Source organism: Lampetra planeri, chromosome 15 (genome assembly GCF_965212315.1).
Source record: "Lampetra planeri chromosome 15, kcLamPlan1.2.h2, whole genome shotgun sequence".
NCBI classification, from domain to species: Eukaryota; Metazoa; Chordata; class Hyperoartia; order Petromyzontiformes; family Petromyzontidae; genus Lampetra; species Lampetra planeri.
In genome coordinates, this window is record NC_136121.1 from 10987265 (window position 1) to 11275622 (window position 288358).

At 44.9% G+C, this 288358-nt stretch overlaps 3 protein-coding genes and 1 non-coding gene across 4 annotated transcripts; 1 reads left to right on the forward strand and 3 right to left on the reverse strand.

Annotated features, from left to right (window-relative positions):
- Window positions 1-83310: 83310 nt before the first annotated feature.
- On the forward strand, window positions 83311-213935 carry LOC144722728 (protocadherin Fat 4-like). The gene is given in 23 exon segments (XM_078601079.1): window positions 83311-84411; window positions 85981-86344; window positions 87082-87433; window positions 93189-96209; window positions 96470-97389; window positions 157326-157457; window positions 158821-159082; window positions 162324-162686; window positions 168649-169274; window positions 170028-170354; window positions 170871-171045; window positions 187246-187426; window positions 188227-188477; window positions 189678-191641; window positions 191643-194043; window positions 194257-194361; window positions 194669-194991; window positions 199832-199917; window positions 200693-200875; window positions 203661-203785; window positions 205941-206239; window positions 206581-206857; window positions 207767-213935. Coding segments are annotated over 23 exon segments (15456 nt in total). The 5' UTR covers window positions 83311-83728; the 3' UTR covers window positions 209803-213935.
- Window positions 213936-253667: 39732 nt separating this feature from the next.
- On the reverse strand, window positions 253668-260679 carry LOC144722727 (UPF0462 protein C4orf33 homolog). Its single transcript, XM_078601078.1, has 6 exons — window positions 260584-260679; window positions 257219-257409; window positions 256410-256470; window positions 256010-256061; window positions 255566-255783; window positions 253668-255449 (listed from the first exon to the last, which is right to left on the reverse strand). The coding sequence occupies exons 2-6, from the start codon at window positions 257403-257405 to the stop codon at window positions 255341-255343; spliced, it is 627 nt and encodes a 208-aa protein (XP_078457204.1). The 5' UTR covers window positions 257406-257409; window positions 260584-260679; the 3' UTR covers window positions 253668-255340.
- On the reverse strand, window positions 259842-259958 carry TRNAL-CAA (transfer RNA leucine (anticodon CAA)). The gene is made up of 2 exons: window positions 259921-259958; window positions 259842-259887 (listed from the first exon to the last, which is right to left on the reverse strand). It is a non-coding gene; the product is annotated as a tRNA-Leu (tRNA).
- Window positions 260680-266707: 6028 nt separating the features above from the next.
- SLC7A11 (solute carrier family 7 member 11) lies at window positions 266708-279489 on the reverse strand. The gene is made up of 12 exons (XM_078601080.1): window positions 278915-279489; window positions 278617-278743; window positions 278398-278513; window positions 277652-277777; window positions 274556-274655; window positions 273954-273998; window positions 273155-273278; window positions 271721-271824; window positions 271162-271258; window positions 270847-270996; window positions 269614-269791; window positions 266708-268732 (listed from the first exon to the last, which is right to left on the reverse strand). The coding sequence occupies exons 1-12, from the start codon at window positions 279207-279209 to the stop codon at window positions 268668-268670; spliced, it is 1527 nt and encodes a 508-aa protein (XP_078457206.1). The 5' UTR covers window positions 279210-279489; the 3' UTR covers window positions 266708-268667.
- Between the last annotated feature and the right edge of the window lie 8869 nt (window positions 279490-288358).

A 288358-nucleotide genomic window follows, 5' to 3' on the forward strand; every position in this document is an offset into this window, starting at 1 on the left:
AAAAAAACCTTTATGGGTAAAAAAAATATATTGTTATTTTCCATACTTTGATATTGGCAAAAAGGTTCCATGAAAAAGCTGCTCACGTCGAGATATAAATACTCTGATACGTGCATTGTCTTTGTTCTGTTCGCCTTTTGGCCTTCTCTGGCCTGGTGAGGCTAGGCCATGAAGAAGACCGCCTCTGGTGTAGGCCAATCAGTTTCAAAGACAATGCATATGTTATCAGAGCACGTTTGTTTGCATGTTCACCACAAGTTCGTGTGGTTAATGCAGACTTAATTGCTTAAAAAAAGGTATCTATGTGGTTTTTGAACATCTTAACACCTGTTTTGTTGTCAGAAATGGTAAAGAAACCCTATTGTTGTTTTTCATAATAGGTCGATCCATGATGGATTGGAGCTACTGCACACAGCTCAGGCAGTGTCAGTGGGGGTGAACTTTCACAAAATGTGCAATCAGTAATTCTCTTCTATCCCCTTTGCCAGGGTAGCAGTATCTAGTCGTGTGTTTTCAGACGACACTTGAAGTATTGTCCCGATTGCGATGCACTTTCCCCACTCTGTGTTATAAAGAAGAAGTTGGTTAGGATGCGTATTTATAATCTGGTAGGTGTTTGTCTTAGTTTCTGGAACATCCTGTAGTCCAGTTGGAGCAATGCAATTTTTTTTGTCATTTTAAGAATTTTACTTTGTACCAATCGATGTGTTGTGAGCAGCAGTGCAACAGGGAGGGAGTTGACTTGTCCACTGAATTACATCTACCCATTGTGCAGCGTTTGTGGTTTAAAGACAAATGAAACACGGTCACGTTTATAATCTGTGAAAGTGTGCATCTCGCCGGGCGAAGGCGCAATAGCATTTCTTGACTCGCGGTAACAATCTTCTTGGTTCTTTCGGTAAAGAACAGGTCTGTCTTCACCTGAGGACGGCTGCTCGTGTTGTGGCCGAAACGTCGTGCGAATTATTTTATTATGTTTTATTTTTGTTATTTTATTATTTCCCTTCTACGTGACTTTACCGAAAGAACCAAGAAGATGAAACCCTGCAGTCACGAAAGAAGCTTTAAATCGAAATTTCACGGTAACAAGTAACAATGATACGTTTGAAACTCTCGCTGCTCCTGGCAGATATTCGAAATATTCATCCCCTCGTCTCTGTAGACTTGTTTTTGTGTTGCACGTGCACACGGGCTATGTACAAAGTTATTTTATTCCGTTGCATTTCAAGCCCAAACTTCGCTGACCGATTTCACGATGAAAGCGGTGGGGGGGGGGGGCTACAGAGGGCTTTCAACGAAATTGTTTTCAACCTCGCGAAAAAAAAATAAAGGAAAAACAAAGAAGCTAAATTTGGCGAAGTACCAATACAAATGTATTTCAAATTCTGCCAGTTATTAATGGCACTCATTTTATATACATTTGTATGACTGATCCTGAGAAGAAAAAATAAATTGGGCTTGAGTTATGGTGCCTCCTCGAACTCATGAACAGGCAATTACAGTTTTTGAATTCATTGAAATTTTTTATGTGACACGTAATGGTTTACCCCCCCCCTGTCCACTCACAATTGAATTACTGTACATGACTGTACCTTTCGATTTAAAGCTTTCGTGACTGCAGGGATTCATCTTCTTGGTTCTTTCGGTAAAGTCACGTAGAAGGGAAATAATACAATAATAAAAATAAAACATCATAAAATAATTCTCACGACGTTTCGGCCACAACGCAAGCAGCCGTCCTCAGGTGAAGAACAGGTCTGTCGGAAAGACAGCGTCTGAATGGGCACCACCAGGCTTGGCAGCGTATATTTAAGCTGGGTTGGAGAATTATTTTATTATGGTTTATTTTAATTATTTTATTATTTCCCTTCTACGTGACTTTACCGAAAGAACCAAGAACATGACTGTACCTATACTTTATTTTATTTGTGATCCATTTAGCACCCCTATTGGCTGCAGAGAGCCATGTAAACTTCGGTACTGTACAATACGTTCAACATTTCATCTTCAGCATCATCATCAGCCGTGATTAAACGATGTTTTGTTGTGGTTGATGAGACCATCACTGCCGTGGTTCTTGCTGTGTTTTTATATTGTGTGCTGATTGCACGTGATATGTATGGTATATATATATCAATATACAGCTGAACAAAGGCCTCTCCAAGCCATAACCATCTCTTACGGTCCTGCAATTTCAATAATCCACATAGCGTCAGCAAACAACCCCCTTCATGACTGACGCACCGAAACAATATGGAGCATTTACAAATCGTTCGCTCGTTTCTCAATCCGTTTGTTCTGGTGAGGGTCGCGGCGGCAGCGTGTTGAGTAGTGGTGGTCCACACCTCCCTTTCCCTGGCGACAGACTCCAGCACTACTACACTATTATACACTACTTTATACACTACACACTACTATACACTACACTATACACTACACTATACACTACAGCAGCGTGTTGAGTAGTGGTGGTCCACACCTCCCTTTCCCTGGCGACAGACTCCAGCACTACTACACTATTATACACTACTTTATACACTACACACTACTATACACTACACTATACACTACACTATACACTACAGCAGCGTGTTGAGTAGTGGTGGTCCACACCTCCCTTTCCCTGGCGACAGACTCCAGCACTACTACACTATTATACACTACATTATACACTACACACTACTATACACTACACTATACACTACACTATACACTACAGCAGCGTGTTGAGTAGTGGTGGTCCACACCTCCCTTACCCTGGCGACAGACTCCAGCACGACATTACTATACACTACATCATACACTACATTACTATACACTACACTATACACTACACTACTATACACTACATAATACACTACATTACTATCCACGACACGATACACTACACTATACACTACATCATACACTACATTACTATACACTACTATACACTACACTATACACTACATCATATACTACATTACTATACACTGCTATACACTACATAATACACTACATTACTATACACTACTATACACTACACTATACACTACATCATACACTACATTACTATATACTACCATATACTACACTATACACTACATTACTATACACTACTATATACTACACTATACACTACTACACTACATCATCCACTACATTACTATACACTACTATATACTACACTATACACTACTACACTACATCATACACTACATTACTATACAGTATACACTACATCATACACTACATTACTATACACTACTATATACTACACTATACACTACATCATACACTACATTACTATACACTACTATACGTGCTGCTCGGTAGAGTTCCAAGGGGAGTCTACCGGGGGGCGCATCCCACCGAAAGACCGTGGTTGGTGGGCTTTGTGTGTTCCAATGACTCTGAGAGCGATGTCGCCTGGAGTCTTGTGCTCATGACAGGGTCTGTCTTGGCCTGGGCAGAGGTTCCAGACAAATAACGGTCCAAACAAAATCCCCTTTTGAATGGTTTTGAAGTAAAAAAAATTAACCCGTAAAAACAAAGTTTTTCACTATAAATCCTTTATATGCGTGGCGGCTAGAGTCCTCTCGTCCTCTGGCTTGAGATGGCTGCCACCTATGGGTCAGATGATTGCATGCCACCATTAAGCAATTGGTAATTAAATATATTTTTGTCCTAAAAAGTGTAAAAATTTTGAACATTTTTTTCACGAAAATTAATTGTCACGCACAACGAGTCTGTGTGGAAAATGTCAGCTCGATTGGATCACGGGAAGTGGGTTAAAAAACGACCGAAAGATTTGCACGGTCGTAAGCAAGCAAGCAAGCGAACTTAATATAAAGGATTTAAAAACAATCAGAGAACCTCGCCCGGACAACGTATATCGAGTCACCCCTCCCCCTCCAACAACCCGGAGACAGGTCTGGGGGTGGTGTTCGCCGGCAAGCCCCTGGTGGCCGGGTGACTTTACGTAGCCCGGTCGGGCCCAGCCCGAAATGGCTCCATGGTGTCGTCGTTGTGGGGCCCCACCATCCGCAGGTGATTTGGTTATTCGGGAGGGTCATGCATTGGGATTGTTTGACCAACTCCACGAATGAGTGTTAAGTATGCCTGAGAACCCCACTCTTTTGAGGGAATAACGCTCAAAGCTCCGGACAGATAGATTAAATCCCCAGACTCCATCGAGTCACTGTACCAAATCTATCTGTGGACTGCTCCCATGATTTTACTGCCAACTACTGGCATCTCGGAGCCCTTTGAGTCTCACACCTACAATAGCTTGTGTATGTTCTGGCAATGACCAGCTTCCGAGATCTGCCGCATTCTCGGTGATTTGCCCGTCGACTGAACTTAACAACATAATCAATAACACTTCAGGTGCGATGCCAGTTTGGCAGGGAGAGGGTTGGTCTCGGACGGACTGGGCCTTGGCAATGTACAATTTACAAATCGGTCTTGATTTGAAGCTTTCGTGACTGCAGGAATCCATACTCTCTCGTTCTGTCGGTAAAGTCACGTAGATAGAACTCCTGCAGCCACGACTCGACACAACTCCACCCCCCCTTCCCTCCCTTCCGTGCCTATATAAAGCCACAACTTCAGATCATTTTCTCACCTGATGACGGACGCTTGCGTTGCGACCGAAACGTCGTGTTTCTTTTTTATTATTTTTTCTATCTACGTGACTTTACCGAAAGAACCAGAGAGTATGTTTACAAATCGAAAGAAAGTAATTGATTCTCACGTGCACATTCGAGTGCATGTGTCATGAGTGTAACAAAAATATATTTGATTACACCCGTATATATACTTTAATACTTTAAGTAGCCACGCAAAGTTTGTTAGAGGATCCATATGCAAGGGGACTTTTGATTGACTTTTCACTGCCGGTGCTCCTGAAACAAAACGTACAGTATCTCAACACTGGCTGCCAGGGAACTAAATTCCGAACGGAAATTCCATCCTCAAGCTTATTAGAAAAAAAGGGGAGTCTGAAACCAGTGTAGGGAATATACTAGTTAGATTTTTTTTCTATCGAATTTTTTTTTACGTTCACATTTGTATCAGGAGTAGGAATGATGGAAGGAAAGCAAACAGCAGTCAAAAGTTTGAGGGGGAAAAAAAATCGATTCTTATCTGGTCGGCTTCAGATTTGTTTCTTTTAAAACAAAAAAAAAGAGTTTCGTCACGTTTCCCTGGAGTTTGGCTCGAGTTATTTTGCATTAAAACGTGCTAGTGTATTTGTTGATGCATTTTATTGAAAATCTGGCTGTTATTCTTTAAGCCAAATGGATTTGGGTGAAACCAACGATCCTATCCAAGTAAGGGATGGCTCATAAACGTAATTATTTGTACAAGCTTACAGAACACTTGTTTGTTCTTCCCAGTAAAAATATTTGACCAAGTTAAAATATCATTTTTCTATAAACAACAGCTTGCTTTGGGCATTAGCCACAAAAGTTTCCCAGTCCACCCCTGTGTACAATTGTAAAAATTTGCACAAATGTCTTCTCTCATCTATTTTACTTCTTCGTTAGGTGTTACCGTATTGTGTTTAAAGACTGTGTTAAAAACAACAACAACAACAATAATCATCATCATGAACATCATCATCATAATAATGCCAATAATATACTCATTAAAGTCTCAATGAGTATCAGGACTGGTTATTCGGGATGGTCATGCATTGGGATTGTTAGTATTAAGTATGCATGATAACCCCACTCTTTTGAGGGAATAACTCTCAAAGCTCCGGACAGATAGATTAAATCCCCACACTCAATCGAGTCACTGTACCAAATCTATCTGTGGACTGCTCCCATGACTTTACTGCCAACTACTGGCATCTCAGAGCCCTTTGAGTCCCACACCTACAATAGCTTGTGTATGTACTGGCAGTGACCAGCTTCCCAGATCTGCCGCATTATCGGTGATTTGCCCGTCGACTGAACTTAACAACATAATCAATAACACTTGAGGGCAGCATTATTGACGAATGCATTCGGTCTGTTGCTATGTGTGCTTGTGCATCACCGCCAATGCAATATCACATTTTTTGTTCGGTTATAGAACCGTATAATTAGTATTGCAGACGCGACAGTTTAACATACATTTAAAAGAAAACATTAAAGCATGCACTGAGTGGCTGCTGATCCACTCGACACATTTAGCATCGCTTGGCACTATTTGTTGGCCATGAAAGGCTGAAGATGGGGCTTCCCCGCTGAGACGAGTCCTTAAGAATGTCTCGAAGTGATTTGCGATGGAGCACATCTGCACATCTGACAACGCTGGCCGATTGGCTACGGACGCGCACTGTTTGAATGCCACTGCTCGGTGTCACGGCGCCAAAGATCTCCCCAAGACCGCAGCACGGCGCCGTTCCTGTGCACCTGAACGCGAGCCACAGGTCACCCAGACTGCCACCTCAATGAATCGTTATCGCGCAAAAGGGGTTCGGCAAACGATTTGCGCTGCACTCTTCAACTTCAAAGGCCGCTCGCTCTGAGCCGCCCATGAGGTTGCAGTGGCGTGCCATTAAAAAATATGAACTCGATTTATAACTTGTCCCTTTTATATTCGGAGCACGAATTGGATTCTTTTTTTTTATCTCGACGTGCGTCTGTAAAACAGCTTGCGCAAAAAACTAAAGGGAAATATAGTTCGTGGAATGCACGCTTATAAAAAGCTGCTCATTCATCAGCCATTGGGAGATGAGAACATCCGCATTAAAATTTATCACCAGCAAAGCTCACAGCGTGCATTCTCTGCCAAATCGTCACGATTGAATCAAGCGAAATGTGCCTTTTGCGTTTGATTGCTTTTCCCTTATGCCGTGATTCAGCTCTACGTTACTTGGGATATCAACAGCTCGGTGACCTCAACGTTGTTTGGTATATGGGGGGGAGCCTGGAATCTACTGTGAACGTGAAGGTGCCATTTTCCCTTTGTTTATCTTGAAGTCAATGTGTTTGTGCAATGTTTCATCTCGGAGGAGTGGTAATGTGTGCAATACAAGTTCCGTCCATCACCGCAATGCTGTGACAACAGACTTCGCCGCTCAGTGCAAATAATGTGCATGCAGTTGCACGAACCTGTCAATGTCAGTGTTCAGAATGTGGCACGGCCAGTAAAGTTATTTCGTGGATTTTTTTTTGCACACGGTTTTTCTAGGAATGTTGGAGATAAATAAAATTGCTTTTTTCTCATGGATAATAAACCTCAAACATAACCAGAGGATAGATAACACTTCACAGCACAAAAAACCTCAGTATTGACATTCATTTGAGGTTACAATATAACGAAAGGGGATTGCATTTATTGATTTTGGTAACAGTCATAATCTCTATTTGACCACATGTGGCAGGGTGGAATTTCGATGTCACAATATAGGAATGGATATGTGAAGGTTGCAATAGAACACAACACAACCTGTAACATTGTTACGTCTGTCATGGAAAGCCATTATTCTTCAAAGGATCAATTTTATGGATAAAAAAACACTTTTTTTGTTGTGGTTTTAGCAGAGGTCCTTTGCCTGGTAATAGCATCCCAGCATGTCACGGTAACCATTCACATTCACTGAGAATAAGCTTGGAGATAATTTATAGCTGTGCAACGCATGTTATGCTAAAACCGTTGACACAGGAGCTTTAAATATGTGATGTGGAAACCAAGCAGTCAGCCCTCTGTGGCACTTGGGAGTCAGACAATCGCATTCCTGGAAGCGGCACTAAGTCTTATGAAAGCTACTTTATTTTTTTTTACTTCAGCCGCAGCCATAGGATGGGAAGGCCTCCAACCAATACGTGGATTATTTCCAAATTAACACGAGCAAATATCTAATTTTATTTGCGCCCATTCCTGGAAACATTGCACCTAGTGCCTCTTTCTCTAAGCTGTTGATGTATTAATCAGCTGTTGCGAGCATCACCGAGTTAAGTCTGTCCGGCGTTTGAGATGCCATTCCCAGGGAAAAAATAGAACTTACATTTGCCTCCCAGCAAATGCAGGGCATTGAGTGCAGTGAAAGGAATGGGCCAAGGCTGCAATAGATCTGTCACATGAGATGCGCGTCGACAGCTCATCCACTGGGAGAGTTTGGTGGTCCGGCTTCCCATCTCTCCGGCCCGCGTCAAATCGCAATGGCAGGTCTGTACTTTAATCCCCGCAAGCCCTCACCCCCACCCACCTCCCACACACACACACACCGAAGGCTCTCTCTCTCTCGCAGCCTCACCTGCACCGATGTACGGGCGCCACTGGGAGTCAACGAACGGCGGCTGTACCCGCGCGCGCGCCTTTCACGAAGCACTCGAGGCGCGCGCGCGGGTACCGCCGTTGCGTTTCTTCACTCGAAGTCTACTGGTGTCCAAGCTGCTTTTGCGTGGCCGGATCGGACGCGTGAAACATAGAGCTCCGCGGGGAGCAAGATACATGCTCGGCAAAGAGATGCACGAGAGGCAGGAAATTGAAATCGGGAGAGATGCAAAGAGAGAAATGCATGCAGAAGAGAAGGACGTTATGCAGGCGAGCAACACGAGGGCAGGAGATGGATTGAGGAGACACTTGAGAGAGGAGAAATGATGTCAGCAGAAGATTCACGAGAAGCAGAAGAAGAGACGGAGATGGTAGATCTACTCTTTGGGTCTTTCGGTAATCGTCTTCAGGTGAAGACGACTGCCCGTGTTGCGATCGAAACGTCGTGATCTATTATTTTTCCATCTACGCGACTTGAACGAAAGACCCAAAGAGTATGAATTCCTTGCGGTCAAGAAAGCCTTAAATCATGGTTGATGTAATTCACCGCTTCCAGCACTCGTACCCACCGCCCTGGGGTCCTCGCCCCCGAGGTTGCATCCCAGTTGACCTCCAAGCCCCCACCCACCCTGCCCCCCATCCCATCTCACATCACTGCTGCAATGCCAACATACTGACCAAGATTATTGATTTAATCATTTCTCACATTTGTTCGACACGATTAAGTCTTTTAATGTATTTATTTCCAAAGTCACGGTGGGTTTAGACTCCTCTCGTGTTGTTTTCGCGGCCATACCGCGTGTTGTGCGGCACGGTGTCCGACGTTTCGCTCCGCACCCCTGAGAGCTTCTTCAGGATGTGACGTCGCGCCGAATAACGCGCCAAAGAACCTGGAAAACCCGCCGGAAAGTTGCGTAGCACAGCCGTGAAAATCTGCACGGTCGGTTTGAGTGACGCAGGATTAAATGAGCTGGCAGGCCGCATTTGTCCCGTGAACCTCGATTTGGACACCCCTGCTTTAAAATTAACTCACTAGAATATTCTCTTCATTTATTGTATTTTTTTTTGCTGGAACCATTGTTGGGCATGATGATTTCAGCACCAGTCGGTTTATAGCAGCCCTTTGGGGACGACACCTATAACCTCCGAGTGCTTGTTTGCATGCCAGTAATTTCCAAATCCTTTTAAGGTGACCTGTGCGCGCTTTTGTAACCAGGTGATCCAATGTGATTTAACCTGTACCCAATGCAAATATTGCGCCTTTGCATTCCTTGACACCTCACCAGCGCACTCAACCACCGGCAAAAATGCAAACGAAATATGAGCTTCATTTCTGCATTGAGTTTTGAAGCCATGCAAATGTACGTTTTTTTTGTTCATATCTCACTGTTGTGTGAAGACTGGCGAAAGGTCAAGGGAGCGTTGGGTAATACTGAATTTATTTTAATTGTTACAAACTCATGTGTTTGGTGACAGTCATACAGTTAGTGTATTTCGGTATTAATTTGTAAAGCCCTTTGTCAATCCACTGCTGAATGAGGGCCCCATGACATGGCATTCATCAGGGTTCATGACCAAACTTGGTGACCGTGGTCAGAGCGGTTTGGCGAATAGGGAGTGCCCAGATTTAATCCAGACATTACTCGCCACTGGTGTTAGCCGTGACCGGGAATCAAAGTCAGGCCGCCACAGTGCGGTGTGTCAACCGCTACGCCAACGGCTCCTGCAAAAATATCACGAGACTGTACGTAGCGCATAACACTCTGCAAATATTTTCTTACATTCTTAGAACTCTTCTGCGGAGACATCCATAACTCTCGAGCTTTCTATTGAGCTTCAAATAAACTTGTGGAGCTGCTTAATCACTTTTCCTCCACGCGTTTCTCAACGTAAACCCATGACATTTGTTTCGAAGTTTCGAGAACCATTCCCACCCTCCCTTTCTCCTTGTCAAATTATTTAATGGACTTCGCCAACTACCGTAAACTTTTGACTCCCAACATTGTTGGAACCTTGTTTTCTTTTCTCTAACTGCATTCCACGAGACTGACCTTGCTTGATGGAGAGCGCATTTCTGGCACTGCGCTCTGATCAAACGAACTCTCTCCTGAGCCCGGCTACCTGCTGGGTGGAGATGGGTACGAATGGGATACCTTTGTACTCCTCTTCTGTCCATTAATGACACTGAATATAATCCCAGATGATTGCCCGTTGCCTAACGGCCCCGTATGCGCTGAGCGTTAACGGCGCATATTCATTTAAAGTAAATGTTCACGCCAACGCATAATTGCAACTTCGAAAGGCGGTACACTGCCAAGGCATATTTAGGTACGGGTGTAATTGATGCTTTGCTATTCCTTAATTGCCATTTTCTTTTGGTCTATCAGAGCTTGGTTACGTTAATTTAATTTAATAACATACTGTACTTGGAAGAGGATTATGTGGCTTCTCAGCTACTTGTGAGAGCCACACACTTGTTCGTTTGAATTATTTTTTTATATATCTATAAACATTACCATGGCGAGCACACTGCACTTGCAACCCCGAGGACACCGGTCCACCACCCGCAGTATGAACGTGTACACCACCGTTACTCAATCGGCAGGTCGCGTGTGGTGGCGTAAGCTGCGGGCATTTCCATCTCTTCCAAGACGTTTGGGCAGTCCTGGAAGAATAGGCCAAGGTACTCTCTCGTGGGGTTTCTCGAGAATTCCTGCGGGTGGAGTCCCTTCCACCAGCATTGGCATGACCAAGACCTTTCAGGGCTGCGCCTTGAAATTTGACCATAAAACGTGGTGCATATAAATCTGACCATATGTGTATTTTGACATTCGTGGCAATGCTCGTACTCAGGATTTTATGCTGAATTTCTCGAAAAGGTTAAAAAAATTGCCTATGTTCAAGTCAACGCGCATATATATAATGCTCCCAAGATATTTCGCTGAAACGTGTGAGTGTCTGCTACAGACAGGTTTTATTGGCACCTTCCTGCCACGCAGTCTACCGACTACGGGGAGGCATTCTGGTTTGTTCCCGCATGTGCAGACCGCGTGCCCGGCCCCGAATTGGATTCAAACAGCTTTTAATAATATCTCTGGGGCAACTCCTAATTCAATTCGCCACCAAAAAAAAGAATATTTCAGGGTTATCCTAGACACAGCCTCAACTTTTCTGCCGAGTGGTAAAGAGGGTTTGAGAATGTTTTCTTGCAACGTTTGCATTACATTTGCTTTTAATTCATTACCTTCATCGCTTTAAATGCATTTCTAAAAAACGTGATTTTTTTTTAATCTTGTGAATGAGTTTTATTTATTTTTAAACAAATCAATCGTAAGTATGCTCAATTGACAAATTACGGGATGTAACAAAACAAATAATGTCTCCTTCCTATATTTTCCTCTCCGTTTAAAAACAATTTTTTAAAAAGTATTCCCCACAACCTATTGTCTGCATGTCCTTCTGGGAGTGCTTCTTATCAGCAGAATTGGTTCAGTTAAACAAAATGTTGCGGTTTCGACAGTCATTGTCTCATCAGCAATCAGGTTTATTTGAACCAATGTTGGTGACCTGCTCAATGTTTTATAGGTAAGGACCCTTTTGTGTAAACCAAGGGTTCTATCTCTATATAAAAAAAAATTCTAGATTTTTATTATATTTTTCAATTTCTAAAAGACAGTAAAAAAACAACAATTGATGTATGTTACGATTCGCGCCGTTGTGTTGTTACGAGACGTTTTACCTCAACTCTCAGGCTGCTCTCATTGATGATTTAAATATTGTTGGTTCAGATTAACCTCACGGTGGGTGTCGTGAATCAGAGTTAACGAATGTTGAAAACCCGGAAACATGGAAAAGTGTCTTGCATAGGCCACGTATAGCAGCAAGTGTAGATGGTTAAAACAATTGCAGATGTATTATTACTACCGTTGAGTTGTGAGTTATGAATCTTGATGGACCTATTACTCACAATAGCTTTACAGAAAGATGTGAAATAAAATGGACGTGGTGAGGTGGAAGTTCCCAAGGCGTGTTGGGTGGGGGGGAGTTTAGTTGGCAGGAAGGAGGAGAGACAGCAGCACTGATGTAAATAATGAAATAATATAGAAAAGCCTTTGCTAAGCCTCGTGTCTCATTTTCAGGAGATTCCTTCATCTTTGAGCAAACCACAGTACACGGAGCAATCCCATGATTGCAAGGGGCTATCCTTTAAAAGCGCCACACAGATAGATTTACAAATCCATTGTTGTACTGCGCAGCAAAGGCACGGGTGCCACTGACGGACAAACACATTCTGTGCTTGTGTCTGACATCAGTGTCACAGCCTATGCCCTCCTCCCCTGCCCTCGCTCAGTTGGGAAATGTCAGGAATTTCCAGCGACGTGGATCAGCTGCGCGAAAATTCACTCGAATGAACGTCGATAATAACGCTGTGGGTTGTCGAGCCATGAACCATGAGAGAGAGAGAGAGAGATGGTGAGAGGTAACGGGTGCAGCCCTGCAATTCCCAGCATGGTTCACTGCCAGCGGACGGGTCTACACTCGAGGAAACTTTAGAAAGCCTCTTTATTTTTTAGGAGATTTGGCCTACTCTTCCGCGTTTCAAGTTTCAAGTTTCATTTATTAGGTATAGCCCTGTGAGCCATTCGGCTCTTGAATCGGGTGCAACCGCAACAAACAAAAAAAACAAAAACATGAACAAGAAAACATCTTAAAGTGACTAAGTGCAAACAGAAAATCCAAGAAAAGACGGCAAAATATTGCAGAAAAAGCACCGTACACCAACACTGTGTGCAAAAATCCCAGTGGGATGCAAGTCAAACAACAACAACCCCAAGACAACTTAGATTAAGGCCATCAGTCTAACTCTGTACTACAACAAACAAACATGGCCAAACCGAAAAACTTTTCAAAAATCACCAAAATAAAGCCATAAAATAAATGAAACAGTGATCATAGGAACTGTGACCGAATTTTCACAATAAACGACGTAAACAACATATATTACCAAACTCTGCAGCCACAGCTGGCTGCATGAGTCACTCCACAACAACAGGAGCATCAGTCGGAGTGTCAACATTTTTCAATGCACCTTTAAGATCAGCACACTAAATCAAAACACAGATCATACTTTGCGGCGATCATCCGGAACGTAGGGCTAGATATTGAAGAGGTGGCAAGTAACTTCCACTTAACCCCCCCCCCCCCAACACGTGTGACTAATTGCCGATCGATGAACTGCGACATACCGTTCGTACCGCGGGATGGAGGTGGACAGAGGCAGGGGATTTTAAGAAATGTGCACCCATTGTTGCAGCTGGGAGAATGAACCCGGTGACCTCGGAAATTTAAGAGAGAGAGAGAGGAGGAGGAGGAGGAGGAGGAAATTCGTCGAACAAAAAAAGTAAAATATCAGAAAACTAAGCAAGCAATCCGTGGCCTTAAGCTGATGGGGGAAACACGTTGAGATCTTTACACTGCAAGTTTTTTTTTTTGCGGGGTGGAGTCTTTACCCGCAGTGGAGCGGACCTCGGCCTTCCCTCGCTTTTCCGAAATTGAGCCAAGCAGAGGGGATTTATTCCCTCTTCCAACCCTCGCCGCCCCCCCACCTTAACCTGTCACGTCGTGCACGGTACAATAATTAAGTTGTTAAACAGTGTGTTTAATAAGCTGGCCCAAAAATAATTTGTCAGAAGTGTCATTCCGTGTGCTATGCTTGAAAGTGTGATAAAGTGCTCAAACGCATTGGGCCTTCGCCAGACACGTGAGACTGTGAGGCACTCATGTTACCACTGCCACTTTACTTCCCCCGTTGCATAATGCACGCCTTAATGATATGCACACATTAGTGACGTTTTAACTGCCGGCCGCGCTGCAAATCGTGCTTATCAGCAAGTATAAATCAGAATGCACTTGGCCACCAATGCTGTTGATCGCCGTTGAGACTTTTCACCCCTCCTTCTCACATCAACCCGGTTCGATGAGAGATCAGAGGAGCGTGTGGGCCTCGTTGGTGACTGATGGCGAGGAGCAGCAAGTGGCCAACTACATGTTGTACGTTGAAGGCAAGCACAAGGAAGCTAGAAAACAACACTGCTGTAGGCTTGAAAAGAAAACCCCGGGCATTTCTAGGTTCTGTTGTAAGTAAATGCACTTTCAAGGGGTTTTGGCAACTTTCAATGATCTGCTTGCTCTGCCACGAAATGGCCTGTGGGCATTAGTCCTCATCAAGTTGCGCAGAAATCTTGACTTAAAGCTTTCGTGACTGCAGGAATTCATATTCTTTGGGGGTCTTTTGGTAAAGTCACGTAGATGGGTTCGAAAGAAAATAACAAAAAAACTACGACGTTTCGATCACAACACAAGCGGTCGTTATCAGGAGGAACAAGTAAACCCGTAAAAACAAAGTTTTTCACTATAAATCCTTTATATGCGTGGCATCGGGGCGGCTAGAGTCCTCTCGTCCTCTGGCTTGAGATGGCTGCCACCTATGGGTCAGATAATTGTCTGGCAGCATTAAACAATTGGTAATGAAATATTTAAAAAATGTTCCCTAAACAGTGTAAAATGCATTGTCACGCACAACGAGTCTGTGTGCAAAATGTCAGCTCGATTGGATCACGGGAAGTGGGTTAAAAAACGACCGAAAGATTTGCACGGTCCTAAGTAAGCAAGCGAACTTAATATAAAGGATTTAAAAAAAGAGAAAGACGATGGTACTTTGCAAACCCACTGGCTATCAACAAAGATTCGTTCATGAAGCCATCCACATATACAGACACAGACACAACTTCCATCGAGAAGATGGGTACAAACTGAGCAATCATTGGAAGGACGTCATCAACCAGTTTAAGTCATAACTGGCTGTGATGTTCCCATCCTACCACCTTTCGCCGAGCTCGACGTTGCTGCTCTCCGATCTGCCATTAACATGCTAATCTCTAACATTAACATAGCCACCTCCTCGCACTAGTTGTGGAGGCCGCTCTCCGATCCTACATTAACATGCTAATTTATGACATTAACATGCTAATTTATGACATTGACATGCTAATTTATGACATTAACATGCTAATTCATGACATTAACATGCTAATTTATGACATTAACATGCTAATTTATGACATTGACATGCTAATTTATGACATTAACATGCTAATTCATGACATTAACATGCTAATTTATCACCATTAACATAACTAGACCCGCCCACTTCGTTTATGACCCTTGGGCTACACCAATTTTAAACCTTTTAAACAGTCTTCCTCAGCGGCTTTCCCCCTCTTTGTTTCCTCCTGATGACGATCGCTTGCGTTGCGATCGAAACGTCGTAGTTTTTTTCAAATTTTCTCTGAACCTATCTCACGTGACTTTACCGAAAGACCCAGAGAATATGTTGCACAGATGTCAGCAAATGTGCTGTGCTCTAATCCTCTGCTTGTGTGCGGGAGCCTTCAGTCATCATCGAAGCTTCGCCCGCTGTAGCTCGGAGCGGGTGCCAGGTCCATTGAACACACCACTCTCACACAAGGGCAGACATTCTGGACTTGTTGTACCCCATGGTATGGACATCGCCACTCGAAAAAGTCTCCCCCCTCTCTCCCTCACCCCCCAACCACCCCACCAACAAGGAAGCAGCTGCTTCCCAAATTATTTGGTTCTTTCGGTAAAGTCACGTAAAAAATAATAATGATTAAGTGAATAAAAATAATTCAAAATGAAATAAAAAATAAAAACAGAAAAACCGCTAATGTAGACTGTAGGTAGCCTGGTTCTTAAGCTTGGTGAGCGTATTGGCAGTCTATAATGTAGACTGTAGCAATGGTTATACTGGTAGGAACCACCTGGTTCCACCAGCCCACAGGGGATTATTGTGTCCGTCCGCCCGTCGTGCATCCAAAAATGGGAGGGGTGGGGCTGGGTGGAGAGGGGAGGGTGGGGAGGGGCTGGGTGGGGAGGGTGGGGCTGGGTGGGGAGGGGCTGGTCACCCCGTGGTGCCCTTATAAAACTCAACGTTTAACCTACTTACGCCGGCTTGTGCCCGCCCTCACAGTCGGCCATATTTGCGGAATACCCCACGCCGCCGTTGACCCTGGCCATTGACCGAGCAACCCAACGTTCCTACCAGCTCCCTCCGCAGGAATGTGTTTAAACTGAGTGAGTGTACTGGCAGTCTATAATGTAGACTGTAGCATGGTTCTTAACCTGAGTGAGCGTACTGGCAGTAAAATAAATAAATAAAACCCACGACGTTTCGATCACAACACGAGTGATCGTCTTCAGGAGGAAAGAGCTGCTTCCCAACTCATGCTCGACTGCGATGCATTTTACCCGATGCCTCCGCCGACTCTCGTGTCATTGGCCCAATTGGCGTCGTGTTATTCCCATCTGGCTCATCTCGTGGTGTTCGCGTAATTACGAGGATTGTCGTGCGATGCGGGGAGAGAATCGGGGGGGGGAGGCTCTCATGGGCACCCGGGCACACTGCGGGTCCGTCAGTCCGATCTTGAGTCGTTTCCCTCCACCCCACCCTCCCCCCTGTTTTGTTTGTTGACTCGGAAAGTCTTCTCGCAAACAATTGTTTCTCTGGGCAATTAGCTGAGCCGGCCAAGTTTGCATGCGTTCTCAAGCCCGTTTAAAGTGTGCACGCCGATCTCAATTTGCCGGTGGAAGTGGGGAGGGGGGCGGTGTGTGCAGAGGCCAATCGCCACATGTGCCCGAGTTGATTTGAGAAAACCAATACAAATTATGACTAAATGTAACGTTTTCTCATTCGGAGACGGAAAACGATTTCTCCGCGCAATAACGACGCATTGGCTGTATAACTGATACTAATAATAATAGAAAGTGACAATTCACGCTCCTTCTTGGTTCTTTCGGTAAAGTCACGTAGAATGGAAATAATAAAATAATAAAAATAAAACATAATAAAATAATTTTCACGACGTTTCGGCCACAACGCAAGTAGCTGTCCTCAGGTGGAGAACAGGTCTGTCGAGGAGACAGAGTCATTCAGAGTCATTCAGACGCTGTCTCCTCGACAGACCTGTTCTCCACATGAGGACGGCTACTTGCGTTGTGGCCGAAACGTCGTGAGAATTATTTTATTGTTTTATTTTTATTATTTTATTATTTCCATTCTACGTGACTTTACCGAAACAACCAAGAAGATGAATCCCTGCAGTCACGAAAGCTTTAAATCGAAATTTACGCTCCCTCTCAAATGACGCGCGAGGAGGAACCACAGACACGCAGGAAGGCGACGGGCCACGCGGCGAGCTTGCGCCAACAATTTCCCAAGCTCTGCGGTCCTTTGTATATGAAGGCGTTATCGGCCAATTCGTGAGTGTTTATGTGTGTGCGAGGAAACCCGGGAGCGCCCGGAGAAAACCAAAATGTGTGAGGGATGGGTGGAAACACACTCCATCCCACACAGATGGAACAGGTGGAGTCCATCTATTTGCTGTACTGCCTTCTCCTGGCAGAGCCAGGGTACGGCTCCTCCTCGAAGCCCACGGGACAACATTCGTGCGGTAATCCACCAACCTTAGCCTCGACAGTGCTGGATTAGCCAGGCCCACGTGCACAGCCAACAACCGCCTGGCAAACTGTTGTGATTTTAAGAATAGTCTCGCACATGCACACATACGCAGACAATGTCCTGCACTTAATTTTAAATTGTTCTAATTAAAATGTCATGTTAACAAAACGAAACATTCTGCGTTGATTACAAATATTGCTTTGCATAGCCGACTGTATGATTCAATCAAACAGGAGTTATTGAATGGCATTGCTGTACGAGGAGACATAAGAACTGGAATTACGTGTAGCTATTAAGTTATAATAAATGGTTTCTTTAGTAGATTTTATTCAAAAAGTTCTTTTTTTTACTCATGGTATAACCGTATCAACACAAAGTCACAGACTAAACACATTCCTGCGGAGGGAGCTGGTAGGAACGTTGGGTTGCTCGGTCAATGGCCAGGGTCAATGGCGGCGTGGTGTATTCCGCAAATATGCCCGACTATTAGGGCGGCCACAAGCCGGCGTGAGTAGGTTAAACGTTGAGTTTTATAAGGGCACCACGGGGTGACCAGCCCCTCCCCACCCAGCCTCTCCCCACCCAGCCCCTCCCCACCCTCCCCTCCCCACCCAGCCCCTCCCTTCCCACCCAGCCCCTCCCTGCACGACGGACGGACGCAATAATCCCCTGTGGGCTGGTGTAACCAGGAGGTTCCTACCAGTAAAAAAAAATATCTTATTTTGCGTGTGGGCTTAAAGCTCAGCTCTGAAAGGGTTTCTATAAATCATGGCTGGAGTGCAAACTGTGAACACCCCGAGACCGACACCGCGCTACCGAGCATTGCTGGTGCGGTAATTGTGTGGATTAAATCAAATGCACGGCCACTTCTCTTGCCCACCAGTCACTGACCGACCACTACGCTGGGACGGGGATGGGGGAGGAGGTCCATCCAGTAAAGCGGTGGCCTGGCGCGCGCCAGTGCAGTAGCTGCCAGGGGCATCCATTTCACTTTGATAAGCCAGCAGGCTTTGGATTGTTTTTATGCCCAATTAAAATTTGTTTGGACCCGGACTTTGAGACATCTTACACCTCGTAATCGGTGCAGACGACTCGCTTTAATCTTGTCTATTGCACTAATTACGAGCTTAGTGGCGTGGAAAGAACGATTCCACAAAGGAGGAAGTGCATAGCCGGTGTTTTCCACGTACATAATGACACCCACGATGCTGCGTTGCCTTTTTTTGTTGGCAAACGGTGTTTTGGTGCAACGTACGTATGATGCAAGAGGAACGTTGCCGTGAAACGTAATATGTAGGGGCACACGTACGGGCCAGCTTACTAAGCCACTGCTGAGCAAGTGCCCCTCCTCCACAGTTTCAACCACAAAGCCAAAATTGGGTCTGACGTCGTACGTTTAACAAACCATTTTTTCTTTATTTTTACCAGGTAAGGCCCACTGAGCTATACAGCTCTTTATCAGGAGCGACTTGGCCCACAGCTGATTACTGGATTCCCACACTGCAGGCCTCGCTGGATATTTGACCGTACTTGACCATGCTGGTTAGTGTGGGTTTGGTGGAAGTGGGGGGAGTAGGGAACAATGTCGGATTTAGCTTGCACTGGCATCCATACCGCGTACAACGCGTTGGGCACAGTGGCTTACTCCTCCACGTTCTAGCCGGGCTATATTCCGCTTTGCTTCTGACATCTGGTGATATCGGGCAAATATTCCGGCCGATTTGGTCGAAGGCCATGACGCATAATGGTCCCCTAATTAATAATAGCACCGAAATCGTTCAGAAAAACATTGACGTACTGCTGGAATTGTGTAAAAAACAGATGGTCGGCGCATTCCCCCCCCCTCTCCCCCTGATTTTCAGGGAGGTTGGAGAGACACATGGACAAATTGGCAAACAAATAAACAGACAGGCCAATAGAGCGTGCACTGCTACACAAACAACAAACCCCTCCAAAAAACATTGTTGGCTGGGTGGTTAGGGGGAAAGACAAAGACGGCCAAGTCTAACTTTGCGCCGAAAATTATGTTTCAGACGTTCTAGTGAAGCACGCAAGGGCCTCTCCGAGGTCACCCGTTATAAAGGGGTCACAAGCATCCTGTTGCCACTTCAACAGCTCAGGGCGTGCGTTCTTGAGGACATGTGGCATGGGGTGAAAATGTCAAAATTTAGTTTATGGGAAGGTCAAAGAGAGCAATTTTTTTTTTCTTCACGCAACTTCGTGCAGGGTATCTAAAAACAGTCGCCACAGTATGTCGGCAACGTAAAGGTCCCACGATATTGCTGCTCAACCCGAGCTATAAATGTTCTGATACGTGCATCGTCTTTGTGCTGTTTGCCTTTTTGGCGTTCTGACACTGATGAGGCAAGGCCGGATTGAGGGCTGTCCTCTGGTGTAGGTCAATCAGTTTTAAAGACAATGCTTATATTGTCAGAGCATGTTTGTTTGCATGCTTTGCTACCAAGTACGTGCGGTTAATGCAGACTGATTCCTTGCGAAAACGTATCTATTTGGGTGATTGAAAATCTCAACACTTCCTGTTCTGTTGCCAGACAGGGTGGAAAAAAAACCTTATTCCTATATTTGACACAACGTAGCAAGGTTCACAAATTGTACCTGCCTATTTGGAGAGAGTTCTGAGTTGTCGCGTTCGTAGTTTTCCATGTGGCACGTGCATGGGGTTGAAGCAAATAGGAAAAAGGGCATATTGTGCACACGTGGGTGATTGTTCCATTTAGCTGAGCTCTTACATGACACAAGGCCTGCTCAGCACTGTCAAATACGCCTCGACTGTGGCAGGATGTTAAACAAGCGCGGCATATTTGCCACATGTTTGGATACGTTCAAATGCGCCATTGTTGGCCGATGCAAACGAAAATTGTTGATTCCTTGTGCGTGAGAACTTATGTCAGACAACATCTGTGGCTCAAGCTCTCACGGACTCTGTTTCAAGATGTCAAATGTGTCTGAGCAGGGAAAGAATGCTCAAGCAATTTAGCTGACTACGTTGGTTAATAACAGACTGCATTTGGATTTATGCTCACAAACATAATTGTTTGCATTCCAAGCGGAAACCCTTGGCGTGTGACTATAATACATGCCCGAGCCAGTTTCATTTATTTTACTCCCAAGTAAAGATATCGCGCCCTAATGGCTTAACCATCAGTTACAGGCTGTTCACGAGGACCGGACTTGCAATCCAGAGGTTGCTCGTCCGATCTCCTGGCACGGCAGTTCAAACGATGGTCAAATTTATTAACACCCCCCCCTCGCCCCCACCGCTCTGTCTAACCAGCTGTATACATGGTAAACACCACGAGGACCCTGAGGTGAGCAAGGAAGATTGTGGCCGATTCCTCTCACCCTGGACACTCTCTGTTCCAGCTACTCCCCTCCGGCAGAAGGCTGCGGTCCATCAGGACCAAAACCTCACGTCATAAAAACAGTTTCTTCCCATTCGCTGTTGGCCTCTTCAACAAGGCCAAGGGCTTAAAATTACTTTTACACTTAAAATGACTTTTACACTTACTATAACATTTTATTTACAAAATTACACCTTGCCATATTTACAACATGTTACCCTATTTGTATTTTTGCATTTTAAGATTGTATATTACGGCTAATTCACATTTTATATTTTATATTTATTCAAAATTTTACATACTTTAGCCCCTTAGTATTAGTTAGACTTTGTAACTTTAGTATAGTTAGACTGTATACCACTTATTTAAGTTTTAAGATTCCTACATGTTGAATGTATGCACCTTCCTGCCATAGTAAATTCCTTGTCTGTGCGAACTTTCATGGCGAATAAAACCCTTTCTAATTTCTGATTTCTGATTCTGATTGGCAGCATGTGTGTGATGGGCGTAAAGTGTGGGTTCTCCCATCACGTTCATGATCTCTGGTCAGTGTGGAAGAGTAGGCCAAAACGCCCTCGAGTGGTGGTACTCGAGAGCTGTAGAGGAGGCCCTTCTGCTGCCAGCAGTGGCATGAGAAAGTAACTTCATGGCTGCATCTTTACCTTACATCAGTTCAAATAGATACAGTCATATAGTATTGGACTGATTTTGCCCAAGCAAACTTTTCACTCCCCACCCCCCCCCCCCCCTGCACTTAATCTGAACGTATGACTTAAATTAACAGATTCCATTTGTGCAAAATTCATTTCAGAATGGCTTTATCAACCAGCTCCTCTTATTTCACTGCTTAACCAGTGTATAGAAAATTGCAAGCTTCCCCCCCCCCGCTCTTTCCGCTTGTACCATTTCTGGGAAATTTCTTAAAGCAGCCAGGTCTGTTTTGAGTTTACTTGTCGACCCATTACACAATTTAATGTGTGCTTTGCACACCCCCAAATCGCCACAGAGAAGAATTGCCTTAGCCTTTCGAACGTGTGACCCCCTCTGACTAATTAATCCCTGTTTACAGCACATGGGTCAAATTACCTGGCCCTAAATTATTCCCGAATCGTGGCAGAGTTGGAGTTTCATATAGTACGGAAAGTGCGCGGCATGCACTTGCATGTTAGCAGTAAAATGGGACTACTTCGTTGTGCAGTAATACAATTTATGATGCCGTTTATTGAAACCCAAGTTGTAAAAAAAAAAGTTAAATACAAAGACCAGACCCGTGTATACATCTCGATGTTAGATTTACCCGAGGAAAAAAATTGTCACAAAGTGTTACGTCATATTATTGTGTGGCCAATCTAAACGCATTAACGTTTCACGTCAACTTCTAAATAATACTTTAAACGATTAACATAGAATGGCGTGTGTTTGTAATATGTTTTAATGTATTAATGGCTCCAAAAAGCACGTAAAAATATATGACTTGCATATGTCCAGTATTCTCTGATTATTCGCAAGGGATACGTTCCAGTGATGCTCGTTAATAGCAAATTTCGTGGGAAATGATATTGGCCTACGGAAAACTATCTTTAAATTTCGATTTAAAGCTTTCGTGACTGCAGAGATTCATCTTCTTGGTTCTTTCGGTAAAGTCACGTAGAAGACGCTGTCTTTTTGACAGACCTGTTCTTCACCTGAGGACGGCTGCTTGCGTTGTGGCCGAAACGTCGTGAGAATTATATTATAATGTTTTATTATTATTATTTTATTATTTACATTCTACGTGACTTTACCGAAAGAACCAAGAAGAAAAAAACATCTTTGTCATGAATTACCTTAAATAAATACGTAAATAATAAATCTCATCACTTTCTCTCTCATTAATTTATCTCTTTCTCTCGGTGCAGTCGTGTAGAGTTCCAGACCCGTTTTGCAAATAGCCAAAATCGCGGACAGTAAGTTCGTGAATAATGAGGGAATACTATACACGTTACCGCTCTTTTGTAAATGCACTGCTGGATGAGGGCCTCCCTACACCGCTGTTGGTCGTGGGATTGTTTGTGACCATACTTCACCCCCTGCTGTTCACCTAACCCGATCACTATTCAGACTCAACCCTGACTAGCTTCCGAGTTCTGACAATATTGACCGGATTCCTTGCGATTTGTTTAGTACAGTAACGACTATATACTTGTAAAATTACAATACATGTAGGTCAATAATTAAATACTCAAGGTCATAGCGATCCCAACCAGACACTTAAATTGCTGATTAGAATAAGGCCTATTTTGTGAGTTGTCCCATTAAGAGTGGTTATTAGAAAACACTAGTTCTTTTTGGCTTCATTTGAGCACCACTTAAAAGGGTTTTTTTTTCTCTTGGGGGCAGTGGCAGCGGGGGGAGGGGCTCTCAATACGTGGTTGGAAAAAAACACGATAGTGGCCCACTTTCTGATAATTGGGAGCGATAATATCACAAATGTGAGTTTTGCATGTAGAGTATATATAGGACACTTTCTACGCTCCCTGCAATGTTCTCGCCGACTTTATTATAAAACTGGCTCAGAGCCCATCGCATCGCCTCGAAAGATCTCCACCGCATCAATTATTGTGTCGCGATAACCGTGCCTATAAACAAGCTTCCCTTAAACCCAAGGTTGAAAACCATTGTTTCAACTCTTTTTTTTGTGTGTGTGGCCGTACAAATTATCAAAATAAAATAAAACCGTTCGTGTTGTAACAATCGTAATTAACGGCCACTTTGTCGTCAATCCACTGCTCAGAGGAAAGCTTCCCAAAACTGGATTGGTCATGGGGTTGTTTGACCATACATCACCACGCTGGTCAGTGTGGGTTGGTAAAAGGGGTCCCTGGGCCAATTGAGATATGACTTGCCACTGAAATTAGCTGTGGCCGGGAAATTCACTCGGGTTGCCAGGATCTGAGCAAAGTGTACAGACTGCTGCACGGCCATTTCCCGAGTTTCAAGTGCATGTCGCCTCTAAGTTAATGAAAGTTAGGATCCCTTTCCCCACAGCACTGCAATAAATGGCAATATGCACATGAACAACTTAAAAACCTTGATCTTTTTTCTGCGATGCACATTGCAATTAATGAATTGATTCTCTGGATAAACTGGATTTTTTTTAATATCCGTAATGCTCTGCAAGCCTAGAACATGCAATGCACACTTTTAATTGATCGTAATTAAGCATGTAACAGCATCCAAAACAATGAGGCAGTAAAACAAAACACTTAGCCTTAGTTGTGCATTCCGAGGCCACAATTAGCCAGGGAACGCCGAGGAAAGTGGTAAACACCCACTGTCATCAAAGGCCTAATGCTGTGTGTGTTCTGCACTTGTGCCTGATTAATAGGTTTGGATTTGTGTGGATTAAACTTGAAAGGGTTGCAGTATTTGCAGCAAGAGACTGGAAGAATATAAGCGTTCCCAGCTGCTGCGAGCCTCCAGACAAGAAATATGTGTGCAGTTTGAGAAACCAAACAAAGACTAATGGCATTAAAAAGAGATATCGCAAAGGGGTTGTTTTCTGTATTTCATCGGCTCTGAAGTTTGGCAAACTTTCACACAGATTTACTCTGTTGCTAAGTTGTCGCGTTTGTGAAACCAAAGACATTAGTTGATTAACTGTAATGACTGTTTGTTGTGTAAAGAAATGAAAAAAAAGGTCAATACAAGCCACTGAGAGGCATGTAATGAGTGTAGTCAGTGGCTGTGTGATTAGTCGAAGCAGATGAAAGATTTCTCCGCAAGTTCTCACTAACGCCAATGGGGAAGGACCCTCCTCCGTTCGAAGGAGCTTTGGACAGTCCCTCTAAAATAGTATTTGGCCTACTTTTCTCACGTTGGTCATACATCTGTGAAGAGGTGGGAAGCACCCACACAATTTATCCCAGCACACGTCACCTGCTGCCAATCGACGTGTACCCATGTGTAATGGTGGCTGGACAGAGGTGGGAGCTTTCACGCAGGAAGATCGGATCGAACCGGTGACCCCCTCTCAATCTACTGCAAGTTCAGTGTGGTAACCGGGTAAACCATACCCTCCCACCCATGCCAGCGAATACATTCCCAACAAAATGTAGTCGAAAATGTTTCTTCCTCGTTTTTTTACGATTATTTTATTCTTGGCAAATTGTGCCAAACGGTTTCAGGTTCTCCTTTGATATTTACTTCTCCTGAGAATTCCACTCAAATCTCTACGGGATAAACTTCCGCGTAAAAGCAGGTCAAGCTGTGATAAAGGCATTACAGGATTTACAATATCTACCCGATGAGCTCTTTAGCTTAACACAGCCCCCCAAAGGGTGCTCATTTCTAGTCGAATAACCGTTACTCCAGTCTGTATCTGTTTTTAGTTTTTATATATGTACTGCTGATGCAAGTTCAACATTTTTAAGACGCTATTTGTGTCGTGGAATATTTTGTGACTTGGCTGAGACTACGAAACTGACTCATGACAAATGAGAACCAAGAAGGCCCAAGTTTTGTTTCATGTTTAATGTATCCACCAAATTCCGCAATTCTTAAACTCAAGCTGTAATAAGCTTTAGCTCAATCGTGACAGTCAATTTATATATTAAAAGACAACAACACAAAGATGTACAATATATTCACAATAACCTTAAGGCCAAGAGCGCAATTTATTTTTCCACTCTTTGTACCTGCGCCCGTAATGGTAGCCAAAACGCTGGTCTGGTGGGCCCTCCAAGCTAAACAAAAACTGAGAATGGGACTTACAAAAAATTAATAATATCCTCTACTTTTTGGCCTCCAACATTCATGGTGCACATCCATCACTTGCGATCATTACTGCCCGCCTATAACGGTACAACCATACAGTCAACGTGTGGTAAACTAATGGCTCGACCTAGACCATGGATATGAGCTTGGCTTTTCTGCCATACAAATGCATGTGAGACGTTCTGTACCATACCCCAGGTCTCCTCAGCTGCCCTCGGTTAACCGGCACCACACTTGTTTCATCTTTTCACCCCTCCTCGGATCCCACCTTCGGACCTCTGGATGGAAGACCACCCTCAGATTTTATATGTGCGTGCACCACTGCTCACTTTCATTCGGAACTGCTGCTTTATTCCGCAGAAACAAAATAAACTCCTGCACATGAACGGGGAATTCAGACAGAAACACATGCCCATGTTAGGTTCTATTTTGTACAATTATATACAGAAACACATAGGAAGCTTAAGTACATGATTATAAGAATGCAGCCCTTTTTCCTCCCAAATTCACCTCTCCTGTTCCCAGCATGTGTGCCAGCAGCAAGGAGGAGGCATTGCTTGCTAAGCACCTCTAGTTTGGCGGAATGTCTCATTACAGATCTGCCCGTGGCGACATTTAGTGCGTTCTAGATCTGGAGTGATTCTGCCAAAGTTCTGAAAAAAAGACGTATGGTTTTTCCCCACCTCACTGAGCCGCTAGATATTTGTTGATCTTTCCAGACCTATTTTGTGTGTTTTTTTTCGATTTGTCCAATTTAGAATGAGTCGAAATCCAATGTACCATAGCAATGCAATGTTTACTTCATGCAGAAGCGGCTTTGAGGTTTAATTGTATGCACTGTACTGCATTAATTTACAGTCGACTGAAATGCTACATGCGGTTTATCTGTAATTTTCCAAATATGCTTTAATAGTGGGGCATTTTTTTTTTACTAAAATGCACTTCTTTTAAAAGTGGATGAAATTATAGCTTCATCTAGTTTTGCTCGCTTTTGACATTGAAAAAAGAAATCGTTTTTAAATCACTTTGTTATCCTGCTAGCCTTGCATAACTTGGCAAGGTGGACCTCCGAGCGTAAGGATTTATGTTTTAAGGTTTTGTATTTTTTCTCTCAATAAGTTCAAAAAGAGTATATGAGCAGGGATTGCCAGACTTTTCAGGAATATTAAGTGCACATACCTAACCAAAGTTCGGAGAGGGAAATCAAACACGAGAGACCAAGGAAAAGCGTGCAAGTAACAATAATAAAATATCAGGACATTCTGCCGCAAAGTGCAAAATGTTGAGGAAGGCTAGTTTTATTAAAATGCTTTTGTACTGCAAATGCATATTTAGTTTAGCTTACAGGCAATAAAACATACGGTCACTACGTGTAATGTGATTTGATATCGATGAAATTTGTGTTTTAGTCATTGAAAAATAGATACTGTAATAAAGTTGGGGGATCATTATTACAATAATCAATAATCAATCACTCTGTGGGATCTGACCAGCAGCTTCGCGTGGCTTAACTGGCCTCGGTGGATATGAAAATAGTATTCGAACCGAAACGCATTTGGCAGATGGATTGTGTTCCTCGGTCGCATGCCAAAATATTATGGCAGTCCATAGTATAGAATGGCTTTGCCTCTTGTGCACACTTTCACAAGGGCCATAATCTTCCAATCTTTTGGGTCTCCTGGCATGAGGAGAAGCCAGAACATACAGCGGGTCTCATGGGGGGGAAAAAACCCTGCGACAGTGCGTTTATTTTCACGTTGGATTTTTGTTTGTGTAAAATTCCTTCCTTTTCTTTTTGCGTTGAGAAATAGTACATGCTGTTGTCAGGCCCGAAGCCTGTTATGAGCCCGAGCGTGTGAGAATGGCCAGCATTAAAGAAAGTTGTTAATTTAGGCCCGAGCTGTACAATTAACGTGACAATTGTAGTAACAATTTAGAGAGCATAAGAGATAAAATAACAATGAATATTTAATGGATATTTTATAGCGGGCTGCAAGACAAAGTTTCCTTCTCTCAAGCACTCTCTTGCAAGGCGTCTTTCTTGCAAGATGCTCACTCGGTAGTTAAATGTCCCTACGCGCGCACGATTTTACGTGGGTGTAATCCACAATGATCTGTTTCTCCTAAATTAAAGAAAAGTAACTTTTTTTTTTTTATTCACGAGTTGCCTTTATAAATGGAGCTAAACCAGAGGCACATTTTGAGCAGTCAATCTCGCAGGAGATCCTGGTAAACGCTGGCGCCACGGCTGCTCTCACGCACAGGAGCTTTCCTAAACAAATATACAGGCTTGCTGGCCTGCACTCAAAAAGAACGCAGAGGTGACGAAGAAGTACAAATACAAAAGCAAAGCAATTTCACGCTTTCGTCTTATACTCGTGCGTTTCTCTACATTTGGAGGTGCGGAGTCAACTCCTGCCCATCTACCGAAGATTTCTCCGTTGTTTTTGCAAATTCACTGCGTTTGGCACTTGGGATCTGTACTGGCTTGGATATGTGGCGATATGGGATATATATTATGTATGCATATGTAATGTAGTAACTCCACGGGAGACGACTTCACGGGTAACACACTCTTTATTTTATCAAACTTGGTTACAGGTGACTAACACCTACGTTGTATCTCGGGTGACAAACACCCACTTAGCTACTTGGCGACTAACGCCCACTGAGCTACTCGGATGACCAACATCCACTTAGTACTCGGGTGACAAACACCCACTTAGCTACTTGGCGACTAACGCCCACTGAGTTACTCGGATGACCAACATCCACTTAGTACTCGGGTGACAAACACCCACTTAGCTACTTGGCGACTAACGCCCACTGAGCTACTCGGATGACCAACATCCTCTTAGCTACTTGGCGACTAACGCCACTGAGCTACTCGGATGACCAACATCCACTTAGTACTCGGGTGACAACCACCCACTTAGCTACTTGGCGACTAACGCCCACTGAGCTACTCGGATGACCAACATCCACTTAGCTACTCGGCGACTAACGCCACTGAGCTACTCGGATGACCAACATCCACTTAGCTACTCGGCGACTAACGCCACTGAGCTACTCGGCTTCACTAGGTCTTCAGCTCCGTCTTCGGGTCTTCAACTGGGTCACTCTCCCCGAGTGCTCTCGCGCGTCCCCCTTTATACCCCACCTGCGGACGTCGCTGCGAGCACCCACTTATTCGACCAATCGCCGGGCGCTGGCTACGATCCTCTTTTCCCACATCTCATCGTGCCTCACCACTCCCTCCGCGCCGCCTCGTCATCTGTCACTCCCGGCGCGCGCGTCCACACCACGCCCACAACGCGTGCCCAACCCCGCACCCCGCGCCGCCCCGTGATCCATCACTGTCACAGTCGGCGCACGTCAATACCACCACTACACATACACATGGAATTGATGTATTCCTGCACATGTACAGGTTCATCTGTACATGTGCAGCTATGTTGTTAATCCAGTGCTGCATTAGAGCATACTGCTCGTGCCGTGCAGGTCGCGGGGGTTCTTTGACAAAACTTCACCACAATGGTCAGTCCTGGTAAAATTGGGCACAAGCTCAGAAGAAACTGCTGAAACAGCCCCTTTCCAATCAAATTTTAATAAAGCACCCTTCACAATATCAATGCTATTAAAATTTTCACTTAACTTTCGTGTCTGCAGGAATTCATATTCTTTGGTTCTTTCGGTAAAGTCACGTAGATAGAGAAAATTATACAAATAAAAGATTAAAAAAGAAAAAAAAACCACGGGGTTTTGATCGCAACACAAGCGGTCGTCATCAGCAAAAGGGGGTTAGCCTCTCAAGGCAAGCTGTTTATAACGGTTTAAAATGGGCTTAGGCTAAGTGTTAAAAAACTGACTCAGCAGTATGTAGGGCGGTGCTGGTGGTGGGTTTCCACCAATTTAAGAGCTGCCAGGTAATTATTGCACCTCGCTTTCAGCAGCATGGGCGGGTAGCCCTTTATTGGTGGAAGCCCACCACCAGCACCACCAGCACCATCACTACCCACTACGACCATCACCTCTAGAAGCAACCTCCACTGCTACCAATGTAAGTAATTACCTGGCAGCACCGAAAGAGCCAAAGAAAATGCTATTTAAGTTACACAAAAAATACAAATTACAAACCTTAGTTCAAAATATATCAAAGCGATTATAAAATACATCTTTAGCCTGATTAAAATAAATAATGACAACACCTTCCTTATCAGATGGTGTTCAATGTGCACTCTACATCAACAAAGGTCGACCATAAATTAACACCCTACACGCAGAGACACGTGCCCCACAATACGAGACCGAGGATCATCAAACTTTTTCAGTTACCCGCAAACCTCAGCTATGAACCCACAAATCTGAACTCGCAACCCAACAAACCCGCACCACGAGACCACAAACGCAGAACTACAGATCCACGAACCCGGACTATGAACTCGCGAACCCACATTATCTCCGAGCATGAAATAGAGTCCCGCAAACCCACCATCGGTGACGACAATGCAGTTGCTCAGACGGTTATGCTCCTGCAGGATGATAATAACAACAATAACAATGTGATGATGTATGCACGAAAGCCTTATTGAATGAGGTTCAAGACTTTTTTTGGGAGGTCTTTTATTGGGATGTTTGGTCCATTTCATTTTCAGGAGTGCTTTTTTTACGTGCCTCGGAGAAAACCCACCACGCATACGAGGAGACAGTGCACAAAGGTCAGCGCAGACAATTTCACAAACCCACTTGCTCTACTGCGATCTCCTGGTCACTTTTCAGCCCGGTGCGAATTTAACAAATATGAGCGAACCACCCAGCCCTGCTGGATCACAGGTGTGCAAGTTGAACACACACTTTTGTTCATGAAATGGGCCCAGGGTCTGTGCATTTCTCATGCGAGGAGTGCCCAGTAGAGGTAATGGCTGCCTGGTGCCATTTGCGTTTCCTGCCCATTTACTCAGCCATAACCAATTATGTGGTTTAGCTCTCCGATGGGTTTTTTGGATTGTAAAGCAGTGCTGTTCGGTATGATGGTCAGTGTTTTGCGACACGTGCTGGGAGCTGCTGCTGAAACGAAACTATTAAACATTTTTTTTTATTTCATCTGGTAAGGACCACTGAGCTATCTAGCTCTTTTTTTCAGAAGCGACCTGGCCACAAATGATAGCTCAATGAAGTGGTTTATCAAGTGGAAATTGATAGCAGCAGCCAAATACTGTGAACATGAGTTGGCAAACTGCGGTTCAGGAGCTGCGTGCAGCTCTTGAAGGACCGCTTTGTGACGTTATTTATCAAGAATCACCGTCTCGTATTCACGTGCATTATGGCTTTTTGAATATTGCGTTTTTTTTTACCGAATTCTACAAAAATAGCTCTTCTTGTTGCGTTGGTTGCTGACCCCATGTTTATAAATGTGGAAGGCAAAACCGGAGGACCTGGAGAAAAATCCACGCGACCATGGGGAGAGAGACATGCAAACTCCAAAAATACAGCAGCAGGCGTCACGGTCGGGGTCGACCCTGACGTTCCTGAAGAAGCTCCCAGAACGTGGAGCAAAACGTTGGACATCGTGCAGAGCAACACGCGGTGCAACCCTGGAAGGACATCAGAGGAGAGCTGTAAAGCACAACTGCAAAAACCTACACGGCAATAATGTGCTTTGACATTTTTGGAAAAGTGGACCAGACCAATGTGGCAGTCTTCCTTTTTCAGTTGTCTGCTGATGAGAGCTTGGAACACAGTTTTGCAAGGTCAACAAAGACACCTATATGTCCAAAAAATGCACGCAATTGAATGTGCTCTGGTTACTACATAGCACAACGGTCAATTTTGATTAATTTGCTTAAAATGCATGAATTGCGTTTATATAACAGTTTATACTGTGCAATGTAGGCAAGGTTTATGCAAATTGTCCCTTTTTGTTACATTAGGGCTCGTCCAGCAAAACCCACATAGTTTGAACGAAACTGAAAAGTGAGACAATAGAGAGATGACAAGAAAAATAATTCTAATTTTTTTACAAATTAAAGTTTTATTCTGGAATCCCAAGGTTGAATCGTGGCAATTCATCAACTCACTTGGGGGATGAATCGTTACAATTATTTACTTACTACTATAACTGGTTATAGGTTAATTCTGTACAAAACCATGAGAGCAAATCATCCACATTGTGTAGGACATCGTGTTACAAGTACGAGAGATTTGCAATTATACATCGTATGGTATTATGATCACCCTGCGAGACATTGTAGTCTCATGCAATTATCAACAAAAGCACCAGTTTTAATTATTAACCCTGCAAAACATTGCATCTCATTGGTAACTCCTTACCGTCAAATTCCCAGATGCAAACTCATTAGTACATGCACAATGTTAAACCTAGCTATCTTGCTATTTGGAGAAATTCAATCAATGAGTTTGGAAAAACACTTTTTTACAATTTTTTTTTCTTTTACCAGGTAAGGCTATATAGCTCTTTTTCAGAAGCGACCTGGTCAAAATGATAGCTTAATGAAGTGGCTTATCACGTGGAAATTTATTGTAGTCAAATACTCTAAACGCATGTTGATTTTAAATGTGGAGCTAAAAACCGGAGGACCCGGAGAACAATCTACACGACCACGGGGAGAACATGGAAACTCCAAATATACATGCATCAAGGTTGGACTCAAACCCACGACCTCCTGCATACCCGGTGAGGGAGATAATATCTCTCCACCGCGCCAGAATATTTAGTTTCAAAACTGAACCCTTTGTTACGTGAATCTTGACTTTAAGCTTTCGTGACTGCAGGAATTAATATTATTTGGGTCTTTCGGTAAAGCCACGTAGATAGGTAAAAAAAAATAACAACAAAAAACTACGACGTTTCGATCGCAACACCAGCGGTCATCATCAGGAAGAGGGGGTTAGCCTCTAAAGGCAAACTGTGTATAAAGGTTTGAAATGGGCGTAGCCCAAATGTCAGCAGCATAGGCGGGGCAGCTAATGTTAATGTGAGTGGTTGGCAGTGACCGTGACGGTGGTGGGTTTTCCACCAATCAAAGGGCTGCCAGGTAAAACAATTTGCATGTTGATGATGTAAGATCGGAGATCGGCCTCCACGGCGAGCGCGCTGAGGTGGCTATGTTAATGTGAGAGATTAGCATGTTAACGGGAGATCGCAGAACAATTAAGCCGACAGGCAGTAGTGAAGTTGGAGATAGTACAGTACAACTGTATTATCAGTTACCCAACTGCTCAAAGGTGCTTATGTAGATGTATATATGTACTGTACATGTATAGCAATGTCGGCATGTACAGTCCTTTTGTAATCCTCTTCTGCAAGTCGTGGGGGTTATTTGACCATACTTCACCACGCTGGTCGGTGTGAGTGGGTGAAGCAGGAAGCATGTATAATGGAGCAAAGAAGTACAGTACAACAATAATAGAGCTGTAACATACTTTCCCTCCTTTGCCCACACCATAGCAGCCTAAAACAATATGTTTTATGCATGGTGGCCACCCATCCAAGGCTCTATCCAGGCTTGTGCCTTTAGCATTTTTTTTTATCATACCTCTCGGTCTGCATTCCAGGTGCACCTTATTTAAATTGAGAAAAATCCATGAAAGCGGAGAATTGAACAATGGTGGACCATGTCCAGTTTAAACCACTTTCCTGCAAGCTGCAATATCTGATGCAACACGAGACTGCGTTCAGATTGTTGGACCAATTTGAATAAACTTTCAGTTCGGAGGCCTGTCTTGAATTACAATGCAGCTTGCAGTCAGACTCTGCGTTGGCTGTGCACAAGCCCATTTTAAGTGGCTCTTTGAGCTGTACACGTTTCAAGAGCTGCAATTCAATACAAATTTAAGCCACATCTCTTTCTCTCTCTTCGTTCTTTGCCTCTGTTGTTATGGATTACAGCTTTTAGGATCGAGTGCATGCACCAACCGCAGATATTTGAAGGTTCATTTTTGCCTTGCCTGCAATCGCGTACCCGTTACAAGTAACACCGGTTTTCATCGTGACGTAATGCACAGCGGGATCGAACCTTGTGAGAAGAAAAGCCCAGCTTTAGGGCACATTTCTCAGCACTTGTAATAGACGTGGCAGTGAATGTTTGCAGGGGGTGATATGCCGATGTGCGATATAGAGAATGTAACTTCACTCTCAGTTAAATTATGCTCGAGGACATAGTGGACTAAAGGCTAATAATATAGTGGGCGGCTAAAGGCCAACAGTAGATGACTCAAGACTAAGAGTTGAGCTTGTTATTCTACAGCGCGACTTACTTTGGGCATTATGAACAGTTTGACTTTTCAAAACACTGCGGTAGTAATCTGTGCCACTCCACACATCTGCTGCACGAAACTGCAACCAGCACCCCCCTCCCCTCTCCCCCCCCCCTCTCGCCAGAACAAAACAAACGAAACTTTCTCAAGGGAGAGTGCAGACATTCTTGTAACACATGCATGCCCAGGCAGTGCACTTTATTGTTTAGTATGCGGTCCTAATTTTGATATTGCCATCGGGGACTTATGTTGAGTGGGCAGTGGTTGGGTTTGATGTTTGCAGGGCACGGCCAAGGACTCAAAAAGTGCAGCTGCAATCATTGAGGGCGGCGTGTGTGAAACAGCACAAGTAGGTTTTGTGAAGGAATGTGCAAAGATCAGTATGATTGAACCCAGTGTGCACACTGCCGTTGATTATACGGCATGCATGTATACATGGCAGGCATGCACATTATTTCGCGTCTCTGGCATCGATTTCGAAATAATATCATTGATGACATTTTTTGTACAAATAATTGACATCAATTTTTTTTCAATCCACTGCTCGCCGAAGGACGCTCCTTGCCATTAGCATGGTTGGCTACGTACGGCGCAAAAGAAGTTCAACATACATATACACGTGTTGGCCGAGGGAGAAGTTTGGCCAAAAGTCACCACGATGGTCCATCTCGGATTGGTGGAACAGAGGGCCCAAGACCCACTCGGATGTCGCCACGGTGGCGAGATGTTATATTTCTCGCCTGGTATGCAGGTGGTCGGGGGTTCGATCCCGACCCTGACGCCTGCTGTACATAAGGAGTTTGAATGTTCTCCCTGTGGCCGGGTGGATTTTTGTTCTAAGGATCCTCCGGGTTTTCCCTCCACATTCAGAAACATGCATTGAGATTATTTTGATACATTTTTCTGCTATACATGTCCAAATGATGTGACACTTTGGTGAGCTATCATTTGTGGCCAGATTGCTTCTGAAAAATAGCTGAATACCTCAGTGGGCTTTGTATGTATGTGTTTGGGTGATTTGTTTACCCCTTTCTTGAACTATGCAATACTCTCGTGTTTTTGTACTGTTTGTTGTTGTAACGTTCTTACCCGCCCCTCACTGGATATCTGTGATAAAAAGCTTCATAGCTCATCGGATTCATCCAGTATAAATATGCTGATTCTGTCAATCACGTGGCTGTGGCCAGGAATTGAACTGAGGTCACCCATTTCAGAGCACAGTGCGTTAACCATTACGCTACTGCTTGGCCCCTCTTCTTGGTTTTTTCGGTAAAGTCACGTAGAAGGGAAGTAATAAAATAATAAAAATAAAACATAATAAAATGAAACAATTCTCACGACGTTTCGGCCACAACGCAAGCAGCCGTCCTCAGGTGAAGAATGAGACAATCCAAGCTAGGAGCTTACATATAAGCTGGGTTGGGGGTGGGAGAAGAGCGCCTTAACAAAAAGAATGTGCATATCAAGAGGAATTTAGCATATACATGGGAAATGCGCAGGGGGCGGGGGGGCTTCAAAGTCATACCATGCCCACGCACTATGCAGGATCAAGAGCACCAAGGGGGGGGTGCAGGGATTAGCATTAACAAAGGAAAGGAATGCCAATGATATGTAGCTGCAGTTACTAAACAACACCGTAGAAAACTAAAGTATAAACTACATACAAAAAACTAAAATATATAAACTGCATAGCACCATCAGTATACTTACTATACTCTACAATAAGCTGAGTTACTAACAGCAAGTAATACATTACAATTCTACGTCGTAAAAGTTATATAATATGCTTCCATCTAAACTTTATTCTCTTACATCAACCGAGCATATACCGTACTATATACTGCCATAGATAAACCCAACATTAAATTATATACTGTTTTGCAATAAACCACATTTCAACATAACACTATGTATTATTTTACCTACCCTAATGTGTATCAAAATGGTGTATTACGTCCTTCCAATGATTGCTAAGCCAGAATCCATCTTCTCGATTAAAATTGTCTCTGTGTTTGTATATGTGGATCGCCTCATGAACGAATCTCTCATGATAGCCAGGTGGCTTGCAGAGAACCTCTGTCTTGGAGAAGTCAATGTCATGTGAGCCCACTGAGTTGTAACAGTGATCTGCCACGGCTGAGGTGTTTGTCCTACCGTGTTTCAGGTCAGCTTTATGTTCACGGATGCGGTCCGAGACGTGTCGTTTGGTTTGTCCAATGTAACTGCTACCACAGAGGCAACTTAGTTTGTAGACACCAGGGTGCTGTATGTCTGGAACCACATCTTTTACAGATGATACCAGATCACGGATTTTATGTACTGTGTTGAATCGGACCTGGATCTTGTGTTTAATCAGGATTTTGGAGATCTTTTTTGTGACCCCAGCAATGTAAGGTTATGTGATGGTCTTGAAAGGCTCCTCAACAGGATCCTTCTTGATGGTTGGAGAGATGGCTTTGCGGATTGTGTAGTCGGAGTAACCATTAGCCTTAAGAGCTTGGCGTACGTGTTTGAGTTCACTGGAAATGTGTTCATGGTCGGATATGCATTGGGCTCTATGATATAGAGTCTTGATGAGGGAATTCTTCTGGGATGGATGGTGGTGGGAATCCGGTTTTAGATAAGCGTCCGTATGGGTGGATTTCCTGTAGACAGAGTGGCTCATTGAACCATCAGGTCTCCTTTTGATTAGGACATCCAAAAAGGGTAGCTTGCCATCTTTTTTTTTTTTGGCCCCTTTTCTAAGCGATACCGTATCTGCAGAAAATCACGTTTCTATTCCCAAGTCCATAGCATCAGCAGCAAAAAGCAGGCGTTGTCTGCATGGACGTACAACAACACGTGAGATATAGTAATAGGTTTTTACCCTTTCAACTGGTACAAAAACTGACGCCTTTATACAAGGGATCATGTTTGCAATAACCACAACACAAGCAGACAAAATGTTTTTGAGTTGTACGCCTTTTGGCGTCATCTGGTCCAACACCAATGGAGACTAGGCTCTAAGAAAAGCTGTCTCGGGTGTGGACCAATCAACTTCAAGGACAGTGCATATCATCATTATCAGAGTTGTTTCTTTTTGTTTGCATTTTGACTGCTTGTGTTGTGGTTATTGCAAACATGATCCCTTGTATAAAGGTGTCAGTTTTTGTACCAGTTGAAAGGGTAAAAACCTATTATTATATTTTGCCACTGGTAAAGGAGATGTCTCATAGTGTAAACATGTGAGATGTTTGCACAGCTCACAAAACACCAACGCTAGGTGCCTTGTGCAATGCATTTCACTGCAATGCAGCAGTAGCAAATGAAGCCGGGTAGCTGCCCATTTCCACTTTTCCTTCACTTATTTGGCCCAGTGCATTGTAGGTTGTTGTCTTTGTTATCGCCAAGCAACGCCATCACCTTACAGCCAAAACATCCCCGAAAGGGGGCGCAATGAATGGCATAGTGAGTCGGGCCAGCGACCACAAGCTCGGGTTGAGAGATGCAATTTGCATGAATGGCGCTGGATAATATAACACATTACATTACACTTTACAATGGAGATTAAGCTGCCTCTACCTTATACTTAAGGAGCCTCCTGAAACCATATATGTGAAAATTGTCTCTAAACTGCTAATTTAATTCTTTACGGGTAGGGTACGGGTACGGCCGGGTACGGGTACCCGATTGCGACCCTGGTGCGGCCGGGTACGGGTAAGGAATCTTTTGTCAAGGCGCTCTTCCCCCCTCCATCCCAGCTTAAATAGACGCTCCAAGCCTGGGGTGTGTCATTCAGACTATGTCTTCTCGACAGACCTGTTCTCCACCTGAGGACGGCTGCTTGCGTTGTGGCCGAAACGTCGTGAGAATTGTATTTTATTATGTTGTATTTTTATTATTTTATTATTTCCATTCTACGTGACTTTACCGAAAGAACCAAGAAGATGAATCAAAACCCGTTTGCGACCTCTGATCTGGTGCCAGCACTGCCCTTGTCTCCGGGCAACTTGAGTGCGTGTCGACACCGCGCGCACCTTCCATTCCTGACGTTGTTGCGGATCCTACGGGCTCCCCTGGCACTCGTGGTGGTCCGAGAAGCCGTTTCCCGGATGCCCTCTTCTTCTTACCTCCCGCCGCCACAGACCTGACCGCCGCGGATACCCATTCTCAGCCTGGGATGTCTGCGTTGAACTTGCTTCGTAAGGGGCATTGCCTGCAAAAGCTGAAACAGACAAGATTACTCTACAAGGCACCCTACAACCCTCAATTTTTTCCACCCCCCCTCCCCCCTCTCCATGTGGAATAAAGACATTCATTTTTCATATGTTTCTCCCTTCCCGTGCATGGTAGTAGAACCCCGCCAGCCGTGGATGCATGTGCGTAGCTGTTGGTCTGCCGAAGCGTTCCAACGACGGCGCGCTCTTGCAAACGTGCCTTCGCCCCACGTAAGCTGAGGTTTTTTGTTCTTTGCGTGTGTTAAGGAGCCTCATAATGAAACACATCCCTGGACTTGAATGGGAGTTGTCATAATTTTAATGACAATTAATGTAGCATATTTCTTGGCACCGGACTCGAGTTCCTTGCAGCTGCAGGACAGAGCCGTGGCCTCGTCTGTGCTGCGCGTGAGATCGCGTGTCCACCGCACGTCCCAGAAGGACCCCCCCCCCCCCCCGAAAGGCTGCCCCAAGGGTCCACAAACAGCTGCCTGCTCCATACCATAATTTTTGTTCCACTCATTGGTGTAAGCTGCTATTTAAAAGAAGAAAATCTCCCCCCCCCCGCACACACCGCCCCCCGCTGTGAATTATAGGAAAGAGGAAAAAAAGTATTCGTAGACAAATCATGTGAGAAAGTACAATATAATTGACCTGTTTTGCGATCCACACATGTACACGTTTTCAGTTTTTTTGCGTTGCTGTCATGGTAGTTCCCCATCGCCCTCCCCCCTCCCCCAAATAGCAGCAACAGTAGCTCATTAGGCCAAATGAAGGCACTGATTTCATGCATCTTCACGGTCTGTCTGAAGTTAATGGATGCATTACAACTTGCTAAATTAATGTGGCTTTTTTTGTCTTCTTCCTGGCAATCAAGACACATTAATACATTTTCATTTTAGTGATCATGTAGACCATTTTTGCAGCTTTATTATGTTTTTTTTTACACGAGAGTAATTGTTATGCGTGTGTGTACTTCCAAGCAAAGCGCAATTATAATCACGAGTTCAACTTTGGATGCCAACACATTTGTATAATTTCAGCGAGAAAGCCACGTAGGGAGGAGTCGTTCAACCAGACATTAGTCACGGTTCTTGATGTTTAATATAAGAAAACAGAAAATTCCCTGTTGTTTCATGCTAAATCAAGTTTGCACATTGTCAAGACAACCAAATACAAAGTCAGCGTGTCCCCTACTCGTGTAAAGTGTCTTTAGATACCGTTGCATTTAGATGCTTTGTAAATTAAAATTATAATGATTAATTTGCATTTAAATTAGTTTTCAGAATGTCCCTGAATTTATTAATAAAAGTGTCCTCGTTTACAACTCGGGTGATATTAATGTTCGGTGTTGTTCGCCGATTGTTGATTGTGTTCTTGCTCGGTGAGCATTAAGGGGATGCTCCTCTCGTGTTTTCAGCTCTGAGCCACTGATGGAAATTCCACATTTATCGTGTGGGGGTGAGTTTTTCCATCGGATAACCATTGTTGGCATCCGCACAAAAGAACGACGGTGCGCTGAGCGAACACCAACCAGGATTTTAAATCCCAATCTCCTGACTGCGAGCCACGGTGGCAAGATGTTAACTACCTCGCCTGGTATGCAAGGAGGTCGTGAGTTCGATCCCGATCCCGACCCTGACACTAGCTGCATATTTGGAGTTTGCATCTTCTCTCAGTGGTCGATAGATTTTTCTTCTAGTCCTCTGATTTTCCTCTCCACATTTAGAATTAGCATGCGTTCGCAGTATTTGACTGCTGTAAATTTCCACATGATAAGCCACTCCGTTGAGCTATAGCCAGGCATTAGCTGGTAAAAAAAAAGATAGCAGTGTCGATTTAAAGCTTTCGTGACTGCAGGGATTCATCTTCTTGGTTCTTTCGGCAAAGTCAAGTAGAAGGGAAATAATAAAATAATACAAATAAAACATAATAAAATAATTATCACGACGTTTCGGCCACAACGCAAGCAGCCGTCCTCAGGTGAAGAACAGGTTTGTCGGAAAGACAGCGTCTGAATGACGACAGACCTGTTCTTCACCTGAGGACGGCTGCTTGTCTTTCTGACAGACCTGTTCTTCACCTGAGGACGGCTGCTTGCGTTGTGGCCGAAACGTCGTGATAATAATTTTATTATGTTTTATTTTTATTATTTTATTATTTCCCTTCTACGTGACTTTACCGAAAGAACCAAGAAGAAGAAGATAGCAGTGGTAGTTGGAGAGCCGCTCATTGTGTCACTGAACCACCTGTGGGGGGGGGGGGGTGTACAATTGTAGCGCTTGCGCGATCACGTGCGCGCAATTCATCGCCGAGTTCACGCGACACGAGCGGCGTGCGGTGCGGGAAAAAGCGCAAGAGGATTTACTTTCCTGTCTCGTTCTTGAGACCACCTGAACACACAGCAAAGCATGGTCACTTGTCCATGTGGACCTCAGATATCCGCAGTGGGAAGTCAATTGCAGGAAAAGCCGGCGAAAATGACACACCCCGGTCGCTCTCATGTTCCAAAGTTTCGACAATGAGCTCACTCCGGACAAGTGGAACGGCTGTGAACCCCAGCAGCTAAGCCGCCCTCGCTGATACCATTAGGAAGTAATTAGAACACGCGAGCACTGCGGCTTAACTACACCAGCAGGTTGTTGGCACGAAAAAAAGGGCTGTGCATGGAAAAATAATTTGACAGCAATTTTTTTCCCACCCCGAAATGGCCCAAATTAATTCCATACGTGTGAGTATATATTTTTTTTTATAAGAAAGCTGAGCCAATAAGAATTAATGGTCCTGAGCATTGCATTCTGTCTTTGTCTGTTTTGCTAGCCCTTAAAGAAACTAAAAAGGTTTAAGTTTGAAATATGAAAAATATAATCTCGTCTAACATTGCTTCTCCCTCATGCTTAAGAGATATTCCATCAATGTTTTAACGTAAAATTATATTTATTGCACGGTTATCATGGATATAATTACTTGAGAACTATACCATCTTGCAGAGCTAAAATCTATTCTTCGTGGAAATAAAACTTACACATTTAAAATAATTTACGCTACATTATTTCTGATTGATAATGTATTGTTAACAGTCGATTGATGGTCGCCGTTTAATATCCATATTGATGATCACGTAAATAATATTCTTGGTTCTTTCGGTAAAGTCACGTAGAAGGGAAGTAATACAATAATAAAAATAAAACATATTTTATTACTTCACTTCTACGTGACTTTACCGAAAGAACCATGAAGATGAATCCCTGCAGTCACGAAAGCTTCAAATCGACATGTAAATAATATTTGTGTTTTCCCATTTGCTTTCAATATTTACTGCAGTGATTTTCAGCGCAGTGCTCCTTCAAATGTGTCGTTAAACCCGCCACCACCCGACACAGCCAATTAGGAAGGGTTGTCACCTAAACAGAACGTGTCAATTCGTCACAAGTACAGCACATCGGTGTGTTGGAGAGCCAAGCCACAACATTTACAATCCGAGTACGACTGTAATTACAACTAGCTTCATCAGGCGACAGCCAGATTTATGGAGAAATCCTTCCGTTTCATTCCTTGGTCGCAAAAGCCTCCGTGTTAAACTCCATCTTTGCATCCGATCATATATAACCATCCATGTAACACTCAACATGTACCAAGAGTCTCGTTATCTTTGAATAACCTTCGTGGTGAGTGATATCCCAACTGCTTCTGGGAATACCCCTTCACCAACCCACACTGACCCAACATGGTAATTGAGATGGAAGCCTTCATCCAGCACTTGGATGACAACAAGTTTAAATTCAATATATATTTGTAAATAATATATAATGCAATTAAATAGTGCTTGTAAATCCATCCATTAGTCCGTCCCCTGTACCTCCTTTGAATGCATTATATATAGATGTTTTTGTTAAACCATGAGTGACATTTAGAACAAGAATTATATAAATCTGAATGGACCCTTTTTTTTTTATCCGAATCATATGTAGAGTTTCTCATGCATGTGTTATGTCAACAACACCTGCTCGATCTCCCAGGACAAACTCTGTCTGTGTTTCGTCATGCCTGGGTTCCTGTCATGTGATGCGTGAGTTTCATGCCGTGTAATTCCTGCAGAGACTCATGTTTGCATCACATCGATTAAAGACAGGAATTACATAGAGGTCTTAGAAACATGCAGCGAACTGACCCCACGCAGCAATGGGACTTTTTGATTCGGAACGGTGCTAATTTAGCAAGGCACTTTTAACTTTAGTGGTAGTCTTGAATCTAGTCAAAGGAAAATTTGAGAAAATTTCGTCAAGCGTCAGTCTATGGTTTTTGTCGTTCTCTCAGTCTGATCGACTAAGCCAGTCTATCACGAATTTCACTCTTGGTTATGAAATGTTGGTGTGAGTCGTGTGCAATTCTGCACTCCCAATAAATAGTGTTAACCAACGATGTAATCGGTTTATTCTAAGTACACTGCTGTACCATAAAAAAAACTCACTACTTAAATGACCTTAGTCCAAGTCTTCATTCCGACTCATTAGTTCTGTCTCCTTTGTCATCCGTAATTGTTTGGTTTTTTTGTCGGCAGCTGTCGAAGTCATCGTTTCGAATAAACGTATAATTTCGGCACTAATTTTGTTCACTTCATGAACACAGACACTGCTTAGAAGAAGAAGAACAGGAACATGTGGGGACATGCGGGGGCGTTGGGGAGGTGAATTCTGCTCTGCCTTCAGTCGCAAAAACTCGATGATAATTCGGCACATTTGGTATTCGCACCGTTCTCATCACGCGAGGCTGTCACGAAGTCGCTGTGTTTCGCAGACAGTAGGGGGTGATGATTCCTACGTGTTGTCTAAATTGAGTACATTTACTTGTATTTTTTTGGCAAGTTTTAACCGTGACGCCAGCACACAGTCAACCACTCCGTTGAAATGACATCATTGTGTTTTTTTTTTACACGTCCGCTTTGAAAGCAGATAGCACATCGTTTTTACCGTTAATAAATCTGCAGTAATAACCAAGCCGGCCTGCCTGATTCGAACCACGAAGCTCTGTGAATGCACTCTGACTGGGCCACCTCACTGCCCCCAAATGCACAGCGAGGCGGTGGCGAGCCCCTATTTTACGCAGTAATGGCCACCGGTTGTCGTACGTTCAGAGGCCGCATCGTCTATTTCATTCACGCTCCGTTTTACGTCGCCATGGTTGTTGTTTTTGCTCCTTGACTAATGCACTTACGACAGCCTCCAAATAGCCTTCCTAATAATTTCTCAAGTTCTCCCCTTCAGTGCTCGGGTAGCTGTGTAATTGCCGATCCGGAGCTCTCCGCCGTGGCTCAGGGCAACGGAGGCCTGTCCCACTTCGCTTGCGAGCAAAGTTTGATGGAGAGTTGGACCGATTTAGCATACATTTTTTTTTACTCTCTCCCCTTTTGCTTTTAATAAGGCATAACAACGGTTGCCAGAAGGAAATATCACGTCGAGTCACGTTAGTGCGATTCTTGTGCATTAAATCTGGACCGTGGTTGGGGAGGAAGGGAAGGTTAAAAGGGAGGGAGAGAGAGCCAGGCTGTTGTTGTGTTAAGGCTAAAAGGTGGTGGAAGTTTTAACCCCCTTTCCCGTTCCGCGACGTCTGCAAGTTGCAGGGTGGGCGTCCCGTTCACCGCTGAATCTCGGAACGCTCGTACGTTTGGCGCTAGTTTTATTTGGAGAGGCGTAGCGTCGTTGTTTTTAAAGACACTGTACAAACCGCAGAGAACTGTAGCGACACGACCGCATTGTACAATAGCTGGCGACAATTATTGCCACCGGAAGAAAAACCGATGATGTACACATACGTACACGTACTTCATCGGAATTGGAAAGGGTTAAGAGGGAGAGAACATGGAATTGGCTGACATTGGGTGGACAGGATGACGGCTGGCAAGTTCTGCGACTCCAATTCTCTTCCTCCACACTGTGCTCTCTCCCTCTGCCTTTCTTCATTCTCCCACGCCCGCCCCCCTCCACACACTTCTCCCTGCCTGCCTCATTTCCTCTAAGTATCTCCTCGTCTAATTCGCCCTTAAAGGTAAACGGGCTACGGTAACGGCAGCGTAGGGCAGAGTGTGTCACGACGGACCGCTTCGCAAGCACCGCGTAATTATTATCAGGCGCGGCTTCGTCTGCAGCGCAACGCTGTCAAATGAGAAGTCACCGCTGGGTCCCATTTAATGGGTGGCGGTAAATTACGGCACGCCAATCAAACCACCTCTCACATCTTTACGGCGCGGCGCGGGGAGGTGGCGGTTCGCTCGCTTGCGTGTGGGCACACGGAGCGAAGTCGTGCTGCGCTGGTCTCGGAGAACACAGCTGCTGACACGAGGTTCACGCTGACAATTTTGACGTGGCCATGGCCCTGGAGGTGAAGGGGTCGTCAATATCGTGGAGTAGGCATCAAACTTTGGCAGGAGCGTTAATAACGGGAGTGATAATTATCACGCGCGCTGCCTGGTGCTCCGTATGCTGCCTCTCAGAAACATATTTGAGGTGTCGCTGTGTCCTGTTAGATCGATCGCGCACGGGCGTGATGAACTCCTCTATCAGACACGGCTCGCATTATATCCCCGATGACTCTCGTCTTCCTACCCACAGGGCACCGCTAAGGCTGTGCCTCTTGTTGAAGAATGAATTCAGCTCTGAGTTTTTTCGTGGTGGTGCGCCGTGGGTTTGCTGCAATATGTCCTACTGGACATCTGTGAAAAAGAGCTTTATTGCTCATCGGCTTATTCCATCATGAAAAAAATATATTCTGACATCAATTGTCATGATTGTCGTGATTGCATTTCCCCATAACTTTATATTTGTGTTTTTAATGTTTATTGCTGTGTTTTTATTCTTTGCTGTTTCTCCAGCACGAATAAAGTTAAATAAAAATGCCTTCATTTAAGGTCCACTCAACAGGCCTTACAATCATTGCAACTTTACAATCTATACTCCACGTAGCAAACATACAATGCATAATTAAGTTAACTATGAAACGTATGACATCAAATAATGACTGTTCCATCAATGATATAATATATATTTTTAAACAAATCACTCATTTAATAGGCAATAGTTGTTTACATCTTTCAACGTTGCGTTTGTGTATTTTGTCTGAAAGTGAAATAAATAAATAAATAAATGCAATCAGCAACGACAATAATGATATGACGATATACGATTATTTTGGATCTTACATCATGCAATGCATCGTACAAATTGCGATATGTCCGACGAGCGTCAATGTGGCCTGCACCTCTCCATCGGCTCGTGATCAGGTCCTGCGTATTGACTGCAGTTCACGTGCTGATGTGCCACGCGGTTAGCGGTGACATTCCTGTAGCGTCCAATTAGTTTCAATATTTCCGCGTAGCTGACAGCCAAAGCGTGTCGCGGCTTCTGACTGCACGACTTCTCGCGCTTTGTTAATGCTGACAAAGGCACTCGCCTCCATGGTGGCACCTGGCCATGAAAATTGTAACATTTATTTAAAAACATTTTTTTTGTAGTGTTTGGGGACTTCATCTGTGAGTTGTACACACTATTGCAGGCCTTTGGGAAAGTTTAAAATAGAGGTAGTGTCCCCTTTAATTTTATTTACATACTTGCAGAGCACATGTCCCAGTTGGCATCCATACACAGTAAATCCACATCTTGATTTTTCCCTGTAGCTTGTTAGTTCCTCCCCATAGGATGCACGTGTAATTATATATATTTAAAATTGTGTGTGTGTATATTTGTACATCTTGTGTCATTGTTGAATTGAAAATGTTTAACTCCTGCAGCAGCATTATAGCAGTAGACACCTTCTGTTTGTGCCTAGAAGGTACTGGGGGGTGGGGTGGGGGGCTTATTGATGAGCGGTTCCAAGGTGGCAATATGTCAACTACCTCGCCTGGTTGTGGGTTCGATCCCGACCCTGATGATGCCTGTATATTTGGAGTTTGCACGTTCCTCCCGTGGTCGCATGGATTTATCTCCGGGTCCTCCGGCTTTTTCCCTTCACATTTAGAATCTACGTCACGCATTGAGAGTATTTGGCTGCTATACATTTCCACGCGATAAGCCACTTCGTGGAGCTATCATTTGTGGCAAGGTCGTTTCTAAAAAATAGTGTAATAGCTCAGTGAGCCTTACCTAGTAAAATTAAAAAATATTAGTTTTAGAGTTCAGTTTTAGTCTACCAAGTTTATGACCAAACAGGTTTTGCAAGGCAGATGACTGCAATACAAACTTTCGAGAGCTTATGAGCAAAAATGTTCTCTTAATACTCGATATTAAGATTACCCATGCAAGCTTGGGTAATCTTCCAGGACATCCCATTAATGGTGAATATTCTTAAAATGTGCATTCATTAAATTTATCCACGTAAACTGTGCATATAACTGAGAAAAAATATATCTGAAATCCAAAACCCAACAACCATTTAGTTTTGATCGTAAACACAGGATGCAAGGTTAATGGTTAATGCTCATAGAGCCTATTTGCGTTGATTTTCTAGTTTTCAAATTACAGTAAACAAAATTATGTTTTTTTTCTGACCAGTGCAATTGTAACATTAATACAATTGTGTGTGTTTGTTGGCTGCTAAGAAAGATAAAAAAACCGGTTGTGTGGGGTCTGGGGGTTGGGTAAAATTCAAACAGTATACGATTTCTTAGATAAAAAAACGAGATGTTCTCTCTACCGATTGGCCTGGCAAACAACCGCTTGCCCCCAAGTTGCAGTGCTTCCAGATCATGCTGCGTTTTCTTTCAAGCCCTCTCAATGTTCCAAATGTGTTTTTTCCCCAGCAAAATGTCTGCAACAGACATTTGCAAAACCTGTTAGGTCATCTGAGTAAAAGTGCATGCAGTGCAAATGACTCACTCTCAGCATGGAGTTGGTAAGATTTATCTTTCTCTTTGTTCTGAGAGAGAGAGAGAGAGAAAAAAAGTCTAGACTTTTAAGTTGTAATTTTTTTGGAATTTCCAAATTTTGTGATATTTATGATTTATTGAATGGTTGCCGTGAGTCCAGCGACTAAGAGGAAGATCGCAGCCCAGATGGGGAGTACCGTTAGGGCAGATCTTGGAAAGCTGCGTTACTGTGCAGCAGCTGTGGTGAGACGGAGCAGGCATTTTAAACTCGATCTTCTTTTGATTGAGTAGCCTTTCTCTGTTAAAATATTAGACATCTGGAGTTTGAACAAAGACCTCGCCTTTGTCGAAAACCCATAATGTTGCTATCCTAAAAATGTATAATAATTTTTTCTGTCATTTTTTCTGTAATGTTTGCAAAAGACACTTGTTCTCTCTGGGGTTTTATCTGGTGAACTAAAGCCCATCATCAATCAATCCCTCACTCATCAAAAAATCATCACTCAAGTACTACATCTCGATAAAATAAAATATTGCTACTATGGCCAAGTGGTTTCGTGGTAGAGAGAGCTGCTTGCGATCGGAAGGGTTTGCGCCTTCAAATGCTGGTTGACGATTGACTCATCCGACCATCCCTCCAGCGGTCAATAAAACAAGTATCACTTTGTGGAGAAGTCATAAGTGACCATCCTTTGAATGGACTCGCCCCTGTCATAGGAACATGGAATTTCCACCACTGGCTCTGGGCTGTTTGAAGGGAAGATGAGCACCACCGCCTGAGTTAGAAACGCTTTGGGTATTTTTTTGGACAGACTTAGCCACATTTTCTTCGGGGTAGTGGAAGCTCCGAAGGGCAAAGGTTTGGGGTGCTGAGATGGGGGCAAAAGAGGACGCCATTGCTGCCGCCAATGCCGATGTTGAACTGCCGTTGCATTGGCAGCTCATTGATCGTGCTCCCTGGGTTGCGCCGCTCGTTGTACTGCACGATGTCCGACGTTTCGCTTCGCTCCCTGGGAGCTTCTTCAGGACCTAAGCGTTGCGCATCGTGCCGAACAACGTGCGGTACAAGCTGATGGAAAACACAAGCTCGCAGTGGCATACAGCGCAACCGCGAACCCCAACACAGTGGTGCCGCTGCCTTGGCAGACCACATCTGGAACATGGCAGGGAATGCTGGCTAGGGCATCTGTGAGGATAGCTCCCTGCATCAACAATGCCCCCAGTAAGTGTGGCTAACTGCATGCCAACTGCTCTTATTTCTGGCACCACTGGGAGCATCCAGTACTCCCGAGGCCTCGAGGTCTTGACTCGCATAAATAAATATGTTTATCTAGCAAGCAGCTATCCATCAAACGGCATTTTGTTTTTCAAGTCAACGTGTTTAGTCTTCTTTTTGTGAGTTTTTAAATAGTTTGTCATTGATTTGTGCTGTGTTTTACAAACTCCAGATACGTTTACAGTAGCGTAATTCTTCCCCCTCTTTTAATGACATCAGCACAAGTGGCTTGGCATTACGCTTACGAGAATTAAATAAACGCAGCATTGATGGTTTTCGTTCAGACAGCACGTTTGCTGGCGAGGACAATTGTTTACACTGCGGAGTGGCTTCGCTAAACAACATCTTCAAGCCGGACCCGCTCTTGCGAACGCTCGGAGTCTTGTATACAGGTCAGTGGGTAACTGGAGATGTATCGTGATATGGTCTGTGTCAGTGGCATCGGACCACACATGCGAGCACACCACTGTGACCCCACACGTGCTTCACGCGTCTGGCCATTGTACAAACAAACTTATCTGACCAACTCCTTCTCTCACTGCTATGGGCTTTCTACATTAGGCGGGAGGTTTGTGGAGTTCAGAGGGTAGCGTGGGTGGGTGGGTGGGGGAAGGTGGTTGATGAGTGTGGCGGGGGGTGGGGGGGACGGGACGGCGGGTGTGTTGAACATGGAAGAGAGGAGAGAGGGGCGCTGGGGAAAGATGTGTGCAATGGGGTGGCGATGGAAGAATGGATCGGGATGTGGGGGCATGGGCCGGAGGGGCTGAGATGAGAGGGGGGGAAAAAAGGCTGGAGATTGGGTGCTGAGGGGTTCTGGGGAGTAAGGTCCACTTTGGAATTCGTTGCGTAAATCTGCCGGGCAGTTTGCAACAGTTGTCGGGTCACAAACCCTGGATGTAACGTGCCAGCTCTGCGGGACGCTTCGAGCGCTAAGAGACCGACCCCCACGTACAAAGCTGCAATTCTGTGCCGCAGAGTTGTTTAGCGTGAGGATTTCTTTGCAGACACCGAAGAGGTCCCCAGTCCGCCCGCCACTGGCTTTCAGCTCGGGCGTCGCGGGGCGATTAAAACAATGAAGGTGCCTCCGACTGTCTCTCGGCTCAAAAACAGTTCGAGTCAAGATACATGCCTGAATTTGACTGTCGATATGCTCAGGGGGTAAAATTTTATTACATGGCCTGAAAACAGATGTTTTTCATCCTGATTTTCATGAAAAATTCACCCTGGTCATCTCCCTAGCTTTACATTTTACCCATGTGTTTACCAAGTGTCTTTTTTTATCACGTGAACGATTAACACTATTTAGCCTGTAGATGACCTTCTTCCCCTACAAGTTGGCATTCAAGAAAGACCCTCACTCACACAGGCCGCGTGTGTGCATTTTAGAATGTAGCGAGCTGTAGTGCAGGGGTGAGCGCACTGTGCTACGAACCCGGCGACCCGGCCAACACCAGTGACGGTTATCTGGATCTCCTCGAGGTCGACGCAGCCTCAAATGACTACCTGGTTCGGTGTGTAAACATCGCCACTAGGGGAGACAAAGGCGGCCGGGCGCGGTGCCTGCCACCCATCTCCTCGTGTGCCGTACCGGCCTTCATAGGTGCTCACTGTGCCCCCAAAAATGTATTTCGGCTCTACGGGACAGGGTGGGGTGGAGGAGATCTTTGCCTCTGTTTCATAATATTCTGCGACACGTAAGCTCATAATCCATTACGGTGCGGACACACGTAAGTGAATTCGAAGAGGTGCTGCTTCGCGCTCCATCGATTTCCGCAGACAGAGATGCGAGCGATGAAGCGTCGGCGACGATTTGCCTTCGAGGAGAAAAAATAAAAATAAAACACCCGGGGAGAGAAGAGAAAAAATGTGGCCACCGCAAATTTGAACTTTGCACACGTGTGGCACAACGAATGGATGGACGCAAAACTCGCGAGGGGCTCTACCGGCGCTGGTCAAGTGTTGCGAGCGAGGTTGCAGATCGACGTTCAAACTCGCGCGCGCGGCCCTGCGCGCGGGGTTGCGTGGACCGCGGCTCAAGGCGTGAGTTTGGCGGCTCCTGCACTGTGTCAGGAGGGATTGGGCAACAAGAGAGAGGAGAACAGAGCTGCCGTTCATGCAGTGGGGGGGGGGGGGGTTGAAGTTGGTGAGAATTGCCGACTCAGCTGTTGCTTTGTTTAGCAAGGTGCCGTCTCAACCGGTATCCACCCCCCCCAACCTCCTTTATTTTTTGGCACCTCTGCGTGGCATCATGGGAGTGCAGGTTCATACGCCCGTGCGACCACTGGTCATGGATACCTGTTGAGCAAATGATATGCACAAAAAGGGGCTTCAGGGACAGACCAGCACATCTCTTACGCCAGTGCCCGTGGATGGGGTGTCCACTCGAATGACTTCCAAGAAGAGATTTTGGCAAATTTATTTATCTAGTTTAACACGTAGGCTTTCACGACCAATATAATCCACTAAAAAAAACCCCCTGTTTTATGGATTATTTATCCACGTTGGCCAGACGTCTTGGAAGAGATGGGAGTGCGTGCACTTTTACCCCATTAAATGAGGATATATTCGAAAGCCATAACGATTAATTTAAGTGCGTCGTTTGGTAAAGTGCTCTGATGTCACCGAGGGAGATTTTTTTTTGGGCCGCAGTTTGCTGAGTGTGAGGCCCGAAGTCTGAGAACTTAAAGCAAGCAGCAACAGAGAGCACGAGTGATTGTGCAGCATCATTGCTCTTACCAGTTTACTGAAGTAAACGGAACACGAATGATAGTGCATCATGATTTAGTTTTTAAACCAGTTTAATGAAGTGAACGGAGCATGAGTTGTAGTGCAGCATAATTGTGTTTACCCGTTTATTGAAGTGATCGTAACATGAATAATAGTGCAGCATATTTTTTTTTAAACACCAGTTTACTGAAGTGAACGAGTCTATAGGAACTTGGGAAAAATAACGACAGGAGGGAGTATTCCAAAGTCGAGCAGCGTGAGGAAGAGCAAAAGGAAGAGATAACGTTGCGTCCACAGCAAGGATGAGAGCTAAATGATGAGTCGAATCGATTGAGTCCTTGACATAGGCGCCCATATCAAGACCCGGCGTTCGTGGGAATAATAACTGTGATAGTAAAGGGATAAAAGATGGATAAGGATGGCCGGACGACTGAGAGCAGAGTGTATCAGCGAGCACGGGGGCATCAATCAAAGTGAACTGCACTACCATGGAATTTAGTGTAAATCAACGATTATGGATCACCACCTGTTTAAAAATACATCTGCGGGGCCAAATATCCTTGAAATCCACTTTTGAAACACAACAAAATGTAGGAAGTATATTTTGAGGTCACCAGTTATTAGATATGTTGCTGTGTGCACAATACCCCACGGGATAACAGCACGTTAGTGCAGCTGCACATGCTTGCAGCGTTCGGTGGGGTTACAGAGCAAATTTTCTTTTTGTCCCAGAATGTTGAGTCCCATTGCGGCGTTCTTGATAGTTTAGGATAAATTCTTGAAAATGATTATTGCCAGAAAAGATCTCGCGCAAGGCAGCTGCTCGAGAGGGAACTCTTGTTATTCGTTGCGGTACTCAAGGCGTTTTCTAATCATTTCAATTTATACACGCAGATTCACATTTGTTTCCATTTGATTTTGGTAGAAACCACATTAGCCACTTGGCATAATTACTTGCCGCGCAAACGTGAATCAAATAAAAAAAACTCGCCACATTCGTCACTAATGGAGCCTTGCAAGAGAAGCGTGAGATGAAAAGTATGAAAAAAAGTGATATGCAGGTACGGTGTAAATAATGTTGAGAACACTGAACTTGTCATCTACGGGTCGCCAGTGTGGTCTCCTGGCGCGGCAGTTGAGACAATGGGGCGCGTTTTTTTAACCCCCCCCCTCGCCCTGCCCCCCCGCCCCCACTCTACCTCTGTTCACACATCGGGACATTAGTGAAGCGATTGGCAGTGTGCAATTCGGTGGAGATAAGTGCTGGTCGTAATACCTGTCTCAAGGTTTCATACTCTTAGTTCTTTCGGTAAAGTCACTACGTAGGTAAAAAATGAAATTAAAATTAATAAAAAATAAAATAAAAATCACGACGAGGCAACACAAGTCTCCGTCATCAGGTGGGACCGTCACAGCCAGATTTACCTACGTGACTTTACCGAAAGAACTGAGAGTATGAATCCTTGCAGTCACGAAAGCTTCAAATCTAGAACTCTCTCAAGGTGTCTTCTTGGTTCTTTCGGTAAAGTCACGTAGAAGGGAAGTAATAAAATAATAAAAATAAAACATAATAAAATAATTCTCACGACGTTTCGGCCACAACGCAAGCAGCCGTCCTCAGGTGAAGAACATGTCTGTCGATAAGACAGTCTGAATGACAGACATGTTCTTCACCTGAGGACGGTTGCTTGCGTTGTGGCCAAAACGTCGTGAGAATTATTTTATTATGTTTTATTTTTATTATTTTATTACTTCCCTTCTACGTGACTTTACCGAAAGAACCAAGAAGATGAATCCCTGCAGTCACGAAAGCTTTAAATCTAGAACTCTCTCAAGGTGTGTTGGCCAGTGGAGAAGAGTCGTCCAAAGCACACCCACTCGAGCAGTGGATCTCAAAGTGTGGTCCCACGTGGGCGACGGGGCAGTGATGTAAACGCAGGTTGATCCGGACAATAATCACACGGAATTTTGACTTAAAGCTTTCGTGACTGCAGGAATTCATATTCTTTGGGGCTTTCGGTGAAGTCACGTAGATAGGTTCAAAGGAAATAACAAAATAACCAAAAAAACTACGACGTTTCGATCGCAGCACAAGCGAAAGACCCAAAGAATATGAATAATAATCACACTTTAAATTTCGATTTAAAGCTTTCGTGACTGCAGGGATTCATCTTCTTGGTACTTTCGGTAAAGTCACGTAGAATGTAAATAAGCATTATTTAATTATATTATAGATTATATTTTTATTATTTTATTATTTCCATTCTACGTGACTTTACCGAAAGAACCAAGAAGAATAATCACACTCTTTATAGCTTTTGTTCCGGACATGAATTCATATTTTACTGATGTTGTTTCATAATGAAAAATAAATGAAGTTAGGTAAACTAACCTGATTAAACTCCACTAACCCTAAATCTAAATGCACTTTTATATATAAAAAAAAAACTTATAGCTGTGTTAAAAAAATACATTCCGGTAATATGAATCATTCTGTATTATTTCCATTTACAGAGACACGTGAATGCATTTTGTCACCAGGGGTGGGTGGCTGGGTGGTCTGTGGAAACGTTTGCATCGGCTGAGTGGTTCGCAGGCCCCCAAAAAAGTTTGAGAAACGTTGGGCTGGCGGGACTTACCGGAGAAGAGGCTCTTTAAAGCTCCGTAGAGTGGAGGTCATTCCGCCAGCCTTAGTGTGAGCGAGCAATTACGGGGGCTGCACATTTAGTTCTAGATTTGAAGCTTTCGTGACTGCAAGGATTCATATTCTTAGGTTTTTTCGGTAAAGTCACGTAGGTAAAAAATTCAAAATTAATAAAAGTACATTTTATTAAAACGTAGGTAAAAATAAAAAAATAATAAAAGTATCTTTCATTAATTTAATTTTTTTACCTACGTGACTTTACCGAAAAAACCTAAGAATATGCTGCATATTTAGCTTTACTTATTTCTAAGAGAAATTTATATGTAGTCGGCAAGCTGTTTTGGGTAATGGTCCTTCAGAGAAGTGAGAGGGAGGGAGTAGAGATAGATTGACTGACTTCATCTTTATTTTACACTGTGGGGCCCAGGGAAATATGAACGAAATTGACAAATCAACAGAATCGATTTGGCATGTGAGCAGTTTTTAATTAATAGACTTTGAGTAACAAATACACCCGTTGACATTCTAAAATTCTCGCATTGACTCGTTTTTTATTCAAATGTTAACATGTCAATGTAGAACTGCATCATGGGAATATCAACGGTGTCAACTTTCTTTCAAAATGTCACAGAAAAGGCATCTGACGTAAAAAAAAACAACAACGCCAAATAGGTGATGACTCGCAGAGGACAAATGTCGAGTATGGGATTGCATAACATCCGGATCGCAATTGAGAATTCCACACTGTGATTTGTTCGCCGAACAGAGTTTCTCACACTCTCACAAAACGACCCGACGCCGTTACCCAAATTGTGGTGTGTTTCCCATCTGTCATCACACGCAATTTCGGGGGCCCTAATTACCCGCGGCGGCGAGCCGGCCTGTAAATAGGAGCCTTTGTCGGAACCAGAAGGGGCCAGCCGAGCGTCGTTGCCTGCCGGGTGCTGCGAGCCCCCTTAGAGCTCTGACTCCCCGGAGGCGGACCCACCTCGGCCAGGGTGCCTCATCTTGGGGGGCACGCCGTTAGGCTCGGGGTCGGCGTCGCCAAGGCAGACGGTGTCTCTCGGGCAACTTTAGCCGACTGCCTATTGGAAGCCGCTGCCTCCGCAGGGGGTCTCCTCGTGTCCTTTTGATGTCTGCTTGGGTTATGATATTGCCTTTGAACGAATAGTGTACAATTACTGCCGGCCGGCGTGCTGCCGGGGCTGTAACGGTAGCACGCTGGAGTTGCGATCCAGAGGTCGCCGGTAAGATTCGGTCTCCTGGCGTGGCAAGTGAAATAACGAGCACGTTGCCTTCAATCTGCCCGCCTCTGTTCACCCAGCTGTATAAACGGATACACCGCAGTCGATTTGCGGGTTGCATGCGGTGGGGTAAACTGTGGGTACCCTCACCTTCTCCAAGACGTCTGGCCAGCATGTAACAGTAGACTAAATTACCATCTGTAAATATAACTGTGTGGCTTGCTTCGGTAGAGGCTTTTCCGCCAGCAGCTGCCTGAGCAAGCTATTGTAGGGATCTTCCACGAGTTATTTTTTCTTTGATTGATTTTCAAGAAATTGTGGACATTGTATATCCGTCCTTGAAGGTTTGTGTCTCTTGTAGTCTCTGCCAGTTGTAATACATTGTTTCAGAAATAGCCCAGCATGTTATGTAGTTATAAATGAACACGACAACATACGGTTATATTTATGGCAAACAAAAATATCTTCAAACAAAGTATCGTGTAAATATTTTTGCGATATATTTCATGGAAGTTTTCTTTTTCCACCTCGTACACCTTGGAAAGGAGTTGACTTGTGAGCGCACTGTGGGAACGGAATCCCAGCAGCTTCGTTTACCCTCCCTTTAGAAGTTAGGAAGAGAGAGAGAGAGGGCGAGGGGCAGACATAGGCAGGGGTGCAAACGTTTTTAATCAGTTTCAGATGCTCTCACGCGCCGCAACTCTCGTGAGAAACAGTCGCACATTCTCCCGTCACCTCCAATCCGCGATCGGCTGGCAAGACGAAGCGTGGTACCCCTCGGTGCGACGTCGCGCTCATGCGCAGGTGGTCACGCTGCTGTTGCTGTTGTTTTTGGTTTGTTCACCCAGTAACCTCACATCGCAAGGCAAAGGCCTCCACATAATTTTGTTTTTCTTCCTCCTCCCATTTCTGCCTTTCGCCCGTTGCCTCCTGTCCAGCAGTGGCCTCCAAAACTCTGTGATGCTGTCTCACTGCCGTCTCCTGCCCCCGCTGTCTTCCGCCGCTTGCCTTCTTCTCGGTCTCCACTCGACAGTTCAACTTCATCTCTCGTCACTTGTTCTCGGGACGCATCCTGCCCCGTTCCCATTTGCCTTCTTTTTTTTCTTTCTCTAATATATACTTTGACAGCAGCGTCGGTGACCCCCCGATTCTATTTGCTTATTTCTTCAAAACTTAACCCGACGTCGTCAACTAACTCCATACACGTGCCCACGGGCAAATGTCGGGATGGCACGGTTACGCACGTGCGCGCACGCTAACACTCACAACAGCCGGGACCGCGTAACGGAAAGGTTTGACCCCGCTGGAGCGGACATGCACTAATTAGGGGCTTGGGTCTGGAGAGAAATCCTGCCAAAATGTGAACGTCACACCTTTTGGCTGTGCACCATCCATTCTTTCTTTTTTTTAACTGCAATCTACGCAGGAAAAAAAAAATCCTCTTGCCAAACCCGAGATAGCTTAACCCTTTCCCTGTGTGAAAAAACCTAAAAAAAGAGACAAGGCACTGTGAAGTATGTTTTTGCAGACCAGCCTGGCCTGGTGGTGAGTGCCGTGACAGTATATTTGTTTTATGCTTCTGTTTAAAACACAATATGAATTGAGAACTCGTTGTTTATATGTCACATTGCCAAGTATGTATTGATGTCATACTGCCGCTACTACCACTGAGCGTGATTTCGCGGTTGTGCTGTTGAGCTCGCTGCTCCACTTTGCCCTGGTTTACCGTTCCATGCGCTCGGAGCTTCTTCAGGCCCTGAAATTCTCAAGCTTCCAGCATGCGGAGCAAAACGTCGGACGTCACGCCGAACAAAACTCGGCGCTACTCTCGAACGCACGGGAGAAGCTACGCATTGCTGTTATTACGTGCAACACACAAAAAACATCGCAGTTTCTGCACACAGTTTTGCGATATCACGTGACACGCAATGCATGACGGATAGGAGCCATGCCATGGTCAACTTCGCACCTTTTCTACTCCACGGAACAGCCTTTGTGCGTGCACACTTTCCATTATTAACCTTATTTATTGACAGCCTGCACGCACTTGTTCCCACGTGGGTTGTTTTTCCATCGTACGGAAAGTGCTAGAATTGGTTTGCAAAAGATCTTATGCCCCGGAAGAAAAAAAAAAGACGTCAAACAGATATTCAAACTAATCAACCAACTGCTACCAAGTGGGAACTATTAATCGCTGGAGCACTTAGCCCATGCTTGTTAAAGGCTCCGGTATTCGATGACCAATTATCAGCAGAAATTCAGGAGCAATTTTATTAAATCGTAGGGCCGATGGCAGTGAAGGCTGTCGTGTAGCGTTTGCTCCGTGTTCGTCGGGCAGAGGTTGACTTCGTTAAGGCTGCTCGGGAGCTGTGTTCACATGCCCCTCCTCATTACCCACGCAGGTCATTGTTTCAAGCTTTGCATTAGAGTTGCCCTGAAGTGTAAAAACACGGCAACCTTGTGTACAGCCTTTCAGCCCCCTTTTGGAAACGTTAACAGAGTTGGGGGTTTGGGGAGGTTGGGGGATCGAGGGGGTTAAATTGTGGCCGTAATGTGGTACACCTGGTCTCACTGACAAACTCATGCCAGGTGCGCTCAATTTAGATTGGGTGTCTCCAAAATTACAGGCGATTTTACGACGGTCCCACACTTAAAATGTAACCCCCAGATTGTCAGGGGCTATTATTGATAACTTGATCTGAGCAGCAGGTGACCGTCCTCCGGCCGAACAGCAACTAACTCGACCCTTCTGGCTCGCTAGGAACTGGAGAGGCATGAACGTAAATTGTCTTTTAAGATGATTGCTCCACTTTATTTTGGTCCATTTATAAAAGAGGCCGCTCTGATATATATATATTTTTCGACTTCAATTCGCTGAGACCCGTTTGCACAAAGTAACCGTCTTGATCACCGCGCACGTTTCCAAAACAAGTGCATTGTTCTCGGCCGTGTGATGTCATGGTGACATTTCTTAGCACACTGGAATTGCAAACCGGGGGTTGCTGGTTCGATTTGATCTCCTGGTACGGCAGTATAAACAATGTGCAAGCTTATTAAAATGACCCACCTCTGGGCACCCATCGGTATAAACGGCTCCACGATCAGTTGATTGGCTGGTCATGTGCGGTGGAATAAAGTGGAGGGGTATTCCAACCTTGTCCAATGTGTCTAGAGCTCATTCGAGTGGAGTTCTCTTCCCCCGGCAGAGGTGTGAGCAAGCAACTGCAGGGCTGCATCTTTACCGAATGTTTTTATGGGCTATTCAACGCGACTGTTTATTTCCTCGAGTAATTTGTGTGGGCAATATGAGCGATACAAATATTCTCACGGTTGTTTAACAATTGAAAATACACTTCTTAATTATCACGAAAGGCACAATTACTAGACCGGTGGGGCGGGGAGGGGGGGATTACAACACCACTCTGGGCTTGTTTAAGAGGCACGTTTTTTGCCGTTGAGAGTGCAGAGTGACTCATTTCCAGAAAGATGTTCTCTCGCCCACCCTAATCGTAGCACACTTCACGTAACACTTTGCACACTGGATGGCATTGGGTGCTGTTCTCGCAACGTTTAATAACCAATGTGTTTTTTATTGCATTTCTCGGTTTCAAAATCTAGATTGTGCTACATCCCCAGGGGCTGCGTATCCAGTTGTAGGTTAGTGTCATACATTTTCAAGTAAAAATCTGTGCGACGTACAATTTGCGAATATTCTTGTATTGCCAAAATCACTGGCTCGAGGAACAGAGGTTTCGGTTCGAAAGGGAAGCCAATCCGGCACCTGGAGCTCGTTCCTCGGCGTAGACGTTGAATTCAAGTGCCGTGGGTTTTACCGGCTTCCAACTTTCTGCAGCTGTTGCACCACCACCACCACCACAGTAGCCATCGACGGCTGGTGATGCGGCCACTGCATTGAGGGTTGAGGCGTTAACCGCCGAGCCCGGCGGCTAGCAAGCCGCAGAAAAATGTTCGTACGGTCCTGGCACATGGAGGGATATTATTCGGACGAATGAAAATGTGTTTGAAAGCAGGACTTTGGATAATGGAGGGGACATTCAAGGTTGACTCGCAAAGCCTTCCGCGAAGCGCCAAGCAAGAGGATAGTGGACACCCAATTATTTTAAGCTGCCTGGGCTAAACACCAGCTGTGTGTTGATCCCAATGGCATTCCAGCAGGTCACCTAATTGCATGGCCTTGTTAACGGCACATATTTCGTCTGGACCAAATTATATGCATACTTGGCACAATGCTGAATGTGCACTGTCTGAAAAACATATGCTTTCTTTGAATTTAAAATTTTATTTCCCACTGTTTACAAAACAACACGTCTGTTTTCCGCGGAGGGACACGCATTTTTTGCCAGAGAAGTATCCTGTGTTTTGTAATCGGAGAGAAGACCTCCTTTAAAGTCGATAACGGTTTTCGAATGCGTCCATTTAATTTCAAGCGACTATTGCGTCTGTCTGCTCCGACGCGAGACCAAAACCAGACACGCTCTCGATTCCATTCGACAAACCTCATCGTCGCGCGAAAGCAGCAAGAGGTCTCCACAGCTTTCGTTACAAATTTCCAAAAGGTTCCTTTAAATCGCTACGTGTACGCACCGGCTCCTCCGATCAATCCGCTCTCGTGCAGTGCATCATGGCTCCTGGGGTATGGATTAACAACACGGAGGGAAGCCAGGCAGCAAATGGAAGATAAGGTTTCTTCCTTTTAGAATTTGCGAGCTTTGGTGGAACTGCCTTCGAGTTGCGCGTTAGACGCCAGGCTGGCTAATGAGACTGAATGACAAGCATGTGGCACACGAAACAACACCGTGTCAGTGTTTGAATGATTTTCATACCCCCCGAGGCAGGATAACGAAAGTTTCTTTCGCGCCCATGCTATTTCTGAAAAGACTGTGAACCATATGTTGTCTGCTCCCCGGCCATTTTAGGATAGAAAACCCTGTAAGCCTGGCCCTGTGCAATCAATATGTCACCAGACTTCCTCCGGAATGAAAATGAAGCCCCCATTGAATATTGCTCATCTCGCTCATTTGTTCGCTCCAACAATGTCGTGTACCCGGTAAGCAGAACCTAAAGTGATGATTGGGGCCGACAATGCGTGATGACAACAACGTTGGTGATTATGGGAAAGCCTCTCCGAGTCTCAGGACACTCTTCTCCGTAGGGGTCCTCCTACTTTGGAATGTTTGGCCAAATTCCCATTCAAGGAGTGTTTGCCATGTGGAAGAGAACCAAAGGTACGAGCAGAAAAAAAGCACAAACGTATTAAGGGTTAACACTCATGGTTCTTTACAGATTGATTCAATAATCCATTGATTTAATAACATTAGCTGACCATTTCGCAGCCCATATGTGCTCCACTGTAGCAATCCAAGTGGAAACTTGGCCCAAGCCTGCTTAGCTTCGGACATTTGGTGATATCGAGCACATTCAGGGTGATATGATTGTAATCTCAGTATGATTACAATTATAAGGTGATGGGAGGACACATGCTGCATAACATTTTCATTGCTATTATTCATTTGAGATGTCGAAAAAACGTTTCCAGAAAATTATGGTAAACTAACTAACCTTCCACATACGAATCAGCTGTATAACATGTTAGCTTCCATCTGGAGATCCTATTCATCAGTACGTTTTACTGATGGAAAAATTTATCCTGTGCTTCCGGTTAAATCAAAGGTAAAACCAAGAGTCTTGCTATTTGCTTTCACAAGTACGGCTAACACTATTCAACTAACACAATCAATGCCCTGTCGCTCAGAATAAACACACTTGCCATAGCACTTCCCAGTGTATATGCCAGGCTGCATAGAAGTGTCAACTTAATCTGGAACGGAGTGACATTTTACGTCCTCCCCCCCTGCCCTCTCTACCCCATCTTATTCTTCTTCGTTCGGTGAAGCCCTGAAATGGCTTGCTCACACCACCGCTTAGAACCTGCGTTTAGATTATTTGGCTGGTATAAAGTTCCACATGATAAGCCACTTCGTTGAGCTGTCATTTGTGGCCAGGGGCTTCTGGAAAAAAAGCGAATAGCTCAGTGGGCTTCACCTGGTAAAATATAAATTGTTTAGTTTTAGTGATTTGCTTACCTTCCCGATACTTTGCAATCTTATCGTGTTTTTGTATTGTTTGTTGTTGCAAACGTTCTGACCCGCCCCTAACTGGACATCTGTGAACAAAAAGCTCAATAGCTCATCGGATTCCTCCAGTGTAAGTAAATATTCCGGTTCTGAAGAGGCGACCCACTCGAAGGGAGCTCTAGTGAGCCCCTCTAAAGGGTATTTTGCCTACTTTTCCACAGTAGCCAAATGTCTTGGAAGAGCTTGCAGGTAATCGCACTTTGCCCCGTCACACGTGACCTGCTTGCTGATCGACAGCGCTATACCCGATTCCACTTCCGAGTGGATCGCGGTGGGGGTGGATTTAGGAGAGTGGTTTCCAGTACCGCACTGGGAGATCAATCCGGCGACCTCTGGTTTGCAAGTCGAGTGTGCAAACCATTATGGCAACATCGCGTCCGAGCTACTGAAGTTTATTTTTTTGGTAAATACACATATTCGAAGAGATAAGAAGGCGCTTGACAGCCATTTGTAATGAAAAAAAGTATTTGCTTTTGACGGTTGTTTCCGCGATCTGACCTTATCTTCAATCCAACCATATTCTATGGTTCTTTCGGTAAAGTCACGTAGATAGAAAAAATAATAGCAATACAATAATAAAAATTAAAACATCAAAGTTGTTTCTACACGAGGATTCGGAAAGGTTATGCAAAGCGTTATATCCTGTTTTAAAAGTCCGCAAATGCAGTTGTGGAGAATATCCTCCAGGGATGAGTGACTGTAGGATGGTCACGCAATATACGCTCGATTAAACACGAAGTGTGTGGAGTGGTGGCGCAGTGATGAAGCTGACTGCACTCTGAACCCGTCAACATGAGTTTGATTCCTGGCCATGGCGAGCAAAATTGGCGAGTGTCGCCTGAACCATGCTGCTATCCATCATCTCAAACCGACCCGGTTGATGAAGTATGGTCAAACAACCCTCATGGCTGACACGAAAAAGAAACATGCCTTCATCCATCAGTGGTTTGACAATGTTCGGTAGGTAATGATCGCTTAGACCGAGGTGAGGACGTCGATACAGCACACGAAGGTTCCTGTGTCATGGCAGTGATCATCGTCATCATGATGGTGATCATCATTATCATTATCATCATCATCGTCACCATGACGATCATCAGCAGAGTAAGATCCAGCATGATACAAGTGTGGTCTTTGTGCAGGGAATACCAGCGTGCACAAAGGCACATGGCACACTGCTGCCAGTAGCATGAGAACACGTGGTCGGGTTCCACCGTGGCCTTTGTACCGTGACGTGCGGAGTGACGAATATCGCACGGTGGTGTCTATGCAGATGAATCTTCCTGTCGTCAATGTCCCCTCCGTCCTGCTCTTTGCGTGTCGCGTTCTCATCCCCGTTACTGCCGGCAGTCGTCGGCAGCGCCCATTGTGTCACTCCCTTTTGAGGCCGTGTGGGTATCATGAGACCTCATCCACCTGCTCTCTCGTTGGCCATTTTTTTTTTAAACTCTCTCTCATTGTCAATCCTTGGGTCCTCCGTTCACTTAGCAGGATTCCACCGCGCACTTACCAATGGGGGCAACTGCAGGGAGCGACTCCGGAAAGCTTTCTGCGATGAATCAAAAGGCGGAATCATTAGAAGTGAAACAGTATAGCTTGAAAGAAACGTCCCCTTCAAAAGGAGAAATTGCGTGATGCATTGCTCTGTCTGTCATCTTTGTGCATTTGTGCGCGGTCTGTCAAGGACGCAGCGCGACCGACATTGGCCTTGCCTTCTGGCCAGTGTTTCAGCACGTCCGTTTTAGCGCGTTGATTAATCAAGCAACAGATGAGTTATGGCTGGCGTGTCGCGGGGTGGGGGGGGGTTAGGGTTTTAGAGTTCTGGTTTAGATTTAGCTCAGACAAATCTTCTTTACCGGCTCCCCGCATGAAGTTTGATTACACCGCGGGTGGCATATGTGGGGGGGGGACGGACTAAGAAGTGTAACGTTTGTAGCTTAAAACAAGAATCGAAAAACAACATTCGCGGAGAGGAGACACATCTCACGAGCTTACTTAGAGCTGAGAGTCGTGAATTTTCGGTCATACCAGGAGGTAGAAGAGAACGTTTGTAATATTTCAACGACGTTATCGAAGCTGTCCCCTATTAATGTGAGGTCACCTGACCGAAGGGAGTGGCGCTATTGATTCGTACAGGTTTTAATTTGGTCAGAGCCGTGTGTGCGTGTGTGTGAATGATATACATTACCGTGTAGATTAATAATGCATCGATGTTTGTGCGAGACGTGATCTTCTTGTACGAAAATATTTGAGGTCACGAACATGGAACGGGAACATAAAATAGGTTTTGTTGAATTTAAATTAAGGTTATAGACGGCAAAGGTAAACATTTATTCTCCTGGAAGGCCGGATGGTATGCATGGCTCTGTGCCATACTGCTACAGTACCATAATCAGGCCAGTGCAGGGGGCTTGTTAATAGCTTTTTATTGATATTGCACGGTACACCTGAAGTGCTGCCCTTTTGAAATGGTTGCAGATTTAGACCACTGAGAGTTAATTTAACGGCTGTAGGATTACGTGGAACATTTTTTTTTTGCCATTTGAACCATACCCGAAACAACATTAAGAAATTTCGATTTAAAGCTTTCGTGACTGCAGGGATTCATCTTCTTGGTTCTTTCGGTAAAGTCACGTAGAATGGAAATAATAAAATAATAAAAATAAAACATAATAAAATAATACTCACGACGTTTTGGCCACAACGCAAGCAACCGTCCTCAGGTGAAGAACATGTCTGTCGAGAAGACAGAGTCTGAATGTGGCCGAAACGTCGTGAGAATTATTTTATAATGTTTTATTTTTATTATTTTATTATTTCCATTCTACGTGACTTTACCGAAAGAACCAAGAAGATGAACATTAAGAAAAGCACCCGTGATTTAATTGCAGTTTTATCGTTTATTTGGTGTGTAGTGGGAATGTGTCTGTCAGTGGGCCGCACCATGAACTCCAGGGTCCGAGTTTGATTGCCGGACACGTCTAACACCAGTCCGAGGTTCACCTTCCCCTCTTCACGAACACGCCTGTCGTGAAGTTTGTGTAAAACTATTCATGACCATCGATGCTGCCTGTCTACGTTCACCAACCTGCACTGGCCGTGTGGTGAGCAGTACGGTCGAGTAACATGTACAACCCGAACGGTGTGTGGAGGAAGCCCTCGTCCAGCAGTCCATTTACAACAAGTGTTGTACATGTACGTACGTGTACAATTATACAATTGTAGACGTACGTACATTGTACAATTGTACACGTGGGGGGTTGGCTTTGGAGGCTGACAGATGAAAGAGTTTGAGATTAGAGGAAGGGTGGCAGGTGTAGGGAAAGAGCGACTACAAAGTGGTTGATTTGTGGGAGTTAAAAGTGGAAAGTTTGAAGCCTTGTTGTGTGGATGATAAAACGCCACTGGTTCAGAAAAGCACAACACACACACAGGCTCGTGCAACTAAAAAAAAGCACACCGCCGCTTGCGTGATACATTTTCATGAAAAAAAATATATAAATATGAAAACCGCGTAGAAAATAAAACATAAAAAAAATCTGGCACAGAGTCAAGCGGCGAGCTTTCCGGCCCGGTGTGTGTCGCTGGTGCCTCTTTTGGCATTCTCGCTGCTTGGCGTGCCAGGAGCCCGTGTCTGGAATGTCACTGAACCCATAAGCCGCAGCGCATGGAGAGGTCTCCATCCAGCAGTGGACTGACGAATGGCTACACGTGTGCGTTCATATGTTTTACACGTGCAACGTCTACAGGTACAGCCTTTCTCCTCCCCCCCCTTTCCTTCAGACCACGATGTACAATGGTATGGACCAACCGCGCGAATGTGATGCATTTATTTTCACGAAATAATTGCGTAGGAATATAAAAACAACTCTTGACAAAAAACTGGCTCGGAGTCAAGTGGTGCATTTGCCGGCCCCGCGTCTGCCTGCCTGTCCGAGTTCGATTCTCGCTCACGGCCAACACCAATGATGATTATTTGAGCCGGTCCCGGACTCTCCTGAGGTCGACTCAGCCTAAACATCGCCACTGGGGAGACAAAGGCAGCCGGGCGTGGCGCTGCCTCTACCCACCACCTCTCTCGTGCACCACGGTGCTAGCCCCAACAGTCTGTTTCAGGCCACACTTGGTTCGAGGGCGGAGTGGGGAGATGGGAGGGGGGTGGCATTTTTTTGTCTTTGGCGCCGCTTGGGATTCTTAGTGCTCGGTTTTTTGGTGAGCCCTGGGGGTGAACCCTGGGGGAGCCCTGGGGGAGTCATGGGGGAGCCCTGGGGAGCCCTGGGGGAGCCCCGGGTGCCTGGCTCGTCGCTGAGCACCGCCGCCGCTCCTCTCTCCCCTCCGCCGCAGCTGCTGCTGCTGCGTCGGAGCCCGCTGGAGGTCACGGCGAGGCGAGGTTCAGCGGCGTGCGTGTCGTCCGTTATTTAACCACGGCTGCAACTGTTATTGCAGCTTGGATTGTGGGGGGACTGTTACGTGACCTTTCAGGAAAAACCAGCTTAATTAAGATTAAGTGCTTTAATTAGATGCCCAAGATGGTTAGTGGTAGCAACAATAATAATACAACTTGCAAAACGGTTGTTTCTGGCTCTTCTCCGTTGCATGTGAGCACACCAGATACTTCATGATTGCAATGAAAATGAAAAGTTTTGAATGCGATTTTGCCCGTAAAATCTTCGAGTATTAAACTGTACAATGTTACATTTAACGTCCAAGGATAAAGACATGTATGCGGTTCAAACAGTTGTCTCTTTGTCTCACTGCTGCCTCATCGTTGGTTGAGCCGCATTTAATGAATTTATAAAATGGTCACACAAGACAAGATGTCAACAATGCAGTTCGTCAGGAAGTGGTGGTTTTGCATACACGCTTGAGGCTGATAGATGTTTGTATACACGGGAGACGTTTTTGTGTACACGGTAGTTGGCAGGGGACGGTGCAGGCCTCCAATTGCTTGGTCACGCTACTCCTGCAGAGAGGCCACCGCTCGACTGAGCTCTGGGAGAGAGCGCCCCTAGAGGGCATTTGGCCTACTCTTCCACTCTGGCCAGGCATTTTTCGAGGAAAAGGTGGGGGCGGGGGTGTATCCACACGTCATCGCACCAGATCAAGTAACGACGTAAAACGTACATGCCACCAGAATCATTAGATACGCACGGATCTTCATCTGCTGTTTGATTTATGCAACTTACTAATGTTTGAGAGAGCAGCTTGGGAAAAAAAACCGAAATGTAAAGCCTCACAGGGTAGGATCTATATATATTGTCGACGTCTAAAGCATTTGTTGGTCAAATATTTGGCTGAAATTCATTCTACGTTTGGGCCAATGTTCTGACAAGTTTAACAGATTCATGCTGGAGGGATGTTAGGATATACTTCCTGTGCTTCTGAAATCATCCCCTGGTTATACATGTGTGCATTGCCTTACCCAAATATAATCGTTTTACACCATATATATATCATCATACATAAGCAGAAAATATGTACATATGTACATAATCAACATCAAACACTCTTTGCTACACGAGGGATAATCTAATTTTTTTTCGGGAGAAAATTAAAATTAATATTTAGCGGTCTCGCAATGATAATGTCGTTCTGAAATCTGATTGCCCGAACCCATTGCGAACCGTGATGAGTGGTTGCGTAATGCTCTTTGGTTCTTTCGATAAAGTCACGTAGGTGAAAATAATAATAAAATAAAAAATTGAAAAAGTGAAAGCAACTAAATTAAATCACGACGTTTCAGGCGCAACACAAGCGTCCTTCATCAGGTGAGGACCACCACAGCGAAAACAGTTGCTGAGGTTTGCCGAAGAGATGGCTTTGACAAGGGTGGTGTAATGGTTATATCACTGCACGATGAACCCAGCAATACGAGTACGATTCTCAAAGCCATGGTTAGTGAACATGGTTGATAGCGAGTGATATATGGACCGGTTCTGACACCCCCCCCCCCACCTTCGCCAACGCACACTGAGCACTATGGTGAAGTATGGTCAAACAACCCCCCGTGGCAGACTCAACGCGTGGGGCAAACCTTTGTCCAGCTTTGAATTGACAACGGTGCTGCAAACTGTTAGTTTCCATTTTGTTACGTAATTATTGGAAAAGGTGCTCGTTTGTAAATGTAAGCGAGTGTCTTGTTTCTCACGAAGGGATTTGTTACCATGAATGGCGAAGCAGGTGTATAGTGGATGCGTGCAGCGACGCCACAGTGAAAATGGAGAAAAACGGCAAAGGAACAATTGACTTTGGTTTTTTTCTTGTTGTTGAAACAAACGGTTGGGAAAAGCTGTGCAAAAAAAAAACGTCAGAATTCCGTGCAAAATGTCACAATGCTGATGAAATGCCTGAAGGTAAATTGATTTATGGTTGAGCAATTTCACCCCCCCCCCTCCCGTGCATGACCGTCGTTAATCTTGTTGTGTTTTGTCATGAGTTGTAAATTATGGGAAGTTTTTGGTGGAGTTGCCCTTCATGAAGCTCCACCACAATTTTTATAAACTTGCCATTCTCGTGACAGCACTTTGAAATTAAAATATGTTATATCCAGCCGAACAGTGATGGAAACCAGGATTTGGCATCGTCTGCTGAAAAAAATGCCTAATAATAATAAACGTATATTTCCTACATTTTACATAGGCCATTACTTTTTTCCAGGCGAGTCACCAATAATTTTCCACAATTTTTGTTACAATGCTTTCAGCGCATTCTTTTGCTAGATAGTGGCTTTTGTGTGTTGGCAGTTTCCATTTCGACTATTTGAAGACATAAAATAGGACGTTTTCTTGTATAACTGATGCATACATTTATGAGAAATGCATCGCAGGGACCTGACACTGCATTGTGATTGCTCCCAAAAGAGCCAACGATGACAGAAAGCAGTGGCTGGTTAAATTGGAAAGTACATATACTGCATAGACTAAAATATCGTACGCACACATCTATCCTCGGCAACTCTATGTTGCACGTTGTTACGCGCGCTGTCTGCCTGCTGTGTGCAGACACCATCCCGTGTCCAATAAGAAGGAACCCTTTGGGTTGTCCTTGGCTAGTAGGAGGTTACTGCGATAATTTTCAAAGGCTGCGATAATTTTGTTTTGGTCGGGCAGAAAGGACCGCTAAAATGATGTGCTCGGCGTTTCTCGCAATGTGACTGTGTAGCCGGTCACGTGATGATGTTGGCTTACTTTATTCAAAATGATTGAAGCCGGCGTACGGAGGGCCCAAGAGCCCATGAGCTCACTGCAAAACAATATGCACCGCCATACATTAGTGGCATTAGCATGGAAACAATAACACAAGCAATTTCTTTGGCCCGCAAAATGCAGTTCCGGTACACGTTCAGCTTTCAGCGTATGCCCGAAAAAAATGAAAACACTGGCCCTTTTCTTGTCAGCAGTGTGCCACGCTCTGGACTTGAAGATTAAAAATGAAATTGAATCGAGGTGGTCGGTGTGTTTCAGAGGTCAAAGCGCTGAGCCAAGCATCTGCTTTGAGGTCCTGGGTTCGAATCCGAGTATCAGCAACCTGTGATTAAATTCAGTGATGAAGTGTCGTTGGTCATGAATCAGTAAAAACAAATCCATCACGTTAAATTTGTTTTTTTTAGTACTTAATTTTGATACATTTCTTATGCGAGCATTAAAAAGACTGGCTTCACTCTCTTTCTCTCTAGCAGGGCGGGAAGGAGCCACACCCTGGTGTTGATTAGAGATCACTTCGAAAATATTTCAGGAGCAGATCGATTCTATCTTCGTCCACCCACCGTCTCGTCACAGCGGGTGAATGAGGCAGCGTTCTGTGAGAGCTCTGAATGGATTCTTTATCTCATGACCTGACACCAAGAGCACTTCTTCTTCTTCTTCTGCCACGTGATAGTCCCACTCGTGTGGGGTCCGTTGTCATTGCCGACCTTTTCCATTCTATTCTATTTCAGATTCATATCGCGCCCTTTCCACGCTGCCCTGTCCTGCTCCATCAGCTCCTCGGGCCACCATGTCCAATCGCACCACGTCTCCCCCCCCCACCTATTCTTCTTCTGCTGCCTTCCTCTTGATCTCTTTCCTTCCGCTTGCATCACTTGCACCTTCTGACCCACACAATGTTCCTGTTGTCTTTCAACGTGACAACATTTGCCAGAAGTAACTTTCTGTTCGTGAGCACAAGTCATGAATGGTAGCAGCTTTGGGTCCCATGAGGGATGGTGACTACATGTGGCTGATGATGTTGATCATTATAACTTTTCGGCATATAACCTTGTCATTCTATTCCCATCACATTACATTCGATTACACTCCAAACATAGGCTCCACACCAAGTGTTTCTCCAAATTATTAATTTTGGCTGTCCAAATGTCACTGAATTTAGTTCTAAACACACGCTATAGCAGTGACACGTGATATCTTGTCTGCAATATATTGGGGGGATTTTTTTAAGGACTTGGCGATGTATATGCGTAAAAATAGTTTTACATAGTAACGAAAGACACAATGCAAAATTTATGAACATAGTAGGCATTTTGTTTCATGGTATTGCACGCTAGTATGTATGTATGTACAATAAAAAAAAAGTGGTAAAACAATCTGGACATTTTTTTTCTCTTCGCTTTGTTACTCAGACCATGATCGATGCGTACTGGTAAATTCTTTGTTTGTTTTTGTTGATTAATTTCCTCTAAGCCAATCTGTTTTGAGTTAGCTGCTAAGTTGACTATATGCACCCTCCCCTGTTTTTAAAAGCTTTGCTAACTTCCTCTATCCATCTTTCGCTGGCTTTCCCTCTTGGCCAATTTCCTAACATCTATGACCCTTGTAACCTGCCCCTGTAAGCCTTCGTTCTTGCATTTTATACTATTGTCTATAAACACATCTTCATATTCACTCGGTCTATCCTGAGCTCGATTTTTCTGAGAAGCCTAATTGCATCGTAATGTCTTCGTCATTCATCATTACGCTTCTGCTTCTCCTGGTTTAACACCGATCACAAAGGTTCTAATAACACTGTTTTTTTTACAGCAACCGAACAAAAACACTGCAGCAGTAGCACTTGGGTGCCTCCAGGTTAGAGTCGGTAACAAAATGATGATGATGCTGCTGCTGCTGCTGCCCCAGTGCTGGGCTCCCAACAGACCGGTTCTGCTGGGAAACTACGGGAGCTGTGAGCACTGATATTGCAGCCAGTTTCAGTGCAATTTTTTTTGTTTATCTGTGTGTCTATGTGCGTCTATGGGTCTCTATGTGAGTCAACTTGTCTTTGCGTGAGTCTCTCGGATCTTCATATGAGTCACTGTGAGTCATATAAAAAAAAAACTATAAGTTATTTTTATTTTACCAGGTAAGGCCCACTGAACTATTTAGCTCGTTTACAAAAGTGACCTGGCCACAAATGATAGCTCAACGAAGTGGCTTATCATTTGGACATGTATAGCAGCCAAATACTCTCAATGCATGTTTCTAAATAATGTTGAGTGAAAAACAGGAGGACCTGGAGAAAAATCCACGCGACCACGGGGAGAACATGCAAACTCCAAATATACAGGCGTCAGGGTCGAGATTAAACCCATGACCTCCTGTATACCAGTCAAGGGAGTTTACATCTCTACGTTAGAAATCGCTGATGAGGAAGCAACTGCCAGTACATTCAAGTGTCTCAGTAGGCCTGCATGTGAGTTTATGGGTCTCCATATGAGTCTGTGGCTCCTCAACCTGGAGCCATGAAAGGACAATTAGTTCCAAAGAGCATCTCACTGTTGGCAAGTAACACGAGGGCCCGAGTACATCTGCACACACCATGTTTGCCAATTTCCATGTGCACCGGTAAAGGCTTCTTGCATGTGTCCACCCTCTTCTTCGGATCTGCTCACCTCTGGATCCTCTCATTGTTTAACATAAACCAAACCAGACACTTTGATAAAAACACGCTCACCCGCGCACACTTAAATACAATCTGTTGCAACTTAAATTTCCAAAAGAGGCATGAATTGGAAACTAACGCTTGGGATATCAGAGGTGGTTGTGTGTATATATTTGCCACACTGAGTAAGCCCATTCCACGAAATATAAATAATAGAATCAGTGGGATTTGAGGGGGTTGGTGTGATGAGGGTGTCGGTTTGGGAGAGAATTGTAGATGGGAAGGGGGGGGGGGTGCTTGTGGGAACATGCCAGCTGCAAGTTGAAATCTGCTGGAAATGTTTCTGACATTTGGGTTCTGATAAATACAACCTCAGGCGCTGCCAAGGACTTGGCTAAGCACTCTCCTGTCACTCCACGATTCGTTCTCACCTCCTATCTTTCCTGCGCAATTATTGGGAGGCGCTGCACCAGTCGAATTACGATTTTGCTCTTTTTTAAAATCTTTTGTTCGACCCGTAAAAATGTGCTGTTTACAACGTGGCTCGGGTTAAAACTAGTCTAAGGTTTAAAAGTGTGAATGCGCAAAAGCAAGTTTCCAAGCATGTAGTAGTAGTAAATAAAAACAGGGCATCTATAGAATATTTGTCATCATTGCTTTCCTAATGTTCTTTTCTAAAAATAAATTAAATAAAAGGCATCACAAGTGATTTCACAATCTTTAGGAATAATTTGTTTTCCCCCCAAGGGGTGCGCAGTGGTGGTGAGCCAGCGGAAAAAAAATTGAGAGCACAACGTGTGATGAGATTTCAGGTTTGGTGCCCTGTGGCGATATGCATGTTTTCCATGTTTTATTTCTGCAATGCATCAACGGCACTAAAATTTGGCATTGAGTGTCAAACCAGATGTTTAGACTGCTGACTTGGTGATGTCACTGTTTTCTCATGTATTCAGATAGTTTAATCCCTCCCCCCACCCTCTACCCCTTTCCCCAAACCCCATCACGGTTCCCCTACCCAGCTCACTTCTCCGTAGGTTCAAACGGTAAAGATGATTGTGCATTGCCTACTTGTGTATCGGTGTGTCCATGGAGACCACTGTTGTGGGGAAACAACGACCAACCCTCATCCCTGTACTGGGGGAGGGCTGCGCTTTGAGGTGTCCGGGTCACGACCCCGACGTTTATTTGTCACTGTGCAGCGCGCGCGTGTGTGTGTTTGTCTTTGCCTGCGTGTGCAAGCATCTGCATGGGTGTGCGCATCCATGTGTGTGTTTGACCTTGGCAGTGTCGTGAAATGTTGTGGTGATATTGCCTCCTCCTTAAGGGTAATTGCAGCTGTTGATATTTCTGCTGCTGCTGCTGCTACTTTTGTTGGTGCTGAATTTGTATCCGCTTTTTTCGGATGCATTCAGTTTGTGCTGGAATAAAAAACAGCACACCAACGATTCTGTTACTCTTAACATATGTATATCACCATTGGAACCTAATTTCCCAGTAGTAAAATATGATAATTTGTTTTTTACCCTTTTATCTGGCAACAAAACTGACACTTTTTTTACAAGGAGTCATGTTTGCATAGACCACAATAGACCACATAGACCACAATACCTGCAGTTGTAATGCAAACAAAAACATAACAATGTTTTTTGCAAACAAAAAACATAACAAATTTTTTTGTTTGCATTACGACTGCAGGTATTGTGGTCTATGCAAACATGACTCCTTGTAAAAAAAGGTGTCAGTTTTGTTGCCAGATAAAAGGGTAAAAAAACTATTATCATGTTTATCAACTATATTAAATTCAATAAAGTGTAGATTTTCAGATCTAGTTTCTTTAATGTGTAGAACATCAGTGGTGTGGAACGGATGTTAAGGTGTAGCTCTGTAATTGCTTCTTCATGCCACGACTGCCAGAAGGACCTCCACTTGAAAGAGCTCCAGAGGATGTTTCTTGCCTTCTCTTCTATGCTGTGTTACTATATGTAAGACGTAAACATTATTTAAACACAGAAACGCAATAATCACAGATGCTTCGTTGCGTGTGTAAAACGATTCACGCTTTAATTGGACCATTGAGGTGGCATTTGACATTCTTATTGAAGCAACTGATCGGGTCCATAATATGAATGCCGGTAACCAGAGCCTGACCATCAATCACGTGATCCAACATTGCCCATGCCACCAATTCGCGGTGCAATATCACCTGCATCCACCATAGTCTCCACAGAAGCCATTGCATGAATTAATAACCTCAATATATATATACACAGACACACGTGTACTGTTGCAAAATCACCTTGCCATTCAAAAGAAAAGAGATTGAATCAACTAAATGTGTTACTTAAGTGGAAAAGTGGCCGGTGAATTCACGCTGTAAAAAAGTAAAGCGCACAGGATTTGGGCATGGCCACTTTGCGGACGAAAGCTACCATCTGCACATTTATTTAAAATAAAATGCGTAAACTTGCGGCCGTTTGCCAATCCACTGCTGGGTGAAGGCCCCGCACGATGTCGTGGCCCTCACGGAGGTTTTAAATTTTACCGTATTTCATCACGGCACTGCCGCGCACGGCGAAATTCAAAGTACACATTTTCAGGTCATTAATAAGCCGAGATGATTTTTTTTTTAGGTAAGACGTTCGGTCTGAGAAAACATTTTGAGAAACTTTTGTCTTCCAAAAATATTGGCTCGACCGACGTAACGCATCCATCCTCGTCACAGGCCCAGGCGGTGTTTGAGGAGTCAATTGGGAAGGTAAATTTACTATTTAGTGCTCCCCCCACCCCCTCTCCGGTGTCTGTTTAAGTGACCCCGAATTTCACCTCTGACCCCGTGTGTTGGTTTTCACCGAACAGCATCGGCATTCCCACCATAAATTTGACGGGTTTTTTCTGTCTCGTACGGGGGGCTACTGAAAATAAATACACTGTATAAGCAAGTGCCATTTAATTGTTGACTCTGATTGAATCATTACAAAAAATGTGCCAAAAGTTTCCCGAGGTCAAGCAATTTGTCACTTATAGAGCTTGATATTTAATACCCCAGCAATGAGTAAATCATTTGCCTCAATTGCTGTAATTGTCAGAGCGCTCGCAATTACATTAACTTACATTTGAAAGAATTCTACAAAGGGCACACTACCTTGAGTATAATTTGATTGCACGTGTAAATGAAACAACTGCTAAATAAACGGTCACGCGGCAATTATGACGCACGTGTAGTTAGTCTCTGCGATGTGTTTTCGGGTTGTACTGCGAGTCCTGTTCGTCATTATGGCGTCTGACGTTTCGCTCGTCGCTCCATATGTTGGAAGCTTAATTCTAGATTTGAAGTTAACGTAACTAAATTAGTTATTTCTATTTATTTCTATTTTATTCTTTATTTTTATTCTTATTTTTTATTTTTTTATTTTCACCTACGTGACTTTACCGAAACTAAATTAGTTATTTCTATTCTTTTTTTTATTAAAAAGAAACAATAAGAATAAAAATAAAGAATAAAATAGAAATAAATAGAAATAACTAAATTAGTCATTTCTATTTTATTTTTTATTGTATCTTTAATTTTCATTAAAAAGAAACAATAAGAATAAAAATAAAGAATAAAATAGAAATAAATAGAAATAACTAAATTAGTTATTTCTATTTTATTCTTTTTTTTATTAAAAAGAAACAATAAGAATAAAAATAAAGAATAAAATAGAAATAACTAAATTAGTCATTTCTATTTTATTTTTTTATTTTTATCTTAAATTTTCATTAAAAAGAAACAATAAGAATAAAAATAAAGAATAAAATAGAAATAAATAGAAATAACTAAATTAGTCATTTCTATTTTATTTTTTATTTTTATCTTTAATTTCATTAAAAAGAAACAATAAGAATAAAAATAAGGAATAAAATAGAAATAAATAGAAATAACTAAATTAGTTATTTCTATTTTATTCTTTATTTTTATTCTTATTTTTTATTTTTATTTTCATTTTTTATTTTCACCTATGTGACTTTACCGAAAGAACCAAAGAGTGTTGGAAGCTTGTTTACAATGTAGTGTGCGCGTATATGCATGCGATTGTTGCAGAGTTGATCAATCAAAATATATCAATAAATAAACACCCAGCACACTGTAGTATCATGATAGTTATATATAGAAAAAATTGTATACACCGTAACCAAGGTGTGTGACTTGGCTGTCAGGTCACTCGCACCTCTTCCAAGACGCATGGCCAGCATGGACGAGGGTCTGTCTTGGAACCTCCGTATTGAAAGGCTCCTTCTGCAAGCAGTGGCATTAGCGAGCAATTTCAGGGCTGTGTCTCTTACCATAAAAAAAATCTAATGCAGCCGCACTATTTTGCAATAGTTTTCGTGACGTTTTTACAGTCACGCGCGGTAGAAAAGACACACTTGAGAAGAATAGTCATTCAGAGACTAGGACCCTTTGTTTGCACGCTCAAGTGCGCGCATTTGTTCCCATTGTGCCGCAATATATAACAAGGTTCGCTGAAAAGCTTCGTTAAGTGAACCCTGGGTTCTTAATGCCGAAAGGATGTCAAGAGTTTCAGCAGCTGGGTGAGTTAGCCGCAGTTAATGGGGTACTTGTGCACAGTAAACGCCGTGCCAGCTTCCTGTGAGGTTTTATTTTAACTCCGCTCTGACGAGACAAACCCCCCTTTCCTGTGCGTCGGGCATGGTAGCGGAGAAGCAAGGAAAGAAAATAGCGACGTGAAAAAGATCTTCAGCAAGCAGCCTCACGGTGGGGGTCCGCTTTCTTTTCGGCATCTCGCGAGCTTGCCCGGCCTCTGGCCATTGGCCGCCGAAAGCTTGTGTTAAATGCTAGATGTAAAGTTGACCATAAATACACCACGTTTCCACCATCGCAACCTACGTCTGGGACAACTGTCCGAAACAGGCCTTGAACGTGGCTATTCTGGTTGGGGGGAAAAAAAAACCGAAATTCGATTGTTTTACCATAGATGCAATAAATTCAAAGTCCATATGTTCCCTGTGTTACAATGCACATTACGTGGCACTCATCTCTGTTCGTGGTCGTGAGCCAGGAGTGAAAATTCCGCATTTCTATGCCAAGGACCAATCTCTCTCCGGAGGACAACCGCTGTCGATTTCCCTCAAGTTCTTACAGACTCGCTAAGTGGAACTCATTTGATTTCATTTCAGAGGAACGATGATGATGATGATGACGATAATGGTGAGTTGGACGACTTCTATCAGGCCGCACTGTGAGCGCTACATCTTAAAGAGCGCCGGGCAAACGACTGAAGAGCGAGAGATGGCAAAACTTGCGCGTCTTTAATTGTCTCTCGCGAGACTCCGGTGCCCGCACGAGGCTTTTGTCGCTGGCTGTGTATGTACGCATGTATGTTGAACTTCATCTGTGCGTCCGTACGTCGACAACCGTGCTAATCGGAGGCGCTCGACCGCTCCACGCCGCAGGACCAGCGACACGGGGAGCAACCCGTCGTCCTCAACTTGGCGCTTGGGCGGACGTTTCGGCTCGGTCAGTCTGCCGACCTCAACCGATCTGATGAGGCCCGTCGCAGCGTGGCTCGCGTCCCCTTCGTGCCAGCTGCATCAAATTCCAAGCTCGGCGATAATCGCCGGTGCCGTCCCCATTCGGTGCCCCGAGAGAACCACGTGCGCGCCGCGTGCACCGTGGTTCTTCTCGGCACAGCAATGCCAGGCAGGTGCTGTTAGCGAGCACCTATGAAGGCCGGCACAGCGTGCGAGGGGGTGGGTGGCCAGCACCACGCCCGTCCGCCTTCGTCTCCCCGGTGGCGATGGTTACACATCGCACCAGGTACTCATTTGAGGCTGAGCCGCCCCGAGGGGACCGATTCGGATAGTCGCCACCGGTGTTGGTCGTGGGCGGGAATCCAACTCGGTCGCCGGCTTCGTGAAACAACGAAGGTTGTTCACAAGTGACGCCGCAAATCTCCGATGGTCAACTCATGTTAGCGACTTTGATCTGCCCCAGATGGAAAACAGGCGGAGGTTGACAATCTCGCTGATCTGAGACGTCAGCGACAGGCCTTCCGGCGATGTGGACGCTGAGCAATCTGGCACAGGTCGATGGCGCGGGTGCCTGTACCAGAGATGGAAATGGAGCCTCGGTTCAATGAGATGGTTGTCTTCGGCTCGTGGGTTGCAACAAAGTATTTCCGTCTTTGTCGGATTCAGCCTCAGTCGATGTGATGACATCCACTTTGACATCTTGTCAATGTAATGTAACGACCCGAGGTGCATAGCTTCAGTGGCTTCCTAATATCGAATGGTGGATGAGCATCGCAGACGGAAGCGTATGTATGTATATATACATCATACATGTATCTATGTTCAACTTCTTTCGCACCGTACGTAGCCAACCGTGCAAATTGGAGGTGCAGGGGAAGGACAACAAACTAAACACGCAAAGCAGTTCTAAAGAAATTAGTTTTCAATCTAAATTTAAAAGTGCATAGCTTCAATGGCTTCCTAATATCGGACGAAAGAGCGTTCCAGACGGCCGCAGAAGGGCACCTGAAAGCGCACGATGCAGTGACGGCTGCGAGGATGACCAGAGTTCGTGCCACGATTTATTCTGCTTGACGACATCAGCCAAGTATTGACGGATTGAGCTGACTCTGAATGTGATGTGATTTCACTGCACTGAACATTTGTAGCCCTGCTGTTTTATAAACTAAGCTGTATCATGGCCCATAGGTCATAACCATTTTCACGAACATCTAGCCCTTAGAGTACTGTGATTGTTAACCTCTTGTTGTTCGGTTATGGTGTCGAGATTATAAGGAATTTAGAATCAGTGGTGATCTTACTAAAATATGTATAATGTATGATATTCTCATTTTATCTTTTTCAGAAACTGATTCAGAGTGAAGATATGTGATTTATGGTAGAGCCATTTCTCCCTGAACCTGGCGTGTGCGTGTGCTTCGCTGACATCTCAATTTTCACGTATAACAAGTTCACTACACAATTGACGATATCCGTTGGAGGGTAACAACCGGGAAAACCAATCAGAGCTCGTATGCTTAGCGCACTTATTGAAGGTGGATCGGTGGTTTACTTGATGAAATAAAAAGGTAGGATAACAGCACATTGGGAGTGATTTAAAATTGTTTTACATGATAATTAAACGTAACGTGCCAATGTGACTAACTTAGAACGTTTTTAATTCAATGAACGTTGGCTGCTCTGACACGTGGATCAGAAACATGGACACTGGCAAAGAAAATAGAACAAAACATTGAAATAGCAAAAACAAAACGGGTGCACGCTTCAATTGAAACTGTGATGCAGCGGACGAACTCATGGATCAGTGAACAAACAAACATGACAGACATCACGTCGACTGTTGAGAAAATCAAGTGGGCCTGAGCACGCGATTTCCAGTCATCCTCGCAGCAGTGCCTTTTGGCTCGCCATCGCTTTCAGACGCACTCCTGTGGCCGTCTGGAACGTTCTTCCCTCCGATATTCGGAAGCCACTGGAGCGACGCGCTTTTTCATGATTCTCGATTAAAAACTCTTTTCTTTAGAACTGCTTTTTTGTGTTTAGTTTGTTTTTCCGCCTCCGCACCTCCGATTGGCACGGTTGGCTGCGTGTCGGTGCGAACTAAGTTCAACATCATACGGACGTGTGTACGTACATCGCTAGAAGGGTTGATGGTCGATGGATGAGGCTGACAATGGAATGGCAGCTAAAGGAGTGAGTGCACCTCCGAGGATATCCACCACAGAAATACAGCAACGAGATCAGCTCATGGACAATAGATAGAAGTCTGGTCCAGCAGTGGATAGAGTATTTTAACACGTAGGCTTTCGCGACCACCATTCTGGTGAATTGCCCGAGGATGCTGGATGTAATTACCAGCGAAACGTCGTACTCAAAAATTGTAAATGTTGTGGTTTCACTCTTCAACACACCGGTGGGCTAAAGCAGTGAACTATTTGTCTTTTGTCAACGTGACACTTTTTTGCTGATTGGCCGTGTCGGGTGGTGGAGGGTTACGACACATTTTTAAATAACGCGATCTAACCCAAAAACGTTTATTATGAATTATGAAGTGGATAGATTATGGCTGGTGATGATGATTATTGGAATAGGACTGAATAACGTGTAAAACATCACGCAGGAAAGGAATCCATACCCTTTGGTTCTTTTGGTAAGTCACGTAGATAGAAAATTTATAGATCACGACGTTTCGATCGCAACAGAAGCAACCGTCATCAGGTGAGACAAACACAGCAGGAGAACTGCATCAGCACAACACATCACAAGTGATTTGATGTGATGTGATCTAAACGTCGTTGTTTTGTTATTTTATTTTAACCTATCTACGTGACTTTACCTAAAGACTCCAAGGATATGAATTCCTGCAGTCACGAAAGCTTTAAGTCAAGATTTACTTTTGCAACAGGTTTACAGGTTTGTTTAACACGTAGGCTTTCGCGACCAGTATTATTCATAATAAAGGTTTTTGGGTGATATCACATAAGTATAAATGTGTCGCAACCCTCCACCACCCGACACAGCTAATCAGTAAAAAATGTGTCACGTTAACAAAACGCCAATTAGTTACTTTTTCAGCCCACCCGTGTGTTTGAAGAGTTAATCTCCAACATTTAGAATTTGAGTAGTACGACGTTTCGCTGGTAATTACATCCAGCATCTTCGGGCGATTTGCCAGAATAGTGAAGCCATCCACCTGCTTCCAGTCTTAAATAGTGCAGGACGACGTCATCATTGAACCCCATCAGGTTTCGAGATCAGAGGCGGAGGTGGGGGGGTATTGTACTTATATAATAGATTAGTAATCAGTTAATTAGTATGTGCAAAACTAATTATTACTGGCCAATACTAATTAGAGAATCTATCGAAATTGAGAAGAATACAAATAATTGTAACCGCTCTGATAGCTACAAACTTAGCGCAGCCTGGAAGCGTATTATTAAGCAATACACAATATATATTACAATTCCTTATAGAGGAATCACATACTAATTAACTGATTACTAATATGTAATATAATTACAATCACAATATTTCAAAATGTTGAGGGGGAAAAGCCGAAGGACCCGGAGAAAAATCCACGTGACCACGGGGAGAACACGGAAACTCCAAATATACAGCAGGCGTCAAGGATGGGATCGAACAACAGGCGAGGTCGTTAATATCTCGCTACCGTGGTGCCCCAATCCATCGTGGCGCCTGGATGGGTGACTGCAATCCGTACACCGGTTGTAAGAAGGTCCATGTGGATACGTGGTCGGCAGTAGAAGTCAGTGCGGCAAAATCCATTGCTGCACTCCACTTGTACCCTTACACCAGAGGTCGCAAACGGGTTTTGATTCCTTACCCGTACCCGGCCGCACCAGGGTCGCAAATGGGTACCCGTACCCAGTACCCGTACCCGGCCGTACCCTACCCGAAATGAGTGACAAATGGTTACTCACCGGTGACTCACGGCCTACCCGTACCCGTACCCGGCCGCACCAGGGTCGCAAACGGGTACCCGTACCCGGCCGGGTACGGGTAGCCGGGTATCGGGTAGGGTACGGGTATCGGGTACACGGTTGCGACCTCTGCCTTAAACCTTTACACATCTCGTCTCTCCATCTTCGCTAAGCTAGATTGACAAGCGCGGGGAAGTATGGTCAAGGAACCCCCACAATCCTGCACGGCGTGGGGAGGCCCTCATCCAGCTGGCGAACGTGATTGACAAAACAGCTCTAGGGTTACAATGTACATTTCCGTATCGTACAATTAACGTGCGGGTAAATTTGCGATGTACAGTACCAGCTAACGATCTATGAAAGGTACGGGCCACTTTAAGGAATGTCCACTTTTTCAAATGAATTGCAAAAGGGTCTTGACTCTACGTCTCCAAATCTTGGTCAAGACATTTTTTTTGTTGAAATAGGAACTGCCCTAGCCGCATAGCAGTCAGCAGGAAAACCTGGCTGAACTCCCATGGGAGGTTTGGATTTCAAAAGTGTGTTGTCCATACAATACATTTGTGACCCGGTCTACGCTGAAGGGCACCCCACTGTATTTCATGCTCTTATTGCAGACTCCTTTAACCACGCTCATTCATAACTCATTCAATTTGCCCCCCTGTTGCAAGCTTACTAAGATTCATTATTACCGGTATCTTAACCATTCACATCGATCATCATCAGTCGACATCTCTTTTTGGGCAGAAAATACCCAACTGTGCGTATAATGCACCGCGTGTGTTAAATTAATTGAAACTCAATTAGTGTGCGACGAGAAAATTAAAATACAGAAACGCGATTAAATTCATTCTCTAATAAGTGAATGTGGACCAAAGTAAACGTCAGCCCATATGGTGCACCATATGGTCACTAGAGGGCTTACGTCAAAAGGGATTGGGCAGGCACATTCTACACATGTGAAGGATAAACCACAGCTTAGACCATTGCAGTAAAAAACAAGGTTAATGTTGCATGATCAGCATTATTAACAGCAACCAAACAAGGACATGCTGACAAATTGCTCTACACTACTTAATACACTCAAATCTTAATTACAATTGCAATAAGTAAACGTTCATATTATATCTAACAAAAGTATGCAACGAATTAACCCCGACGTTTATTGGGGGTGCGGAGTAGTGGTGCGGTGGTTGTCATACTTGGCTATGAACTGTGAGACCCGAGTTCGATTCCCAGCCATGGGTAACACGAGTGGCGAGTACTATCTGAACGGGTTCTGGCCCTCCTGTGACCAATCTCTCACTCATTAGTTTGGTGAAGTATTGTTCAAACAACCACCACAGCTGCCGCAGTATAGGGGAAAGACTTTGTCTAGCAAGTGTATTTAAACGCGCCTGTTGAAGTGTTATCTTTTTATTTATTCGTGTAACGTGGGTTTATGTTGTATACTTGCTTCGTTCTGTTTAAAAAATATATATTTTATCGTGAGAGAACAGAGTCAGCCGTCAGTAGACGGGGACAAAGGGGGAATACGTTTTTTTCTTCTTCCATGAGCCACATTTGCATCTTCAGCCATGGCTGAGTGAGTTCATTCATTCATTTTATGGCAAACAGTTCTTGAGTTGCAGCCAATGAGCTCTCAGGATGCGAGACACAGTAGTGTTTGGACCCAGACGTAAACAGTTTCACAACAGGTACAATCAGCTGTACTTGAAGGTACACGATCTGTATTTACGCGATTGCGTGTATGCACACGCTATGGTCAACGACCACATCATTGGATTAAATGCAAAAAAACAGATGAAAAAAACAGATATCCACTGCAAAGTTTGCTGTGTTTGACATACATTGATTAAGATTAATTAAGCTCACGCATATTTTAAGGTAAAACAAAAACATGTTGAACTAATAGAAAAATGTGAAAGTACAAAAAGGGGCACTAACAATGCATAAAAATAACATTTCTCAACAGCCCATAATGAAATCGTCAAATGTGCAAAATTTTGGTGGTTCAGATGTTTGTACATTTTTTTTTACTGAAGTTTTTGCATTCAAACCTCCGGTAACTTTTATTCTACAGCAACGATACATATCCAGGGAGACACGTGGGAGACACAAGCACACGCCACACACACACGCCACACACACACACGCGCGCAAACCGCTCTTATCGTCGTGAACTTTGCCACGATTAGGATGATACACACCTGCCCAGCCAGGTTAAAAAGTTATCAGCTCCTATTGTGGGAGGAGTCTGCACCACTTGTGGGTGGAGCTACATTTCTGATGGAAGGGAGTTAAAAAAAAACCCTCGTGGGTGGAGTCACAACCATCTCGTATGGGCGTGGCAATGGAGGGGGGGTATCAGTGGGCAGGGTCAAAAAACCCACCCATGTGGTGGGAACCCTCTTCTCACTGGGATAGGTGGGGGGGGGTCAACAGCGGTGGTGAGTTGGAGAGAGGGGAGATCATAATTGTGGTGGGCGGGGTCGGAATCGTTGTAGGCGTGGTCAAGGTGGCGGCGGGCGGGGTTAGATGCGTTGTGGGCGTGGGCCCGGTGGAGGTGGACGGGGTTTGATGCGTTGTGGGCGTGGTTAGAGTAGCCGTGGGCGTGGTCACGGTGGCGGTGGGCGGGGTTAGATGCGTTGTGGGCGTGGTCACGGTGGCGGTGGGCGGGGCGTTGCTCACTCGGCCGTGCCGGCTCCGCTGACTTGCGCGTTGTTCAGTGGGGCTCTGTATATGCGGACTTTCCTTCGTCTCATCACAGCCCCGGGAGCTGTATACTTCCAATGACTTTCAACACATAACAACAATCTCGACGAAAATAACCCAACAAAAAAAAGACACTGCAGTGGGCTGAGCGCATCTTCTACGTGCTTGGACAACTTTCCAGCAAAGTTTGGGAAACTTTACTTAGTTTGTCACTTTCATTTAACTTGCTGCTTGCAAGACGTCTTGACTTATGAGTGCAAGGCAACAATAGCGGCAGGGGCTATTTTTTTTTCTCCTTCTTTCTGGATTTGATCTGCGCACCAGCCGGGGAGTCGCTCTCGAAAGCTAGCGGAGGCTGCGATGACGGGCTGCGGTGATGCCAAGCCTGGCACGGCAGTGCCCTCTTAATGTCCTTCACGGGAGTCTCCGGAGGGATACGCAGCTCTGCCTCCATCCTCCGTCGTCATTCCGCTCCGACCTCGGCGATGCCGTCCACGCCACTCCTCGGTGGGAGGGAACTTCTGCGCTCCCCGGGACCTTCGCCCGCTGCTGGGACGATGTCCAAAATTCGCCCGGTTCGGCGTGGTGGCCAGGCTTGCTCCACATTCCTGACCCCCTTCGCCTTGGCGCTGCTGAGCGCGACACTCGGGGTCGGCGGCGCCGGCCAGGGTCGTCAGGTGTTCCGAGTCCTGGAGGAGCACCCACCGGGCACGTACGTGGGCACCGTCGCGACGAGGGCCCGCTTCACCTACCGCTTCAGCGAGCCGCAGGCGCTCTTCTCCATCAACGCCAGCACGGGCGTCATCAGCACGGCGGCGACGATCGACAGGGAGGCGCTGCCCAGCGACGTCTTCGACCTGGTGGTGCTCTCCAGCCAGCCCACCTACCCGACTGAGGTGCGCGTCGTGGTGGGCGACGTGAACGACAACGCGCCCTCCTTCCCCGAGCCCGGCGTGATGGAGGTGGCCTTCAAAGAGGACGCCGCGGTCGGGCGCCAGGTGCTCCTTGACACGGCCATGGACCGCGACGTGGGTGCCAACGGAGTCAACCACCATGCCTACAAGATCGTGTCTGGCAACGAGGAGGGCAGGTCAGTGCCACCACGGCCAGTGAAAAACACACCTCCGGTTAGCACGGTTGGCTACGTGCGGTGCGAAAGAAGTTCAACATAGAGAGGGGAATTAAGCTCTAAAATGTGCTTCTGTTGCTTTGTTATGTTGAACAGTTGCCCCCATCGTTCAAATGGAGTGCTCTTGCCAATAACGTCTGCTAGCCCAGCAGCATTTGTTCAACAAGCCAAACTTTGCTGATGAGACCCAGAACCTGGTCCAGAGTTTGCTCACTTAATTGTATGTCTGCTGGATAAAAATTGTCTTGAAAGCTATTTGGCCGATGCATTAAAGACATTTTGGGACGTATTTGTAGAGGCACGGGACGGAGCTATGATTATATTTGCTTTTGCTCCAAAATATGGTCAGTCACGTGCCCAGTACCTTTATGACTGCAGTTTATCAGTGCGAGCAGGTTTTGGGGACAAAAAAAATCGGAGGGACTTGTAACCCACCCTGTACGTTATGAGAAAATAAATCCCTTTATATTTTTCCAAATTTTGCCTTATCGCTGTGAGCAGACACCCCCCCCAAAAAAAAACTAAAATGAACCGCTCGCCCAAAACACTGCCCAGCAACACATTCTTCTTTATCACTTACAGTGGACGGTTTTTCCATGTCGATGAAAATTTGTGCTTTTCCCCGCGAGGCGTTCAAAACTCTCGGTCGGTTTGGTGCATGTAGCGTGCCGTCTGGAGAAGTTCCGTGTGTGCTGGGAATGTTGCGCTGTTGAGAAATAAACCTAAATGCACGAACAGTACACCGGGCCTGGTGGAACAATGTGCCAAGCGGTGATTCATTTCCCAGAGGCGCTCTGGTTTTTCTGCAGGGAAATAACTCAACACGTGTCAGTCAAGTGAACGTTGCGGACAATGCGAGATTGTGCTTTTTTTGCGACAGGAGACTGTTGTGTTAATTTGCAAAATGCGACCAAATATAACTGGCACTGAATAGCACATTTTATAATATGTCCTCCGTAATTATGGTCCTATAGGTGTCTACTGAAAAAAACACAAGAACGCAGTCACCTCTCATTTTGTAAAAAAAATATATGATTGAAAATGAAAAAAACGGAAACATTTCACCAAATGAAACAACAAAGATACCAACACATATTTAAATTAGAATAAACATTATGTTTTAAGTTACTTTTTAACTTTAAACATAAATCATAAGCTTACATGACTTTAATTCTGATTAAATATTTTTTTTTCTCTATAATTAAAAAAAAATTCTCAGCACCTCAGACAGCCATAATCAACTGCAGGCTCGTGCGCACCCAGCCAGCATAGCAAACAAGCCAGAGTTTGCAACCATTTTTCCAGCTGTTTAGAAAAGCCTCCAAAATGCCTTCTGGTATTAAAAATAAAACGACAACACCCACAACTGAATGTAAACAAAAGAGCGCAACAAAAACTCCGAGCCTCCGATTAGCACGGTTGGCTGCATACGGTGCGAAAGAAGTTCAACACACACACACACACGTTTCTCTGAGATCGAAAATGCCGCTGTACATCCTCCGAACGCGGCGTTGGCGTGTGCGAGCGCAGGTTCCGCCTGGTGGTAACCGTGAATCCGAGCGGCGAGCGGGCCTTCCTGCACCTGGCCACGACGGGCCCCCTGGACCGGGAGGCAAATCCCTCGTACGCACTGGCCGTGCAGGCCGAGGACGGTGGCAGCCCGAGGCGCTACGGCCGCCTCCAGGTCAACGTGACGGTGCAGGACGCCAACGACAACCCGCCGGCCTTCGAGAAGCCGGCGTACCGCGCCAGCGTCGCTGAGGACTCGCCCGTCGGCGCCGCGCTGCTCGCCGTCTCGGCCGCAGACCGCGACGCGGGAGCCAACGGCGAGGTGACCTACTCCATCGAGGACGAGGACCGCTCGCCGTTTCGCGTGCACCCCAAGACGGGCATGGTGAGTGTCGTGAGGTAGTCGTGGTGCGGGTGGGGGGGGGTTGGGTGCGTCGGGGGGGTGACCGGAGGTGGGGGGTCTTGGGATGTGATGGCCGTTGTCACCTGTTTATGCACTCAGGGAGGGGGGGGTGAGAGTTAGAACAGAATGCATGATTGACAAAGGCAGATTGTATCATGATTAATTCTGCTCACCTTTGAATATTTGTTATTTTTTTACATTGACTTCATGCCCCCATGAGGTTGTGTATGACCCCCCCCCCCCTTAAGCAGGGTCACACGACAGGGTAGGCAAGTGGTCCGATGACTGACAAAGCCATATACGAATTCACCCACTGGCAAAAGTGCCACACTTCAATTAATTGACGCCACGATGGTCAAGAGTGGCCAGTGAAACAGTCGTCCATAAGGAAGACTTGAATAACATAAGTGTTCTCCTGCATCACCATTCAGTGAAAGCATGCGATTGGGATTAGGGGTTGATGTTTAGGAATGTGGTTAGTGTTAGCAAGGCTTCATGGGATCTTCAAATTCAAGTGCTGCCCTTGTGCCAAAGGCACTTGAAGGACCTAATTCGTGTGTTGGCTGAGAGGAAATATCTGGCAGAAAAAAAAAACCAGACAAATTGCTGCAATCTGCTAAAATTTGGCTGTTTTCTGCCCCAAAAAGTTGGCACAAATTTCCACGCGTGAGTCACGCCCTCCGTGCGTGACGTGTGTCGCCACATCCTCCCTCTCGCAGGTGAGCACCCGCCAGCCGCTGGACTTCGAGGCGCGCCGGCAGTACACGCTGAGCCTGCGCGCTGCCGACGGGGGTAACCCACCGCTGAGCGGGCGCGCCACGGCCGTCATCCAACTTCTGGACGTCAACGACAACGACCCGGCGATCCGCTTCGTGTACCTTCCGCCCGCGGCCCGCTCGGCCTCGGTGGACGAGAGCGCGGCGCCGGGCACCGTGGCCGCCCTGGTGACGGTGACGGACGCCGACTCGCCCACGGCAAACGGGGAGCTCAGCGTGTCCATCGTCGGGGGCAACGAGCGCGGGCATTTCGTGCTGCACGCACCCGGCGTGCCGGGACTCCGGGTGCTCAAAGGTGCGATCTCTTCCGTTTTAACTGCTCGTTCAGAGGATGCGTTCGCACTTGAGATCCAGCGGTCGTCGGTTTCATTCAGTATTCCAGAGCGGTGGTTGCAGCAATCGGAGTCAGAATCTTTATTTATACTCGAGGAATCCGATGAGCTACGAAGCTCTTTTTTTACGGATGTCCAGTAGGGGTGCGGGTCAGAAAGTTACAACAACAAACAAATATCTTCTTGGTTCTTTCGGTAAAGTCACTCTGTCGCCTCGACGGACCTGGTTTTCACCTGAGGACGGCTGCTTGCGTTGTGGCCGAAACGTCGTGAGAATTATTTTATTGAGTTTTATTTTTATTCTTTTATTACTTTCCTTCTACGTGACTTTACCGAAAGAACCAAGAAGATGAATCCCTGCAGTCACGAAAGCTTTAAATCGAAAAACAAACAAACACGAAAATATGATGTGAGTGCAAAGTATAGCAAAGGTAAGCAAATCACTGGGAAAGAGAGATCTATGTTCATTTTTCCAGGTAAAGCCCCACTGAGCGATCAGTTTCTTTCTCAGAATGATAGCTCAACGAAGCGGCTTATCACGTGGAAATGTATCATGTGCAAACAATGTTGTGAGTTAGCTAAATAACCCCCGCCCCTGTCCACCCAGCAGTTATAAATGGGCACAGCCACATCAGGTCGGCAGGTCCCGTATGGTTGGCTAAATTGCGGGTCCCCCCCCACCTCTTCCACAGTGTCTGGCCAGTATCGAAGAGTAGGCCAAGTACCCTCCAGAGGGGGCTTTCTAAGAGCTCCCTCGAGTGGAGACCCTTCTGCCAGCGGTGGCGTGAGAGAGAGAAATTGTAGGGCTTGCATCCAATCACCATCGTGACGGCAGTCATGCTCGCGACTCGTACTTTTGACGTGTTGAAAAATATCGTGTGTTTGTTGCCATTTGCACTCTGTATTAAAACGGCATGGGGGATACGGTAGGTTGTGTGTCGGGCACCCAAGGGCTGAAGTTTGAGAAACCCATTGATGTGAAGGTAAAGAGGTCAAATGTTGCATTAAGTAAGTAAATAAATATAGAATATGTGGCATATTGCTCGGAACTGATAGGGGTGCGCTCACAGTCCGAATACGATCATTCATTATCTGTCCAACGTGACGGATTATGCAGGGGCTTGAAATCTGCTTAGAGGGTGGGGAGGTCAGTCGAGCACGACCACATAGGCGCGATTAGAGAGAGATGGATCATGCCAGGACGTCAATTGGCTACTCCATCAGCCTCGGAGAGCAGCGAGTTCGCTCTACTCTGCGAGCGCTCTTTGTTGTGTGTGCACATGGATTTTCTGCCAGCGCTCATGCGGTCCTTTAACAACACACATTCTGTTCTTTACATTTCAATGAATCCGTTTGCTAGCTTGATCTGCGCTTGCGCACGATTGTCAGCTTAGCTCGGCGCAGAATAGCGTCTCAAAATTAAACCATCCCAAAGTTGAAAAGTTGGTATTCGTTCACCGGTAAGTTTCACAACAATGACAAAACGCCGTATATGGTGCTGGAGCCTCAGAGCATATGTTTTACATTCACAATTGCATTTGAAACCTTTTCAAATCCGTAATTGACCCGAGGTGTTTTGCAATATAAACGCACGGTGTATGGTTACGGGACGAACAGTATAGGGCCCTCCTCCCATCCAAAACAATCGAAGACCGTTAAGGGTCAGTGGTCTTTGCCACTCCCCGTTTCTTTTCTGCTTCCCTAAATTGATTTCACGTGGCAGGTAGCCAGAGCCAGCTAAGAATACTCCCAACGATTTGAGTGATGGATGTTACTGTATGCCGTTATTAATAATAATAATCATTAAAAGCCACATGTTCCACCACCCATGTGTGTGTTATGGGACAACCGCTAACTTTTGTTCCTAAATCATTGCATCGGAGCAGTTCACGGGAGTTGAATATTTAAATAACACGAACCGTTATTTTATACAAAAGAGCATCTTTGTTTTTTTTGGATAAAAAACCAACATGGCAATGCTAAATTCCAAGAACATATCCCGTCTATGCAGTAAGTGAACTCATATGTTACAGACTTTTAAGGCATTACCAGTAAGAGCGTCTGATTCTTACGATTCACAAAGGTCAGTGGAAAAGTCTTAAGCCTAAAAAAATAATGAAACAAAGACATTCCTACAAAACAAACGACTGCAAAGAACCACGTTAGCACGGCTAGCATAAAATACCACAAAAAAGCAAGCATTTGAAGCTAACGGTTTTTTTTGCTCGCTTAAAGCATTCTTTAAGTCCTTATAGAATACACGCATCTGATATTGAACCCTTGACTCTGTGATGTTAATGGAGAGCTTTTGACATCTGTAAGCAAACATTGAGTTGACATGTCGGTTGACACTAACGCGAGTTTACGAATGCTCGTCTGGACGCAAGTCTTGGTGGTGTGATTGCACAAGCGTGTGCGTCTCGCTTGTAGAGTTGTGATTAAGTACGTGTGTGGAGCGAACATAGTCTTGTACACGGCTGCCAGTATCATTACACTTACATTGTTAAATTCACTTGTCTGAAGCTGTGTATTACTTTAGAGAAGACACGTAACAATGCAACGGTTCATCAAGTGTAATGTTTTTGTTTTTAAGACGCTCAGGATGCATTCATCAATTTGATTTTTAACAATCAAATAGGTTCGGTAAAGGAGCAGCCCTGCAAATTCCTCGTTCATGCCATGATTGGCAAAAATGAACTATAGACAGCCCCCTGTGGGGGGCATTTAACCTACTCTGCCATCCTGGACACGTGTCTTGGGAGAGGTGGTAGTACCCACACTTCACCCCACCACGTGCTGCAACATGCCCATCAACCAACTGTGGTGAACCCATTTATAATGCTGGGCGCACAGATGTTAGGAGAATTTAAGAAACGTCACCATTGTTTCAACTGCCACGCCAAGGGGTTGAATTAAACCGGCGGACTTCTGGATTGCAAGTCCAGTGTGCCAACCATTACAACCATGGAATCAAAGATGTTTTAGCTATGCGATGTGTATGGTAGTGATGTGCTCATGTTGCATTACTTTCGAGCTCATAGAGCCAAAAAAACTAGACAAATGAGACGGAAAAAAAATACTAAAAATAATCATTGCATGATCCAAATCATGATCGTGAATCGTAAACGTTCTTTAGTTTTTTGGAAAGGTGAATTGTTACATCACTAGCTGCTGCTGCTGCTGCTAGGAGACATGCACAGTGTAGCAGCTTTCTCCAGGTGATCAACGCTCGCTGCTGAAGTTCTGCTGCTGTCTTGGAAATCAAGGACCGGCATGAAGGGCCCAAACAGGAGATAAGATTTATAGATGTCCAGAAAATGGTTGCACGAAATAAAACCAGGTAGAGTTGGCACTTACTTTTTTTGGCCGAAAGAAAAAAAAATTCTTAAAACCGCTGCAGAATGTTGCAGCCATGTGCAGCAGATAAGTGTTTGGCACTCGCATGAGAAAGGGGGAAGGAGGAGTTGGTGCCCACGTGTGCATCCCTCATCTGGGTGCTTGTACATCGCGGCTCCTATGCTTAGCGCTTATGCAGGTGATGGTGTTATAACCCATGCTCTCTTGTTTACGGGACGCTGCCGTGGTGTAGCGGTTGGCACACTGACATCGCGAGGTCGCCGGTTTTGACGTTCCAGCGTGACGTTGTCTTAAATCCCCCCCCCCACCCCGCTTCTGGCCACCGAGGCAGTATAAACGAGTACACCGCAGTTCGTCATTCGGCAGGTCACGTGCGATGTGGTAATGTGTGGCTACTCTCACTGCTTCCAAGAGGTCCGGCCGGTGTTGAAGAGGAGGCCAAAATACCCACAAGAGGGGCCTCTACCGCTCCCCCTCGCGGAAGCCCTTTGCCATCCTTTACCTTTTTTTTCTCATTCACACGGTGAATTCGCTGCCGTACATTCCATTGGCCATAAAATAATTAAAATGGTTATAAAAAAAAAATGCTTCTCCAGGGATAGCCGAGTGTTAGATTCAGCATTCAGGCGCATTCGATGAACTCGCGCGCACGACGAGAATTACTGCACTTTCACGGCGGTTAACATGAATAATTTTGACATTTAAAACGTATGCAAAGTGTAACTTTTTCTTTTTCACCTCTAGAAAGCTCTGATTTTATGAGAGGCCGCGTGTGTCTTATACGTAGGGGTCGGCACGGTTTGAACCGACTCAAACTGGTTTCAAATTGAGCAATCCAAACCAAACCAGCGACGACTGAACCAAACCAAACCAAAACCAAACCAAACTAAGCTAAACCAAACCTCTTAAGTTGGCTTGAACCAAACTAGTTTGAGCCGGTTCCACCCTGTCCGAGCCAAACCGAGTCGGTTTTCGTAGCCCCAAACCAAACCGAACCAGTTCAAACAGAGCCAAACCAAACCGATTTGGTTCGGTTCAAACCGCGGTTTGGTGGTTTGAGCCAAACCGTGCCGACCCCTACTTATACGTCACATTCTTCACGTGAAAAAAAAGAGACCACACCAACACACACAACACACACGCACGCGCGTATCTCTCTGTCTCCCACATCACCAGTTAAAATCAGTAAGGCTTCTAAATAGCGACGGTAACCTTACGTGGGGGGGGGGGAGTGTGGGCCCACCCATGGTCTGGGGGATTTTGTGGGTGGGAACGGCAGGAGAAGTGCGCTCTGCAGTCAGGCACGTGCATTAGCTCGGTATCAACTGTCCCATCTGCTTGGAATTGGGAGCAATACGCTAGTGGGGCAATGCCTTTTTCAGCGGGTGTTATCCGCGCTCACCGCTTGGCCGCAGGAACAGGCTTGAGATCGCTGGATGGATTACGCTTTTATGATGTCCAGACAACCATGTGGTGCCGTGGGGATTGCATTGAGTTTTTTTTTAATACGCATTCTTGGTTAACAATGTCCCAGTGCAAGGAGCACAAGTTTAAAGAAAAAAACGAGACAGAAAGAAAAATAGCTAGAGACTTGTGCCCAAATCACAGTACGTGGTAACTTTTTATACGCGTGTGTTTTTTTGTAATTTAAAACGTAAATGATATTAAACCACGTTTTGTCATGGAACTCAAAATTACAGGAGGTCCCTAATGGAAAGGCTAATTTTAGAAATAAATGCATTCTAAATGCTTACCAGCTGCACTTCTTAGTGAATGTCATGTCACCTCCCATAGTCTTGACATTGTATTAATTTATAGTGTAATGTTGACTGTAAAGATGCTGCATTGCTTGTAGTTTATTGCGACTGGATGACTGCATGACGTCATAAAAAAAGACCTGATGAGTTGGAATTGACAGCACTTGCAATTAATAAAATAATTGGTCATCATTTTACAAATCAATTCATTATTACGTATTTATTTTATGCGAACCCTCATTGAGAGGCGTGGTGAAATGCTTGGCATGCGGAGAGCTTTATCCTGCAGTTGATTGATGAAGGCACGACAATTATATTATTTAGATAATCAACAATAATTTGGATGATAGATCGCCCGGTGGCACAGTTAAACACAATGGGGCAAGCGTCTCTCTACAGCAGCATGAATGGGTGCACCGCGGCTAGGTGATCGATAGGTCATGTGTGGTGGGGTAAACTGTGGGTACCCCTACTTGCCCCAAGACCAGCGAGGAAGAGTAGGCCTTCCGCCAGCAGAGGCACGAGCAGCAATTACGGGGGAGGGGGGGGCTGCTCCGTTGCCGACCTTAACCAAGAATGCGCCGTTTGGTTGTGTGTGCCGCAGTCGCAAGCCAACTGGACAGGGAGCGCATCCCAATGTACAACCTCACCATCCTGGCATCGGACAATGGGAAGCCCGTGGCCCGTAGTGCCACGGCAAGCCTCGTCGTCTACGTCAACGACGTCAACGACCACGCGCCGCGCTTCGCCCTGAGCGCGTACGCGGCCGCGCTGAGTGAGGGAGCGCCCGCCGGGAGCTACGTCAAGGACGTGACGGCAACGGACGCCGACTCCGGCCTCAACGCCAAGCTCCGCTACTCGATCGTCTCGGGCAACGACCTGGGATGGTTTTCGGTGGACGAGAGCACGGGCCTGGTCACCACGGATGGCAAGGTGGACCGAGAGGTGGCGTCTGCCGTCGTGCTCAACATCAGCGCTCAAGACCAAGGAGCGCAGCCCAAGACCGCGTACACCTCCCTAACTGTCACCCTGCTGGATGTCAATGACGAACCGCCATTGTTTACGCAGACAAAATACGCGGCCACGGCGGTTGAGAATTCGTTGCCGGGACTGTTTGTCGTCTCCGTGTCGGCGGCCGACGGTGACTTGGGAGAGAACGGCACCGTGCGGTATAACTTCGACCCGGACATGCCAGCCCAGTACCGGGAGATGTTCCGCCTGGATAGCGTCACGGGCAAGGTGACGACACTCAAGTCGCTCGACCGGGAGGAGCTGGAGGAGTACCCCCTGGTCGTCCAGGCGCAGGACCGCGGCTCGCCACCGCTCGTCTCCACCACGAAGGTCACCGTGGTGGTCGGCGACCTCAACGACAACCACCCGGTGTTCTACCCGGTGCAGTACTTCGCCAGCATTCTTGAAAACGAGCCTGGCGGCACGGCCGTGACGACGGTGACGGCGACGGACCCTGACCGCGGCGCCAACGGCACGGTGCGCTACCAGCTCACCGCCGGCGACGCGGCGCGCTTCCAGGTGAACGCCGTCACCGGGGCAGTGAGCACCCGGGTAAGCCTGGACCGGGAGGAGCGCGCCGTCTACCAGCTGCAGGTGACGGCGCTCGACGGGGGTCACCTGCGGGCACGGAGCCCGGCCATCGTCACGATAACCGTGGCGGACGCGCAGGACACGCCGCCAACGTTCGCGCGGGACGACTACAGCTTCGTTGTGTTCGAGAACGTGGCGCCGGGCACCCTGGTGGGAAGCGTGTCGGCATCGACGCTCGACCTGAACGCCAACGTCACGTACCTGATCGTGTCGGGGGACCAGCGAGGCTCGTTTTCCATCGAGCGGTCCGGCGGGCGCATCTTCACGGCCAACGCCATAGACCGGGAGGAGCAGGCCTCCTATCAGCTGCGCGTCGTCGCCAACAGCGGAGGGGTGGCCGGAGAGGCCTCCGTCTCCGTCCTGGTGAAGGACCTCAACGACAACCCACCGCGCTTCCAGCAGGCGGTCGAGTACATCAATGTGGTGGAGAACTGGGAGGTGGGCCACTCCGTGTACCGGGCATCGGCGTCGGACCCGGACGAGGGCGTCAACGGTCAGGTCTCCTACTCCCTGAAGAGGAATCCCCACGACGTTTTCCACATTGACGGCGAGAGCGGGCATGTCACGCTGAGCGCCGCGGTCGATGCCTCGGCCGACTCCTATCAGGTGGAAATTCTGGCCCAAGACATGGGGATGCCACGGCAACACTCGAGCGTCGTCCTCACGGTGCAGGTACACGACGTCAACAACCACGCGCCCGTGTTCGACCGGGCCTCCTACGAGGTCTCCATCGCCGAGGACGAGCCCGTCAATTCGAGGTTCTTTTCGGTGCGCGCGACGGACAAGGACTCTGGGAAAAACGGCGAGGTGAAATACGAAATCGGCGAGGGGAACGGCGGGGAGAAATTCGGGATATTTCCCGACGGGCAGCTCTACGTCAGATACGAGCTCGACCGCGAGACGAGAGAAGAGTATTCCCTCACAGTCTTAGCCATGGACGCGGGGGTGGAGCCACTGAGCTCCTCGGTCACCGTGAACGTCACGGTGCTTGACGTGAATGACAACAAGCCCCTTTTTAACAGCAGCAGCTATGTTTTCCATTTCAGCGAAGAGCAGGAGGTTGGCTCCTTGGTAGGAGCTGTGCAAGCCACGGATGCAGATGCTGGCAGCAACGGCGGCGTAACGTACTCCTTCGAGAAGCCGCAGGTGAACTTCGAGCTGGACAGCGAGACTGGCAGAATAGCAAGCCTCCGAGTGTTTGACCGAGAGGCGCTCATAAGGCAAGGCGGTGCTGCCTCCTTCAGCTTCAGCATGGTGGCCACAGACGGTGGCCGCCCAAAGCCGCTGCAAGACCGCGCCACCGTTCAGGTGTTCGTCCAGGACGTCAACGACAACCCGCCGCAGTTCGCCAAAAGCGTCTATCAGGCCTCGGTGTCAGAGTCGGCGTCCAATCTCACGCAGCTGCTCCGAGTGACGGCTTCTGACGTTGACGAAGGTGTCAACGGGGCTCTGCGCTACGCCATCAACGAGGGCAACGAGGGCGGGAAATTCACGGTTGACGCCTCGACGGGTCAGATCACCCTCCTGGGGTCACTGGACCGGGAAGAGACTGCCTCCTACACCCTGGTGGTGAGCGCCACCGATTCTGGGACATCTCCCCTCGCCGCCAGCTGCACCGTCGCCGTTCAAGTTCTGGACGAGAACGACAACCCCCCACGTTTCACGGAATCGCTCCTGTCGGTGGACGCGTTGGAGAGCACGCGGGTGGGCGAGCTTCTCATCACCTTGACGGCCAGTGACGAGGACACGGGGCCCAGCGGCGACGTGCGGTACGCCATCGTGGCCGGCAACACGCACGCCACGTTCGCCATCGACCGCAGCACGGGCAGCGTGTTTCTGGCGCGCCGGCTGGACTTTGAAACGCAGAGGCTCTATCGGCTGAACGTGAGCGCCGAGGACGGCGGGAGACCACCGCGCTCCTCCGCCACGATCCTGGTCGTGCACGTCCGGGACTTCAACGACAACCCTCCCGCCTTCCTGCCGGGGGATGTCTTCGCTTCCATCATGGAAAACATCCCGATTGGTAAGTGGGTTTTCGCCTGTGTTTTCATTAAATTAATGTATAAATGGCGCAAAAACTGCATTTTCTCTCTGAAATTAGAAAGGCGTATTTTTTTCTTCTTCCGCAAATAGGCTGTTGATAGAAACAAACTTTTTTTACGTTGAACTTCGAAATTATTTTGCACCGTACGTAGCCATCCGTGCTAATCGGAGGCGAGCTGTTAAGAATTGTTGGGCTGCCTCTTCTCTCAAATAATCTCATTTCCATGTTGCTGCCCACAGGTACACGGGTCATCACCGTAACGGCCAGGGACCCGGACGCAGACGTGAACGGCGAGCTCCACTACTCTATCGCACGTCAGTTCCCTCCGGGCGCTCATTTCACCATCGACCCGGAAAGTGGCGAAATCTGCACGGCGGCCGAGATCGACCGAGAGGTGACGGGAGGCCTCTTTGAAGTCACGGTCAAGGCCACGGACAAGGCCATCCCCGTCCACACCCGGCGATCCGCGCTCAAGAACGTCACCGTGCTCGTGACGGACGAGAACGACAACGCCCCGCGCTTCGTCACGCCAACAGCCATATTGGTGGACGGCTTGAGGGCGGCTGCAGGGTCCGTGGTGGGAACGCTGCAGGCCTCCGACCCGGACGAGGCTGAAAATGCCGCCGTGCGCTACGCGGTGACGGGTGGCGACGCCGCCATGTTCGCGGTGGACCCGATCAAGGGCGAGCTGAGGCTGACGGCCTCCCTCACCCCGTCGCGCCTCGTGTACTCGCTCGACGTGGCGGCCTCCGATCGCGGCGCCGTTAGCAAGTCGACGGCCGGCAAATTTGTCATCATCGTGGGAGGCGGCGACGGCAGCGACGGCGGCGGCGCGAGGAACTCCAACGACGCGCCGGGCTTCTCGCAGCCCAAGTACCGGGCGGTCGTGCGCGAGGGCGAGCCGGCAGGCACGGAGGTCGTCAAGGTGGAGGTGAAGACGCCCACCGTCAGGGGAGACAAGCAGAGCGTGGAGTACTTCGTGGTGTCGGCGCGAGCGGACGACGGTAGCCCCGCGGCGAGCTTGTTCCGGCTGGACCGTCGCACGGGCATCATAGAGACGTCAACGGAGCTGGATCGGGAGAGCGGGCACGGCGCCTTCACGCTGGAGGTGGTTGCCGTCGAGGCCAAGGCTGCGTCTCCTAGAACGCAGCGAGCAGAGGTGGGTTCGGTGGGATCGTTGTGTCGTCTGAAAGGTATCTCGCGGTGGCTTTCTTAAAGTTTTGTCGGAGAAAAAAATATATATATTAAAAGCAGGGTTTCCACCCTTGAGGTACAATAACCAGAATACATAATGGGAAAAATAATATCTCACAATAGCGGAGGAGGGGAGAACTCCACGGAAATGCATTGTGTTGAGTTGTGCGTTGTTACGCATGTGACAAAAACGGGGACTTTTAATTCTCCGGATTTCCCAGGATAGCCATCTCAAAATGAGGATATCCTGGGAAAAGCAGGACACGTTGGTCATCCTGGGGCTGGAAAGGTGGTACAGTGTTTAGTGCTCTCTGCTATGAACCCAGTGAGTTAGATTTACAGCTATGGCTAACATCATTGGCAGGTGATATTTGAACCAGACCTGACCTCCTCCACCCCCTTCACCAACCTACACTAACCAGCATGGTAAAGTACGGTGTGAACAAGACAGAACACCATCACCGGCATCATGTGGGGATGCCTTTATCCCACAGTGGATGGAGAACGGTTGGAGTTGTACATTAAATGAGTTTATGCACGGGAATGTCAAAATTGTGCGGGACTAATTTGACCCTCAGTACCTGCATTCTTACTTGTAAATATTATTATAAATAATACATTCTCACCAGAACACCATCATGTAATGAGCTTGAAGTATGAATACATTTTTATACTGCAGTGTTAATGTGAATGTATTTATTAATTTTATTCTGCCATTTAATACACTATCATTTCATTTATCACCAACTGAGAGAAATATATTTTTATAATACTCTTTCTTGTTTTAATTTCTCATTATGTGTAACTTATTTAAATAATTTATATTTTCCTTATTGACCAATTATTTTCATAGTATGTGGTCATCACTTATTTGTTCAGACTTAGTGCTCCTTCCAAGCCATCGGATTTTTTTTCGTTTGACTTCTTTACAATTGAATTATTCTTCATAGTAATTTATCACATCTTTGCAAATCCATTGCTGGATGAAGGCCTTCCCACCCCACCGTGTCAGTCATGGCAGTTTATTTGAGCATACTTCACCATGCTGGTCGGTGAGAGTCGGTGAAGGCTGGGTCAGACGTCATCTGCCGCTGACGATAGTCACAGCCAGGAATCAAACTCAGGCGGCGGGATTCAGTGCTCAAAGTGCTCCAACCACCACACCCATCGGTCTACCCCGAGTTATTTTTTTTTTACAAATATGTATTTGACATTCATTTTGATAAATTCATCTCTAAATGAAAGGGAACTTTGTATATATATTTTTTATGGATTAGGAAACCCGCCCTGGCATGCTTGCGAGGCATGAATTTTTCATTCTTTCGCGCATCAAACTTAAAAAAAAAGCAACTTAAAAAATTGCCGCTACCGTGAGCTCTATTTATTGTTGCAGTAACGTAATGGCTTTAGTTTGCTTTACAAATTTTCATCGAAATTGAAGGGAAAATCACTTCCAATGAAAATACAGAGAAATGTTTTAAGGACTTATTCGCATTAGCAGGTATAGGATTTTGCTTTTGGAATTTCCTTTTTTGTGCTTTGTGTGCTACGCTAAGCACCATTTTAGGCAGGAAAGCGGCTCTCATCCCAAATTGGCCGCAGGTCAAGAAAACTTTTTTCTCCTTTCACATTTAAACAAATTCAGCAGGAAATTCTGGAAACTGCACAGCACTTGCAGAGGCGGCGTGTCCCAGGCAGCGTCACTTGTGAACGCAGTAACCCACATTAAGCAGCGGTCTTAGGGCACAGCTGTGTATTGTGTGAGAGCGACAATAACCGCACACGGAAAGTTGCACAAGACAAAGATCCCCCGTATAACCTTGACAGACTGGTGGGGGCAAGTGCTGTTAAGCGAGCACTTATGAAGGACGGCGCAGCACACGAAAGGACGTGGGTGTCCAGAATCATGCCGGGCCACCTTTGTCTCCCCAGTGGGCGACATTTACACATCACACCGGCTACTCATTTGAGGCTGAGTTCACCTAAGGGAGGCCCAGAACCGATTCAGATAATTCACTGGCGTTGGTGTCCGTGAGCGGGAATTGAACTTGTGTCACTGGGTCCGAAGCGGGGAGTGCCAACTTTTGCGTCATCGCTACACACAGAGTTGCACGCACACACACAGAGTTGCACGCACACACACAGAGTTGCACGCACACACACAGAGTTGCACGCACACACACAGGCGCTCATGTTTGCCGCATTTCGGCTGGAGGGCTTGCCGACACCTACGGTCATTACACGGCACTGAGCCCTTGCTGACAAGCTGCTTAATCATCGAAGGTCTGCATTGCTGTAAGGGGTACGGCATTAAGGTGGCCTGTTGCACAGCTTAAGCTGTGTTGCAGTCATGTTTGTTCATGTACAGCGCTCTTGTGAATCTGTTGCCGGATGAATACCTCCCCATGCCATGTGGGACATTGGGGTGGATGTTAACGCACTGAAGTGTGCGGTTCAGTGCGGGTTAGCAAAGACGGCGAGCTTGGAAATGTGATAAAAGCAGTACAGTGAAACAATGGGTTTTGCTCAAATATCTCTGCTGCCCACAGCTCCGCAATCTATATGTATGCATGTATGTTGAACTTCTTTTGCACCGTACATAGCCAACCGTGCCAATCGGAGGCACTGGGGATGGACAACAAACTAAACACAAAAAAACCAGTTCTGTAAGAAATGAGTTTTCAATGTAGGTTTAAAAGTGCATTGCTCCAGAGGCTTCCTATAACACCCACCATGATGCATGTTGGTCACCCATTAAAGCACTATCCAGGATCACTCTCAATTCGCTTCCAATATGAGATCAGGTGCTTTACGGTTAATTTGTTCATCGGCGTTATTCCATGGATGGTCCTGCGTTTGCAAATTTTGGGAAAATCTCTTCTTACGATGTGCTTCGGTTATGGTAGGAAACAGAAACACTGGGGAAACATTTTCGATTTAAAGCTTTCGTGACTGCAGGGATTCATCTATCTTGCTTTTTTCGGTAAAGTCACGTACAAGGGGAATAAAAATATAATAATAAATAAAATAACAATACATTTCTATTTTATTATGTTGTATTTTTATTATTTTATTATTTCCCTTCTACGTGACTTTACTGGGGAAAAACTCACGCGAATATAACGCTCACGAGCCCCACTTGCCACGCTGCCATGTCCTGGCCACATCACGGCCTCGGCAGGTTTGGGGATTTCACGAATATACCCGTGCACGATTACATACGGTATTGGGATCTTAGTCAACTTCCTTCAGCGACTATGGCCCATGTGCAGGGAGGACAACGAGCTTCAGCGCGCTCTCCACTGACGTATCGATTTACGGCATTTGGCGGCACGTGAGGCAGTTCTTCACATTAATGGGATAAACGTCGAGCAAACACAATGATGTATTGATTATAATAATCCGTGGCAGTGGATCAAGGCAGACTGCCTGAAGTATACGTACGTTACGTGGCAAGGCTGCAGGCTGCATTTGACAAGTACAATAAGGCCCTTGGAGCAAGAAATGTTCGTGTTGTTGAAAGCAGTACTTTCACGAAAAGTTTCCGCATCACTGGGTTCATCAAAGTGACGGAACTTTTATTTATAAAAACCGTTGCCGGGCTTGTGCACGATATCGCACGCTCTCAACCGTGTGATGTAAATGGGCTCAGAAAACAAAATGGAATTTTTCTCGAACAGAAGGCTCTCCATTGTGCACAGGAGTTATCTGCCATCATTAGTGAGTCCATCCGCCCAGAGATTTTGCCACGCAGCCAGGGAACCATCATTCCACGCTCATCATTTGTTTTTTTTTGCAAATGGAGTGTGTAACTGAGGTTCAATTGAGCTCTGTAATGAGGGAGTACGCATGCACGTTCCTGGACAGTCTTCTCACTAAAACGTCGTACTTCTGCAATGATCGTCAGCATGTGAATGGCGATGATGCCACTCATGAATGCGTGGTGATTGCCAAAGTATGGATCCCTGCAGTCACGACAAGTTCAAATCTAGGTTGTTTGTAAAAGGTTTCGTATATTGTTCAAAAGCTACAATTAGACAGCCATTTTAGTTATATTCATTACACTACACACACGAACATGCATTCTTGGATGCTTGGGAATGAGGAGCTTCGTGTACCCTCATCATATCAAGTTTTGAGAGAGGCAACACCGCAAACATCTCTGGTGCGATAGTTTTAAATGCTTGTGTTGTGTGCTGTTCAAGAGCACGCAAGCGTTTCCGTGAAAAAAGCCGTTTTAAGTAATTCAGGAATACGTTGCCAACAGTTCAACCATGAACTGTTGTATAATTATAATCCTTTAAAAATGGACAAAACATTTATGAACAACCCTGAATATTCAGTATATTTTCTTTAAATTTCCATTTAAAGCTTTCGTGACTGCAGGGATTCATCTTCTTGGTTCTTTCGGTAAAGTCACGTAGAAGGGAAATAATAAAAATAAAACATAATAAAATAATTCTCACGACGTATCGGCCACAACGCAAGCAGCCGTCCTCAGGTGAAGAACAGGTCTGTCGGAAAGACAGCGTCTGAATGAACACCACCAGGCTTGGCAGCGTTATTATGTTTTATTTTTATTATTTCCCTTCTACGTGACTTTACCGAAAGAACCAAGAAGATATATTTTCTTTGTCACACAAAACAGTTTAGCAACTGAAATTGTCTATCAATTGCACGAGTTACGTAACTTTGTAGCACAGCATTGCACTTTTATTTTTCAAGTGGCATGCCTTCGTTGTGAGCCCATGTGGTGAATTTTGAACCTGCTGTATCATTGGCTCGGGATTAGTTTGGCCAGCAATTCGTACACCAGGGGAAAGCAAAGCAATCATAGGCCACTAAAGCCTGCTTTCCTGGAACACAGTGTTTGGGGGAAGCTAACTGAGCTTCTCATTCTCTGCATGTTCATATCCTTTGCAAATCCCAGCATGCAACAGCGGGGCTTGTCCAATGGGCCAACATTTCCAGCACCGCGTTGGCAAAGATCGGCCCCCATTAAGTGAATCCAAGTGGTGACTCAGAGATATTGTTGAAACGCCAATGCTTTATTACCCCGTGCATGTCGGGGCTGCATGCGGGAAGAATTGACGGGGAGGGGATGGGATTAATGTTTTACGTGCGTGCGTTTCAATGTGTGCTTGTCATCGTAGACATTTCAAAAAGAGTACAAAACATGTGCATGCTTTGAGCTGGGAACGCGTGTTCTCCACTGCTACATTATAACAATATTGTTGTTTTTTTTTTGTGGCTGAGAAGAAGAGTTTGTTTCTGTATTCAAGCGGCAAACGGAATGTTATGTTGTCTCGGCCAAGGGGCTCTCATTAGTGCTGTTCACCTGCTCGCGTTCCCAGGCAGGGTGTGCGACCACCCCCCTTGTTGTCAGAGGTAGCTTTTGTTTTAACACCGCTCTTTGTCCGTGAACATTATTGGCACGTCTGTCCACGCGCCGTAACTAATAATCAATTTCAGTTACGTGCGGAGGAGTAATGAGGCGCATTGACGGAACTTCACGATACTCTTATCGAGTGTTGCTGCAATTATTCATTTATTATACAAAACAAAGCAGTTAACATGTCTACATTCCCATTTGGTATGGAAGGTTTTTTGTTTGAAATACTGTATCTAGTGGCATTTACTTAAAATGGCTGCAAAATCTCAGCTCTCAAAATTGATAGTGAGACCCACACAAGCATCAGAGGGGAATTCTGCATTTTTCTTGGCAATGAGGAAAGCCTTTTTCCGCACGAAGCATTGTACTTTTATTTTGCATCACAACATGCGCGGGGCCCATTGTTTCGGTGCATCTTACGGCTGTTTTGCTTGGCTGCTGTTCCTGTGCACCGATGGGTTTCGTGCGTCTTCTGCGCGCGGAAGAATGTGGCAGGGGCCCCCTGTCCATGCTTACAGTACCTAATCGCTGCTGCCGAGACGAAGAAGAAAATATTCCGCAAGACGTGCAAAAGTTCATGGGACTCGGGCGCTTGAAATTTTGGGCGTGAAGTTGACCCTTTACAAATAAACCTTTGGGGAATGTTCTTTCCTGCCCACCGGCTATTAAATCGGCCTACCATCTGCTAGCGTAATACTATACACTGTATAATGTATAATTTTCCACAATGCCGCTATCGCTATCTTTTTTCAGGATTGGAATTCATTCCATAAACAATAAAATAATTGGGAATGTTTGGTATGGTGATGGTTTAACAAAAAATAAGACATAAGTCTCCATCATAGAGCTAAATATATTTTAAGAACTCAGAAAAATATTTTGTTTACATACAGTGTGTTAATAGGATGTAACTTTATATTGCACCGAACATCTTTTGCACACTTGTGCCACATTATCGTGTGGTTAAGGAGTGTCCACGAGGAGCCGCTGAAACGAATTCCACACCGATTGTTTAGTTGTGTCCCGCAATCGTCCACTGTGTCTTGTAGAACCGTTATTGTTGACCTCTGACCGCTTGGTGTGGGTTGTGACCTCGGGAAATGCATTCAGGGGCAGTTGCACAAGGCGGTGGCAGCTGGCAGCACTCGTTAAAGGGGACAGTTGTTTTTACTGATTCGCAGGGCTACTCTTAGAGGGTTGTTCTAAAAGAGCTGTCCGCCGCTCGCCTGTAGAAAGCCCATCAACACACCCGCATCCCCAAAGGGTTCCATCATTAGTGGCCTTGTATAAACAAGTCTGTGGTGAAGAATTGTTTTTGATGAGTGACAGAAAGCTGCTCCTCTTTCCAAATTGTGTGTCGTCCCCCCCCCCCGTATTCCTATCCTAGAACGAATGTTGCCCGAGCGCTGTACAACGATTAGTTCAGACCAGCACTTCTAATTTACATGAGATCTTGCAAATTTCACGAGTGCACGTGGTTCGCCTTTTTGAATGGGTAAACCGTATTTACCCTGTGGCCCACGGGATAAAGGGGAGGGTCTGCACTGGGGGGCGAATGCATCTTAAACGAAGCTGCACTCCCGCGGCAGCTTGAAAGTGTCGCGAATTTGAAGCAAAGTTGCCAGCAGAGCAGCGTGGCTACTGAGATAGCTCCTGAGTGACACCCACTCTTATTCATGGAAACACTCTTTTGAAAAAAAATAACAGCCCCCCCCCCACCACCACAGAAGTTGCCAGCCCACATCCTGTAGTCCCCTAGGGCTGTGCAACAAAGACCCAGGAGGGCACGTGGATACACCGCATCAGGTCCTCGTTTCAGGAGGCATGGGAGGGCGGCGTGTGGCGGGGAATTTGAGGATTTTGGAATAACCCATAATTGCTACTCACAGCTGCACCTTGCAGAAGCATTTACCTAATTAAGCACTGCAGAATGTTGACCACCTATTTAGATTAGGGTATCATGTGCTGTTCATCCCAGTTAGATTTGATTCATCATTATTAGCATCAGCCATGCTGGGGATGGTCTCCGGGAAACCTTTAGCTTCTCTCACAGTCTCTCAGGCCAAATTGAAATGAAAACGTAGTCCGTTTCCAAGTATGGAATGTCGACACTTAGATTGCATGAAGGAAATTTTAAAATATATTCACTTGCGAGTCAGGCATGGAGGGACACACCTTTAGCAAAGTTGTTCACAGCACCATTTGGATATAATTCTTGACATTTGTATTGTGGATAGTTTATTTTAATATCCAATATCGTATTGTGCAATGCATAAGTGCAAAATATCCAGCTGCTCAAATGTGAAACTCATTTTTTGTCACGAGTGTGACCAGCTGCAAAGACTGCCGGGATCTCGGCAGCGCTAGACTGAATGACTATTAAAAGAATAAAACATTCCGATGAGCCAGGGAACCCTTTCTGCTGGCTCTATGAGGCTCCTTACCATTTAAATGGCAGGACTTAAAGCTTTTTGGTTACTCAGATATCCCTCTTTATGAACAGCCGTTTTGATTTATTCTTTGTGGAAACGCAGTGGGCTCTTCTGCATATTAAACTGCCTTTGTTCATGTTTTTACAAATTCGCAATTTGACAAAAAAAAAGGTAGATTTATTTTCAAATAAAAATAGAGTTTGAAAATATTTTCCGTCACAATCTCCTTTGTAGTTGACACAATCATAACAACTCTTTTACTAAGTGCATTTCGGGAATTTACTTTAATGATTATGACTTTTAAAATAATCTGATCATTTCTAACCGTTCTTTTTATGAGATCATAAGTAAGAACATATCTTGAAGTTGACAAAAGACCTGCCAAATATCGCATTTTTAATCAAGTTTGGCGCCGTTCTTGCATGATGTACAGCTTATCCGCGGAAGCACGGCTGACATAATGCAGAAACACGAGTGGCCTTTCATGGGCCTTTTTTCGATGGAGAAGTGCTGCAAAAAATAGCTATTTTCACATGTAGCGGATGACAACCTCTCCCCTCATTGTGTGAGCCAGGGGATCACGTCACAGTGCTCTGTGTTCTCCCACACATCCGTCCATCTGTTGGCGGCAGAGTGGCGCAGTTGTGATACGTGCGCCTCACAGCCAGAAGGCCCTGGGTTCGATTCTTGACTTGGGTGCCTTTCCTGTAAGGAATTTGTATATTCTCCTCTTGTTCTGCATGGGGTTCCCTCTGAGTCTTGAGATTTCCTCCCATATATCAACAACCCATCAACGTATTGGCTAAACATCCCAATGTTAAAAACTTACATATACCGTATTATTGGGACTACACATAATTATTGGGACTACACATAATAAACATTACACGTAATAAAAATATATCTTTTACTGCATCGCTCGTAATGCAGACAATCTTGTTTGATCTTGAAAGCCAAGCAGGATGGAGCACGGATAGTGCCTAAAACTAAAGTAAACTATTTTTTAAGTATTCTTTTATCAGGTAAGGTCCACTGAGCTATATAGCCGTTTTTCAGAAGCGACATGGCCACAAATGATAGCTGAACAAAGTGGCTTATCACGTGGAAAATTATAGCAGCCAAATACTCTAAACGCACGTTGATTCTAAATGTGGAGGGCCCGCAGAAGAATCCACAATACCACATGGAGTGCATGCAAACTCCAAATGTACAGCAGGTGTCAGGGTTGGAATCGAACCCACGACCTCCTGTATTCCAGGCGGGGTAGAAAACTTGGCAGAACCCTCCGGAAAAGGAGTTCTGAGAACCATTTAGTCCTTTCCTGGGTAAACAAGCATCATGCTAATTGTACAGAACTGTCTGTTCACGCCATCTATAATTTTTCCATTGTGATCACGCAACTCCTCTTATGGATTATTTAAAAAATACATTTAAGGTACTCCCCGTAATGTAAACGTACGCAGCAACAACAAAAATCAAACGCATATTTTTTGACGATGACTCTTTATCGGAGGTAAAGAAAGGAAAGAACATTGTTTGGTTTGTAAAGGTCAAGGAAACCCCTTGTCAGCTATGGTTAAATAGAGACGCTGTTTATACAAAAGTTAGGAAGCGTTTCTATAACATTGTGTGGAAATTAGATTTTTTGCAGAAATGACCTTTAATCACCCCCCCCCCCTTCCAAGGTTTCCACAGGACTACTTGAACATGTCGAAGCTGTTACATTTTCGCACTGACACCGAATGGCCACAAACCTTTATTTGTTCATTCATGTTTAATGGAAATTTAAAACTAATGCACTTTTAATTCTAATGTCTTTTGCTTTTTGTACTGTGGAGAAAATTATATCCAATAACAATAAAAATACTGAAGGCTATTTCAAGTGAACATTTTTAATACACAAGCCTTGGCAGGTTAATTTACAATAGTGTTAGTCATATGGTCTTACACACATTACAACTGCCAACACCATTTGCCAACATCACTGGCAGCGAGTGAAAAAAAAGTTTCAATTAATTATTGTTCTTAAATTACCCCTTCCAGCTGTTCATTCTACACAGCTATAATATCAGCATTGTATCAATTGAGGGACGCATGCCACGTGTTAGGTTCCACGGTAAAATAAATGTCACTTCTCATCTGGCGTGTACCTACCGTGAACATTGCGCAAAAACAAATGGTGACCATATTCAGTTGTCTCATTCCCTTTCCTAGTTGTACCGGCACGACGGCCGACGGTTCACTCTACTTTCTTGGGACCTTTTTCAGGCATTGAATGGAGCAAGCTCACGTTCTCTCTCGATTATAAAGCGTTGCTGGCTGCTGCTGCTGCTTACTGCCGATGCCATTCTTTGATTTCATCACTTGTATGCGTGTGTGGTGAATCCAGACAACGTGCACACACCATGCGTACCAGATCATAAGCTGCTCCATTCAATTCCTGAAAATGCTTCCAGCACGTTCGGCGAAACATCGGACACCATGCCAAGCAACACCACCGCGATATAACCCGAAGACACATCAGAGATTCATACTCTTAGGTTTTTTTTCGGTAAAGTCAAAATTAAAATTAATAAAAGTAAGATAAAAAATCACGACGTTTCGGAGGCAACACAAGCTTCCGTCGTCAGGTGGAACCGTCACAGCACGATTGCTGTATCAAGTATTACTTGATACAGCAATCGTGCTGTGACAATCGTGCTGTGATGGTTCCACCTGAAGACGGAAGCTTGTGTTGCCTCCGAAACGTCGTGATTTTTAATTTTACTTTTATAAATTTTCATTTTATTTTTTTACCTACGTGACTTTACCGAAAAAACCTCAGAGTATGAATCCTTGCAGTCACGAAAGCTTCAAATCTAGAACACATCAGAGAGCTGTATAGCTGAGCCACGAAAACCTCAACATTAGTGGGCACCACGGAAATACATTTTTTTAGCACCCAACTTGGTATATCCCTTTTGGCAGCGGGCTTAAAATATGTCGGCATGCAGGAGGACGGGGGGAGGCGGTGACGGAATCACGCGCAGCAGCTGAAGGAGTGCGGTCTCGGCGATTGCGGTCACAAAGTTCCCGTAGGAGAGAGAGAGGCGGACGTGGTTCCGCGGCTTTTCTCCCGGGATTGCTCCCCAGCATGACGTGGTGCTTTGCTGTCCGCTCGGGCTCCATTGATGAATGACAACTTCACTCTGTTGCCCTGAGGTTCATGCCACGAGTGCAATCCAAGTGATAAGGAAATGCACGTTAAGGAAATAAACCAGCATTAATTCTAGATTTGAAGCTTTCGTGACTGCAAGGATTCATATTCTTAGGTTTTTTTCATTTACTTGATACAGCTGTCGTGGCTGTGACGGTACCCACCTGAAGACGGAAGCTTGTGTTGCCTCCGAAATGTCGTGATTTTTATTTTTATTTTATTTTATTTTACTTTTTTAATGTTTTACCTACGTGACTTTACCGAAAAAAAAACCTAAGAATATGAAACCAGCATTACTTTTTTTGTACGTCCACTTTCCGAAATATATGCAATATTTATATACCTTTATTCAACCGTATATGCTCTGTTGCATTGTGCTGTGCACCTGAAAACCCTAGTTGGATTCCCAGCTATGGCTAACATCAGCGGTGGGTCAAATCTGGCCTCTTCATCCTTGCACCAGCAGACACTCTGATCAGCATGGGGAAGTATGGACTAACAACCCCCATTCAGAAGTGGATTAACAATGGTCTGTATATAACATATACCCTGTTATATAAACAGCTTAGAGATAGTATTAAAAAACACATGTTTAGGTCTTCCCATGTAAATTCATGACCTGATTAGGCTAGTAAATCTGTGTGTTCATTCTCCAAACTCTGTTTATAATGGTGGAAGGATTAGCAGCGTCTATTCCAAATGGCTCTTGTTTTAGGTGATGGTTCAAACTAAAGTGTTTGAATGGCTAAAACATAGCTACTTGACCCTCTGAGGTCCAAATTAGGTGGACCAGAGTTTGCACGGCTGTATATCTTTTTTTTACATCATCCCCCGGTCTCTAGGATGAGCAGTGCTGGCCCAAGACTTATTTTCTTTGAATCTTTTCATTGATCAAAACCGTTCCAATCGTGCACGCTTAAATTGGTCCTTTGTAACTGTATCCTGCTCAATTCCCAAGTCTGAGGTCATAAGTTGTCCACGTTGAAACTTCCCCCACCCCCCCCTCAAACGCTGAAGAACACATTTTAGTTTTGCACACACTCAACTCACAAAGTTGACTCCGCTGGAGGAACATGCGTACATAACTTTAAGTTGATGAAGCTGCCGTTTTTCGAGACCGTCGTTCTGTCGGAGCACCCCCCCCCCCCCTTTTTCGCGTACGCATTTCTTTTTCTTCCAAAGCGCGAAGCTTCGCGGCAAAGATGAATCGTGGCGCTTTTTTTTCCCCCTTCTCCTTATTCCCGTTCACAGCTTTGTGCGTGATGAATGAATTCAGAGCGTTGGCAGGAAAATCTGGGCGGATGCATGCTTTAGGGGTGGGTGGGGGTGCGTTCCAGGTTGGAACCTTTAATCCCCGCCCTCTCTTGTGTAAGGGCCCCCCCCCACTCCATTTGCCTAACAAAACGGTCGCTGGCGGGGAAGGTTTCAGCTCTGATCGTGAAACGCGCCTCTCCGTTGCATTCAGTGAGGAGCAATAGCAAGATGCCCTTTTTTTAATCTTAGGGTTCTATTTATCCGTAATGCCTCTCTTTTGCTAAGAACGGCTTAGGAGTAAAGTTAGAACTGCAATACTGTATTTGATTCAACAGTTTTCTTTTGATGAATTGCTTCATAGCAACTTTTTTACACTTTAATGGAATTAATTCCATTTCCATTTTGTTGTTTAAGAAGTAATCTACATTGCTACAGAGTTGCTTGTCATAAAACAATACTTTTTATTAACATTTTGTGAATTCTCGACTGATCGACATGCTTATATAAAAATGGGAGCATATTTGTTACAGAAAATTATCCGGTAGTGTGTATAGTGGGAATATACTGTAATGTTCAGTCAATTGAAAACATGATTCGATTTTTTAATCCAGTGCTGTTTAGAATGCTAAAGAATGAACTTTCTGCTTCAAGATTTATTCCTCGCATTGAATGACTTTGTGAAAGAACCCCATGCTTCGTTTGGCACTCATTATAATCACAGACACACAGGACATTAACATCCCGAATCTACTGGCAGGGCAGGCGGACGGGTGCGATGAGCTCTCGGGGACATTTTGTGCCTGGATCTGTGGTCCATGTTCTGGATAAATCTACCTCTGACATTTGCCAACATCGTTTGAAGAACACTTTCAAAACCGGTACCCTTGCTGTGAATACATTTGGACGACGATAAGTTAATGACGACCTAAACTATTTTACGCATATTTTATGGCAGATGCGAGGTCTCAGAAGTAATGTTTTTTTTTGGTTGTTTAGACGTGGGATTTGAACCTCTGGATGTGTTGGTGTGAGCTTCAAGCCCCCCGCCAACGCAGATCGGACGGATTTGTGGCGATTAAAGTCTTGACAGAAACTGGGCAAACGTGGCAGTCGCCTGCTGATCTTCCCAGCGTTTGTGGCTAATTTGCCGAGATGGCTAACAATGTCCATGACAGCTAAGGAACGGTGCGAATTCAATCACCAATTCTGCACTTCATTCAACCAATTCACAATGCGTAGGCATTAAAAGAATTGTCACTCTTTCACTCACGTTTTTCTCATAGTGGTTGGAAGTGGGAGAAGTTCTTTTTTTTGGCAATACATGTCATATTTTAAACATTTTCCCAAAATGCTTTTGTTGTTCTTGTCCTATTTAATACACCGTGAAGAGTTGCACGTATATAGCTTGCACAAATTATTAGAACCAATCGGATTACAATAATTTACATCTTGAATCAAGCAGCAAAGTTGAATCGCAGCTGATATGCATTTCCTGTACATGACTGTGCATTACTGTGCATATCTGCTCCACGTTCGTAGCTAAAGTCGCCGTGGGTTGCCTTTTATCCCCAGCTTCCCTAAGTATTGTTAGATTTTTTTTACATTCTCTTGCCTCTCAGATATTTGACTCTCTTGCGTACCTTGGGACACTTATTTCCCTACACTTGCATGCACATGTGCTTACCATCTTAGTCTGCAGCCAGCGCCGTACACTTTTATTTTCTTACCAAACATTTTCCAACTTCAAGGATGCTGCAGTAGATTAACCCAAAAGCATGGTCCTGGTAGCCAGATGTGTTTTTATAAGAAAGGTCTTGGTCCCTGAATTTGTGTTCGGTCATAAGTTGTAGGTATACGAAGCAATCACGATGGGACTTGGGGCCTAGGTTTACGTGAGCAGGTAATTCGGAATGCGAGAGGTGATTGGGTGGCTCAGGGATCAGAGCAAACGGCTGGCACCACTCAAGGCCCGAGTTCGAATCCGAGCAATGATTTAACTGAGTTTGCAAGTGAAGTGACTGGATGGTCTCGGTCTGGTCACCAATAACAGCAGACATGTAGCAAAACATTCTTAAATGTTCTACTAAATTTGACTCATCGCAGCTTTGAGATTAGGAAACCTGTCGTCTTGATTGACATGTGATGAATACTTTCCTGCGCGTTAAAAGGTGTGCCCTCGGTGTCAATGAGGAGGGCTGTTGAAAGTGACTTCAGAAGTAGTTTAATGACCTAATCTTCCTCGGCTATTCTCTGACACAAGGTTCATGTACCGCTGGCTCCTGAGTTCCAAAACAAAATGCCTTATCTCATGACAAGATGTCGACAGCGCAACTAGAAAATAATTGGGAGGGGGAGGGGGGAGGAGGGCAGGTTTCAATAATACATTCTTGAGAAGTTTTTCTTACGATGTCCGACGTTTGCGCTCCGAGCATGTGGTGGAATGAAACGGCACAACCGCAAAGATCTGTGCAGCGGTAACGCGTCTCGGGCTCTTAAGAGAACGGGGGGAGAGGTTCGGGAGGGGCCACATTCGAAGGGCACCTAATTGGGTTTCTGATCTTCGTAGAATTGTCGTTGCGTTGGCACCTGAATTAGGTAGCGGACAGCAAACGGCCTCTGGAATTGCACGCACTTGGTGCTCAGCGGTGCGTGGGGTGAGAATTACTGGTGTGTGGAGCTGCCTCCGTGCTCGTCGCAGCACGGGCGATCGTGGACCAATTTACAAACCGTCGAGGCAAGTGATGAGAGAGTATCGAGGCCATTCGTTGTGTTTCGTGGAGGCATTTTTTGATGAGGGTCGTCCCTTCATATTTAATGATTCTGAGCAGAGAAGGCGGTTGTAAAGTCGCTGGCTAAAGCTACGCGATGTCAGTATGCGAAATGACGATTATTTAAAATGTTTTGGCAGAGGTTTTACCTTTGATTAAATAAATATTAAACTATTAAACCCTCAGACCATGAAATAGGGCCAGAAAAATATTCTCACTAAGTTTGTTCCAAATTGTAAACAAACCTGCATTTTTTGTGACTCATTGTAACAAATTTTCCATAGATTACGATAGTTTTTTTTCTCATTTTTATAATAAGGCCACTATTATATATTTTGGCAATTCTTATTGCCAGCCTCCATTAACGTTCATCTTATATCTTTGCCAGAAAGGCCAAAGGGGCTTGATAATGTATCGTTTGCTGGACTGTTTAGTCTGTCCACATGTTGGTCTGTATATGTGTCCAATTGGTCAGTATGCTGAAACCTGTGTTGCCAGAGTAACTTGAGAATGATTATAATTACGCTTGGTAACAACGAGTTAGATACATCTTAGTCATTGTTCAAAGAGAAGCCTTTTACGGTGGTACACACACGTACATAATAAGGGCCATCTGACAGTGTGCACTGTGAAAACAACTGTCCCTTAATAGTGCAAAGACATAAACATTTAGTGGCGCTGTTTGTCTCTTGATTTGTATCATGAAAACAATATACGGGGCATTTAAGTTCTGAAGTTTTCTCGTATGTGGACCGACGCACGGAAGACTACAATCTCTGCATTCCCTTCAGGTGATGCTCTCCGTGTCAGCTGGCTATAGAAGAAAAAAAAATAACGATAATATTTTACACTACCGTTCTTTAAATGATGTGTATTGGATGTTTCGAGGTAACGGTGCAGCCCCCGCAAATGCTCACTCCGCTGCTGGCGGAATAGCCAGCACTCTAGAGAGAGCCCCTCTATAGGGTGGTTTAGCCAACTCTCCTAGAATGGCCAGACAAACTCTTTGGTTCTTTCGGCAAAGTCAGTTAGGTAGAAACAAAATAAAAAAAATCACGACGTTTCAATCGCAACACAAGCAACCGTCATCGGGCAGAACCGATACAGCAGGAGCATCCAAACTTTACCCCAACACACACGTGATCTGCCGACCGACTGGCAGTGATTGGTTGCGCGAGACCAACGTATGTTTCTTATGCCACAAAATAAGAGCGTCGATGTGTCGGAAATTGGCACGGGCAATGCAGCATCATCCCGGCACCAAACAGAGACAAAACTATGCATCAGACAGACCTAAAGCCCTTGAGAAACAATGACACGGGGAGGGTTATGAAAATGAAAACTCTTTTAACAGATCTTCGCAAGGATTGTTGGGGATCATTTTCTTGCAGCAGCAATTTGTGATGCTATTTTGCTCTTGAGTGTCTGGAAGGGACATGTACACGCACCGGTGGGCATTGTGCTTTCGGGGCCAAGATTTATAAAGGGCCCTTGAGGCGGTGTACTTGGGGAGGCGGTGGGATTTGGAGTTGACGGGGTGGGGTCCATTGAGGATGGTGGGGGATTGGGTTCAGCTGTATCACAAAGCCAAGCACTGATGGATGGAGGACTCCAGAGCAATCGACAGTTGGCAGAAGCTGTGAAGGCACACTCGGGAGGGAGACGGAGGGTTGGGTTTTAGTAGAACTACAATGGAGCCAGAAGTAATTTTTTTTGTTGCACGGAATGTTTTTCTTATTTGGAGCCATAAATGCGTACAGCATGTGCGTATAACCATCCGTGATCGATCCACTGCTGCGTGAAGGCCTGCCCAAGCCATTCCTTGCAGTCACGTGATGCAACAGTCTGCCTAGCTCTCCTGCACACGAGCTGATCTGTCGGACATGTTGTCGTGTGTGTTCCCTCCTTTGGATGTCACGCTGACCACCCTGGCCAACATCTTTTCTCGTGGCACGACCTGCCCTAGCCCACTCGCTTTCCTTAACAGGCAATAGGACGTCTGAAACGTTCACTTGCATTCTAATCCACACACTCTTCATACTGATTCTCAGCAGTAATTATAAGCATGCACCTCTACGTGCTTAATTTCATAAATATGTAATTTCTATGCTAAATTGACTTTGCTAACTTTAAGTTATTTTGCATTGGAGGTGAGGTTTATTAATGTAATGCAATAATTTACTCACTGGATCACTATTTTCGTATTTAAGCACACAGGCACTGGTATCATTTTGCGTGCCATTGTTCACCCATTAATATTTAGCACAATGCATTTCATTGTATCGATGTAATGCAAGATAATAGTTAACAAATATTGATTTCTTAGCAGCATTGGCCTAATATATATAGAAGCTATCAAGCGAGCCTATTAAAGGAGCCTCCAATAAAGTTAGGGGATTCATTGGCTCTGTCCTTGCATCCTTAGAACTTCAGATATAAGGATTTACACTTACAATGCTATTGCACGGCAATCCCGCGAATATCGTCACGGGTGGTGTGGAGCGTACAAAGAAATGTTCACACTGAAACCTGCAAAAGCACAAACAAATAGACGCATACACAAATTCAACTTGAAAAAAAAAACATTACCATAGTGTTACAAATGACCAATTGTGCTACTGTTCTGGGATTCTGCATGTGGCACGCCAGCTTACACCAAAGCGCTTGCGTTCTAATGCTCACATGCTATTTTTGCTTCAGTGCGCAGCATGATGTTGATTAAAAAATACACTTTTTTTATGACGGTATTTTATTTTCAATCTCGGTGAGCTACGTGATAAGTTTCATGGCGATCGTTTTATGGATCTTGTCGTTCTTGTAACAAAAATGTGAAGCGTTCTCACGCGGACGGACATGACATGTTTCGGCTAAAACAATATTAGTTCCCTCTCAAATAGACAACACATGCTTGTTGCTCTGTGTGTGTGTATGTTTAATAGTCCCAATAACACACGTTGGAGCATTCTTCCTATTTTATAAGTTTGCTGCAAGGACAAGTCATCCCGATGGCATCATCAACCTCCCAACCATCATCACGCTCCTTCACATGAACTGATGTCATCTTTCCATCTCCATGAATGTCATTCCTCTCGGACGCGTTCTCATTCCTTTGGACGCATTCCCTCCCATTGGTTGGCATTCCGGCACCAGTCTCGTCTATCGGCCATCCTCCACCAAGCCCGTGCTGAGCAGCGTGGTCAACAAAGGCCCGTGACTAAGGGCAGCTGGTGACTTGTCATTTGAAAATGCAATAGCAATATTAATGTCAACTGTACAATGTCACTAATTTTGGTAATGAGCAGGTATCGTGGTCTGAGTGGAGCAGATGCGTTTTGAGTGTCAGATAAAATGCTCTGCAACGATATGCAATTTTTATTTGGAATGCATTGAATTTAATTGCAAATGTAAAGCCATCTGAGGTCTAAGAGACAATTATATTGTTTCACAGAAGATATAGAAAATAAGTTTGAACTTTTTTTTGTAATCAAATGCTAGGTGCATAGCCTTAATATGCATATATGAATGCAAGGCCGTATTTATTCTGTCATACCTATAACTGCATTGCTTAATTTATATACAAGAAGTGTATTGATTTGAATAAGGTTCAGAATATGTTTAACGATGTAGTATATTTGCATTTAAATTACATGCTGTGGGCTGCTTTGAATAGGTGTTTTAGGCTGTTCAATGTATTTGAAAAATTAAAAGAGAGATGTCTCACTTCTTATTTAATGGTAGCCACATGCCATTTTTTTTATATCCCTTTCATAGAAGTGTCCTCAGATGAATACTCTCAGATAATAATGACAGCCTATCAATTCAAGTGCCAATTTATTTTCTTACTGACCGCGTTAAGATAATTAATATTTTAATTAACGATTGTCTTTCCATAAATTAAGAAGCTGTGTGTTGAAGCACCAAACATACTCACAAACTATTAGGACTCCTGAGATTATTGAGATTAAATTAAGCAAAACATTTGGCTGAGCAGCTTGTTTTGCAATTAAAAGCTATGCAAAGCCCTCTCCAGTTTCTTTGAGGCTCAAGACGAATGGGTGCCTAGTTATATAATTTACATACATTTTAGATATCTATTCATAAAGACAGATGGAACATAAAAGCACGTAGATGCTTGTGTAGGCGCCTGTTAAAATTAATGTCAATACTTCAGTGGGCTAGAAACAAAGTAAGGTGGCTCGAAATACACCGCTTACACTTTCATTTTAAATGCGCCATTTTCATAATCACAAACCACAGCAACACGAATGAGCTGAAGGCTTCAGAACACGATTGAAAAAAAAGCCCAGCTCAACACCTTCATCGGATGGAGCTTTCACTAATTCATGCGTCCACAGCACAGCGGTCACTGACACAATGTGGTTATCCCTTCCTTCACATGAAAAGGTAGCCACAGTGTGAAATGGTCTGGGGTAACGCGTCAGTCAGGATCCATGCAGATTGTGACAAAATTTGAAAGGCCCTCCTGTTGTGCCCCGTGGGGTCGGGGCCAACTTAATGAAAAGTACATTGGGCATTTTGGCATTTTCGCGGGTGATGATCAGAACTTGAGGTTCATTTGGGTAATGTAATACGCTCGAAATTATGATAGTTTAACATCGTTGGTACCTTGACATTTATGTGATGGTAAGAATCAGTGTTTTAGTTTTGAGTTGAATGTCTCGATATGAATTGGATCTACTTGATCAGTATTAGAGAAATTAACAATTTCAACTTACTCTGGAATTGTGATTTTGTCGTGAGTATGGCCTGGTAAGAAGAAATTAAACATTGATTACAATCTCTGAATGAGATTATCACAGTCTGATTAACGGCATGAGTAAGGTAACATCTAAACACACAAATTGTGGTAAGATATAAAAGAGAGTGTTAACAAAACAGACAAAGCTCTCTCTTTTAACGCCACCGAAAAAAAGGGGCACATATTTTTTCTCGTTAAAGATAAATTAACAAAACGGAATTGGGGCAACTGAGCGTGGAAAGCCCATCGGAGCCCAGAGCGTGTCGAACCGAATTAAAGCGATAAACAGAGCTGAACAGTAATTCAAACATTTACGCGTTTCACTCCCAAAGTCGACAAGCCGAGGAGGGGCCCCCGCTTTACGCAGGGAACGGGATTTGGAGGAGGTTTTTTTGGTTTTGTTCTGTGCTCCGGCACTGCGAACTTCCCCCGGACAATGCAAGTTTTGCACGGTACATTTAACATCCAGAGCTTGAGCGGTGACCGTAAAAAAAAAAGAACACAATAAAGTAAAGGGAGGAGAGAAGACAAAAAAAGATAAGAGCCCTCTTTATTTTAGTGGGATGCGCCGTTTCGCTTTTGAAAACGTCGTGGTGCCTCATGCAAATCAGCTTGGAGGAGGATTTCCCATGTCGGCCAGATTTCTTTGTGCGAAAGAAAAATAAATTCCGAGTTTCGTGTGAGAAATCAATGTGTGTCTCCTGCTTATTAAATGTGGCGACGATGAATAGATAGAGCTCAGTTGAGGACTCTGTGCTCATCACGCTCTTCTCGACGCGCTTGGAAACACGGAGGCGGAGTTCGAAATGAAGTTGTGAGCAAGGACCCAAAGCTCATTATTCTCTGTTATCACAACACAATTGGATTAGTGGACTGATCATACAATGGTGGGGGAAAATCATGCCGTTAACACTTGCCTTGCTTACTTTTGAGAGGTCATACTTTTGGTTTAAACATGCCATGGTTTTAAAAGTTACTCTTTGCTTGTCTTTCCTTGGGTTGGAACGACATCTGACTTGTTAAATGGATTAACGTATCTCCTTCACTGGGAGTATAATTTCATTGACGACATTGAAATAAATAAATTTCGAACTAACGTTTAATGTCTGAATGTAAGACGAGAAATCCTGTCTACTTGTAATATTGATATCATCTAGGATGGAAGCTTTCGTGACTGCAGGAATTACTATATTGATATCAGTTACCTATTTTTGAGGTAAGAAGAAAATAGGTTGATCAAATTCAACAAGAAACAAAATGAACGTGTGTGGTACATCATTCAAGTTGGCCCAAGTAACTTATACTGCACAAAATACTTAGCTTGAAAATAAATACAGGCCCCTAATGACTGGGGAAATGTTTGCGTCCATATTTCATACTTCCTCCTTCATAGTGCACATCCGTTTTATGAAAGCCTCTCTTACTCTCTCTCTGCCCTAAGGCAAGAAGGCCATGCTCTGAGACCAATTATGCTCATGAGACTAATTTCATTTAATTTTTGCTCATGAATTAAGCAAAACGAGACTTTTCGGGCAGGCATTAATTTTCGTGATTTTTTTTTTCTCTTAAAAAAAATCACGATGAGAAAAAAAAATCCCCCAACCGCTCGGCCACCCGTCTCTTTCTTTTTGCAGCATGTGTGGAGGGGGGGGGATGCAGGGTGGGGGGGAAGACCTTAAGCTTGTGATGCTAACCGTGTCAGACGTTTTAAATCTCTCGCTGAAGGGGTGGGGAGAGGGGGGTAGTGTGGTAAAAAAAACTACTTTATTTGCTCGATAAAAGATGTGCAAAGAAGTTGCCAGGCCGCGGATGTAGTAGACAGTCAGCATCCTATTTCACCTCCTCCAGACTAGCGATGATGTCTGCCAGATCACGATGTTTTGGCAGCGTGCTGCCAGAACAAACATTTGCGAGCAAACTGAAGCTTTTTTATTTATTCACTGCAACACGTCATTTAGTTGCAGTTTATTGGAACATCATTATTATTATCCCAAGTTTTTTTTTTTAAATGTATTAATTCGTGTTAGTTGCATGAATAATTGGGCAAAAAGCAGCAAGTTAAATTGCTATACTGGTGCTTTGTCTTCATCAATAATTGGAACTAACTTAAAAAAAGATAAAATCTCTTTCAATGCGTAATTACTCTTTCGTTATAGTGTTTTAACGTGTCCTTGTTGATTAATTTATGGTTGAAAGCCGCTCAGGCAAGAGGAGCTTTAATAGAAAGAAAACAGCTTTACATGTATACGCGCTGCATTCACAATATATGATACGGGTTGAAAATGTAATATGTGAACGTTTGATTTCTTCTCTTTATTTCATCAGTCCTTTGCCACGGAGGCCAAAGGGAAATTATGTATCCGTCGAGCAGAGTAACCTACACCTCAGCTTAGATCAGTTAACTGCTGCCCTAAGTTATTCCAGATTTATTTACACATTACCGTCTTGTCCTAAACATCCCTATAATTTTTGCATTTCATGCATTGAGCAATAAAGATTTTTCGTGAGAAAATAGGAACGCCCCATTCTGGTCGATGCACATCGTGACAGTTGGAGACACGAAACCGACTAGAAGGAACACTCTCTGAACGTCCTCCGTTGTTGTCCAGAAACTTTGGTTGCCTTGAATGGTATTTTTGAAAGATTGACCTTTCCAAAATAGGTTGTGTTTTCCAGTAACAACCAAAACTACGCTGCGTTCTAGCCAGTTGTATGTATCATTGCACGATGGTGAAAGTCGCCGTCGCTCACCGCTGTGCCTTTCCCCTTCTTATGAAACCTCTGTGGTTGCCAAAACTAATGTAATGCATGCTTTGTGTGTACCCTGGCGTGTGCAGCATCCGCACAGGTCCATTTTTTGTGAGATCAATAGGCAATGCTCTCCGTTTATCTACGTTTTGCAGGTCCAGAATCGGTTATATATGTGCATTTTTAAAGAAGGCCAATGGATTTTGTCTTGCCTTGAGAAAGGCTTTTGGGGCCCCCTCACTGATACAAATAATTACAAGGTGGATTGGCTGTGCCCGCCTTTTAACGGATAGTTTTACCCAAAGCGGGATTAGTTCCGATCGGCTTATTTTGAGCGCTCGAAATAAATTGCTGGGCGTTTGTAGGGGGGGGGGGGGGATTTATGCCGTCCTGCTGTGATGTTCAGCAGAGAAATGAAATTCTGATGTGTCCTCGGGTACGAGCGAATGAATGTAAAAAAAAACATAGTTTTATCACAACCGACCGGGTTGTGATATTTTGCTTCAGGCAGGTCCAATGCGTTGGTACCAATTATTGCGTAGCTGTGGCATATCTGTGTGGAAACCACATGCTTCAAAGACTATTCGCTTTATTGATGATAATGTAAAAAAAATTTGGACGAGTAATAAAAAAAACCCATGAAATTACAAATTTTCTAATTTATTTTCTTTCGAACAAAAACAGCAAGGATATTTTAATGAGAAGCGACAGTATTTGTTCATTTTATTATAATTGTATGTCCATTTTCTTTTTACGAGACATCGCTAAGGTTTCAGTAGCAATGTGGTTGTTAATTATTTGATTCTGTACACCAAAATACGTAGAGATGCAGCCATACAAATTGCTTGATCACAGCGCTGCTGGCAGAAGGGTTTTCACCGGCAGTCTCCAGACAGCCGCTGTAGCATATTTTTGGCCTACTCCTCCATGCTGGCCAGGCAACTTGGAAGAGGTATGAGTACCAACGTTTTACCCCGCCACACAAGATCTGCCGATCGACGTGACTATGATGAACCCAGTTATACAGCTGGGTGGTCAGAGGTGTAACAACCCAACGTTCAATTATTTACAAAAAATACCTCAACGTTGTGAGAGCTACAATTAAACACGGATTCATGTTCTGTTGATGTAGTCCTTCCCACCCAAACAAAGACTTCAGCGACAGGAGGACTGACCTGCATGGTGCAGTATGGTCAAACGACATTAGATCTTGGAAGCTTAGCAGTTTTGAGCTTGGATGTGGCTTTCATTGGGATACCACTGAGAATAAAAGCGTTGTCATAGGGCTGCGGGGGCTATGTGGTGGGTAGCAGAGGGGGCATGTGGCAAAATCCATTATTGCACTGTACTTCTATGATCCCGCGTCTGCATTCCCTGCCTTCACGAATCCGCATTGACCAGCGCGGTTAAATAGGATCAAATAAAACCCCCACGACCGGTGTGCACGTAAGGGGGGCCCGCATCCAGTGGTGGATTGACAGTAGGACTCAAGGTTACATTGAGGGTTGGCGTGGCTGCATCTGCTGCAATGGGGCATTGGTCCAAAACAAGCCCTGTCACGCAACGCATGGCACCTGCTCCATTAGCGCTTCCTGACGTGAGGCTCTCATCTGACTAACGGTTTCTTGTTTAGGCACGCAGCCTCTTTCGGGGCTTTTCCGGCCTTTTGGTTTGATTTGTTTAGACAAATAAATCTATCCGCAGCCCATGCAGAAAATGCAACCGCTCAAATAAATAGTGTTGTGCTTTCCTTTGCGAGCATACGGGTATTTTATGGGCATGATTTGCAAAGTGTGTAGAATAAATAACCTACCCCGCTTACTAAAGTCTAAGGTCCCCAAGGTCAATTTTTGTGACTTGCAAAATTAGGCTGATTTTTATCAATCGGACTTGGAAAGTTCGTTATTTATTGCCCCGCCAACTCCTGCTGGTCCACTAAATATTTCGTGCACCCCACCCACCCCGATCCACCCATTTTCACAAATTATTATTTTTACATTTCTTGTTGGCAGATTGTTGCGTAAACATCGCAGATGAAACACTTCATGAAGATCACATGCAAAGCTTTATGTTTAAAATATACATTGGTTTTTGTGATGAATCGCTTTGTAAACACGAGAATGTATTCCAAGGGGACAGAGCAACTTTGCAGATCTTTCTTTCTTCTTCTACAGAGATGTGATGTGGACAATTATGCCACATCGATACATTGTGAGTGAAACTTTTGTCATCAGGACACGGCTTTCTTGGGACATTGTTTAAGCACATTTCCATCTTGATGAACCAAATAATTGAGTAACCCAAAACCAACTCCCATCCAATCTTTGAATCCTGAATGCCTCATTAGCCGACTTGGTGCTCAGGTTTCTTCTTACGTGAAACCAAACACTCATTATTGGTAAGTGCCAAACATCCCGATGTTGCAGGACCCTCTTGACAAAGAGTCTTGAGACTTGGGTGAAGCTTTCCAGGGTTCAATAATTGACACTGTTATTTATGGCATCATTTGGACTGGGAGCCTGAAGGTCAGTTGGTTTCCTATACACTCCTCTTAGGGGTCACAAGCTAGTTGCGCAACTCGCTTAACAGTTATACAAATAATGAAGCATCGTGGAAAAATTAGTGAAAGTTTTCTTATTTTTGTGGCTTTGCCTCAGTTGAAGGGTAACAATGTTTAACCCAAACAAAATTAACTTTTGCATGAAAAAAGAACACCCTGTATAAGCAAATGTGGATTACCTCTCTGTCAAGCAGAATAATAGAACATTTGAAGGCATTTGTGTGAAATGAAGCATGCTCAAACAAAATGTATAGGTCAACTCTGCACGTGGGGGTCCATGCATGGTAATTGCAAAGCCAGAATTGCAAAGACCACCAACGGGGTTTTGCTGCTGCTGCTGCTGTTGTTGTTGCTGCTGTAAATAGTAGTTGGTGGGGTTCTATCTTGCTTATCAAATTCGAATTGGGTAACGGTTTCTGTTAGGTGCGTGTTGGGGTAAAGGGTTGCTGTTAGGCCTAAAAAAGGAAGCTTTGACAGGCACAACGGAGATGAAGGGATAATGATGCACGCACCGTGCCTTTTTAATAATTTTGTCGCTGCTTACAGTTGAGAGAGGCTTGACATGCGGTAATTACAAGCTACTTCCAACAGTTTGCTGTCAGTTTTAATTACTTATTTATTGACTTAAGTGATCGCCCCGGATGACAAAATATCAAACGAAAACAAACAAGATAACACGAGCGGCGTTTGCACTCTTCTGTTGTGGAATTTGGTGTTCACCCTTGGTGCTACGTCGGTGTTGGGTGCGTTCGCTTTGCTCTTGCGTGTGAAGTTCCGGGGTTCGTGTGTGGCACCTTTCTACCTTGTCAGCCGCTGACAAGCCTGTGGCATGGCCTCTGACCTCTGACCCATAACCCCCCTCCCCGCCAGCCATAAAAGTTTCATCAGCGGTAATAACATTTTACCAGAATGCCACGATGGGTAAACATCAGCCTGTAAGGCAAAAGAATTCCACTTGTAAAGCTTCAAACCGAAAGGTTTTTTTTACGAGAAAAATGCAGTGGAAAAACTCTCGGCACCAATGCAAGCAGCAGCCGAAATTTCTAAACTAACAATGCGACAAACGTACTAGGCTGCAGTCTAGACAGAGCATTTCAGAAAAAAAATATGGGAGCAACAAATAAAAAAACATGATCTCTTTGTTTTGACATTCGTAAAAATTGCAGGATTTTGTTGCGGTGCTTGTGATTTGCTTTGTGTTTGATTTACAGAGATAAGCCCACACACACAGCCAGTGCCCACCCAGGCTCTGAGAGCTTGTGCTGCCCCTGCTTGGCCATCTGCCCTGTGGTGGAAGAGGGCTGGGGTCGGGGCTGAGCAGCAGCTTGCCTGCTTGTGGGAGGCCTGCTGATCACCATGTCAAGCAGGACCCGTAATTGCACTAAGTTCTTTGAGCCAATTTGCCCCCGAGAAGTGTTGAGCGCTCGCTGTGCTACTATCGCCACACTTTTTTTTGGGAGGTAAATGAGTAAAGCTGTTACGTGCCAGCAGTAATTAACTGTAGGTAGAAAAAAACATTTCTCGGGCTTTAGATTAAAATGTAAATAGCTTTGTTGTGTCTTCATGTGTATGCATGTGGGTAACTGCAGTGCATTGGTTAGCGCACTGCGCCACGAACCCAGCGACCTGAGTTCGATTCCCGCTCACGGCCAACACCAGTGACGATTGTCTGAATCGGTCCTGGGCCTCCCCTACGTCGACTCAGCCTCAAATGAGTACCTGGTGTGGTGTGTAAACGTCGCCACTGGGGAGACAAAGGTGGCTGAGTATGGTGTTGGACACCCATCCCCTCGTGTGCTGTGCTGGCCTTCATAGGTGCTCCATAACAGCACTTGTCCCAACCATCTGTTAAGGCTATATAGGGGATCTTTGTCTTTGTATGAAATGCAGAGCTGTGCACCTAAATATTGGCATACTGATACATACAAAATTACTGTATAAAATGCATTTCTATCATTCAAAAGTTACACTTGATATGTTTAAATATTTTTACCCTGAGACCAGAAATCTTCCATAAAAGTCAAGTGTATAAAAAAAGCATGATAAATTATATAATAGCGATGATGACTTGCACCCCTGGACGAAGGCTTCTCGATGCTGTGTCGGTCATGAGGTTTGTGTGACCATACTTCACTCCGCTGGTCAATGTGGGATAATTTAGGTAGGAGTGGCCCAGGATCGCTTCGGATAACGCTCACCACTTGTGTTCGCCATGGCAAGAATCAAACTAAAGATCACCATGGTTGGTAATGTGGTTGGTAATTGCGTATCAATAATTAATATCCGAGGATAAAATCTAGCAATTAAATAAATAATGTACTCATGTATCGAATGGGGAGGAGCAGTGGTGCAACGGGTAGCATACTTCACTGCAAACCTGGTCACCTGAGTTCGAATCCCAGCCAAGGCCAACATTGCTGATGGATTCGCCCCTGTACTGATCCGTATGCTGAAGCATGGCAAAAATCCTCCCGTTGTTTACAGCATGGAGAGGCCTTAATTCAGCACTGGACTGATAAAGGACTGCAAAAAATTGCATGCAAAATCATCTTTCAAACAGCGATTTCAGTGGCCACAGCCAACGTGGCATCGTACATGTGTATGACACGCACTCGTGTGTCCACACGCAATGGACGAGCAAAGCAATCCACATGAGCCGCAGGGCGTTGATTTATTTTTCTCAGTTTTAACGTGCCCCTGTGTAATGTGCTATAACGTGCCACATTGACACGATGATATGAAATCACATCACAAGTTTTCACAAGGGGGCACAGCATTGCATCTGGAGGGCTCTTCCTTTCCCACTCGGATGCCACAATGTCAGGGGCACGTTTAGCCAATAGATCGTATGGCCCCGATGTACGGCAAAATTAGAATTCTATTGTTAGCATTTTTTTTAAATCTTTTGCTAATCCCGAGTTATGTTTAAAAAAAAAGTCTCAAATTGTCACCACCCTGCAGCTGTGCAGGATTTGACAAATGTAAACTCCGTTTCTGGTGGTTGTGGTTAGACACATGCGTCCCATGCAACTGCACAGGCCATTAAACAGGGCTATTTCTGCTTACAGGAACTGCAATTGTGGTACCCGGCACCCCCACCCCTGACGCTATCTGGTCGGGTTTTGAAAACGTCTAAATTTTGTCACAAGCCAGGGCATCGTCAGTCCCTAAGCCCCCTCGTGTTGGCTCAGCTGTCGGCTGGGAAGGCTTCCAGAGCTTATTCCAGCTGTCTGCCACTCCGACCACTGACCAGACTGGGAGTGAACCTCCAGCACCTTGCAGCATGCCTGCCGCTAAAACCATTAGCCACATGCTTGTAAAAGTCTCGCACGACACACGCTGCTGAATGACAAGAGGGGCGACAGCAACTCAATGAAAACAGATTGCTCTTCGTGTCTCACCGAAATTAATCCCAACAGATGCATGGTGTCGCTTATATGTGTCGACTATATATGTGGTGAGAACAGCACTGTTCTTGTTCATGTCAATTGCAAATATATATGTCCTGAAATCACCAATATTTTGGGTCATGTATGTATTTTGAGTGGAGGGAATGGTGGTATATTGAATCTTGATTTGAAGCTTTCGTGACTGCAGGAATCCATACTCTTTGGTTCTTTCGGTAAAGTTACGTAGATAGAAAATGAATAGATCACGACGTTTCGATCACAGTTCTCCTGCTGTGTTTGTTTCACCTGATGACGGTTGCTTGTGTTGCGATCGAAACGTCGTGATCTATTAATTTTCTATCTACGTGACTTTACCGAAAGAACCAAAGAGGGTGGTACATGGGTTTAGCGCACTGTGTTATAAACACTTGGGGTGCCGCTGTGGCGAGATGTTAACGACTTCGCCTGGTAGACAAGACGTCGCGGGTTCAACACCAACCCTGACGCCTGCTGTATATTTGGAGTTTGCATGTTCTCCCCGTGGTCGCGTGAATTTGTGTTCGGGTCCTCCGAGTTTTTCCCCTCCACATTTAAAAACATGCGCTCGAGAGCATTTTGGCTGCTATGCATTTCCATACGATAATCCTGGTCGCTTCTGAGAAAGAGCTGTAAAGTTCAGTGGGCCTTACCTGGAAAAATTTTAAAATAGTTTACTTTAGTTTTAGTTTGTAGGCGAGTTCATATTCTGGTTTCAGCAACTGTGCAGTCGTCCCTGCACACGAACCCCTGGATATCAGCCACGGCTAACATCAGTGGTGCATTATATATGGAAGCGCTCCTGGCCCTGCTCCCACTTCATCAATCTGCGCTGAAATAGCACGATGAAGCATGGTCATAGAACCCCATGATCAAAGGAGCGTGGAAGAAGCCTTCATATGGCGGTGGATTAATGATGGGCTGTACATTATTACGACATTAAACCTAAATTAGCGTATAGTTGTTCCTACACGTTGGATTTTCAGACGTTATTCCCATAACACGTGTTCAGTTTAGCCATGTCGAGCAGCAGAACAATGAACCTTGGACTCACCAGGAGGATGTTTGGCAGATGTCAGACTTCCTCTCTCCTTCCTGTGATTGCAAGCTGGGAGGCCCAAGTGGGATTTCTTGAAACTTACGTCGGAAGATCTTTAATTATCCCAACTGTCTCCCATGTAGTAATGTAACTTTGGTGATGAGTTTTCGCGCTTTATTTAAATTCCTTGAGGACCACAGGAAGGCTGAGATGGAGGAGAAGGAAGAGGGAGGAAAGTGTTGGGCTTGGGTGCACAATGGGGCCATGTGGTTAGCGGACACACCCAGCCAGCCACTTTTTCCCCTTCCGCTACAACGTTTGTAAAGTCCCTCCTAGGTCTCAGTGGGTTTGTCGTGGACTCTCACTGGATGCAGATGCAGGGGCTTTTTTTCGTGTTTTATTACTATAGTGACGCAGGCCACTGTGCCGTCATTTCAATGGAATTCAAAGTAAATTATTACGGGGAGCGTTGGCGCAGTGGTTAGCACACCACTCGTTGAATCCGGCGGACCTGAGTTCGCTTACCGGCTAACGGCTGAGATCAGTAGCGAGTGATATCTGAACCAGTGTTGACACCACCCCCACCCCTTCACCAATCCTCACTGAGTGACGTGGTAAAAAATATCTTAAAATGACCACTTCAACAATATAGTGTGGGGAGGCTTTCATCCGGTACGGGAATGACAAGGGGCTGTAAATAAAGTAATATAATGTAAACATAACCTCGGTATAACTTTGGGATTGTCCAACACTGGGAGTGAGTCATGCACGCTGATAACAATGGCATATTTGCAGTCACTTTAGCTTCTTTTTTTCATTTCGTTTTTAGTAAGAAGCTGAATATTCCCACAGTTTCACAGAATTCGCCACAAATCAGCACATGTTCTTCAAGTATAAAGCCAGATAATAATAATAAATCTGGCTACACTGTTTACAACAAGTCAGACGGCCCAAGCTAATATAAAACTTTTGCACAGACTGAAGCATTTAAGCTACTTTACAGTGCATATGTGTTGTATCCTTAAAAGAAATATGTGGAACATGTGAAGGGAAATCTGAAACGCAGGGCTACATTTGGCTTGGTGGCCTTCACTGTGGCATGCGCTCATGCATAGAGAAATACTACATCGTGTGGCCTTGTACTAATCCAGCATATCAGAGACTACATTGATTTAAGGGACATTATGCGATGCAACTTGGATGGTGACGTGGTGTAACGGTTAACACACTATTCTTTGGTTCTTTCGGTAAAGTCACGTAGAAAAAAATAAAATAAAAAAATAAACACTAATGTAGGCTGTAGCCTGGTTCTAAATCGGAGTGAGTGTACTGGCAGTCTATAATGTAGACTGTAGCCTGGTTATTACGTTTGGTAAGTGTACTGGCAGTCAAAAATGTAGACTGTAGCAATGGCGTGTCAGTTGAAAGAATGGGCACGTTTCTTAAACCCTCACTCACCCCTCCAGCCCTGCCTCTGTCTACCCATAAACACATTCCTGCGGAGGGAGCTGGTAGGAACTTTGGGTTGCTCGGTCAATGGCCAGGGTCAACGGCGGCGTGGTGTATTCCGCAAATATGCCCGACTGTGAGGGCGGGCACAAGCCGGCGTGAGTAGGTTAAACGTTGAGTTTTATAAGGGCACCACGGGGTGACCAGCCCCTCCCCACCCAGCCCCTCCCCACCCAGCCCCCCCCCCACCCAGCCCCTCCCTGCACGACGGACACAATAATCCCCTGTGGGCTGGTGTAACCAGGAGGTTCCTACTAGTATAAATGGGTACATCCACAGTCGATATGAAGGTCACGTGGTGGGGGGTAAAGTGTGGCGATTACTCCCGGCTCTTCCAAAACGACTGGCCAGTGTGGAAGAGTAGGCCAAAGACACCTGCTCGTGGGGCACTCTAGAACTCGTCTGATGGGAGGCCTTCTCTCAGCAGTCGAGGGAGCCATACATTGCAGGGCCGCGCCTTTCCATTGTACTTCTTATGCATTGCAACGAGTACAAATGTCTTCCTATTGAGGCAACGTAATAGGTGATGCGAGTTATGAGACCCGTGCTGTGTAAGCATGTTTTTTGCCCCCTATACTGTACACATACATTTTTTAAAAAGCTGTGTGAACAGCTTGTATATCTGCTTATGGCTGCTAAATACCAGAAACAGACCTTGGGCTAAGGATGCCCAGGAAGTCTCCCGTGAATGTCTGGTTGGTCTCTTCTGTGCACTAGCCAAGGCCAGAAAACAGAGCGGTGTTCTCAAACGTTTGCTGTCCCCCCCCCACGCATCTCCGATTAGCATGGTTGGCTACGTGCAGCGCAAAAGAAGTGCAACATACATCCGAACTAATATCTGGTATAAGTTATCACAAAGTTAATGGACTCTGTACAAAACACTGGAAATGTGTACCGTCAGTTTTCATCATTCATTTGTCGCGACAGATTTGATGTTCGTCACCAATTGCATGTAAACCCATTACAGCAAGACAATATGCGTCTGCTGTTTAATCGATATCGTTTTTTTATTCTCCGCGATTCTATCAATCTGTATCTGTGAGTACCTCAGCTTTTGCATGTGGCCGAACATATTTTTTATTCGCATTTATATTTACATTTTTACCCCGATATTGCCCGAGCCAGTGCCATTACAGAAGTGATGTTGCATATACCTTAGATGCTCAGGACTATCACTGATCAATTTTTACTCGCTGACAGCTTATCCAACAAGCTTATCCAACAAGCTCTTGGATGTATGTGTGTTGAACTTCTTTCGCGCCGTACGTAGCCAACCATGGTAATCGGAGGTGCGTCCGAGTTTTCCCTCGTGTTGTTCAAAACGATGTTTCTTTCCACATGGTGGGGAGCATCTATTCACTTCCGAAAAAGATCTGCCAGCACGTGGCACAAAATGTTGGACATCGTGCCAAACAGCACTCGGCATGACCTAAAAACGCATCGCAGAAGCTTTTATCAAATGTCGAGTTTATTGTTGTGCACAATTGACCCTCATCCAATGTCTGCCGAACACTTGCAAATGTTCCATGGGAAACAAAAGTTGTACCTCAGTCTCTTCGCCAAGGCATCTGACTGAGCACCATCTTATTACATTTGCTTTGTGTCTGGAGATAATTGGATATTTTTTACATCAATTTTAATAACTCTCAGTTTCAAAATGAAACTTCTCAAATTTTCTTCAGAAGTGAACGAAGTGCACTTGGCAGTTTTTTTTTTTTGGCCCATCTCAATAAAAAAAACTAAATAAATGAGATTTGAAAAGTTATTCTGTTGTGGTCAACTTTGATTGTCATTTAAAAAGAGTTTAGCTTTCTTATCAGTGTTGTATATAATGTTGCAGAGAGAGCAAGGCTTAGAATACCTACGTGCATACATGCTTGCGTCTTACGTACTAACATTTTACGCATGTTAACGCTTGTGCTATGAGCATCGGCAAACTGAGTTCGATTTCTGACCATGACTAACACCGGTGGCGAGTGATAACTGGAACCAGTGCTGGGTCCCTTCTTCACCAGTCTGCAATGAATTTCGATTTAAAGCTTTCGTGACTGCAGGGATTCATCTTCTTGGTTCTTTCGGTAAAGTCACGTAGAATGGAAATAATAGTAGACAGACCTGCTCTCCACCTGAGGACGACTGCTTGCGTTTTGGCCGAAACGTCGTGAGAATTATTTTATTATGTTTTATTTGTATTATTTTATTATTTCCATTCTACGTGACTTTACCGAAAGAACCAAGAAGACAGTCTGCAATGGTGAAGTATGGTGAAACAACCGCCATGGCTGACACGGTGTGGGGAGGTCTTCATCCAGGTTTTGATTGACAAAGGGCTGTACATTTTGATTGATTTCAAGATTTAACCTCTCGATGTAGGTTTATAGTCGTTAGTTCCCTTCTGTCTTCATTGAGAGACAACGGGGCTGGGTGAAGGCTTTCCACCTCCGTGTTGTTGCACCAGCTTCACAGCTTCCTTTACTCGTCAGCAGTTTTGTTCAAGATCGTTCTTCGCCAGCACTTCCATTTGCTGCTTCCTCTCTTTCTTGCTCTGTGTACTTTTGTGCGCAACGTCACGTTCGGGACTCTTCCCGGATCCATTCAATAGACATCCGTCTAAACCAGAGGTCGCAACCGGGTACCCGATACCCGTACCCTACCTGATACCCGGCTACCCGTACCCGGCCGGGTACGGGTACCCGTTTGCGACCCTGGTGCGGCCGGGTACGGGTACGGGTAAGGAATCAAAACCCGTTTGCGACCTCTGGTCTAAGCCCAGGGGTCGGCAAACCAAAATAACAAGAAGAGCCATTTTTTTCGAATTTGGTAAAAAAACCAACTCAATATTTAAAGAGCCGCAATGCCGTGTGAATACGAGATTGTGACCAGAACAAATCGCCAGTAGGGTCACACACAAGACCGCCTGTCTCTGCCACAATGCCTTCATATCCGCCTGCCCGCCGTACCTTTCTTCATTATTGACAACTTGCAGCTCAGCACACAGCAGATGCCTGCGCAGCGCGACTCACGACCTCCTCTTGATACCAAGATCCAGGATGGTCACGTCTATGCGCCGCTTCTCGGTGGCAGCCCCAACAGTCTGGAACGCCATCACCCCTCTGCACATTCGCAGCATCACCTCAATCGCCTCCTTCAAGAGAGACTTAAAAACTCACCTCTATAATCATGCTTTTGAGCGACTCTGAGCTTGGCTCCGCGCCTCTGAGTTGCGGCCACTACGTCTGCAAATTTGCGCGCGTTACAAATTGAACTATTATTATTAAAGAGCCGCAGGTTTCCACGACCTCTTTGTCCAATCCACCGAAGTTGTCTCTCTTGAATCTTCTCCGTCAATGTCACATCTCGTCCCAGTCGTTCTCCAATTGCTTTATTTTGTATTTTCTGGAGTCTACACACTCTCAGTGTTCATCTCAGTGAGCTCATTTCTGCAGTTGCTATTTTTTTTATTTGTCAGTCCTTTTCATATTCCAGCAGATAAAAAAAAAAATTCTTATCCAAAATTTCCAGCTGTCCTATATCAACCAAGAAGATGCTCTATAGCCATTGGCACACTCTATGTGGAAATAATAAGTGTGCTATATTCTACCCTTTTCCAATCGCTTATCGGAGTCATTTGTGCCTCTGGGTAATCTGCAGATGCTATTTACGTCATCATTCAGCAGCTTATCTAGCTCGTACTGTACCCAACAATTCATCTAACTTTCTTTTCCTGTGGTCATCCTGTCTTAACATCCCCTCGTGATTGACCGCAGTATAGCACATATCATGATAGCACCGCTGGTGATGTTACGAGTTTAAAATGGACTTCTGTTGGTGGCGGTTGTCAGTGGTGCAGTGCGTTAGTGTCAGAATTAGCTGTTTCACGCATCTCTGCATGGGAAAGCGGTCGTGTTTCAACGAAAAACAGAGACCAGTTGAGGACAAAGGTGTTGGGGTGAGAGGTTCTGTGGGTGATGGGATTTGGAAGAGGACGTGAGCGAAAGCGTTTTGGAACTGTCAAAACCGCTTCGTTGTCCTTGGTTCAAGAGCGGGTAATCGGTGCTAAAGGCAGGACAGCTGGAAACATTTTTTTACGCTGTTCCGTTGTTAAAACTGGTAGTGTCCGTGGAGTGCGGTTAAACTAAGACGCGTCGCGCTCCGAAGTTTTTCTCCCAGATCGGTGGATTTAAAAAAAAAGAAATCACCATTTAACATGATTCGTGATGTAATCCGAAAGCTCTGATGCGTACAGCAGTGTTGCTAAAAAAAACCCCCAATATTTATTTTTCTTTGTTTAAATATGGAACAAATCTACACCCTTACTTTTGTGACATCAAAGAAACCAAGTTAAACAAAATACAGCTTTAAAAATACATTTTTCACGGTGACTTTGGGTTTATGCATTGCACAAATGGCATTTAGCTTTTTTTTTAGTGAAATCGGTCAAATAAACATTAAAACCTCAAGCATTTCACATCATATTTCATGGCAAGAAAACATCAAAAATACTGCACACATATATATAAAAATAACCAGGCCAGTTTATATTGTTTTGTGTTCCAGCCAGTCACATATGGTTTGAAACAACATAGTCTACACACCATCCTTTCCCCTTTGTAAAATGTTTTCCTTCGTGAGAGTTTTTTTTATGTTACAACAAGGGGGGGGGAAGGGGAGCGCTAACTAAAGCGTTTTTTTGTCACAGGGAAAAAAAACTACACGCATTGAAAATATTTTGCAAGCGAAAAAAACACAAGAAAAAAACACGCTCGATTATAACCATTGTGTGCTTGATGTACATATTAAAAGCAATGCCTTCAATGCGGGCTGTGCTGACTTGATATTAATACGTTATGTAGAAAGTAGATATTAAATCTCTTTAAATGTCCATTTAAAAATTTGATCCGTTTAAAAAGCAGCACCACCCAGAAGTATGTAATATTGCATTGCCCATTATATATTTTTTCATACACCGTTGTCGTCAATTCTAGATTACATCTCTTTAGATACACACGTCTTTTGGGCTCACATTTTATCTGACATTAAAAGGGGACATGTGGCAGATTTTCATTTTGGACCCGTAATTGGTTCTCTAATTCTCAAGGCAAAAAAAACACGATCAAAGCGTTCGCATTAACCTTTGGTGGCAGTGTCGGTTTGGCGAGCAATGCAGACAGACAGGCAACGAGGCTCCACACAAAATTGGGTTTCATTTATCCGTCTGGCGTCTGAGTTTGGCGTCGCTTGGGGTTCCCTGTCGCGACGCCGCGAGCTCAATCGCCGGTATCTTTTTGGCCTCTCTTTCCTTGGCTTTTTTGGCTGGAGAACGTGTGATTTGATTAGGACTCGATTAGGTGGCTTGGTGGTCTAAGGGGCCTTGTCTGGAGTGTGTGCGTACATCTTGGTCCTGTGCCTCAGCAACAAAAATGCAAATTATTTCGTGCCAATATGAGAAAGAGAATTCCGGAGATTGGAATGAAAAAAACAAAATGCATCTCTGTGGAGTCGTGCTCTTTGTTTACATCTTTTAGAAACAAAACCAATTAAGAACTCCGGATCACTGCAAGTTGCCTGAGTCTCACCATATTCTAGTTGGTGATGCTGTGTGGACAAAGGTGCACAAGAAAAATAAACTCGAAACTCAACACGCTTTGTCAACAAGACTGCCTTGGAAGATTGACATTTTGGCCCAAGTCTTCATAAGTGCCACTGTTAATGGGCTATGGAAAAGGACCGTTGCACAAAACGTCGCTGAAGATATGTTTCTAAGGCAGTGTTGTTGATGAGTGTGCCGAGTTTTTTTTGTTTGTTATCGTACTATAGCTGGGATTTGTTCAGTTCAGTTTAGTGTAAATGTTGAAGATTCCTAAGCGCAGCGGTAGAACTCTTTCCACGCTATACTCGCATGGTCGCCTTGTTACAGTTACAGACTTGCCTTAGAAGTGTTATACAACCGAGCGGCGTGAACTCATGCCAGAGCTGCATTAAATGAGTTTACCTTATTTAATGCGTAGTTTTTATTGGCAGTGCTGAATAACCCCCCGGTCATGATGTAATGGCCTCCCCATAATGGTTTATTACAGACGGACTATAGCTTCTTTGTTTTCAATCAAATCTGTCATTTGTTTATTTGGATTCCGTTCAGGGTCTGATGAAGCCCTCGGAGTTGAAGTGACGGGTATGGCTCAGGAGGTTTAAATGCTGGGTTCCTGCCAGGGCTGTACATGGGGTGGGCGGATGTGTGGCGGCCGTTCCTTGCGTGATGCATTCTTCCTCTGCTGCCTGAACCCCAGTGGAGGTGGAGAAGGTGTACAATTTCACAGCCTGTTTTGATGTGAGAAAACACTCCACAACAGACGGACCAGTGTTCAGCCCCCTTGCTTTTTGTCAAACGTTGTGTTCTATCTTCTTATTTGCACGGCCCCAACGTGATGAACCTGCTCAAACTCTCACTGCATTGTTTCTGGTAAAGGTGGACTGGGCTTTTTTTTGGCTCCGAGCATGTGGTCGGTAGTGTGTCCCCCCCCCCCCCCCCCAATTTTATTTATTTGGAAATTTCACGTTCCCAAAGTAATTAACGCAGGGGTAGATCAAAAGGCAAGGTCTGACAAAGGCTGAGGTCCAACAGATGCTACTGGGACATCCCAGTGCCTGCTGAGCGAAATCTCTCGAAGTCCTAATGTTATTCCATTTCTTCTCGTTGGAGCGACCACTTGCGAACGGATAACATAACGAATGTGCGCACAACGTGCTGCAAAAGTTAAACAATCTGTATTGCCCCCTTTTTCTTGTTGTCGTTAACGAAGGAGCCAGATACTGGAAGCTTCCTCGGGTTCAGGTTCCCTTTGGCAGCAGTTGAGCGCGAGTGGTAATGAAGATGTCGTGAGGCTGAGTGCGCATTAATATTTTGCACATGGCAAACGATGCACCAACGTGATCTGTGCATCGCTAAAGCTGAATGATTTTCATATGTGGCGGAGTGACGGGGAGGGTCCAGCTAAGAGGACCAGCGAGTGGGTACTTTTGCCCGGGCACAAGTCCTCCGTGGACACGCAGGCAATAAATCGCTGTAAGTCAGTGTGTGTTCCGTGTCACGGCAGACACCTTTTAAAGTAAAGTCAGATTTACGAACTGGCCTGCAATGTTTTAGGGTCACTTAAGCGCTGATAGCCATAAGTACGGAAAGAGAACAAAAAATGGCATTGTGACAGATGGAATGCTTGTAAATATGAAACTTAAATTGAAATAAATGCAATAAAATCACGTGCCAGAAGTGTTTATTTTCTTGGTAAGGTTATTTAAGAAAGATTTAGTCTAATGAAATGTGAATTCAAATTATGTATTTTAACAATCAATTTAAGTTTATTAATTCCATTGATAGGTTATTGATTCAATTTGAAAACAAAACTTTTTTTTATTAGGCCAAATATTTTAAATGTTTGCATAGCAGACTGTCTTCCCAACCAAACCAATACCCGACCATAAGGCCTCCCGTTTAAACCTGGCTATAAAATAAGGGGTTGGCTTACTATTATTGGAACATGTGCAGAGACGATTTCATACACAAACATTATATTCAAAGTCGAACCAACATTCGGTACAGACATGTATGGAAGCAACTATTACATATATTGTTTACTTTTGTCCAAAGCCCTCGCTGTCTCAGTCTAATCAGTATGTTTTCCCAGCTGAAACACATTTTCGACTGAAAATGAAGCAACCTTTTGCGAATAAAGAAAGAGAGCTTTTCAAAGCGGGGTGCGTAAGAGGTGCTCAGAGATCAGGTCCTCGCTATGGGAACCTGGGAATGCACTCATTGTAGTCCTAGGTGACCAAACAGAGGTCTAGGCCACGGAACAGCATCCACATGCCACCAACCAATTCTGCGAATAGCCAGGAATCAAAACCTCGGTTGCTATGAGCATAGCACAGTGTGTTTGATACGCATTGATGTTGTTGTTGTTCGCATCCTGTCCCTTCACGCTGTTGGGCAAAGGCCTCTGCCATTCTCTTCCATTTCTTCTTTTTCTCACTTGCTCTTGTCCAGCCGTGGCCTCCAGGCTTGATGATGTTGGTCTCTCAGCCACCTCTTCTTCCGCTGCCTTCCCCCGCTGCTCCTCTTCTCTCGGCAGCAACTCCGCAGTTGCTGGTTCGTCTCGCGCTCAGATCAAAATATTTATTGATGCTGGAGGAATCCGATGAGCTATGAAGCTTTTTTTCCACAGATGCAGAGTCGGGGTGGGTCAGAACGTTAAAACAACAAACGGTACAAAAACACGATAGGACTGCAAAGGTAAACAAATCACTTAAAATATACAAATATATATATTTTTTCATCTTACCAGGGAAAGCCCACTGAGGTATTAACGTATTCTTTTTAGAAGCCACCTGGCCTCAAGAAAGAGCTCAACAAAGTGGCTCACCGCTTGGAAATTTAAAGCAGCAAAAAAAATCTAAATAAGCTCAACCCTTGTTTGTAATGCTGACCGACTACACACCCCCACTCCCCCCCCAACTTAACCTCCAAGTTAGGATGCGGGGCACATTTAATGATGCACCACGCACAGCAACGGCACCACGACGATGACGCCCCAGCGGAATACCACCCACGTCACGGCCGGGCGTCCGCGCAGCTGTTACGAGCCAAAGTTGATCCCGCGCGGTTCACGGGGAAATATTGAGCCACTCCGGAGGCCGTGGGGACACGAGCGGGGATTAGCTTCGGCTGCCCAAGTGCCGCACGCGTGGCACGTAACTCTTCCACCCCCTCCCGCCCCCTCCCCCCGTATCACTTTACTCGGTGTCGCTTCCAATCTCCCCCAGCATGTAAGGAAGGGGGGAGGTGCCTGTTTGGCCTCTGGGCAGTACAGCGCTGTCCACCTGTGTGGACTTTAGTTTCACGTGTGTAACCGTGTATTTTTTAATTTCAGAGGTTAATTTGATTTGGGTCACGCGAGCGCGATGGCCTCATTGCTTCAATTCTCGAGCCGTTAAAAGTGATAGCCAGCTCGTACCTACCGCAGACCTTTAGATAGCAACGTCGCTAAAGTTTGGTGGGTCTCTTTTTATTTTCTATTGTAGAGTTTTTATTTATGACCTTAAATGCACGATTCAATCACTCTTATCGCAAGGTTACACGACGAAAATAAGTTAAAGGAGTTGACCTGCGAATAACTTTAATGCTTCCTTATGAACGGTTTCGCATCAAGTTGTAATTTTTAAACAGCAAGAAATACATACCAAGACAATGTGAATTATCATTAAAATAACCCACTGATCTCAAAGGCATTGTAGTTTCATTTCAACGAGATTTACCTCTTGCTAAATTTCAAAGAGCAACTTCAACAGAAATAATACCTGCCTGCAAAACTATATTACACCTGACATCACATCATGTTGTGGAGTCTGAGTAATCTTAACAATCATTTTGATTATTATTATTATATGTAGGAATAAAGGGCCTAAAAACACTGATTATTCCAGCAAAAGTTTCAAGAGTGAAATTAGGAAAACATGTGTGGCAATTAAGCCCAAAGAGTATTTTACAAACTAGAAAACACAATTCTAGATTTGAAGCTTTCGTGACTGCAAGGATTCATATTCTTAGGTTTTTTCGGTAAAGTCACGTAGGTAAAAAATTTAAATTAATAAAAGTAAAATAAAATAAAAATCACGAAACGTCGTGATTTTTATGTTATTTTTTATTTTACTTTAATTAATTTAAATTTTTTACCTACGTGACTTTACCGAAAAAACCTAAGAATAGAAAACACAATTCATACGTTACATGCAAAGTTACTTACGGAAATGTCCCTCACTGCGTAAACATCTGCATCCAGCGCGTGGACATTTCTGCCCGCTTACTGCCAAATCGTCCACTAACCAATCACGACATCTCTTTTCTCACGTCTTTTTTGTCACGCGTCGTTTCACCCTCCGCCCCAAGGCCGTTGCAGTTTGGATACTTAAAAGAGTGGCGTGCGGCAGTAGTATGGGTCCAGTCCGAATCTGAATGCCTCAACTTTGACTTCCTCGTGCACGAGTGCAGGGCAGAGGTTAAACGGAGCAGAAAAAAAAGAAAAGGGGGATGGGTGGGTGGGTGGGGAGGCGGGGATTGGGAAGAGGGCCGTTTGGCAAAACCTGCAACAAAAAAGAACTTCCAGGCATAACGGAGCATTGGGATTCATCAATCAACCTTCTCGTAGACTGTGTTTACGGAGCCTCCTCTGTGTCTGGCTGCTGTAGGTTTGTTGGGATGGAGGGAGGTGGATTAGCTGTGTGGGGTGGGGTGGTTGGGATGGAGAGGAACTGGGCGGGTGGGGTCTTGAGTCATCGCCGGTGTAAGCCCCCGCGAGATCAGTGCCCGATGGTTGGCTTGATATTTGGTCGAATTCCTGCCACGGCTTTGCTACAGTAAACCCGAGGATACTCCCGATGGACCCCGTCATCACGCTATGGCCATGGATGCAGAATAAAAGGGGAGGGAAGTAAGGTAGGGGTGCAGAGGAGGGGTGGTCCTTTTTATTTTTTGGGATGATGTCATCGGAAAGCCAGCAGATGTTGTCGAATCCCCCGTGATAGCCGTGCCTTTTCCCTCCTTTCACAGAAGCGTTCCTCTTTTTTTGGGGGGGTTTTTATGCAGCGTGCGATCTTCCAGACTCCCCAGAAATAAAGAAACCCACGGTTTCTTTCTTTAAAACCTATTACGAGTAGCAAGAAATGTTTTCCCGCGTGGTCTATTTGTTTTCAAGGAACGTGTTTAACTTTGCCCAGTAGTTGGAACGAAAAAATGCACACCTGTTTTTGTTTACCATGCATGGGGAAAAGCGAGCCTTATCCTCCATGCCTGTGGGCCCCGTAGATAATCGAAAATCAAACGCACGATCTAAATCCCAATGCCACATTTGTGTTGAGTTGTAGCATTTCAGACTACAACCGCGGTGGGACCCATTTAATACGCCTTTTTTTGGTAAGTACAAAAAAACGCTTTGCATTAAACATCTTGAGAAGATGAATAAACAATGTTTAATGCCGAGCGTATTATGTTCGGTAGGGTCAGCAATAGTGTCGGGGTGGAGTGGAGTGGTGGCCCAGTGCTTAGAAGACTTGCATTAAACACTCTGGTACCGGGATTCGATTTTTGGCCACAGCTGACACGGGTGGCACATCATACCTAACCTGTCTTGGGTAGCCCCCCTTCACCAGCCTGCACTGACCAGCCTGGTGAATTGTGGACAAACAACCACCTTGACTTGAGTGAAGAGGCCTCCATCTGGCAGTGTATTGGTAAAGGGCTATAAATGATCTAATTCAAAATTCAGTATGTACGTTGAACTTCTTTCGCACCGTACGTAGCCGACCGTGCAATTAATCTGAAAGCCAGATGTTGTTGCCAAGACACAAAAGTATAAGGCTGGCATGAGCAGTGGTAACTCCGTAGATGTCCACCCGCAGTGTGGTAAAATGTTTACATTTTTTGTAAACGTTCGGTCAAGACTACAGCAAAGGAAAGATTTCTGTATAGACATTCTACACGACTCTATCTGGAACCTTAGAGGACTCGAAACGGAGCTCCATCGACCCAATGCAACATTTAACGCAATTTATTTTTTCAAAGAATATGGTACTTGTTAAGTTTTTTTCTCTGTAAGTGTAGTTTTGTTTGGGTTCATTGTTTTGCGTTTTTTAAGGGAGAGAAAAAAAAGCAAATTTCTTAATTTGTTTGCGTTTGCTTTCTTGTTAAATTATAAACAAATGTTCAGAAAGCGTTGCAACCTTTCAAATATGAATTGTATTACATAATATGCTACATTGGCAGGCCATGATTTACAGGGGCCTCCATTGTAGTAAGCTGAGAGGAAAAAAAACGTACGAGTTTGCAGATTTAGTTATGCTAAAGAAACACCCTGCGTTTTGATGTGATTGGCCGAATCATTTGTGGCCAGCGGCTACCATATAAGCTCGTGTTATGAGTACCACATTGATTTCATGGCACGCACAGGCCGCAAACTCTAAAACAGGACCAAAAGATGTAATTTTACTGATAGCAGCCTATAAATATTACATGACTGAATAAAATAACGATAATATATGATTTTGGCCCCATCTTGAATTAGCTTGTCCACTTTGAATACGGTTGAGTAACTTAGATGATTTTTTAAAGAGGTAAAGGTGCAGCCCTGAAATTTCTTGATCATTCCTACTTCTGGTGGTAAGGAGCTAGATTGTATTTTTCACGCTGGCCAGACATCTCGGAAAAGGATGGTCGTACCCACACTTTACCCCACCACGTGCGACTTGCCGATCGACTAACTGTGGTCTACCCATTAATATTGCCGGATGGCCAGATACAGGTGAGGTGGTGGGGGGGGGGATTGAAGGAATTTTAATGATGTGTTTTACCGAAACTTTTGAGGTGAATTTTAATCAGGTGAAAAGAATGTTTTTACCCAGGGGAAAACTTCCCTACAGAGTCCATAATACAGATTTTTTATGGGGTTAGATCACGTAAATAGGTCTTTAAACCCGTCGCCACCCGACACAGCTTATTTAATAAGGTTTGCCACGTAAACAATACGTGCCAATTCGTCACGCGTTCAGTCCACTGGTGTGTTGTAGAGTAAAGCCACAACATTTACCATTCGAGTACGACACCGCATTCGTATTGGTCGCGAAAGCCTACGTGTTTCCCTACAATGTGCAGCATGATAACCCAAAAAATAGTTTGTACAAGCTTTATGTAGGTAGATGTTCATCTCTCTTGCAGTGTCGGTCATTTCATTGTGAGAGTAGCTTACAGAACACGTTAGTGAGCTACAAATGGTCCCAACGCTGGAATATGTCTCAAAGTAAGCATTGCGATATATATTTTTTTAAATAAAAAATATCTATATTACAGATCTGACCAACTTCATTTTCTACAGGCTTATCGTGGTGTTCTGTTGAGTACAATATAGACGTGCAAAGCAGTGGTCACTGGTAAGTTTTCCTGTTGCGGACAGTTGAAATTTGGGCAAGATTCTTAAATTCCCTCCGATGCCTGTGTCTACCCAGCAGCCGATTGGCAAGTCGCGTACGGTGGGTAAAACTCTGTGGGTACCCTCTTTCAAGACATCTGGCCATTGTCGCGACATATTCTCTCTAGTGTCTCTCTAGAGTTCCTTCTGGTGCAGGCCCTATGCATCATCGGTGGGGTGAGCTAGCAAGTGCAGGGCAATGCCATTACCTCTTTACCTTTTTATCCAACTGCAATGGTAATATTTTTGCCGTCTGCAGAAAAAAAGGTGGAATTCATAAAGTCACACAGCAGACACAAGGCACACACTCAAAGCCCAGGCTGCCTTGTGTGTGGCCATGTGGGGATTCTTCTAAAAAACCAAGTTACAGCCTAAGGATTTTCCAGGCTGGTTGATGACCCATTCCTTGTAAATCTGCACGTGACCAATCCCCTGTGTTGCCAGCCCAGTCAGACTGTGGCTTTTGTCCTGGCAAAGTGTACACTGATTCCAAGGGGGTTGGGGTGGGATTGAGGGGGTGCCTTTGGGGTTGGCAGGGGTTCACCACAACATCTGCTAACACAACAAGACCCCAAATGATCACAGCTGTTAACATATCACAGGCCATCGGCTGACTTCTGCACACAAGTCTTTAGCATTCATAAAGATCAAGTCCTTAGGTGATGCCAATGGCATGATGTACATTAGAAATGTTTACTCTTGAAGCCCCCACGGATTAAATAATCATCCAAATAAATAAAAATAACAAGCAATCCAAAGTCATCCCTGGTATTAGCTGCATTCACAGTAACCGTTATTCAAGCATTCGATAATATGTCCGACACATGTTCACTTGCTCTCACACTGGTTATGGCTGTTCCTGAATAAATACACATACAAGGGGACTCACTGCGTTGCTCTTTCTCTTGTTTGCTGAGGGAGTGAAGGAGGGGTTGGGGGGGGTCCAAAAGAAATATATAATACATTTTATAGGACAGCGAACATTTATTTCTTTAAAGAACGCTTTTGAGAGAAAAAACACACACACAATAATAAATCACAAAACAACCAAAAAGCGTTTCCAGTGAATATATTTTCAAAATAACAGAAAAATAAAGAAACTAAACCCTCCCTTCTGGCGGAACACCAAAGTAACGCAAAGGTCGCCCATGACTCTTGGAGTGGAGTGACGTCGTTATTCGATACTGGTAATGTTTGGTGCTGCGCTCCTGGCCAAACAAAATAGCTTACGGCCACGTCTGGAGGGCATGATGTAATTTCAGGGAAGACTGCTCGGATTGCGGTCGCTCGATAGGCCATTTTAATTTATATCGGAAGGAAAATTGGTCATCGCGTTATAAGTTTTTTTTTTCTTTCTTCGGTGGTGACGTGCAGGAAGGGGAGGGGTGTCACGGCGACTGCACGTGCGGGCATGGGAGTTGCCCTTTTTTGTTTCTCACCGTGCATGGATTGTCCAAATGAGCAAAGTCGAAGTGATTCTCAGGTTGAGCCCTGCGGTGAGAATTCGGCCAGTCTAATCCGCAAGACGACCGGCTATTGGCTTTCACACCAAGTGGCGTTCACTGCATTCTCTTTGCAGGAATTGAAAGGCTGAATCAGTCCCCGACCAGGATTTGAAGTCGCAATCTTCCGATTGTGAGCCGCTCGATCTACCGCTGAGCCACCTTATGAATATGCCACTCATATATACAATTCATGAAAATAATGTTGACATTTTAATGTTTAAGGGGGGGAGGGGGGGGGGTTGGGAAACCCTATAACTTAACTCGTATATTAATTTTCACAATGCCACTTGATGTTGATTAAAATATGACAGCAAATAAGAGCATTTTAATTGTTTCCATATTACATATTTCAAAGTTCACGTGGTCCTTTTTATTGCTATTCCACCATATACACTCTTTCGACTTCTCGCATTTCTGCCATTATGTCCTTGGTTGTGGAGAGAAGCAATTAGTGGCAAAGGTCAAATCGTTAGTGGGACGCAGGCACAAGCTAATAACATTGGTCTGATTTGGTACGCGGTTAGTGGAGAAGCTTTTCTAGTGTGCAGGCGGTGCAGCTGCAACCGGGGGCCAACCGGCCGGGTGGGGGTCCCAGGCGCCGGGCTAGGAATAAGGGGAGTAATTGGAGAGGGGGCCCAATTTAATTCCTCGCGCCAGGGTCCATAACCACGCAACGCCGCTACGTATTAGGACCTGTAAGTAACGTTTGGCAACACACGGGGGCACTGAGCATCGATGGAAAGTGACCGAGTTGAACCGACACCACGCAGGCTCGCTTTTCCTCTGTGTGCATCTGGTAACTTTAACTGTAATTGCTTTCAATTGGGGCCTCTATGCGCAATGTACAAAAATTACCTCATTGGTGCACAGACCCCAAAAAGCATGCCCTCTTTAAAAGGATTTTGGTTACTTTTCGTGTATTTGTCTTAGACATGGTTACAACATGAGTGTTACACTCAATGAATGGTTGTGCATTGTATTCGTGGGCATATGTGTGGGTGACCAATTTCATCCGCACATTGAGTCATTAATATCAATAACAATATATACACGGATGCCACGGTGTAATGGTTAGGCACACTGGACTTGCAATCCAGACGGCTCCCGGTTTCATTCAATCCCATCGCGTGGCAGTCGAAACAATGGGGCAGAATTCTTAAACCCACCCCCCACTTCCCCTGCCTCTGTACACCCAGCAGTATAAATGGGTTCACCACAGTTAGTTGATCTGCAGGTCGTATGTAGTGGGGGGTAAAGTGTGGCTACCTGTTACCTCCTCTAAGATGTCTGGCCTGGATGTTGTGAACTTATTTTTCACCATTCGTAGCAAACCGTGCTCATTGGAGGTGTGGTGGTGCAGGGGGGGAGGGGGGAAGGACAACAAATTAAACACAAACAAAATATACCAGAGAAATACAATATATTCAACATGAGAATTAGAAAAAACCACGTGGAGTCAAAAAATAAACAGCGACGTTCAATCCAGATATGGCACAGCAACCTCCAATGTTTGTTGATTTCAAAGTACAGTAGACAACGTTGTAAGTGAACCATATTTTATTCATGATTTAATAATAAGCTCATGACCTGAGTGTTTTAGCTTAGCTGAATGAATGTTTACAAATGTTTTCATGGTCATATTTCCTGGGGTTTGCATTGCGCAACTGAAATTTGGTATTAACATTGTCAGGGTAAAACTGCAGCCCTGCAATTTCTTGTTTATGCCACTGCCGGTGAAAAGACCTCCGCAAGAGGGAGCTCTAAGAGATCTCTCCTCCCTCGAGGGTGTTTGGCCTACTCATCCATGTTGGCCAGACATCTTGGAAGAGGTGGAAATACTCACACTCGACCCCACCACACACTACTTGGCAATTGATTACCATTTTAACCGCTAAATGATTTAATACAACCTTTGGCTATTTTTTTCTATCACCGCGCCAGAAAATAAAACCAGTGTTCTTGGAATTGCAAAGTCCATCGTTTTTACCATCATTACACTGCAGCAGCATCCCATTCACATTGTAAATAAGTATGTAATTTGATCCAGTATATATCTATCTATTCTAGCCTGTTAAAGTACATTACTGATATGGGTGTTTTTGCTACGTGATGGCATTCCCTGCCTCCTAATGATCTTTGAGACAAATACCTATCCTCCAATTGTTAAAGCCAGAGAATGCATACTAAAGTCTCCCCGTGGTCTTACACAAGGGTTGTGTTAAAGTGCACAATGAACGGACTGCTTTGAAGTTTGGTTTTATTCCCAGATACAAGTTGCATAGCACAGGCTTCTTGCATTCTTGCCTGTGCTATGTGCGGCCAGTTAGCCCCTGCTTTTGAATGGAACTTTGCAGTGAATTTATTAAGAGTAAGGGAAAGCACCACACATGAATCAATGCATTTTAGCATTAAACAATGTTGTTTCAAGTTAATTTCTTACACTTAAATAGTAATGGACCTTTGAGTGACATGCTTAAGGGGAGAATGTTGTTATAATTCAGATTTTTGCTTGGGCATTGCTAAGCATTGAAACAAAATTAGTTTTTAAATCTACTTTCCTCATTTTAGCAGGGAGTCCGTTTGACATTGACTTGGCTTGACTTTTACGTCCCATATAACTTTTTTTATTGTGTCTATTAACGGAATGAAAGTCATGAATAGAGTGTACAGCTTCATGTTGTCAGGTACTCAAGCAAATAAGAATAGCAAAGTACATGGTCTGCAACTAATTAACAAAAAAAACAGTAAAGAAAACAAATCCACGAGTAGCTTTTAAGGCAGTAATGTATAAAAACATATCCGGTTTCGAACTTCTGTTGTCCTAAGCAATGTGCACTTCCATGGGAAATGAATCCAACACGTGTATAGTACCTATTACTCCCCATTCCCACTTTAAACAAATAAATATTTGCCACCGTTATATTATGACTCCACTGATCGGATGCTCTGGCCACAAAAGAGAAGAGAGCTTTGGACTTTATAATGTTCCATGATTTAGGTCACATCCACAAGAGTGGAATGCCTGGTCTGCCTGCATGATTGAGTGTGTGACTGCATCCCACGGTGATAAGTGGCTTTTTGTTTAGGAAAACATATGCTGTGCATAAGCTCCAGGTACTAGGATGACACAGCTCGGTACCAGCCTGGCCCATGCCATTATCGGACCATCATGTCAAAGCTTATGATAAAGCCCTTTGTTAATGACACAAGATCCAAAGCACATGTGCTCAGCCAATGAATTAACTGGGGTTTTTTTCTTGGTACAAGTCTCCCATCGCAAATTAAAAATTTCAACGGTCATAAATTAGTATTGTCTTTTGGCTCTGCTTACAAGTCTGTATGAAAAAGCTTCATGACAGTTGAATTTGTGGTGTACTTATTTTAATATGAGTGTTTACTTTAGCGTAAGAATGTTTTGATTGGTTTGATTAATGGGTGCGTGCTCTCTAATTGATTTGAAGATACGACAATTTACATTGTGCTTCTAAATTTCCCCTTCAATGTAGCCAAATGCACGTCTTTCTCTCTGTTGGCATTGTATGACTTCCTCATATTATTTTTGAAGATAAATGTACGAATCATTTAGGGGTTTCCTTCACTAAATAATTTTAGCTTTCTCTTTTTATAGCCAGTTTCTCAGACACTTTTCTTTCCTGTGGCTCCCGGCACAGCTGTCGACATCATTTGCCCTCCTATTTTTGATGGATATATTTAGGGGGGCTTTGTGTGCCACTCTCTTTCTGCAGCTGTTGAAAGTTCTGACACCCGGCTATTCTCTTGAAATTCAGCAGTGGACGGTGCATCAACCTTAAGTCAAATCAATTGCATTTCTCCAAACAAAGTCACGGCAATGCACGAGTCTTTGTGCAAAGAGCTAAGAGCAGATTCGGGTTTAATTTGTAGGACAGCACTTACGGTGGCATTTCCTTACTCAATATCTTTTATTGGTGCTCCATACAAAACAAGCTCTGAAACGAACGTTTTTTTCGTGCACAACCAATACATTGAGGATGGTGTAATTTACTCAAGCTTTCATAGCTGCCCAACATTTTATTTAAATAATTTATCTTTTCGATCAAGCGGACAGCCCAACAATTGATTTTGTTGGATTAGCTGGCTATTCATTGTACAGTATGGAAGCCAGTGCAGCCTTGTTTTCTGCAGTTTTATATATTTACATGGTTGACCTTCTGATGTATTTACGGGTGGTATGGCATTATCGTTTGGCATTCGCGTTCTTGAGGAAGAATGTCAGGTGCTCCATTCGGTGCCTGAACGAACCTCCTGGCACGTGGGTGAATAACGGCAGACATCGTGCTGATCTGCAACAAGCGTCAGCACTCGAAAACACTCACGTGGTCGTTTCCGTGTGGTTGTCAATGGGACGGGTTACGGCTTTTGACGATAACAGATATTTTTGTTACTCACTTTGACGCGTGTTTGTTGTTCCCCAGTTGGCGGAGTGCAAGCACAGTTGGTGCAAAAAAGCGTGTGGGCAGAAGGCGAGCAAAACAGTTAAATTGGCTACGCGCTCACAAGGGGACGTCAACCATTCAATTTGCGCGATTGCAGAGTAGATGAAAATTGTGGCAGAATTTAGAAAATTGAATGTTTTCCAACATCTTTAAAATTGCCGTAATTGACGGCGTTGGCTGCTTTGTAAGCTTTTTCAGAAGGGCCAACTGCAGGCCCATCATGGCGATCATTATCAGCATTACGGCATGGGACTGACTGTGAGAAACTAAGGCTCTGTTGTATGTCGATTGAACACATGCCTCAGATTAATTTTTACAATCGTGGCTACTGTTCTGGCAATACAGGTAGCATAGCTCTGCTGTGTGATTTATTCCAACGGAACATTCATCATCATGCGTCACAAGTAATCATTATCACCATCATCACCCTGGCTATCTATAACGTATTATTATAAAGTAGGATTGCCACCTATCCAATATTATTTTCATTTTTGAGGTAGCTGTCCCGGGAAACGTGTAATTCTTCCTGGCACATTAAAAGTCAAGACAATGCATGCACATGTTTTCCCCTCCCGACTTTACAACTCCAGAAGGTGTGCAGCGTCGCATGTACATCAGCTCCCCAGACCACTGCAGACCACCAAGTCAGTCGAACTGCATTGTGCGGCCATAATGTCATTTATGCATCATTGTCAACACCATCGAATATTTGACAAAATATATCAATCCCAACAGGTGGCAGTGAAACTACGAAAACAACTGTAGACCGGTTTAATGCAGGTTGCGTGATTACAACCTGCGTACGTGTTTGTGTGGTGATGGGTTTTATCATCATCATTTACAGATTTAACTTCTCCTTTCTCTCAGCGTTGTAAGTTTTTATCCTATCTTGATTTGGATGTATAATTTTAATCTATAATTTGTCCACAGTATTTTGTACATCAGAGGTGGCAACCGTGCTTCAAAGTAGTAACCTATACGGAGGCAGTCTGGAAACTGGGCTTAGACAATTACTTTGAAGGCCTTTTTTTGGATACAGGCACTCATTATAACAACAACAATTAATTTCATGCCGGTGCATTACACGTCTCGGCTTGTTTATTGTAGAACATGCAAACATACCTTTGAGTTGTAAGAAGACATACATGGCAAAAAGATATTACATTAATTCACGTTACGAGAGCTCACATCTTCAAAGGGTTTTGTTGTTGGATATTAACCAGGAAACAAAAGTAGCTGTGTTGAATGCTCTGTGCCAAACCGCTAATAGAAACATAAATATTCCTACTCAACCGTTTTTTTAAATATGTGTATAAAATAATATATATGAAATATATATATGTTAAAAAACATTTGATGGTTGAATGACTTGTTAAATTAAATAATTTACACTTTGAAAGATATATTACAGGACAGCATTCTCCGGATTTTAACACACTCCAGAAATAAGACGCACCTCAAACCTGTGCTCGGTGTCAATAAAGTTGTTCAAATATGATAATTGGTTTTTTACCCTTCTATCTTGCACCAAAACTGACACCTTTTTACAAGGAGTCATGTTTGCATAGACCGCAATACCTGCAGTCATAATACAAACAAAAGAACATAACTCTGATAATGTGCACTGTCCTTGAAGTTGATTGGTCCACACCCGAGACAGCTTTCCTTAGAGCCTAGTCTCACATGGGTTGGACCAGATGACGCCAAACGGCGCACAACTCAAAGACAATGCATCATCAGAGTATGAGAGCTCGGGGCAAGCATCTACACTATGGGAACCTCATTTGCCAGTAAAAATATGATTATTGTTTTTTTACCCTTCTATCTGGCAATACGGCAACACATACATACACACATATCTTCCAGATTATAATATCCCCCACCAACTTTTGCTTTGAAATACAAGAGGAAGAAAAGTGCACCTTACTATCCGAAGAATATGTTTTTCATTTGAGGAAATATCCAATAGAGTACTGCTTTGGTCCAACATAAATGGAAGTGCATTATGTGAGGTGCCAGTAGGGGTCAGGATATGCAGATTTATCATAAACATGCAAAGCCACGAAACACACACGAGGATTGAACAGACTGGGTTTTCGTTGTGGACATTTTACGAAGTGGTGGGGTACTATGGCGTGAGGTGAGGAGAAACGTATGATGCGAGTGGGAGTTGTCGGAGGCGAACGAGCGATATTTGGCTGAAATTACATCGGGATAAAATTGTATTGGACAAGCTAAGACGACTCATATTTTATAAGAACACACGGGATACATTTAGACTCCCTAAGGAAGAATTGGAGGATTTGGTTTTAAAACAAATAAAAAAAAGTATCTTCATGAAAAAAAGCATGCTTTGACACGACGTATTTTTACTTGATAAACACTCTTAAAGCGTTTAATTTATTATAAGCAAGGATGCCTTCGGCATGGCTGCATTGCCTCCTGGGCTGCAGTGAACTACAGTCAGGTTTGTTTTTTTATGAGAAGTAATCCATAGAGAGGTAGCAGACCAGAGTCTGTGTCATTTTAAGACAGGACCACAGGCTGTAGTTCAAATTTAGGGAGGAGCACTTTAAAGATTGTTTTTTTTTAACCTCCGAAATATTAATAAAACATATCTTTTCCTGTAAACACGCAGCACAAGCTGTGTGCTGCATTACAAGTGCTGCGTTGGGCAGGTGATATTTATATATTTAAACTGTGAAAGTTCCAGTGGAAAGGGGTCGAAAACAGCGTTATTGTATTAACACTAGATTTGAAGCTTTCGTGACTGCAAGGAATCATCTTCTTAAGTTTTTTCGGTAAAGTCACGTAGAAAGTAAAATAAAACAAAAATCACGACGTTTCGGAGGCAACACAAGTCTCCGTCATCAGGTGGGACCGTCACAGCCAGATTAGCTGTACAGCTACCGAAAAAACTTAAGAAGATTGTATTAACAGTTTGCTCTTCATAGCTTGGCAGCATGTATCTCCTAAAGTCCTAAACAGATACCGAACGGGAGTATTTTTACGTGCTTCTTGTAAATTAAACTGGAGGCTGCATAAATATGTTTTCTGTTGACACTGCATTTCTTTTTTGTACGTGTGTGCTTAATATTAAACATTGCCATATTCCTATCTGTAATTTCCATCCTTTAGGCTCCGCTAAGAAGGGCATTTAAATATATTTGGGAATAGATTTTTTTAATGAATGTCCTAAATGACATACTTCATAGTTCAAGTCACAGTGCCCTTTGTTCAATGACCGTATTATCTCACGTTAGAATGTTTAACGTCCGTACGTACGGAATTGGTCAGTGATCTTAACAAGGCTTGGATTTTGTCAAAATTCACGTCATGGTCGTGATTAATAGCCGGACATCTGTCAATTCACCCGCAATGATTCGATGAATTGTGTTGATTCAGAGTCGTGATTCAATTCAAGAATTGGTCTTTTTCGATCTCAATTTCCATGCTCTAGTTGTGTTATTCTCCATAATTTTTGTTCACCGCGATTAACACGATTGTAACAAACCGCGTAATATTCACAACTTTCACAAATCGTAATTATTATGATGGCACTCGTTATTTGTCGAAAGTTTCACGATAGTCAGAATCAGCTTCTGTAAATAAATCTATGCATGGTTGAATGCCTATTAATAAGCTCTGAAAGCCTCTGGGTAAGACCACCTGGTTTCACTTGGCACATTTTCATTCTGGATCGCTGAACCTTTTCATGCATACGACGATCTTGCTTGTTTCGGATACACCAGTCGGTTCTCAAGCTTGGTGCCCCCATAAAAAAAGCATCAGTGGGCAGATGTCAAATGTATGCTGAACGTCTATTAAATGCAGAGATCCGCGTGCACAAGAGCAGGTGCGAGGCTGAGCCTTGAGCCAAGAAAGCAATCAGACCATGTGCACTTCTGGCGAGTAAAGAGTCCTCTACTTTGGGTGCTGCGTATGCTCAATAGCAGCCAACGTTTTTACCGTGGATTTCCGTCAACTGTGACACCATATTTTTGCAGTTAAGTGTAGCAAATAACGCTAATTTAAGAGGAAGGTTATGGCACTTCTTTGTACGGGAAATCAAGCGCTAGTTAATAAACTCAAATTCATATACAAGCCTTACGGGAGGGACCTAGAGAAAGGGAGTTAGAAATGGCGATTTTCTGCCGCGTCAACCGCACAGCCTACTTGCAGCATAGCGGAGGTGAAGAGGTCAAAATGCCGAAGACTAAAAGCATGTTTGGTGCCCTGAGCTCCCGATCCCTCCCAGTACTCCCACACTCATCTTCGCTGGATCCCGGCAGCAGGCGGCAGTGAGCAGATAAGCGATTTACAGGCCGCTTTGTTGGAAGGGGGCTCTGGAATTTTTTTTTGGTTTTCTGACAGCTCCTTCATTCGCCCTCCTGTGAGCTCATTCAGTACAGTGCGGTGCCATCACGAATTAACGTTAAAAGTGCATTTTTAACCCGACCCTTATTTTTGTTATACATTGAAAATATTTTGTTTACGTGTTGAAATTTCCGTTTGCAGCTTTAAATTGGATTTAATGTAATTAGCTGCGTAATTTGTACGACCGATTTTTTCTTGTTTTTTTTTGCCAGTAACCTTTTTTTTATCCCCCCCTCCCCTCAACAAAAAAAAGCACCAAAGACACCTGCAGGCTGATGTCATGAGGCATTTGATGATTCCAGTTCTAAAAAAAACACCCATTAATCAACTGAAAAATGCCGTAAGAATTTTAGGAGTTGGAGAAGCAACTTTTTGGCGTGTAGTTTTTTCCTATTGCCTCTTGAATTGACCTGAAGCAGGTCCTCATTGGTAGTAGTTGTGGTTATTTCTAGTTGGTGCAATAAATAAGTCGATGAAGTCCATTCATTGACAAAAAAGATTCTAGTCGACAGCTTTTTGTGGTCCATTACTTGGACCCCTTTCAAGATGGCGACCACTTCCACATTCTGCCTTCCGAAGGCAGGAAACCCCCCCCCCCCCCAACAAACTATACCCAGTGAGACACCGTTGATGCTCCCTGTAGCGTCCCTAAGTCCGGCCCATCACCTCCCATTCATGGGAACGGAGGGCGCTGCTACCTTTTAATTGCCAAATGTTTTTCTTGTTATTCGATTGGCTGAGTAATCAATCTAATAGTGTGTAGATTGATCTATGATTTAAATAATCGGATATCCCATCTCTAAACACAAGTCAGTGGCTTATCCAGTACTTTTTCATACACCACTGTATGCCCTACTAACTCAATGAATAAGACAAATGAGTGTGACTTGCTTTGGGTTCCAATGTGCACTACATGCTATTTGTTCGTGTTTTCTAATCTGAATAGCAATCGTCGTTTGTCACGAATGTGCTCACGTCTCGCAGATAACGAACTCATGTGCGAGCAGTCCCACACACATTTCTTCTAAGGAATTGGTGGAGTTTGCGGGTATGATCTTGACAGGGTAATGAATGCAAGGCCGCTGGAAGAATTTAGGGCTGAATGCACTTTATTTACATAATGGGTTGCTCGGAAGTAAATGCAGTCCAATTACGTGTCATATACATTCCAGGAATAGTTTTTTTTATAAGCTTATTCTGGTGCACAGTATATTATTGTGCCCTGTGGTAAGAAATAGAGATACATTATTTACGTGTGTAGCATCTGGACACAATGTTTGTGTTTTTGAATGAACATAAATCATGTTTTATTGCAGGATATAGTCACACAAATATTTATGAAAGTAGTGAATGTTTTCAAATAGTTTTAATGAGACGAATGAATGCGGCAAGTTGATCCCGTCGAAATGTATGCAATACTGCACGCCGCTCACGATGGGAAAGTTAAAACTGAAATTTGGGTTATAGGCTGCAGGTTAACTGTGCAGGCCATGCCTTGGGGTTTGGTGGTGATTTGAGCGTGCGCTTTAGGATTTTCAGAGGACGGGTGGTTTCAGTTATTGGGAGAACCTTTTTTTTCTTTCTGGAGACGGTCATTCCACAGGAGGGTTGCAGGTGGCACTTGGTCTTGCACTGCACTCAATTAAAAAAAATGCTGCTTTTTTTTTGCTCTGGGGCAGTTTCGGTTTGCGTTCCACTTTCACAAGCAGAGTTAGCTTCAGCACTTGCAGCTGTTGTTTTTATGTGGCCTGCACCCCAAAAAAATCCCATTATCTACACCCTTAATTGGACAAACCTTCTTTTTGACTTGTGCCCATTTTTGGAAGCAAGGAAACAGCCCTTCCCAACATTTTACTTCCATGTACCGTTAGCTTCCAATCTTGAGAAACAAATATTTTAAACATGTTTCCTTAAAACATTCTCTCGCGAGAAAAGGGGGCTGCTAAGCACTTCCATGATTATTATTTTTTAATCAAGGTAAATGTGATGATCACCTTGTTCTGATGAAATGTAAAAATGTAAGGCTCTATAAAATGAATGTGGCACGTAAAATATATAATTTAAATATCGCACTTAACTGCTCTATTCTCATTGACTGTCCTCGACAAAGCAATTCCAAAATTATTTCTCGGAAATGAAATTGGCTTTTAAAACATCACATTTACTTTGACTGAGGTGGAGTTTGGGGGTGGGGGAGTGATATGCAGATTTTAAGATGCTATAGACGATTGCATTCAATATACATGAAAAGTCACAACATCCTCAATTTAAAATGTATACAAAATAAACGTTGGTATTTGTGTCTCAAATTTGCCTGGCCTTATTGGTCCACATAGCTCATTCAAAAGTTGCAATTTGTGTATACAGACTGTTCAGCGTCTCCAAATACAATATGTTTTAGTCCTTCAGTCTATTGGTTTTCCAGACCAATAATATCCCACAGTATTTGTTTAAGCAACCAAACTCTGGGCCGGTGTCAACCTTCTGAGTCACATCAGCAGAGTCGCTCTTATTAAACAAATGCTGCTTGGTTGTCAGATGTTTTTACGAAGAGCCCCGTGCCCCATGCAACGCAAAAACATATATAAAATCAATATTGTATACAAGCTCACAATGAGTTTGTCTTCAAAGGTTGGCTTGGTGCGATGAAAAGCACCTGTGGACTAAGACGCGATAAACGAGGGAATGTGTACCCTCTCATCACCAGGGCCCCATTCCTCCTGCAGGAAACAGCGGTGCCTATAATTAGGCCTTGCGGTAAAACGCAAGGACCGGCCCCGGTTCCCACGCAGAGGCACTGGCTTGTGCGAGAGGGGCGGGCGGCACGCACGCCTGATTTCCACACGGGGCTTATCCTCCGCCCGCAGTCGTAGTGGCGGAAAACGGCGCTAGCGGTGGCAGGAAAACAGGACGGGAAGCGGTGACACAAAGCCCTTCCCTTAGCCAGACGCTGGCCCTCCAAGGCAGGCCCTTTATCCTTTCAAAAAGAATGAACAAAAATCCTACTCCCCCCCCCCTCCAGCAGCAACAACAGCATGCAGCTATAAATCTCTTCTTGGCACCTCTGGGATTGCTTGTGCGGTGTGACTTACTTCCTCTGTCGCTGCGCAAGCGACTGTCATTATTTAGTTTCTCGGTGCAAGTGCAATTTGTAAAATTGCGAGATCGGGGAAGCCCGTCGCCAAAAGATGAGCGTGCAACGTGTTTTGTAGTGCCCGTTGCGTGCGGGCATCGCTCATTTGTTGCTCACACGACGACGACGACACTTCGTTTGATGTCAGTTCGTTAAATGAACGTCAAGTTCGAGTTCAGTGTTAACGCACTGTACTATTAACACGCATTCCGAAGAGTCTCATCGCTGCCAGGGGAATTGAAAAATAAAGGCTCTAAAACAGCTTTACCATAAAACATCTGCATGTTCCTTATGGAAAATACGTATTACTCCCATTAAAAGGCGACTCTCTCTCTCTCGAGAGAGAGTAAGCCTTAATTGCCGGTGCTGACGGATATTAAACGAGCGCGCATGTCGTGCCGATGCGGACTCACGCCGGGCGGCGAAGGGGGTCAGAAATCCTAGAACGTTGTAACGACTCCGGAACAATGGGACCGTTTCTATTAGGCGGCACAAAGGGGGATGGAGGAGGAAATTGTTCACGGCGTGAGCCTCGAGGTCGGGCGGAGGGGTCTCGTCCCCGTCAAGTATGCCTTCGCTCTCGCCAGCCGTGAATCACGGACGCGCGAGGGGGGCTCGCCAAGGCCCCCGCTTGTTGTTACGCGTCTGAAACAATTTAGTGAAGGGGGGGGCGGGGGTTCGTGTCATCGTTGCCACTCTTTGCAATGAGCTTTTTTTGTGTTTCTTCTGCTTTTCTTCTTTCGGCTGTGGCTTTTGGCTCTGCGGCGGCAAGGAAAGAGTACGCTCTCTCTTTCCACCACACTGGCATCGCCGACAAACTACTGCACTTCATCTCAGTATCTTCTTGGTTCTTTCGGTAAAGTCACGTAGAAGGGAAATAATAAAATAATAAAAATTAAACATAATAAAATACAATTCTCGGAAAGACAGCTGTCTTTCCGACAGACCTGTTCTTCACCTGAGGACGGCTGCTTGCATTGTGGCCGAAACGTCGTGAGAATTGTATTTTATTATGTTTCATTTTTATTATTTTATTATTTCCCTTCTACGTGACTTTCCCGAAAGAACCAAGAAGATGAATCTCCGCAGTCACGAAAGCTTTAAATCGAAATTTCATCTCAGTAGCCCAACCACTCACACTGACTTCAAGCGAACGTGCTGCATTGACACTCCATGCACTTGCACTTGAGTGCCTTAATCTGTATGAGACCACTCATTCTTGGGAAAAAAACTGCTTACAATAAGATACTGCTCAACATACCAAGTGCAATGTTTAAAGATACAGTTCTGTGGTATATAAATAGAAAGTACAGTAAAAATGTGTTGGTATGCCCATGACTTTGGCTGATACCGAATGTTTCATTTTGAATTTTTTGCTGTTTTATTTTAAATGTAAACACATGAGAGGGGAGCACTCTATGTTAACGGTTTCTTTCAAGCCATTTGAAAAGAAAATATGCACTAAAGGCAGCTCCACTCACCGCCTGGAATTCTGCAAAGTTTGTTTTATTTAAAATATTGGGAAAATATATACCTCACTTTACAAACCGTTAACATGTAGGTAAGATTCTTATTCATTGGCTACCTCTTTCAAAGTTTAAAGTTTCTTTAAAATTTCAATCTGATGGCAGTATGTGAGTGAGTGTGTGACTGACCTCTGAAGTGAATAGTCAGACTTGAATCTGGAGAAAATTTAGGCGACAGAATTGGTAAGAATGTTGATTTTGGAAGCTTTTTATCCCTCCATTTTGTGAAACCAAATTATTTTAAGTTTATCTCATCAGGGAAAACCCACGAATGGAATGATTGCAAGATGTACAGCTGAATATATTCTATGAAGAACATCAAACATTCTGCCCCGGTGACTGGAAGGTGTTACTTATTTTAGCTTCGTTATTTCAATCAGCTTTGTTATTCTGAGACTCCCTTTCAAATTAGGCAGGCATTTACCCATTTGTGGCAAATTTTTTAAGCGAGATTATAATCAATAGAGAGTGGGTAATTTTTGTAAAAAAAAAAACATTTATTTTGTCACGCATGTTTGAAGTGTAAAGCAATCTCCCCACATCGCCGACAGGGACAGCTCTGCAAACCGCACACTTTAGGCGGGGGGCGGGCGGTCTTGCTATCGCCCGTGTGCAAGTGGGGCCAGTGGATTTGTTTCTCAAAGGAAACTCAAATTGATAAAAGAAGCATATCTCACACACGCGCGCACACTGGTGTCGGAAGCAGCCCGGTGCTTCGGCGACGCACATCACGAGGGAGAAGAGTGTGGGCCGTTTGTTTACGTGCCCTTGCGACGCGCGCTTCCATCGCCAGGTGGAAATATCAGTGGAGGACGTCAATGACAACCCGCCGGTATTTGCCGTGCCGGAGATGGAGCTGGAAGTGGAGGAGAACACCGGAGAAGGGGAGGTCATCTTCACCCTGAGCGCCACTGACGCCGACCAGGTGGGCCCAACCAACAAAACACGTTCCTACTCTTATGTTTTTCGGTAAAGTCACGTAGGTAAAAAATAAATAATAAATAAAATAATTGAAAAATAATATAAATAAAATAATAAACCACGACGTTTCGGAGGCAACACAAGTCTCCGTCATCAGGTGGGACCGTCACAGCTAGGTTTGCTGTCTCAAGTGAGGCAAAATTCCAAGAGTCAAGCTCTTAAATACAATTTAAGGGGGGGAGGGGCTTATCTGAATGTGGTAGCCAGGGATTGGAACGTGGATGGGGTGGGCGGGGCTGCTAGAGAACAATCGGTGTACCTCGACCTAAGCAGGTGTTGGCTGAAAATCCAAATACAAAAAAGCAGTGCTGTTAAACGCTGGGGATGTCAACACTCGGTAAAGTAGAAAAGTACCTGTCAAATAAGATGGTACAAATATGTGTAGTTAAAACTTTTTTACATGGTTAATAACATCTTTCCAATGATTACTCAGTTTGTACCCATCATCACGGTTGAAGTTATGTCTGTGTTTGTATATCTGGATGGCTTCGTATACAAACCTTTGATGGTAGCCAGGAGGTTTGCAGAGCACCTTGGTCTCGGAAAAGACAATCTCACGGGAACCCGTTTTCTCAGGTGCAGCTATAATGCAGTCGCTTAAACCGAAGCCGATCATTGTTGATATTGCCAATATTGACCAGGTGCATGCAACTGCCAAAATGTTTCCTCCGCTGGAATTTGGACACTGTGAGGAAGCATTTTTGGCACGCTATACCTTGTTTTTTCCAAATGTATACTAAACTTAAAAGTGTCTTATTCACAATGTCAGGAGAATTAAATATATATTTTTTTATTGATAACACCCACAGCTTGTGCCGCCATGTGGTAGCATTGTGTTACCTTTCTCCCCCACTGAGGATTAATGTGTATTGCTGTAGAAGAACATGTGATGCCCTAAAAATGAGCACAAGCAGTCTGGGCCCTGATCAACAGCCTCCTGGCTCTTTTCCTGGTAAAAGAAAAATGCGTGATATTGCGTTGGCAGTGTTACACAAACATAATGACAAAAACTGAACAAATTGGTCTGTAACACTCCCACAAAGGGAAAGAAGCAATATATAACGAGTGATGTTTTTGGGAAATAGTCCCCATAGTGTATAGTGCAGTTTCAAACTAAAACTCGCTCGATTTCCCTGGCCCATCTATACATCTCTCTACGATGAAGAAGGGACATTGCCCGAAAATTAATTTTTCTTTGCGATGAACTGCATGCCAATGGCCCAATTCTGTTTATTTGTTGACACTCGCAACATTACCGGTGGCGTTACAAATGCAACCTGTTTCTGTGGGTCATCCCGCACCGGCAGGGCCAGAATGCGCTAGTGACCTACAGCGTTTTGAGCGGGTCGGAGGGCGCGTTCGTGGTGGACGCCGCGTCGGGCGTCCTGCGGGCATCCCGTCGGCTGGACCGCGAGGAGAGGGCCTCCTACGTGCTGATGGTGCGCGCCAGCGACGGCACTCACGCCACAGACGCGCGGCTCTCAGTCGCCGTTCGCGACGCCAACGACAACAGCCCACGCTTCTCCCGCCACGCGTACTCCTTCGACGTGGCCGAGGATGCAGCCCCAGGTAATCATCGCGTCCCACTCACTGCAACGGCCGCACGTGCGTCTCCTGACATAAATACGACTTACGTGGCCGTCGATCCTTGCACCGTCACACAAACTTCGGTAATCCTCGCTGCGGTTTTTTGGCTAACCATCGAACAAAGACAGTTACTGGATCGCGCGCTTTCAGATGCTCTTCTGCGGCCGTCTGGAATGCTCTTCCGACATTAGGAAGCCACTGGAGCTATGCACTTTTAAGTCTTTATTGAAAAGTATTTTTTGTGTTTAGTTTGTTGTCCTTTCCCGCAATTCCGATTATCATGGTTGGCTATGTACGGTGCGAAAGAAGGTCAACATACATGCATTAATACGTATGCAGAAACCTGCAAATGTGATCGGTTTTATAATTTAACTTTTTCCCCCAAAATGTTTTTCTTCCAGTTCTATTACCAGGGATCAATCATGCGATGAGACAAAGGGCCTGATTGATGTAGAGTTTTGATTCTGCACGTTTTCTTAACTCTAGAGTTATGCAGACATTCAACAACAATTATTGAGCATAATTCATCAACCAGTTTTTGGCACGATTCGATGTGTGGAATGGCTGAAGGCCCCCATTCTGCATAAACTCCCGCTGTCGGTGAGTAGCTGGGGAAGTACCAAGGAAAATCTGAGCCTTGCGTGTTCTTGTCAGAACTATTGCAGAGTAGTGCATCGCTTGTATGTGTGTACGTATGCTGAACTTATTTTGCACCGTACGTAGCCAACCATGCTAATCAGAGGAGTAGGGGAAGGACAACATTATGGTAGAGAAGATCCCTTAGAAAGATACAACTGAGATCAGTTCAAGTGACATTAAATTGATCTTAGAAATGGGTAAGTGTACCTAAGGGCACATTTTCTCACATGCCCTGCTATGGAAAAATGTTCGCTGTCAAAATAAAGTAAAAAAAAACAATTTTAAAGCAATTGCTTTTTTTGTGTGGCCGTTGGTGACCCAGCTGATACCATCAACTCACTATGCTTTGGAAATCTAGTGTGAGCATGGGTGGCTGAGTGAATTCAGACTCACGGTCTTGGTGGGGCCGGCTCAATTTCCTGACCTCTGAGCCACCTGGGGAACTTTTCTCAGAAACGTGGCTGTTTTTAACATTATTTTTTTTATTTCTACTTCATATATATCTATAGGCGTTGTTTCTTTATTTCTTTCTGGTAAGTTAGTATTTCCATAACGTTATTTATTTTAGCTTATCCTCTAACCTGTTAGGCATTTTAATCCACCTGTTTCAGATTAATCCTATGCAATCAAACATGAAAACTGCAATCCACGGTTCAAGTCCGTGTTCCATAACTCCTCATCTTGTTTGTGTCCTCTCTGTTCTTTAATGTTTGCGACTCTAAGCGCAGACCTATATTAAAGATCCATTCACCACAAACCTCAAAGCCACTTATGAGGAAATAATGTCAGTTAAGATGTTCAAAAAGGTCATTAAGCTAATGTGAGGCTTTTTGTAGCTTTCATTATGTTTCCAGAGCATTTATGGAATGCTGTCAAACGCATGTATTTTGAGATCAAGTATATGCATTGCACAGATTGCCTTTTGAATGCCATGGACACGCATTGGCCATAGTTTAATACAAAATGTAATGACGTTTTAAAAGTGTACATTAGGAGAAGTGTTGCAGCAGAGTGATAGAATTCTCGATATACTTGCTATTAACTTTATTTACTTCTTTTGCCAGATTTGTTTTATTGTCAGCACAACGCAATTAACATGATGCAATATTTGTCACCAACGGTTGACCCTAAACCCTGTTGACGGAGCCCTCTTTGCTGGAGATGGTCCAAATTGAGGTTGATGTTATTCCTGCTCAGAGAAAAAAAGTACGGGCACCATGTGAATATCATCAGCAAGTGGCAAGCGTCCAGCTCCCAAATATGCAACCCATGTCTCAAACGGGCTGTTTTCCATTTGAGTGTAAGTAAAAAAACAAACCCATCTTGGCTTTAAAAAAAAATTACGCTATTTGCAGAACACAAACCAAAGCCTGGTAATGAATGCATTCAATCTTACTTCACTGTGATGATATTCCTCCATGATTAGCTGACGATTATAGTTAAGGCCATGTCCATCATGCTGCTTGGTGGCAGTCTTCTATCAGTCGGCTTGAACGGCTGGTGCAGATTAGAACTCACGCTGTTGCTTGGCCTTGCGGAGGAGCAAAATGTGCAGATTCTCAATTGTAATATTCTTCCTTGTGCCTTCCCTATCCATCAGCCTTCCGAACCCTGAATAGCTCACGTAGCTTATTGCACGATGACCCGAACGTAAATAACGCTGACAGAAATGTGGCTTCCACCATTCGTGCATACCATATACCACCCATGATTTAAATCAACATCAAGTCTTGTTTGATTATTATCACAACGACTAGGTTCGCAGTGCTCGGCGGGTGTGAGGTTGTGAATAACTATAGGGGTGTCTTCATGGATGCGGTTTTCCACGCGGTTGCATCTCAGCGGGGAGAAATCTCCACCGTCGGGAGATTTTTGGCTGCCAAATTTTCACCCAGCAGTCTGCGGGTTGCTACTTTCTTTTCTTTTTTAAACGTATTTATTTAATCAACACGAAACGCATAGAGGGTGAGTAGGGTAGTGACCAGGGGACAAAGTAACAGGGAAGGGGAAGCAACAAAAACAAATCAAATATGAGGTGCACAGCAAGGCAGATTGTTACGTCACTGGCACCGATCGAGCGGGGTCAATTGACGGCTCTAGGAAAAAGTCCCAGGTGCTATTAGACAACAACGTAGCATATAAACTAAACAAGCATGAAACTATTTTTTTTTGTTTACTAAATAAGGCCTACTGAGCTATAGAGCTCTTTTTGAGAAGAGACCTGGCCACAAATGATAGCCCAACGAAGTGGCTTATTATGTGGAAATGTATTTCTAAATGTGGAGGGAAAAACCGGAGGACCCGGAGAAAAATCCGCACGACCGCGAGGAGAGAGACACGCAAACTCCAAATATACAGCAGGCATCAGGATCGAACCCACAACCTCCTGTAAACCAGACGAGGAAGTTAACATCTCGCCACCACAGCGCCCCCACTCGTTGTGGACTGTGGTATAGCCAGATATGTGAATAAGTGTTGAATTAGTGAACATCTATTGGCGGGCACTATTACACCACCACGCACAAAACACCAACAGTGGATTTGTGTCGTTCATCTGTCGGGCGCCCCGTGCTGCCCGGCGCAGGCGCGGTGATCGGCGCCGTCCTCGCCGGCGACGCCGACTCGGGCCCCTTCGGCGAGGTGACCTACGCACTGGCGTCCTCGGAGGACAGCGACTGGGCCGACGGGGCCTTCGGCCTGCACCCCGTGACGGGCGCGCTCAACGTGACCCGGCCGCTGGACCGCGAGAGCCGCGCATGCTACGTGCTGCGCGCCCGAGCCACGGACGGCGGCGGCCTCGTGGCGACGGCGCGCCTCTACGTCAACGTCCTGGACGCCAACGACAACGCGCCCTCCGTGCAGAGCGACTCGCTCGCGGCCGAGGTGCCGGAGGATGCGTCGCCCGGCACGACCTTACTGCGCATCAGCGCCACGGACGACGATGAAGGTAGAGCGAGCGGGGGAGAGCCTTGCCGTGCGTCCCGGTGGTGGTCAGCTGGAATTGTTGTTTTATTTTTGATGCCAGGAAGATTTTCGCAAGTTCAGATGTTGTTTGTTGTCGGCCTTTAACTTCGTACTGCTGGACGAGGGCATCCTCAACTCTCTTCCATTCCTTTTCCCAGCTGCTCCTGTGCAGTGGTGACCTCTAAACTCCGCTCCTCTGCTTCTTTTGCCATCTCTCAGTGTCCACTCTGTAGTTGAGTCTGTCCTTTGTCTCCCATCAGTAGTTCTCATGACAGGTGCTGCCCATTTCCACTTGAATGTTTTTGCTTTAAAGACAGTGTCTGTTACCCCTCTTCTTTCACGTATGTCTTCTTTCCTTTACCCGTCTCTTCGACTTACTCCTAACAGCCTTTTGAAGTGCATCTTCTGACATACCAAGTTCTCATAACTCTCAATAAATTCAAGAAACATGTTAACACTTATCTATTAATCCTTCGCTGTGTGTTGCCTACGAAGCGTTTTGGGCCTTTGGACCTGTACTCAGCAACCGTGAAAAAAAAAAAACGGTGAGACATTGCTAACGATTGCTTTTAACAACGTGGCCGCTTGTGAGCCCTTGTTTTTACCTGAGTGGAGCGACACCGTCGAGTGTGAATAGCGCCAAATGTCACATGCCCCCTGTGGCCATTCGGATTTTTTTACATAAAATAGTTGCAGCAATGGTGAGTGGATGTGGCTCCGAATGTCACGCCAGTGGGCATTTGTCAGGCGCTTGTAATTGTTTTAATTGCAAGTGGAATTTTATAATAGAAATAATATTCACCGGCTTCATCATTACCGTCATTACCCCTTGCAATAAAAACTTCAAAGGGATGATATCTGGTTGTTTGGGTTCGGGATCTGGTGGATTTTAAGCCAGAATTCTTGGCAGGTTCCTTGTAGCGTGACGTATAACAGTTGGCATTGGAGGTCGAAGGTATTAAAGGGCAATGAAAGTAACACGATTGTTCCAATCTCTTTAATGGCTACAGCTTTGCAGCAAAAGGAAAAAAAAGCACCTCCAAGAAACCTGAAAAATGAAATACTGTACCCTCACTGTAGCATAAAGTCTCTCGTATTACGAATTGAGGCTTTTGTTGTTGCAAAGTTGGAGCTGAAAAAAAAAATATACGGGAACGCTAAAAGTGAAACACACGACCTTTCCCCACGTGCAGTGTTCATTTCGGGACCATCGAATCGTTTATCTTATTTTACCATGTATGGATAGAGAGCGCGCTCTCACCGAGCTTAGCGCAACTTTGTCTGTGCTATAAGCCGGAGGCGGGTGGGAGGTGTGCCATTACCCTCTGGCAGGCAGCCACCGGTTTGGCGATAAGTCACCTGACGGAGAAGGGCTTCAGCACGGGCGGCGGTCTCGGTACTCGTGGATGCGCGCCGTTGGAGCTGCGCACGTGAAGTTTTGGTTTTTTCTTCCGCTCTTTTTTTTTATTCCGTGACAAATTGTCTTATCATGACTCCAGAGCCCCCCACCCCCACCCCACCACCCCAAAGGACTCCGGCCTCATTGTTCAGCGATATTAGTCTCCTGGACACAAGGAGAGAGCGCGAGAGGGAGAGCGAGCGCAAGACAAATTATTTGGAATGCCGTGGAACCCACTCATTTCAAGATAGATTGCTACCTTGTATCGGAGTATTTTATTTTCATTTATATATTTTTTCATGTTAGCGCTTAAAGTATGACTGTTTCCGCAGTTCATAAATCAGTGATTTTTTTTTGATGTACGATTCAAAAATGTTGCCAATAAGTATAGTAGGTTAAGGAGGTTATTTTAGGCGATTCTTGAAACTGTCTTCTGGTGATTTGAAACATTGGGGGAAATATTAAGAGTGTTCTATGAATACAGACTGTTCACATACAGTATGTCTACACAGCAGCATTTGTGCCACGTTACACTTTTCAGCAGCGTGTTGCCAAACAAAAAAAATGCTCAATTATACGATTCGTTTTGCTATTTCATAATGAGGGAACACATCCGAGAGGACATCGACTGCGGAAATTTAGTCATAAATCAGCACACGTGCAGCAGCTCCACTGACCCATTGCATCGAAAGAACGTGTGAAATAGCCAGGGCGTTGGGGAGGCCATCTTCCAGCAGTGGATAGATGCGTGGCTGATGATAATGATGTCCACGTAACTGAGTCACTTGGGCTTGATTGACCCTCAGTGAAGAAAGGGCCGGGTGAGCCCCTCGACCCAAGCTCTCCTGCCACTCCCCGTGCGGCAGGGGGTCAGCGCGTTATCCACGGTGTCCCATTCGCTCTAATGTGGCCAGTACGTCAAGCTGTCAAAGGCCTTGTTTTGGCGGTCCGCCTACTTTCAGGAGCAGTTAAAATATTCCAATAATAGTACATTGAATGCCCTCACAGGCCCGCGTTTATTATGGAAATTTATGTTCTCGGTACGTTGGCCCTTATTCCATAACTCATTGACAGATCAGCATATAAGGTCGGTATTAAGCGTATTTAATCAGTTTAACACCTAGGCTTTTGCGACCAATATTAACCATAGCAGAGTTTTTTTGGGGGGTTAGATCGCGTAGATATACATCTTTTGTTATGTGTCGTGGTGGCGGGTTTAATGACACATTTTATTTATGCGATCTAACCCAAAAAAACCTATTATGAAGTGTATTCAATGTTAGGTTTCGTGCAACATTTTAAATATATTTTTTACAATAATTTGTACGCTCCATCTCATAATTTGTGGTACCTAAAAGTAGACTTGCAGTAAGTATTTACAATTATGAACTTGCTATGGCAATGAGGTCAATGAACAAGTGTGAATAATGATTCAAATGTATGCCGCAATTGGTAGCAACTTTGTTCCCACCAAAGCATATCTTGTTTACATAGAAATATACAACACTTTCTCCATCCACTGCTGGATGAAGGCCTCCCCACGCAATGTCGCTCATGGGATTTTTTGGCCGTGCACTACCTGTTGGCCAACATGAGGTTGGTGAATAGGGGGCCAGGATCGGTTCAGATATCACTTGCGACTGATGTTAACCATGGCTGGGATTCAAGCTGAGATGTCTGGGTTCACAGTGTCTGTGCTAACAACTGTGCCACCGCTCCACCCCGTTTTTTTTATTCATGATTTTACGTCAATTAAAATATTTGGCTAAATTTGGAATAAAAATAGCCACGTAGGGATTGTATTATATTATGTCCATTCTGTACATATGCTGCATAGAATCAATATTACATGAGATAAATAATGTATGTGCGATTGTATTATCACTCTGTGAACTTAGTTTGAATACATAGTTGTCAGAACGCTGCTCCCTGGATACAAGCTCCCTTCACTCGGCTGTCCGGATATGGAGCTGCTTCCCTGAACACATTGTCGGTGAAATCACCGATTCTGGCCTTCAGGCCTTCAAATGCCGCGCTCATGAACATCTCCTAACTTTACCACACGCCTTTAGGGACTGAGTCTTTGAGCTGCAGTGAACCAACGATAATGCCAATTGGACGTGCTCACGTCTGATGTGGCTCTTGTTCACAATTCCACCCAATAAAAGCAAAGAGCCAATGTTATGTCTATTAATATCCACCTATATGTCACCAAAGATTGTGTGGATTCTGTATAAATTAAATCAATATTTAATTACATGAGTACACATTTTCTTCTGTTATAAAGGTAACCCGAGACATTCTTTGAATAAAAAATATTAATGTATATATGCACACTTTGGCCTTTCTGCAAATGCGTACACATTATAAAAGCAAAGAGTTATTTTTTTTAAATATCAGTTAGCAGAAGAAGGTAATTGATGCCTTCTGCTAAAGAAGAAAATGCACTATTCATTATAAAGTTTTTTGGGTTAGATCGCGTAAATTAAATTTGTCGTACACCCACCTGCTCCCCACAAAGCCAAGGTTTGTGACGTGAACAGAACGTGCCAATTAGTTAGTGCTTCAGCACCACCAGCGCGTTAGAGAGCAGCCCCCACGGCATTTACAACGATAGTCCACTTTGTTGACACCAGGCAGAAATTGGTTTGAGCTGAGGAGGGAAGAAGGGGGGGGGGGAAGAACAAATTGTTGTACAGGTCCGAGAGAAGTATTCTGCGAACAATTATTCACACCGCTCAAGCGAGACCACATCCTGTCCAGAAAAAGAACAGAAAAATAGGTTTACATGGCATTTGAGGAATCGCATCAGCCAGATTGTGCCGGCAGAGCAAAATGTGTATTTTTTTTTTCTGAAGAGGTTCGGACATTTAAACAAAAATTGCATGCAGCTGCTTTCCAATTCAAGCTGTTTATTTACCGTAGAATGTTGCTTTTAACGTTCCGTGGAAGTGGATGATTGGGCTGAGACCTCGTGAATGAATAAACCTGAGAGTGGTGTTGCCGTAAAAAATTTAGCAGGGTTATTTAATTTTGTAAAATAAAAAATAAAGCAGATTGGAATGTATATAAGGGTGCGTAGTAAAGTCTTGAGAATGGAATAATAAAAATATAGACTCACTCTAAACTACTATGCTTTAGACATGACACAATGGAAGGTAGTAACACATTTAAACGGACATTATAAGCCAAATCCTTTCTTTATCCATAACCATAATCCTATGCATAAAAACCCCACCCATTTGTGCAAGTTTTAGTTCTCATGATAACGTTTCTAAAATTATTATTGTCAATCATCGATTGCGTTAAAAGGATGGCAAATCAGCTTGTTTCGTTTTTTGTTGCTGCAAACTCTTTGTCTTTCCATCACGTTGCACCCAGTCATTCATCCGCCTTAGCCCGGCTGATGTACAAGGCTCCTGGCACTGTTACGAATTGCACATCAGTTCAGGGAATGCACTGAAGCACGATCGTGTCGGAGGTGCGAGGGCTCGCATTGCGAGTGCTTTTCAGGACTGCAAATGTGGAAGAGTACAAAAGTCCTCGCCTCTGCACTTTAATGCCCCCAACCCCTGCACACACACCCCCCCCCCCATCTCAGGCCATATTTCACTTCCCAGTAACGTGTTAACCCTAACGCTGGAAAACGAGGCCTATGATAAATCACCACTGATGTATTTGGTCGTTACTGAAGGCTCGGCTGAGCATCCAGTTGCTTGTCTTCTGTGAGGTTATGCATAGCTGGAGGGTTGTGGCAGTTTACGGAGAAACTCGATATGGAATTTAAAAGCTTGCTCGGGATCACATGCGGTTTGTTGTAAAATGTTCGGACTGTAATTATGTTATACAAGGGGCAGAACCAACCCATTAAAACCTCTCCACGCATATTATGTTGCACATGCATTCGAACGACTGAATTTTCACCTTTTCCTATCCGCAAAGTGTCGTACACATCCATACACGGCGCTTTCAAACGGACATTAGGCCAGTCTCGAGTCCTCGAGATGAGTTCTTCTGGCCTTGACGTCAGTCTGAGAGCGATGTCTCGGGTCTCATCCTTGGCCTTGGTCTCAAGGGTGTGGCCTTGGTCTGAGGACTTTGCTTAAGTGGCCCTAGTCTTGACACTGACTTCAGCATAGAGAATCTAGCCTTGACTGCCCTTGACAATGGCCTTGACCTCAGCTTAGCCTTGTGACCCTTGGTCTCGACCTCAGACTTGGCCTTGCGGGTCCCCGCCTTGCATCCAGACTCCATTGTGCACACATCAGCATTGCTCTGTGGCTGTAGCTCCGTGCAATTATTTACTTTGCTCACAAGGAAAAAAAAACGCAAAGAAAATATACAGCTTTGAGAGTTATAAAACATTGTAACAGGGATCTGTGTTATCTCATTAGAAACGTTGTTTTCTCTCATTCGGAATTTGAAAGTTAATAGGAATTTGAATATTTGTATTGATGGATTTTATTTTTGGCACAAATGTTCGGCAATGGGTCGGTTCTGTGTCGCGCCTCACGACGAGCTTTCCCCTTCGCCGCTTCTCCCCCAGGCGTCAACGCCGAGTTGGAGTTCTCCATCTCATCCGGCGACCCCGAGGGACACTTCGCCGTGGGCAACGACGGGCAGCTGAGCGTCGCCCGCGCGCTCGACCGGGAGCGCCAGTCCTTCTACAACCTGGTGGTGCAAGTCGGCGACAGGGCGCGCCACCCGCCCGCCCGCCTCTCCTCCACGGTCCGCGTCTCGCTCATCCTCACCGACGTCAACGACAACGCGCCCGCCTTCACGTCGCCCCGCTCGGCTCTCGCGCCCGAGGACAGCCCCGTGGGCGCCGTCGTCGCCACGGTGCAGGCCGTCGACCCGGACAGCGGCCGCAACAGCTACGTGGAGTACGCCCTGGCGACCGACGGGGAGGAGGGCGGCGGGGGGGCGGGCGCGGGGCCGGGCCCTTTCGCGCTGAACACGGTGACGGGCGAGCTGCGGCTCGTCCGCGAGCTGGACCGAGAGGCGCGGCAGTCGTACGCGCTGACGGTGCTCGCCGTCGACAAGGGCCGGCCGCCGCTGACGAGCACGGCGACGCTCACGGTGACCGTGGGCGACGCCAACGACAACGCGCCGCGCTTCCCGAGACGCGAGTACGAGGCGGGCATCGCGGAGGACGAGCCGCCCGGCACGGAGGTGAGCGGGCGAGCGCGCCGTCGGAAGCGGCGTGCGCCAATGTTAGAGGTGTTTGGTGAAAAGGATACCAGGTCATCGGGTTTGCTGAGTCAGAGTCAGAAGCTTTATACTGGAGGAGGAATCCAATGAGCTGAAAAGCTCTTTTTCACACATGTCCAGTCGGGGCGGGTAATAACGTTGCCACAACAAACAACGCAAAAAACACGATAGGAGTGCAAAGTACAAGAAAGGTAAACAAATCACCCAAACACAAACAAACGCAAACTAAACCATCCCCATCCTACCAGACAAAGCCCACTGAGGTATTTTCAAAAGCGACCTGGCCACAAATGATAGCTCAACAAAGTGGCTTATCATTTGGACATTTATAGCAGCAGATAATCTGAATAGTCTCAACGCATGCATTCTCATTAGTTGGTTCTGCATTGGCTTATCTGTATTGCCGGGAGTTAGTGAATAAAATGAGTATTGTCACACTGTCTCTGTGACAAAAATACATTTATATATTTTTTTAGTCGACGAATGTTTACAAAATGTATTTCACGGAAACGCCAAATGGTGTACTCAGTGAACTAGCAATGACAATCTGAACAACGTCGTGCGTCCATGGCCAAAGCCGTTTTGGAACCACACAAAAAACTCCGCGTGGCGCTCATTTCAGCGTGGACCAGTTTAACGGGCCTCGCATTTAAACCCCCCCCCCCCCCCCGCCGGGAATCTGACCTTTTGCCGTTGCCGCCGGCCTCTCCTCAGGTCCTGCGGGTGTCGGCGTGGGACCCGGACGAGGGGGCCAACGGCGAGCTGCGGTACGACATCGCGTCGGGCGACCCCACAGGCGACTTCCGCCTCGACCCCGTGCTGGGCACCCTGGCGGTCGCGCGGCCGCTCGACCGTGAGCGCACCGCTTCCTACGAGCTGGCGGTTCGCGCCCGGGACGGGGGCGGCCCGGCGCGCTCCGACACGGCCTCCGTCCGCGTGACGCTCAGCGACGTCAACGACTGCTCGCCCGCCTTCCAGTTGTCGCCGTACACGGTGCACGCGCGCGAGAACACGCAGGGACCGCCGGTGCTCATCCTGCAGGTGAGGGCGCGCGCAAAGTTCGCCACGTGACAAGCTTGAGAGATTTGTTTTTTTGCTTTATTATCATTGTTATTATAGTTTTTTTGTGCGTGTTTAGTTTGTTGTCCTTTCCCCCGCACCTTAGATTAGCACTGTTGGCTACATACGGTGCAAAAGAAGTTCAATGTACGTTCGTCATCGTAATCATCATCGTCGTCATCAGCCATGATCGATCCACTGCTGGATGAAAGTCGTCGCTATCTCTCTGCGATGATTTTTATTTCGCCAGTTGCCATGCGAGGCATTTTTACGTGATTGTTTATTAGTCAGAAAAGGATCCAAAATCCTTGGGAATTACTTCTCGAATTCGAGGGGTCACTCGGGTGGCTCACAACACAGAGCGATGAGCTCGCACTGCCGGGATCCTGTATTCGAATCCGGGCTTCAGCATCCTGCGACGAAACCGGGTTCTCGAGTGCGGCGAGTGCCCAAGTGACCTTTTTCCAACCCGCTTCAACCCTCTTTTTTCTTTTGCAGGTGGTTGCCAGGGACGACGACCTGGGATCCAGTGGCCAGGTGACGTACGCAGCTGCCGGGGGCAACGACGGCGGAGCGTTCTCGGTGTCGCCCGACGGGCGCGTCCACCTCCTGCGCAGCCTTGACCGGGAGGCTCAGCCGCAGCACATGCTCATCATCACTGCCGCTGACGGTGGTAAGAACGGATTCTTGATTTCTTTCACCGCCACCCCCTGCTCACAGAATTTTATTCCGATTGCTCCATCATCATCATCATCACGTCATGAGATTATCGTTTTTTGTGTTTAGTTTGTTGTTCTCCTCTCTCCACACCTCTGATCAGCACGGTTGGCTATGTACGGTGTGAACGAAGTTCAATATACACACATACGTGATGCATACATTTGAATCTCTCGCAGAGCAGTGCGACTCGTGTTAGATAATGACCCACGGAAGCATATACCACAGAACTACCTCTGAGATCCCATTAAGTGACCTCTGTTCCACACAATAGAAGGCAGCACTTCAGTTTAGTTCAGATTTATTTGAGTTGCACGTGGAAGTAATGTTCATCACTTGATGGTCAGACCGATATTAAACATTTTCCAGAGCTGGAATGTAGCCAAATTAAGTGCATAGCCAATTTTTTTTCTGCCATTTGATGACGGGCGCTGAAACCATCCACTCGCTATATCTGAGAACCCAGTTTAATCTCAGGCAGCTGGCTAGATCTCGGTGTGGAGTGGAGTAATTTTGGCGTTTTCGGAATGTTTGCGATTTGATTTACGATTGAAAGTTTTTTTTTGGCGCTAGGAACTGGTTTCACTGCGCTTTGACCTCTGAACCTACAGGCCGCGTCCAAAGACGCGCACGCTTAGGCGCCCACGAAACCGCTCGATTCTACGGAGGTCTCTCGTGCATGCCGCCCCTTCGTTAAGCGCTCGCGGGCGCGGCTTTAGCGCAAATAGACATCGAGTCACTTTAAAATGGTCCTGCACTCATGCCCCCGATTCTTCTGGGAGTGGAGCAATTTAGCTTTCGGAATGTTCGTGATTTGATTTATGATTGAAAGTGTTTGTGCTCGGGAACGGGTTTCATTGGGAAGTTGTAACCTTTAGCGGTGTCCTACCGTAACGTGCGCACAACGCGCAATTGTTTGTTTCTGAGCGAAGCTACTATAAACCGAGGAGTCGCGTGCATTCGAAAATTACAGGATGTCCATGAAGGTATAATCCATTATTGAAGAATTATAATTAGACAGCAGCTTCAACTGTGATTGAAATGTTGGAAACATATTCCTTGTGTACTTAAGTTTTTTTTTTTTACCGAAAAGCTTTGTTGATCTTCGGCAGCATGTGACAGAAAGAATTCAAAATAATCACACACGAGATGTTGGCGAACACTCGCGACTCCCCCAAATCTGGACAAAAAGTTTGTGCTAACCACCGTGGAAAACATGCGGAGGTCTAGAGGAATGAAACTCACGCGCTCAACTCTTTATACTATGTATGCGTGTTGAACTTCTTTCGCACCGCACCTAGTCAACCGTGCTAATCGGAGGTGCAGGGAAGAACAACAAACTAAACGCAAAAGAAATTAGTTTTCAATCTAGATGATTTGAAAGTGCATAGCTCCAGTGGCGTCCTAATGTTGGAAGGAAGAGCATTCCGGATGGCCACAGAAGGGCATATTTAAGAGCACGATGTGGTAACCGTCTTTGTTCAATGGCTAGCCAACAGTGGATGTGCAATAGTTGTTTTGGCCTTGCTAAAATTACCGTGTAATTACAATTTCATTCACAGTGTATGCTACTTTTACGGGCACCCCGTGTTTTAAAGGTCATTTTCAATCGGGGTAAACATTTCTCTTTTATATCAAGAAAAATTCAAACTCTCTTCATTTCTATCACGCATAATCAGAATTTCTCTTCAGCCTTTGGGAATACGATGAGCTATGAAGCTCTTGTTTACCAGATGTCCAGTAAGGGGCACGGGTCAGCAAGTACGAGCGCTAGCCTGAACGTTTGGTGAACACCGTTTGTGTCGGTGCATTCTTTGGCGATTTCGGATTCCTACACCCTGAGGTGTCGAATAAAAGAGCCCCATTGTACGGCTGGGCTAAACGAGCTGTGGGTGAACTGAATCTTGCCAGGTCTCGGGGGGCTTTTTTTCAGCTTCGTGCCCACGCTGATATAAGGCTTGAACGAGGCACACGTGAGCAATGTTGACTGAAATCTGTAATTTAACACAAACGTCAGGCCGGCCTGCCAGTTTATTGGAAGAGCCCGTAAAACGTTCACGTTTAGAAAGAGAATTGAACCGGACGAACTGCAATTGTGGCTGGTTCGGCTCGCCCGGCTGTGGCTGCGTGTTCAAGTCACAAACATTTGTCGGCAATTGATGGGTTTCCTCGCTCTCCTTGAGCACACGGTTCAGTTGAAACCCATGAGCAGAAACAGGAACGACACGAGGGATTTTTAAAGGTCCCCAGTGACAACAAAATTCCAGGCCTCTCTGGCCCTGTCAGATTCTCATTTACAAATATAAATAAACAAAGACGTTGTTTTTCTTAATTTTCGCAACACTTTCGGGGGCCCCCTTCAATTTCCTCGCTCCCCAAGTGGCCATCGGTGTCTCTAGGTGACTTCCGTCAGCGGCCCTTGAGTGGGAAGGTCTGCGTCGCGAGCCTTTCTTTCCCAGCACCGGGTGCTCTGGCGTACACCGTCTCACGAGCTAGCTCGGCACGCCTGAGAGGGAGAATCCAGGTCTGGGTTACCTTTTTATGACTATTTTATCAGGTAAGGCCCACTGAGCTGTGTAGCTCTTTTTCAGAAGCAACCTGGCAATGACAAATGGTAGCTCAACGAAGTGGCTATCATCACGTGGAAATTGACAGCAGCCAAATACTCTAAACGCCTGATTCTAAATGTGGAGGGAAAAACCAGAGGACCCGGGGAAAAATCCACACGACCACGAGCAGAGAGACAAAGACATGCAAATTCCAAACATACCACAGGCGTCAGGGTCGGGATGGAACCCACAACCTCCTGTATACCAGGCGAGGTAGTTAACATCTAGCCACCGCGGCGCCCTTGGCTGACCTCATCAGGATCATTATGTGATCGAGTCTGCCAAACCTGACCTGAGTTGTATAACGCTTTCATGACCCTCCCCCTTGTTCACGCTTCCCCATTCCGTTTGCAAGGCTGGTTGCTGTTTGCTTTGCCATGGTTTCACTCTGCAGTGTCTGGTGGCTACTTGCCAGTGGGTGATTTCAATCTTGCCCGGGGCCCTTCGCAGTGAAGCTGGATGTACTTGGTCGAAACGAGCGTGTATTTGTGTGTGCCGGATATTTTACTTTGGCGCAAAAAGGACATGCATATCGATACGTATGTGTGTGTGTGAGTCTGACCATAATTAAAAAAAATTATACTTAGCCATTGACAGTGCTGAATGAAATAAGTGGTCTGGTGGTTGCTAAATGAACACCACGCGCGCGCGTGTGTGCGCGCACACCGCGCGTATCGATTTAAATTGCCAACACATTTCAGTAGGAGGCTCACTTTGCAGAGAGCACATGCCCGGACCCAGGTCCCACAGCTGGAAGCAATTTCTGCATCGTCGGCAAAACCCCGACGCCAAACCTTCACGTCATCTTTCCTCTCTGTGGCCATTCCTTCGCAGATGCGATAACGCAAGTACAGTGAGAAAGTGTGGAAACACTTAATCTCAAAGGGTATCCCGATTATGGAGCTGCAGGTAATTTACTTGCATTAGAGCGAGAGGGCTCATGAATGGGGATTCGCTTTCAGGCACAGAGGGGAATAATAATGAAGGGTTTTCATTAATCAGCAGTTGGGGTGGGTAATGCGATAGGGCTAGAGAATCCTGTGAACAGATATACCGAGAAACGCTAATTTATGGACCTGAGGAAAGAGTAAGTTACACTCGAAATATCATGCAACTATCGTGCAACTATTGTCTGATTCATGTGTCACCAGCACACGACAGAGCGAGAGAGAGCGACACCTTGCCCAGATACAATCACGTTGTTGCTGAGCACGTTCTATTCTGGCCAGCCTCAGTGGAATTGCATTTAGCGATCCCTTGACGAAACAGTGACTCAATTTTCGTGGAAAAAAATAAGAAGCCGCAAAATAAACTCCCCTTTCACTTTGCTGCAATAAGCACAGCGATCGTTCGGTGTGTGAAGCGGGCAGAGAGTTGTGGCTGAGCGGTAAGCATATCGTGCAGTGGTCTCGACCTGAGTTAAATTCCCAACCATGGCTAATAGCGTTGGTGGGAGACATATGAAGCATGTATGGTCAACCAAACCCCGCGGCCGACGTAGCATGGGGAGGCATTCGCAACATACGTGTGTGTCAATGGATTGACAAAGGTCTGAAAATTCGTTTGAATTAAGTGCAGAGCCATTACTTTTACAGATCCGAGTGTGGTTGTGGAGCATTGCAAACTCCGTTAAAGCTGGTTTTGTCGACTGAGTAAATATACACTCCCATAACCACCTTAGCTTGGGAAATACCATCTCTCACATAAGCACATTTGGTTTTAAAAACATATCGTATTATGTTAGCAATACGATTCCATTTATATTTCTTTTAAACCGATTTGTTTAATTTCATCGCGGTCTGACCTTGCGCACATTTCCATTCGCTTCTAGCTTGTCATTTGAATGCGACGCGTGCAGGAATCTCAGTGGCAAAACAATCCTAACATTGTTAAATTGTGCGGGAGATGTAAATTGATGGCGATGAAAACAACACGACACTTGTATTATCGGATATCTTGAAAAGTTTTGTTTTGTTGTACAAAGCATTTATTTTATGATATATATAAAAAAAATATCTACTTATACTGTAGTGGACACAGCGACATTATTCTGGCAACAATGAATTGACCGAAAAAACATTAAACCTTTTATGTTTTTTAAAATAATTTAATAATTAAAAAGGCGCACGTATTATTTCGTTATTTAAGCAAAGTAGATTTGAATGGGCTGTACGTACATCGTTGTGTGTGTATACATATGCACACACATCCACACCAAGTCTGCGTATTTACAACCGGCGTTCACGTTTTAAAAATTTGTACATTCTCGTGCCATGATGGTAATTAGAAAACACAGTCGCATTGAATGGAACCGAGTGGAAATTTAAGTGCATAAATTAGTGCAGCAAATGATTCTGTAGTGAAATAATGAAACGCGCCTTGTAAATACGAGATTGACACGGACCACCCCTCAGCATTCGGGCGGTGGTAAGAAACAAGAGAGGGGGGCCCAAGAATGCCGTTGGCTGAAACCTAAACCCCGGCCACTTATTTCGGTGAGCAAGGTGATGCCGCTATTTTCTGATGCCACGCAGTTTCCGCTCCGCTGAGAGAGAGAAGAGAGGTGGGGTGGGGGGCAAGTTGCCCCCCCCCCCCCCCCAGAAACCCCACGAGGACAGAGCAGCCCCCTTGCTGTCACACAACCGTCCGTGTCCCTCCCGCCGTTCCAAACGCCGGCCCCCTTCCGTTTGTGGCGCTGCTTCTGAGCATCACTCGTCAGCACTTATCAAAGGAAAACAAATAGAAGCGCTTTTAAATTAATTAGCTGCCCCCCCCCCGTCCTACCCCCCCCCCCCAAAAACCCATTGGAAGTGCTGAAAAGCCCGTTCACAGTTTGGGTCTGAATTTTAACAGGCTCATGTCGTTACTCTTCAGCCCTCCCCCTACACCCCCCCCCCCCACAATCGCCCACTTCCCCCCCCACCACCTTATGTTTTTCTTTTCTTATATGAGGCATGAAAATGTTTCATAATTGGATACAAAGAATGCTTTTGTTTGATCGGCACTGAACTCGGCCAAAAATCACGGTTTGCATACCCAATGCCTTACCCGCGCGGGGGGGGGGGGACATTGCTCTGAGGCTGGCAACCGATGCCGGTACTCTACATTGGACGATGGGAGGCACCTGAAACATTCAGTCTTTTCAACAACAACAGCAACAGAAAGGGGGCACCCGTTGCTGTGGATAAACTGACAGCACCACTCAAGCGCAGGAAGCTTTGAGATCTCAGATTAGGCGCAGCAGAATTTAGGAATTCTATTTTTTTGTTTTGTTAACACCCCCGGACTGATGAGAATGCCCATGAGCCGTCAGGCAAATTAAAGAAGAATAAAAAAAATAATTAAAGAGAGACCCAAAATAAGAGCGGCCCCTTTGTCAATAGCGGTTGGTGCTATGCGGAGAGAGTGCGAGCTCACAGACTGTTTCAATCAAGACCTGGCTGGCCTTCAGAGAGCCGCGATTGTGCTGTGTCGTGTAACGTGGATGGTGCACATTCTCCGTTTGAAGTGTTTCGCAGATGATTTTTTTAAATTGAACAAAAATCTTGGCATTGCGAAGCGCACTTGTTAACTTTTTTATATGTACATTTTTGTTGTTGTTGTTGATGCTGTTGTGGGACATTCCAAGGAGAGTAGAGTGCTTAGATGTCGAGGGACAACTCTACTTTACGAGATAACGCACGTGCACCTTTATTATTGGGCAAATAAATCAAATCGCTCCAGCAAATCTTGAGATTTTTGTTTTGGAATTTCCCCAAAAAAAAAAAATCCGAAGATTAACGATGCTAGATTAACTTTTGATTGTTCAATCAGCCCGCAAAGCAAACATCAGTCCGGCCGCCCGAGACGTGAGACAAATTACGATTGTGTTCATCCACCTGAGCGACTCGGGCAAATTTCATCCCAGGTGCAGCAGAGGTCAGGATATAAATCAGGAGGTGGCGCGCGGTGCCTCTGGTGCCTCTCTCGGAGGTGCCTCTGCTGCTTGAACAGAGGTTCTGGAAAGTCGGGCTGTTAACCATTAATCCATATGTGATTGGTTACGGAGCTTTCAGATTGAGTGTGGCTTACATTTGTAGGACAAGTTTCCAGTGCATGTTTCGTAAAAAAAAAAAATTTGCAAAGGATTTCATGAAGTTAAAGCATTTTTGCATTTTATATTCGCAATTAGGTGTATCGTTTCTCATGCCCTCGTTTGCTCGACGAAAGACCACAGGCGGCGTAGAGGTTTTTGGTGGCCTCCAGCAGGAAATGCCGCTTGGGGCCCCAAGCCACCGCACCTTGTATACGGACACGACAAAAAATGCAAAGATCCCCCGTGCAGCCTTAACAGACTGTTGGGGCAGGTGCTGTTAGCGAGCACCTATGAAGACCGGCACGGTACACGAGGGGGTGGGTGGCCGGCACCACGCCCGGCCGCCTTTGTCTCCCCAGTGGCGATGTTTACACACCGCACCAGGTACTCATTTGAGGCTGAGTCAACCTAGAGAAAGGCCCAGTACCGGTTCAGATAATCGTCACTGGTGGTGGCCGTGAGCGGGAATTGAACCCAAGTCGCCGGGTTTGTAGCGCAGTGCGCTAACCGCTACACTGCCGCTCTCCAATACGGACACGACACACGCGCACGCACGTACGCACACAGAGCATACATGTGTGTGTAACATATACACACATCAATCAGTATCCTTTAACCTACTGCAAATACCTCTGAGCTTTTTGTTATCGCATACTGCATTTACTATACCTGTGGTGTGTCGTTCCTCTTGTTGACGACTTACGTTTTTACAATTGCCAAATGAATCGCCGATTTGTTAATCTATCCGTTGACTCCATTCGGGGGCTCCCCACAGCCACGGGGACACCCTGTGGGCATAGCTCTTGGCTGACAGGTAAGGCAGACCCTGCAGCTGCAGACAACAATGCAGCAGTTTGTAGACATTGCTTGAACGCGTGCGTGCGTGCGTGCGTCTGTGCGTGTGTTTTTTACCCCCCGAGAAGTTGGGTCGGCTAGACCAGACCAAGTGATGCAGGCATCAGCCCAAGCTAAAATATTTGTGCCGGACTCCATCCGCTATGCAGGAGAGGCCACAAATTCCCAGCAACAGAAAAAAAAATGGCTCGTAGACCTCTACGTAGGCAAACACGAGACGCTTTAACTCACGGCTTGGCGAACCCCATGTGGTCACATTTACTACTGGGGCACCCGACGATGCTATACGCACCACATTTATTCCTGCGTTAAAACCTGACTCCGCGTACATTGCCTTTAATGTGCTAAGAGATATCTCAACCTTCATTGCGATTACTTTGGGGCAGTTGACGTGGCCCAGCGATTCAGGCTGGCCCACCCCTGGCTATCACCGCGGGGTCTATTCGCCGCAACAACACACATTGCCGTCCTCCTCAGAGCGGACTTTCAAGATCCCATTGATGTTATTGGAACAAAAGTGTAGGCGATTGTGTGCCGGCATCATGGTCCAAATTTGTAAACGAGAAACATTACTCGCAAATTACTTAATTTGGTAATGCACAGCAACAATGTCGCCCCCCTCTGTGAAGCTCTTGTCAAACAAAGCGCCTTCAAATTACCAAATTTACCAAAGTATTATGTATCCTATGTGCATCCTCTCTCACACTCACCCTCTGCACACATATATATGTAGATGTCCCAGCCCTTTGCCAATCCACAGTTGTTATTTGGTTCTTTCGGTTAAGTCACGTCTAAAGATAAAATAATAAATTAAATTAAATAATAGAATACGACCCCATGTGTTTTTATATATCTATAAGAATCAGACTTACCAATGTTCAGCCACCAAAGCCTGCTGAGAGGTGGTGTTTATTCTGGCAGAGAAATTGCATGAGGCGAGTGCCGGAGTGTTCGGTGAAACGAGGCCCTGCTCGATGGGTGATGAGTGGTCGGATACCATTGCACGTCGCAGGGTACTGTTGTGTGCGTGTGTCTTGTATGTGTGTGGGGAGCGGTGGTGCAGCGGTTATCCCGCTGCGCTTCGAACCCGGCCACCCGAGTTCGATTCCCGCTCACGGCCAACACCAATGGTCGACTCGGCCTCAAACGAGTACCTGGTGCAAGGTAGACAAAGGCGGCCGGGCGTGGTGCTGGCCACCCACCCTCTCGAATGCCGTGCCGGCCTTCATGGGTGCTCGCTAATGGCACTTGCTCCTACAGTCTGCTAAAAGCTATACGGTGTTGGGGGAGGTTGGGATCTTAGTCTTTTTTTGCTTGCATGCCTGTGTATTTGTACTCGTTGACGCTACAATAATGATCCAAACGCAATTGGGACAGCTTTGCCGAAAGTATGTGCATCTCGCGCGGTGGCCATCCACGTTTTCGGCCCGGAGAGGAATACGCAAGCGTGTGGGAGACAGGATGGAGTTGCGGGGGGGGGAGTTTGGTGTTTTTCAGCGGGAGGCAGGAGTGAGCCTGACTTGCCCCCCATCCACCCACCCACCCCCTCCTCCATTGCAACAATGGGGCCCTTGTGTCGTCGGCAGCCTCACTAATGAGGGGTTCCACGCCGTTTGTGCGGAGGTATACAATGCAACGAGCAATTTGAGTGCAGATGGGAAGCGTATGCTGCGGCGCTCCCCGGGCAAGTTTTGTGTAATTTCAGCATTCGTTCGTCACGCTTCCACATCGCGGTGTGTCTGGAGGGTGAGTAGATGGCCAGATACAATTTTAAGGACTTTAACTTGACGCGCAAAAAAACATTTTGATCGCAGCGTTAAAGATAAAACGCGCGCTTAGGAAACCCAATCTGAGTTTCTTTGACGAGTATTGAACAGAAAAAAAACCCAAATGCCTATCAAGATATGACATGGAATTTAAAGTACATTTTAATGGTAGTTAAAATACACTTAAACTGAAATTTGAAGCCTAAACGGCACCAACTGAAATAACACAATCACACTTGTGTAGTTGTCAGAAGCTCACTAAATGCTTGTACTAACAATGACTTGGAACAGCATGATTAAGGTACACACTTGTGCGTGTGGCTGGTGGTTTAGAGGTCAGAGCGCTGAGCAAGCACCGCTCAGTTCCTGGGTTTCGAATCCGGGCAGCCACCCATGATTAAAACCGATTTCTCAAGTGAAGGGAGTCACCAATAACTGCACCAAAAAGAACTGGCAGACAAAATTGCGTTTTTTACACTTAAATTGGCTAATATCCAGCCCTGTGAATGACAATCTCATAGCAGAGTGTGTGAACGTGCGCCCCCTGCTGTGCAGCGGGTAACAATGCCACGCTAAGATTTTTTTTGGCAAGAAGTTCTGCGAAGAAATCTCCCCTGCAGCCTTTCCCCTTGATACACCAACGGAGGAGCATTGCCCCGCGAGACTCGTACAATCGATTCCTCATCTCGGTGACGCGAGGCCGATTGCGTCAGTTGGAATCAAGCGAAGAAATAAATCTAGAGCGAAGCAGACGGCAAAGGATGCACAAACGCATCGAGGAACATTCGGCATTTTGTCCGCCGTGCCTTTCCGCAGGTGCCTGCAGCATGTGAAGGAGATGTTTGGGCTTTTGTAACGGTGATTAAGATGACCACCCACAACAGGTGGAGTCCACTGACAAGGTCTAATGCATTTTAAGTAGCCTTGCAGTTTTCTCAGCCTTTCTAGTTCTTTACCACCCCCCCAATATTTCCATGGCTTTCTATACACACGGGCACACACTCAAGCCAGCATGTGCGCACCATGCCCGCACGAAACACCCAACACTCACCTGAATAAATACACAAATCACACCCACGCGTGCTGCCCAGCTAGTTATGACACGCAGCCAGTTACAATGCGGCATGTGTACATTTGTAAAGAGGCACCTGTAGAAATACGTTGCCACTTGTCACACTGGTATTATTATTATTTAGCCTTGGAATAATTCCATTTTTATTGCAATCTTTTAGCATTTGAAAATCTATCACAGATTGAAATATTTTTTGCAAAGAAATGTCCGGGACTCTCGTCACGCCGCTTTATTACGGTTGTGCTATGAAATAATTATTTAGGAAATCTCGCAGAGCGGTGCACCCTGTTTGGCAGAGAATCCTCGCAGAAGTGATTTTGATGTTTTTTTTTCTAGAAAATCCGTCAATTGAGCTTCTTATCTTTTACACAATAAGGGTCACAATTTCCCAGAAAGTGTGTTATGAGACTGCTTATCGTCTGACCAGACAAACCACTATTTATAATTTTGACTGTTGACATTATTCCAAATTATGCTTAAAAACAAGGAGATATTTTTTTTTGGTGTGCGGTCGTTGTTGACAACGCTGAGACAATGAATTCACTGCGTTTGAGAGAAAAGTTTAATCAACAGTGGCTGTTTGGAATTGAATCTCGGATTTTAGCAGTGATTTGGCCTCCGGGTTATGCAACCACCTAGTTTTGTCGAGTCATTTTAATTCAGCAATTAACTACTTTTTCTTATATAATACCATTTATATCCGTAAAGGATATCATCTTCTAACTTTGCAGTTGTAGAAGTGTAACGGTGTGTCTAACCATTCGTCAATGCTAGTTATTAAACTCACGGTAAATCTGTCAAATTGCACGTGTAAGATTTTATATTTTGTGTATGTTTGTGTGCAAGCCATTCGTGTGACCCCTGCAGGGTCTAGTGGCTGCGAATCTAAATCAAGACGATTCAGCGAATCACCTTCGCAAGGCAGCCATCGTTCTTGTGTGCTGACAAAAGCTACGGCTGATATTATTTTTCTCCTCAATCTGAGGCTCCTTGTTACATTGCTTTTTAGCTCGCTGTACTTTGAACTTGGTGACCCACGCTCGATTCCCAGCTACGGCGAACATCAATGGCGAGTGACAAACGAACCAGTCCTGTCCTTCCTCCACCCTTCACAAACCGGGCCCTGACCAGCGTGGTGAATTGTGATTAAAACTGCACCGTGACCGACATGAGGTGAGGAGGATTTCATCCAATGGTGAATTGAGGATGACTGGAATCAGTGTCGAATAAGTATCGTGCGTATAAGTAACCGAATCTCAGGAAGCTCTACCAGTATTGTGGTATATTTAATTGTTTGTGAATTGAGCTTGTGTGTGTGTGTGTGCCTTATTTTCCCAGTTTTTGTGCTTGCGATGTTAGTTGTGATTTTCAGTTTGAATTAAACTTGACGGATGCGCGCTTTAATTCCTCATTCTTAATTGCATGCACGAGCGCAATTTATTCCTGCCACACACAAAAAAAAATCGACGTCTGGGTGTGGTCCCACATTGATTTTATTCGGTTGAATACCAACGTCAGTTACTGGAATGCATTTATATGATCCCAAGAGCCAGTTCCGTCAGTAATGAAGGCATGGGTGGCAGGAGCCAGGGGCATAGGAGGGAGGGGGGGGCAATTGGACACTGGAGTGAGTGGGTGGAGGTACGATTCAAACTGTTCGTTAATGGCTTTTCAACTCGTACTGCTGCAGCTGTGTGGGCCCTCTGCATTGTTTTACCCCCTAGGAAGACCGCTGTGGTTAGAGCTCTCCACCAAAAGCACAATATCGGAATTGACCTTGGCCACATGTTATTGTGCTCTCTTAAATAATGAAAACTTTTTTTTTGGCGAAATTTGTAAAAGAAATTTGTACCTTAACTCCAAGAAGAATTAAGAAATAAAATAAATAGTAATACGTTGTTGGCAACAATTGATGAAGCGGTTTATCTTTCCATTTTTTTCAAAACTTAAAAAAAAAACTTTCACACGTGCATGCAAAATACCGTATACATTTTTTTTGTAAAACTGAGCCTGGCCAGAGCTTTGCCTTGGGTTGACCCAATATTTTGTTGCAATTATTTATTTAAACTTAAAATTTTTTGGGGTTTTTTTTAATTTTGACAGGGCCCCACAGTCTTGCCCAAAGAATGTGTAAAATGTTGGCAAAAGGCTAACACATAAATTGATCCCGTGGTCACCGTAATAAAACATTTATTCGGTATATCAACAACACAAACACCAGGCAACGGCGATGTCTTGGACACGAATTGTAATAACGTTAGCCATGGAATAGCGGTCTCTCTTCAAGCTCCCTTGACTGGCACTGAAAGCAGCGAGTGTTCTTCCCGATGTGCGCTTCAGCGACAGGAAACCGATGCTTGGTGGCTCATGGAAAAACGAAATGAAATATCTCTACTTGATTAGCGAGTCCCAATAAATCACGAAACCAAAAGAGAAATGCAATAAACGGTATAATTATTCACATTCCCGTAATTTTAGGATCTGGATTTACTTTCTCCGCAGATTCTTGGGGCGGTACGGAGCATGGGCACATTAAAGGGCAGCTACCACCTGGCGCTTTTGCCCCGTACCGTGTCTATGAGCTACTTAGCGGCATGTATCAATGTGCAACGTGACATTTTTGCAACGGTAAAGAACAGAATGATGCAGCGGTGGTACAGTTGTGATGTGAACTGGAATCCCAACCTGCGTTGACCAATGTGGTGATGTATGACAACAACAAAAAATAACATGACCAACATGGCATGCCTTTGAGTTTTAAAATAACGTAAAATTGCTGCAGTGAACAAATACACTTTGCTGATTTGAAAATAAGCATTTTCGTATACTGTATTGGACTCAGCGATGGCAGTTGTCAATGAATGTTTAACTCAACCTGTTCACAATTAAAATTAAGAGCGCCCTCTGTTGAACGAACAGCGTGGTCATAAAACTCACGACATCGAAATCATTGGAATGTATACCAATAAACAAAACATAAAGCAAGGCTGAGCTCGATACTTCGCCCAAGTTTTCTGGCGGCTTCAGCATTCCTCAAATACTTTTTTTCCCAGCACCAAATCCCCATGATATAGACAACTTTCCCCTCCCCCTACCCCCACCCGTATAAACACGTGATGCAGGGCAAATCAAAGGGTTGACTCATATCGAACGCCCAAGAGACCGAATGAGCCATGTCAGGTGTGGGCAATCCATATAATCTGAAATGCATGGAGAACTGTCCATCACGCCGTTGACTATTTTTGACCACACCTGGTGTTACTCCCTTGGAAGGGATAGGGGATTCTCAGCTGATCTTGATGATCGCAAGGGATGGCTGCCACGGTGCAACGCGTTGGCGCACTGGACTTGCAGTTCACAGGCCGCGCCGGGTTCGATCTCCCGGCGTGGCAGATGAAACGACGGTGCGAGTTTCTTAACTCCGTCTGCCTCAGTGCCCGTTCGGCAATGCACACGGACACCAAACCACGGTCAGTCGATGGTCACATGCGGTGGGGTAAAGTACGCGGTGCTCCCACCTCTTCCAAGATGTTTGGCCAGTATGGAAGAGTAGGCCAAATACCCTCGAGTCTTCCCCCTCTAGTGGAAGCCCTTCCTCCAGCAGTGGCTTGAGCAAGACATTACAAGGCTGCACCTTTACCTGTATGGTTAAAGAATGTGAAAACGCAATCTCTGGAGTGCAACACGGCTGGAGGTGGTAATAGTCCCACGGGCCATGGAGTCGACGGGTGTAGATCTTGCATTCCTGACAACCTTACGCCTGATTTAAAATGCATGCGGAGAAACGAGACCTGCCAGTGAAAGTGCTCCGCATGGACGGTGCCATTCCAACGGTGCATTGTTCAGATCTTGCGTAATTGCCAAAATGGGATAGCGCTCAAATAATATCAGGATCTTTGCCAAACTCATGGGGTGGGCAATGGAAAGAGATGAACTCCAGATTATCTCGCCATTTATGTTCGCGAGCCTCAGTTGTATACATTGTGCGTGTATATGCCGTGCTCTGATTCAGCTTAAGTTCTCACTTATGGGGGAATACACATCAATAAACGGATGCATTTAAAGGTGTTCTGTGAGAAATCAATCATTATTCTGCAGAATATTTACAGGGTGTTCATGAGGACCATTGTCTATCATTAAAGAATTGGAATTAGACAGCCGTTTGAACTGCATGGTTGAATGTTGGGGCTTATGTAACAGGTTCAGTGGTTAAGTCAAAAATACAAAACACTTGAGTGAGCGTCAATAGTGCAGAGCAGAGGCATTGTAAACTATCGCAGCCCAGACGTTGGCAGGCACTTGGGACTCTCTCAAATATCGATACGACGTGTACCACAAATGTGAGATTTTACATGAGGGAATTTCAGCCGTCTGTCATCCCGCCGCTGAATGACGGTCGCGCCATGCCATGGCATTCATCGGGGTTGTCTCGTTATAATTCACCACGCTGGTCAGTGCAGGTTGGTGAAAGTGGTGGGCAGAACTGGTTCAGATATCACTAGGGGCGGCTCTAGACTAGCTGGCAGGGGCTGGCGTCCCTTAGGTGAATCGTGCAATCGGCCCCCCCACCCACAAACCCCAAGGGCAGAACACATTGCCGCTATTTTCCGTTTCACGTTTTTTAAAGCGTATTTTTTTAAACAGCGGCATTAATTATTCGGTTGGACCATCCTGGTCGTCTGTCCAACCAATAAATTCTCAGAAATGTTGAGAAATAAATTATAATTCATTTTCCCTCTGCACGTGCACGGGAATTGAAATAATGATATCTTTGCTATTTTATTAAAAAAAAAATTATTTCTATTTTTTTATTCTCGAATTGTTGGTGCCCCACTTAAACTTGGCACCCTAGGCAACTGCCTAGTTCGCCGATAGTGACGGGCCACCCCTGAATATCACTAATCATTGATGTTTAGCCATGATAAGGTTTCAAACTAAAATTTCCGGATTTGTAGTGCGGTGAGTTAACGACTACTCGTACTAACATATTTTCAGACTACCAAGTGCGTGCCTATAGTTTTATCACACGAGCACAACAAGTTATCGAATTAGAATTTCCTAATAATGGACGATACTTTCACGGACAACCTCACCATTGTCCACTTCACCCGGTGGTAGAGACATCGAGTGTGCAGGCGGTGCAACTGAGTTGGGGCGCACAAGCCAGAGAGGCCCCCGGCTTCCAGTCCATAACCCCATTTTTCATTTCATCCGGCGTCTAGAGATGTAATTACATTTCAATGCCACGTGAATGCAAATTTTTCTGCATTACGGAGTGTGCCAATGTGTTTTTACTCCTTGCTTCTATTAATAGGTTGCTTCTTGAGCCGGCAAAGCCACGCTGAGTCTCATGACTCCTTCGTAGGAGGATCCCGTCAGGCTGTTCATACGCTACAGTAATTTCGCTGGAGCAGTCACACCTGATGACGGATGCTTGTGTTGCTTCCGAAACGTCGTGATTTAATTTAGTTGTTTTATTTTTATTTTATTTAGTTTTTACCTATGTGACTTTACCGAGTATGGATCCTTGCAGCCACGAACACTTCTAATCTAGAATGGATCCCGTCAAGTTTTTGCTGTGGGTGGGGGGGGGGGGGTTGTCGTGGGACGATAACTGCCATGTATATTGCAACTGAATGATTTCAATTATGTGTTTGAGTAGCAAGCCAAGGTCTGTAATCAATCCGACGTCGTACCGCTTTTTTCTACTACAAAGGCATTGATCGGCACACGGCGTGGCGGAGCATTTTACTGAGGGTGCGATTGTTGCGGTGCGCAGGCGAGCCCCGACTCACGGGCACCGGCACGGTGACCGTGCTGGTGGAGGATGAGAACGACAACCTGCCGCGGTTCGGCGCCGCCGAGCTCCGAGCCGCTGTACCGGAGGACGCGCCCATCGGCTCCGACGTCGCGCTCGTCAACGCCACGGACGCCGACGCCGGACCTAACGCCATCATCAGGTGCCTTCCGGCAGCACCGCTGCCGTGACCTTCGTCGGGGACCCTAGGCGCGCTCCTTCGCCATCGTTTGCCTATTTACCCATGGGTGGGAATGTCCCACACAGGACTCAATCTGTGTGATACGCAAAGCTTCTCTCCAAAGGACTAGATACATTTCCCTGCTCCACCACATCCTAAGTGGCACGATTCCACGTTACTAAAGTGTGTATTGCTTGAAAATGTACTGTTTTGCTGTACTCCATTAAGGTATATATTTCAAAAGAACCTTTGTTTGCATTATGATCCATGTGTTCCACTTGCCGCCTCTCGAATGTAATTTTGAGGACATAACATAATTATCTTATTAACTGCTAAGAAAAGCAAGCGGGCTTGTACAGGATACGCCACTAGAATGGATGTGGTCGGCACTAACGATAGAGTGGCAGCCAAAGGATTGAACACGCCTGAGCGGATATCCACCGCGGTGGAATTACGCGATCATCCATTGTGCACAAGACAGCTGGATTGTTGCATCACCAAACCACGAGAGATGGCGACGGCTAGGGGAGACCTACATCCATATAGGAGGCCTACATTCCCCCGCACCTCTGGTTAGCATGGTTGGCTACTCATGGTGCGAAAGAAGCTCAACATACATACATGCAGTGGACAGGTGACGTCTACTGCTGCCGCTGCTGCTGATCATCATGATGATGATCATGGAACAGAACCGATAGTATAAAGTCACCGCCCAATAACCGAGAATTAGCAATCGGTGCTGAAGCGTTCGTTCGTTTTTTTGGTGCGTGCGTGGAGAGCAGCTACCGACTGAGGGGCGGCGACGGGCACTTCTCCGTGAACCCATCCACGGGGCAGATCATCACGACGGCCAGCCTGGATCGAGAGGGCCGCGAGAGCTACGTGCTGGAGGTGACGGCGCTGGACGGGGGCCCCGCCCCGGGTCTCTCCAGCTCCGCCACGCTCGTCGTCGCCATCACCGACGTCAATGACCACACGCCGCGGTTTCTCAACGCCCCCTACGTGGCCTACGCGCCCTCGTCCGCTCCGGCCGGTGAGGGTCACTTTGCGGTGCGCGCAGGCACGCACGCGTGTGTGTGCCGCCCCGTGTAGAATTCCACGGTGCAAGCGTTAATGGGTGCTCGTTCTCCCTATGATCTATTGAAGCTACGCAAGTGATATTTGAACTGTACTCTTAGTTCTTTCGGTAAAGTCACGTAGGTAAAAAATGAAATTAAAATTAATATAAAAAAAAAGATTTTATTTTATTTTTATAATTTTAATTTCATTTTTTAAATTAATAAAAATAAAATGATTTTTATTTTATTTTTATTAATTTTAATTTCATTTTTTACCTACGTCACTTTACCGAAATATCTAAGAGTATGAATCCTTGCAGTCACGAAAGCTTCAAATCTAGAAATATTTGAACTGGTTCTCAGTCTGCTCGAGGTAAACTGAACTTTGAATTAGTATAAATGAGTAAATTCCAGCTCTGTATAAATATCAGCACTGTGGGGAGACAAAATTTGCTGCACGCATGTATGTTGAACTTCTTTCGCACCGTACGTAGCCAACCGTGCTAAACGGGAGGTGCGGGGGAAGGCTGAGTATGATGCTGCATTTTACATTTGTTGGATGGGCTGATAATTGGCTTGCTTGTCACTGGGTGAATTTGAGTTTATGGTTGGACTCATAACATTCCACCGTTGTATTTTCTGAGAACTATCAAAGCATGCCATCCACTTGTTAAAATTCCTGCATCATCGGTCTTAAAAGAAGGCCATTATGTACTATTGCACATCTCACATTTTAACAAAAAATTTTTTTTCCCATGTACCTTTGGCTACATAATGCAGGAAATAATAACCCTTAATGGGTTCTTGTTAAGTGTAACAAAGGGCATTGAATCTAATTACGTTTTCTCACTTTCTCCACATTCATAAGCTGTATGATCGCTCTTTGCAAAAAGTGAAAAAAAAATTTAGTTAATGTTTCACCAGTTAGGCCTTTATTAGGCGCAATTAAGCCTAAAGTAAATTTTTTCGAGCATGCAAATGAATAATTAACGATAATTACTGCAATTTCGTTCGACAATTGGGATATTTACGTAATTTGTCCCGGGCAAGCATTATTCTTACTCGCCGTTCTCGCACCCTGGATTGAATCACGTAACAGGCTTCCGCCTCACTCGCAATAGACCGCCGTTTTTGCATGCCACTTGAACCCCTCTCGCTCGCCCGGCACTTGGCAGGAACCGCGGTGTTCGCCGTCACCGCCCGCGACGCCGACGCCGGCCCCAACGGGGATCTCCGCTTCTCGCTGAGCGGCTCGGCCTCGGCCGGCTTCTCCGTGGACCCCCGGCGGGGCGTCATCCACGCCGCCAGGGCCCTGCAGGGCCCCCGGGATGACCTTACGCTGACGGTGCGCGTGTCGGACGGCGGCGCACCACCCAGGTCCGCCGTCACCACCGTCACCGTCCGCTTCCGCGACGCCGGCGAGTTCCCGCGCTTCTCGCCCGGCCCGAGATCCTTCTCGTTCCGCGAGGACCAGCCCCCCGGCACAACCATCACGGTGGTGGCGGCCAGGTCAAGCCGGCGTTCGGGACCCGTGTCCTATCACCTGGCCAGCGGGGGGAACCTCGGCGACGTTTTCGCTGTCGATCCGCAGTCCGGGGAAGTGTCCGTTCACCGCGCTCTTGATCACGAGTACCAGCATCACTACGAGCTTGTGGTAGAGGCGAGGGACTCGGGGTTCCCCCCGTTTTCCGCCTACCTCAAGCTGGAGGTGGACGTCTTGGACATCAACGACAATGCTCCCGAGTTCTCCTCATCGAGATTTTGGGCCAAGGTGCCGGAAAACACGCCCCCCAGAACCATCGTCGTCCTCACAGCGGTGGACAAGGACTCGGGAATAAATGGGCAGGTCGATTACAGCATTATCGATGGCAACATTGGAAACGTGTTTCGCATCAACCCCAACTCCGGCGAGATAAGGTCAGTTTCTACGCTGGACCGGGAGAACGTAGCAAGCTATGAGCTCACCGTAAGGGCCACCGACAGAGGATCTCCAACTCAACATAGCACCGTGAAAGTGCTGATATCCGTCACCGACGAAAACGACAACTCGCCCCGCTTCACGCAAATCTTCAGCGCCCACGTGCGAGAAGACGCGGCGGTCGGCTTCCCCGTGCTGCGCGTGAGCACGTTGGACGCGGACGAGGGACCCAACGCCGCCATCACATTCTCGCTGCTCGACCCCAGCCTCCCGTTCTCCATCCACCCAAGCACGGGGGAGATCACCGTCAGCCGGCGGCTGAATCGCGAGGACCGCTCCGGCTACGCCGTCAAAGTCCGCGCGAGCGACCCGGCCTGGACGGTCAGCACGGACGTCACCATCGTTGTCGACGACGTCAACGACAATGCGCCGCGCTTCGGCCAGACGGCCTACTATGTCGAGTTCCCGGAGCCGTCCGAGGGCGAGGCCCTCGTCGCTCGAGTCTCGGCCTCCGACGCGGACGACGGCGCCAACGGACAGGTCTTTTTCTTCATGAGGTCGCAGACGGAGAACTTTCGCGTGGGCCGCGATTCGGGAGAGATCCACAGCGTGCGCCCGCTCCGCTACAGAGACCCGGCGGGCGGCGGCAGCGGAGCGAACCTCAACAAGTACAGCTTCGTGGTGACCGCGATGGACCGGGGCAGGCCCCCCCTCTCCAGCGACGCCACGGTGACCATCAACGTCGTCGTGCCGAACGCCAACGCGCCCCGGTTCCTACGCGAGCGCTACTCCGCGCCCGTCGCCGCCACCGTCCGCGTGGGCACGAGGATTCTCAACATGAGCGCGGTCGACCCGGACAGGGACGTCAACGGTCAAGTCGCCTACTCCATCGTGGGAGGGAACGCGTCGCGCCGCTTCGATGTGGACGCCGGCGGATTCCTGCAGCTGCGCGCCTCGCTCAACGGCGACTCGGGGTCCACCTTCAGCGTCACCGTGGAAGCCAGGGACAGGGGCCGTCCGCCACTCTCCTCACGGGCCACGGCGATTGTCCGCGTGACGGAGGAAAACCAGTACGCGCCGCGCTTTGCCCACCCGCCGCTGGAACTCAGCCTCCCGGAGAACCACCCGGCGGGGTCGTCGCTCGCGCAGGTCACCGCGACGGACACGGACGCCGGAGTGAACGGGGCGATCGTCTACTCGATCGCAAGCGGGGGGCGGCAGCGGCCTGTTTGACGTCGGCCGGGAGAGCGGGGACATCCTGCTCGTGGGCGAACTGGATTACGAGACGGAGAAGCTCTACAACCTCAGCGTCTGCGCCGCGGACGGTGGTTGGCAAGCGAAGACCGAGTGCAGCGGGGTGAGCATCTCGGTCACGGACGTCAACGACAACCCGCCAATGCTGAACGCGTCGGACTACTACCCGGTCATTCCAGAAAATGCACCGAGTGGAACGACAGTTCTCGTCCTGGACGCCGTCGATGCCGACTCGCCGAGCAACGCTGTGACAATGTACAGCCTGGATGATGGGGAAGCAGATTTATTTGTTCTCAATCAGAAAACAGGTGTTCTCACCACCCAGGGCTTCCTCGACTACGAGACAAAGCAGACGTACGAACTGACAGTTCGGGCTTACAATTATCCGGATACATTCCACTACAGCACGGCACAGGTGCACGTGCAGATCACAGGTGTGAACGAGTATTTTCCAAGGTTCGTGCAGCGGGAGTACAACTTTGTTGTCTCCGAGTCGGCCCCGGTGGGCGCGCCGGTGGGCTCGGTGTTCGCCACGGACCGTGACGCCGGGGTCGACGGCACGGTGTTCTACATGCTGTTCGGCGAAAGCCGGAGCAAGGGCTTCTCCGTCAACGAGCGGACGGGGGAGATCATCGTCTCGTCCCAGCTGGATCGCGAGAGGGAAGCCTCGGCGACGCTCCGGGTCATCGCCAAAAATGCGGGGAGCATCCGCGGCTTCGACGTGGACGAGGTTCTCGTGAACGTGGCCATCACCGATGCCAACGACCCACCCGTGTTTTCGTCGGCGCTCTACCACGGGCGCGTGAGCGAGGCGGCGAGCGTCGGCACCCACGTGGTCGGCGTCAGCGCCCACGACTTCGACTCGCCGCCTGGCTGGAGGACCTTCTCCTTCCTGATCCAGAGCGGGAATGCGGGACGGGCGTTTTCGATCAACGCGCACACCGGCCTCATCGCCGTGGCTTCCCCGTTGGACCGCGAATCCGTGCCGCTGTACAACCTCACCGTGGTCGCGGTGGACATGGGCGAACCCCCGGCGACTGGCACCACGGTGGTCGTTGTGGCGCTGGAGGACGTCAATGACAACGGGCCCTTCCTGTTGACCTCGTCAGCCAAGGTGACGGAGAACCAGCCGGCGGGGATGACGGTTCTCAACTTGGAAGCAGGTGACCCGGATCTTCCGCCCAACAAGGGACCGTACACCTTCCAGCTCCTCGGTTCCGACCCAGCCTGGCGTGGCTACTTTAGCCTGAGCTCTAGTGGGCTGCTCAAGACGGCGCGTCCAATTGACCGAGAACAGAAACCGGAATTTCACCTGCCGGTTGCGATCGCTGATGCCGGTTCGCCGTCACTAACCTCCACTGTCACGCTTCACCTGTCCGTGCTTGACCAAAACGACAACCCGTCGGAGGCCCGCGACGTTCGCGTGCACGTCAATTACTTCGGCAGCCCCTTCCCGGGCGGCTTTATCGGCGACGTCCGACCCAGGGACCCGGACATCTCCGACAGATTCAACTGCGATCTGACGTCCGGCCCATTCAACGTCTTCAGCTTCCAGCCCAACACCTGCCGTCTCATCTCGCAGCCGCGCTCGGCCGAGGGGCGCTTCGAGCTGAGCGTGCGCGGCAGCGACGGCAAACACTCGCCGGCCACCACCACCGCCCGTGTCAATTTCGGCTCGTTCTCCAACGCCACGCTGGAGAGCAGCGTGCTGCTTCGGCTGTCCAGGCCCAAGACGCCCAGGGAGTTCATCGGGCAGTACCTGCGGGATTTCGTGCAGGCGTCGGACGCTCGCCTGGGCAGTCAGGCGGCGAGCGTGCAGCTGTACGCCGCCTTCGTTTACGGGAACGCCACTCACCTGCTGCTGTCGGGGCGGCACACGGGCGGAAGGTACCTGAGCTCCGACGTCCTCGCTGCTTTCTTCGCCTCCAACTCGGACGCCATCCAGCGGCAGAGCGGGGTCGTCGTGGACGCGGCGAACGTCGACCCCTGCGCCGCGCCGTCTCCCTGCGCCAACGGCGGCCACTGCGCCAAGCGCCTGGCCGTGGGGCCCACGGCGACGGTCGTAGAGAGCGCCTCGGTCATTTTGGTGTCGCACGAGGTCCTCGAACCGGCGGTTTGCACCTGCACCGCAGGCTACGCTGGGACCTGGTGCGAGGCCGACATTGACGAGTGTCTGTCAACGCCCTGCCGGCACGGTGGCTCCTGTCAAAACCTGCCAGGTGGTTTTGCGTGCCGCTGCCTGCCAGGGTTTTCCGGGACAGCTTGTGAGACGGACGTGGACGAGTGCCTGGAGGGACCATGCCAGAATGGGGGCCTGTGCCACAATACACAGGGAGGCTTCGCCTGCGACTGTTCTGCGGGATTTTCAGGTATGGCGTTTTCATGTAATTGTTTTAAAACGAGCAAGCCGTTAATTATTGTAAATGCACCGTGTACACGCATGTTTTTTTTTTACAAAATCCAATACTTTTCATCGCTCGAAATTAGTTTTACTAACATTTTTAGTTAGTAAAGTGTAGAAACAGCATTGACGGTTAAATAAACTCCTTGCGCGTCGAACCTTCGATTCTGTCGACTCGCAGGCAAAATCTGTGATGTGACGGTGGACAACTGCGCTTCGTCTCCGTGCTATAACAACGGCTCTTGCGTCAACACCGCCACTGGATACTCATGCCGATGCCCGTTTGGTGAGTGACTCTCCATCAGCACTGTCAAGGCAGAGCGACAAAAAGCCAACCGCGGCTATAATTGGCTGTGGCGCTCCTGACATTTCGTTAAATTTAATTCGTGTGAAATCGTAGACCGTCGCGAGCTAACTTGGCAATGGTCTCGATGTGGAAATAACCCAAACCGCGCGAGAATGCACAATTACAATCCCCCTTTTTTCGCGAGTCAGAGCACAATGCAGGCCGCGTGTGCCTCTCGTTACGAGGAAAGTGCTCCAGCTCAAGCGACACGCGTCTGCGTGCGCGCGTTGTGCGCGCGTGTCCCCAGGCATGAGCGGGGCGCGCTGCGAGCTGACCAGCTACGGTTTCTCGGAGCTCTCCTTCCTCGAGGTCCCGGCGCTCGACGGCCGCAGCAACGTACTCGCCGTGGAGTTTGCCACGACGCGGCGCCACGGCCTGCTGCTCCTCACTCACGGCGCGCTCTCGCCGGGCACGGCCGTCGCTCCCGATGCCGAGTTCCTGGCTCTGGAGGTGCGCGACGGACGCGTGCGCTTCTCCTACAACCTGGGCCAGGGCGCGGTGCACATGGAGACAGCCCAGCCGGTGGCCGATGGACATTTCCACACGGTTATAGCCAAGCGCTTTGGAGCGGTGAGTCCACCTTGAGCAGTGGCGGCCTGCGGGTGTATATATATATAAATAGAGAGATATTGATGGTGAGCAATGGGAGCTCATAGTCATAGGGGAGCGAGGGAGGAGGGAGGTCGAGGGAGGGGGGTATATACAGTTTGTAATCTTCATAATAAGCAGGTAATTATTGTTTAGGATTTCGTTTTTCAATAGTGGGGCCATCCCCCGTGGCCTCTATTGATGAGAACCCATGAACCTCAAGCAACATTACTGTAAAATCGATCCCCTTCTCCTCCCACCCATGTATACGACTCATAATGACATATATATACACACACACAATATATGTACTAAATATATGAAATGTTTATTTTGCAGTTGGCTCGCTTCATTAAACATGTACATTAGATCAGAGGATTATGGCACACAGTCACGCGTTTGTGGTGGTCTTTGATTGACCGAGTGAAATAAAATAAATTGTGGTGTTTTTTTTATATTACATTTTGCCAAGCATTGAATAGTGCGCATTCCGGCCAGCCTTCAAATAGGTGTTTGTTGACTCACGTTGGCTTTGTGCATTCCTCCGAACACCCCTTACAGAAGCAGCAAGCTTGTTCATATTACTCAGTTTGAGACCACGCTGTGCCTCGCTAGACCTTAGACCGACTCAAATTATATATTTCTTGTTATTGAATATTACCGTTTATATATTCAATGATTTATTGGAAAAATAACAAATGTTCCCACTGTGTGTGTGTGTTTTAAATAAGATACCCCATACATAATTGCTTGAAATGTATCACTTGAGGCTGCAACACTTTTTTAATATTGAAAATTAATAATAATGATTTACTATCCTTTGTCAATGACCTGCCTTTGAGCAGAGGACTTGAAAAAAGAAGCCCTCTTGTCAATCTTCTACTGAATGAAGTTCTGCCCACTCTATACTCGTCATTGGGGTTGTTTTACCATTTAGTGGGTGGCACAGTGGCAGCACTCGTGCCTCACATCAACACGTGTCTGGGTTCGATTCTCGACCCGAGCACCTCTCTGCGTGCCGTTTGGAATGTCCCCCCCCCACCCCGTTCTTCACGGGTTTCCTCCAGCATCTCTGGTTTCCTCCCATAGTAAAACAAAAAAACCACCCAATACAATGTAACTGGTATTGCCAAAGCCTCCCAATTCTGAAAAAAGTTACCTGCAAATTGCTCAATTAGGGTTACGCATGTGAACATCGGCCCCCCACCACCCCGATGTGTAAGTTGGCAGGCGCCTCCTGAGAAAAAAGTGTTGAGACTCGGTGAGGCGATCCTGGGTAAAAACGCAAGCAAAGCGATACTCCATGTTGGTCACTGCAGCAGGGTCGGTGAAGAGACGGAGCTCAGGACCATTTCGGATAACACTCGCCATTGTTGTTAGCCGTGGCTGAGGATAATATACACAGGCCTATTGATTATTCGTGCTGTGCACTAACCACTTGCGCAACTGCTCACTAGCCACCGCGCTATTGTTCTACCCCGAACATTTGTTTATCTCAAATAATTTGCAACGAATCTTGTTTTTTTAAAATACAACAACACTACAGGACATAGAATATAAATATGTTTGAGGTGGTAGAATTGAGTTAGCTCTGAAATAACAATACCCCTCATAGAATGACACACTCATTCTGTTTAATAACATTACTGCATGCAAAAGTATTTCATAATTGAAACTTAAGCATTTAAGTTCGTCCAATAAAAACAGCAATACCAGAATGAGCTTATTTCATTAGCCGAGGTTATTAAATCATTCAGTTATCCAATTAGTGACCATTTAAATTGCAGGCGTGCGGCTTCCAAAGAGGCTTCGTGGCCTTGCCTCCAGTACCCCCCCCCCCCCCCCCCGCTTTGAGCAGTGTAAACAAACACGCGTACGCACGCGTGTAGCGTGAGTGACCTTTTTATATTCGAAGCAGTCCTACCCGGTGTAACAGGCCGTAGTATACCCCCAGGCCGTAGTATACTCGGGGTTAAAACGGCCTAGGCTAGATTATACCCGGGTATATTATGGCCTAGGCCAAATTATACCCCTCTTGGCCAAATCATACCCCCATGATAGTAATAGTGTTGAGCGATATACACATGAATTACTAATTTTTTCCAACATTTTTTTAAAAACTGTCAACACATAGGCTTTGATTGCTTCAACCAGAAAAATGTTTATAATAATAACCCTATACCTAACCCTAACCCTAAAAATGCTTCAATTGATCAAATTGAGATTCTTACTTCCATTTATACGCTTTTTAGATATCGATTGAAGTTCGTTTGAACTTTCACATGGGGCATCTTCTGGCCTGGAGGGATATGGTCTGGCCCAGTCTAGTTTAAACCCCCGGGTATAGTTTAGCCTAGGACACTTTATGCCCCCGGGTATACTCTGGCCTGGGCCAAACTATACCCGGGTTTAATCGGGGCAGGGGTTATTTTAGCCTGTTACACCGGGACTCGGCACCACAACTTTTGCCTGCGTCTTCCGTCGGGCAAAAATAAAAGAAAGCCAACCGTTCCGTCGGCTAACCAGCCAGAGTTGTGGCCAAGAGAGGCAAGCTTCTCAGCTGCCTACAAATCGACGCAGGAATTCTAACCAAAAGAAACAACAGTTGCTGCGCAAAACGGCGAAGGTTTTTCTGGCGGGTTGCAGGTTTGCAGGGACGGTAAAGAGAAGGCTAATAGCTCGGTTATCCGTACCGCCGCGTGCCTGTTTAATACTTGCAATGCTCACCAGGGGCTGTTAAACTCTCACAGCGGCATACGCATGGAAGCTTTTAGACGGAGACGTATGCAAGAGCCAGGGAAATGTTGGAAGGCACTTTCTTAAAACCACTAGAAATAGTCAAATTGGCTCAGAGAGGTTTACTTATGGCGTGGGCCTGATGAGGCTCGCAACCATGAATGCGCACACCTCATCCATCCCCGGGTAATTGAAACGACTTTTAGTCGAATAAGTTGAAAAAAATTGTAATTCCCCCGAACTGTTTTCAGAGTCATTAAGCTGGAAACACTAACTAGGTATGAGTCCATATTAGTTCATAACAGGCCTTGGCTGAGAGAACCGGGTAAGGATTGCCTGGTGGCTTGTTGCCTAAGTTGATCCAGTAGCCCCCGCCAGCTGTGTGCGGGTTGCAATATTACGAGGCTGTGTTTGCTTAGGATCCGTGTGCGTGTGCCTCGTCAAATGATTTGTTGGCGACAGCGGGCTCAGGCGAGGCTCTGCTGCGCCTGAGTGTTATCTGGGGGAAACTCTAGCATTGAATTCATCAAGGCGACCTGGCGGAAGGACATTTTTTCCCCCCGCAGGTTTTTTTTGCCAGTGTTGGCCAATCCTAGCACATGCTGTGCATGTATGCCTCGGTTCTCATTGCGCCGTTCTTGTCTCCACATTTTGAATTCTCGTATAACAAGTAAATGCAAAGGCTGCATCGCCGCTATCGCTTTTTTACGCCACTGACTGGCTCTATAGAGGTTACCTTGGCCTACTCTTCCACACCGGCTGGACATCTTTGTCCTTTTCCCCCGCACCTTCGATTAGCACGGTCGGCTACGTACGGTGCGGACGAAGTTCAACGTACGTGCTTACATACATCTTGGAAGAGAGGGGTGTCCCCACGTGTTACGCCACCGCGCTTGAGTTGCCGATCGACTAACCATGGTGAAGAGGTGAAGGAGGTGGGGGGGGGAGGCAGGGGGAGGGATAAGATGGAGGGTGTAATCAAGCAACTTGCACAAATCTTTCAACTACAATGCTGGGAAATGGAATCGAACTGAACTTCTTTAGATCGTAATTCCACTGTTCCAACCATTCCAACTCATGGAAAGCACCCCACATTTGTCATATATTTCAGCAAGTATATATATACACACACACATATATATGTCTTGAAGGACAACCAACAATTTGTTTCTGTCGGTGTTTTTTTCCGAAAAACGTATTTCCTCGCTGATTCGTTTGGCGAATACAACCTGCGAAATCGCCTGCTGTGTTGCACGCGAAATCTCTGTTGTCAAAACATTTTTTAAAGATTTACGTAAATGGCGGAAAATTGCCCAGAGCACGCTCACCGCGTCCGTAAGTGGGCAACGATACGAATAATTTACCTGCCCTTTAAAGTAGTGGAGTTATCACCAGAAGCCTTACCATCCTGCTGTAAAGTGGACCATAAAGGTCTTGTCACGTAGTTGTTGTTGTAACTGGCATGCACACATGCACCAATGTTGCAGTCCAAATTTATTTCGCTTGTAAATTACCGACCGGGAACTATTTTTTTTTTTAAAACACTTCCGTCGTGTTTGCCGGACATCTCCGTGAATAAGCTATAATTGCTGTGTAGACATGAGAATGAAATAACATTGTGTAGCCTTTTGTCTGTTACTGAAGGCACAGCCTAGCTGGTGAAAATGAGTAAATATAACAATCACTGCTGATAAACATGGTATCATGTACGAGTTCACACCACACATTGATCAGGACTCTGTCAGATAATTTAACTGATTTATATGGTTGACATAGCTCCTTAACAGTATACATGTACAATCCTTTTGTCAATCCACTGCTGGATGAAGATCTCGCCACGCTGTGCAGGGCCTCCGCTTAGAGTAGGCTCAAACCCCCCCCCCCCCTCTCGAAAGCGGTTTTGGCCTACTCTTCCATGCTTTGGATCGTGACGTAATTCTATAACCGCCCTTCATGAGAGCGCAATCGCTTGCGGCAAACGGGAAAATTCAGCGCGAGAAGCAACGCGTTGCGAGCCGCCACGCGTGCCGGCGTCTTGACCCGTTTGCCTTTTGTTTGTTTTGGCTGCGTTGTCGTCACTTTGCAGGCCGGGTCACTCGCTGTGGACGACTGCCCGGAGAATTCGGTGGCCGGTTACTGCTCGACCAGCAGCCCTGGCACTGGGTCAGCGCAGTGAGTGACGTCCATTTACCTGTCGCCCGAGCACTTTTTAGTCTGCGCACTGCCAGACATGATGAATGTTTGCCGTGAAGTCAAGGTCTTCTGTTTGACTCCCCGCGTTTCAAGGGTTTTCTTGTATACTCGGTGCAGAGATTACTGATTAGGTAAATGGTAAATAAGTGTACAGAGATTCGACAATGGCCATTCGTGTAGTTGTTAAAACCATGCAGTTGTGTAGTATATTATCATCGAAATAAACGCATACATATTAATGGTGAAACTGATTAATCTCAGATTTGCAGACGATTGAGTCCTCCTCGTGTCCAATGGGAATGCAATGCACTGCAGGAAATCTTAGAAAGACCAAATAACAAAGGTTGCAAAGTTGGGTTCAGGATGAATGCGAGCAAAACAAAAATCACATACAATAACTTCAAGACGGAAAAATAGTACATTCTTGAATTAAATCATTGCTCCAAAACATGACAATCCGTCGAATCCCAGCAGGTTTCAACATATTCGTCGTACAAGCATGATAAAATTGGCACGTGTCACCTAGCACACCGATGAGAGGACGGATACACACCGAAAGCCATCCACTCACTGACCCTAACCATGGCATGTGAGTAGACTGCGCTTATCGGAAGCCCTGAAATGTGACATGTTGTTAAACCGGATGATACAATAGCAGCACTTAAAGGGTGTCTTTGAAAGGTGAGTGCAATACATCATTCGTGATGTGCCCTGAAAGGCTGCCACTTTGACATCCCGACGCCCTTCCCCCAAGGACGCTGGACGTGCACGGTGGCCGCGCGTGGGCTGGCGGGGTGGCCTCGCTCCTGCCCCTGCTGCCGTTGATCCGCCGCAGCGGAATATCGCACGACTTTGTCGGCTGCGTGCGCGAGTTCAGCATCAACGGCGCCCCGCTGCAGCCGAGCCAGGCGCTCGCCGCCAGCGGAGTCCTGGACACGTACGTGCGCTCGCCAGGGGTCGTGTTCGAAGCAGTCGTAGGAGAGCGCAGCAGCGTGGAGGAGAGTAGAGGGCGGTCTTGAGACTCGACCAGAAACAGTGGTAATGAGTCGGCAGCTTCGGTGGCAGGGGGGAAGGGTGTGCCAGCCCATGCGGTCAGCGGAGGAGGAACAGTGACCTCCCACCGACTGAGGGTTGATTAGAGGCTTCAACAGAAGTCCTTGGTTTCTGGGGTAGAGAGTGCTTGGAGGGTGGTACGGTTTGATGAGATGACAGGGGAGAGGTTCACAGCGGTACACTCCGAAATTCATTTCATTATCTGGCTCAAGCACCTCAATGTAAAATGATAGTTGTTGCATTACATCAACACCAGGCATATGAAGAAGTAGAAGAAGATGGGAAGAGGTAGGCAGGAGCATGTCCATGGAGGATATTGAAGACAATTAGTGGGATCTTGAAGCTGATCCGGCATTGATTTGGGAACCAGTGGAGCGATCAGAGCATTGGGGTAATGCAGTCTCATTTACGAGTAGTCTGGCAGCAGCATTTGGAGTTTGGAGATGTGTGATTTTGGAAAGGGCATCAAGGAAAACATTGCAATAATGGAAAGTTTTGCTATGAGATGGTATATCCTACTCAAGTCACGTAGGTATAAAATAAAAGAAATCACGACGTTTCGGGCGCAACACAAGCGTCCGTCATCAGGTGGGAAAGCATAGTCTGCAGACTACTTTATTTTATACCTACGTGACTTTACCGAAAGAACCAAAGAGTATGGATTCCTGCAGTCACGAAAGCCTCAAATCAAGATTGGTATATCCTAGTTAATGCCCAAGTTCAGTGCACATTGTAACAAAATTGAAGGGGGCGATATTGCCAAGTTTGTAAACTTCTTGAGCGCACCTTTTCTTGTTCAATCGGCTTACATCAGCTTTGCCGTCCCTGCGGGAAGAGTGGGCCATTGATGCCACGTTCATCTTCCAGTGGCAAACCGCTTCCACGTCACGCGCCGAGTAGCACACCGTGGCACGAGCTGCAAAAATATACAAAAAGGTCCTTCGGCCTGTGGGATCACGGAATGTACACCGCCAACTTAACACCGTGTGGTACAAGCCACACGCTGCGAATTTGGGGTATGTTTTGGGCCAGACGATTGATGTCATACAAGATTTGTACTTGCCCATATGAGATCATTTTGCATGGCTTTTCAATGAAACATATTTAATGGAGGTGATTCATATTAAGAACAGAAACCAGACATGCTGCATTACATGACATTAAAGAATTGTACCGTTGATGAAAAATGAAAGGCTGCCATTAATATTTCAGTAATTTAATTACATATTTCTTTTTTCTGTAGATGGTAAAATGTATTCATGCATTCATTGCTATTCTAAAAAACTCTCACCCAAAGCTTGGCTATAAGCTAATACCCCCTGAATTTACTTTGGTGGATGAGCAACAGTAAATTTGCGTAAAGTCAATATACTTTAAAACGCACTGGCAAAGTCTTCATGGAAAAATTGGTGTGTCTTCATTATAAAAACAGCAAAATCCTTTTACAAGTGAAAAAAACCGAGTCTATTTCTAAAATAACATAGCTTTTCTGGAACAGTGTAAAAAGAACACATGTTGAAAATCAACACAGAATATCACGTTTGTGGTAAATTAGCTCTTTGTGGCTTTCCAGAGCTTTGGTGCCCAATAATACTTGCCCTGGGTGTTGGCCAAATGAACGAATACTATAATGCACACTGTGTACAACAGAGATGTTTTAAGAGCATTTGAGACATGGCAAATCCAACAATACATGGTACTTTAATCCTAAGCAGCTGCTATAAATTATCCTAAACTTGCAGTGGAAAAAAAAAGTTTAATGTAGTACTTGTGTATATATCCATTACTTACTTCAAACACCCACAAAGCCAAATTGATAGATCCATTACACAAACAACAGCACAGGACTAGGAAAGTTTGGTCTGTATGGGATGGAGATTAAGACCAAAACAATAAATGAGCCTCCACCAACTGTCTTTACAAATGCAATATCTGCCATGTAATGTAAAGTAAACAAACCCAATTTTTTTCAGTCTACCCCCCCCCCATATAATTCCAATCGTGCTATTGGCGTTTTGTTATGAGATGAAGAATCCATTCTGAAAACAAGAGGCTGTTTCTTGGTATTCATTTTCTAATGTGTTCTCAGTGTCACTTTACCGCTGGTAATTTATTTATTTGGTTAAGTGCCACATACGGTCACGTTCACAAAAAAGATTTTCAGCCCTTTTTCAATCTACTGCTGGCTGAAGACCACCCTATGCTGTGTCGGTCAGGGACACCGTTTCGCCATTAACGTCGACAACCCGGTCATTTGTGGGTCAGCGAAGTGGTTAGTTCACTGCACTACGAACCCAGCGACCTAAATTTAGATTTCCAGCCATGGCTACTGCCATTGGCAAATGCTATCTGAACCGGTCGGTAGCCTGAACCTCCACCAACCCACGCTGAAGTGATGGTCAGACAACGCCCACACGACAGACACAGTGTTGGGAGGCCTTCATCCAGAAGTAGATTGACAAGTTATTGCGTACCTTGGTTGTGCTGTCTAGCTCAGCGATGTGTTTTTTTGTGTTCCTGCCACGTATTGTCCGACATTTCCCCCCCCCAAATGTACTAACCACAAGCGGTAAAACCCGGTAACACGTGAGAGAATGCATTTGCTTGTTTATTTACTTTAACGCGTGATATCTGCTCGTTATGAATCCTGTGTGAATGCCTCCCTCCAGGTGCCCGCGGCTGGAGGGGGCCTGCCGAGCACGTCCTTGCCTCAGTGGGGCCACCTGCCTCGACATGTGGTCCTCCCAGTTGTGCGTCTGCCCCGATGGCTTCACGGGAGACCTGTGCGAGAAACGTGAGTTAAATTATATTGGCAAAACCTCACCACCGTCATCATCCCCCGTCCGCTTCAGCAATGTCATTAGCGACAATGGGATCGAACAAAATTCCTTCCATATTTCTCATTCTTTTTGCGGTAATAACACACCGGTGTGGTGTACTTGTGACGAATTGGCATGTTCTGTTTACATGACAACCCTTACTAGTATGCTGTGTTGGGTGGTGGCGGGTTTTAACGACACATTTCTATATTTACGCGATCTAACCCAAAAAAAAAACTTTTTTACGGTTTATATTGGTCACGAAAGCCTATGTGTTAAACGGCTAATTATGACAATTTTTTGGAAATTCAGCAATACGCTGCGGTGTTTGTAACAATCAAGGGAGGAAATCACGAGTTGTACCTGGTCACTATTTCAGTCACATTTCAAGGCCATATCCAATACACGTTTTGAGCCACAGGGTGACAAATTGTTTATTTTAGAGGTCTTGCAGACTTCCGCCCACACTTGCCATCTGTGTGTGCTAGCACATTCGCAGCTACACAAGGAGCCAATTCATTTGTGCTTGGCACGGGGAGCACGGAGTCCTGAACTTGTCACAGGTGTCTTATTTGCCCTCCAAACGGAAAACCATTTTAGCAGCTTAATTGCTTTGCCGCCTTTCAAGCAGGTGCCTAGAGATGCAGCGGGCCCTTAACTTCACGTGCGTCAAAGCCAAGCTGAGCAGACGTTGTACTCGCTACCGTACCAAGTAATGAGAAAATTAATGCTGGCTGTCCAAACATTTTGTTCGTTTCTGAAGCGAGGCATTGCGTCCCTTTCCAAGGGAGGAGGATAAAAACAAAATGGGAATGTCACAAACATTTAGTCAGCTCTGCAATGGTTGCCGTTACGTAATCAACCAGTGAAAGAGATCACAGCTGGAGCCCACAGCGTAGAGTGGTGTGGCTTTCGCTGGCATCCAGTCAAACGTTGGCCCGTCATGCTTATTTCCTGCGAACTTGAGAAGCCATGGGAGCTGCCGCCTCGCAGTGTCTTGCAGAAATGGTGCGGCTCGGAAACCGTGACTGACTCTACCCGTATTTTCAGCGTGTCATGGCACGTCTTGCTATGAAAGTGAATCAACAGGAGTTTCCCCTATAATAGACGAACCAAACAGCCTCCATCTATTGCTGTGGGGAGATTTTTAACATTTGTTTTCTTCTTGGATAAGTGGGAAAGTTTCAAAGGTGGATTAGCAGTGAAACATAAAAATTGTATTCACATAAATCAATCAATCAAATCAGCACCAAATACACACACCCCAGTTATTTGATTATTGTCCTCATTAAGGCGCATGTGTTAATTTAGGATTTATTACATTTTTCCTTGTTTTTACCATCTATTTTTAATTGTCTCTATATGTTTCTATTTATATCATGGTTTACACACCATTATCCTAAACGCAAGATGAGCATATCATTTGCACAAACCACACATGAGCAATTCGTCCTTGTGAGCACGAAATTCAATGCAACGCCTCATGCCCAATCAATACCAACGGCCCACAGAAAATCAAAGCAAAGCCACGACAAACAAACGACGACGACGACGACAATCACTATGGGAACCTCATTTGCCAGTAAAAATATGATAATTGGTTTTTTACCCTTCTATCTGGCAACAAAACTGACACCTTTTTACAAGGAGTCATGTTTGCATAGACCGCAATACCTGCAGTCATAATTCAAAAAAAGAACATAACTCTGATAATGTGCACTGTCCTTGAAGTTGCCAGATAGAAGGGTAAAAAAACAATTATCATATTTTTACTGGCAAATGAGGTTCCCATAGTGTAGATGCTTAACCCGAGCTCTCATACTCTGATGGTGCATTATCTTTGAGTTGTGCGCCTTTTGGCGTCATCTGGTCCAACCCATGTGAGACTAGGCTCTAAGGAAAGCTATCTCGGGTGTGGACCAATCAACTTCAAGGACAGTGCACATTATCAGAGTTATGTTCTTTTGTTTGTATTATGACTGCAGGTATTGCGGTCTATGCAAACATGACTCCTTGTAAAAAGGTGTCAGTTTTGCTGCCAGATAGAAGGGTAAAAAACCAATTATGACGACGACAATCCTCAAACTTCGCTGGTGACATCGCGGCTCTCCGTGAATCGGCTTGATGCAGGCATTTCGGAGGACACGGCGCTGGGGTTGGATGGCACCGGCCGTCTGGACTACGTGGTTCGAGAGAGCTACCGTCGCGACCGCCTGCTCGCCCCTTCCTCGAATGGCGGGCGGGCCAGGCGCGCCTCAGGCGGCGGCGGCGACGAGCGTGGCGCGGCCGCCAAAAGGGGCGGGCGTCCCGGCAAGGCGGAGACGGCGAGCGACGAGGCGGAGGCCAGCTTGGAGGTCACGTTCCGGACGCGGCGACCCGAGGGTGTGCTGCTGCAAGTTCGCGAGACTGGCAATCACACCACGATCAAGGTGAGAAAGTCTCACCCCCCCTCCACTCTTAATTGTGGGGGAAAAAAGTTTTCTTCAGTATTCATGACACTGAGGATAAGGAATTACCGCGTTATGTAATTGTTCTAATTGTGCACTCTTTAATGTTCATTGCAAGCGATTTGGCTGGCTTAATGAACATTTCGATTTATTATGTTTTATTATGTTTTATTTTTATTATTTTATTACTTCCCTTCTACGTGACTTTACCGAAAGAACCAAGAAGATTAATGAACATTTTCAGCGTTCGGCTGGCGAGCGAGAGGATGTTGAAAGTTTTGACGGCCGGCACTACGCTCTGTGACCCGCCCCCCCAATTGCAGCTCGTGGAGGGGCGGCTGGTTTACGTGTCGGACGCGGGGGCCACGGGCCGCGTGGAGCGGCGCTTCTCGGAGGAGACGGTGGACGACGGCGAGTGGCACGTGGTTCGGGCGATGCGGCGCGGGCCGTCACTCGTTCAGCTCGTGCTCGACAGCCGGGCGCCCAGGGACGTCACGCAGCCCACGCATGACTTCAGTAGCCCGGCCGTGGCTTCCTTCTCGCTCGGGGGCCTGCCGTACCAGCCCTCGTCGTCACCGTTAGCGCGCGGGAAAGAGCCAGGTCAGTGAAGGTTTCTTGCAAGAAGATAGAAAATTGTTTGTTGCAACTGAATTAGCGGTCGACGTTTAAGTTTAGGCTTGCTGATGGGGCGCACGTGAGAAAGAACTGGCAGCAAAGTTGCCACCGCCAAAGGGTCATTTGAACATTGAGACACTTTTTAAGTTCTTACATGTTTATTATTATAATATTTAGAAAACATTCTGTTCAAAAAGAGTATACTGGGCATGCCACCGCAGTATAATGGTCACTGATTCGATCTCCTGGCCCGACAGATGAAACGATGGCACGAGTTTCTTAACTCCACCGAGCCTCTGCCCATCCAGCAGTCTAAATGGACACGCTACAATATCTATCTATGTTTGCTGAACTTCTTTCGCACCGTATATAGCCAATCATGGTAATCGGAGTTAGATGAAGTGCAGATAGTGTGTGATGAAGTAAAGTCTTTATGCTTCCCACCTCTTCCACGACATCGAGCCATTGTCGTAGAGTAGGCCACAATACCCTCTGTAGAGATGGCTTCATAGAGCTCCCTCTAGTGGCATGGCAAGTAACGGTGGCGAGACATCAACTACCTCACCTGGTATACAGGAGGTCGTGGGTTCGAACCCGACCCTGACGCCTGCTGTATATTTGGAGTTTGCATGCTCTCCCCGGGGTTGCATGGATTTTTATCCGGGTCCTCCGTTTTTTTCCTCCATATTTAGTATTTGGCTGCTATAGGTCCCCACATGATAAGCCACTTCATTGAGCTACCATTTGTGTTAGCCAGGTCACTTCTGAAAAAGAGCCACATAGCTCAGTGGGCCTTTATTTTACCAAATAAAAAAGATAGTTTAGGTTTTCAGTTTCAACTTCAGGATTGCATCGTAACCTCTCACCGTTTCTATTTATTCTTAATACGCGTAGGCTTGAGCGGCTGCGTGCTGGAATTCAAGTACAACGGGATGAGCATGCCGTTCTCGGGCGGCAGCCCCGTGGCGGACGCGGTCCCCAGTGACAGCGGAGGGGCCCTGCGCATCGGCTGCCGGGGCCCGGACGTGTGCGCAGAGGCGCGGTGTCCGCCCGGCCTGCTGTGCGTCGACCGCTGGCACGCCCACGCCTGCGTCCCGCCGGGCGAGTGCTCCAGGGAGCCCTGCCAGAACGGCGGGCGCTGCTCGCCGCTTCCCGCCACGGGGGGTGCGCGCGGCTACGGTTGCCACTGCCCGGCGGAGTACGCCGGGAGGGACTGCGAGGTGCCTGCCGTTTGCGTCGCGGCCAGCTGCCCCGCGGAGCACGTGTGCCGCGCCGATGGCGCCGGGCGCCGCTGCGAGCTCGTCGAGAGGGCCGCCTTCCCGTTCTGGGCGGCGATGGTGATCGCCGCCGTCGGCGCGCTCTTCCTGCTGCTGACGGTGCTCCTCGTCGTGCTGCTCACGTGCCGCCGTCGCAAGGCCGGGAGGATGAAGGAGAAGGAGGACAGTGGCCAGGCGAAGCAACAGCAACAGCAGCAGCAGCAGCACCAGCAGCAGAAGAAAAAGAAAAACAAAGGCAGCGAGAATGAGGCTTTCAACTCGGGAGACAATCTGCCACCGTACGGCGCCGACAGCCCCGAGCGCAAGCTGGGCCATGAGACTCACGTGGCGAAGCCGGACATAATCGAAGGGGAAACTCCGTACCTGATGGCTGACGAGACGGACATTGGCGAGGGCGAGGATGAGGAGAGAGGGATGCGCCTCCGATCCATCAGCACCACACCCGACAATGAGCTGGAACATTACGACATCGAAAACGCCAGCAGCATCGCGCCGTCGGACGCCGACGTGGTGCAGCATTACCGCCAGTTCCGGCCTCACAGCTACGGTAACAATCCTGCACCCGCCGCACCCTCCCGCTTTTCCCTGTCCTCCCGGCACCCAACAGCTACCTGCCCACTGCAGCCGCTCTTGCCCCTGCACTCATCCGGGCTGTACGGCTCGTCGCGGCCTCTCCCTCTCAACACGGTCGGTGGCAGGCAAACGCCGGTGCGTCAAAGCCCAATATCCGCCCCCTCGTTCCTCAAAGCCGGGAGCTCGCTGCGCGGCAGCCCGGCACCGCGAGACTATCCCCTTGCAGGCTGGGACGGCGCCAACGCGAGCGGGATGGCGGCCTTCCCCGTGGGCTACACGGGGAGGCGGAGCAAGAGCCCTCTCTCGGCCTGCGCAGGCCGTCCACCCAGCCGCATGCGGCTGGAATCGCCGGGAGTGGGCGAGATGGCGGGTCCCCCCGTCGGGCTCTCATTGGAGGAGGTGGAGCGGCTGAACGCGTCGTCCGTGTCGGAAGTGCGGAGGCCGCGGAACACGGCCAGCCTGGCCAGCACGGCCGAGGCCTGCTCGTCGTCCGACGACAACAACGGCGGGGGAGGCCTCGTGGGCGGGGGCTGTCGCTTCCGGGCGCGCCCGCTGTCCCGGACTCTCCGGGGTCACCACCAGGGAGCGTCCGACTTCCCGCCGCCCTCAGCGGGGGACAGCTCGTCATCGGAGAGCGAGTCGCACGACTCGTTCACGTGCTCCGAATTTGAAGGCGAGCGGGAGAAGCCGATGACGTTCGCCCCGCGCCCGCTGCGCCTGGGGCAGCTCTCCGAGTACAACTTCGGGGGGGACGTCGGCGAAGGGGATGACGGCGAGGATGCGGAAGGAGAGGAGGAGGAAGACGAGAACAAGAACGCGGCCACCTTGCTGAGGTCCCGCCGGCAGCGCCAGCCTGACGGCGCCGGCAAGGGGAAGGGCGCCAAGCCGTTGGCCGTGCCGCCGGCCTTCAACTGGGAGGCCGTGCTTAACCTCGGGCCTAATCTTGACCACTACATGGAGGTGTTTGTGGACCTGGCAAGCCTCTCGGCCGTAGAGAACCAGGGCAATGGAGACGCTGTCAATGATGCGTCGAATGAAGACACGCAAAATAAAAATGTAGACCAAGAGGAGTATATTTGACGTTTTAACGTGTGTCACTCGTGTTTAAATTTTTTGTTTTCGTATGAAGTTTGTGCCAAACTGAAAGCTGCTGCTGCTGACGGTTTTCTGCTTTTCAAGAAAGACCATCAGCTGCCTGGCAAGCATGACGTGTCCGTGAATTTCTGGTATAAAAAGCGGTTTTTAATGGTGTTTCTATGCAGGTGTGTAGAGCGTTCTTTTTTTTTTTTAAACAATGACAACGGGAATTTTTAAGCGTTGGGAAGTTATTTGCATATTTGTATACGAATTGGTGTGCATCAGGTGTATCTAGGTAGCTGTGTAAATGGATCAAGAGAAGTGTTTAAGGCATATTCAAACAAATTCCAAAGCTTGAAGGGTTCACAATTCAAAAGCAATAACGATTGCACGTATTTAACAAATACCACTTACAGTGTTAAACAATAAAGCAATAAGCATATTTTCAAGTTTTCCTACCGTAATTTATTGTTCCGCATTGGTGACCCAACATATGTAGCACAGCGGCCATCAAAGTACGACCTAGGGACCAGTCTCTGAACTAAGCAGCTTCTTGTATGTGGAACACTTTTATAACGTTTGTGCTAAATCCCAGGACGTCTAAGGTCAGAATTCTTATTTATTTGCTCAATAAAGGGAGAACTAGCAAATTTGACAAGCAATCCGCTATCGTGTTGGCGACATCACAGAGAGGACGGTGCTCGTTCCGGAGTGCAGACTTTATGGGACACGTCGCGCATGAGGCATTGCCCCGTCGCGTTGTTCGACCGGCAACATTCAACGTGTACGCTCTTGACGAGATAAATGCAATGGCCGATGAACGGTTACAACTCCTCCATCGCAATACACACTACCAATGCGTCATGTCGAATTAAAAGTAACACGAAAAAAAACACCAATTTTGTGCGCAAATAATCTGCTAGATATACGTTGGTTACATGAGATCATTGTCTTGGGGGCTGAATCCGTTCGTCGTTCATTAAGCTGTAAGTGTGCCCATTAAACGAAACTAATTACCGCTTGGCAGGGACTTACAAAAAACATACTCAAGAGCATTTGTAATGGGACATCATATCCATTTAACGCAATGGTAGGACCAAACTAATAAACAAAAGATGAACATGGCGCTTTGCAGTCTGGCAGGGTGCTACAAGCCATGCGAAATGTCTGCCGGGAGACAGCGCAGAGGTGATGGAACATTGTTACGTTCAAGCCCTGACCACATTGTCCACTGACTCGAAATGTGCTAATACAGCGCCAGTTGTCCTTCCAGATGCCTGGATAGCATGAAACCCAGAAGTTATATCCTTACTGCTTTATACCCTGAAGTTGTACCGTTTACTGTTTACGACAGGCGCATAAACTAGAGACTTTGTAGAAGTTGTGCTGTGCTTGGTTGTTTGTTGTTGATGTGAACTCCACCACCACGGTGTGTACAGTGTTTACTGAATCGCAGGCTGTCGTTTTGGACCCGAGGTACATTGTTCAGTGGCGGCTATGCTTTGCCTTGCTGTGCAAAGCGTGCTGCAGGCATGGAAAGGGTTAACAATGCGGATAGATGTGCATTGCACGGACAAAAGCTCTCTGCTTTATCCAAACCACCAGCCCAATGGAACTGAATATTCAGCCATTTTGTCAATTAGATCACCAACTCAAAGCGTTCAGAAAATGTGGCCATCCCAACAGGCAGCGGTGAAACAAAAACACAACTGTTGACCGGTTTCATTCTCATTAGGGGCTCGTTGGTTTGGTACAATCATCAATGTTGGGATAGCCACAATTTCACAACTCTTTGAATAAGGCTGGGAGATTGTGTACGTGCAATGCACACATTTGTGTGTTGTTAAACCTATTTCCTTCCAGCCTGCATTACTTATTCTGTTGTGATGGGGTTTTCTTTTCACTTTGCAGATTTTGAAGGCTTGTAAATTGCTTGCGCCTATCCAACTGGGCAGCCTGGCCAACCTGTGTGCTCCGCCGTGCACTCCCCCAGAACCTCATGTTTTACAATTTCACGATGCATTATTTGTTGAGGATCCAGGTTAGGTTTGTGACAGGGGTGGGAGAGGTAGAGGATTCCAACCATATCTTGCTCTAGAGATAGGGTTTGGTGTGTCGGTGCTCAAAACAACATATGTGAAGCTGTGAACAACGGTGGCAGGGAACATCGCCCACATTAGCCTGACATTACCGGAGGATGGTAATGACAACATTCTGACATGTTAGCATGCAGGCAACGTAGCAAACAACAACTGGGCTCCATTTTAATATCCAACCGAGGGCACCGTACGCTATTTACCTGTAAACAAATTAAGGACACGGCATTGGACATGTTCATATACGTGCGTTCATGACACATTCCGTTCACATAAATGCTGTCGCTTTCACGCAACAGCGAACGAGGTAATTTACAAGCACAAGTCAGAGGAACAATCTGTAGCATATGATGCAATTGGTATTTTGTATGTTCATTCAGAATAAGTATCGTCCCCTAGGTTTCAAAGATGGCTGTTAGTTTCTAAAGTAGCTGTTCTGTGCTATATTTATATAATGGTCTTTTTTATTCTTCTTCCCGTAACTGCCTTGGAGACGGCATTTTGGTAAAGTGTGGCAATGTGGCAGTTGTTTATCACTGCCTAAGTGTCTGTAGGCAGAGGGGGGACCTGAAGTATCCCTTCTTTAATTTCCATAATAAATGTGCGTGTAGAGTAGGGCTGAACGATTTGTGGAAAATATCTAGTTGCGATTTTTCTGACAGATATTGCGATTTGATTTACGATAAAAAAAAATGTAAGTAAAGTTCAATATTCGCTGTGTAATATATTTAAAACATGTGATGGAGCATTATCACATGATACCATCAAAATAAAAATATTCTAATGCAAGGATGAGAACTTAAAATATATGAATTGCTTCCAACATGTATTTATTAAAATGCTTTAATTGAAATAGAACAATCAAACATAGAACAATTGTTAAGTTAAATAAAGAAATTTATAAAAATAAAATAAAAAAATTCCAATAAGAAAGTAATAGGACTTTTCAAATCGCAAAAAATCGCAGCCTTGGCGATTTGCTAATCGCATTGTTTCAAATTGCGATTTCGATTTGAAATCGATTAATCGTTCAGCCCTAGTGTAGGGCCCAATTGTCAATCAACAGCAGGATGCCCTGCAGGTTCACAAGGAGCCATGTGAACATCACCAGTCTCGTCAGCGCGGTTTGGTGAAGGCAGTGCGGTGACACCCCGTACTGCACGTAGTGTTACCGAAACTGCCCTCTCTTGTCCATCAAACTGGCTTCCTGTTCTTATACAGCAACATATCAATTGCAAGATTTGAAAACATATACATGTTTTTATATTTTTAAATGATGGCATGAGACTAATATAGGGCATACCTGTCAACCCTTTATCAGTGCCCTACCTTATTACAGACCAAGTCAGACCTTATTGGTCACCCCGTGCCCCGTTTAAATCTCAACGTTCATCCTACAAAGTCCCATCACAAGGGAGAAACGCAAACAAATAGACAAAATTTATTTTTTTGCCCGTATTGAAACGGTTGTACGCCGTATGAACATGAAAACGAAATTTCCCTGTACAAGAATATGGGGTTACCCGTAATATGGGTTGACAGGTATGATAGTGTGCTTTAACAGCCTGCTAAATTCTTTGTTTGGGATTTTTTTACAAAGCTTCTTGAAAATGTGGTATTTTTTTGCCAGGAGTCTATTTGGTACTTCCGATGATTTCATTCCCGCCGAGAGAGCCGGCTGCTTTTTGGATGCTCACTGGGAAAAAGGCTGTGGAGTGCCTTGGTTGTTTGCGATGATGATGATAATTGTTAGCAGGAATATGGAGAAGAAGAAAAACCACGACAACATTATTGCCTGCCCAGTTTCATAAATTGAGAAGAAAATGTTACATTTAGGAAAAAAAACAATAACAACAAAATAAACACTTCAGCCATTTCGATGAACTTAATCAGTATTATTTTTCTTTTGTACCAACACTATAATTATTTAATTTTGTAAATAGGTTTTGCAATGTATTTGTATTGTACCATGTCTGGAATTCATGTAATACCCTTAATAAAAAAAGATGTCCTCTTAATAAATATTTATATATAATACAACTTTTGTGTACAAAGTGCATTGTTATTCTTTAGCAAACTTTGGTGTATTTAAACTGTGTGCTCCATAGTAAAGGTTACAGTACCACATCTTCTTTGAGACTCAACTTGGACATATTGTGAGATGGCTGCTCCTCCCACTGTCAGCCCAACCCACTTCTACAAACCAAAATCCCCCCCCACACACATATTCTTTAATAACACTGCCTTTAAAAGTATTAATAATGGGTGAGGTTTCAGATAATTGCCCTTCTTCAGGGTGTTCCGGGGTGGACTGGTCGCCCTGCACGTGCTGGAGGAGGAGGAGACTGTCACGTGACTCTGTGGCTATGTGGAGCTGACGTCCACTCACAATATAACATTGACAATCATATGTATATATGTATCTGGTTCTCTGCGTAACAGTCACGCTTTAATTTGGAGCTTTCGTGACTGCAGGAATTACTCTTTGGTTCTTTCGGTAAAGTCACGTATAATTTAGTGTGTCTCTCTCCCTGTATCATAGTTTTCAAGCGTTCGCACCGCGTCGTGCTTTTCATTGACATACTAATTTTCTCTAGCCCCTCCCTCTCTCTCCGCCCCCGCCCCCTCTCTCTATTTAAGGCCTCGACACAGAGACGTGGCTTTCTCTGTGTGCCTATGTTTGTTCTCTCTCTATGGATCTCTGTGATATCTGTCTGCTTATATGTCTGTCTATATGTCTCTGGTTCTGTGCTTTATCTCTCTCTCAAATTTAGCATTCTCAGGAAGAATGTAATCAACCAGGTAGGGTGTTGACTGTTATGTTATCCGACTCTCTGTTGTATTACATTCCATTTCTGAGTATACTAGATTTGTGTTTCTATTTCATTTATACCTGATGATGATTGCTTGTGTTGCAATCGAAACGTCGTATGCTAGTATTTTATTTATTATTTTATTTTTTATACGTGACTTTACCGAAAGAACCAAAGAGTAACAGTCACGTGTAAACCCATTCGCTAAATAAATAGAGGCCAGAGAGATTGAGTGGATACGATTTGACGATTTGTTCTTGGAGGATAAGGATCAATCCACTTAGCAATGCAGACCTGATTAATTGGTTGAAGCCCACCACCAGGACCATCACTGCCCACTACTACCATCACCACTAGCAGTAGCCTTTTATTGGTGGAAGCCCACCACCAGCACCACCACTACCCACTACTACCATCACCTCTAGCAGCAACCTTCAACGCCACCGGTGTGAGTGTAATTACCTGGCAGCACCGCCCTACATGCTGCTGGGGGACACCGTTTTTAATCCCTTACATTAATGTTAATCCCTTACATTAACACTAGCTACCCCGCCCATGCGGCTGACACTTAGGCTACGCCCATTTTAAACCTTTATAAACAGTTTACCTTGAGAGGCTAACCCCCTTTTCCTGATGACAACCGCTTGTGTTGCGATCGAAACGTCGTAGTTTTTTCTTATTTGCTTTGAACCTATCTACGTGACTATACCGAAAGACCCAAAGAATAAAAAAAATGCAGACCTGGGCACAATAACCATTCCAATAAAAGGAATTTAACTACCCCACATTGCTGTAATGTAAAATTCACACAGGAGCCCAGCTCACAGCACGAGTGTTCTCCTTTCGATGAGATCTTATTTTCTTTACTGCAAAACAATGCACACAAGAACTACATTTGTATCAGGTGTGGCCAGACTATTTGAGGACACAATAGACAGGAAGGACAAGCTCAAAGGGCTCGCATAATGTACGTTGACACAGTAATCCCCCCCCCCCCCCTCGTGGCGTAAGAGCGCAGAAGCGTGGTCACCACATTTATACCTCGATATAAGGAACGAAACAGGTGGACTTCTCCACAAATCTGGGTGTCGCCTGATGAAGCTAGTTGTAATTACTGGCGAAACGTCGTACTCAGATTGTAAATGTTGTGGCTTGGCTCTCCAACACACCGGTGTGCTGTACTAGTGACGAATTGGCCACGTTCTGTTTATGTGACAACCCTTACTAGTTGACTGTGTCGGGTGGTGGCGGGTTTTAACGACACATTTATATATTTACGCGATCTAACCCCAATAAAAACCTCTTATATTTGAGGACTACCTACATGCACCCTTTGGGAATAGAATGGTGGTGCGGTAGTTTGTGAATCGTGCTACGAAACACGGTTACCTGAGTTTTGATTCTTGGCCGCGACTAACACCTTAGTGGTGAGTGGCGTTGACTTGGCCTCCTGCCCACAGGCCCTGTCCTCTCCTCTGGCAACCCCCACCCCACTGCACATCGAGCAAACGTTGACCAACGTTGGGCCAACGTTGGTCCGACGTTGCATGTTTACTGGGCAGGCTAGCCCCAAAAACTCTCTGTTCACATCATGAGTAATTAAGACCATTTTACACCAAAAATCGAGATGTTTGGTATCCTTCTCTATGGGACAGTTTGTAATGAACGGCACAATTGTGCAACAGCCAATGAAAATGTGACAATTTAACGACACAATTGTGCAACAGCCAATGAAAATGTGACAATTGAATGATACAATTGTGTAACAGCCAATGAAAATGTGACAATGTAACGACACAATTGTGTAACAGCCAATGGAAATGTGACAATTTAACGACACAATTGTGTAACAGCCAATGAAAATGCATTGCATTCACTTTGTTGATTAATGGCTAAAGAAAGGCTGGTTGGAAGTAACTTATAAATGTGTCGTAACCCTCCACCACCCGACACGGCTAATCAGCAAAAAAAGTGTCACGTTGACAAAAGACAAATAGTTCACTGCTTTAGCCCACCGGTGTGTTGAAGCGTGAAACCACAACATTTACAAAATTGTTTTGAGTACTGTGACGTTTCGCTGGTAATTGCATCCAGCGTCATCGGGCAATTCGCCAGAATGGTCCATTCTGGCGAATTGCCCGATGATGCTGGATGGTCCATTCTGGCGAATAACGCGATCTAACCCAAAAACGTTGATTATGAATAATATTGGTCGCGAAAGCCTACGTGTTAAACTGGAAGTAACTTGTCTTGAATTTGAGGCACATACACATCTAAGACCAACGACCTTTTGTGTGGAACCTTTAAAAAAAATATATGTTTCCGATGTATAATTAATGTACAATAAGAGCATAGTCCTGAATGTAAAACACCCCATGACACTACTCCGTGAGGCAGGCCATCATGTCTTCACGCTGCTAAGAACATTTTCCCGGTGTTGTCTCAATTCCCCACTGGAGTGCTGGGAATTGGGCTTTGCAGCAACATTTATGGAAACGTGCGCTTTTTAAATGTACTCAATGAATCATGCATGCAATGGAATCCACCTCGGAGCAGCCATCCTCTTGCCGCTCGCAGCGCTTAGACTATGGCAGAGATAGACGGTAACACCGCTGGGTTCGTGTTGTTGGTTGTGCTGTGCAGGCCGCCTGTGTGCTTTCGGGTTGTGTCGCGTGTTGTTCAGCCCGATGTCTGGTCTGGCATTTCGCCGCATGTGTCGGGAACTGAATGGTAGCCGCCAGCACGCGGAGAGAAAAAAAACGTTGGACATCATGTAAAATAAAATAATGAGTACAACCTAAAAAGTCATCAGAGAGGTATAGAGAAGGCAATCACTTGCCCAGTAGGTGTTTGTAACTCCAGTTTTCAGTTTCATTAGAATAGATTGATAGTGAAATTATCCCCAAGATAACTTCAGGGTTTGAAGCTATCCAACGAAATGCCAATTCATTATAAGTTATATTTAAACAATTTATATCCAGCGTAACTCTTTACCTCTGTTTGCTCATGCACTGCAGAATGAAGGCCTCCCCATGTCTTGTTGGTCACGGAATGTATTTGACCATAATTCCCTATGCTGGTCAGTGCGATTTGAAGCTTTCGTGACTGCAAGGATTCATACTCTTTGTTTTTTTAGGTAAAGTCACGTAGGTAAAAAATAAAATAAAACAAATGAAAACAACAAAATTAAATCATGACGTTTCGGAGGCAACACAAGTTTGTGTTGCCTCCGAAAGGTCGTGGGTAAAAAAATAAATAAATAAAACAAATGAAAACCACTAAATTAAATCACGACGTTTTAGAGGCAACGTTTCGGAGGCAACACAAGCTTGTGTTGCCTCCGAAACGTCGTGATTTAATTGAGTTGTTTTCATTTATTTTATTTTTTACCTACGTGAGTATACTGAAAAAAACAAAGAGTATGGTCAGTGCGAGTTAGTGAATTGAGGGATCCAGGACCGGTTCTGATATCCCTTAAGCCTGATGTAATCTGTGGCAAGGAATCAAATTAATGTTACCATGACCATTTCCATTTCAAATCTTTTTTAAATTGATTTTACACATTCGAACCGATTGGAGAATTGTCAATTTAGTAAAAGTAATTACCTTTTTATCTTAATTAAATCCATAAATTGCAGACAGCCTTGAGCACGGCATTGCACTATCTGTGATGAGAATGACATCAATGGACGGGTGTTCTTTTTCTTCTTGTATCCATCTGCGTCTCATCACTGTGGATTCTGTGAATACAATGACCCTTTTGGTAACCAAATGTGGCCGGCATGCAGCACGCAAGAAGAAAGGAATAAAACCATTTTTTAGGCTCTCCTGTTTAAAATTCAGGCCCGCTGGTGATCTCAGAACGGTCAGATACTTTGCTGATGACGTCCATCGTGCAAGTGTTACAATGTGTGATCCCGACTTTTAGTGCAGTCAATTGTCTGGAGGTTGGCCTTATACGCTGCCAGTATGCCTTAAAGTATGTTACGTCGCACCTCTGTGGAACGTAACAGTACGCCTAAGTTGAAACGACTATAAAACCGGGATTGATGCACCACAGCCAAACAGTTAATATTACATAATCGATAAAGTTTTCGCATTTATAACGATTTGTTTTGTTTTTGTTGTCATGCGCCAGTGTGAGGTTTAGTCGTTAAACAAGTTAGGGTGCTTTTTATTAACGATTTAATAAGCATAAGTCATAAAACATAACAGTTTTATAGTGGCTCATGAAACCATACAGCTGTTGCCTCTATTAGCGAATACACGAATGCTCAAATTCCCTCTCTATTTTGTAACGTTTAAATTATTGATTCCAAATAGTCCCAAAAGATGCTATAAAAGTGCAACATTTTGCAGTTCTTTTCCATGATGCTGGCGTTGACAAATACGAGTTTTTTTTTACATCAGAAAGTCTGCCGTCAGAATGTACAGGAAGGCAATGCACAGAATAGTTCACTACACTTGTGCCGTCAGTTCAACTTGTGTTGTGCACTCTGTGAAAATACCCTGGTATACCCTACCAAGTAGATTGTAATTGTAGCTGTAATTACGCCTATGCTTTTATGTCTGCCACTTGCATAGCAACCTCTCAGATGGCTGTGGAATAAAAAAAACTAATTTTAGGGAATTAAAATGATGCTGATAAGCACTTTGAGTGCGTTGGCAAGTCTGCGTTTTGGCAGATGGACTTTCACCGAGGCGTCATAAAGCTTTCATGAAGTCCCATCAGCTGAAACTCTACATTTTTGCCATCAATGAATGCCAAAGCAGAATAGTAAATTGGGTGAAGAGGGATTTTTTTTCCTGTATATGTAAAAAAAATGTAAATTTTCAGCCGAATGCGGTTCCTGTGGTCCAGACATTGCACAAACTTACCGTGGGGTTTCAGCCGACTACTCAGACAGTTGGCTACGAAACACAAAAACAGAACACGAAAACGAAAAAATAATTTAATAAACACACTTAATAGATTTAACTTTTGGCCATATTAAAGCTTAATATAAATAAACAAACATTAAAAAACACACACACACCCGAGTTTTTTTATTTGTCTCTGCCAAATATGAGCTCAGACCACCAGGGTTGCAAGGCGTCTGCATTTAAGCCTCTGCCGACTGATCTGACTGAGGTTTGCTGCCTTGTTTTGCTGCATGGACACAGGCCCCTTTGGTGCACGCAGAAAAGCGCCGTGATTTTCGGCCAAAGCATGCGTGTGCGCGCGGTGGGTCTGCGCATAATTTCTAAAACGTAGGGAGTGTAAAAGGCTCTGCTAACCCATGCATACCATCCTACATCTGCTCTTGATCCTCCCCCACTTGTACTGCGGTGCCCTTGACTTGGCCTCCGCCGTTTGGTCTGGCAAATCCCCACGTGTTCCCCGGGATGTCCTCCCTCGGTGCCTTTGCCCGTCGCCCTTCACGTGAAAGGGAATTATGTAGTCTACGATGGGATAGTTATTTTGTCCATATTGCCAGCTCGCAAAAAAGGGCGTTCTTGTAAAAACAAAAAAAACAATCCCTGCGAATGCATTCTCTCTCTCTCTCTCGAAAAAGAGAGAGATAGGTCACTGCGCTGTCAACTCTGCCACATACCAATACACCCCATGATCAGCTCCAATAGAGCACCCTAGATATCTAAGTTAAAGAATAAACAACTTTTTATTGCGATCAAAACGTCATAGTTTTTTTTGTTATTTTTGTTTTACCTATCTACGTGACTTTACCGAAAGACCCAAGAATATAAATGCCTGCAGTCACGAAAGCTTTAAGTCAAGATTCAACTATTTATACCTCGTGCACAATTAACCCACCGATGAAGCGACAAAAGACTGCGTTTGCATGCGGTGAGTTAATCCAAGCTCTTTAAATGTACCCCTTGAGATATGCCAGGCGACTTCCCTCCTGCTTAATGCTTCGTAGCAGCTTAGATAATAGATTTCGTGGAAAGGTACGACGGTTGATGAGGGAGGAAACACGATTTAATTATGACATCCTTTAAATGTGGCCATGTTTCGTTGACTCTTACGTAAACATCGGTGGATCCAATCCAGCCAGAGTCGTGAACTCCACGTGGGGTTTCGTAGCAGCAGGTGATTCGATGGGTTGCCTGATCGATTAGAGTGCAATAGAAATATGAGAAATTTCCAGAAGGATAGCAGAAAACGGGATACATTAGACATTAGATATATTAGAAATGTGCACGATGGCAAGGGAAATTGCACCGACATAAAACGGGCAGCGCGTGGACTCGAGAACAGCGGAGAGGTCGCAATGACTGTTGAGAAAAGTGAGTGGCCTTGGGTTGGACACCATCACGAGAAGGGACGATGGCCGATAGTCAAGAACACTGACGGAGCGGCAGTCCGAGGAGGGAAGATGTTCACGTGTGCCATTTTCACCCCCTTGTCCCCCCCCCCCATCCCCCTCTCTCTGAGTTCAGACTCTTGTAGCCCTTTGAGTACTCTGTCAGCAAACACACTCGACACGAGTGCAAGCTAAGAGCACGCTAAGAACTGCGTGGAAAACCCCGTATCCAGAGGCATAGGCAGACACCTGCCACCGAAGAAAATCCGAAAGAGCACTCCCTTTTTTTTACCCGTAAAGAAAAAAAAGACGCAGTTTCATTCTTGAGTGCTGCGGTATTGTGGCATGCTTTTAAAATTTTGGTCCATGTCTTTCCATTATGTTTGGTTAGGGTGCTTTAGTTTTGCTTTCTGAGCCTTAGGCATTTCCACTCGATTATATATAGTCAAATAACCAAATCAAGGTTTTCTTTTTTGCTACAGCTTTCGCTGAAAGTCGTTGTGTTTCTCTTTAAGCGGTGCCTGAACGCATTTGCGGACAAGACATCACACATGCCGGAGGGCGGGGTGTGGAGTGGCGTGTACAGGTTGACAGCAGCTGAAGTCACTCCTAGTTCGCAGCCAAAGGGCAATTTCGTTGATTGGCTTTATTTTTTGTCTGTCCCGTAAAGAGGCATCATCGCTGCCAGCAATCAAAATGGTAAGTAGAGTGGAAACGTGTCCTTTGTGTCGCAGACGCGTGCGTGCGTTCTTTTTTAGAATTCACAGATGCCGTAAAAGGTAATGTTCACAGGACAATGTTGAAAAGGTTTATTTGCAATCTAAACATTATTTGCATACAGACATTCAACAGCTGCATGTTCGTGTACAAAGGTACGAATCGGTGGATGCTGCTGTGGTATGAGGGTTATCACGCTGGATTTACAATCCAGAGGTTCCTGGGTTTGATTTTATCTTCCGGTGTGGACGTTTAAACATTGGGAAAGTTTTGTAAACCTCCCAACCCACCCCCCACACATCTGTTCACCCAGCCGTATAAATGGGTACAACACAGTCGAAAAGGCAGGTCGCGGGTCGTGGGGTAAAGTGTGGGTACTCCAACCTTGCAAGTTTGATTTGAAGCTTTCGTGGCTGCAGGAATCCATACTCTTTGGTTCTTTCGGTAAAGTCACGTAGGTAGAAAAATAATAGATCACGACGTTTCGATCGCAACACAAGCAATCGTCATCAGGTGAAACAAGTCTCACTACTTCAACTCTCAACTACTTCAGCAGTTTTCTTGCTGTAGTTGCCCCTGGTGAGACAACTCGAGTTGTATTGCTGCAGTTGACTCACCTGATGTCGTGATCTAATCTTTTTTCTACCTACGTGACTTTATCGAAAGAACCAAAGAGTATAGGAGAGCAAGCGTCACTTAAGAGGGGCTTCTCTAGAACTTTTTCTCGTGGAGGCTCTTTCACCAGCAGTGGCAGAATTAACTAAACTAAACTAATTTTTTTTATTTTACCAGGTAAGGCCGGCTGAGCTACATAGCTCTTCTTTTTAGAAGCGATCTGGCCACAAATGAGAGCTCAACGAAGTGGCTTCTCATCATGTGGAATTTTTTAGCAGCCAAAAAATCTAAACGCGTGATGTAGATTCTATATGTGGAGAGATAAACCGGGCTACCTGAACAAAAATCCACGCAACCACGGGGAGAGAGAACACGTGAACCCCAAACATACAGCAGGCGTTAGGGTCGGGATCAAATCCATGCCCTCCTGTATACCAGGCGGGGTAGTTAACATCTCGCCACCAAGCAAGCAATTGCCGGGTGGCACCTTAACCTTTAAATATACATCAATCTTGGGTTATCAAGTCCAGGCCACGGCCATAATCGTGTTGGCTTGAGGACGTTGTCTCAGCTCTTGACCTTGGCCTCAAGGTTCTGGCCTCAACCCTGCAACACTTTGACCTCGTGGCTTTTGGCTTCGACCTTAGCTTTGGCCTCGTGGGTCCCGAGGCGTTGAATCCAAGACTGAAATGAAGGTGCACGGTGTGAGTTAACAGCGGCGTTAGTGCGCAAAAGATTTGCGGATCATTGCATGTCCGGATTCACTTGCACGCGCGTGTATGTGCGCAGTGTAGCAGGTTCCTGTTGTTTGGTCGCTTAACGTGCACGCGAGGAACTGTGCTCTTTATAATATGCCACTTCTCAGGATTATATAAATATTTAATGCTTGAAAAAAATTGAGTTATTCAAATTCCAAGTAAAAATCAGCTTTGTTTAAGTGAGCCGAAAATGAGAACAAGGAAGGTTATTTGAATAACCTCGCTGCTTGCTTTGAATATTCTCGGCATTGGCCAGTGCTGCTCTGCATTTGGACCCAAACATCAAATTGGTTTGGCATAATCTGCCATCAATCAGGCTCCATCCTTAACATTTTTAGCAAAAGGTTGTCATTTCGTTTGCGATTAACATCAAACGTGGGTTGCTTGAGTTTTAGTTGTTTTAACACACATGTGGTGTAATATGTCCAAGATGTAATTTATATTTTACATGTATCTCTTAGCTTGAGTCCAAGTTTCCGAGTTTGCAATTCAGAAAGCTATAGATTGCCAAGGTTTTATCACAAGGAATTAGTTTTACCAACCTATTTCTCATCGCCATCCTCGTCACCGTGATTAGCCACATTTGCTGCCAAACTCCGCAATGCAAAATCACAAGCTGATCCAACAACACGAATAATTGGAAGTGTAGCCACTCACACAAAACGTTGATTCTTTTTTTTTTACAAATTTCAATTCTGAAAATGTTCATTGTGCACGACTCACTTTGTAATCATCCGCTAATTGGGCCAATTAAAATGTGTTAATCCTAAAAATTGCAAAATAATTGGTATTAATGACCTGTTGGGAGGAGCATTTCTATGTTAAATCACAATCCACTAGACATCGTATTCTAACATGACCATATGTTTCAGAAGAACAGTACCTAAGGCTCGTAAACATTACATATTTTGTTAAGTTGTTTCTAAGTGAAAGACATTTTTTAATAGCTCGGAAACATCTGCCTCTTTGTAAATCGCTGAAATGTTGTTGGGTGCCGTCATCACAGTCATCAATCACCGCGGCCTCGACCAATCACCGCTGCTGCTCCTCTTGCAAACCGCGAGCGCCTAATAAGGCCACAATTTACTTGCTGCCGACGAACCTTGCAGACCCTGGGTCAGGGACGTCCCCGAACCAAATCAATGCCGGTAACGGGTAAACCTGCAGCTGCGTCCGCTACGTACGGCTTAAGCCCACGCCGTTAAATTTCGATTTAAAGCTTTCGTGACTGCAGGGATTCATCTTCTTGGTTCTTTCGGTAAAGTCACGTAGAATGGAAATAATAAAATAATAAAAATAAAACATAATAAAATAATTCTCACGACGTTTCGGCCACAACGCAAGCAGCCGTCCTCAGGTGGAGAACAGGTCTGTCGAGAAGACTGTCTTGAGAATTACTTTATTATGTTTTATTTTTATTCTTTTATTATTTCCATTCAACGTTACTTTACCCCCCCGCCGTTCTCAAGAGGCAACATTGCCACTGCGGCTGCGCTAATGCGGGGAGATCGCTCGTTGTTGGGGGTCAGACAGATGCTCCTTGCCCGGCCACTGGCACCAGGAGGTGTGTCTCGCCAGGAGACAGGTCCGATGTTGCACGTTACTGGACGTTAGAGCTGCATTTACAGCGCTTATCTGTCAGCCAACTCTGCCCCCGCCGCTTTCATGGAAGTCGTTCTCCTGGCGACAAGAGGGACATCGGTTGAATCAATGGTTCGATGTGTGTTTAGCGCCTGGTTACCCGTTTATTGTTTTTATAGTGCTACAATCACGGTAGGGTTATTTAATCGTCACGATGGATGTCATTTGGCAGCCGGATATTGGCTCGTTGAGCGCGTGGAAGCCCCCGATTGTATGTTTGGTTCTATGATTGTAATTTCGTCTATGTTTGTATACTTTGCTGTATAACCCTGTTTGTGTTACTTTATTTTTGTGTATCATTAAAGCCATTCCTATTGCGAGTCACCTCATGGAAATACCAGCCACATGTGTCCACGTGTGTATTCTCATATGGGGTATATTAGGCTCTTGGGCTAGCCATCACGATAATTACTGATAATTATTCCTTTGATAGTTGTTTGATGAAATATGACTTTGGGCATGAGTTTAATTAGTTAAATGCGGCGGCGTCGTCTGTGGGATCCTGGATGGATGCGGGAAGATTGCCAACCCACAATGTCCGATTCAATCGCGTTAACGTCTCTGTAAGCGCTTTAATGGGCAGTGCTTGCACGCAAATAAAAGGGGGGCAGAAAAAAATCAGGAGCAGAATTCTTTTGATTTTTATAGCCCCATTGAAGTGCTAAACACTGGCGTGCTTTTGTCCACCCAGAATTCTCAGTCTTTTAATAGTATTTAGACAGAAACTGAGACGATATACATTTTCAGACCTGCTGTTCTTACCTACTCGGAGTCTATTATTTCCAACGGCCACTGTGATTTACAGTACTATACATTTAGAATTGTTTTTTAAACGGCTACACTGGGGAGTACATGTACGCCCGATCGCCTCGTAATTTATATACATCGACTTTTTTTTACATCACTGGGATCTCCTCGCAGCTCTGATCCCTTTAGTTCCTCAGCCATGTAATGAAAACAGTGAACGAGCTATAAGCCGAGTCATTTATTTAATTATAAGCCAATGTTCATTCGGTGAGTGAAGATTGTATTTAAGCATTCCTTCAGATGAACTGGAAAACGCAAATGTGCTGGTAAGTAATTAAATATAACGATGGCCTCTTTGTGTGGTCGAAATGAATCGCACACTTGTTGAAGATGTTGTTTGGGAAGCGTATCCCCCCCCTCCTCCTCCTCCAGCCCCCACCTCTCGCCATCTCTCTCACAATGGAATCAAATGCTTGCAGTTAATTTGGCAACTGCGCCACATATTGGGGCATCTGTGGTGGCCTGCTGCGCCGTGGCCCTCCTTGCTCCACGTACCAACCGGGCGTCAAATACATTTTGACAGCTGCGTTCTGTGCGCCGCGCACTTCCGCATGAAAAAAACCCAGCCAAATTTGGTCCGAATAATTCATTCCACAGGCGTTCCATATATACGCGCGCGGGTACTTGGTCGTTCTTCATTGATATGCAGCATATATTATACTTTACTTGAATTGCAACCAATTTGTACTTAAAATGATCCAAAGGGGGATTTGTTCTATGCCGTTCAACCGCAGAGCCTTTGAGGTATGCGGCCGTTTTGACATTATCTTCATTCTACTGCTATGGCGGTTAGTTGTGCGTTTTTAGAACATTTCTACGTTTGCAGTCTACTCGTACGATGTTTCATATTTATTATTTGAAAAACTTTTTTTTTTTTATATATGATGTATCCCCACGTTGATTTTTAAATAGTTTGATGTGCAGTTTGTAATCTCAGTCTGGTCTCTTTGCTTAACCTCACCGCCCTCCCAATCCAATGGGACGTGTCAGAGGTGGGTAGGAGTGAGAGAGATGATTGTACTATTCTGCCAGCCAGCTCATCCTGAACGTATTGGTGCATGCATTGCATCTGTGTGAGCTCCTTCACTGAATTTATGGTGCAGACTCATCAATAACAATCATAATAATATAATTTTCAATCCTATGTCAATCCATGACTGGATGAAGACCTGCTTGTTTGACCATACTTCTCCACTCTATTCGGTGCACATTTGTGAAAAAGGGGCCAAGAGTCAGTTCATATATCACTCGCCACTGATGTTAATCATGGCCGGAACTTGAACTCAGGTCACCAGGTTTATAGTATAGTGCACAAACCACTGCATCACTGTTCCGCCCTAGACTGCCAAGTACTGCCAAGTACTGTAATAAAGAAATATGCTGCCATCACTTTTATTTACCCAGGAAAGCCTCGGAATATGTTTTTTCAGGAGGACCAGGCATTGGCATGTTTTGCCAATTCCATAAATTAGTGTTTGGCATATGGGAGAATACTGGAGTATCCATCGAAAAAATATGAGAAGCCAATACTCAGAGTTGCACACATATCGAGTCTAGAATCCATTTCTGTACTGCCATCTCCTGGCCAACTTGCAGCCCAAGCTTACAAAACTTGGTATTCCCAAGTAAACTCCCATTGAAGTACTAACCAGACTCAACCTGCTTAGCTTCCGAGATCTAATGTAGCACGTCCGCCTCTTGTTGCAAAGGTTAACAGTTCGAATCCATCGGCTGCCCTGGTTATTACTGTGGGCATACTGGCCACGCATAGTAATAAGTGCTGCTCTGCTTCACAGCGGACGTTAAAGATTCCTGGACGTAATTCGCAAGAGTAAACCATTGTGTGCCGGCATCGTGGTCTAAATTTGTACATTTTAAATAGTACCCACAAACTACTCAATTAAAATATGCATAGCTAAAATTGACACCCCACTGCATACACTTGATAGGACCCTCCTAAAACTGAGTCATGAGACCCAGCGAGGCTTTCCTGGGTAAACAATCATTATAATGATAATAAATCAGGGTGACTTGACTGTAGAATATACAATCTCATGTTTCAGTGGTTTCAGTGAAATTAATTCAATTCCCCAAATTGCAATGTGTTCAACTATTCAGATTTCACAAAACTACACTCCGTTGAAATGGCCAATGGTGGTGGCTTGGAGAGGCCTTCATCTAGCAGTGGATTGGTCATGGCTGCTGTTGATGCTGATGATGACACTCTTTGTCATTTGTCAGATTTATTTTAAACCACACAATTCAAATTCAGACAGTGTATGTAATTTTATACATCCATGGTGGCAGCCAGGGATAGATAATTTTCTATTTCTGGTTGATCCCATGACAATTTAATGTCACGGCAGACATCCATTGTCATGGTAGAAATTAAACATCTTGGACAATTGATCCAGCACTGTCAATTACTTATCTTTCATTCAGCTACCTGAAGCTGATGGCCGATTCTAAATGAGCTAAAAATGACACTTTTAAACACCACACCTGCTTCACAGAAGGATAAAGGACTCATTAAGTATCTTGTCAAAAGTGACATTCATCATGTGGATATATATAAATAATGGATGGCTTGGGTGAGTTTTCGTGGAAATGTATGGGGAGTTGATTGTGAAGAGACTGAGAGGAGATAAAGGGAGGGCATGTGGGTGGGCACGTGGGACGAAAATTTAACTTGGAGAAGCAAGTACCCATGGAGACTCGGGTTATGTAACCAAGGGGACCCTTAAAGGGTGTTAATTGTAAAAGCAGAGGTCTCTCCACAAAATAAAAAGTTGGGGAGAGGAACTTTCCTCTCAGCTCCTGTGTTCCCAAAGCCCTATCCCATGTGGTTTGCAAAACCCAGTACTCTTCCACGACTTATAAAGTTTGTTAAAGTCCCAGATATCTGCTCAATTAGAACAATTTTTCCTGAGCACTTTTCTTGAATGTACTGGATGCGAAGGACTTTAGGAAAGGCATGCTGTGTGTGGTGAAATGGCCATTTTTTGTCAAAAGGAGCTTGCATGACGGCCTAATAACGGCAGGAAGTGCCTCTCAGAATTTAAAATAAACGGAGCATGCAAAATTTATTTGCTAAAACACAGCTTCATCAAGATGTCTTCGCAGGGCCTTCTCTGTGTTTACAGAACTTCAAGTCGCCGCCTGCAGGCATCATGCACCCTTAAACGTTAAAACAGAACGTATTCCTGTGGCACGCTTTGGCAGTGTTTCACACACACACAAAAAAAAACCCCGTTGGAAAAACAAAGGCTGCATTTGTAGACTGTATACATGTAACCTAGCTCCTCCTACAGGGAACGCGCACTGCTTGGCTCAAACGAGCAGTGTGACAGTAGAAATAGTAAAGCTATACTTATCGCTTAAAACAAAGCAAAAAAATAGGCTTCCAGGTATGAATCTTAAATACCTACAATATATCTTAAAAATCAACTAATTCCATAACCGTGGAAGTGCTGCGTAATAAAGTGTTTTTTTACTTGTGAGGACGTTATCATCAATACGAAGCCATATCGTACATCTCCTGCTTGGAAAAGGGAATGTTTCAACGATATAATGTGCATTCTATGATAATGTGTGAACATATACGGGGGCTCTCATTAGTGCAATAATCGCAAAATTTATCTTAGCGATTCTGTGCCGAAATGAGCACATTTACCAATACCAAGCAAGGTCCCAGCTCTACAGATTTTAATCTTGTGATCACAGTAATTCCTGTTTAAAAATCAATTGGTGAAAGAGGGGGAAAAAAAGCTCTTAACGTATAAAACGTAACTGGAAAAAACCTAACGAAAATAAATATTTAATACAATAAAGAGGGAAAAACCTCCCCGCTGTTCACACTACAGCTGCGGCCTGCAACACATTTTACATTATTGGCGTAAATTCCATTTTTATAACGTCCTGTAAAATGTGCAGGAGCTGCTCTCATGGCGCTGCGTGCATGCGTAGGTGGGTGCCATCAAACCTCTCCTTGTAAGTCGTAAGTCAGCCACAACTCGGAAATGAGAAACTTGGGATGCAGTGCGTCTGATTTTTTTTGCCTGAAGGGGATGGCAGCCCTCCACCCTGCCTCCCCCTCCCCCCTGCCTACCCCTCCCCCCGTTCTCTCAACCCGACTCTCGTTCATGGCAGTAGAGGCAGCACAACATGTGTTACCAGTATGGGCTGCGCACTTGTGTGCATTTGTGTACGTATGTATGTAATTTATGGGTGTATCTAAGTAAAGGCGCAGCTCTGCAAGTGTTTGGGCACACGATTGCTGGCTGAATGGCCTCCACTAGAGAGAGAGTTCTAGAGAGAAGTTCTCGAGGGTATTGGGCCTGATAATAGCTTTTTTTACCCTTTTATCTGGCAACAAAACTGACACCTTTGTTACGAGGAGTCATGTTTGCATTGATCACAATACCTGCGGTCGGAATGCAAAAAAAACATAACTCTGATGATGTATGCACTGTCCATGAAGTTGATGGGTCCACACCCGAGACAGCTTTCCTTAGAGCCTAGTCTCACATGGGTTGGACCAGATGACGCCAAAAGGCGCACAACTCAAAGACAATGCACCATCAGAGTATGAGAGTTCGGAGTAAGCATTTACACCATTGGTACCTCATTTGCCAGTAAAAATATAATAGTTTTTTTACCCTTTTATCTGGCAACAAAACTGACACCTTTTTTCGAGGAGTCATGCTTGCATAGACCACAATACCTGCAGTCATAATGCAAACAAAAAACATAACTCTGATAATGTATGCACTGTCCTTGAAGTCAACATTCTCAGAGTTATGTTTTTTGTTTGCATTATGACTGCAGGTATTGTGGTCTATGCAAACATGACTCCTCGTAAAAAAGGTGTCAGTTTTGTTGCCAGATAAAAGGGTAAAAAAACTATTATCATATTTTTTACTGGCAAATGAGGCACTAATGGTGGTATTGGGCCTATTTGTCCCGGCTGGCCAGAGATATTTGAAAAGGTTGTGAATACCCACACTTTACTCCATCACGCATGATCTACCGATCGACTAACTTGGTGTACGCATGTATACCGCTGGGGTGATAGAAGGCAATGTGATTTAAGAATATTGGCCATGTTTTCAATTATCACACTGGGAGATTGAACCAGTGACTTTTGGATTTCAATTCCAGTGTGCTAACCATGATGATACTGCCCCGTGTATGTATTTGTTTATATTTTTTATTGTTGCTGTTGAAGGAGTTATTGATGCTGCTAGAAAGGTTAATACTGTAAAGGGGATGATAAAATATTAATAAATGATACAATTGTGCTGTATGCTCACATTCTAGCCTGGTCTTAAAAGTAATTTTAAGTATCACTTTCAAATTAATGATGTGACTTGTGTAAAATTTACACATTTTCTTTTTTGAACACCGGCAAAGAGATGAAATCGATGCGCTGACAATTTTTTTCTTAGAAAATGGGCAGATTTATGATCACATTGCCCTATTTATGCACTGGAAAATGTGTTTCAAATGCTGTGGTCAAAGGACTTCAAGCCATACCGGGGCATGACAGAAGACCGCTTACATCCCATGGTCACTACAGTAGCAGCTTTTATTACCAATAAACTAATCGTGATTATGCTACCTGTGACCCATAGATCTATAGACTACGTATTATTGTTTTTTTTTTACTACCAGTAAAGCAATAAAATGATAAGATAACATTACAATGATTCAAAATGCATTTTACAATAGCATCTCTGGCATAGAGATTCATAAAATATCGATTTGTTTTTCACTTTCAGAATGTGAAATATAGTCTATGTCATTTAACCTTGTTTTGATTTTGTTTTTCCGGATGATCCTATCAGTAAAGATTTTTTATTTTAGAAGTTAAATAATAAAATAATAATAGCTATTTGCAAAAGCAGTGAGCTTAAAAGGCTTAAACACATTGGTTTCCTGTAGAAACATTCGTTGGTATTTCTCATCCTTGACACAGTTTATTATACTTTCTATTCCTTTCGCGTGGGTTAATGAACTTATCTCTAGTCCAGCTACTGTTTGTCAAGGTGTCATTATCTGCCCAAGATAATAATACCAACGCCACGTTTGTCTTATGTTGTGCAATAATGACTTCAAACCGAGTCAATGCAGGTTTTCTAGGCCAGCTTTGTTTTTATAACGAAGTTCCCCTTCACAATCTTGATTTGAAGCTTTCGTGACTGCAGGAATCCATACTCTTTGGTTCCTTCGGTAAAGTCACGTAGGTATTCTTTTTCTACCTACGTGACTTTACCGAAAGAACTAAAGAGTATGTCCCTTCACACTTTCTTGTAGTTTATTTTGGCAATAAATGAAAATGGAACGTGAATTCTAAATCATCATTGTCTGTACTGTATGTAAGATTTACAAATGATCCTCAAAGCGAGGATGAACTGGCATCTTTTTTTTAACAACCACTGAGAATTTGGCTCTGCCAGCCCATAAATAGCCCCGTGTTGGTGCAGGAACAGCGTCACCGCTCAAGATAATGTCCCATTGCTCTCGGAGCCTACAGTTGCCACCTGTCCCCAGTTTTCACGAACACATTCCTGCGGAGGGAGCTGGTAGGAACGTTGGGTTGCTCGGTCAATGGCCAGGGTCAACGGCGGCGTGGTGTATTCCGCAAATGTGGCCGACTGTGAGGGCGGGCACAAGCCGGCGTGAGTAGGTTAAACGTTGAGTTTTATAAGGGCACCACGAGGTGACCAGCCCCTCCCCTCCCCACCCAGCCCTACCCCTCCCTCCCACCCCCCACCCAGCCCCACCCTCCCCTCTCCACCCAGCCCCACCCCTCCCATTTTTGGATGCACGATGGACGGACGGACACTAATCCCCTGTGTGCTGGTGGAACCAGGTGGTTCCTACCAGTAAATATCCTCTTTTTTAAGTAGCTGTGTTGGAAAATCTGAAAATATATCTATCCAGGAAAAAAAAAAACATGTGCACCACTCACTCTATGCAATACATTAGCATTTAGTTCTTCCCTTTTCTGGTTTTGTGAGATATTATGATTCCCGTCATATGGTCCGTTTCTTTTGTGCTTCAGAGGTGGCAATCCATTTGAGCCTCAAAGCTTGCTGCCCATTATCTCCCTCACTCCGCCCCAATGTCTCCCTCATCCTTTGTGGCTATCGGGTAGTCTCAGGAAGGAAAATATATTATTTGTCACTATTTTTTCAAACATTTTATTTTATTTTACTAGGTAAGGCCCACTGATATATGTAGCTCTTTTTGAGAAGCGAACAGGCCACAAGTGAAAGCCCACCGAAGGGGCTTGTCCTGTGGACATTTATAGCAGCCACATACTCTAAACGCATGTTTCTAGAGGAGGATCCGGAGAAAAATCCACACGACTACGGGGAGAACATGAAAATTCCAAATATACAGGCGTCAGGGTCGGGATTGAACGCACAGCCTGCTGAATACCAGGCAAGGTAGTTAACATCTCGCCACCGTGGCACCATAATTATTTATGTAATTCCATGTAATTTTGGACACTAACACTGCGGATAAGTTAAGACATCACAGCACATCGTTCCACATTGACCCCGTGATGTCACATCTGGTTCCAGGGTTGGCGCAGCTCTAAAGCGCTCAGCGTGTGGGGAAGGATCAATAAGCGAACCTGGGGGGGGGGGCCCTGAGTTCCCCTTGGTATGATTGCCATGGGAACGAGGAGGGCTCACGGATCTAGCCGAGTGTGAGAACAATGCCAGCAGGGTTCCCACTAGTCGTGTAAACGAGGCCCTCGGTGTTTCTATTGCGGCAAATTTCCCATCAGGCTGTGGGACAATTCATAACGCGTGCCAGGCCAGGATAGCCTCTCGTGACTTTTGTTTTCAGGGAAATAAATAATGAATATTTGAGCTCTAAGATGTGTTTTTTCAGGTTTTACCACGTGTTGTTGCAGCACGATGTGCGGGCATTCCGCTGCACGAGGTAGGGACGTCTTGAAGAACTGAATTGAGCTCAGTTCGCCCACCGTGCGGAGTGAGACATCGGACGTCGTGCCAAGCAACACGTGCGGCAACCAGTGAACACATGGACGAGTTCTACAGCACTATCGCGAAAATGTACGCAGTCGTCGTGAAAAGTCGACACGTCTAACAATAATACTCCTAGGTTCATTTGTTTGCCTTGATGGGCTGAAAAAGCTAAGGCAATTTGTTTTCATTATGTTTCATTTTTAAATTTCAATTTAATTTATTAGGTATAACCCTGTGAGCCATGCGGCTCTTGACTCGGGTGCAACCGCAACAAACAAAAACATGAACAAGAAACATCTTAAAGTGAATACACGCAACAGAAAAATCCAGGAAAAAACAGCAAAGTCTTCCAGAAAAAAACACCGTATTGTATGTGTATATGTATGTGTCAATAGCACGCATGATGCACAGCATGGCAAATGTGTATAAAAATGGGTCAAAAAGTTTTGGGGATTAGATATTGAAATCGCACTCACACTTACTTAAACAAAAACTAATCCCTAACATTAATGTTCTCATGCTACTTTATTATTAGTCCAATGTTCTTTTGCCCACACTTTCTCAAACTTTGTTGGCAATCCATATAAATGTACAATGCGTACATGTATTGAGGAAGAGTTCAGGTTTCATTTTTTTGGATGTCAGATTTTTGGATTTTCATGCCAAAATTCCAAATGTTTTTCTTATTTAAATGTATTACATTTTAATAACTTTCATTGTTTATGCACTAAAGGTCATACTTTTTTTTATTCAACACCTAATTTTATATATTAACATAAAGTTACAAAAGTAAACCAATAATTTAAATGTTAAATGTTAAAAAGTATAATAATTTTAGGAAAGGTGATGGCACTTGGCGGACGAGGCTCAGACGTAACATCTTGGAAGCGACGTCCCTTTCTGCGACGTCCTGTTTTTAGTATCAAACCAAAACAAACACATTCCTGCGGAGGGAGCTGGTAGGAACGTTGGGTTGCTCGGTCAATGGCCAGGGTCAACGGCGGCGTGGTGTATTCCGCAAATATGGCCGACAGTGAGGGCGGGCACAAGCCGGCGTGAGTAGGTTAAACGTTGAGTTTTATAAGGGCACCACGAGGTGACCAGCCCCTCCCCACCCAGCCCCACCCCTCCCACCCCCCACCCAGCCCCACCCTCCCCACCCAGCCCCTCCCCACCCTCCCCTCCCCACCCAGCCCCTCCCCACCCTCCCCTATCCACCCAGCCCCACCCCTTCCATTTTTGGATTCACGACGGACGGACGAACACAATAATCCCCTGTGGGCTGATGTAACCAGGAGGTTCCTACCAGTAAAATAATTTTCTGGATCATCAGAAAGTTCATACCTAGACCCGAGTTTCAGAATTTCACATTCATCCGAAAACGCCTTCATAATATATTTGTATTGGTAAATTGTGTACGCATTATATATCAGCCTCCAAAATGCCAATGTTCCTGAGCATGGCTACTGGTTGAGTTGATGCACGGGTAATGGAATGCTCCCAACGTTTGCTTAAAAACTTGATCCGCGAGGAACGCATGGCTTCTCCATCAGTATTTTATACAAGCAATTTTTTTCACTCGTCTTCTTACGTTCGCGATGTGCATCTTTCAGAATCTTCGGAAGATGTGCACAAGCACCGCTGATGAGTTGCAGCAAATCGCCCAACACAAAGGGGGCGGTCTGGCGTAATGGTGTTGTGATCAGGTGCAACATTACGGAACAATGTCAATGGTGTCATGCGGGTGACTAAAATGGAATAACTTGTGGTGTCTTGATTTTCTTGATGATCGGCATTTTCTGGCCACATGTGGTCTCTCGGTGCCTTGGTGTTATGGATTTTGTGGAATTTGCAGCATTCCAGACACATACATGTTGGTCGAATAGAGGTAATTCAAAGCACAGCGCTTCAAATTAAAATCTTGCATTTTGGCACTATTAGAGGGTTGTCAATTTACATTTTGTACACCTGTGGCTTTAAATGTGTACATTACATCGAGCCGTTTTCCAAGAGTATTTGATACTTAGGATTTAAAATTAATAGACGCAATTGTAAATAACGTTTTAATGAATTGGAAAGTAAGGTTGGCTCTGTTAATGTTTTTAATTGTCACTTTAAAAAAAATCTATTTTACATTCATTCTACGATGTTTTAAAATATCTCATTTTGGATCTGGTCACATATATGTATGTCTCTGTATCCCTATCTTATCCGCAACCACAAACACTGCCATCGCAACTTTGGTGTCAAATTAAAGGCTAAGGTTGTTATTTGGTATAATATAACGTTTCACTTTTAAATGTATGCAGTTTTACCTTAAAATGTTCTTTAAATGTGTTGACGGTTAATGGGGGATACAGTTGTCAATAAAAAAAATCATTAAATTGCGTACATGCAGTTTCATGTCTTGTCAGCTTAATAAAGAAAATAATGCTGATGTAATTTACATCAAATTAGTCAAACTAAAAAAAACTCACTGAAGATTCCAAGAGTAGCAGGAGAAAAGTCACAAGCCATCCTACATGACCGCCTTGTTTAGTTAATATAATCAGCTAACATAATAAAATAATGTTTTTTTGTAATATGTAGCATCTGCGTAGGGAGTTATTTTGTACGACAAGGCATACTTATTATTTTTTTATGCTAAGAAGGAGTGCTAATCATCAGAATCACTGTTTGATCCTTGGGTGACATGGGTTTACAATCAATGGGGTACTGCCATGGGAGAGTGGATTTTGAGTGGTTGGGGAGTGTGAGTGTGATTGGTTCAGATTGGTTTTTGTTTATACTGGGTGACCTATGGACCAGGCTCTCAGGTGACCAGGGCTGCAGTAATTGTATACTTGTTTTAATTACATAAATCTCTCTAGCCTCACCCACCCTATTCCCTCGGGCATAAAATTATGATGGGCACACAAAGAGGTTGAAATTGTGAGCACCACGCTTGTTGGTGGTTTATGACCACTGGACCTTTGAGATACCATTAGCTACTAAAGACTTCAGCATTGTTCCCCCCCCACCCCCCCCTTAGCGACCATTTAGTCAGGTCAGCCACCGGCAACTCGCCAGGCTGTTTCTTTTTGTGGTGAGTGCCAAGCCAAGTTGGAGGGGACAGATGGTACCTAATAATTCTGCAGGCCTCTTAAAGACGCTGAGGCGCACTTCCGCAGGATTGCCGCTCACAACATGTGGAATCCCAATGCTGCGATGCTCCCGCTGTGCCAGGTGTTCGAGCGATGGGCTTTGGTTTAGATCCAAATGTGTAAACATTAAAATGGAAAAAAGTACGTCGTGAAGGCAGGATTTTCACATCTAATTAATGCACGTAAAATTGAATTGTTCCTCCGTAAATCTGTTTATAATTTAAAACAACATGTGGCCATATCAACAACTACAGGGCTACAAATGCCACCTATTCTTTTTCGAAATTGCATGTAGAAGTTGCTCGCCAAATAAGGCTATTGAACGAATTGGTGTATATAGTGTATGATAATTTACGGGACATGTTTAATTCGTTAATTAACCTTTGTGTGTTTTTTTATGTTTAAACAGATGATCTCCATGGCAATACCATGACAAAATAATACTAGATTACAGCTTGTAATTATATATATATGTATTCATACCATTATTCGTGTTTATAGTAAGAGGGATGACTGATTAAAATGACTTCATTATTAAGAATGTGGACAGAACGAATTTTGGCCACTTGAACTGGACATTATTTTCAAGGTGAAAAATACTCTGCTCCTTTGACAATATAATGTCTGTGTGCATCTTACAAGAATATCGGGACTACTATTATGGATGGTTGATTTTTATTTATGAACTTGTATCTCCTTCCTGGTATTTACCCATTCATTTGGGGCTCTGCATACTTTCCAGATGCTCTGTCTCTACTCATTTACATCCTATCTCCACGTCCACTCCACATTCCTTCATATCCTCTCGAGAAATGGATGTCCCGAAGTGACATGTCTGAGCCATATGAATCGGCGATTGTCCAGCTTGTCTGAGACTGTTCCCACTGTCACCTTATTGCTCATCTCTTAATTTATAAATTCATGAAATGTTACCTTTTGGATGGAAATATTTTTTTTACATCAACAATTTAATTGCAGGCTACAACAATTTAAAGAACGTTTTTTCCCCTCTCGATAATATCCATCAGGACTGGCGAGGGGCACGTTACTGAGCTATCCATTGGAGCTGACACCTCGAGGTGTTTGTGACCAAGACAAAGATCAGCCTGGCCGAGCGATGCTATAAAGAACAGACCTTGGAGGTCAAGTGGCAACCGTGCAAGAGCTGAGAAATTCTAGCATCAGGAAGGAAGTGATGGGTGATATCTGGTGGCATTGATAGATGTGACAGTGTTAACCTATTAACCTTGACCTCAATGGCCATATAGGTAAAGGTGAAAAAGGTAACGACGCAGCCTTAAAATTGATTGCTCATGCCACTGTCAGTGGAAGTTCAAGAGGGTAGAGGGCATTTTGGCTATCAACTCTCCCACACTGACTGGAGGTCTTGGAAGTGGTGCAAGGAACCACACTCGAACCCCACCACATGCAATCAGCCGAGCAACTAATAGCGGTGTACCAATTCATACTGCTGGGACAACATTAGCGAGGGATTGAATAAACTTGGCCTTTGTTTCAACTGCTGCACCGGAAGATCGAGCGAGCGACCTCTGAATTGCAAGTCTGGTGTGTTCACCCGAACACCACAGCAGCATCCCAATAACCATATCAACTTAGACCAAACGTTTCTTTTTGATTTATTGTAAGTAATGCAAACGGATTCAGCGGTTTTTCACCGGTGTTTTGGCCGCACATTGTTTTTTCAACCCAATAAAGAACCGAGTATAATATTTCAGTTTTGAATCGTGTTCGGGCTGGGCTCATAATGTATAAAGGAAAAATATCCACTGGCTGACACTTTCCCTAACCTTTGGACTTTCATGGGAATAAGTCTTTATGTTGTGGATCTGCATGCATCCCTGCAGGCGTTATTATTTGCTGGATAAAGGTGAAGGCGGCTGAGAAAATGACTCCATGAATTTCACCACGTGAGAACATTTTAATAAAAAGAGGTGTTACAGAATGTAACATTTTTTTATGCATTACTCAAGGTCGCAATATATTATATTCAACTGGAAGTGTTTTATATATATATATTAAAAAACAATATATAGAGCATATGTGTAGTATGGGACAGATAATGTCGAGTTATAAACCAAGCTGCATGCTGGGGAAGCAGAGTCGCATGAAGTATCACTCTGCCTTCGTCACATTGATTGTGGCCAAGCAAAATATATATTTTTTTCTGCATGAACTGCATTACAAAATGTCATCATGACGTACCTACGATTATATCTAGACCTCCCCTCACGATAAATGCTATGCATTTAGGTATTGATGTTATCATTACTGTATGTATGCATTTCCTTGTGCATTTGACATATGTGTTTACATTTACGCAATGGAAGAATATTTTACTTAAGGTTTTTAATATTTACTTCCCAATGATTTCATTGTTTGTTTCAGTAAATGTCATGGCAACTGAAATATTATTTATCAAGTAACCAAATTCTTAGTGAGTTTAGTTACTGACCAGTCGTCATCGTTCGCCATGGTGAATCCACTTTTGGATGAAGACCTTGCCAACTAGTCGTAATTGCACGAAATCACAAAAAATAATGAAGTGGATGGTTGCAAATAATTCACTGCTCATCTTCTTGGTTCTTTCGGTAAAGTCACGTAGAATGGAAATAATAAAATAATAAAAATAAAACATCATAAAATAATTCTCACGACGTTTCGGCCACAACGCAAGCAGCCGTCCTGTCGAGAAGACAGACCTGTTCTTCACCTGAGGACGGCTGCTTGCGTTGTGGCCGAAACGTCGTGAGAATTATTTTATTATGTTTTATTTTCATTATTTCCCTTCTACGTGACTTTACCGAAAGAACCAAGAAGATGAATCCCTGCAGTCACGAACGCTTTAAATCGAAATTAAATTCACTGCTGTTTAGCTCCAAGTGTGAAAATGTGACCTTTTGGAAGAGGTAATTTGCTAGTTGCGAACAAAATGAACCTCTGATTAAGGCTTTGAGGGCCATTGAGAGGTTGACAATGTCGGAATCAAGTGCTAATGCACACTTAAAAACAACGGAATGAAAGAGTTACATGAGGACAGAGCTCATTATGTCCATTTACAACAATTATATACAATCTGAATAAAATAATTGAAGTGGTGTATAACACTATCTAATGTCATCCTCATAACTTAAGGATGGGGCCCATGATAGATGCTTACGTTCCATGCCATCTTCAGCAGTTGACTCTGTTAGGATATGTTCCGCACATACCATTACGTGCCATATACAACAATATGGAAACGTATTTACTAAGCTTTTCCAACTAGGCCTCCGCATTGCTTTATATACTCGGAAAAAAATGCTTCAACATGGAATGAGAATCTGATTACTTATAAGATCATCCAATGAGATTACACAAGTTACTATGCGCTAAATATTCCATACGCTTTTGTGTGTCTGGTTTATTTAGGTCAAAAGCCAAGTATAAGATGTTTCACTAATCACGAAGAAATGTTTTAAGTGTTATGAAAGCAAAAAAAAAGATTAATAAGCGTCAACGATTTTAATCCGTTGAAAATTCTGGATTGTTTTCGTATTTGGGGGATGCAGAATTTATTCTACAAGGGTCTGGTAAGATTCCACTCACTCACATTAGCTGCCTAAGTGCAAATTTATGGTTGGGAAAGTAAAGTGTGTGTCTGTAGAGGAACTTATTTGAAAAAAAAATTACTGAAGGAAAAATGAATGCAGAATTATGACAGTGTTATTACTGGAAAGGGAATGAGCAGCAGTGCCAAAAGAGAGCAATGGTTTGCAGCAAGGGCTGTGAGTTGTATTGTTTCTGGCACAGAGAGGACTCGCTGCTTACCAGTGGGCTAAGGTGGCTGGCGGGAGGTGGGGAGTGATGGCATTGGACAGGCAGATAAAGCAAAATAAACGCTCTGGGCCAACGTTCTGGCAGTGTGCTGTTTTATAGAGCCTTGTGACGGTTTATTCTGTTGCTCAGTATCTACAAGATGTTCTCACAGTCTGGTGACCTCGAGTAAATGCAAATGTACAGTATTTTGGAGAAAAAAAGATCAATCTTCAGAGAGGCATGAATTCATTATTATTCTTCTTCTACGTGAAATTTGGCAACAAATAGTTTTCAGCCGCTACAAATGTCTGCAATGCTAGGCAGCTGTTACCGCAATAATTGAATATGCATCTCATGTGATTTTTTTTAAAGTGGGTAGCTTTCAAACCTCGTAATTTCCTTTGAGAGAATGTCTCATGGTTTTTAGTGGTGGTGAAATAGTCTTTATTATGTTTCTCTACAGTCAATGTTTATGCGATCATTTTATAGCGTTAGTTATGTAAGCCACCTTTCTAATCCAATTAATACACATTCCTTGGATAGGTATATTGATGGATTTTTTTGTAAAGATTCTTGCATATGGTAGATATATATTATCCGACTGACATTTTGTAACACTAATGCATCATCATCATCACCATCATATTTAGTGTCATAAGTCCTCTGGGATGTTCCAAAAACACAAGCGTGTGCTACGATTTGCTTGTGACTCAAGGATACATCGATGCAATCCCTTAGAAACCGATGTTCTGGCCAGCAAGGATGCGCTTACAAAGACATACATTTGTTTTAATTGTAGTTCATTATCTGTCTGTCTGTTTGTATGTATGTAAATAAACGCAGTTTGTATGATAAACAATAGTACAGTACGTACACAAATAGTCAGGGCTTGTAGTTGCATATTATAACAATAATACTGGTAGGAACCTCCTGGTTACACCAGCCCACAGGGGATTATTGTGTCCGTCGTGCAGCGAGGGGCTGGGTGGAGAGGGAGGGGCTGGATGGGGAGGGGAGGGTGGGGAGGGGCTGGGTGGAGAGGGTGGGGCTGGGTGGGAAGGGTGGGGAGGGGCTGAGTGGGAAGGGTGGGGAGGGGCTGGGTGGGGAGGGTGGGGCTGGGTGGGGGGACGGCTGGTCACCCCGTGGTGCGCTTATAAAACTCAACATTTAACCTACTCACGCCGGCTTGTGCCCGCCCTCACAGTCGGGCATATTTGCAGAATACACCACGCCGCCGTTGACCCTGGCCATTGACCGAGCAACCCAACGTTCCTACCAGCTCCCTCCGCAGGAATGTGTTGTATGTTGAACTATATTTTTCACCGTACGTAGCCAACCGTAGTAATCAGAGGTGTGGGAGAAGGACAACAAACTAAACACAAAAAGCAGATCTAAAGAAATGCGTTTTCAATCAATCAATATTTAAAAGTGCATAGCTCCAGTGGCTTCCTAATATCGGAAGGAAGAGTGTTCCAGGCGGCCGCAGAAGCGCACCTGAATGCGAAAATAATAATAATAATAATAATTTAGAGCCTTTTATCAATCAGCTGGAGGATTAAGGGGGATGTTTTACTATATTTCACCACGATTGGCCGGTGTGGGTTGAAGGGCGGTTCGGGAGACAGAACCAGTTCAAAATGTGTGCTCATACATACGATGCCTATGCCGTACTGTACACAAAGCATCGTTCAGAAAGACTAACGATGGAGTAGAAGCTTGAGGAAGGTACACACCCAAGAGGATGACCACCGTGGAGATAGAGCGATGAGCTCGGCCAACGTGGAGGAGCGAGATGGATTGTTACGTCACACGGCCGTGAACGATGGCGATGCCTTGGGGAGGACCTCGTTCAGCCGTAGATTTATCATGGCTGATGATTATGATAAAATAAACCATATTTACGCCGATCGTACATGACCATCTTGGTTTACATTGGTGTTGAGGCAAAACAATCTATTCAAAACATTAGGCCAATATTTTTAACAAGTTCTTTAGCAGAGTGAGAATTTATTGGAAAAATAAATGCATGATTCGGCTTTGAAAATGTCCACGTGGTAGACAAATTATTATTTTTGACAAATACTGAAAAGTTTAACGGAATCCTGCTTCGTATATCTAAAAAAATCAGACAGATTTGTCTTCCTAGCAGACACAATTAAATATTAACTTAAAGCTTTCGTGACTGCAGGAATTTATAGTCTTTACGTCTTTCGGTAAATCTTCTTGGCTTTTTCGGTAAAGTCACGTAGAAGGAAAATATTAAAATAATAAAAATAAAACATAATAAAATACAATTCTCACGACGTTTCGGCCACAACGCAAGCAGCCGTCCTCAGGTGAAGAACAGGGCTGTCCAAGGACGGCTGCTTGCGTTATGGCCAAAAAGTTATATTTGTATCATTTTATTATTTGCCTTCTACGTGACTTTACCGAAAGAACCAAGAAGATGAATCCCTGCAGTAACGAAAGCTTTAAATCGAAATCTTTCGGTAAAGTCACGGAGATAGGTTGGAATCTATCTACGTGACTTTACCAAAAGACGCAAAGAAGTAGACACAATTACTGCAATGAAAAAAAATCTAAAGTTCTAAACCTAATTTCAAGCTAAATTCACTGAACCATCAGTGTGCTCTTAGGTTTAGCCAAGTGTTCTGTTTCTCATCACTTCTGCTGCCCCACGGAAAGACCACTCCGTTGTAACTTCTATTTCCAAGAAACCTGGATAGCACATGGAACTAACCTTACTAAAAAAAAATTTGAATTAATATGAATTGCCTCAGTGGCAAATGGGGCATGCATCGTAAATTTTCCACTCGCACCGGCAAGGGCCGACCGACACATTGGCTTAGCCTCCTGTTGGGGAAACACTCCCCTCGCACGGCAACGTTCGCTGGGCAAGCTCGGCCCGCCACTCAGCCGCCTCATTCCTCCTCCTCCGTCCGTTGTAACGGTGTTGTCTCCTGCCTTGTTGTGGGGGTGGGTGGGTGGGTGGGGAGTCAAGAACCACGGTAAATGCTTATTTTTGGTACTTACGGACAAGGAGCCAGTGATAAAAGTGACAGTGTTTTGAAGGGAAGGAGTGGGGTAGGGGGAAGTTTTTTTTTCTTTCTTATTTCTAGAACAGCGCCAGTGCCCCCACGAGCCACGTTTATGTCCCAGCAAAAACTGATTGATAACGATGAAACGGGAAGTCAGGATTTAGTGAAGTTTCGCGTGAAAAAAGCATGAAGTTGTGCATAATGGGCCAAATTGTATTGCTTGGAATGTTTTACTGTACCAAATATATATACTCACAAAACAGCCAATCTTAATTTTTCATCTGCTTATTTTTTTTCTTTCTTATCACAGTTGGAACAAAAAAGTGAGAAGACAATAAAAAAAAGAATTCCTGAATTTGACAATTTGATTGACTGGGAAATTAAATAGCAAATTTTATTCATAGCACGACCATCCGTTGAGATTATGAAAAAAAGCAGCAACATTTGTAATCCCAGGCAAGCTCGCACCACATGACTGACGGGCGACATTAATATTATCCCGCTCAACTGCTGTCATCTGCAAGCAATATTTATAATCGGCAAACGCAGTGGAGAACAATTCACCACATATGCCAAGCATTGCTGCTTTTTCCCCCTTTTTGTGCAGGAAGATCAAATTTTTTACTTGAGCGAGCAACATAGTGCGAAACATCATCGGTCAGCTGTTTACACAAGTAAGGCAGCGGAGGTGTGCTGTCCACGTGTGCTGGGTTAGACGCGTGGCTGCATGTGCTGTTAATGCGTGCTATGACCCTTCCTCTGGCTTTCGTCTGAAATTCTCCCGAGAGAGTGTGTGTCCCTCATGTGCACGTCCACGTTTGAGTTTGGGGTTCGCGCACTGGCACAGCGCTACGAACCTGGCAAACTTGACTTTTGTTCCACGGCCACAACTAACACCAGTGCCACATGTTGTTTTTCAGCACTTGCCTTAAACTTTAAACTGAAATTCCGACAGACCTGTTCTTCACCTGAGGACGGCTGCTTGCGTTGTGGCCGAAACGTCGTGAGAATTATTTTATTATGTTTTATTTTTATTCTAGATTTGAAGCTTTCGTGACTGCAAGGATTCATACTCTTAGTTCTTTCGGTAAAGTCACGTAGGTAAAAAATGAAATTAAAATTAATAAAAATTAAATAATATAAAATTAATCAAAATAAATTAATATAATAATTATTTCCCTTCTACGTGACTTTACCGAAAGAACCAAGAAGATGAAATCTCCTTTTAGGTCCACCCGGCCTTAAATGAGGACTGTACCTGGTTTGTCATGGACACATCACCGCCGAGAAGACATTGCCAGCTCGATGGGTGTGGGGCCGGCCACGCCGTTTCATTCTGTGCTGTGTCGGCCATAAATATGCGCTCGGTAAAAGTACTTACTCCAATGGTCTATATGGGAACGTATATGTGTTTTGCGTGTTCCGGAGCATTGTTCAATGCAGTCCAAGCAAAACCGTCAATTCGCTCCAAGGCTCTTGAATTGTCTGCATACGTGAATAAGGAAAAAAAAATCCTTAGCACCTGTGGAAAATTCAAATAAAGGTAAAAAAAAATAATGTTGAGCGTGAGACTTGGTGGTCACTGTCATGAAGGAAGATATACGAGAGTGTGCGTCTTTTGTGCAATACCAAAGTGTCTATTTTTTCAACTGGAGAATCGTGGTCCAAAAGCATGAAAATATAATGTATTGTGTTATAGCAGAAACATTAATTTACCTTAATGTTACGGTATTCTATGGAAACAGTTGTTTTAGATATTATGTAATTTCAAATAGATTTATTTAAAAAAACAAATGAGATTAATGACTTTCTGTTTTCTGGTTCTTGAGAAGGCCACTCCACGAGAGGAAATTAATTAACCTTTAGTGCTTCGCATGAATTAGTTCTCCCACTTTTTAGGACATTTAAATTTTAATTATTAATGCAACTTGTTGAGTATACCGGCAGAAAGATGTTTTAATTTCCATATTAATGTTATCCTTAAACATCCCAAAAGTTACATAGCAAATGAATAATTAAGAATACCTTACTACAATGGAATAACAGAGTCACTGGAAGTAATGATTTAGGAAGAGATATATGTAGTATTCAACATGGCATTCAATGCTACAGGATGTGCATTTCATAGAAATTTGTGCTTCTCTTTTTACATTAAACAGATTCTCGAAGGTCCATGCACATGTTTGGCCTCACAATAAAGCAGGAGTATATTTGGCTGAGAACGCATTGAGTACAACTTGTTTATTTTCTCGTTATAACGCAAATTTGAAAAATAACCATTGTGAATATGGACCGCCTGTGGTGTCATTTATGAACGTTATAAAAAACGGTGCATGCAAAAAAAAGACTAGTCACATTCCAGCTATATGTTATACTTTAATGAACTCTGAGCTAGTTTTATATGGAGATGTGTAATACACCAGAGATTGAGGCTCTTGTTCCACTTGGACCAACATGAAACTCCAAACCAAATTCCAAACGAGAAACAGGCACATTTATAAGAATAAAGAAACATGTGCATGCCCAGAATTTAAGTTCTAAATGTCAGCAAGGCAAAAAAAAGGGCGGCTCATACATCTAAATGTAGCATAGGGAAAAAAATTATATTTAAAACAACATAGCAACCCAACATTCGTGTAGGTGAAAACACACAGAATAAATTGCGAGTAATGAGCCTTATTGCATTAGACGCCACTGCTGGGCTTGCCGTGTTTATTTTTGTTTCCGAGTTAGCGCACCACTCCGGCCAATCCACAAGTTGTGTTTTCCTGCGGGGCTCTTTTCTCGACCAAATGCCATTCGTTGGTGGGGCGCAAGATCCCTCGCCAAAGTTGCGCATCAAACGCAAGGGGGCCCGAGCACACTTTTCAAACGTGTCGTCTTTTCTGCGTGCGTTTGTTTCCGTGCTCATGCGAGAGCCGGGGACATCCGTAGTCACGTTTGCTACATTTTCTTGGCAGTCACTCCAAAACCACATCTTTGAAAAAAAGTTAGTTTTTAATAAACTGACATTACGAATACGCAATTCTCACCTGCATGTTATTCATTTGTGCTCGATATATATTTTTTTCACCCTAAAATAAACACGTCAAATTTCTCTCATCGAAAGCCAGCTTGAATGGACTTCTCTCTTAAAATTGGTAATGAGAAATGTTTACTCATTCATCGGTCATTCCTTCACGTCATATTTCATCTAGGCGATCGAGGTGTATATGAAATGCAGAACAAAGCTCACATTATGGCGAGCAACGTAATTGTATAGAGTTCTTGTTGTCTAGGGCTATGAAAGAGGTAAATGCACAAGCTCAATTTAAACCGAGACACCATATAACCTTGATATCTTTCAGCAATGTCTTCTAATGCTTGCTGTCAGCATTATTGTGCATCTTACAGGAACTGGGGTTTTAAACAGACCTTTGCTGAATGAGCTGCCTGGCTACAATAAAGCAGGCACCGTTTCTACTTTTCAGTGCATTTCATGGCAAAATGCTGTCACAGTTGCAATGGTGAGTGCACATCCCAGAGGTCGCCAGTTCGATTTGATCTCCTGCCACGGCAGTTGTGAAACAATGGGCAAGTTTATTAAATCCCCCTACCTCTGCCCACCCAGCAACATATATAGATAAGTCACATTTAGTCGATCGGCAGGTAGGGTGAGGTGGGGTGAAGTGTGGTTAATTCCACCTCTTCCGAGACGTCTGACCAGCATGGAAGAGTAGGCCAAATACCCTCCAGAGATACCCTCAGATTAGAGGCCACTTCCACCAGCAGTGGCATAAGCAAGCACAGTAATTGCAAGGCTATACTGTTACTACTTTTAACCATGTCAAAATACAGGAGTGAATTCCAGAAAGTTCACACCAAAAATTCACCAAAACCAGGAAAGGGGTGACTGCTCTAAGTACGCTTGCTATGTGCGTGCAATCAGACTATCAGCAGGTTAAACAAGAAAAAAAGAGAGAGAAACAGAAACAGAAACCTCGCATCAGTGATGTTTATATTGAAAACAAACCTTGCGAGAGAGCTGCACGGACATTTCTTTGGTCGTGCGGTAAACTGTTGATCTGAACAGGAGTGGAGGAGGGTAACACGGGACAAGCTCGAGAGAGGGGGAAGACTAACGACAGCCTTGTAAAGGTCACACGCAAACTTTAAAAGGGCCCTCTCTGCATTTATAAGCCAATGATGGAGTATACAGCAGAGGCTAAATAAGTCTCTCAGCAAGTGGGCTAACATGGGGAGGGGTGGGGGGACTCCATACTTTATTGTCAAGCACACGGAGTTTTAATAGCTCAGCCTTTATAAGGACATGACTTACGGCTTTCTGTAGGGAAAACTTTAATTAAAGGTATATTGTCTAATACCAGACCTCAGCTGGTACCACTATACGTGTTGTTAGGGGGCGGGGCAGGGGAAAGAGCATTCAGACTTCCTTTTTTTAAACTATTTTCCACAATTACCAGAAAAGCTTCAACTGTGAACGCTCGCCAGGTTCGCGCTGCTGCGGGAAAAATGCGGTTTACATTCGATGCCACGTGTTGTCAGAAAATTGCTTGCATATAAACAAAACGGTCCCATTAAAGGTTGCCCTGCATCGAGCATGAGGAGGCCACTGAATTGTTAATGCGGCCCGAACACATTTTTAGCTTGACAGAGAAATGTGGTCGGGAGCCCCGAAATGAGTGGATCATAAAATGTAAAAATAGCTCCTTGTGAAAATTTATCCGGTATCTCCACGGTAGGCACAATAGAAATGAGACTACAAACATCAACATGGATTGTACATTTCGAAGGATTTACGTGAAAACGACTGGAAACATTTTCCATCTTTATTTTATTTCACAGCCTTTTGTAAATCCATCGCTGGATGAATGTATGTTGAACTTCCTTCGCACCGTATGCAGCCAACCACGCTAATCTCAGGTGCGGGGGAAGGACAGCGAATGAAGGCATCCCCAGGGCCGTGCCACGTCGGTGAATGCGGGTTGGTGACAGGGAAGGCCAAAACTGGTTCGGGTATCACTCGTCGCTGATGTTAGCTGTGACCAGGAATCAAACGTGGGTCTCAGTAGACAAACCACTGTGCTACCCCCCCCCCCCCCCCATTTACCTTTTACAGAATTGCAAGATTGCATTCAAAAACGTGTTTGACTTCGATGACCGATTTCCAAGACACTGAAATTGTGTGGAAATTTAATTCATTAAAGCACATGCCTGGCACGTGCCTACATTGATCTGAATTGTGGCCAATGCGAAAAGAGCCCCAATTAAATTCCTAAATAACAAGAAAATTTTTGTTTTCAAAGAAACGTGATATGTTATTTTATGAAGTCAAAACTCGCACCATAATGTTTCTGGCTTTTCACAAATCAGGTGGTCTCTCGCCGTTAGACTGGCGTGCCAAACACCATCAGGTGTTTTTTTGGCATTTCGCAGAAAATTCACAATGAACATCTTTGTCAGAAGTTAGAGACCCATCTGAAATGGTCCTGACGGGCACACAGCAAGGTGGCATTACAGTCAAAAAGGCTGACGTCAAAAAGGCTCAAAGCAATTCTTCAATACTCTGCTGTGCTGGAATTTCAGCGTCAGTAAATAGAATGAAGCCATACATCGCGTCTCACTTGACATTGCTGTTGTAACAACTTACTTTATTCAGCAATTATCAGTTAATTACCACAGGAATAAACAAAAAACAAGCTGAGCTCATCGTAAAAAACCTGAGATTTTACACGATAGCTCGAGATCAACATTTATCGTGCAATATACCCCAAAACAATGTGTTATGAATAAAGAAAAGGTTGCCATCCTAATCAAACGAGCAAGGAATCCTGATTGAAGCCTCGAACCAGTGTTGAGAATTCTACTCCCCTATGATGGGCGGAGGGTGGGGGGGGGGAGGTCTTTATGAACACGGCCAATATTATCTTCCCCGCATGAAGTGGTGCCCATTTTTATCCACCAGCAACCAAAGAGTCGAATCGACCACCGACCGAGATGAACTCACAAGCTCTTCTTACCAGCCGCGTGCTCGCCCACTGTCCGACTACCCGGCTGATTGAAATACATAATAGCGGGCACATAATTGTACACCGTGTTACATAAAACGATGGGAATTCATCTACCGAGTGAGGCTTCTCTTTGCCTACGGAGTAACATGTAAAATATCAGGCTTGAATGACAGGGGTGCCATGGAAACAATGCGATGACGCATACCATCTCATTGCCCAGAAAGTCGTAGGCTTTTGTTGAGAGAAGGTGGCTTAAGTGGATGAAAGTGGTTAATCATTGACATTTAGATGTTGTGGGCAGATGTTAACATCAGCAATATCAAAAGTGAGTTTTAAAATGCTGCAATGAGGCGACCGTGGGCTATCAAGTGTTTTCACGACTCCCGTAAATATAAAACACCAGTAAATATACATCAATGTATGATTTTGTAAATATACTACGAAGTTACTTGTACACACTCCTCTGAGTGTCTCAAGTAAAGAGTATACGCTTAAAGTTATCTGTTTGAGACTGGTTAGTCATTTAACGTAGAATGGCATGAGGGACCTTTGGGAACTCGAGAGCTTACAGGGCAGCCCGGTCAAATTGCCATTAACAAGAACACTCTGGGTTTGATAACTTCAATCGGATGAAAAGCAATTTGGCCATGACCCAGAAACACCCACATTAGCTTTGGTAATTACTGAGTCATCAGGGCCCTTATCAAATGCATTCTTTGGCTAAAAAAAACCCGCCATTACCAATGTGAATTGTTTTGCAGGGATTCTGAGAACTGGATATCTGTGAATTTTCAAAATCAAACTATTTGTACGAGAAAAAAATAGAATCTGAAAAGTTTGTGGAATTTTCTCAAGAAAAGAACAATACATAGAACAATTGCCTAAAGCGTGAAGCTACTACACAAACTGTTTTCTATTATACAGTTGGGTTAATTCTGATGGTGGTGAATTATTTGCAGTTGTTTTTTTTGGTAAATTCTAAAGCGAATAACTACCTAAAGATATGCAGGGCAGGAGTTACTGCAGCACGCTTATACGTTGCAACAGACACTCCATCAATATGAAAGCAGCTTCATTCATGCTGAGATCACAGAAGGCTCTACTGGCAGGAGCACTATATGTCTGATTAGAAATAAGTGGGGTGGTAGGATTTTTAAATTCAATGATGAGCTGTTAGGGGTATTGAAACAGGATTAAGAACAATCATTGAAAAGTGTACCAATGTGAGGCAGAAAATCAACAGATTACTGCAGCTCCGTTACGTGCGAGATGATTTAGAAAGTTGGAAACAGAAAGTAGACTCTCTTGGAATGTATGCTTTGTGTGGTAGCACCAGAGTCGTAAAATTGTAACGTGTTCAATTTAAATTTACTGCATGTTACAATGATGCACGTATGTCTGGCACATTAAGAGAGTGTTTTAAATATTTCAAGATATTTTATGGAAGCAATTTAGAATCACAGTAGATGCCCACTGGGCACATTTAGACAGTTTTCGAAGGCACATTTCTTTCGTCCCAAACACGATCCAAAATGAGAACTCGTGTTTTTACAATAAGTTGAGGTTTCATCGACTGTTCTGCATTCAAAACAAATCTTTTTGCGAGCACGTCGAATTCTTAACACGTAAATACAACTGTGTTTCTGGACAATGATCATAACAAATTTTGATTGGCACGGCTGTAAATGGTCATAATAATGTATAATGATAGTGTTGGGATACGGGCACTCTACAATGTAATTACTCGCACAGCATAATAGAGCGTTATTATGGATAAACATAAGGTGTACTTAAAGCTACAAGTGCGGTTTTGCAATCAGTAGCATTATGAGGTACTCTTTGGCGCAGCTGATTCCGATAAAGCTAACCACTGGTAAAATTCAAAGCTGACCTTAACCAGTATACTTCTGTGGCATCTCAAATGACATATATTGTAAGCGCTTTAGAGGTAGCGTAAGGTTTCAAAAGCAGTGGTCCCACTCCTCAGCATAAAAAGTTGGCAGCCAACGTGAATGCCAATGGTTGCAACACAGACGTCGCTGGTTATCGCCTCTGGGAATGTCAGCGATGTTGCAAAGAAGGTACGGCCCCAGACGGCATTAAACTCTGTCTCAAAAAGGAGTCTAAGTACCCGGTCACCATTAACCGGCGCCCGAGCTCGCCATCGATAATCCTCGGAAAGGCGGCGGCTGTTGCAAGCGGCTTTGATGGGCAGCTGTCAGACTCATTCATTTTTTTTGGGTTCGCCTGGAGTGTGTCACAAGCACGCTCCGTCATGCCACCCCCGAATGGCAACCAAAAAAAGAATGTACGGACAAATTTAGTCACTTTGTGTTGGTATGCAGCTCAAGCAAAAAAAGGGCACGGCTTTTGAAAGTATATTTCCTACCACCGCTGAGGCAACGGAGTAGCTGGTCACATCTGAATGATCGTTTTTAAATGTTGCGATGGGTTTTATAATTTACAGATATGATTGAAGGCCATAACCGCATTCAATGATTCGTAAAACGGGATTCACTTTTGTATTTTCATGGGCATTTATATGTTGGGAATTATATAAAACCGTTAGTTCAATCGTGCGTATGATTTAGGCTGTTCATGTTTGCCAGCACAAACAAACCCCTTAAATCGTATAACTGACTATTATATTTAATCTAGGCGATGCACCTTGCCAAATGTGAACACATTGTCATTTACTGAAAAACATCAGGCACCGAATAAAGGAAATTGACATTGCATTCATCATATTCACCTATTTCTTTTTCATATGCTTATTTGTCCACTTGCAGCTAAATAGTTTTATATTGATTATTGAGGAATAAAGAAAGCTGTTTGTCAACATTTCCATGTATCCCCCCCCCCCATGCATGATTTAACAAATGCCTACCACTGACATTTTTCCCCCTCAGAACATGAGCATACAAACATGTAATTGATATGTCGGTAAGTGATATAGTATTTATATAGTAGGCTCAATAGAAACATTACCATGAAACATTCCGCGTTTAGCAGCCTAGCACTTGCCTGTGTTAATTGGGAATTGGTGGCAATTTTTTGTAAGAAAACTGGACTCTCAAGAAAACCTTTAGTGGGACCGGGAGCAAGATCAAGAGGCAAGGCCCCTTTGAAATTGGTCCTTGGCAAGCACTGAAGCCCCATTAATGGTTTGACCAATGGACTCTTGAAATAAGGAATTCTATGATGAGGGCCCCCACCCTCACGACGATCATGAGTTGACCTTTTTAATGCAACCAAGCATTTCACACAGGCCCTGCAGGTTCCAGATCATGTGGTGCAACCGCATCACTTGCTCCACCTACTGTTAAACTAAGTGCCAGTCATTTGTTAGCAGGGCATTATGGGAATGTTTGGCGCTGCATTTCTGGCTTGAATCCAAGACCAATAGAGTTATTTTTTTTATTTGAAAATGTGTGCTGAAATTAATTACTAAACACGCATTCATTTCAACAATCTTTCTGTAATGTGCACTCGGAGGACTTGCAGTGTGCTCGGCTTCTCACAGCTTCATTTTAAAGGCAATAACTGTTTGAGATTAGCGCTTTTTATTACAATTATTATGCATTATCCAACGGGAGGCATCCTTTCATCGAATAAAATTGCAAACTTCATCAACATCAACACTGCTCTATCCACCATCGCCATTTCCACATGGTCTTGTGATGTCATTGTAATGGTTCAAATCCATAAAGGCGTTCTGTTCGTATCCAGCGATTCATTGTACAATTTGCTCATTCACCTTCCCAGCTGGTGCCGTGGCTCTTAGAAGCAGAGCCGCTGGGGACTGGGGGACTTTGGTTCATCATCCTAAACTAACCAACATGGTGAAGTATGGTCAAATAGCCCCAATGACCGACACACCTAAGCCATGACACAATATGATGGTCAATGCTATAAAATTTTAATTTCAAATTAAAATCAGGTGGGTTTGATTTGAGTGAACTGTGGCAACAGAGGCAAATTCAACAAATTGACAGTCAAAACTGGAATACTGTTATGTGCAAATTTAGTAAATGTTCTGTATATGAAAAGGCATTACCACATACTTTCCCGTCCAATATATAACACACAATACAGTTCAACCTAACATTGTTAAAACCTAATTTATTTGCGAGGCGTTTCACAAACATACCAAAATAAACACGTTTAATTTGTTTTCGTCAGCTTCTGCGGTCATGTTTTTTTTGTGCCCTATTTCCAGATGATGTACATTGAAAATGGCAGGCGGCTGGGGTTATGTTTGTCGTGTTTTGGATTAAAAGGCGATGAAAACGGAGGCCCCGTCGTGAGCTCTGCCGGGCAAGCTGCGGTGCCAAAGTAAACGGAGGGAAAAAATGTGCAAGAATAGCAGACAAGTAACAACGCACCCTCAAGCTCGCCGCTAGGTGAGCAAAAAAGAAGCGGTAACGGGGACAAAAGCTGCATCACGAAAAAACAATACCGGACCATTTTTTTAAATCTCCATGTTATTTAAAAAAAAATACACGTCTTTCACAGTAAAAGTGCATTTGTCCACATTTAGAAAGAGTCAGCAGTTGCTTCGTGGAGTATTTATACACATCAGTCACCATATTTGCCATCACCTCGAATAGACTTGTTTTATTTGAGATACGTACCTACTCCATCTCTATTAAAGTGTGTGAGCACAAACGACATTCCTCTACATATCGTCATCGCAAATTGTTGTGCATTCAACTCAGTGTTAGAATTCTGTCAAGTGCATTTTATTTCAAACATTTACAGAAAGGTGTACATTCAAACGTAAAGAGTAAATCATTTATATGTGTGTATAAACGTGCAGGCATTTGTTATTCCTGTACAGTATTTGAATAATAATGACAATGTGGTGCTGCTACAATTTCACAGCGTTTTCTATGTTTGCAAACATATTGTATCGTATTATTGGAAGGCACTTAACTGCCCAATGAGAGCATTCATTTTGAAATGCAAGCATATCAGATCTGTTTTAAAATGCACACACTCTCCAAATCATGTACGTGTAAAGTTTGTTAAGACTTATATTGTCATGTGATAATGTTACATGGCACTGGTTTATCAAGGAGCTTTGCACTTTTTATAACTCCGAATAGTTTTTTGCTTTAAGTTTCCAGTTGTAAAAAACAAAAACAAAATATTAACCTTGAAAATGTGCATACGTGTTCAATATGTCATTAATTAAAGGTACATCATATAAACAAAGCCAACATGATCCGCACCATGGCTTATTTGACCACAGTCACCTTCACCTACCTGAATATTACCATTCAGTTTTTCTCAAGAACACCTTTGATTAATGGCAAACATTTGCTTCCCACCTGCAACACAGCCTTTTAACTCGGTAATGCACCTACATATACAGTATATGAAAACAAATTACGAAGAGAAGTGTTACTGGTAAGTGTAATAAAAAATATATTTGTTCTGTTTTATACATTTCAAATCTTTCACGGTTGAAAATGGCATTTGTTTGGCGCAGCGAGGCATGGTCTCCGTCCCTGGGCGGATCAACTTTCGGCCGGCACCCCCCGCCCGGCGACTGGCACTCTCGTGGAAGGGAAGCTGGGTCAGGTCCCATAAGGAGTTGGCCACAAGCTGTGGGAGGGGCAAATTATCGCCTCCAGTAATACGGCTTGGAACAAGGGCAGAAAGTGTCCAACATACAATATGGTAATTAAACATTTTGGATCACTGTTATGGTATGCAAATTTCTGAGCGAAAAAAAACCATCGCAAGCTGCCACCTGTGTTGTTCTTCGCGTTAAGGCTTGCCGACAAGTTGAGCGCTCCAAATTTCAGAATCAGGCTGGATCCAGTCATTCCCCATAAGAGCTGGCAAATCCAAATCCCCAAAATACTCCAGCCTGTGGCTGTAAGTCAACAGAAAGGCAAAACAAGCTGCAATTAAATTTTTGTCAATTGGGCAGTATTTATTTGTCACATTTCCCGAAAAAACAGTGTGCCTTTGGCAAAGTGCACGACTCACAAGTCGGGCTGCATGCCGGGTTGCACTTTGTGCTTGGGGACCGGAAACAAGGCCTCGTACACACGGGCCTCCCCTGATCCGTGAATGGCGTAGGCATTAAATTTGCACACCCCGGGAGGCAGATATCTCCAAGGCACGAGGGCATGGCCCTGCCATCTCAGTACACCGTTGCTCTCATCTTCGAGAGGCATCACTTCAAAATCCAGCGGAAGGTCGTCCTGCAAATAACAAGAGGTGTGAATAAAAGTACTTTGGAGTGCTGTTAGTGAATTCAGCAGTGGCTGTCTTATGGAGACTATCCCTCATCATAGGAGTGCAGAAATTCCAGTACTGGTACAGGGCTGCAAACAAGAGATGCCCAATGCTCATTTGAGAAGGACATTACTCACTTGTTTGTTAATAATACCCAAGACAATGAACCACAGTTCTGAGTTAAATATTCACCTTCCATATTTTCCGTCGTCCGTCCAGAAGAAGCACCAGGTGTTGCCCATGCCTGAAACACAGCAGAGTCGTATTTGCCAAATTTGCTGTGAAGCAAACTGATGTATGCAGCAGCATGAGCTGAGAAATGTGCCAAGAGCAACATTAAGAGGAAAAGTGAGCATTACATTTCACGAAAATATGGCTGGTTGTTTTATTATTTGATTTTACTAGAGAGCAAAATTGAATACGCGAGGCAGAAATATTAGCGGTTCATTCAGGCACGGTGTAATGTAAGACTTTCTGGATGAAAGCAGCTGCTTGGGTAGGTAATCGGTATTGTGTCTAGGGATGCAACTGCACACCCACACAGCCCTGTAATCATACCCATGAGTGAGCAAAGGCAACAAGTGAAACTCACGGGCAAAGTTCAACCTCCAGGTACTTCTCCATTTGGTCGTTTAAGAAAAACATTTCCACGACTGCAAAGAAAATATAATAAATATTTGATACCTTTAGAACTTGTACTTTTCAGATATTTAACTTTCCTCCTTTCATCGAATACACTTACGACACCATTCCCTCCCACTAAATTTCCCAGGTAAAATAAACCACCCATGTCCTTAACCTTGTTGCAATTGAATTATTACGTGCAGATAAGAAAGGCATATTGTTGCTCTGTCTGATTTTCGTATATGTGTTGATCCTGCATAATGCATGGGCATAATATGACTTTGAAACCTCCCCCGCCCACCTCCTACGCATTTGCCATGAATATGCAAAATTCCTCTTCATATGCACATTCTTTTGTTAAGGCGCTCTTCCACCTCCAACCCAGTTTAGATATAAGCTCCTAGCTTGGTAGTGTCTCATTCTTCACCTGAAGACGGCTGCTTGCGTTGTAGCCGAAACATAGTGAGAATTATTTCATTTTATTATGTTTTATTTTTATTATTTTATTACTTCCCTTCTACGTGACTTTACCGAAAGAACCAAGAAGATGAATCCCTGCAGTCACGAAAGCTTTAAATCGAAATTTAAATGTGTTAGATAATTATGAATAACATGTTGGTTTCATTTACCACGTATGAAAATCAAATATGGCAAGACATATCAAGCCATATATAAGCAGGTTTATATGAACGGGATTTTCTGGCTTGGAAAAGGATAGCAATATCACAATATTAGGTACAGGGAGGTTGGAGGACTGCTGCACAGATGTAAGGTCACCTTCATAATCCCACAGTTGATGACATGGCTGGCCTGGGTCGCTGTGTGGTGCAGGAGGGTCATTGAAGAAAGGTGCTGTCACCCCCAATTGCAACCCAAGACCCTCAGGGTGAGGTCGCAAGCTCATCACCATGGGATCGTGGTCTACTGGCTCACCGTCCCACGTGTTGACAATCTGGATCTCCATTTGTCTGTTCACACCAACATGTAATTAGTTTTTCATTAATCACTCGCTGTATACACAGAACATAGAGTCATAGGGAAGCACACGTAATTTAGTGTATTCATTTGGGTACTTGAAGCAAATGCAATATACTGTATCTCAAGATGGTTTGCATAACAATGTATATCTTTATTCGGGAGGTGAAAATGAGAGAAATTGAGCCGAGATATTGCTTAGTACCAGTAGAGATAATCATCATTTTGTTGTCCTTGTTGTAGTAAAAAATGTGCAAAAATCCCTTCAATTGGGCTATTTTATATTCTGAATTTAAATTCATTATAAAGTCTGTTATTGTTGGAATGTGTGACATGCGGCCCATTGTTGGTATTTTTCCAAATGTCCTTGGAAGGGTAGCAAATTACACCTTCCAATTCTATAGAAAAAAAACACGTGGCACAGGGATTGTTTTTGGAGGTCTCTTCCATTCTGCTACTTTCACGTGCCAAGCTCCCACTCCCTCCACAAGTCAATCATTTTGGATTTTAAAATTTGTATTTCAATGCACCAGCATTTGAGCAACTGCTATACAGGAAGCAGTGCAGAATCATGTTATGACCACCTCTGTAAACCCACATAATTCTGATCTAATTACCCACATTCGAGCGATGTCAACCATTCAGATTTACTACCATCGTCCATTATCTTTGTCTTACACTTTAGATTGTATATAGAAAATGAGCGTTGTTCCTATTATTCAATACTACAGTAGTGTTACACACTCTTGTCAATCCAATACCAGATGCATTTCTTCAGCCATCGGTATTGGTCACCCTGGGTCGTTTGACCGTAACTCCGGTTCAGATATCACTCGCCACTGATTGTTTTCATGGATGGCAATTACGGTAAACTCCTGGGTTCATGCCGTCATTCACTTTCCACTGCTTCTCCCACTCGCATATTATTATTGCTGCATATTGTTTAAAAGTGCAGCTATTATTTTCAGGGCCAACACAGCGTCTGTGGAAATGTTTAAGTAACCATACAATCAAATATTAGATGTGCCAATCACATCCCAAGGTAAATATTCAAACTTGTCACCGTGCTTCACACCAACATGTAATTATTTTTTCATTACTCACTCGCTGCATAAACAGAACATAGAGTCATAGGAAAGCACACATAATTTAGTGTATTCATTTGGGTACTTCAAGCAAATGCAATATACTGTATCTCAAGATGGTTTGCATAACAATGTATATCTATATTCGGGAGGTGAAAATGAGAGAAATGGAGCCGAGATATTGCTTAGTACCAGTAGAGATAATCATCATTTTGTTATCCTTGTTGTAGTAAAAAATGTGCAAACATCCCTTCAATTGGGCTTTTTTTAATCCTGAATTTAAATTCAATATAAAGTCTGTTATTGTCGGAATGTGTGACATACGGCCCATTGTTGGTATTTTTCCAAATGTCCTTGGAAGGGTAGCGAATTACACCTTCCAATTCTATAGAAAAGAAAACATGTGGCACAAGGATTGTTTTTGGAGGTCTCTTCCATTCTGCTACTTTCACGTGCCAAGCTTCCACTCCCTCCACAAGCCAATCATTTTGGATTTTTAATTTTTTAATTTCAATGCACCAGCATTTGAGCAATTGCTATCCAGGAAGCAGTGCAGAATCATATTATGACCACCTCCGTAAATCCACATAATCCTGACATGATGAATTATCCACATTCGAGGGATGTCAACCATTCAGATTTACCATCTTCCATTATCCTTGTCTTACACTTTAGATTGTTTCTATAAAATGAGCTTTGTTACTATTATTTAATAATACAGTAGTGTTACACACTCTTCTTTGTTAACCCAATGCTGGATGAAGTTCTTCAGCCATCAGTATTGGTCACCCTGGGTCGTTTGACCGTAACTCCAGTTCAGATGTCACTCGCCACTGATTGTTTTCATGGATGGCAATTAAACTCCTGGGTTTCATGCCGGCATGCACTTTCCACTGCTTCTCCCACACGCGTATTATTATTGCTGCATATTGTTTAAAAGTGCAGCTATTATTTTCAGGGCCAACACAGCGTCTGTGGAAATGTTTAAGTAGCCATACAATCAAATATTAGATGTGCCAATCACATCCCTAGGTAAATACTCAAACTCGCCACCATGCTTCGTTACATTGCATCGCACGCCAACGCAAGCCGTCTCCTGCAGAGGGCAGCACTGCCACAAACACGCGACAATAATTCTTGTGCCCCAAGCCTCACGGCGATTGCTACGCAAGCGGTGATTTTTTCACAAACGCCTCTGTGAACCTGCCTAAGTTATGACAGACCGACGCTATATACATTGCCGAAAGCGTTTGGAAAAAAAAAGCCGGTCCCCGGCGTAAACAACAACAACTTTCCTTTCGAGCAACCATTAAATGTTAACAAATAGCATCAAAATATTATGTCAGAAGTGGGATTTGAACCCACGCCTCCAGTCGGAGACCAGATATCCCGCGTTGAGCACGGAAGGCGTCAATTCGCCTTGAGTCTGGCGCCTTAGACCGCTCGGCCATCCTGACATCCCACTCACCACATCGTACACGACCCCTCTTAAGCCCACAACGGTATCATCATCATCACAATGATGATCATCTGCTGCGGTCAATCCAATGCTGGATGAAAGGCGCTCCCAAGCATTCGTCATCTCTCACGATCGTCGTAATCAGCAACATCATCATCGCAATTGCGATTTCCATGGAGAAAAAGCATCGTCACCAGCCAGGGTCAATCAACTGCTGGATGATCATCTTCCTTGAGCCGCTCGCCCGCCACTTTTTTCCGATCCTACGATGTAAATGAATAAACCACATATCAGCGGCAATACCAGCTGCGGATTTCATCATTCCGTCTCCCTATGGAAAGGATTCCGTCCGTGACCATCGCGGTCACGATTGCTTTGTGGGCGAGTTTTGATGTTGTGATTATCACCACCATCATCACCCCGCTATTCTATTGAGAATGTGCCGGTCAACAACGAATTGCCAGCGCTTGCGATTTGACTGCAGAAGTTTTAAGTTACGTAGCTTCGTGCATTGCCATACGTGACACACACACACAAGTTGTAGTGCCGAGACGTATAGTGTAACACGGGTGACGTGTGGCATTTTTGTTTAAATAAAACAGGTAAAGTAAGTCGAAACAAACCGCAGAACATCGACTGAGTTGTCACTTCCGTGGCAGCAGCAGCAGCGGGGGTGGCAGCACGAGGCACGTGACCGCAGCGTGACTCAGTGCTGTGAGCGGGGCGGGGCTGCCGTGATGATGGGGGTGGTGCTGGTGATGGGTGTGTCGGTGATGGTGGTGATGGTGATGGGTGTATAGGTGATGGTGGGTGAATAGGTGATGTGTGTATAGGTTATGGTGGGTGAATAGGTGATGATGGTGATGGTGGGTGAATAGGTGATGGTGGGTGAATAGGTGATGGTGCTGGTGATGGGTGAATAGGTGATGTGTGTATAGGTGATGGTGGTGATGGTGGGTGAATAGGTGATGATGGTGATGGTGGGTGAATAGGTGATGATGGTGATGGTGGGTGAATAGGTGATGGTGCTGGTGATGGGTGAATAGGTGATGTGTGTATAGGTGATGGTGGTGATGGTGGGTGAATAGGTGATGGTGGGTGAATAGGTGATGTGTGTATAGGTGATGGTGGTGATGGTGATGGGTGTGTCGGTGATGGTGGTGATGGTGGGTGTATAGGTGATGGTGGTGATGGTGGGTGAATAGGTGATGTGTGTAAGTTGATGGTGGGTGTATAGGTGATGGTGGTGATGGTGGGTGAATAGGTGATGGAGGTGATGGTAGGTGAATAGATGATGGTGGTGATGGTGGGGTGTAAGGTTGGTGATGAGTATAAAGGTGAATATGGGTGTAAGGTGATTATGGTCAATGCAAAGTTGATCATGCATCTCATTCACTCATTAATCCCTCATTTACTCTTACATTTATGCATTATTCTCTCATTCTCACTCATGCGTCATTCATGTGATTACTCCCTCGTTCAGTTAGTAATTTAGCTCATTTCATTCAACCCTGTCAGTCTCATTCCTTCCTCACTTAATTCATCACTTTCTCATTTGCACACACCGCTGTCTGGCGGACAGCAGCAAACCATTTGATTTTGCAATTTATAGAAGTGCTTTACATTACAGAGTTTTTAACTTCACAATACAGTAAGTATGAGCTTAATTGTGAAATATGTTTCAAAAGTTTTTGAGATCGCATTTCCCTCCTTCATTCAATCACTCGTTCTCACCTCATTCAATCACATGGCACCCTGATGCTCACCTATGACTTTCCTGCAAGGCCAAATATTGCTCGTGGCACCGTTTGCTTGGTTCACTGTTGATCCTCGAGGCTATCAGGGAATCATTTGATGTTCTAATGCACGTACGCACTATTGAATGCAGGGGTGTGTAACGCTCTAGTCTACATACACATGTGTGTGTATGTGCGCGTGTTTTGTGCCTATAACTCGGCAAGGTGGACTTTTGAACGAGACTAAACAGGTGGGTTTGTGTAAGATTTGTTAAAAGTGTCACATAGACAAAGACAATGCAAGATTTGTATATGTGTAGCGTCGGATCGCGTACGCACACACCGCCGGTATCCACTTACCTGCCGTTCGCCGTATCCACTCACCTGCAGTTGCAACCAGAGCTCGGTAGGGTGTGCCAGCGAGTACAAAAGGGATAGAGATGGAGCCAGAGGTGTGGACTCGAGTCATGTGACTTGGACTCGAGTCAGACTCGAGTCATGAATTTGATGACTTGCGACTCGACTTGGACTTGCATAACAATGACTTTGTCCCACCTCTGGATGGAGCCGGACCAAAGAGAGGCGGGGTTCCCCACCACTACCCCAGGTGGGGGGCTGGGAGGGGGCCCTTCCAGGATCTTCTGGAAAGTTCCAGAAAGGGGGCGGTACCAGGGTCGGAGGGTCCGCTGGAGGTGTATAAAATGGGCACCCCAAGCGCAGTTTGGGGCAGTGCTACGAAGACTGAAGAGCAGCTAGACTACGACCCTTAGACCTTGAGCCCGCTGCCCTTGTAAGGGCCGGGTCGAGTAGTGGTAGGGTTTTACCCTTTAAACTGGTGCAATACAGACACCTTTATACAAGGCATCATGTTTGCAATAACCACAACACAGGTAGTCAAAATGCCAAGAAAAAGAAACAACTCTGATAATGATAATAATATGCACTGTTCTTGAAGTTGATTGGTCCACACCCGAGACAGCTTTCCTTAGAGCCTAGTCTCCATTGGTGTTAGTTTTGTACCAGTTTAAAGGGTAAAAACCTACTACTATATTTTGCCACTGGTAAAGGAGGTCTCATAGTGACTGGGTCGAGTTTGGACCAGTGGTCGGACCCGTACCTTGGCTGGGACGGGTCAGATAGCCTCCCCTAGGGCACTGCTAGCCGGAGGGCTAAGAGTTAAGTTGGCAGAGTATAAGTCCGTGATAACCTGGAGGCCGTACCTCCCTAGAGAGCGATTGTTAAGGGAGTTGTCTGTTAGTTACAATAAACCGTGGTACCTCGACGACAACGTCTCCATAAGAACTCACGACATATGTACAGGCAGACCTCGTCGAACGCAGGGATTACGAAATTGCCGTGTCGGGCAAAATCTCGTTCGACAAATAACTCATTCGACATCATTTCCGCCCTTGTCATTGTTCGAAAGAATGCCGAGTCGATCATCCATTTGTCGCGCGCGTGCGTGTGTGTGTGTCCACTCTTTATTTTTCAATTTCACGTCAACATGAAGCGCCCGCGTCTCCATCACTCCAACGCTTGCCCCTTGTGACACCGTCACCTTGCACAGTAATGATTCACCACCGAGGCGTCCGTCCGACTGACCTCCTCGCACGCGTGGACGACGAGATAGATGCACGCGGCGAGACTTGAGCGTGGACATCACCGATGTGCCGTTGTGCATGTTGAGTGCGTTCCATTATCACGCGAAAAATTGTATATACTCGCAAAAAAAGCGCACGTGGGGTGTGCCTTAGTGCGACGAATCTTAGGAATGGAAGTTCAAGTTCATTTATTAGGTATAGCCCTGTGAGCCATTCGGCTCTTGAATCGGGTTGAACCGTAACAAACAAAAAACAAAAACATGAACAAGAAAACATCTTAAAGTGAATATGTGACTAAGTGCAAACAGAAAATCCAAGAAAAGACAGGAAAATATTGCAGAAAAAACACCGTACACCAACGCTGTGTGCAAAAATCCCAGTGGGATGCAAGTCAAACAACAACAACAACCACAAGATGTGCTTGTTGGCACACGCGAACGTACAAACAACACGGTTGCAATAGGGGGCCGTCCATAAATGACGTCACGCACCTATAAGGTGGGGGGGGGGGGTCAGCCATTTGTGACGATGTGTGACGAGGGGGGGTTGAGAAATGTGACGTCACATCAAAATGCGCAACTTTAAATAAATATTAATGGAATAGAATTGTTATAAAAACACTAATTTGATTAATTTGTATTATTAACGATCTGATTATGATTTAAATTTACTAAGGTCACCTTTTATTTATTCCATGAAGGAGCATTTTGCTTCTCCATGGGAGAATGGAGAAGCATACATTTTGTAAATGTTTTGAATGATTGTTATTAAACATTTTGATTCTAATGATTCTACCAGGGCTTTTCATTCTGTGGAATGAATATGTGATTGTTATAATTGTACTCTCCATTTTGCTTCGTTCTACTACGAAGTTTCAAGTATTTTTTAATAGTTATAATTAAGTAATAATGACTTTTAATATTTTACAATTATAATAGAATTGAAATATAATATTCTGAACATCTGCAGTTTTAGTTAGACGTTGAATATTTTCAAGTTAAATTTCAGCTTTCCAACGCCTCCTTTTTAATGCATGTTTTCTCCTACAACATCAGAGTGCAGCGCCACATTAAATACGCACTACAATGACAATAGTTTAAAGTAATTTGAAGCATGTTTTATTTTCATAATGGAAATATGGTTGGGGGGGGGGGGTGCAGAGCTTTGTGACGTCATATTTGAGGGGGGTCTGACTTTTTGTGACCCCGTGTGACGAGGGGGGGAGGGAAAGGTCAAAAATCGGCCAAAATCGCGTGACGTAATTTATGGACGGCCCCTCATTAGCACCAACAGTATGATGTCTTATTTATCAGCTGGAGTAGCAAACCCCAGCAACAGCATGTACACGATTTTTGTTCCTGGGTACTAAGTGTTATTTTTAATTTGCATATGCCTCAAAAGTACAGAAAATGGCTATTATTCTCCACAAACTTTGCTTTTGTGACCAGGACTTTACGTGAAGGAATGACACAAATGCACACCACGTTTTCTGATTGAAAATAGGTACATTTCAAAATATCACTGTCCTGGTCACAAAAGCAAAGTTTGTGGGGAATAATAGCCATTTGCTGTACTTTTGAGGCATAAGCAATTCGAAATAACACTTACTACCCAGGAACAAAACATATGTTTTTGTTACACAGTGTGATCATCAACAATACCGTAAATATTAAAACGCATCTGATGTTTTAAAGTTGTTTTAGTGCCACATGGAACCTGTAATTGCCACAGTTCATATGATTGCGCGAATAATAAGAATGTGTCGCGACTTCTGGGTGACCCTTTCCACGGATTGTTAAAGGTGCAGATAAGTGGATACCATTGGTGCAGATAAAATGAGATTCATGGTATTGATGTGCTGTATACTTTTGAAGATAAATCAAAAGCGATTTAAGTAAATTGCTGACCAGACTGAAAATTATATTTTCTTTACTGATCTCTATATATAATGTGGCTGTATATATTATTTTAAATGTATAAACTGCATAAAAAATTCTGCTAAAATGACAATGCATATAGGTTTTATTATTATTCTTGTTAAAGTTTTATGATTCCACCTTTTTCATAGATTTTGCATCATTTATAAGGCATGTACGATTTATCCCAAAACCATATTTTTCTTTACCAATTTTAGCAAAACACCAATGGTATGTTTTGAATTTTCACGAAAATAAAAGTGCTTCAACTCCGCATTTTAAATTGCATTACTTGGCATAGACACATTACTTTTAAATTTTATTCCAATGTAACGACGTTTTTTCACCATTTTTTTCACATTTTTCTTCCTCATTAATACTGTTAAATGTAAAGGTGCAGTTGTTTGCTCATGATCACTGTTACTAGAAGGGCATCCATCAGATAGAGAGAGAGAGAGAGCTCTGAAAGACATTTTGGCCTGCTCGTCCACCCAGGCCAGACATCTTGAAGAGGTGGAAATGTAAACACTTTACCCCACCTCATGCAGCATTCACGCTGCCGAGTGGACAGAGGTGGAGGGATTTTGAAAACTTGCTCATTCAGTTGTGGCGCTGGAATATCGAATCGGTGACCTCTGGATTGCATGTCCAGTGGGCAAATGTTTAGACCATGGCATCATTAGTGTTGCATCGTTCATCATTTTTCGGTATAAATTTAAATCAGCGAATGACATTTTAATCCAATTTCTGCAAAAACCGACAGTGCTTTTTCAATGTAACCATATCTAGAATTGGGGTGCCCAGTTGTTAGATAGCTAACATTGGAACCTTGGGGACCTATCTTTGGATTCTGTCCCAGACCTGGATTCGCTTCTTTTACGCCAGAGGCAGAGCTATGGAGCGAACTGTCTATCTGAGCCGCATGCTGTTTTTGTGGTAAAGCTATCACAGGCAGACAAGAACTGACAGCTCGATTCAAGTGTAGCGCACCGTAAACTAATGCTGTGCAAATCTGTGGAGGAATCTCATAAACCATCACACCCATTTAATAATAGTGTACTGTATGCAGGCATGGGAACGCCTTCTGCCTGCCACATTTCTGTACATTCCGTTATAATGGCAGGCCAGTTGGAACACCGAAGCAGCAAGAAACAAATCACAAGATCACTCATTATGAGGGATTACAGTTAGTTATATATGCATGCAAACCCTAAAAGTACCGTTAGGGAAAAAAAAAATCTTGCAGTATTTAGCATCAACTTAATTTGTGCATTTCAGATTAAAGTGCAAATTGATGTTATGAAGGCTTTGCACATGCCAACATAATGGTGGCTTAAAAAAGCAATTTTTTTAAAAGATGTAGCCCCTCTCTGTAATGAGCAACGAAGAACTGTGCCAAATGTGTGCTAAGTGGGTGAGCACTGAGTTCATAGTAAGCTAATGTATTTTGCGTACAATCTGAAATGTGTATATTTTATTTGACTCGCGCACATATTTGAAAAGTCTTTAGTTTATTTAAAGTAGCAATTGTAGCTAATACATACAAGTCTTAAAAACAACAGAATTATACCCAATTTTACTCACATTTTACATCGTTACTACAAAAGTTGATGAAAAGTAATGTTTTGCATGTTATGTTATTGCAGTTTATTGGTAATTACTGGCAATGTGGAGTGATTATGCATACAAATGCTTATTCAGGGCAAATAAATCCATCCTTTGGAAGATACTCTCATGTAAATATTGCAATAAATTATCTTTAGTACAGCATGAGCACGGATTTATGTGTATGTGACTGGCCTGATATTACTGTGATTTGTATCATTCTGCAATCCTCATTTCCATCTGTGTCCAAAATTCAACTGGGAATTTTGAGATACACATTTACATGCGAACAATTTTTTTACAGAATACAGTACTTAACTGGGACCATCATGCAACATTTAACTTAAAAACAAAGTGACTTAAATATATGAACTAAAATATGGTTTAAAAAATCCGATGGAAAATAACAACAGTAAGTGCAATAGCTGCTGTGACTTCAGGTAGCAAAGCATCCTTGATTTATTCAATACATAAGCATATATGTGTATATTTTATACACTGTCATGCATAATTATTGTAGGTAAATTGACTTTAATATTGGCACAATACATTTGTGTAAGGGGAGTGTGTACTTCTTCAAGTGTGAAAACTGGATCTTCCTTTTCCTCCGAGTCCTAGGTTACAGGATTCTTTAGATATGAAGATGCGCATAAAATTAATCCACTAATTTAAACATCCCATCATTTGTTATGGCTCCATCTTTCTCCCGAAGAAGTACCACATCTGAATTGTCAATCATCGGCCAATTCCTTTCTGCTTTCAAACTCCCATTTGCTGGGACATCTTCAATCACTTCTCATTCTTTTCCTCAGGCTCGTCTGTGAGCGACGGTTTGCATTCCAGAAGTCCCACCACACCTGACCATTGGTTTTCTTGAGATAAATAAATTGGAGTTAGAAATGCATGAGCTATATACCCATTTAATAATTATGTTTAACCCATGACATCCAAAATGCAACTAAAACGAACGAATTGGTTTTTAAAACTCCACGTGAGTCTCAAAATATGGCATTAGTTTTGACCTAGTCATTTCAGAAATCCATTAAGAATGTAGCTATTATATCATGATAGATCTAAATTGAAAAAATGTAGAAAATGTTGTAATTTCCAAAGAAACCTGCGACCAAAAGTCTAGCTTTTCTACATCGAGTGGGTCACTTGAATGTTTTTTTTCTGAAAATCTGGCATTCTTCAAAGATGCACTTGCATGAGCTTTCTTTGTGGCATGGAGTGTGAACACAATTATTTAAATGTAAAGTATCTTAAATATGTTATTACAAAACTAAAGGTTTCAAACGTGTCAACACTTATATATGTTTATAAATATATATTTTTCTAATTGTGCAATTTGGTAAAACTCACTTTTTTTTTTATTATACCCTCATGGCACTTAGCTTACATTAACGTATATGTTTCTAGTCCATATGACCTGGAAACATGGACATTGGTGAATACATTGAGAACAAAAGCTGAAAAGTGTTCAAAAGTCTTGGGGAGAGGTACAAGTTTGGAATTACACTGAGAGACAGAAAATGAAGACATGAATTAAGAACAAATGCATGTTAGAGCCGTCATATTGACTGTTAAGAAAGACAAGTGGGCTTGGAGCGGATCCATCATTAGAAGGACTAATAACAGTGGCAGCCAGAGGAATCACGCAAAAGAAGATGTACATCGTAGAGATGGAGGAATGATATCAGCTTGTGTGCAGGACTGGTGCATTGTGAGACCGTGAGAGATGTGACAGCTTGGGAAGACCTTCATCCAGCAATGGATATATCACGGCTGCTGAGGATAATGTGCCTTAAACGGTTTCAATGAAGTAGCCCTTTTATCGAGTCTTAATGGGTCAGTAAGTGGCCACCTCTTGTGGTGCCACCTGCAGGATCAGCTGCAGGACACGAGTCACCCTGTCTGCAAGGCACAGGACACACGTAACATTTTGCGTGAAAACATTTTACATAATGGTATTCAAAGAAGCTGAAAGGGCATCCTAGTTATATCTGTAAACCTAAACTGGAAACATGGCAAAACCCAATGAGCCAAATGGGCCATTAGCTCTCTTTTAGAGGTGATCTGGCCACACTTGATAGCTCACTGAAGTGGCTTATTAAATGTGGGGATAGAAAGTCGCCAAATTATCTAAACGCATGTTTCTAGATGTGGAGGGCAAAGCCAGTGGACCCAGAGAAAAATCCACACGACCATCGGGAGAACATACAAACTCCAAATATATAGGCGTCAGAGTCGGGGTCGGGGTCGAACCCACAATCTCCTACATACCAGGCGAGGGAGATAACGTCTTGCCACCGCAGTGCCCCAATTTATGTAGTAATTTATTTTAACATAAACCTGTAATCATAAGAAGCCACTAGCACGGATAACAAAGAGATCGTGGGGGTAGTGGCGTCATCGTATTTGGGACTATGTATCTATGTTAAACTTATTTCGCAAAGTTCGTAGCGAACTGTGCTAATCGGAGGTGATGGGGGAAAGAAAAACAACATTAACACAAAAAGCAGTTCTGAATAAGGCTTCCTAATCGGAAGGAAGAGTGTTCCAAATCGCCGCAGAAGCGCATCTGAAAGCGCGCGATGCAGTGACCGTCTTTTGTTCGACGGTTAGCCAAAAGCCACTGCGAGGGTGACCGGAGTTTTCATGATGGTTTATGCTCCTTGACGAGGTTAGCAAGGTATTGTGGTTCACTTGGGGCAAGCACTTTGTGTTGTAATGAGCACGACCTTATGAGGCACGCAATGAGTGAGCGAGGTTACCCGAGCTAGACAATTGCTGACCTGTGGCACGCTTGACTGCAGTGGGCTTGCCGTCCCAAACCACAGTGAGGTAGTAGGCAGGAACGCCACTCAGCGTAATGGCACAGCCAATGCCACTGTTAACCGGGTCCGAGTATAGAGACAGAGTCACTACCAAAAGGCATGACAGGGAGAAGAAGACTGGGATGAACAGGGGCACCTACAAATGAGAAATTCCACATTAATCACATCCTGTAATGCATAATTTTTCATTTATCACATGTTCATATTAACGTCGCAGCAGTCGTCATTAACACCATCTCATATGTCACGTAACAATTTTAATTGCTGCATCAACGACAAAAAATCAGAACTAAAGCAAAACTGAAAAAATGTAGAACATATTTGGAATTCCATGTACGAAGGAAAAGGTGCCAGCGTACATTCTTCTGCATGTCACTCCACGTGGAAGGGCCTTGAATGGAGGGTTCTAGAAAGACTCACTGTACAGGGCACAATGGCCTACTCTTCCATACTGGCCATATATATATACACCTTAATTATCAGTGCAGAAATCATAAAATTTAACTGACATAAGCACTCTAGCTAAATGTACATATTTGGTTAGACTGGGATGGCCATAATTATTGAGGAAGCTCGGAGAAGTTAGTTGGGTTTTTTTATGTAGTTGTCGGTGATTTCCAAATGTGGAATGTCATGTATACCACTGGCAAGTTGTGGTCTGATGCGGAAAATAATGTCAATGTATTTTCACTTCACAGCTGCAGAAAGCTATGCTTGTGTAGATTAAATCACCAGTGGCCAGTGTACTGAACACTCCTACTAGGCCTAGGCTTCTTATAATAATATTAGTAGAAAACAATTTAATGATTAGTTTTATATAACGTCATCATGCAAATTGCAGCTCACAATTGCAGAGGAACAACAGACAAGCTATGCAGTCCTCTATACAGTATATTAAGATGTTACATATGTGTGAAGAAGACCGGAGCACATGGAAAAAAAAACCCCACACATACTAAGGGACAACACTCTATCCCATACAAAAGAGACAGATGATATTAGTCCACTCTTTGGTGGACTGCATTCTGCTGGCAATCTAGCATATGGCACCTTGATGCCCAAGGGAAGGTGCAATTCGCAATATTTGTCATTTGTCTGATCCACCAACCCTGGCTGCTACCATATTGCTGGCTTACAGAAATGCGCCACCACTGTCCGGCTAATCATCGTGCTGTAGCGGGCGGCACTTGCCTTGAATGGACGATGCATGTGTGGACGTGTGAAGCGCATGTACACCAGCCCGCTCACAGTCATTGCAATGAAAAGCCAGCGTGCAAAGCTGAAGAAATTTAGCAGGCTGTAGATGTCTCCAACGAACAGCATCAGCATCGTCAACGGGTACTGCAAAAACATAAAATGTCGGTCAGAATAAAGTAGGTCATTTCCCTTAAACCATAATGAACATAAGCCTTGGCAGGTGCAGATTAAGGAAACATGTCATGTACTGGCCAAGTGCGCTTACATAATTTGTGTGGCGTGGCTGTTTGCCTGAGAATGTGAATTTACCAGAATGATCACGGCAGGCAGCGGAGTGTGTTTCCGAACATGGATCATGGACAAGATGTGTGGAAGGTGGCCCTCTCGTGATGCCACGAAAAACATCCTGAAAGTTTCCAAATTGCATAGTAGTGATTAATAACTTGGGCTAAAGTATTGCAAAATTGTGGCACCGCATATTCATATTCGACGGGGTTTGTATAAACGTTGGCCAAAAACACATGGCAATAATACGCTTTTGCTGGCGTACAAAAGGACACGAGGCATCGAGCTAAAGACGTAGTCCTGGATTTGATTGATTGTGCTACTTTTGCCAGAAGTAGCACGACCAAGGGTATTTGGCCTCATCTTCCAAGCTCGCCAGACGATCTTGTGGAAGTTCCTACATTTTACCCCACCACACTACACATGGCTTAACAATCGTCTGACCGTGGTTTACGTGCTTGAACCGGCAACCTCCGTATTGTAAGTCCATTCTGTTAACTATTACACAACGGCAACATTGTGACATGAGTCATAATTTAAGTGTTATTGTACACTGGGGAACACATTTTATTAAATATGTTACCTTGCTATTGCAAAGACTCCTCCATTTAAGGATCCCAGGCAGGACAAAGCTACGAACACTGGAACGGTGATGGAAAAATTCCCCAGAAGACGTTCCGCAAATGTCTGCAATACAGAGAAAAATACATCTCTTATCACCATTGCTGACATTCGTGCAGCATTGCATCTTTATTAAATATTTGCTTTGTTTAACAGCAATGTAGGATTCTGTGATTTCAGATGCTTTCGTTTCACTTAATGTGATGCTTTAATGTATGCACCATATCGCTGTGTATATAGGCAGCTTTGAGAGGACATCATCCAGCAGTGGATTGGCCATGACTGATGACGATGACAATCCGAACACAGTAGCAGTTAACATTCTACTGAGAACATTTCCTCTAGACTCGAACCGTGTGAAAACACAATCAATACAGCCATTAAACTACATTACAAAAGAGTAACTCTTCTGTTTCCCCACACAACAAAAAAAAAAGTCTTGGCCGCCTTATAAAACCAATAAGACTTGCTGCGCATCATTGACTAAAACCGAGTTGGAACAAGTAATGTTGGTCAAAAGACACTGTGCATTTGCCCAGGACCTAATATTACGACTCTGTCCATGCATTCAAACAAGTAACACCGCATACTTTGCGCACCTACATTCAATTTAAATCACTTGGACGTTTGTGTGGCAAAAGGGTGTGTGACTATTACGTGGATTGCACAAAGGCAAAATGCCATTGTGCAACGTGGCAACAATGACTTTTTTTGAGTTGTGTTCCAAAGGCCCCGATGAGAACACCGACACAAACAGTGCTGCCTAATGACATGCAATTACACGGAGGACACAACGTACAGCACGCAAAGTTATTGAGAGGGAAATAAACCCCTACATTTTAAAAAGCCAATCAGTTTAAGCTGCAGTCCTCAAGGAAATGTTTTAAGAGCAGCGCTTATATTTTAAGTTATCCTTCCTTGAGACAAGGTGAATGGAAATACGTTTGGAAATTCTTGATTTTCGGGTATTCACGATCCAAAAATTTTATTCAACAAAATATCTGTGATATTTGCAAAATCAGTCTACTTACTAAGCTTAACTATGTTGGATATGTATTTAATTAAGGGCTTTAAATCTAGTGTACACTTCTAATGATAAATTAATAGGTACATTTGTATCACGCATTCTAGTGAAAATACTTATTTATAAACGCATGTTTTTTTTACCTGTGTATGTGCCACGGCTTTAATGATTAAAGTTATCTGCATTGGTGCAGGACTGCGGTAATTCCTCCGTTGCTCTTGATGTAAATAACCAGGGAGGGCGTTCCATGTGTGATTCAAAGCAAAGGTCCATACCGTAAATGTGTTTTTTTTTATTTGAGTCACCATTGCATACGTGAGTGATCACCATGACTGGCATTTATGTATCCTGTAGGAGGGCTCGTCATCTTACCACAGCCACAGCTTTTGACGCCAGAAGCTCGGCACCACTCATCACAGCGAAGTAAGCCATGTTCATGAACGTGTATGCTACGGTCACAATGCCCATAGAAATGCAAATTGCCAGAGGAATGTTCCTGAACCAGAAAAACAACAACAATTAATAAAACATTGGCAGATACACTCAATGCAAGTTCATCGTTGTTGGTTGTTATTCACGATGTAACTAGGATAGCAGACACAAAAAAACAGGGAAACACAAAGCAAGATGTACTATGGGAACAGTATTGTTTTATGTATACTGACAAATACAATTATATAGTAAATTAACTGATGATCACATTATTAAATTGCACGCTTTCCATTATGCATAGCATATAATTACCGTTTGCATTGTTGTGCAGGTTATATATAAAAAAATATTTGTCGCTCGAGATAGAAAACAGGTTTTTTTCAACACTTCCTGTCAACCACAAGGCCTTCTGGGAGTGCTTAATTTCAACAGCATTGGTTCAACACAAGCAAACTCAGCAGTCATGCTTGCATTCTGCATGGTATATCAAATCTAGTCCAGAGTTTTCTAGTATTGAGCCAATGTGGCTGAAAGTATGCACTCTCTCGAGGCGATGAGGTTGAAGTGTAAATACATACTCTTATATGTTATGTAGAAAGACAGATATATGAAATAAATAAATAAAATGCCCGCTCCTCTATTTGGTCACACATTATATACAAAGTAACTGCTGTGTACTGTAGTTTTTTCCCTGTCTTATGGCACACTGCAGAGTGTTGTGACCATTACACAATCTCACCTCTCTGGATTGTCCACTTCCTCTGTTACAAAGTTCATATAAAACCTAAAAAACACACACACACACATCAATGTCTGGACAATGGTGGCAGTGTGGCACAGTGGTAAATCCTCGCGCCTCACCACAAAAAAACATGGCCTGGGTTAGATTACAGAATTGGGTGCCTTTCTGTGTATGTTCGACCCCCCTCTTTTGCATGGGATTCATCTGAGTTCTCCAGTTTGCGCCCGTAGCTTAAAAGAAACAATGCAACCTGTATTGGCCAAACATCCCAATACTGAAACATAATCTGCAAATCACACAAATGGCATGACAGCGACATCACCCCTGATGCAAAACAAATATTTTTGGCAGGACACTCGTGAAATAAAGTCTTGAGGCTTTCCTGGGTAAACAGGTAAGAAACTTTCGATTTAAAGCTTTCGTGACTGCAGGGATTCATTTTTTTGGTTCTTTCGGTAAAGTCACGTAGAAAAGAAATAATAAAATAATATGTTTGATTTTAATTTTATTATTTCCCTTCTATAGACTTTTAGCAGTTATTGGACTCGAATTGTGTGGGGTCATATGGACCTCTGGCGATGTTCATGCGTGAGCCTCACCAGCCAGAGTAGGCGTACATGCCAGAGTAAAACGCCAGTGGAAGCCCCATCAACCCCACCTCCTTTCCGACAAAGGAATCTTGGAAATGTTCTGTGTTGCCTGCAGAGGAAAATCACACATTCTGCTCAGATCTGCCCGATGGTACAAATGGTTGTGCTGTGTATTGTTGCGGGTGGGGTGCAGTGGTTGACGCTCCCAACAAATCTGAATTTGATTCCTTGCCACGGACAAAGTCAGTGGTAAGCAAGCGGTGTCTAAATAATCCATTATCGGACTATTTTAGTTGACTGCCTAGTGTAAACGTGTAAACATCAGTCCTGCAGAGACTAAGGTAACCAGTAAGTTGGTTAACACCACACCACTGGTTAATTCAATTAACATGAAGGTACTGGTATGAGTGCTAAGTACCGGAACTTGCTCTTGCAGTACCTGTATGTATGTGTGTAACTCGGGCCCACGATCTTGTTGTTATTTCGACGAGCACGGCACTAGCTGGCGCCAATATAAGCGCCACTTCTCACCGCAATGACCACACCTGTTACATATTTTGACCTAAAAATTTCGTGACTGCAGAAATTAATATTCTCAATTCTTTCGGTAAAGTCACGTAGATATATATATTTTTTAAATAAAAACAAGCGCTTGCGTTGCAATCGAAACGTCGTGGTTTTTTGCTTTTATTTTAAAAATTTATAATTTATTTTATTTTATATCTTACATGACTGTTACATATTGGCGACACATTGCTGGGGAATTTTAATTCTGTGTGTGTGGCACACAGAAACTTTCACTATGGTCACATTTATCCACGCTTATTACCCCCCCCCCCATCCCTTGAGGTAAATGAGTCAATGGTCCAATTTGTGTGGTCAGTATCAGCAGTATGGAGACAAAGGTCCATAATAACAGTTTTTTGGGGGGGGTTAGATTGCATAAATATATAAATGTGTCCTTAAACACGCCACTACCCGACACAGCCATTTAGTAAGGTTTGTCACGTAAAAAGAACGCGACATTTCGTTACTAGTACAGCACACCGGTGTGTTGGAGAGACAAAGGCCGTTGTGCCGGAAGACCACAAGTTCAAGCAAACACAGAAACGTGTACAAATAAAAGAAGAAGAAAAAACCCCACGCCACTGAGCCTTTGTGTACGATACAAGAGAAAAGATCCCATCAGTAGTTCCTGGACAAATGCAATGGTGGGCTCGTGTTGTCCTCAGTAGGCGTCGCCAACACAAGGACTGTGCAGTCACCAACGATCACCGTGCATTTGCGTATGGGGGATGTATTATTTCGCGTGTGCGATTTTTTATTTTTACAAATCTCGATAACTCGGGATGGGTGGGGAGCGGGGCGCGTCGAGGGGGTGGCCTGTATAAAACTAAAAACGTGGAAAATACAAAACGCATGTAAACTTGTCTCAAATGTAATTATTTACCTACTTTTTGCACGATAGTGAAGACGCGCCGCCTTGTGATTGTATTCCTTCTTAAAGTAATCGGTTTATTTGCCATTATGTTTGTGGTCACGTGGACACACGAGGCAAAGATCACATGTATCGCCTTTAACAGGCAGTTGGGGCAAGTGCTGTTAGCCAGTAGCACACGAGGGGGTGGGTGGCCAACACCACGCCCGAACGTCTTTGTCTCCCGAGTGACAATGTTTACGCACCGCAGCAGGTAATCATTTAAGGCTGAGTCAACCTAGTGTAGGCTCAGGACTGGTTCATATAGCCGTCACTGGTATTGGCCTAACAGCTACACGACCGCTCCCCATGTGGGCACACAACGCAGCATGTCACTGACCCCCCAATGAGAGGGGATATTTTATTTATTGTTCAGCAAACACAGCAGGTGCTGGCTTCACGTGAGGTGCCTTCGAACAGCATCGCCAGGTTTTTCCCGTTGGTTATGCTTCCGAGCTTGAGAAACACGCATTAAGTTACACCACTTGTGTTCTTAATCGCTAAAAGCAATGCAATTAACATTTTTTCCATTTCGCCTGATGCCAGATTTTTATCTCGTGTGCATAAATTTAAAGGTGTTATCTGGCTAAGGAGGAATGGAAGAAGCTTGGCGGGTTTTTTTTCTACACCAAAGATTTCTTTAACTGAACAATTCTATTACTATACAAAGCACAACGTTGGCCAGATGTGACAAAATATTGGAATATTGTTATGCCTGGAGTTCATCACCCAGTAACAGAGTACTCTATACTCGATAGAATTCAACACTCATCAATGCAGTCACTTGCTCGCCCAACGGTCCATCGTTTAGTCACCCTTTTATCAACTCTCCTTTGCCACTCTACACGACCATGACTCCGGTTCCCATGAACGTCACTCATTGATCGGTCTGCCCATGTTGAGGACTCAGTTGAACAGACCTCTTATGCCTCCTCCATGTTATGTCTAACCGCCATATTTACAGAGACAAAAACCTTTTTGTCTTTCCCACTTATTTCCTCATACTTGCTCCGTTTCGGAAATTCCATTTCATCCTCACTTTTACAAAGCTCTTATAACCTTGCTCAATTCAATAAACGTATTAACCTCTCATCTATGAAACAATGCATAATGATGGTTTGTTGGTAGCCACTTGACATTTGGGGCATTCGGGTCTGTACTCAGTGACCTCGATAACAAAAAAAAAGCGCATCAGCACAAACCCGCAAAGGCCACACATTTTAAATATTTTTGTTGAGCTATTAATACATTATTTAGGATAACAACTGCAACAAAAACACACGAATGCTTATTTATTTTCTTTCTTTAAAAATGTGCTTTGATAATCCACAAATGGTAAATATTGAGCTTTAGGAACCCGAGCAGTCCTGTAGATTTCCACGGACTGATCACCACTGGGCAGAGCTGTTCAAACTTCAGCAGCCTACATTACATCAAAAGCCATGTTGTATGCACTCCTCAGCTCTCTCTGCGCAGCCTCCTGAGTCAGTCCGTTTATTGCACCAGGGGCATAACAGGCCGTGATGGAAAGTCAGCCAGAAAGATCATGTGGACAACCATGCCGGGCTACGAATGCGCGGTGCTTCTCAGTAAAATCGGTGCTCGATTTGGTATATTTGTCGGCATACCTTTGGCTAAGTGTATGATGCCCGGTATGATTATGATTCCAACGGCAGCGAGCTTGGAGAATGTGAGAAAAGTCTGAAGTCTCGCTGTCCACGAGACGCTTGCGCTGTTTATGAACATCACCAGTGCTGGAGGGAGATAGAGATACTGTATAGAACATCACAATCCTTACATGCTGGTATAGGAGAACTAATTTCATTGAATGTCACCAATGGCACGGATTCAATCATCCACCAGGTTATCCGCGGGTTAACGCCACTTATCTGTGGGGGAAAGAGTTGCGGATAATCGCAGATATAACGAATACAAAGCCAATCCAAAAAGCAGAATTGGAAATTCCAGATACCTGCGGATAATAGGAAGAATAGGGCCACAGGTAATAGTTTTTACGGGCCCTTCCGCTGATGCGGATAACAGGAGTCGTGAGTAATGAGTTGTCCTGTGGTTGCAAATCATCACTATTATCTCATAAAGGATTCGAATGCTTGATTTAATGTTAACAATGCGACTTTAATATTATACATATTTAAGGAACGTTATGACATCAATCAGGATTAGAGTGCTGTGTTAAGTTGTACTAAAGTTGTGCTTAACACATTTTAGCTTATTACCTTATATTTCAAAACATGTTTTTAGCTTTATACTATACTCCGTGACAAGCGAAGTGTACACTAACATTGATATCCTACAAATGTTGCTTATATGCAAATACTGTATTTACAATTTAATGCAATGAATTGGTACTTACAGATAGCGAGGGCAGTGACAATTTTCACTGCTAACTGAGGGACGTGGCACTGAGGAAACATCGGTTGCAGAATATATTGCCCAAACGTGAGCGCTATTACAGCCGTTGCAGCCGGCCTGTGGAGACAGAAGAGGCAATTAAACACAAGTGAAGGTCGATGTGTCCACGTTTTACCACTGGGTTGGTTGATGAAGTGCACCTTTCGAAAAACAACAATACCTTATGATGATGAGTTCGACCCACAATCGGACAAAAGCTGGCAGAGGTCCGAATGCTTCAAGGATGTAGGTGTAGTGGCCGCCAGACTTCTTGATGCAAGTCCCCAGCTCAGCGTACGACAATGCACCTACCCAATAAAGACACATCTTAAGAAAGTCGCATTTGATTATAATCATGCACGAGGAACGTGAAATGCAACGAAAAAAATAACAACTGTACTTTTGCTTTAAACGAGATGATAAATCAAACAAAAAACAGCAACACTAAAACACACGAATGGATAAATCGTAACACTTACCAAAAAGTGACAGAACACCGCACGCTGCCCAGACAACCAGCGACATGCCCACACTGCCGGTGTTCGTCAGGATACCCTTGGGCGAGATGAAAATCCCACCGCCGATGATGGTGCCCACGATGATGGAAATGCCACGCACGAGGGTGATCTTCTTCTTGAGGTGCACTCGGTCCGAGTCATCTTTCCCCAGAGGGTTTGCATCTTCCCCGTTCAACTCGGGGGGTGACCGCTCCAAAGCGTTCGTCAACTCCGGATTTTCACGTGCGTCGCGCCGCGTAAGCGGTCTACTTTTCATCGTTTGAAAGTCACCCGAGGCTATGCTGGGTGCCACCGTGTCAAGAAGAAGAAGTAGTAGTAGAGAGATAGACGCGTGTGTGTGTGTGTGAAATTGAACACTCGCGCGCGTGCGTGTGTGTGCGTGAAATTAAACACGCGCCCTCTCTGCTACTTTTTAAAGTTATAAGCAAGTGAAGACGCGAAGCGCCGGTGGAGTGTGACTTTTTTCCGACTGACGGCGAAAGAAGCGACAGCCCTGTTATGAAACGTTGGCACCGTGACTCGACACGCTGGGCGTCTCTCTCGGTCTTCGGGCTGTTGAGTGAGCACTTTCTTATTGGTTGTGACGAAAAAAAACGCCGCCGACAAAATAGCCGTGAGTCATCTTTTTGCACAGATTTATGCTGAGTAACCATTAGTCAACACGCGTAGTCCAGATAGGAAATCGTGTACTATCATTAATGAGGAAACGTATAACATGACAACCCATCAACGTTGCGTGAATTTATACGTTAAATTATATCCCTTTTGATGGGTAGGGGGGGGGGTAATTTTCTGTTGAACATCTAGTGGCTTCTAAACGGCTATTACGATTCATTATATTCTAAATAAACGAGACGCAGCATAGTGTTAAGTACTTTGCAATGGGCTCTAGAATATCTGTACACTATGCAGTTGTTGTGCTTTTAAATGAAGACATTTAAGAGTACTGAGGCTTAATTGTCAACTGAAGCCATGACGCAACTTGTGTGCACCGCTGATGCAATATTTTTTTTCCATTACACCACTTAAAAGTGTTGGGTGTACAACAAAATCAATACGTCAAGGGAGCCAGTTTCATTGGCCCTCGGGAACAAATTGTCAAATAGCTTAACACCGCAGCCTGCACATTACTGTACAACACAGTATCACCTCTCACACACACACACAAGACTGCACAATTGACACGAACTACATTATAATGTTACTGTCGTGGTCTACTTGGCCACCCGTCTTGCTGTTACTGCAATGCTGCGTATGGAGGACATACAATTTAGAATTAAAGTTTTAAATGACTAGGAAACATCATAAACCGTATCATCAAGTGCAATTCAAGATGCCACAATTTAAATCGAATGTTCACCACACTCATAAAAAAGGTACAGAAAACAATGGAATGTTTGTCGCTCTCTGTAATCTATCAATCTACATCACGTCATTATTGTTAAACAGTAAAATGTAGTAGTAAGAATAATCCACTGTTGGATCGAGACCTCTCGACCATGCCGAGTTGGTCATGGGGTGGTTGGAATAATCGTACTTCACCAAGCAAGTCAGTGCTCGTTAAAACGTGAAGCAACTTTAATGACAACAGCGTAGTTAGAAATAAAAAAGAAGTTTTCGAGATATCGAAATGAAAGAATAACATTTTCAATGAGCTGTGACAGAGAAAACTATTGTGTACAAGGGCATTGCCTGGCTTATTATGATTTTATGCATTTGCCATCAGCAGCCCAAACACATATTATACTTGGCAGACGTGATGTTCGTCGTGCACATGTGACAGGCGGAATTGTGTTTATTGTTGGTAAGGATGCTCGTCGCAATCTGCAAGCAACTCGGATGCCAGCACACATTTTCCCAAAACGTTCACAAAGAAGTCAACAAACACATACAGCAAACAATAATAGAGTTGGAAAGAAACAATACTGCAAGCACATAAGGAATGTGACTGACTGCACATGTAAGAGAGTGGGCATGTTATGTAACGAAAAAGTGACATAATTGGAGAATAAAAGAGAAAATAATAGATCACGACGTTTCGATCGCAACACAAGCAGTCGTCCTCAGGCGGAAAAATAATCCAGCAGTGGAGCTGCTGAACCAGGAAGAACCACAGCGAGAGAGCTGTTACAACAAGAGGCTATTTATGTGGCGATGGGCAAGCAAGCGGGGTCTGAGCTGGAAAGGAATTCCATCCCCGGACGCAAGCACGTCAGTTGTGTTAATGGGGGAGATTAGGAAAAGAGAGATTAGGGAGAGAGATTAGCATGAAATGAGCTTCCATCGTCGGACCTGGATCTTGTGTTTGTTTAAGATTTTGGAAACACCTGCTATGTATGGCAAGGTGATGGTTTTGATTGGGTCCTCAGATGGTTGTCTCCCCATGGGGCTACAGCTTTGCGGATTGTGCGGTCTGAGTATCAATTCATCTTGAGGGCTTGGTGTACGTGCTATAGTTCACTGGCTAAGTGACGCTGGTCAGAGATGCAGTGGGCCCTATGGTGTAGTGTTTTGATGAGGGAGTTCTTCTGGGCCGGATGGTGGTGGGAGTCAGGCTTAAGATAGGAATCCGTGTGGGTGGTTTTCCTGTAGACGGAATGGGTGTATGGAATTGATGTGGTTGAAAAATGGCTCAGTGCTGGCTCACCATGTGGCCAGATGACTAAAGTGTCATATACGTATCTCTTCCACAGGGAAGGACGTAGGGTGGATGTCAGGATGGCATCTGTTTCAAAATTTTCCATGAAAACATTCGCTGCCACTGGTGATAAGGGAGAACCCATAGGGGTACCTTCATTTTTTTCAACATTTTTTCAACCACATCAATTACATACACCCATTCCGTTTACAGGAAAAACACCCACACGGATTCCTATCTAAAGCCTGACTCTCACCCCCATCCGGCCCAGAAGAACTCCCTCATCAAAACACTACACCATAGGGCCCACTGCATCTTTGACCAGCATCACCTAGCCAGTGAACTGGAGCACGTACACCAAGCCCTCAAGATGAATAGATACTCAGACCGCACAATCCGCAATGCTGTAGCCCCAACCATAGGGAGACAACCATCTGAGGACCCAATCAAACCCATCACCTTGCCATACATAGCAGGTGTTTCCTAAGAGATTTCCAAAATCTTAAACAAACACAAGATGCAGGCCCAATTCAATATAGTACACAAAATCCGTGATTTTATCCCATTTGTGAAGGATGTCATTCCTGACATGCAATACCCTGGTGTCTACAAACTAAGTTGTGTCTACGGCAGCAGTTACATTGGGGAAACGAAACGACATGTCTCGGACTGTGTTCGCGAACACAAGGCAGATTTTAAACACGGCAGAACCAATACCTACAGTGAGGGAAAAAAAGTATTTGATCCCCTGCTGATTTTGTACGTTTGCCCACTGACAAAGAAATGATCAGTATATAATTTTAATGGTAGGTTTATTTGAACAGTGAGAAACAGAATAACAACAACAAAATCCAGACAAACGCATGTCAAAATGTTATAAATTTATTGCATTTCAATGAGGGAAATAAGTATTTGACCCGCTCTCAATCAGAAAGATTTCTGGCTCCCAGGTGTCTTTTATACAGGTAACGAGCTGAGATTAGGAGCACACTCTTAAAGGGAGTGCTCCTAATCTCAGCTTGTTACCTGTATAAAAGACACCTGTTCACAGAAGCAATCAATCAATCAGATTCCAATCTCGCCACCATGGCCAAGACCAAAGAGCTCTCCAAGGATGTCAGAGACAAGATCGTAGACCTACACAAGGCTGGAATGGGCTACAAGACCATCGCCAAGCAGCTTGGTGAGAAGGTGACAACAGTTGGTGCGATTATTCGCGAATGGAAGAAACACAAAAGAACTGGCAATCTCCCTCGGCCTGGGGCTCCATGCAAGATCTCACCTCGTGGAGTTGCAATGATCATGAAAACGGTGAGGAATCAGCCCAGAACTACACGGGAGGATCTTGTCAATGATCTCAAGGGAGCTGGGACCATAGTCACCAAGAAAACAGTTGGTAACACACTAGGCCGTGAAGGACTGAAATCCTGCAGCACCCGCAAGGTCCCCCTGCTTAAGAAAGCACATATACATGCCCGTCTGAAGTTTGCCAATGCACATCTAAATGATTCAGAGGACAACTGGGTAAAAGTGTTGTGGTCAGATGAGACCAAAATGGAGCTCTTTGGCATCAACTCAACTCGCCGTGTTTGGAGGAGGAGGAATACTGCCTATGACCCCAAGAACAACATCCCCACCGTCAAACATGGAGGTGGAAACATTATGCTTTGGGGGTGTTTTTCTGCTAAGAAGACAGGACAACTTCACCGCATCAAAGGGACGATGGACGGGGCCATGTACCGTCAAATCTTGGGTGAAAACCTCCTTCCCTCAGCCAGGGCATTGAAAATGGGTCGTGGATGGGTATTCCGGCATGACAATTGTTGTATCTATGCCCTGTTTTCCGTTATTAATATTAAGAATAATTAAGAAAAAATTTTTATATCTATATATATATTTTAAAATTAAATAATGAAAACAACCCACTACAAGCACACCAGGAATCTGTGAGACGGCCATTAAACTGCACAAACAGATGGCCCATGAATGCTTGGAGGGTTAGGAAAGGTCGCGAGGAGGGGTCGCGGGGGTGTCTGCTTCTTCTCGCTCTGTTTGTGTTTTTTGTTGCCCGCTCGCAAGGAATGCGTAGAGGGGAGTCACGTTTTGAGTTAGGCACGGGCGCAGACAGCGAACAGTCAGTCTGGGTCGAGTCGTGCTCGGTCTCGCAACTCGGCTTGCGACGCAGCGTTGCGACAGGGCTCGCAAGAGAGCGGGGGCAGATCGTGCCTCGAGAAGTGATGGAACGAGGAGGGGTCGTTCGAGTTGCAGAAGTCTGAGTTCAACCTGGGTCGGGGCTGGGTTTCAGCCGTGCTCCGGCTGGCGGAGCGTCGTGAGGAAACGAAACACCGATGCCGATAGCAGGTGTCGCTTCTCGCAGAACGAAGTTAAGTGCGAGTGAAGCTGGCAGCTGCACGAACAAGGGAAGCACGGAGCAGAGAGAGTGACGAGCGACGACAAGCAATCAACCTGTAAAAGGGCGGAGATCGCCAAGCGTCGACCAAGCGAGCAAAGCAGAGAGCGCGAAGCAGTGGAGAAAGCCTGGTCAAACGGCTGTGAGGAAGAGGACAGCGCCATCGAATGCGCCGTGTGTCTAATACACACCCAGATCAACCAGCATCAACCAAAACCGACTCGTCATCCCGCAGTGGAGAAAGAGAGTCAAAGTCTTCCGAACGAGCGCCACCGAGCGCCACCGAGCGCCACCGAGCGCCACCGAGGGCCAGCAGAGCTGCGCCACCGAGCGCCACCGAGCGCCACCGAGCGCCAGCAGAGCCGCGCCACCGAGCGCCACCGAGCGCCACCGAGCGCCGCCGAGCGCCGCCGAGCGCTGCCGAGCGCCGCCGAGCGCCGCCGAGCGTCAGCAGAGCTGCGCCACCGAGCGCCACCGAGCGCCACCGAGCGCCACCGAGCGCCACCGAGCGCCACCGAGCGCCACCGAGCGACACGAGCGACCGAGCATCTTCAAGGACAGCATCGTGCCAACTCGTCATCTAGCAGTAGAGGGAGAGAGAGCGCAAGAGCAGCACGACTCGGACGTCACCGGGCGTCACCGAGCGTCGTGCCAACTCGTCGTCCAGCAGTGGAGAGAGAGAGAGCGCACAAGCCGAGACACGCCGAGCGAGGGAACAGCAGGGGCTCGCGGCAGCCACGCCCAACCCAGAGAAAACTTCTGGCCGCTGTTTGTATCCTCCCACACCACACAAGCTAACGACACAACTCCCGGCTCTAAGAATTAATTAATATTACAAGGGGACAACGCACACACAGCACGCACACGAATAAGACTAAAAAAAAAATTGTCTTTGCGTTTCAAAAAGGGTTGCCATTTTGAGGTGGTGCGTTCAATATCAACTGATCGTGCAAAGCAGTTGCTGTCGTCGAGTTACATGAATAAGAAATGTTTTAGTCATTCATTTTCGTTAACTGCATAATCACGCCAATGAAGAAGTATTTTTAGTCATTCATTTTCGTTACTGCATAATCTTGTCCATGAATGTATTGACGTATACTTGTGTAATAAACGACTGGACCACGATGTCTGGCTCAGTGTCCTTTATTATTCGGTTCGTGCTGTACACCCACACGGCTGTCTTTACTCTGTAGCTTCTCCACGGTGCTGACTCCAATGTCGGCCCGATCCACAACAGCAGCTCCGCTGCTGTTTCTCTCACACAGCCCCCCTTGGCTGTACTCTCTGCTGCTCTTCTCCCTCCGCAGCTCTCACAGCTTCTTGCTCTCTCTCTCTCTCTCCGCAGCTCCTCCTGGCAGCCACACCGCTGCCTCTAACACGCAGCCCTCCTGGCTGTCTCCTCCCCAGCTGCACACCACTCCGCAGCTTCCTCTTATCTTCGGGGTTGGCTCCCGATGGCCGTCGGCGCCCCCCCCTCTCCACACTTGCCCGCGTGGCCTCACTCTTTCCCGCTCACACCCCGACTGCCTTCCCCTTCCGGTTTACCCGCTTAAAAGCCCCGAACCTTCCCCCCACGTCACATGACTCCACCCCCCGTGACGTCACCTCCGGAAGGTCGCTTACGCCCGCATTACACCACCCTCCCCCGTAGAAAAATCCCAGCCGACCTCGGCTGACCAATAGCAAATCGTAATGCGGCGAACCGAGCTTCCCCCCCTAAAGGACACTAAGCATATAATGTAACAACAAGAACAACAACAACGCAATTAACATCAACGAACGTACAAAAGCATGCAATAAATACAACTGTAAGAAAAAAATAACAAGACAGCAACAATCAACGAAACGTAAGCGATTTGGAACGTGTGCGGGTCGCCGGCCCGTCCCGGACGGTCGGCGGCCCACTCGCAGAACGGGAACGCGATGAAAGTCGAGGAATGACAGGGGGTAATCCCCCTGTCGTAGCCGGAAGTCCACCGACGTCCCGTGTCCCTAAAGAGTTAGTCTTGGGCTTGTCCTGTGACCGTGCCCGCAGCTGGGTCGGAAGAGCTGCAGGGCTCGAAGGTCCCGCAGACCTGGCAGGCGTCCTCCGAGCAGGGCCCCTCGTCCCCCGCAATGTCACGGCCGGCCTGTCTGGAACAGGTACGACAGGCGCTCTAGCGAGATCAATGGACGCAGGCAGGGGAGAGTCAGCAGCAACAGACCCCGGCAAGGCAACATTGGGGGATGACGCATCATGTAAGGGAGCAACATATGGTTTCAAGCGCGACGTATGCACAACCCAGCGACGAGACCCAATCTGGACGCGTGCTGACTGTGGGTTGGGAACCGCAATGAGGCGTACGGGACCATGCCAGGGTTTGTGCAATTTCGGCGAGGTCCCCGGACGTACCTGTGGACAATGAAGCCAGGCTAGGTCCCCAACCTTCCAAGGGCACTCCCCCTCAGACCGTCGCGCATATCGCTCGTTCCGGGCCTGGGCTTTGGCCGTAGCCACGCGGGCATTCTCCCGCGCCTCCGTGACTCGGCGAACCGTGTCCTGAATGTATTCAGGAAGTGGTTTACGAGGTCCCTTCACCCCAGTTCCCAATTGCACATCCACCGGCGGCACGTTTTCCCGACCATACATAAGGTAAAACGGCGAATATCCTGTAGCCGCATGAGGCGTCATCCTGTACGCCGAAAGCACCCCGGGGATGTGCAGATCCCAATCTGATTGTTGTTCACTCACGGTATGGCAAAGCATGGCAGACAACGTCCTGTTCAGCCGTTCAACCATACCATCCGTCTGCGGATGGTATGGGGATGTCCGCACTTTCTTAGTCCCAAGGCCCGCGCACACTTCCGCCAATAATTTAGAAGAGAAATTCCTGCCCTGGTCCGTGAGGAGTCTCTCAGGCGCCCCCTTATCCATAATATACCCAAACAAAAAGGCGTCGGTAATGGCCGCGGCCGACTGATCGGGCAACGGCCAGGCCATCGGCCAACGGGAGAGGTACTCAACCCCTACCAGCAAATATTTATTACCCCTCGCCGATGGTGGAAAAGGTCCCAATATGTCCAGCGCCACCAATTCATTGACTCGAGACACCTGAATCGACTGGAGAGGCGGCACGTAAGGATGTTTCGGCGGCTTACGTTGTGCACACGCAGGGCACGCGCGCACGTGCCCTACGACATCTGTCGCCATGCCGTGCCAAAAATAATGACGTTGCAACGTCAACAAGGTCTTCTGCACCCCTAAATGTAAGAGAGTGTCACAATGGAGGGTTCTAATCAACTCGAACCGCAAGGACGTTGGTACCACCAGGCGCCAACGTTCCTGGAACCCCTCCCGCCACATAAGCAGACCATCTCGGAGAGCGGTTTGCGGCCCCACAGCCGTACTCGGACTCCCATTGTCCTTAGCAGACCGCTTCCGCAAGGACACCAATGACTCATCCATCATCTGTTCCCGGATCCAGACAGACCGCGGCAGATTCAAAACCCCGTCAGCCGGTCCCGGTTCCATCGGAGTGTCCGACTTCTCGACGGCCAACGTGAGCGGCTGAGGGGGGTTTGGAATCGGCGAACACCTATGCGTCCCCGACTCACATTTACAAGGGGCGCGCCGCGGTAATCTGGAAAGTGCGTCAGCGTTCGCATGGCGCACTCCCTTCCGATGTTGAATTTGGAAGGAAAATTCCTGTAGCGTGTCCAACCAACGTGCCAACTGTCCGGATGGCTGGTCAATTTTAAGGGCATATTGCAAGGCCGCATGATCCGTACGCACAATAAAAGAACGACCGTAGAGGTATGGTCGAAATTGCCGTAGGAAAAAAACAACCGCCAATAGTTCTCTGCGAGTGACACAGTAGCGGGTTTCCGCAGGAGACAAGACTCGGCTACCATACGCCACGACACGCTCTACACCCCCTTTAGACTGTGATAACACCGCCCCAATACCTGTGTCACTCGCGTCCGTATCAAGAATGAATGGGTGATCGAAATCGGGATAATCCAATGTTGGGGCCGTGGCCAATAGATCACGCAGACTCCGAAAGGCCGCCTCCTCCGGCTGTCCCCAAACAAACTTCCGTCCTTTACCCGTAAGGAGATGCAAAGGCCTCGCAATCGTCGCAAAACCCGGCACGAATCTTCGGTAATACGAGGCAAATCCCAAAAACCGCCGAACATCCCCCACGGTGGCCGGAGTCGGCCAATCCCGGACGCACGCCGTCTTTTCCGGATCCGTGGACACTCCCTCAGCGCTCACGATGTGCCCCAAATAGCGGACGGACCGTTGCAGTAGGTGACATTTCTTTGGTTTAAATTTCAATTTGGCAGAACGCATCCTCGTGAACACTGTCTCCAGCCG

Coding starts and splice junctions, on each gene's coding strand:
- LOC144722727 (XM_078601078.1), bottom strand. CDS start 257,405: ATGGAGATCCAGATTGTCAACACGTGGGACGGTGAGCCAGTAGACCAC. Junction 256,062..256,409: donor CTGGAGGTTGAACTTTGCCC/GTGAGTTTCACT, acceptor GCTGTGTTTCAG/GCATGGGCAACACCTGGTGC. Junction 255,784..256,009: donor GACGACGGAAAATATGGAAG/GTGAATATTTAA, acceptor TGTTATTTGCAG/GACGACCTTCCGCTGGATTT.
- SLC7A11 (XM_078601080.1), bottom strand. CDS start 279,209: ATGAAAAGTAGACCGCTTACGCGGCGCGACGCACGTGAAAATCCGGAG. Junction 278,744..278,914: donor CGGTGTTCTGTCACTTTTTG/GTAAGTGTTACG, acceptor TTTATTGGGTAG/GTGCATTGTCGTACGCTGAG. Junction 271,825..273,154: donor CGTCAAAAGCTGTGGCTGTG/GTAAGATGACGA, acceptor TCTGTATTGCAG/ACATTTGCGGAACGTCTTCT.